General features: G+C 40.7%; 10 protein-coding genes and 1 long non-coding RNA gene across 22 annotated transcripts; 7 read left to right on the forward strand and 4 right to left on the reverse strand.

Moving 5' to 3' along the window:
• Positions 1-40521: 40521 nt before the first annotated feature.
• LOC101488058 (SLIT and NTRK-like protein 3) lies at positions 40522-59945 on the reverse strand. Of its 3 annotated transcripts, none has more exons than XM_076877234.1 (7): positions 59800-59945; positions 51709-51989; positions 51268-51519; positions 50915-51030; positions 49731-50654; positions 48321-48540; positions 40522-42894 (listed from the first exon to the last, which is right to left on the reverse strand). In XM_076877234.1, exons 2-7 carry the CDS (start codon positions 51922-51924, stop codon positions 41770-41772), a joined length of 2853 nt encoding a protein of 950 aa, XP_076733349.1. In that variant the 5' UTR covers positions 51925-51989; positions 59800-59945; the 3' UTR covers positions 40522-41769. The 3 variants fall into 3 exon arrangements, with proteins under 3 accessions (XP_076733349.1, XP_004540345.2, XP_004540344.2); XM_004540288.5 differs by lacking the exon at positions 59800-59945 and adding an exon at positions 54787-54927; XM_004540287.5 differs by lacking the exon at positions 59800-59945 and adding an exon at positions 54657-54927.
• Positions 59946-60010: 65 nt separating this feature from the next.
• LOC101463970 (nardilysin) lies at positions 60011-91942 on the forward strand. 3 transcript variants are annotated; one of them, XM_004540289.4, is made up of 32 exons: positions 60011-60104; positions 60589-60935; positions 61479-61707; positions 63830-63911; positions 65063-65216; positions 66224-66297; positions 66435-66530; positions 66723-66845; positions 68661-68718; positions 69398-69471; positions 70506-70575; positions 70813-70890; positions 71695-71815; positions 79942-80000; positions 80442-80496; positions 80621-80725; positions 81207-81330; positions 81616-81702; positions 84086-84205; positions 84333-84384; positions 84698-84848; positions 86255-86382; positions 86531-86693; positions 86907-86938; positions 87141-87279; positions 87399-87446; positions 87546-87598; positions 88232-88315; positions 88546-88636; positions 88868-88984; positions 90897-90986; positions 91094-91942. In XM_004540289.4, exons 2-32 carry the CDS (start codon positions 60733-60735, stop codon positions 91313-91315), a joined length of 3282 nt encoding a protein of 1093 aa, XP_004540346.1. In that variant the 5' UTR covers positions 60011-60104; positions 60589-60732; the 3' UTR covers positions 91316-91942. The 3 variants fall into 3 exon arrangements, with proteins under 3 accessions (XP_004540346.1, XP_012778572.1, XP_012778569.1); XM_012923118.3 differs by having other exon boundaries at positions 60018-60104; positions 60612-60935; XM_012923115.4 differs by lacking the exon at positions 60011-60104 and adding an exon at positions 60138-60471.
• An 8009-nt stretch (positions 91943-99951) lies between these two features.
• Positions 99952-117422, forward strand: LOC101464263 (protein FAM163A). 2 transcript variants are annotated; one of them, XM_076877643.1, is made up of 5 exons: positions 99952-100360; positions 101062-101115; positions 111123-111144; positions 111253-111367; positions 112878-117422. In XM_076877643.1, the coding sequence occupies exons 4-5, from the start codon at positions 111275-111277 to the stop codon at positions 113247-113249; spliced, it is 465 nt and encodes a 154-aa protein (XP_076733758.1). In that variant the 5' UTR covers positions 99952-100360; positions 101062-101115; positions 111123-111144; positions 111253-111274; the 3' UTR covers positions 113250-117422. The 2 variants fall into 2 exon arrangements, with proteins under 2 accessions (XP_076733758.1, XP_012778575.1); XM_012923121.4 differs by lacking the exon at positions 101062-101115.
• A 2365-nt stretch (positions 117423-119787) lies between these two features.
• Positions 119788-124963, forward strand: LOC101464544 (rab GTPase-activating protein 1-like). Its single transcript, XM_004540291.3, has 8 exons — positions 119788-120390; positions 121230-121310; positions 121465-121575; positions 121834-121938; positions 122037-122120; positions 122202-122273; positions 122502-122768; positions 124371-124963. The coding sequence occupies exons 1-8, from the start codon at positions 120280-120282 to the stop codon at positions 124599-124601; spliced, it is 1062 nt and encodes a 353-aa protein (XP_004540348.1). The 5' UTR covers positions 119788-120279; the 3' UTR covers positions 124602-124963.
• A 97-nt stretch (positions 124964-125060) lies between these two features.
• ebi3 (Epstein-Barr virus induced 3) lies at positions 125061-127950 on the forward strand. Its single transcript, XM_004540293.3, has 6 exons — positions 125061-125430; positions 125623-125737; positions 125880-125949; positions 126513-126630; positions 126753-126916; positions 127531-127950. The coding sequence occupies exons 1-6, from the start codon at positions 125325-125327 to the stop codon at positions 127684-127686; spliced, it is 729 nt and encodes a 242-aa protein (XP_004540350.1). The 5' UTR covers positions 125061-125324; the 3' UTR covers positions 127687-127950.
• A 16-nt stretch (positions 127951-127966) lies between these two features.
• On the reverse strand, positions 127967-130039 carry odf3l2a (outer dense fiber of sperm tails 3-like 2a). The gene is made up of 5 exons (XM_014414301.2): positions 129991-130039; positions 129515-129625; positions 129246-129362; positions 128943-129084; positions 127967-128312 (listed from the first exon to the last, which is right to left on the reverse strand). Exons 1-5 carry the CDS (start codon positions 130037-130039, stop codon positions 127967-127969), a joined length of 765 nt encoding a protein of 254 aa, XP_014269787.1.
• Positions 130040-133679: 3640 nt separating this feature from the next.
• crlf1a (cytokine receptor-like factor 1a) lies at positions 133680-153573 on the reverse strand. Of its 2 annotated transcripts, none has more exons than XM_004540294.5 (9): positions 153163-153573; positions 147345-147623; positions 144970-145099; positions 143074-143243; positions 138287-138444; positions 137093-137167; positions 136918-137011; positions 134601-134785; positions 133680-134487 (listed from the first exon to the last, which is right to left on the reverse strand). In XM_004540294.5, exons 1-9 carry the CDS (start codon positions 153233-153235, stop codon positions 134464-134466), a joined length of 1188 nt encoding a protein of 395 aa, XP_004540351.1. In that variant the 5' UTR covers positions 153236-153573; the 3' UTR covers positions 133680-134463. The 2 variants fall into 2 exon arrangements, with proteins under 2 accessions (XP_004540351.1, XP_004540352.1); XM_004540295.5 differs by having other exon boundaries at positions 134597-134785.
• Positions 153574-167815: 14242 nt separating this feature from the next.
• Positions 167816-184715, forward strand: keap1a (kelch-like ECH-associated protein 1a). 2 transcript variants are annotated; one of them, XM_004540296.6, is made up of 12 exons: positions 167816-168309; positions 173196-174054; positions 176231-176430; positions 176521-176677; positions 177551-177643; positions 177816-177962; positions 178100-178206; positions 178923-179052; positions 179389-179585; positions 181201-181406; positions 183263-183439; positions 184046-184715. In XM_004540296.6, the coding sequence occupies exons 2-12, from the start codon at positions 173842-173844 to the stop codon at positions 184225-184227; spliced, it is 1809 nt and encodes a 602-aa protein (XP_004540353.2). In that variant the 5' UTR covers positions 167816-168309; positions 173196-173841; the 3' UTR covers positions 184228-184715. The 2 variants fall into 2 exon arrangements, with proteins under 2 accessions (XP_004540353.2, XP_004540354.2); XM_004540297.6 differs by lacking the exon at positions 167816-168309 and adding an exon at positions 168316-168416.
• An 8812-nt stretch (positions 184716-193527) lies between these two features.
• On the forward strand, positions 193528-200136 carry LOC143414032 (uncharacterized). Its single transcript, XR_013094597.1, has 2 exons — positions 193528-193705; positions 198799-200136. It is a non-coding gene; the product is annotated as an uncharacterized LOC143414032 (long non-coding RNA).
• A 10552-nt stretch (positions 200137-210688) lies between these two features.
• Positions 210689-250473, forward strand: zgc:110158 (single-stranded DNA-binding protein 3). Of its 5 annotated transcripts, none has more exons than XM_076877365.1 (18): positions 210689-210942; positions 218228-218300; positions 219053-219114; positions 224405-224489; positions 235753-235842; positions 240206-240289; positions 241427-241486; positions 241607-241673; positions 242089-242153; positions 242542-242603; positions 242851-242896; positions 243467-243502; positions 243636-243687; positions 243933-244003; positions 244410-244488; positions 244579-244607; positions 244769-244870; positions 247644-250473. In XM_076877365.1, exons 1-18 carry the CDS (start codon positions 210887-210889, stop codon positions 247812-247814), a joined length of 1290 nt encoding a protein of 429 aa, XP_076733480.1. In that variant the 5' UTR covers positions 210689-210886; the 3' UTR covers positions 247815-250473. The 5 variants fall into 5 exon arrangements, with proteins under 5 accessions (XP_076733480.1, XP_076733481.1, XP_076733479.1 ...); XM_076877364.1 differs by having other exon boundaries at positions 210691-210942; positions 243636-243690; XM_024806280.2 differs by having other exon boundaries at positions 210692-210942; positions 243636-243690; positions 247360-247786.
• A 5803-nt stretch (positions 250474-256276) lies between these two features.
• Positions 256277-257474, reverse strand: LOC106676857 (ankyrin repeat domain-containing protein 34B; the record flags this gene model as incomplete). The annotated part of the gene is made up of 3 exons (XM_014414302.3): positions 257262-257474; positions 256611-256793; positions 256277-256336 (listed from the first exon to the last, which is right to left on the reverse strand). Coding segments are annotated over exons 1-3 (456 nt in total), but the record flags the coding sequence as incomplete, so codon positions are not given.
• Positions 257475-262045: the final 4571 nt, after the last annotated feature.

A 262045-nucleotide genomic window follows, 5' to 3' on the forward strand; every position in this document is an offset into this window, starting at 1 on the left:
AATGCCCGCTCCACTGTTGGTTGACATTCATCTGATGGCACTGAGCCCGGCATTTCAGTGGCTAGCCTGTGGAGTGGACATCATCGGCCTGACCTGCGGCGACACTTCCGTAATACTATTCTGACTTGAAAAAACACAAGGTGGGTGGAAGTCCTTGTCCAGCTAAACACCACCTTGCAGTCCATTTGACACGCTGGCCGTTTCCAGTGTTTTATTTAGATGCAGCACTTTGTACAGCACAGCTAAAAAAGACGAGGCATCACATAGTAGGGGATACGCTAAAATTAGACAGAAATGAAAAGCATAAAAAAGACAAAGTACTTAAGATCACATCTCATAATAGCAAGTGACATGAGGAAATTAACAAAAAGAGGAATTTTCAGATGTTCAGTGTCTTCATATGCATAATTGAATACTACCGACAGTGCTGCTATTGTCAATTTAGTTCTTGTAACAATGAAGCTAAATGTGCTTTTACATACTGTATTTATCTCTTTTTAAAGCAGCAATATATTATACAGGCAATAACAAACTCAAATGACAACGTGTAAAAACCGAACAGGAGACAGGTATAGTCTGCTATTTGGAGCATTTAGCAGCTTGAGAGCCAAATATTTCCCAGAGGACTTGGAGAGAGTGAAAACAGAGCATAATGAGAGTCATACAGTGTAACAACTTAAAAGGTGATGATAGGCCACAACTTTTTTTCCCCCACTTATCCCTAATTGGGGGAAAAAATCAGTGACTGTAGTTTTAAAGTTGAGAAAAAATGTATAGTTCTCCATTAAGAGTTTGCACCATAGCTGGCACGCTTCCTCAGAAATATGTATTCCCTAGGACTATAAAATATATTGTTGACAGTGATCAGGCAAGCAGAAAAAAGACTCATCATTCCTTTACAGTAACACAAATGTAGCGAAGCCTTCATCGCAGGAAACCTTTACCCATTGTGACCGCTGTTCTGTATGACAGGCTGCATGGCAATGCAGTAGTCTCCAGTAGTGAGACAAGTAGAAGCTACCTGGATGTAATTCTAGTGCTGTTAGTGTCACTCTCATTATCTCTTCACAGGGCAAAGCTAACAAGACACTGCAAACACCGTTTCAGTGGGTAATTGAATGAAGATGGCCATGGCCTCTACGAAATTATGAATCAGTTTGTCTTTGCTGTGTGGCTGCGATCAGTGGCTGAAATCTGCTATTGGACTATGGCTGAGAGGGAAAAATCTCTTTTGCTTGGAAAGGTTCTTAACTAATGAGTGTCTAAGCAGAAGATATGATTAGAGTTGCTTGATTTCTCAAAAATGCAAAAGAAAAGTGCTTTAGTTCATCTTTAGCATCAGATACAATGTACTGTCTTTACAAAAGGAAAGCAGATAATGCTGACACACCTTTCCACCATTCAGAAGAAAAAAAATAACCCTTTCAACATGATTTTATCTTATTCTGAAGCTTTCCAATATGCTGATGTGTTACGAAGTTTGAGACAATGTTAAACACCAGGACAAATTCTTAACCTTACGCTGAGGTGGCAAAATCTGCTTGTTTGGACGCACTGTGTAACAGAAAAATTCAGAAAAACACTTCTTCATTAAATATTTGCGTTACTTAAATGATCAAAGTAAGAGTTCACATTGTAGCCTAACTCAGTTTGCATAAATTATGCCCTAACTTTAAGCTTTGCTGCATTGCCAGTCTTTAGGATTATCATTAATTAATTTACTTAAGGCACAGATGCTTAAAGTCTTAATAAAGACAAAGGTTAAACTGAATCGTCTCTTTAGCAAGAGAGAATATGAGTGGATAGGAGGGCAAGCAACCAGTGTGCTAAGCATTTAGTTTCACTTGTGTGACCAGCAGCCTGTGGTCATTAAAAAAAGAACAAAAAAAGGGAAAAAGACCAACCGAGCCTTGTTAATTAAGTGAGATTTTTCACAGGGATAACCACATTTATATTGCCTGTGTGAAAAAACAACATCTTAAGAACACAGATCCAATAATATCGATTTCTGTATATTTAAGGAGACTCGTATATAAATGCAGCGTGATTCTCTCAAAGTCCTTATATTTTCTACCCTACATCTTTTCTTGACCTTACAGGATCCATAGGACATCTTTTAACTGATGACTGAAGCTCATAAATCAAAACCTGCTGCTGAGAAAAACTTGCTCTCCATCCATCCCAAGCTGTGTTTGGTCACGGTGCCAGCAGGCTCAGCCAAGTCTTTAGACCTCTCTCTCCAGTTTTTCAGTCCCTCTAAGATGTTTCTAGACTGGATTAAATTTGTAATCCCACCAGCAAATTCTGGTGGTGCCCCTGCGTCTCCTCACAGGTGGAGGGAAGAACCTCTAAGGTTCTAAGGTACGGTAATGCCCATGAAGCATCTTAATTAGACTCCTGAACCACCTAAGCTAAACATTTCTTTAGAAGCAAAGGACCAGCAGCTCTAGATATCAAGCATCTGATCCTGCCTCCAAGAGTTAAACTCAGCCACAGCACAGAGCAAACTCATTTTGAAACTCTTGTAACAGTCACCGTTTCATTCACTACTCAGAGCTCATGACCACTGGCCAGACCTGGAACACAGATAAACTGGTAAATTGTAAGATCTGCCATCCAGCTCTTCACCAGAACTGTCAGGCACAGCGGCTCCAATAATGCACCCCTCCATCTCACACGGCTCACACTAGCTCCTTTGCTTGAGGCTGCTCCTAACCCCTTAACCAGAGGGAGCATTTCCACTATTTTCCAGAACTATACTCTCAGACTGAAGTGCTGACCCCATCCTGACTGCTTCACACTTGGCTGAAAAGTGCCACAGTGCATATTAAAGGTCACGTTCTGATGAAGCCAGCAGAACCATGTCATCTGTGAGAGGCGAGAGGGGATTCTGAGGTTCCCAAAACAGGTCAGCCTTCCCCCGGCTGAACCTCCAGAACCGATTGGTGACAAGGACTACCGCTGGTAATGTTCTTGACTTTGTGCCAAGAAACGCACTGATCTCACTTTGATCATAAAAGGACCAGATGGCTAGCAGTCTACACCAAAGCACCTCATACTTTTGGAAGACTCCCATAAGGTTGCACAAGTTTAGTCTTCTTCAAATCCATAAAATCACACATACATAGTCAAACTCCTGTGACCACCTTAGAAACTCTACAAAGGTAAAAAAAAGCTTATTTCATGGGTAGGGTGGAATCCACACTGGGGCTCCTGAATTTGAGGTTTGACAATTAGCCAGAGACAAACAACCTCTAATTCTCTGACTCTGTCATCTTGAAAAGGCGCTTTAGAAAACTGCCACAGATCTACACGCACAGTTTTGTCTCCAAAAGGGCAGGTTTATTCGCCAGTCAATTTAACTCGAATCACTGGTGGCTATAATAGAATGTGAATATAATACCCAAGATTTGAGCTAAACAGTCACACATACATAAACACAAACATCAGTATAAAATCACACTTGATATCTTGTCTCAGACTCTTTTCCCGCTATAATACTCAGATAGCATATCTCCCAGCTCTCATATGAAGCAGTGAAGCAGAAGTAAAAGAAGAATTACAAACTGTGCAGCTGAGATAAAAATGGGACTTCTAAAAACATTTCACCCTCTGTTAGTTTTGACTTCTGGCTTCCTGCTTCCTACGCTCTCCAAAATACACCTTCCTTGCAATCACAACTCTTAAAATTGACGAGTGGACAAAAGCAGATTTTTGGAACGGCAAACATTGGAAAAAAACCCTAATAGCAAAAATCAAACTGAAGACGACAGGTTTTGACAAACTGTACTTCAGGTGAATTAACTCTCATGATATATACTTTAAATGTAGACTTGGACGAGTAAAGGGAAAAAATATGAAAATTATCTTTAATTTTCATGCTATAATTTTCTTTCTTTGTAGGTCAATAGATAGAGTATAGAGTGTGAGGTGGTGAGGGTAGACACAGGATAACATCCTGAAATGATTGGTGAAGAGATTCTACCCTACAAAATCATAAAGGGACAAGGCCTGCTCCTTGTGAGCCCTTTAGATCCACTAAATTGACCTTGCATCAGTTTTAGACTGCAGGGAGCTGTTTCGAAGTTGGCAGCCATCGAGGCTGAAAAATGTCTTGCAGTTCCCCAACAATCAGCTCTGCAGAGCTCTGACCAGAAGCAGAGCGGGAAGATGGGCTCGTTTGGCTGTGCTGCCGCCACCGGGCTGTGCTGCCGCCACCGGGCTGTCAGGCTGTTTGGTAATCACTGAACTGTTTCAAACATTAGGATGCTTTGTCAAGCGGCCTCCGAACATGGGAGAGTAACTCCGGAAATGAAGATGATTTATAATACATGAGAAGAGACATAGCACTAATCCCACCAGGGCAGGAAACATAATGATGACTGTCAGCAAAAATGTACAGAATGAGATAATATTGTTACCAGAAAGACAAAGAAAATCCGATGAACATTTTCCTGGAACTCTGCTCACTAACTATCTGCCTTTATCTGAGTGATTGTGGTTCAGGTGGTAGAAAAGGATCCCTACTAATTGCAGAGTCGGCAATTTGATTCCCTGCCCTTTCCATGCTGAAGTGTCCTTGAGCAAGACACTGGCGGGCGAGCAGCTTGCACAGAAGCGGAATGAGTGCAGGATCATTTAAGCTATTATTCAATATGAAAGAAAATAACCATTTAGTTACAATGAACATGTCTCAAATCTAAGTACCTGCACCTAATATTCCTGAACTGTAGTGCATGAACGTTCCAGAGCACCCTGAAATGAATTTGTTTATGCAAGAGTGAAGAAAACAATTAATCACCCACAAATCAGGAAGGTAATAGAAAACAAAATTTAAACTAAATGCAAATCTTACCGAGCAGTCTGATTCTTCAACCCTATTCCTATTGTGCGTTGACAAAACTGTAATTACATTTTTATTGTAAACCTGACAGCGCATTAAAATGTGTTATTCTCAAGCTGACAAAATGCTTCATTATGCTGTCTTTATATTGGCAAATCTGCTTGATGAGTGAGTGTTTAAAATAAAGAAAAGACTATTTCACGACGCAACAAAAACAATTGATTGATTGATTGATTGGTAATTTATTTCAACATGTGAACAATATACAAGTACATTTAGAAAAGAAATGAGAGAAAAAAAAATATACTATACAAATTACATACAAAAAAACATTCTGATTAATTTACATGTTGAAAGGGAGTGGGAAGAAGTATACACTTATTTAATCCCACCCCTGTCCCATAAATTATCAGTGAATATTTAGTCAGCTTCCTTACTGATATAATTTGTAATAAAAATAGTGAACAGATTTCTGATATACTATATACTATAATATCACATCATGAATTTTTTGTTTGTTTGTTTTTAAATAGAGACATTCACTTAATTTAAATATTTTCCTTTTCTTTATAGATCGAGAAGATCATATTTTTATAACTCTTTTTGAACAGTTTTATGTTTGGACATTGCTTTAATTCCATATTCAGTTTGTTCCATAGTTTCACTCCTTGAACAGAAACACAAAAGCCTTTTCTTGTAGTACGTACCTTCATTGTTTTGAAGTTACAAAAACCCCTTAAATTATAACTTCCTTCTTTCAAAAAAAACATACTCTGAATATTACCTGGCAGTTCTTTATTTTTTGCTTTGAATAGAATTTGTGCTGTTTGGAATTTCACTATATCGTCAATTTTCAATATTTCAGACTGCAAAAATAGTGAGTTTGTATGTTCCCTATAACCTGCATTGTGGATGATTCGAATTGCTTTCTTTTGAAGAGTAAAAAGTGAATGTAATGTGGTTTTATAGTTATTGCCCCAGACCTCTGCACAATAGCTTAAGTACTGTGAAACCAGTGAACAGTAGAGAATATGAAGTGATGTTCTGTCGAATACCTGTTTTGCCTTGTTTAGTACTGCAATGCTTCGTGATACTTTGGAATGAATATATCTTACGTGAGCTCTCCAGTTAAGTTTTTCATCTATTATTACCCCCAGAAATTTATTTTCACTGACTCTTTCAATATCAACACCATTTATTTGAATCTTTGCATTTGTATTTAAACTACTATTTCCAAATAACATAAGTTTAGATTTATTCAAATTTAATGATAATTTGTTTTTATCAAGCCAGAACTTCACTTTACTTATTTCATTAGTCATATCCTCCAATAAATTCTGCAGATCATCACCAGAGCAAAAAATGTTTGTATCGTCAGCAAAGAGAACCACTTTTAATACTTTGGACACTTTACAGATGTCGTTAATGTACAAGTTGAAGAATTTTGGACCCAAAACTGACCCTTGGGGTACACCACAAGCAATGTCCATACATAAGGAGCAACCACCATTTATTTTCACAAACTGCTTTCTGTCACTTAAATAACTCCGGACCCAATCTAAAACTACCCCTCTGACACCATAACGTTCCAGTTTTCTTATTAATATATCATGATCTATAGTGTCAAATGCCTTTGTCAAGTCTATGAATAACCCAGCCACATATTGCTTTTTGTCTATGGAATTTGTGATGTATTCTATTGAATCTAATAGTGCCGATGATGTTGATCTGCTTGATCTGAATCCGTACTGACTCTCAGTGAGTAGTTTATGTTTATCTATAAATTTTTCCAGTCTGTTTTTAAACAGTTTTTCAAGAACTTTTGAGAATTGAGGTAGTAAAGAGACAGGCCTGTAGTTTGTGAAATGGTGTTTGTTTCCAGATTTGTATAGAGGTATAACTTTTGCTATTTTCATTCTGTCTGGAAATCGACCAGTTTGAAATGATAAATTACAGATGTATGTAAATGGTTTTATAATAGCCTCAATGACTCTTTTAACCACTATCATATCAATATCATTACAATCCAAAGATTTGTGATTTTTACATTTTTTGACAATTTCAAGAACTTCATTTTCATCAACGGCTGTGAGAAACATAGAATATGGATTTCTGTCAATCAGTGTATCGGGTTTTTCCTGTGCTTTCCCAGGATGAGTGATTGTTCTTGCTAAATTTGGTCCAGCAGTTACAAAGAATTCATTGAGACTATTTGCCACAACATCCATATTGTATTCTTCATGGTCATTACAAATGAAATACTTGGGATAGTGCTTTTGTCCAGTCCCACATTTTATAACACTGTTCAGGATTTCCCATAATCTTTTATTATTATTTCTATTTATATCTAATTGCTTCTTATAGTATTCCTTTTTACTAAATCTAAGTATATTAGTTAACCTATTTTTATATCTTTTGTATCTGATTTCAGCATCTTTAGTTCTCGTTCTTAAGAACTCTCTGTATAGAGCATTTTTCTTTATACATGCATTTTGCAGACCTTTTGTTATCCATGGACAGTCCATATATTTCTGTTTCCTACTATATTGCTTTATTGGACAGTTGGTATTGTACAGTAATGTAAATAATGTAACAATAACTTCTGTGGCGCGGAAGCTGAAGTGCGAATGACACATGCTTCATCAACATTTATCTTCTATTTAAAATATTACTCACAGATGGCGTTCCTAGGTAGCTCTGACAACATCGAGCTTGATCTGAATTTGTCATCTTTAAAGTGCAGCACTTTGCTTTTTAGCATCGCCCCTGGAAGAGAGGATTTAAATACAGATAATAATACAAAGAATATGTCAGGCAAGGGAAGATGAACCCTAATCTGTAGCTGTGACACACGTTTTCTTTCTGCAGTATATGTAATTCAAAATGATCCTTATCATTAGTTTCACTGGCTGCATTCTCTTCTGTTAACTGTTTTGTTTTCATTTCCAACTTTGTCTGTCTTTACTCTTTCCGACTGAGAGAAAAACCACGGATCCTAAAAAGGAGAGGCAGGAGACATGTTTAGCTATGTATCCAGTGACACGACATGTATGTCTTATATTGAAAAGATACACACAGGCAGCAAGACTGGGGGGCACATATGTTTTGCTGCAGAGCAGACATAAACTGATTTATTCTGAAGGCTGACCACAGACATACTCTGTGGCAAACTCCCCCAATGATAGTGTCCTATAAAGTGCTGTTCTCAAAACTACTATGAATAGCCAGGTTGCAACTCAAATCATTGACTCCTACAAAATGTGACATGATAAAAACAAGAATATAGCCTCAGCATTGTATTGTATTGTTTTTTTTCCTGGTGCTACACAGAGCTTTGCAGATGCATGTGGGCAGCATCCAAAACATGTGAAACCAACTGTGTATGCTGGCAGTTCTTGCTCCAATTCGTGCTGTTACTGGTCCTTAGCTTTGCCCCAGCCATGAAGAAAACAAAAGTGAAACTAGTTAGACTGGACTGAATCCGAGTGCTTCTAGTGCACACATAGCGTACAATGCGCTGTTTGCTTGTTGGAGGACTGCGCTCAAGTCCGTCTGGCTGCCCTTTGTCTTGGGTAATCCTTTGTATGTTAGTGGAGAGCTATGCAAACTCACGTTCTCTGTGCAGCTACTTGCTAAATGATAAGCAAACTAACATGTAGAAGATTCTCCATGTTCACCTTCTTAGTTTGGTACTGTGTTAGCAGGTTAACATTGGCTAGTTAATACCAAACACAAATACTACTGAGACTAACTGAACTTAAAATTAATCTTTGGTCTAAGGTGCAACCATGTGGCACGAGAGTAAAAGCTGTGCCATTAAGACTCATTCTCAGGATTTTCCAAACTATCAAATTTCATGGCAATCCATCAAGTAGCTTTCATTGACTACTTTTGATGAAAAGAAATAAAGAGGTAGAGGGGAAACTGACATCTCCAGTGAAATTTCATGGCAAGCCATTTATTGATGTTTCAGCCAGTGGCTAAAAGTTTACTCTGTAGGTTGCTATTATAGAAAGTGTTTCTGTTACTTGTAACAATGAATCCAGCAACCACAGTTAATCAATAGGTCGCCTAAATGAAGAGAATCAATGCTACAAGTTGATTCAGTACACCCAGAATTAACTGACAGTTTCACCGTTGTATTTCTGCGCTCAGCAGAGGAAACTCGCTGCTGATACTGTGAAGGTTTTTGCAACATTCATTGTGGTGGTCTCCCCATGAAATGTCACTGTTTATCAACCAGTCTGCTGTGATCTAAATCAGCTATATATGTCTAGTGGGTGAATCTCCTTAGAAATATGTTTGCTAGAAGGATACTGTAGTTTGAAGCCATATATGAACACCTTAATTAGGATATTTTTTTATATCCAATATCACTTTAGCCATTTTCACACATTCACTGCAATCCTGATTTTATCTAGGCATTACTGACTGGATATCGGGGGATCAAACAGTCTTTAACCTTCAAGCTTCCACCCGTGTGAGAATACTGCAGAGCATACATATAGTGAGTCAGTTTCATGTGCATTGCCCTCTGCACACGCTTCCCAGGCAGCTCCATGAGAAGTGTTTTCAGGAGTCTGGACATGGTTGAAGCGACGTATCTCCTCTTGTGTCCTATCTGTGAGAAACAGCAACTTCAGACAATGTGAGAAAAAAGCTTATAAAATGAATAAACTGTGCTCTTCAAAGCTATGGCCTTGCCTTATTTTAAATGACAACTGTTTTGTGAGTTGGTTACGTATGTTGGTACACAGTGACACTCACGTCCTATGTTTGTGTATCCTTCATTCTCAGTGGCAGTCCCTTCAAACACTAGTCACTGACTTGCTATTGTCTACCACACAGGTTGTCTACCACACACTGCTCCTAACTGCTTCCAGTGCCATGTGATAGTAGCCAGTGTTGGGTGTAACGTGTTCCAAAGTAATACAGTAATGTAACGTGTTGCTGTACTACAGCAAAAAGAAGAAAAACATGTCGTTTTCATTCTGCAGTTTCCTACAATCAGCTGGTATCAGTTTATGAGTAGGAAAGAGGAAAATGGTGGTGCGATCCACAGCTGTTGAGAAGTGGATCTATATAAACATTACATTTGTTTTTATTATACGAAAGGACAAGATGATAAAGGCCCCACGCTGAAGTGGAAATTCCACCCAGGCAAGAAACAACTGCATTATGCTTTCTGCAAATATCTGCACAGGCAGCAGCTGAAACAAAGGTAGTGAAGAACCCAGAATGATGTTAAAGCTGCATGTCTGCCAACACCAGCCCAGGAGCCAGACCAAGAACTTGAACAGGTAACAAAAGCAGTGTTGAATAGTCAGACTTGTAGCACCTCTTCATGTAACTTCAGTAAAATCACCTTGAAGTCTCTTTCCTGTGGATCTCTGCTTTGCATTTTTAGCTTTATGTTCAAAATTAAACACTAAAAAAATTGTGTGTCTTGATTGTGATTGTGTTAGCATATGGGACTATAATCTCGGGGGTTAGCTGGTAATTATGCGATTATGCATTTTAGGCCTTGTTACAGAGCAACACACATGCTGAGCAGTGGAACAAATTATTTTCTTCAGTGACTGATTAAGTAACGTAATGCATCACTTTTGAGGAATAGCAACGAGTAATGTGCAATAGTTTTTTTTTTTTAGCAACAACACATTGGTGATGGTAAATTTTAGCATCAATAACCACCTGTGCTATTCTCATTTACTTCAGCGTTGCTGATTTTCAATGCTAATAAGCAAACAATAGCATGTTGCTTTGTCAAATTATTTCTAATGATATGTAAATCGGCAGGTTAACATTCTACTGTGTAGCTAGCAGGATGGCAATACAGTAATTTTTTTATGTGGCAGTGTTGCCGCTCTGTCTTCAAAAAGCCATTGTAGATTCTGAGAGTTTGTGCACAAGGTTAAATAAAAAAAAATCAAAGGACTGAAAGAGGAAATGAGTGTCAAGCATTCATCCTTGACATTGCTTTAGTTGTGTGTAATTTAATGTCCTCCACTTCTCCAAAAGAATCCTTCACTGTTAGGCATTTCATTGGATCTGTAATTATTAAAACATCAGTTAGAAATCAACATACAAGGCACACCACAAATTGTGAAGCAGAGAACAACTGTCAGCTTACTGTTAATATTTATTGCTATTAATATTTGTGAATTAAAAAATTGCAAGCGGAATCAAATTTGCCCCCAGGCTCAGGGCAGAAAAATGATTGTAATGAGCACCTCTGACAACTGGATGTTTTTCTTTAATGATGCCATTTGCACTTTTTTCATTAGCCTCGAGTTATCAGACCCGTTGGACGCGCAAAAGAGAACTTTAGTTTCTTTACATATATAGATTTAAAGATCAAAAACATGGTGACATGTTTCCACATGGGGTTATCTTCAAGCTGCTGAAATCGCAGCACAGTTTTGAGCCCCATTTTCAGTTGCCTTGAGCGAGCAGTAAAGTCACTTCAGACTTCTCTTTTCTGTTTTGGTCCAGTGACAGCCCACCAAGACGCATCCTGGCACTCCAGCTGGCTGTTCAGTTATTGTGCACTAGTAATGGCCACGAGGCTCCTGTTAGATGTGTGCTACACTCTGAGTTTCTTCCCCGATCTGTGGGCTCCCCACGCGGCCACTGAGCCGTTTTAAATCGTGGCCTCTGATACTGGAGAGGTATCAAGGAATATAGAAACAGACTGACGCTGAGGCAGGCGGAGAGCAACAGGGAAAGGCAGATGGACACACACACTGAAAAATACATGCAGACACACACACACACACACAGACTGCACCCACACTGTGAGTGAAAGCGTGACTGTGACAGTTGTACTGTGGGGTTATCAGTGGCCAACAGAGCAAGCACAGCAAACACACACACACACACACACACACACACACACACAATCCTGAGGGCTCTCCAGTCACTGTTATGTACAGTCAGAGTCTGATGGGAGCAGACTTTGCCTTTTCCTTGCCTGCCATCATCCCTCCTTAGCCTCTTGATTCACCGTGTTGTACCTCTTCGCCTCCCTCATCCACACCTCTTATCTCTCACCTCCTCCAACTCTCCCCCCCCCCCCCCCCCCCCCCCCCCCCGCCCTATATTATCCTCTTAAGTAAATCACCCCAATCACTCTTTCCTCGTCATCTGCAACTATATTGCTGAGGTCACATAGAGACACAGCGTAGGTGCCTGCACAGATGCCAGTGAGGCAAATATGGGTGTCATCAACTCAGAGATCATACCGCATGAGCAGGAGTGCCTGTCTGGCTCCCTCCCTTAGATTTTTCTCTCACTCTCTGCAATAACAGTTTCACACTCCCTTCCCCTCTCTACTGGGAGACAAACATTAAAGAGCTTTCTCATAATGAGGGAAACTACAGAGAAAAGACTTAAACTACACACATACACACACACACAAACACTCCTGCGTGCACAAACACGTGCACAGATCATGCACACACACGTAGAAATGTGTACACATGTCCCACAGTTACGTAAAGGTTGCGTAAAAGATATGAATATTAAAAGGAATGCTGGTGCTTGGCTGTCATTAAAAGTGTACACACACTTTTGCGTGTGTTTGTGTTTGCATACATTTATGCATATGACCATCATTAAAATACCTAATATTTTATGAAGGAGCCGGATGAAGGATTTCCTCATGCTGCTAAAATAGAGCCAGTAGTGCAGGAATGGGAACTCCAGTCAAGTTTATCTTGGCTGTCCAACAGTCAACGTTTAAACTGTGGGATGTGTGGATGTACTGTAAGGTTCAACTTGCACCTTCTCTATATTTTTCTGGGAAAATGGAAAATAAGTGCAGCGAGTTACTGAAACGTCCAAACATAAATGGAAACATGGTATATAGAATAAAGGAAGTCAATACAGTGGAACCCTGACTTATGAAATTAATTCGTTCCCGAGGGTCTTTCGTAAGTCGAAGCACCCATCGCGCCTTTTGAGTGAACGATAGGCTATAGGCTAATTACTAACTGCAACAACAATACGTTGTTCAAGTGAAACAGTGAAGCACAAGTACGAAAGCCAAGGGGGTTGTCACATGATTCGGAAGGCATTGTAGGCATTTTGGGCTCAGCCAATCAGAGCCAGCGGATTTCGTTACGTGGGCATTTTGCCGTAACACGGCCAGAAATATTGCCGTTAACTGTCTTCGTAACTGGATTTTTCGTTAAATGGGGTATTCGTAAGTCAGGGTTCCACTGTATTTGGTATGACTACCTTTGTTCTTCAACACAGCCTGAGCTCTGTTAGGTAAGCTTTATAGTAAATCTTCCAAATAATTTTCAAGACCAGTTCTCCAGACTTCTTGATAGACTTTCCGAAGCTTTTCGTTGGATATTCCTTGCCTTTTATTCCATTCTCTTTCAAGATATTCCCACTCTCCTTCAATAATGTTGAAGTCCATGTTCTTCAGATAGCTAATCCATATGGAATTGTATGGTGGATCAAAATCTGATGGTACTTATCTGCATTCAGAATTCCATCAATTTTTTTTAACAAGATCACAAACTGACTGAAGTGCAGCCCCAAACCACAACAGAATCTCCGCTGTGTTTTACAGATGGCAGTAGAGAGGTACATGTTGTTGTACCTCTCTACTGTTCTCCACTTTATCTATTGAGGATAATTGTGTACTAGAAAATTCTAAATAGGATAAATAGGACTCCTTAAGACATGTTGCCACTGATTCCCAGACAAATTCGTGTGTGATTTGGCACACCTAAGCCTTTACACCCTGTCTTCCTTCCTAAAGATTAGCTTCTTGATAGCCACCCTTACACTGAAGCTATTTCTGATGAGGTTTTTGTGAACAGTCAGATCAGCTGAAGGGTCAGATGGATCTCTCAGTTCCTCTGTTGTGTCTTTGCCGGATTTCCTCTATATCTTTCTCTGACTTTTAGATACTGGTCATCTGCTGGAGATAATCTTTCAGCTTGCTACTTCTTGTTTTCCTCCACTTATCCAGTTTCCTTAGATTTGCACACCGTGGCAAGATTTGGTAAATGGACTGGTACTCATATAGTGCCTTTATACTCATTTTGAGCACTCAAAGCACTTTCTAATGCAAGTTTCATTCACTCACTCACACACGCACAGTCATAAAGCACTGTTATCTATGCCTAAGTGCTATATCTAACATCCACAAACACACTCCAATGAGTGCATCTGGGGCAACTCAGGGTTCAGTAAATTGCCCAGTGATACTTTGACATATGGACCGGAGAAATCAGGGATCAATCCACAGACCTTCTGATTGGTCGACTTGAGTCACACCCGCCCTGTCAAGCACAATTTTCAGCTAACCCTGTTGGTGCAAAATGACTAGTGCAATTTTATGTCTCTCAAACTGTGTTATGTTTGGCATTTTTTTTAATCAAATACAAAAAAGGAATTAAATGATGTGTTGTTATGACAGGCTGCTAATAATAAAATGCCTAAAGTTGCAGTCTAAAACCAATTCTTGCAGTAAAAGAAAAACTTCCAGAAAGCTTTGATAGTTAGTGCTCAAGAGCACCCCAAAAAACCCATGTCTGGTCCACTGAAGGTAATGTCAACATCTGCAAAGTCACTCATGTTGACTCGGCTGATATATCCTGTGTTACCAGCCTTGCTAAATTGCCATTTAAATAAAACGAAACATCCCTTATTTGGCTTCTTAAAAGTGTGACTCCTGCTAAGTGCTTCTGCAGGGCACTTGTGCAAACATTGCAGAATCTGTCAAACTAGACAAGAGAAGGCAAGATGTTTTTTTTTTCCATTCAGCATGATGTGAGGTGTTTCAGCTGCCGTGTTGGTTGTCTTTCATGGCCACATGACACACTGCTGGGATATCACAAGCAGATGTCATGCTTGATGCTTGTTTCTGTACCTAATGCCTCTCTCAGTCCACATGCGGTTACTGCAGTTATAACAATTTGCTGTACCTTCACACATCTCTGAATATCCCCAGTATGCTCTTATAAAATCTGAAGAAGTCTCAAGGTTTCGAAAAGTAGCAGCTATTTCAGACTGCATTTTCGGGTATAAAAGGGTGTAAAAATTCTGGAAAATATTTCCACTTAAGCGACTGGTGAACAACAAAACAAAAGAACAAAACACTTTTGGAATGACCTCATAGGCAATTGAAGGATATGATTAATAATTCTGAAGCCACATATGTATGGGAACAAAAAGAGAAAAACTCAATGTCAAGAGGATAAAAATATCTTCTTAATAGGAAGGAACCAACCCCGTTCTTGGTATGAATTAATGAGGTAAGTTACATAAAAATAAGGCTGCTGTATACTCTGTGCATTTTGTTTATTCCGTTCCAAATGTTTATGATATTTACGAATTTTTTGCTATAATGAGGATCAAGTGTAAGCAACTTCTCCATTAAATAAAACATGAACCCACAGTATGCCAAAAAGCATGATAATGCATTTACAGTTACAACAGTAGTGCTTGTTCTTTTTAGCAATGCAGAGTGCAGTCGAGGGACAGAGTTGTGTTTGCCTTTTGGGAGCTACGCCGACTTGTAAGACATAATACAAACAGACACTTTGGCTCTAATATAAACAGAAGGTTTTTTTTCGCTAGGTGCTGTTCCCGCAGCTCATAGTGTTTGCCCGCACCAGACTCCCCTAACTGCTGACACTGACCAAGGGGCTATAAAAAAACAGAGGGTTAATGAGGTTCAGGTGCCGCTCCTCGTCTATTTCCACCTCTCCTCCTCAGCTCCAGACTGCCCTCGCCTGCTGCTGCTGCCACCTCGGTGCCAGCTATAGTTCAAACTGCACTGCAACAGCAGAGAAAGCGCGCGCGAGAGAGAGAGCAGTGTGTGCTTGCACGAAAATGGAAAAAGAAACAAAAATGAGGAAGAAATAGCAGCATTTCAGTGCTCGAGTTACTCCCCCAGAAGTCCCCCAGAAGTTAGTGAAGCAAACTTCAGATGTGGCCTTTAAGGCTTTTTTTGTTGCTGCTTTTAGCCTTTGTCCTTTTGCCATGTTTTTATTGACCATACCACTCCTCGCAGTCAGGTTTAGTAGAGTGCAGTCTCGCTTAAGATTTACCAGTTTACTAGATGTGTTTCTAAATCCATTCCAGGATATCATCTAGGTTACAAACCATCCAATAGTTGTGGAGATGAGTTGAGGTGGGTCAACGTTTTGGGTTCACACTTAAAGGAATTTATGGATACAATCTCCCATCAGCAAGAACCAGTTCAAAAGGTCAGGAGATTTAAGAACATGAGACATCAGAGTCTGTAAGGTGAAGAAATACCTTAGTTTCTGCACTATTTGGGGGTCAGCCACATGACTAAAGCAACTTTGTGGCACTGAGATTTCCGTAAGTTCCATCCTTCTGTTGAAGCAGTATGCAAGTAACACTCACTCATCCAAAACGCTGAATTCAGGTGTTGGAATCACTTCCTTGACCACAGGTGTATAAAATCAAGCCCCTAGGCATGCAGAGTGCTTCTACAAACATTTGTGAAAGAATGGGTCGCTCTCAGGAACTCAGTAAAATCCAGCGTGGTACCATGATAGGATGCCACCCGTGGAACAAATCTAATCGTGAAATTTCCTTGCTACTAAATATTCCACAGTGAACTGTTGGTATTATAACAAACTGGAAACGACTGGCAATGATAACAACTCAGTGCCGGGAGGCACCATCGGGCCTCCAAATTTCATGTGATCTTCAGCTGAACCGTGTGCAGAGAGCTTCATAGAATGGGTTTCCATGGCTAAGCAGCTGCATCCAAGGCATCAAGGCTTGTACAAAACACCATATGCAGTGGTGTAAAGCAGCGGTCCCCGACCTTTTATGCACCATGGACCGGTTTATGTCCGACAATATTTTCACGGACCAGCCTTTAAGGTGTCGCGGATAAATACAGCAAAATAAAACCAGTACTGGTACAAAAAAAGAAGAAGATTTATTCATAACACATGGAAAAAGACCCAAGGAAACCGAGTTAACTATAAAAAGGTTTAAAAAATATAACGCTAAAAACTGATAAAAGCCCTGGAAACCATGAATTTCACACCCGAGCCTCAGCTCTCGCGGCCCAGTACCAAACGACTCACGGACCGGTACCGGTTGGTGGCCCGGGGGTTGGGGACCGCTGGTGTAAAGCACACCACACGGGACTCTAAAGCAGCGGTGACGTGTTCTCTGGAGTGACAAATCATGCTTATCCATTTGGTAATCCAATGGATGAATCTGGGTTTGGCAGTTGTCAGGAGAATGATACTTGTCTACTACTTGACTGCTTAGTATAAAGTTTGGTGGAGGTGGGATTATGGTGTGGAGCTGTTAATTCTGTTAAACAGGACATTCATGCTCCCAAATTTATGGGAACAATTTGGGGATGACCCCTTCCTGTTCCAACCTGACTGTGAAACAGTGTGCAAAGCAAGGTCCATAAAGACCTTTCACATCCAACATCAGTGTCTGACCTCACAAATGTGTCTGGAAGAATGACCGAAAATTCTTAACTATTAGGCTAACAACATGACAGTCAAGTCTCTTTGTAATAGGGAAGTACTATATCATTTTGCATTTGTGGGGAAAACATTAGAGTAAAATACAAATTGTGTGTGTGTTAGTTGTAAAGGGCTCTAATTCACATTTAAGGAAGACCCTGGAGGCAAGGAAGCCTCCATAGCACGGTGGCAGGGAAGGTATGCTGAAACAGCAACAGCCTCCAGTTTAGTTAAAGCTGTCACTCTAAGGGATACTAATGAGCTTGTTGCTTGCTACATGGCGGCAGTAGGGTGACCAGATGTCCCTATTTATGTGGGACTGCATTGCATTTTTATTCCTCATCCCCACCTCCCACATCTTGAGATAATGTCCCACATTTTGACTATTTCTGCAGAACATGCACTTTCCTAAAGTCTGGCTTTTACCCAATGTATATGAAAGGCAAGGCTTTTTATTACAGTCAGAAGAAGGTTTGCCCGTCTAATGCCCTACTCATCAGGGAAGGTTGTAAGTCACCAAAAAGTCACAAGCTTTGCAGATTTTGGTGAATATGATGGAAACTGTGACAAATAAAATGAAGCGGCAGTCTATTCTGTGAAATTGTTATTTTTCAATTTCACACGGAGGAGAATATGATGTAAAGCGACACAGCATATGTATCATGATTGGATAAAAATTGCTAAAATTGTCAGCTATAGCTCAGAAAGGATATAACAATTTGTGGATCCATCCAAGCTGAAACCAAAAAACTGTTACAAGACAGAAAAGCAGCTGAAATAGCAGTGAAATAAAAGAGAATATGACTATTGCATGGAACCAACTTAAGATTTCTTTTCTCCCTGTTGTATTTACTTAGGAACAGAGTTGGAAATATATTTGGCCTCTACGTGACAAAAATGCACAATTTATTGTATTTGTATTTTCAGTTAGATATTAATATTTCATAGTACCTTCCAGCATTGTTGAGATACAAACAGTGTTTGCCCCACATTTGTTTTATTAGGATCCGGTCACCCAAGGTGGAACAGAGATCTTTTGCCTATCAACTCACTATGCACTGAGCTGAAACACTAGTAGTTTTACAAAAGGCTAAAAACATCGTAAATAATATAACAAACGTGGGCAAGATGTTGCAAAGGGGTGTTCGTTTTTTGCAAAGCAAACATTTTTTGATAAATTACCTTTCTAAAGAAGCAATAGTGTAACACAACAAGCTACTTTTAACAGTAACTCTACCCAACACTGCTCATGCGAGGCTTGCTCAAATAAATCAACCTGCAGCCACTGTTCACTTTTTAAATACGGCTGTGCTCCTTGTTGCCAGCAGAACGTTGTTTATCAAGTAGCATTTTAATAGTGAGTGAGAAAGTATCTAAAGCCAGATTGTTAAAGCACTGGAGAGTGTTTTTTCTCGGGGTCAAAACACGGCGAGATTGAAGGTTTCTAAGAAGGCAGTGCATGCTTTGTAGAAACTCAGTTTTATCTGAAAAACGATCAGACAGACTAGAAGTGACCACACCATCAAAAGATCAATACATCAAAGTTTGTTTACTTCATTGCAGTAAAAAAAAGGATTTGCTAAGTAAAGGACACACAATTCCAATAAGAAAAAGTCCTGTCAAAAGAAGGCTGTCTGATAGTGGTCTCACGGGATAAGTAGTGGTCTGTAAACCACTTCACTGGAGTGGGACTTGCTGAGACATATTCCGCAGTGGATTACAGAAAAAAATCTATTGATAAGTTCAAGTTTGAGACCTGTGGCAGTAAAAGAAGGATGGGTGTAAAGAGATGAACAGAAAACAGTGGAATAAGATATAGGTGGGGGTGGAGGTGTTTTGCTTACATTGGAATAGGAGAAGTAACACTTTTAGTTTTGCGTTTTTGCAGGGAACCTGATGAACAAAAAAGATAAAGGAGCTCTTCTATTACCTAACCTCTGCCCCATAAAACATTTATGGAGGCGCTTGAAGGCTGAGAAAGCCAAACATTCCCGACTTTACACAAAGCTCTTTGTAACACTGTCGGATCATGCAAAAATGACTGTAGCCACTATGGCTTAAAGTTAGAGTGTGTAAAATATCACTATGCTCTGTCAGGAGATTGCAGATTGCGGTAAAACTGCGATCTCCCCTCAAAATTCAAGTGCATAACCCTACCTACATTGGCCTCTTGGGACAAACAATTCTGCCTGTCATTTATCTGTAATGAGTGTAGGGTCTGACTTCAGCCGTCAATATGCCAGTTGTTCACACCTGTTTACTCTGGAGGAGGCTGTATAACTTTTTGAAAAGGGTTAGATACAAATCGATGAGTCAGTGAAGCTCACTTTTGACCGATGACAGCGATACTCGGGTCAGTTCTTGCAGATATCCTGAACTTTTCTACCGGTAAGCTGTTTTTGCTACTCTTAGCTGCTGTTAGCCAGCACTGCTGATATTTTCTTTGAAGAGGATCTAAGATTACTGAATTTGCACACTTAGTGAATAAACTCTCATATGACGTGAGAATGTGAACAAACTGTTCGGTCTTGAGATGCAGACAGGGATGAAAATCGAGAACCAGTTCTTAGTAGTCGAATTGTTAGCCTGCTTGACTAACCATCCTTTTAACGATTCTTGCACTTGTGCTACAATCAGCTGATTTCAATTATCAGAGGAGAAGAAGAAAATAATAGGACAGTTTACAGCGTGGGTATGGACATAACTTTTATTTTTATTGCACAAGGATAGGAGCGCGATGGTAAAGTGCAAACCGCATCCAGGACAGAAGCGGCTGCATTGTGACGCTAACACAACTTCCGCTCTTTACAAGCACCTGTACAGATAGCATGCTAATGCTAAGTTAGCCAGGAACCTGCAGCGACGCTAAAGCTGAGTGAATGCTGATCCGGTCAAGTGAGCTGTCATTTGTGAACTGCGATTAAGCCAGCTGCCGCTAAACTTCATCAGGTGACAGGCTGTTTCTACCTGTTTTTTATTTATTTATATAGCACCAAATCACAACAACAGTTGCCTCAAGGTGCTTTATATTGTAAGGCCCTACAATAATAGAAAATATGAAAGTAATACCTTTTCATGTTTCTAAAGCAGAATCCCCCGTGGAGAGACGTGGTTAGCAAGGTGCATGCGTAGACTGCAGTGCACTGAGAAAGTACCTAATCCTTGCTAAGTAACATATAAATAAAATATTAGAATTTTACTCACCATAACTGAAGAACTGACTTCTTGGACAGTCTGTACCACACAACAGGAAATAATATTTGTCAGATAATTACATTAAAAATCCTCCAAAAAAGCAACAGTACCACACACACAGTTGAAAGGTCTAGTTCAGTGACTCCAATTAGCAGCGGTGAAGGCTAGCAGACAGCCGCCGGCAACAAACTAAGTGGAAAGAGAGGCTGATGAACGAACTAATGGAGTCCATGCCAGCTCCAGTGCATGCTGTCATTAAAGCAAAAGATTGCAAATGCTAAAATTACAATATTTGTTAGGCTGATATTTTTTTAATGCACCATGTTGTATGGCAGTCTAACAAACAAAATACAAATATTCCCAGTCATCACCAGACTTAGGGACCCCACTTTATGTGCAACTCAAACAGATTGGTACACTTAATAAATCACTTAAGGAACCATAGACAAAATCTTTGTATTAACTGACCGTTTTAAATAAATGATGGTTTTAGACTATGGCTACTCTAGATGTGCTTAAATCAGTCTCAAACCTTCACTGTGCAATTCTGTCTGCCGTCAGGAAAAGGACAGCAGTTTTGTTTTCCCTAGGAGCAATTGGTTGTGTTGTCCAGTAGTTAAAATGGTCAAGAGTGAAGCAAGAATGAATCATGAGTCATGCAGAGAGTTCAAAAGTGACATTAAGTTAGACCTTTTAAATATCTGGAAAGTACCAAAGCCTGCCTGCTTGTTAACCTAATGCAATCAACACTTACATATATACTGTAAAAGACGCGCAGGGAAGTTATTTATATCTGCTTTAGGTTTTTCACTTAATTGCCTCCTTATACTTTAGTATTGGCCTTAGTATTTGGATTCAAGTCTCATCTTTGGTCATAAAATCCATCCATGCATCCATTTTCTTCCACTTATCCAATTCAGGGTTGCGATGAAAAACCTCTTCTTAAAATGGTTTATTAAAAATATCTATTTTTAAATTTTATTATCGACATAATAGATTTGAATTACCATCACCAGTTTGCTTAAGCGAGGCCTGTCTGTCCTTCAAATTTAATGAAAATCCTTTCATGTCTTTTTGAAGACATTCATCCTGGCTGAAAGCATAAAAAATGATTGCATGAGATAGTGAAGTACTTCATGTAATAATTACATTATGTGCTAACAAACCACATTACAATGATAACACATGGGCAGTACGGTGGTGGGGTGGTTAGCTCTGTCACCTCACAGTAAGAAGGTAGCGTGTGTGGGGTTTGCATGTTCTCCCCGTGTCATCGTGCATTCTCTCTGGTTACTCGAAATTCCTCTCCCAATCCGAAGACGTGCATGGGGATTTTAAATGGCCCGTGTCTGTGATAGCCTGAGTTAGAGGGTGCGTCCTGCCTCTCACCTTGGATAGGCTCCAGCACCTCGAGCCCGGAAGTGAGTAGAAGACAGTGGATGGCTGGACAATAATAACACACCTGTATTCTTTAGGGAGCACTCAAGTTATGTTCAAGTAGTAAATACATCAGCTTTACACCTGGATCTAGTCTATTGCTTTCTTCAAATTTAAACCCAAATATGAATAAGAATTTTCCAGTCTTTCAGAAACTGGTTAGGCTTCCAGCAAAAGAGAGTTTATTTATTCCAAATCTTTCGCCACCCTGTCACAGATCAAGTTGTGAGCCTTTGAGCCACATGTGTCTGGCACTGAATCACAATCTAAAGCGGTGTCTGTTTTTTTTAGAGTAGCTTCTGCTGGATTTGTCTAAGTCATAACCTTTGCATTCAGTGACTCAAAAAAAGATCTTAGACTGCACAGAAAAATGTGTTATATACATGCCATGTGGGGTGGAAAGAAAAAGACCAAAACGACATTCAACTTAAAAGACTTGTAGAGAAAAACACATTCAGACAGGTTGGTGCTTTCAGCTCTTACTTAGCCTTGAGCTAACGTCGTTGTGGTTCTTTCTGTTGTGTCAGACATGTTTGCTGCTTGTTAACACGCTGCATCTTTGACAGGCAACGATTTGTTTAGTTGGCTGCCATTTTCTATAAAATGTTAGCTTGCACTATCACTGATAAGAAGCAGTGTTGCTGCGATTTCTTCGCCAAGTTTGTGCTACTTTAGTCTCCTAAAATGTACTGAAGATACAGCCCTGTGCAAATGTTTTAGGAAAGAAAAGTTAACTTTATTGTCCCTGAAGGGAAATTTGTCGAAGGAAAATGCTTTTAAAATGAACACATTCAATAATTTTAATTTGTCACTTGAATTAACTCCATGCAAAGTGCAGTAAACCAGAATAACTGGTGCCTTTCTTTTTGCATCTTCCGGAGCTTTCTGCAGCTCTTCTGTGGATTTAGAGTTTCTCGGTTACTTCTGTCTCTTCAGATAAACCCCAGACTGACTTCATCATGTTGTGTGGGACTCTTTGCCCATCTTCTTTCTGCACACAGTTCTTACTGATGCATGTTTGGATTTGTTGTCCTGCTGAAAAATGAATTGGGATCAAGCAGATTTCCTTCCTAATGTTGGCATGCAATGGAAACAAATCCAAACATCAAGATACCCAGATCTTCAGCACTTCTGCTGAAGGTTGCAATTTAATCGTTTAAGCTGGCCAAGACGTGAGAAGCTAAGAAACAATGCACACTAGAGCTCCGTCTGAAGTATTAGAATAATTTACAGTAGAATAATAATCACATTACATTATAACAGAAATCTAATAGAAATATAATAGCTCATATAATAGCTCCTGTAATAGCTTCATATTTATAATGCAAATAAAGAACTTTTTACAGAAAACCTACAGTACTCTGCAAAATCTTCAAGCCACCCATCATTTCTTTATGCTTTGCTTCCCAGGAGCAAGACTTTCTTGTATTTTTAAACTGCTTATGAGCAATAGTTCTCCGGGCTTTCTGACATTCTTTCATAAAAGAAGCAGATGAACAGTATCTGAAAGCCATGTAATAAAAAAGTATCAAAACAGCAAAGACCTTGCACAGGACCTTAGATGTACATTTGTGCCTTCAGCTGATCCGTCTACTGAAGCCTCACCAGAAATTATAAATGCAAGTGTGGCTGTCAAAAAGAAGCCATTCTTAAGCAAGGGAAACAGAAAGACAAGACTGAGGTATGCCAAATTAAACAAGATTTGGACTGAAGATCAGTGGCAACAGTGTGCATCATCAGTATGCATGAGTGGGGTCAGGAGAGAGGTACAACAATGAGTATCTACAACCATCTGTAAAAAAAGGGGGGCGGCTCTGTAATTGTTTGGTCATGCACTTCAGTCAGTGGTGTTGTCAAAGATCTTGTCAAAATTGATGAAATTATGAATGCACAAAAAGTCCTGTCAGATTTTGATCAGCAACAGAATACCATCTGGAAAGCGTCTGATAGACAAAAGCTTCATTTTTCAGCATGATAATGATTCCAGACCCACTGCCAGTGCAGTAAAAGCATACACAGAAAACAGTCAGTGGAGCCATACCAGTTGTGCACTGGCCTCCACAGAGCTTGGACCCCAACATTACCGAAGCAGTGTGTGATCACATTGACAGAGAATGGACTAAAAGGAAGCCAACATCCAAAGCAGAGCCTTGAATGTCCTTCAAGAAGCCTGAAGAACTGTTCCTGAAGACTACTTAAAGTAACTATAGCTTGACTAAGAAAGTTCAGGCTGTGTCAAAGAATAAAAGTGGTCAAACCAAATATTGATTTTCTATCTTGTATACTGCACTTATTTCCCGTCTCCTAGCAAAATATAAAGGAATAAGGAGCATCTCAAGACTTTTGCACATACTGTATAATCTCCAGCAAACAAAACTCAGAAGTGATGAATACAAGCAGTGAAAAGAGTATCAGCCTCTCTTGTCAGTTACTTTTAAATTCTCTATACTGTCTTCGCTGCTCCAACACTCGGGTCCAGAGGTCTTCTCATTTGCCTTCAGTTTTGCAATGAAAAGCCTTTTTAATTTTTTCTATTTCATTTTCAAGTTGTTACAACTGAATTTTCTTTATACTCTTCTTGATTGCATAAATTAAGATAAACCATTATAAAAACTTGACCTGGACCATCTACAGCAAAAAACTGCCTCATTTAGCCTTGTGCACAGTGAAAATGACCTGAGCACCTGTTTGAGCAATAGAAAAAAACTTTTGTGTGCCTCATTTCGTATTTACACAAAAACCATCATTTCTGTGGAGTAGAGTGAGAGCTGTTTTAAGGAGTCAAGGACGTCGAGGAGAGGAAAAGTTGTGCTGCTAAGTGGATTACAAGCGTCAGTTAAAGAAAATAAGCCAGTCCAATCTGGAGTGTGAGGATCCTCTCACCTTCAAGATCAATTTTAAACAGGTGCTCAGCAGTGATGTAAATACAGCGAGGCAGATGGAAGGAGGGAGGCGAAGAGCGGGTACCGTTCTGTGTTCCCATGAGGCTGTCAGGTGTAACAAGGTAATAATCAGCTAATGGTTGGATGGGTACAACTGGAACACACAAAAAAAGCCTCTGAAATAAGTGATTTTCTTGCAACAACTGGTAAAACTGATGCTATGCGTATGTATTTGTTGTTTTATACCCAGCCCATTATTTGTATAACAGGCAGGCCCACAGCTGTAGACGTGCTAATGCTGCATTTACATTGCAATATTTAAAAACCCCTTCTGGCCTCGAATAAGTTGAACAGAGCAGCACATTCTGCTCTGCTGAGTCTGCTCAGCTGTGCACTTTTTGGGGGTAGTTTGCTGGGTATTTATTCATTTCAACAATTGGGTATCTGCAGTAGCTTTCCAACGTTTTGCAAACTCGCAGGGTAATCTTACTTACAATTGCAAATTCACAGTCATAAGAAGTTTTGTTGGGGTTGTAAAATGCAGAATAGAGACCGGTGCAGCATTTGGTCGGGATCTGGGCGGCTTAATACATTTTGAAATGATTTACCGCAGCATCTTCAACTGCTGCAGTCGACATCAGCGGCGCCCCAGTCTCCTATCGACTCTCATCATTGTGGGAATGAGTGAAATTCATTTTGCCATCAACTGTCCACATGTGGTTGAAGTTTACAAGAGCTGTTTCCATAAAGGCAGAAACAGTGGGGGAGAGGCAGAAGAAGAATGTCCCGTGGAGTGACAGAATGAAAGAGGAAAATAAAAATGAGGCCAAACACAGCACACTCCACAAAGCTTTTTTTCAAACAGAGGTTTTTGCACCTTACAACAGCACCTTCACTCTAATTGCTCTTTTCTCTTCATAGCGGTGTAATCAAGATGCATGCAATTCATCAAATTCCTAAGTGCCTCAAAGTGCCGAAACAAGAAGTTGATTAAATTATTAGGTATAAGCGTTTTGATAGCTAGTTAATCATTTAATGTAATAATGATGCAAAAATTGCAAGAATTTGTTTCAGTTTCTCAAATGTGACAATTTGAATGAACAGAGTTTGATGTAAAAAGTAGTTTTTAAAAGTTTGCTGGATGAACCAAGAAGAATATTATTGCTATATTATTATTATTTTTTGACATTTCAAAGACTGAACTTTTGAAAAGATCACAGCCGTGCTTCCACATGAAAAAGAAGAAACCGATATTTAGGATACCGAATGTCATTTTGGTTCACAAAATTACATAAAATGTGTAGGAAATGTGTAAGAGAAAATAATATATTAGCAACACGGAATCATATGCTGTTGCATTACTGTTTCTACACTGAGTAGTTAGTTGTAGCTTCCAATCAAGCATTTATGTCCTCAATTTGTGCCAAGGACTGAAAAATAATGGAGTACTGTCTAAAACTTTGAATTACGTTGAATTTATTGTGCAAAACGGCAAACACGTGATGGGGAAGTGCACACTGCACCCTGGGAAGATGGTAAGTCATAGCTAGTAGGAAAATACCCCCGGGCCCAGAGTGATGGTCAAGCAGAGTGTATGCTGACTTCAGAGAGTCAGTTTCCTGCTGATTAACGGATATGATTTTTACTCTTTTTAACTGATCTACACTTCAGCATTACTCTTGAATTTTGATTAGCCTTGCATGAATTCACAGAGTACAATCAGTGAATGAATAACTGAACATGGAGTTCTCCCTTGCACTGAATTGAAGCTGCAGTAGCACTGGTGAGTCTTCGCACTCTCTTTTATACTCGCCAGCATAATATTTTGTGTACATGTTTATCCGGGAAGTTTGCTGAAATTACAGAAAACTTAAAGATGCGCTTTGTGTTCTTGTGGCTTTGTATGTGCAGCCACGTGAGAAAATAGGCCATTGATCATCTTGCACCATTGATTATGTTGCACTAGCTCCCAGCAACACTAGTCACACACTCAAAGAAAAGAATGGCTTCCATGCAAGTGGATCCCCGCAGAAGGATGACTTGAATCACTCACTCAGTGTGCATCCATGCACGTTTGCTTCCAACTGAGTGAGAACTAAAAGGACCTGAGAACTGAATGGATTCTTTCTAGAAGCAACTGTGTTCAGCTTATTCATCCAAAAGATTAGTTCACCTGTGACACAAACACTAATGTGCACAAATTCAGTGCACTGTTAGGATCACAGAGAAGGTCAACTATGTCTAGAAAAAAAATAAAATAAGAGAGTGTTTCTGTTTTTAAGAAAAAAGAATAATAAATGCTGCAAGAGGGAGAGCAATTTTGAAAAAGGTGGGTTTAAACAGTCTTTACTAACCTCATGCAAACCAAAAGGAAACAGTTGTTATCAGGTTATTGATATGTCACTACAAGATTGTTGACGTTCAAGTTGTCATCCTTACATTTTCCCGTGTATTAGCACGTCAGAGTACTTTGTCAGAAACTGAAGAGGAACCTTAACCCTTTGTTACCAGAGCAGCCAAGTGCAGTCACACTGATTTAAAAAGGAAGTCACTCAATAATTTTACAACATTCTGATGCTGCACGCAGCACATATCAGCAGGACCCAGAAAATACGGGTACCTCAGTGAGTAAGTGGATGCTTGCAGCATTTCACCTGCAGGTTTTAATCTGATTGATCCAGCAGTGACCGATAGCAGGATAACGTAAGAAATATATATCATACTTTATATGTGGAGAAGGTTTAGGCTAAGTGCACAATCTGCTTTCCTGCTAGGCTGTATCTTGCAGTTGAAGGCTTTCAATGTTGGAATTAGACGTTTTATTAGTATTAGCAGTAACTTACAAAGAGCAAACAGACAGTAGTGTAGCTGTTAATTGTAAAAATCTGTGCAGGATTTTATCGCTGTATCACCATCCTGGGATCCCCCTGTGCTTAGATACACAACCTGAGAGAGACTGAAATAATTACTAAATGTAAATGTATTAAAATGACTATAAACACATTTAGGTTAATTGATTAATCCAAATTGTCACTAGGTGTGAATGTGCGAATGAATGTGAGTGCGAATGGTTGTCTGTCCCTGTGTGTTGGCCCTGCGACGGACTGGCGACCTGTCCAGGGTGTACCCTGCCTCTCGCCCTATGACAGCTGGGATAGGCTCCAGCGCCCCCCGCGACCCTGAAAAGGATAAGCGGAAGCGAATGGATGGATAAACACATTTATTACTTAAAATGAGGCTTGAGTTAAAGCCAAACTGCAGCCAAACTATTATGCTTTGTCCTTATTTTCTGTGCAAACAGTGTATGTGGTATCCCCACGGCGCTGTTCTTGCATCGTCATAATTATCAGTGGCGGTCCTAGCCTGTTTGGCGGCCCGGGCGAACACTCCCTCTGCCCCCCCCACACACACACACACATAAAACATATTAAGGATTATACATTAACATAAAACTGTTGTTGGAACCATACTGAATTTCGCCAGAGAAACACACACACACACACATATGAAGAGAGAGAGAGTATGCATTGTATGCAAACGACTACCAAACAGCCATCATAATACGTCATACAATGAGAACAGGACAAATCAACAATTGACACTGACTAATTAATATTAAAATCTGTAACATAATGTTTGGAGTTTAGTCTGTTACTGTTACTATTTTTACCATTTCTTTTTGGAGCAACTGTAATCCACATTATTTCCTTGGGGATTAATAAAGTATCCTGATTCTGATTGTTTCAGGGTGTCCTGCCATTATCCAATGACACATCTGCTTACCTGCATCTTTTGCTCGTTTCTCCTCCTCTTCTTTTCTAGTTATGGCCCATTATGGGCTTTGAACTTTTCTTGTCCATCTTACATTGGTTTTAATTTTGCACTCCAGTATGAACACAAATCCCCCAACTCGAGGATCGCCACAACATAACCTAATAGACCTACACCTTAGTTCACAGATTCACTTTGTCTAAGGTTTATTTCTGGGATTTCACACAACCCAAGGTTCAAATCATGAATACATAATGGGCTTGGATTTACATCATTATGAATGAAATGTGCTCTATCTGGAAGCAGCAGGTCTCCCTCCCCTTTCGACAGCTTGTGTGTGAGACTTTAAATCATCAAACTGTAAATTATAAATTTTCAATTGTTATTGATCCCTTTACCCCGAGTCCTAAAGTGTATATTTACTTTCTTACTCTTCTTATATATAAATTGTTTGTTTACTGCTGTAACTGGAGCCTCGTCGTCTCGTCTCTCTATATACTGGACTGTATGTAGCGGAGATGACAATAAAGTTTACTTTGACTTCAGCACCGAGCAGGCACACCGAGGGCTCTCGCGCTCACTTTTCGAGTATAGAATTTCGAGAAAAAAAAAACATCGGTGCAAATTATAAGTCTGTATCATAATGTCTGGTGTTTTTGTGTTTGTTGGTCTTTTGGATTAAATAGCAAGTATTTTCTTTATTAGATTATTCAATATAACAAATATATTGTCAAGTTAGCTTTGCTGTTAGCCAAATTTGGGTTACTTGTGTTGGTTTACTTGCTAACTTCTTGGCTAATGCTAACTGAATACCCAGACAATATTATGATGTTGAAATAACAGCAAAACAGGGATATCAGATCGTGGATGTGCAACTAATCCCTGTGATCTAAATGCTCAGGCGTCATACTGCTGCACACGCTAGGTTTTAAACAGTTTTTCTTCTCTTGGCTCTTTATAATGTCAGTGAGGGCAGTTATTCCTAATATTGGGTTCTGTTTATCATAGGCAGCTGATAAGGAGAAAGTTGGGGTTGGAAAGAAACATATAAAAAGAAAAGAAAAAAGGCTAAAAACCTGGGGTCTGTGCCAAGGCTGGGTGTAGGATAAATAATGATTGTTTTGAATTCTGAATCACGCAAACCTACTTCAGTGAAATCCAAGAATAAAAACATGTAGTTATAGATGAGTATAGGTCCCTTTAGGGATTATAAGGAGCTCTTTTAGATAATAAACTTTTGCATTAATACGTAATGTGATGTGTAATGATTCACATTAATTAGTACAGTGTGTGGCGAGCAGTGTTGGTCAAGTTACTTGAAAAAAGTAATCAGTAACTAATTACTGATTACTTCCCCCAAAAAGTAATCCCATTACTTTACTGATTACTTATTTTCAAAAGTAATTAATTACTTAGTTACTTAGTTACTTTTTAAAAACACGATTTACAACCTGAAGAGGTGATAAAGCGATAGATCTTTCAGCCCAATTCTACTTTTTCTACATAATCCATCATACAAAATGTAATCAAATGGAAAAGTCTCTTTTTAAAACTTGTTTTATCAGTTTTAATCTTTTAACTTTATGCATCAAGCAAAAATTTAATTATATGCAACATTCTCTGACTTGAATAAATTAGTTTAACATTTAAACCTGTTTTCTGCACATTCCAGCACATAAAATAAAATATTGTGTTTACACTCACTCTTTCAAATAGATGCAAGTAAAACACAGCAGAACATAAATAAAGTCAAAGACTCAGCGGTCCTGTTGCTCTATTTTCACCTGTAAAGCAGGAGTGGGGTAGGCGGAGGTTTACCCTGGTGCAGGTGTGCCGCAGCGGTCAGTTGAAGAATCCGCGAGTTTCTCTGAGAGTTTCCCATTATGTTGCGCACTCGGTGCTTGCTCGGAAGTTTAGGGTTTTTTTCGCTGTAAAAAGAAGTTTTCTTCCCACGCACAACGGACGCTAATGTTTTTGTCACTTTTTATGGAATCAAACTCAAACTAAGGTCAGTACTTCTGCGCTTTAAACGCTGCACGCTCATACTCTCTCCCACAATCGATATGTGATCCATTGTTGATCTGCACACAGCCGTTGTCACTAACGGCGCACTCGCTTACGTCACTGTCATGAGACATTCTCGCAAAAAATCACGGTTTTAGTAACGCAGTAACGCAGCGTTCCTACGGGAAAGTAACGGTAATCTAATTACCGTTTTTGCAATAGTAATCCCTTACTTTACTCGTTACTTGAAAAAAGTAATCAGATTACAGTAACGCGTTGCAAGTAACGCGTTACTGCCCATCTCTGGTGGCGAGGAATGACTTTTTCACCCTTCAAAGAAAGACATAGCAGTAAAAAGACCCTCACAACAGCAGCGGTAATATGGGATATTAATGAAAAATAATTACCAGGAACATCAATACTAAAAATAGCCATTCGTTCTTAATCATTAGGAGACGACAAACTGAACATTCAACATCACGACTTCAATATTTAGATTCAGCGTGTACTCAATTCATCATGTTAAATCGATCCCATGTTGCAAGTGAATCGACAGCAAAGAGTTAGCAACCTGAGAAGAAAATCTGTCTCAGCAGCAGCAGCAGCACTGGAGCTGCGAAACAACTCGTTCATGAACTATGAACACTCTCAGGCTCTGGGTTGTGTTTGCTATTGTGGCCCCCGATCCCATTGTCCCACCATTGTTAATGATAATGTCAGCGGTGATGGGTTTGCGAGGTGTGTGTGTGCGCGTCTGTTTGCACAGCGTTCCAGCCTCTGTGTGCGCCGTGTGTGTATCACAGCCGCGTGCCTGAGACCAGAGGTGACCCATTGGTGTCCCTGGGATAACACCCTCTGGAGGCGATGCTCATTAATCATTCCATTCAAACGCACAGAACGCAATCCATCCTCCCATCCACTCCTCCTCCTGCTCCTCCTTCCCTCGCCTCCTCTTCCTCCGCCGCTCTGCAGCACCGACGCTCCGTAATGGGGTCACTGCTCCCATTTAACAGAGACAGACAGAGGAGAGAGAAAAGGAAAAGGGGAAGGGATAGAGTTGGGGGGGGGGGGAGCAAAAATGAACTGAGATTAAATAAGAAGTAAGGAAGGGGGGAGGCAGAAATAATAAAAAGAGGGGGAGGGCAATGAGGGGAGACAAGAAAGAAATAATTACGGAGGGAGGTGTTTGAAAGTAGGGGTGATTAGGAGGAGAGGGAGGGGTAATAGAGTTAGGGAGAATATGTAAAGATGCAAGAAAAGAGGGGTAAAAAAAATGGTCTGAAAAACAGTAAAAGTCTTTCCCTCTGATTGATGTTGTGCAAAAAAGAAGCAAAAACATTGTGTTCTTTGGAAATGTGGAGAAGAATCTTTGGAATTTCTCACTGTGGGGACCCAGCACTAATTATGTGACTCCGTGTGTGTGTGATTCATTCCAGTGCTGGAGGACAAGCATGTGTACATAACCAGCACACGGAGAAGCACAAAAGCTGGCAGAGGCACATAGGCAGACACACACAAACACACGTGCGCAGACAAACACGCTAGCTAGCGAGCGATGCCAGGGGACCTCGGTAGAACTAGGTTCCTCCTCCTGCTGCATTATTCTCTTTGGAATGTTGTTTTTATTTCCTGGTTCCACACTGCGGTGCATCGCCCCCGGTTATCCAGCATCACACACGCGCGCGCGCGAGTCAGAACGCTTCACTCATCCTCATCGCACCACCACTTTTGAGAAAACAGTCTGACAGATGCCCTAAACAAAAAGAGAATCTGAAGGCCGCAAAAAAAAAAAAATAGATCTGAGCCTGACAAAGTGTCGCTTTCTCTCCCTTGTGCATGGCCTGAAAATAGCAAGTTCATTCTGTTTCCTGGTGGATGGCGGCCTCCTTGACAATTTGGGAAATTATTCCGTTTATTCCCTTTCTGGCAGAGAGCGTGAGTTGGAAAGATCAATAGCACTCCTCCCTCAGTGCAGAAAATATGGAGCCACAAGTTGGCTTAGACTGGCACCGAGACTGGGAAACAGCAGGAAATAGCTAGCCCCGCTCTGCCCACCAAAATCTGCCTAGCAGCAACTCTAAAGCTCTGTAATTAACTGGTAATATTTCCTTTGTTTAATCATTTGTCTAATCCAGAGGCGGTGGGGTGATTGGAGTGGGGAGAGATGTGAAGCAGAGATACCACATGAGCTGAAAGGGACAGGTGTGTACATGCCGATGTTCCATTAATAACTGGATGTTATTGTGGTTCGGCCTGCTGATTCGGCCTGCTTATCAACACTGTGAGCAGTTGGAGCGGCTGTGACACACAGCTCATGGAGGCAATTAAGGTACTTTGAGAGCTTAGCGTAGGGCTCAGTTGCCGCAGTTTGCATCAGAAACAGCACTACTCTTCACAGAGGTGCAGCTCAAATCTGAAACAGTATTTAGCTTCATTAAGGCTTACACTTGTTATCTCTGATGTGAAATGAACTAAACATAAGGTTAACAAAATGCTCACAGTGTAACTCGTGCAATCCTGTTTACATCCCCGTGGGCCAGGCTAGCGGTTTCCCTCTGCTTCCTGCCTCTGTGCTAGGCAAAGCTAACATAATATGCAATGAGAGTGGTATCCATCTTCTCATCGAACTCTGTGCCAGAAAGTGAATAAGCATATTTCCCAAAAGGTTTATTCTTTTGCAGAAAAGATCATGGCTGTCTCTTGTAGTCGCAGTGATTTCTCCCAACTGAGTGCAGAGCGGTCTGGGCATTTGGTGTCGACAGAGAGAGCTCTGTCTGCCAGAGACGAAGAAGCTAATTTATATAAGAATGGGATGGAGATTAAGACCTCTGAGAGTATTATGGATTTGGGGAATTAAGCATAATGGATTTCATGTAGGGCTTTCTTTTACGAGTCCGCTGTTGGAGAGAGGTACGCAGTCTTGAGAGCAGATCTGATTCATTCCACGGCTGAAGAACTGGCACATGCACGTACCAGAGGGCTCTCACTCAGCAAAACACATGCACACAACACACGCACACATTTGTTATGCTTGTATTTATTTAAACAGCAGCTCCCCGGGATGAGCTATGGTTCCAAAACTGTCTGAACTAAAATGCCTTTTGTCATCCCCAAGTGTATATTTATGAAGATTTTACACTTCTATTTCACACTGCTCTGGTTTTTGAAACATGGAACCCAGAAAATCATCAAAACCGCAAACAAATACAATGCACGACACAGCAAGTGTTGTGTGAGACAAAGTGGAACCGTCAGAAATAAAATCAGGGGGCTTTTTTTTGTAAAGAGCCTTAAAAATTGTCTGCCTCGGTTACATTTTGAAGACTAACTGTTCAAAGTATGAAGGATGTGCGCATGCTGTAATGCTATCCAGCACAAGAGCAACACCAACACTTGAATTGCAAAAGGAATTAACTGCAAGTTTGAGTTATGCACAGGTTTAACATTTAAGCGTAACTCTTAAACATTAAATGCTTGCATTAATTATTAAAGTGTTAAAATTTCAATGACAGCATATATAATGCATAAGAATGACCGTGTTCATCTCACACACATACGCATACAAATAAAAGAGAAAATTTGTTATGAATATTTTCTTTTTTTTCCTCGTCTTTTTTCCCGACAATCTTTTTAACCTTGCATTTTTTAGTCAAATTCTGTTTACTACATCAAATCAAGGCTAACTCATGAGTTTTTAATGATCTATTAAAATTCTCTATCACTTTCTTGCTTTGATCATTTCATAGTGAGTTTAATCAACAAGGTATTATCACCTGCAGAGCCGGGTGATAATTCTGTAAGTTCTTCACAACTACCAGCTCCTTTCACATTACTCGGGAGTCATTTGATCCATTGTTAATATAAAAATATTGACTTGCGTGGCTTCAAAGATTTGTTTTTCTCCGTGATGGTTTGCTAACTAATGCTTGGTGAGAGCGTCATAACTCTCACAGATGTCAATATTGGCCACTGATTCACTTGTTACTACATTATGATGGATAGGTGGATGAAACAGCAGCAGTCTAAACAATGTCCTTATTGCATCATCAGTCTACCTGGTGTGTGTGTGTCTGTCTGTGTTTGCATATCAAAGATTGAGACAAAAGCAGTGTTTGATATTAAAGTATTGCATTTGGGACTTCACAACATCCCTCTCTAACTGTATTTCCTGTCAGTCTCTCTGTTGTAATCCCATTTTAAAAAAAACTGGACTTGAGCTTAAATGAATTAAGGTAAGTTTGGTTTCCAGTGAAATTTAAGGCACCAAAAATGTTATAACCTTTACTAAAAGTAATATTATGGCATTTTCCACCATTCATCGGCATAAATTGCAACACTATTGATTTCTTTATGCATTTATGTGCACAGTAATAGTAATTGTTTATTCTCAAGTTTATTCTCGAGAGCTTAAGTTGTTTTCTCACCCACACTGCAGTCCTGAACTTTTGCAGACATGTACTGGCAGAGCTGAACGTAAGAACTAAATGTCCAAACCGAGTGTCATAATGGTGAAGAAAGGTGATTTATGTGACTTTGAATGCGGCATGGTTCTTAGTACCAGATGAGATGGTCTGAATATTTCAAAAGCCGTTAATCTACTGGGATTTTCCCACACGGCCATCTCTAGGGTTTACACAGAATGGTCCAAAAAAGAGAAAATATCCAGGGGAGCGGCAGTTCTCTTGGTAAAAATACAGTGCTGATGCCAGAGGTCAGAAGAGAATTGCCATAGAGCTTCAAGCTGATAGGAAAGCAACAGTGACTCAAATAACCCACTCCTTACAACAAAGTATACAGAAGATCAGGAAACTAAAGCTACAATTCGCAGCAACACTTGAGAATAGAAGATTAGAAAAATATCGCACGCCTGGTCTGTTGAGTCTTGATTTCTTGCAACATTTAGTAGGGTCAGAATGTGCCATAAAAACATGAAAGCTTGGATCCATCCAGCCTGATAGAAACCATTTAGGATGGTTGTAATGGCGTAATATGGTTCTTAGCACCAGAGTGACTTAGTATCAACTGAACATCATTTACTTTTTTAGTATATTGTGGCATGTCACGAATGCAGATCAAACTGGTTTCTTGAACATGACAAGTACCCAAATAGTCCTCAGATCTCAATGCAGGAACACATCTGAAAAGGGAGATTTGTATCATGGATGTGCAGCCAACAAATCCACAGCAACTACATGATGCTGACATGTGAAAATAGACCAAAATCTCTGAGGAATGATTCCAGCAAGCTGTTAAATCTATGTAAGAAGAGGGTGTGCCCCAATACTAGCAAGATGCACCTAATGAATTGGTCAGTGAGCGCAGCATGTGACCATGGAAGCCACACCTACATGCTGTTCAAAACTTCTGTTTGCGAAGGGCAGCCAGTGAGAGAAAACCAAACTGAAATTAAAGGTGGCCTTAAAAGGAGTAGAGCTAAACCAGCTTGTTTCAAACAGAGGATGAACCGATGTGCACCAACAGCTCAGTATAAGATAAATAAGGATTATTCTGAACAGCGAATCAAACAAATCTATTTTAGTAGAGTCCAGTATTGAAATTATAGAGGTACAATTAAAGGGTAGATCCCCTTTAACAGTCTATAACTTCATTTTCTAGAATGAAGTTGGATAATGTCCAATTAAGCCCATGTGGGAATAGCACAGCTAACTATCTTGAGAGCAGGCAGGTGAGTGGGTATCATGTGTCCTGCCTGCTAAAAGCTCTGCCCAAGTAAAGTCATTGTTGAAACCATCAGAGAGTGCAGGCTTGACTCAAAAATCTTCGGTGTGCTACATGTGATAAACGGCGACTCCGGACAATATCCCCAGTCTGATTCTCCCAACACTGTTGGGGGTTCATGTGTGAAAACAGCTTTGAAGGCATCATTCCCCGAGGATTTTTCTGTAACCGATCGGGAGATCAAAGTGTGCGAACTTTATGTTGTGGCTGGTTGGATTTAGTTGTTTGATGCCATAACTGCAGTGATGAAAAAGTAAAGCCACGGTCCAGAACTCCCCTCTGTGCACAGGACCCATAAATCACTGTTACGGCCCTGCACACAGACACATAAACACAATCGCACTCCCAGTTTCAGAGCCTCACTTGGAGGGAGAGAAGACATTCTGGGTTATCTCTATGAACGGGTGCCTTCCCCTGGCTCCCACTCCACTCGCCTTCCCCGCCAGATAAACATGTTGTTCCAAACACTGGTTCAACACACGGCGACGAGCAGAGATTAAGACCGACTTAAGTTTATCATAAATGAAGTGCAAAGTCGACAGTTGTGTGGCCCACTGCCTCTCAAAACTAAAAACCACCAGCTGGGGTATTTAGGAAGCGTTGGGAGCTGTGCAGTAGCAGCCACCAGGCATTCCAGTGTTGAGGTAGGCTCTAATCCTCTGCTCCTGGCTCGCTTCTGACTACGAAGGAAACAGCAGGGAGACACGTTCACAAATCAGAATTTATGGTGGCGTCAACACTGTTTCAGAGAGAGACAGTGATCCTCAGGCTTTGTAGTTTTTCTCCAAGTCTCAATCCAGCGAATAATTGGTATGTAGTCAATTTTTAAAAATGGAAAATTGGATTTAAAAAATCAATAATGCCAATCTCCAAGTGAAAATCAGACTTCAAAAATGCCATTTCGAGCATAATTACGTTTCTGTTCGCTTTCTATTAGTGGCAGCGTTCTCAGGGAGTTGCTAGGAACCCGAGGCAAGCGGTGTCTTCTTCCAGCAGGAAACTCAAAACCTTGTGGTTGCATGGGGACTTAAAATCCGGGTGCAAATCTGTTCAATGATACCAACTTCCCTTAAAATAGCTTTTCTGTGAAGATCACCCATATTCTCCTTCTTCTGTCTGTTCTTCAGCTCTCGCACACAAAAACCTTAAAACTGACAAGACGCAGACCCTGCACGCACACACAAACTCTTCAAGACAAGGCCCTGTAAAGCCTGCGTGATGTTTTCAACGTCAACCGGGCCGGTCCCTGCCATCTTAGTGTCTCCATACCAGCTTAGCGCAACAGCAGAATGACACAGTAACAGACACATATCAGCTTACTATAATAACACCTAGCCACCACGCCGAGTAATCCGCCATTTTCCTTCACAGGCCTGTAAATAAGTATTGTCATTTTACACTAGAAGACTCAAAAATCTTCATCTTTTAACTGTTTGGCAGACTTGTAATTGAGCTCCAGGTCTTTGCAGAGATCACGTGGGTGGCGTCGCGTGCCAAGGAGCAGACACAAAGCAGAGGCAGCCAGAAATGTGTGCCCCCGTAATGGACAGATACATTATCTGAGTCTGTTTCGCACATCTACTCTAAGTTCCTCTTTCTTCTCACTGCCCTGCTGCCTACAGTAACTCTCCTCTTGCAAGCAAATGACAAGTCCTCCAGCAGCCTTAAGCCTGGAAACACCCGCTTGCTGATCTTTCTCGCCTTCTTTTCATCTTCCCCCATCTGCCCTTAAATCTCTCTGTCTTCTTTAGTCCATCTTTCCCTCCCTACCTTCTCATCATCCCCTTTCTTCCAGCATCCTCCTTACTCTCCCTTCACTGTCCCCCCCTTCTCTCTCTCTCTCTCCCCCTTGCACCCTCTCTCTATGTCTCTCGCACTCTTTGTAGGTATTTCCCTTGCTGATGTTGTCCATTGAGAGCCGGTGATTGTCTGTGGGTGAGAGCAGAGGAGAAGAGCGGAGCTGATTACTGCAATGCAGAGCAACCAAACAACATCACAGCGCTGCAGCAGACGCTGTGTTTGTATATGTGCTTGTATGTACAGTTTATGTGCATATATAAATGGACTTTGTTTACTCGTGCTTACTTGTATTTGTATGTAGAAAGTGTGCACACATTTGCAGCGCTGATATATTGATGTAAATGTTTATGAGTGTGTGTGTGGCGCGCGTGTGTTTGCGAGCGATGACCAGCTCAACCACAACTATTTGTCATGGCCAAACACCAAAGCTTGTGCAGCTATGCACCATGACTTTTAAATAGATCTCTTTTCAAACCATGCCTAACTGTGCATTTTTAATACTCCGCATGTTTATGCAGAGAAGAATATGTTTTCATGCTTTCGCACATACACACACTCTCACTCAGAAGGATCCGCCTATCGCAGCTCAGGCTAAATCTATTATGCAAAATGACAGTGTTTTAATCAGGCTAATTGTCCAGCTCCGCGCCACGTCTCTGCCATCTCTACTTAACCGATGCCACAGCCGCACTGGTTTTTTTTGTGTATTTTTTTAAGGAATAAATGACACGGTGGTGGTGGAAGAGCGAGAGGCAATCTAAGCCACAGAGGCCCACAGGCGTTTGAAGTCTAAAGACTCTTTCATCCTCGACTCTGGGAAATGAATGATTTTTTTCACACAGTGACAGGACAGCTCTGACAGGACCCAAACACATGAACCATGGCAAAGCTGTCAGATAGTCAAACACACATACACAGACACATACACATACACGAGCATACAGGGAAACGCAAGAGCCAAACACACACACGTCGACACGCTCACACCCACACAAACACACACTCTCTGAAACGGGTCCAGAGCAGAGAGGGCTGCAAAAATTAGACATGCTCATGGTCGGGGAAGTGAGAAGGAAGCATTAAAAGTGAGGGAAAGCGAGCGAACAGGACGGAGAGAATGATGCTATAATTAGTCGTTTGTTGCTCTAACTGGCATTTAGTTTTAACTGGGCTTCTTTGTCTGTAGACACAATGGGGCTGATGTGGCATGAGTGAACTACACAGCTTAGAGGATTAAGGCTGGACTGAGGCTGTGCCGCTGCACTCACCCTCCCCGTCATGCACATGCCAACAGACGAGCCGCACAAACGCCCGGCTTCACACACTTTCTTAAACACACACACACCTACAAACAAAGGCACACCCCTCTGAATGCACAAAGTCGCGACTGTGCGCACACGCACACACAAACGCACCCACAGGGGGATTATCTGTGCAACAGAGTTCTGAACACTGAGAGTGAGGAGGCGTCTGAAGAACTGCACTCATCACCGAAGGATGGAAAGAGCACAGCAGAAAGAAACAAAACACACACACACACACACACACACACTTGAATGTGAGCTACCTGTGTGTTGAGCAGCATATTGAACAGCACCTCTCCGTGTCCGTCCTGCGAGGCTGAGCTGACAGCCAGAGCAATGAGAAGGAAGGGGAAATAGAGGAGAGAAGAAAGAACAAAAGGAAAAGGTGAGGAGGAGAGCAGAGGAATAAAGAGCAGAGGAAAAGGGGAGAAAGGAGCAAATCAGATGGAAAGATGAAAGCAGAAGAGAGAGGGAAGATCATTATGAAAGAAACACTAGCAATTCACGACCTTGGCCACAGGGCCCCCAGTTATGTCCTTATTTCACCCAATGGACTTGTATTTATTTTATACCGTTAATGTGGTAGATTTCACACTATTAGCTTCTATCTCCACCCTTTAGTGTGTGAGGAACCCTGGAGGCAGCCAGCTTTGCTCAACTCTCATCTGATCTCCGCAACACGCTGCATGGACAAGCTTAGAGGCTTAGCATACCTCAAGCCGTCTCTTTCATACACTATTAAAGCAACAGGGAGAGTGAGTGTGCATTTATGGGGGTCAGGGCAAGTGTATGTATGTGTGAAGCGGTTACACAGTAGTTTTTTTTATGTAGCACCCTTTATTGTATTTCGTGGGTCGGCGGTAAGAAGGCTGAACCAGATGCAGAACCATCCTATACATTAATATAACATGATCCCTTACAGGAGAGCTTCAACACGCGAAAACTAAGAATAAATATATTCACAACTGCCTCTACTATTGGTAAGAGATGAAAGCATAAAAAGGTACCTCTGTAAAAGATAATAATCGATAGTTGATAGAAGTGTCTGTCTCTTTTGTTTTTTTTAGACAAAAAATGCCTTTTTTACATCCTGTTTTTTTTTTTTTTTTTGTCCATTGATCTTTTTTTGCCATTCAATTTTCCTCTGAGAAATACTTAAAAATGAATACAATAACCTCTGTGCCTGTGTCCGATGAAAATGAAAATGTGCAGCAGAGGTCCTCCTGGCCCCATTAAGTCTGGCTGATTAAGAAATCCAAGATGCATCCATTGCCTTAATGTCCTTCTGTAATTTCCTTTGTTTTTGTCTTTCAGTCAAACAAACCAAAGAAAAAAAAAATCTGTATCTTTTTTTTTTTTTCTCCATAAAACCAGAACCTTTTTATAATTTCACACAGCAAACGACTATTCCTGGATATGTCCATCATCGTAGCCCTGTAAAAAAAATTCAACCGGTTAAGCAAATTAAGTTAACTGGATGAGATGATGAAAATGAACAGAACTGCATACAAACAACTCCAATATTGACTGGGTATATTATTATTTTTGGCTCATCCAGGGGAATGCAATTACTCGGCGGGTTTTTGATTAGTCTCAGTCGTCCATCAGCGTCCCATCCATTGGTAGTCAAACCTCTTTGTTTAGATAAATAGATCTGTATTCATAGAAAAATAAGCATTGACCACACTGCTGGCTGTTCATTGCTAAGGCACTTGGCTGTTTTCAGTTACTTCTCTTCTTCTTGCTTTTCTCTGTCTGGTCTCCATCCTAACGTGTCCACCCAGCTCGCTCTAAACTTCGAGGCTGTCACAGTTCACGACTCTGTGTTTGATGATGCTTTGAAGAGCTGGTGTGTTTCACCTCCACGCAGGTCTTTTGAGAGCAATATTATGAGCATCAACGCCCACTACCACCACCACCATGCCGTCTCCCGCTAATTGTGGCGCCGAGTAGAAAAGCCGAGCCTCAATACTTTAAAAAGAAAAAGAAAAGGATACTGTAGTAGCTGCAGCTGAAGTTTTGCCTCCAGGCAGAGATCTGTGATCAGCTACTCCTTGCCAAAAAACCAACCTATATGCCAGTAGTGGGGAAAATACAAAAAGTGACCTCAGCTCGTTATCCAGGAATAAACATAGCGTGTAGTGTAGTCCCGCTCCCCCACAGGCTCCTCTCAAAGCCAACCTCTGTACAGAAGTCATTGTTACTGAATGATTCACCACCAGAGAGAGAGATGATGAAGAGACAAGAGAAGATGGGTAGCAGGAAGAGGAGGATGAGGAGGGGGAGAAAGAGGAGGCCCGTTAAAACTGGTAAGAGCGGTCTAACACCTCCATGTAGTCTGGTGTGGTCCTCAGTCTGGCTCTCTGCTCTCCAGCTCCCTGTTCGCTCTGACTGCTACCACCTGGAGTGGAGCTCGTGGTGGTGGTGACCACGAGCGTTTGGTCGGGTCTCGTGTCCTGTTTGGAGTCTTGGGGGTGAGGGTAGCGGGGCGGGGGCCTCACATACCTATCTGGCAAATCTCTGAACTCAGGAGTTGGGAGTCTGAAGAGACAGTCCACCAGCTCCACTTTAGGAGTGGGGCCCTGGCTGTCGATTACTGTGGGGCACAGGATGCCGTTCCCGTGGAGGCCAGCGAGTGGTCCCATGGCTCCTGTAACAGTGTTGATGGGTGACGAGGACACCTCCAGAGCCCACTCCCTCTCCTTCTCTGCTGCAGAGCAGTAACCCTCCTCGCACTCTTTCGAAGCTGCAAACGTCTGTTGCTGCTGCGGCCGCTGTTTCACCGCTGCGTCCTGCTCATCTTTGTAGATGGGGTTGCTACACATGTGCGATGCCGCCGCAGGGTTAGGGCCTTTGGCGGCGGCCTCTGGGGGCAGAATGGTGTCGTAGACGTGGTTGTGCTCAGGCGGAGGTAGAGGCGGCGTCTCCGGGAGGCCGTGGTGATGATGATGGTGGTGCGTCTGCTCGGTGAAGATCCCGCACTCCATCTGGATGCCGGCCAAATCCACCTCTCCCTGGCGGCGGAACGGCAGCTTGTCTCTCCTCCTCAGGGCGTAGGCGATTAGTGCTGCAGCCGCAAAGAAAGCAGAGACAAACAACACAAGCAGGCTGAGCACTAAGACCGACAGAGGGATTGAATTCTTCTCCGGAAGGGGACCGACGCCTGAGCCGGGGTAGTCAACCGACACGCCTCTGTCTGCAGCCGTGGAGGTGGCCGTCTGCTCCTCCTGGTCCTGGTCCTCTTGAGGCTCCAGCTCAGGGCATAGCAGCTCCATGGAGAGGGATCGCAGGTCTACACCTTTGGTCTTATCCGGGGAATGGCACACTACCTCTCCCATCACAACCACAGCGCTGAGCCCCTCCAGCCAACGCTTCAGTGGAGCAGCTTCACAGTTGCACTCCCATGGGTTCTGCTGCAGGTCCACCTGGAGAAATACATTAAAAATACAGTGTGTTGTCATTGTGTAGTTATAGTGTAATTACTGGTCTGCCGTGCAGTAGATAATTTCCCTGACTTTGTGCTGAAGAATGGGCCGATGGCTCCGACTCCTATTTAGATGACAACCAGAAAAATGATATCTCTAACCCTTTCCAAGTAATAAGGTTTGGAAAATGAGTTTTTCAGAATTGATATAATGGCTCTCCACACTGACCAGTAGCTCCAAATTATTTTTAAAATATGCATGTGATGAATGCACAGATTATGTAAATACTCTCATTATAGGGTCATCAAAACACTAAAGTGCTTGCATTTACCAGATGATGGTGCCCAGGCTGGATATATCCTCAATATTCAACTCTTCCCAGCAGCGAGGGCTCTCATAGAAAAAAGTTTTGAATAGACACCGCTCAGAGTTTCTATATTAGTGCTTGTTCATAAAACTCACCGGCAGCTTTTCTGTGACGAGCATGCAAGAGTATCACAGCACTTTGTTTTTAACGGGATGTGATGCAACTCTCCCCTGTGCTATAATCCAATAGGTATGCGTGCAAATCCATTTTCTCATTGCCAGCTATTGATTGTGCGCCTTAAAACAAACTCAAATATTCACTTTGCCGCGCTCTGAAAAGCTTAAAGCAGATTATGCACGAAGGGAATCACTTACATCACGTTGTATTGTCTACAGAACTCATCTGTTCCATATCTTTAGCAATGACATTGGCAATGAAAGCTGATATTCTCTCTGTCACACTTCCAAGCAGCTCGCACAAATGTTGTCATGCTAATTCGGTTAGGCTATCTCCCTGGCTTGCAGGAATAGATGGATGCGTTCCGAGATGATTCAGCATTGCTGTTGTGGGAGCCATGATACAGCTACCTCCTCATGCCTCACACTGAACAACCGGATGCTCCTTCACTTTATTGAAGTTAGCCCACTGTGGGCTTTTTGTGTGGCTTTCATAATAGCGTAATTGCAACTGGAAGGTGAAGAGAAACTATGCTGCAGTTTTCACTCACTCATATTAAAAGTCCACTGAAAAGCATCCACCGCATTACTGTGACGCATCTAGCCTCTAACGCAGCGCGAATGAGCAAAGTGACATTTTAAAGAAACACTGCATGACCAAAGTGTCAGTTTGTTTTTGCTGTTTCATAACTTTCATAATGACAGTCTTACATCTGGTGGAAATTCTTGAAGCATTTTATTGTTTTCTTTCACGCAAATCCCAAAGGCTTTATCCCCTTCTCTTTTCAAAGCATCTGTCCAACACATCCAACACTGTTTACAATTTATACGCCTGGTCACCTAGTGTGCGATTTGCTGTCAACTTGTCAATCACAGCTTGTGTTGTGACAGGAAATTATAGACCCTCAGTTAGCCCGGCAGGTGCGGGGAAAATATGAGCGCATGATACCATTATGCACGTTCTGTGAACACAAAGGCTTGGAGTAAGTCACGTACACTAAATTGACAATAAAAAGTGGCACACTAACCAAACCAGCATTCATTGCTTTAATCCAGCCTGCGATGATATATTGGAAACCCTCTTTTGTCAGAAAATATATTCAGCCTGACTTAAATAAAAGACTGAAATGGCCCTGCTTTAACCGCAGAAGAGCATATTTGCTCTTGTGGGTTTTTATCATTATGACAGAGAGCAAAGATCAGGCAATAATCATCCAAACTTTATTTGAGAGCTACAAAAGAATTCACATCAGGGGAGAAATTCAGAACGTTCTTAGTGAGCTGTGTGCCTTCTAATTGATCACTTTGCCCAAACATCCTGTCAGTCATTAGAATTGCTCCAGTTAGTTCACAGAAATAGAGTCAATACAAGCAGGTTTTGGAAGTTCTGGCGCAGGGATTCTGCTGTAGTCTCTGGTGACGAGACGCCCCTGAGCTTCAGCTTGCCAAGCCTTCTCCATACTGATGAATGGGTTTCATTGTCTTTTGAATAACACACACACAGAGCGGACACGAAAAGACTGAAGAAGAACCTGCAGCATATGCAAAATTGTGTTTATTTTGAAAAACGTGTACATTTAAAATCTGTCTTTACGGCTACAGTGGTAGAGTGTGAGATGCTATGCACAGAAAGCCAAAGAATTATGTCAAAGCACTAACGTATCGATGCTCTCCACTTACACTTCTATATTTCATCAGATTGTGGTATTGAGTGCACTCACACAGATTTTGATTTTATTCTATTTTTTGAAGTGTTGTAATTTATTTTTCAAGGTGTGCTCGTGCTCCCTTCATAGACTTCTACCTCAGATAGCGATTTCCTATATTTTCCCGAGCGACTTCAACAACCCCTCGAGAAGGGGCATGAACTTTCTCTATCCAGCTGTTTGTGTTTCATGTAGCTGGAGAGAGAGCGGTAGTAATAGCACAGAGCAAAGAGCAAGAGTTTCTGGTCCACTGAGGCTGGTGTCGGTGAAGAAATTGGCATCTCTGCCTCCGTGTGATTGCTGAACATCAGCGCAACATGGCGAGCCTGGAAAGAAGCCCTTGATCTTTTATTCGGAGGGAAAATAAACACTGTCTTTTAATGCAGCTGTATGAGATATCTTGATTTTGAAATGTGCCGCAAACTGTTATTATGGGGACATGAGGGTCTGAGGAAAAAATAAAATAAAATGAGAAAGAGCACCCAGCGATGGAAGCGGTTCTATCAGCTCTTCCAAACAGACTGTAGACCCTAGAAGAAGAATTTGCTTGTCACAGCTGCTAAAGATAGTTATGGCCATTTATTATATCTCCATATGTGAACACATTATGGACAAAAATCCCAGTTTCAAGTGCACAGTCACAGCTTCTGTGTTTAAAAAGAATTATAATGGAATTCAGTTTGTTTCTTTTGAAAACTCTTTGACAAAGAACTTAACTTTTTACTACATTAAGTCATTTTAATAGCTCTTTGGTAACACTGCCTATGTGTTTAGCTACCTACACATAATTTAATTTGAGTGGCTATTAACACGACATTACTCTTATCAATCCCACCTTTGTTCTATAAGAAATTTCACCTCACAGCGCACCTGCATGAGTTGGCATTTAATGCTAAATCAGAGTACTTAGCCAGTCAATGAGACCAAAGACGTCTTTTGTGCTGAAACAGAAAACACATCTTTTCAGAGCACCGTTTAAAATGATTACAGATGCTTTCACTTTTATTTAAAAAAAGAAAAAAAAATGCCTTTCATGTGCAATTTCAGTTGAAATGCTGGCTTGTATTGCAAGAAAATATAACTTGTTTTCACCTTCATAAACATTCTGACTGCTTGTTATTGTGTTGAGAAGATTCCATATTTACATCTACAGAAGAAAAAACCCTCTAAATATGAAGCTACAGCTAGAAGAGGCCTGGAAGCAGCTAGCATAGCTCTGTCCAGATAAGCAAATCCACCTACCACCACCTCTAAATCTCTCTAACACTTCACATCTTGTTTCTGTAATCCACACAGAACCAAAGTGTAAAAGCAACAAATGGCCATTTTACAGCTGTTATCGCCGGACAGAGACAGACTTGCTGTTTGTGTTTATATAAGTGAAACATGGCCATGGGCAAGTTTCTTCATTACGGCTGGCAATGACAGGGAAGCGCTGCTCTGCTGCACAATACGTCCTTTGCATCTACTGAGAAAGACATATGTGTTTCTGAACTGTACATATATTATTTCTGGCATCCTCTCAGATACTGAGTCACCTAACTCGAGTTTCTTTTAAGGTTCATCTGCTGTTGAGCTGCTATTCGTTTTCTAGTTAAGAAATCATAAACACCAGAGTGATTTGAATTTTTCTCCCTGGTGTCACGCTAATATTGTTTTTTTGTTTTTTTTAATTACACTGACATCAGCAGGGTATTTTCATATCAGTGTATATAAGTGGGTGTAACTGTATAATCCTGCTCTTGATGGTGACAATGACTCTAAGCTATACATGCTGCTGTTTTATGATTAACAAAATGGACTGCTTTTTACTGCAGCTGCGAGCTAAACCCCGTTTCCATCTGCGTTACCCTTTGATTTTTTTTTTTTCTGTGCAAACTCTGGCTCCAAAAGCACACGCCAGCGCCCAGAAATCCCTCATCCCGAGCTTCAAACAGGCCAGCAGTAAGTCAACAGGTGATATCATTGTCACATTATTTTACGTGGTCTATGGGCAGCCTTAATGTGGCTTTGTCAGAGTAATAACAACCCTGGTAAATGAATGGATTCAATTACTGTGGCACAGATTTGAGGGACTACAATGGTCGTACCACTGAGCTTTATGAATACAGCCCACTGTGTGCTTCCATTTGGTCAATGCTTTAATGCTCTTGGACATCAGAGGTGTATAACAGTGCAAAAGAAAAACCCATAATACACTTTTACATGGCTCCTCCAGCTCTGTGAACTACTGTCGTCCCTTCCTCGAGCAAAGATTTAGAAACAGCCTCTGAACTGCCAGTCTCACCCACACTACCTAGGATCAGGAATTTTGCATGGAGCAAAGAAAAATGGAAATTCACAATGACATTCGGGCTAATCTACACCCACCTTACCTCATTCTACTCGGGCTGTCTAAGAAAAGCCTGGTACACTAAATTTGCTGAAGTGAGAGGAAGCAGGATAATTTAAAAAAAAATGTAACACCTCGCTTTCTGTCCTTATTGGTGCGCTGTGTATAGCAACCAGTCACATAAAGCTGCAGTCAAATGTGCGAGGTAAGCTCTCACAAAAAGCTGGATTTACCACATAACAGCAGTTTATACAGTCTATTTACTGAAAGGTATTTTAATTACAAGCATTCACAAAAACTTGAGAGGTTCAGCTTTCTCCAGTTTAGCTCCTGATTTATTAAGACCACTTATGCAAATCAAGTCAATTGCAATTTTCCAATTAGAATACCTGAGGCGCAACCATAGTCCCACAAGCCACAGCAGAGCCTGCAAAACAACAGACGCTACAGATGACAGAGAAAACTGCAGCTGTGCCAGAGGCCAGGAGACCAGGGGCTGCCAGAAGTTTTTAAACGTGGCCATGGCTTGATCCAAGATTTCAGGTTGTTTTGTTTATTTCATCAAGCTGTGATAATATAATGTGTCTTGGCAATCTATTAGTTCTTTTAATCTCATCGGCTGACATTTGAAATAAATACGCTCTGTATAATTATGCACATTTTTGTGTAGCAAATCAACAGGGGTGATCCAATTCAATAATCTCTATTTTTCCACCCGGCAACTGTCAGTCAGCAAAATACATGTTATTTGGCCTAAATTAGCTGAAAGCCTCATGCCAGGTATCTGACTCATTTGCATACACAGAGGTTAGCAGACCAGAATTGTGTTCTCAAGCATCCACCTGCATCCACACCGCCACAGCCATTCAGTAAATACAGTTAGTAATGTAGTAATTTACACTAACCTGTACCAGTCCGGTGAGGTGTTCAAGCACGCCCTCCATCGGAAGCTGTAGCAGGTGATTGTTTCGAAGGTTTAGGCGGGCTAGATTGACTCTGGAGAATACACCAAGAGGGAGACTCCGCAGCAGGTTGGCATTAAGGAACAATAACTGGAGGGATGGCATGGAGTCGAAAGTGCCGGGATCGACTTCACGGATCTCATTGTACTCAAAATAAAGGTACCTATAGACAGGAGAGAAGATGGCAGTGTCACAGACTTTACAAGCAAAGAGACTATCGGTATGTTGTATCTAAGCTGTATCTCGTCATTTCGTGATGCACTAAGGTCATTTTCCTTTCTGCATAAATTAGTCATTCCTTTTGATGCCTTTTCATACATTTAACTTCCAAGTATGTCCCGCTTCCGTGCATGGCAAACACATCAATGAATATTCATGTCACAAAGTCACACCAGAAATTGGATTTCATCTTCTCATCCCCTGTTCGCAGCCATAAACTGATCACTATCAAATAAAATTGTGTAATTTTGCACTGATGACTACTAACACTGGCCTTTGCGTATCAGATTATCTTGTTAGATCAAATTAAAAGGACTCTTTTTTTTTTAAATAACAGAAATATGTGCAGAGTACAGCTGGAGAATTCTCTGTGCATGCTAGTCATCCAGTAGTGCAATTGCTAGAATAAGTGATGGATCTGGTTTAAATGACTTGTACAGCTCCCTCACCATTAAGTCACTAACAAAGGCTAACAAGAGGTTAAGAGGTAGACATTTTGAAAAGTCCAGAGAGGATTTTTATTATTGATTAATAGTCAAATAAATGGCTATGGAGATTTTTTTTCCTGAACCCTGTCTTTAAATATAAAATAGTGGAGCTGAAAGCCAAAAGGCTAAAAGAGGTCTTTGCAGTCTGCTCTGCTGTCTTCCTCACTGTTTAATGACTGACTTTGGATATAGGTTATTAACCAAGGAACTGTCTTATTCTGATGATGACATAAATATGCATCACTCTGACAGTGTGCTTTTATTTTAAGCTTTTCTTATTCTTCAAAAAAGAATCCTGGCAAAAAATCCAAATGTCTCACCGCCTTATCGACACCTGTGTATGCAAATACAACAAAAACCCATTAATTTTCACGTTGTCACTCACACCCAAACTGAAGCATGGCATCAGGCAGCGCCACTAACAAATGACACTTCTGGAAGAGACTGGGCACCTTCCATTTCAATCAAACTCCGGCATAATGGTAATCAAAATGTTCTGCTCTGTGCCGTTCCAGTATTACAGTGAAATTAATTTCCACATACTTATAAACAAATCTCTAAATACCTAAGCTGATGAGGTTTTAATTAATATGTATGTCTGAAGTGAATAGAAGTAAATGGTGTGACTGATCCAAAAGGTTTTTACCTTAGATTCTGCAATCCTAGAAACATGTGGGGGCTCAGCCTCTCCAGATTGTTTCCGTTCAGGTAGAGGCTCCTCAGGCTCGTCAGGCTGGAAAAAGCACCCTCCTGAAGGTACGAGATGCGGTTGTTCCCCAGGTGAAGCATGTCGAGGCTGGAGAAGTTCCAGAAGTCTGTGCGGTAGATCCTCTGTATTAAATTTCCACTCAGGTAGAGCTTGCGGCCGTTGAGAGGCCGAGGTGTGAGCTGGGACACATTGAGGAAGCCATTCTCTTTGCAGTTGACGGTGAGACCCAGGTCAGTTATGTGCAGGTTGCAAGTGCAGCCCAGGGGACAGATGATGGGAATAGGGGGCCGTGTTTGGTAACCAGCCACCGGGGGATTCTGGTTGGGCATCAGACTGCGTGGCGTGGGGGATGTTCTGGAGGGTCGAGGCCTTTTAGTCGGCCTTGGGTGCCTCTCCCTGTCTTTACGCTCTGCAGAGGAAGAGGATGACGAAGTGGAGGAAGTATGTGTGTTCTGGCGGGAGCCGTGCACCATAGAGGAGGGCTTAGTTGGTCTGACTCGCCCAGGTTGGTGTTTAGAGTTAGGGGGCAAATGCTGGGGTTGTGATCCTGCTGATGGACCACTCCCCACTGCTTGCAGCTCTTTATCTGGCAGGTCGGCACACAGTTCTTTGCGGGGGATTTCCCTCAGGTCTTTACCGTGAAGGTGGAAGGGATACTCGCATGTAACATCCCCAACTACCGCCGTGTAGGGAATCTGACCCAGCCACTGCTGTAACTGCACTGCCTCGCAGCCGCAGTTCCAGGGATTCTCCTCCAGCTGTATCTCCATCAGGGAGCGGCCAACGTACTCCAGGGTCCCAGCATATGCCAGGCTCTTCAGACGGTTTCCCCGCAGGTCCAGATGAGTCAGAGACACGGATCTGGTACAGGAGGAGGAGGGATATAGTTTGCTAGTTCACATGAAAGGACACTGTTATAGTAAAATAAAATTCACACATTCCATCACAGAGGAGCCAGCATTTTATCTGATGATTAATCCATCTCTGATGATATGAAATAGTATGCCACAGGAACATTAATTCAGCAGTACAGCGTGACTAATTGTGTCAGACACTGATATTTCTACAGATCAGTCCTGGCATAATTTAAAAGCTCTGCAGTAAAATAATCAGAATCCAACCTGAACAGATGAGGAGGCAAGTTAGGGATGAGGTTGTCATTCAGGATGAGAACACGAAGCTTGTAGAGGAACCTCAGAGCACCGCTATCAATTCGTTTGATCACGTTGTAGTCGGCCTGCAGGTAAGAAAGAAAAGATGTGACGAATGAGTAATTGCTCGAATTGGAAAGTAAACTCAACTGAGAGCTCTCCGTTTGCAAAAATGCACAGAGATTTTGAGGAGATCCTTTCACACAGGCCACCTGCTAGCCATTGATTATTTCTGTCACAGCTATCTATAGTAATCCTGGACAAATTTGTCAATAATTAAGTCAATCGTGGATAATCAACACGGATTAACTCTTCGGGACTACCTGGAGGTATTCCAGAGCCTCTAAGCCGGCGAAGGTGTCATTTCTGAAAACCTCCAGCTTGTTCTCGTGGAGGTACAGACGTCTCAGTTTGGCGAGCCCGTGGAAGGCTCCCACTCGGATGTCCTGGAGAGCATTGTTGCCAAGGTTTATCGACACTGCGTTGCCAAGGTGCTGAAACCCGTTGCTATAGAGACGCCTTAGAGAGTTCCTCTGGAGGTTGAGTTTGAAAGGGCGGACCCATGACTGTGACACCTGAATGATTAATTAGAGGTCTGATTAGTTATCTTATTAATTACATAAATTTAGCAGTTAGAAACAGCCCTAAGCCACATTAGAGGCAGGATATTAGACTGGGAGATATATTAGATAATAAGATAAGTGACAGCGCAGTAAAGTGCAGCTCCACATGCGTGGCCAGACAAATGATGAAGAAAGCCATACCTGGCTGGCATTTGTGAAGCCCCGCCCATCGCAGTGCACGTGTAGCACACCTTCTTTGACCTCGCACGTGCACGGCTCGAAGCACGGCTCGTCCACTTCTTCCTCGGAGTTGTCCACGAGAGGGGTGTGTGTGGAGGTGGGGGTAGGGGTGGGGGTGTGCGACGCCTGGGAGAGACGCGCACACCCCAGGGCCACCGCCAGAGTGACCCACTGCATCCTCCTGCTTCTCCCTCTCAGCTCAACAGCCTGCGGCTACAGCCCGGCATCAGGCCTTCACCGCACTGCACGGTGAGGCAAACGCACACACAATCGCACAAACGCATTGTTAACAGAGGGCAAACAGCCAGGGAGGCAGCAGCAAAAGTCAGTTCAGGATGAATCAGATGGATGATACATCAGAGGCATACTAAAGCAGTCAGAAAATAAATGTTAAATCACACAGAGTGTAGTGTCATGGGGACGGAACAGCATTATAGTGGAATGAAGCTGTACAGGAAGGCCACAGTATGATATGATAGCCGTCAACCATGTATGCATGTGCTTGTATTCATAACAGGAAAACAAGGCTTAGAGGGTTTACAAAACCAGGACAAACTGATTTCAACACAAAACAACAGGCTGAAGAATCTCTCAGCTGCTACAATGTCTCTTTTGAATTAAAAATTCAAATGTTGACATTGAAAATGCAAAACAAAGGCACGCACGTGGGCTAGTTCACCTGTGAATCACGTTTTATCCTTTTTCCGAGTGGCTTTCTGAGTGCTGGGGTAGGGGGTGGGCAAAGCTTGTGATGAATGTATTCATCTGTGTTTTCAAATGCCGGGTGAAGCCGAAATGTCACGCATGTGTTATTTTAATGTATGCAATATGAATATGGGTGAATGCAAATCAGACTCATAACGCTTCTGTCTAATGAACTGCTCCATTTAATAAGATGAATGGCAATCAAGAGAACAGAAGGATGAGGCACAAAATACCCCATATTATCAATCAGAAAAATACGTTGGGTTATCAACAGCCATCGAGTCCTGTCATAATCATTATTGTGATAATGACAGTGGAGTGAAAAGCTTTGCTGCAAAATCAAAACTCTTCAAAAAAAATTTCAAAAGGTGGGGGTGGTGTGAATCAGTGCGACGACAGGCAGGGACGTGAACTGACGGCGATAGCGATGATGGTCGTGACGATGATGAGAGCGGCGCGGTAATAACAAGAGAATGAGTTGCAGAACTCCTGGCACAACAACAAAGACAAGAAAAGCGAAAAACAGCTGAGATTGTGAGTGCTGCACGGGGATATTTCCTCTCGAGTCTTAATGAGATCTAAATTGGATAAAGCATCTCGATCTGCTCATACAGTGTTGAACACTGCCATGCGAAATGCAATAATGATCATGATGGTATGGTAGCTGTAATCATACAGCAATAATCTAGCATCAGCGAGTTAGACAAGGAGGCAGGAGTGAAAACATCACCGCCCGGGAGAGGAAGAGCAATCACGGAGATGATTATGACGGGGAAAAGATGAAGGGAGAGGTAGAAATGAGAAGAGGAGGAGGAGGAGGAGGAGGAAAAATGGGAACAAGGGGAAGGGAAGGAGTAAAGGAGAGGCAGACATATAAAGGAGGGGTAATGTGCAGAGAGTAGGTACAAAAGAAGAGGAAATGGGTGAGGTGGGAGAGAAGAGTGGGATTGCATAAGCAGCAAGAAGTCAGTCAAGGCTGCCACTCAGGATGAGAGCTCACAGTGAAACAGCTGAAATCTGATATTGATTACATCAAAGCCCTCCTCTTGCCCTGTACACAATGTACGCCCGCCTCACAGAGAAACTGTGCTGGAGCCAAGTTTCATGCGTGTGTGTTGCACACAATGTGAGAAAGGTCAAACCATATCCAAAAAGTAGGCTTTTATAGCCTGCCAAGTACAGAAACAGGTAGCTAGACACGTGTAGATGAGTGTGAGCTTTCATAACAAACCAGTGTAATGCTGCAATACTTGTTGGAAAACCTCACGATTTTAAAGGAAGAAAGCATAAGGAGAAGTGAAAAACAGTCATCAGTGTATGAAAGTGTTCAGAGCATCTGTGCTTCACAGGAGAAAACAGGCTTACATGCTCAACAGTTTTGGACAAATTGGAAAACAATACAAAATACTGCCCATTCAGAGTCCCACTGGGTCTTCAGTCTAGATATGTATTGTTTATTATTGGACCGTGGCCCCCCTGTATAGAGGAGATCAATACAGAGTCCAGATAGACCACTGGGATCCATCCTGTTAAGAGTCTGCTTTAGTGGATGGGCATCTCTACCTAATGAGAAGAAACACAGTCAAGCCTCTTTCTCCAATCAGCCGAGTGGACTAGTCAGCAGTCGGCATAGCTCTGCATCATTATGGTAACAAGAAACGAAAGGACTTAAGCACTGACTGGTGGCAGCCCAGAACTCTGCCTGTGCTTCTGCATGCGTCTGTCTCTGTCCTTCTGTCTTCATGTCCATCTGAAAACCGTTCTGACACAGGTGTGGCTTCCCTCCCTGTCTTTCTTTAGTCTCTCTGAGTTTTTTTTTTCTTCTCACTCTCCCCTCTCCTCCAGACCTGCACACTGACGCAAGCGAACCAGAGATGACAGTCACTGCTTATTCTTCACTATATTATTCATGTCACATAATTCCAGTCTCTATCTCTCTGTCCTCTCTGTCCGTCAGAATACACACTCACCAAGCTTCACACCGGCTTTTACATGGGCCCCTGCTCTCAGCACAGATCTGCACTATCAGGCAAGCAGCAGCATCACTGATCAAATGTATGGGGATATGAGCCTGGATAGCTCACAGCCTTTCAAGAAAATCAATTAGCCCCTAACATTACGCACACAAATTGTAATAGTTAGAATAATTAAGGCATGACCAATTAAACAGCCTAGTCATTAACAGAACCTATTAAGACATTTACCAGGCTATGTATGAAAATCCTTGGCAGAGCAACGCAATCCAATTGCATTCCTCATTGTCTGTCTCTCCTCACCAGCCTCTCTGATCCACACAGCGACGCTTAGCAGAGCAGGGATGCGGGTAATACTCACTCAGTCCGCCGCCAAAGAATTAGAGAACGACCGAGAAAACACTTTAGAGGCTGACTGTCGACATGTCGTTCACATTCAGCCGCACTCTTCTCCCTCTCTCTCTCGCTCCCTCTCTCCTCTCCTGTAGCGGCTGAGGCGGATGGGGAGGGAGGGGGGACCAGAGCGGGTGGGGGGGGGAGAGACGTGATAAGACTGCAATGAGGTGGAGGATAAAAACCGGGAGAGAGAGAGAGCTAGAGAGAGAGAGGAAAAGAGGGAAAAAAACGATTGGCTTTAGGATGCAGGTCCGCTTCTCCACAGTGCAGCCCGTGGGAGCTGCGGCACTGGTCTGCTGAACAGACGTGCAATGCGCGGAGTTGTAACCTGGGCGTAATAATGGAGAATCCTCTCCTCATCTCAAAGACAACTAGGTAATTCATAGAAGGGAGGGGAAAAGAGGGGGGCAGGCGCCGGAATTAATCATGCAATAAGGCGGCTGCCCTGCTAGTTTTTATATGAGGCACAAAGCGCGCAGGGTGGGTTCCTCCTCACCAGAGGAGCCAGTTCAGTTCCTCATCATAAACAGATTACAGGAGACACAACAGAGTCACAGACAATGGGCCCCATAAACTTTCTCCTCACGTTGCCCGGTTACGCATCCCGGTAAAAAAAAAATATATATATATATATATATACCCCGACTGTTCAGCTATACCGACAATAATTTATAATCTCATTAGTTTATTCATCTCTCCTCTCTTGCCCTTAAGCACCGACGGATTTCGTGAAACCGGTGTGTGTTACCATGGCGACTCGTGCCAGCTGGCTTTCGTCGTGCGCGCGCGCGCGCTCGAGGACGCACACACGCGCACACAAACACGGTACCGGTCGGGAAAACTGTGGTGACTTCTATGAGGGGGGCCGCAGCGGAGATTACAGCGAGACCCAGAAGTTTGTGCGCGGCCTACATCAAAACACCTGTCCTGCCAAACGGGGGTGGTGGGCGCAACAGATGCCGCCCAGATCGAGAGCAATGAAGCCCCCCTACCAACGCTGAATTGAGCTCCCCACATCAGCTAATCACAGCCTGCTAGGTGGCTGATGCTCCATCGATACTTTCTCTAAGTGGCGGCTATGGAGCCCCCGTGAAGCCCGGCGTCTCCAGCGGACCAAGGGGAGGGTCTCAATAAAACACCCCATGGTGCCATGGTTTTGAAAACACGCATTCAAAAGCGTTCAACTATCAGTCAGCCGGTTTCATGGCTATAGGAAAAGATTTAATAACAACATGTCTTCCACATTACTGAGCTGAAAGTTCAATTTTCAGTTCAATTTCACATTGATTTCAGCGTGCATTAAGGTGAATAACCTTGAGGAAATGGAGAGGTGCATTTCTCCCTTAGTGCTCTCTTTCCTCTCTCTCTCTCTTTCTCTCTCTCCTTACAGGAGTAAAGATTGGGGGGGGGGGGGGGGGGGGGGGGTCTCTGGAGATTCCTATCAGAAACAGTAAGACGGTTCCAGTAATATCAGGGAGATGTAGATGATGGTTATAGATTTCAGGGCTCTCAGGTGCATTAGTCTGTATTACAGCTTCCCCACAAGGCTACTTAACGCTCACTCGCAATGGAAACAGGCTGGCTGATGCGGGGCATGTATGCACAGCCACATGAACACATGCATTCGTGGGGATTGCTTACTGAGGCATGCACACATTTAATTCGCCTACACCATGCAGGGATGCTTGTGTTTATAAATAAGCTTCAATCACGCATGGGGTTTTTGTCCTGAGATATTACTGTAATCTCTGTGACAGGGGTAATGTGATGCCAGACCTGGGGTTATTACTGTCCACCTCAGGGCAGAATGCTGCCCGTGATGGAGAATTTGGGAGAAAAACACTCTTTTCTCACAGAGGTGTTGTTGTTGAACCGTGGAGGCTCCCTAAATTAAGAAAACAAACGGAGAGGAACTGAGTGAAGATGGTTATCAGGCACCATCAGATACCTGTGTGTCTGTTCTCTGGGGGCAGGAGCCGCTCTGAGCACATAAAGTACTTTTTTAGAGTGTTGACGGGGCCTCTAAAGTAGGGGATCTATTTATACTGGCCTAGTGCTGTCTATGGAGCTGTCCAGTGTTGAAATGGATGGGGAGTCATGCTGTTTCATTTGAGCCACTTCTCCTTTCTTCCTCCTCCGCTTGCTCCTTCTCCAAAGGCTTTCCCTTCCTCTCATGTGAATTATTTTCTGTCAGAGCATACTTTTCCTTATTCCTTATTTAATACACATCTTTTCTTCCTTCCTTTCCTTCTCTCTCCCCTTCTTTCCTCGTTACTCTCTTACTTTGATTCTCCTGTGGGCTCTTGTCAATTCAGTCTGGTTTACTTGCTTTGATTTCTTCCTCCTTTGTTTTCCTCTCCCTGCTCACTCCATCTTTCTTTCCACCGAGGACACATCACACAAAGTGGTCATCCCAGTTTTTGCAGCTCTTTCCAATTATGCCTTTGCTCATGCGATCTCCGGCGGGACTGGCTTCCGTGCGTGAGGGCACACAAACTCAAGACTTAAGAACGAGCACCAACAAGAATAAGGGCGCAGATTATTCCTTGGTCGAAAGAGCTCCTTAAAGCTACATCTTGCTCACATAGCGTTGAGTCGTCCCCAAACACGTGTTTGAGTTTCACTGGGGCCTGCACTGCCCCCTAGTCTCTGCTTACTCAATGCGATGAGGCAATCAGAGATGCAGGCAGAAGTATCATGCACTCTGTGGCAGGATGTGGAAAGCAAGTGAAAGAGAAGAGGGACAGAAGGAGCGAAAAAGGGAATAAAACAAGCTGAGTGTGGGAGGGAGACAGTGAGCATTTTGGGTAAGGTTGTGAGGGTTGGCTGAACATGTAAAGGGGGGAGTGCAAGAGGGAGCCAACAGATAGACGGAATAGGTATTTGGAAGGAGGGGGAGGATGGCCAGGAGGGCAGGTGGTTCTGTCATTAGCTCCAGATTAAAGCAGAGGGCAACTCCAAAGGCCTCACCTCTGATTCACACAGTAGTACTGCAGGCAAGGACAAGCCTCCCGGGAGACATAGCACACACACACACACACACACACACACACACACGCATGCTGGAGACACGGCAGTGATTCAAAGGATTACTCACAGGCTCACGAACACACACATAAACACACACATAAACACACACGTATAGGCATATATAAAACCACCACCCCTCCCCATCCTCATTTACACACGAGATACACCGTGACTCACGAGAACATGCAGACTCCCACACACATGCAAACAGTCATGCCACACACACATTCTCACACACACATTCTCACACACACACACACACACACATCATTGAACTAATTAATCAAATCTCCTGTTTTAATTAGGATTCAAATCAGTTGCTATGGGAACCTTGCCCTCTCAGAGTCTTAAGGTAAAGGCTGCTGCTGCTGCTTCCCGTGACTCAAGGAAGGTGTCCGAGGGGGACACATTCATATTACCTATGTTGATTCAGCTGGCTGCATTCTACATTCCATTTTCACGCAGACACATTTTGCGGGGGAGGCCTGAGGTGCCCGATGTGAACTTCAATTTGGGCTCAGTCATACAGAGGGACCAAAAAAAGGCGGAAAATTATGATGGCTCACGTTGCAGCCAAACGAATACAATATATTTTACCAGGAAAAGGCCATGTGTGTTAGCGTTAAAGGTGAGGTTCACAGTCTGTGGACGCCCGTCCAATCGATCACCAGCTCAAGCCTGCCATTTTTGCTCTGAAAGTTTTCGCATGGAGACACACATAAAGGCACTTTCACAGAGTTTCTAATACGGTGCTTATCCTTGCTATTACCACGGCCTTGCAATTTTGGGTGAGCAATCGCTTTGTGCTCACATGCCTTGTCCCAGTGACAGTGTTTTCACAGAGGCTCCATTAGTGATCAGTAGGATTTGTTTGTGAAAATCGCTGTCAGAAGAATCAATATTCCTGCATTTGCGTTAATACTATCCAGACAGAGGAAATATTTATTCAGTGACTAATTCCTGAGGTCTAATTAAAGCAGTGTGCATGCTTTAGTGTTAACACTGTTTCATCTCACAAGCTGATAGACTCTTATCTTAAAAGACTGGATGAGAGAGCTCAAAGTGTAGCGGAATCACGGCGCCTTCATCTGTCCAGAGAGCCTTAATATCAACTCAGGTGAAGGCCGGACCTGATGAATTAAAAGAGGAGAGGATGCCAAGTGAAGCCATTAGGATCCAGGAACTCAGGCGTGTGTCTGGCTCGCCGGTTGTCATGGTTGCGGTGTTTATCACCTCTTTCTGCCGACAGAAGCCCAGGGGCAAATCAGATTGGCTTCAGACAGGGAGGAAAAGAGAGAGTTGGTGAGTGAGGGGGAGGACATATTGGCACAGCGGAGGGGGGGAAATGCCAACACGCTGCTGAGTGAAGGCCGAGGAGGAGCGCTGGACAAATGTCAACGTGGCTTATTCATAGGATGATGCTTTTAACTCTTTGACTGTGACATAACGTTTGAAGTAAAGGTATATTAGACCAATTCAGTAAACCCTCGCTTTAGGTCTTTTTGTTAACATACCCAAATGCTGTAATGTGGGGAAATAAAACTTTCTTTTTTTCCCCTCTTGTTATCTTCTCATCTGTTGTGGTAAGTATCTCCCTGCAAATGTGCTGAATGCATTAATGCACATCTTAAAAGCTCTTGGCATTTGATGAAAACAACACTAAAGGATAGTCCTCTAATGGAAGTCTTAAAGCTAGATAAACCTCAAGGATCTGGAGTAAATCCCCCCCCCTGCCCCCCTATCCCCCGTGGCCTGTGCCTGCCACCTAGTGGTCCCTAACCCAATGATCCATATGTGAAGACTTCACAAGTGCAACCTGTGTGGTGAGGCAGTTTTTCTGAAGTACAGATACTATTATTATTATGTCACTAGCTGACAAGACAGCATTCACTTCAAAGAGCTCTGAGAGTTCATGTTGCATGAGGAGATGAGAAACTAAGACATTTACCTGTTATGACAAGCGGCCGGTAAGATATATTATCAATCTATTGGTCATAATCATAAACAGATGTCTGTTTGCATCCAGGTGGCTGCCTGTCGTTGCCCGTCCAGGGCCTGAAGCTTGTTACAACGTAACCGCTCCTGACTGCTCAGCGCACACGTGTTGACACCCAAACCACGCCTCCTTGTCTCTAGAGCCAATCATCGGCCGTCATAGTTCAGCGCGTCTTCCTCTCAACAAATCACAGCACTCGTTGTTGCTGTGGGGGACATTCGCAGGCACCGAGGCCCTTCTGCTGTCGGCAGAGAGAGGTATGGCTTCATTGTTTTTGACCGGCTTCGTGAAGTATTTCTAAAAAGGAAAAAAAAGAAGTAGAAGTAGATTAAAAAATAAACACTCCGGCTCTATTTCGTTTGTGTCAAATACCATCTAACAGAACCAGACACGGCTTGTTAACATTAAATCCTTCCTCTCTCACTCGTGTTTCCTCTCAAATGTCCACTTGCTCTTGGTGGTCTGTGAGATGATAGGTTCAGGTTTCGCTGCGGGCTGGTGAGACAGGGTCGGATTTTAGCTGACATCCAGCTGAATAGAGCGAAACCACCAGACAGTTGTATGAATAGCTGTATTGTGGGCGCTGGCTAGCCGGTGTTGTGTGTGTCCATATGTGTGTGACAGGTCAGTTTCACATCTATAGGCCCACGCCACAGCGAGAGTCTTGGTTAATCTGTGTTGTTTTAGACGCAGAGCGCTGAACTTTAGCTTTGTTTTTTCTCCCCCACACTCGTATGTCAGGTCTTCATCATTGCTCTGTCCAGGCTTACACGGTGTGCTGCCGCGCTAAGGAGTAAATTGCCGTTGACAGCGACTTGTCCTGTTGTTTGTGGTCGCCCCTGGCTGTCAGCCTGCAGTGCCAGAGTCTCGTCATCTCTGTCGAGGATGCCGCAAACAAACAAGTCAAGAAACGCCCCGGCGGTTGACTCTCCGGGCTCGGTCCAAGTGGGAGCTTCAGCAGAAGCTACAGAGCCGGCGTCCCGGGAGGAAATTCAGGCTGCCGGGGACTCGGGAAGAGGGGGGGAAGCTGAGGATAATGTCGGTGACAGAGAGATCATCAAATCACCCAGTGATCCCAAACAGTACAGGTAAAAAAAAAAAAAAAAAACTCTTCTACCGCACAGTCAAGCATTCCTACCAGATTCCCATGAGGATTTAAATAATTCATTATGCTGTTTAAAGAAAGGAAAAGTTGCACGATTTATCTGTTCTATTATGTATGTTATTCTCACTCGAAGGTATTAATAGGATTTCATGTGTAATGAAATACATCTTGCTAAAGTTCTGCATTCATGACTGTGAAAGTGCTGACAAAACGACCCAGATCCACTAACCCAGATCCAAAAATGATATTGAGCCTCCCATCCAGCTGGATCAGTGCAATATTATTGTAGTCTGATGGGATGATTTCATGCTTTAAGCACAGACCAGTGCCTCAGGCCTCTGTGGGGCATGGATGGAATATTTGCTGTGAAAAAGCACAGCACACGATGGGCTGAAAGGGTATAAGATACAATCTGCAAAGGGATAACTGTTAAGCTGTTAAGAAAAAGCAGTGAAGGCTCTAAAACTCAATTGATACCACAGTGCTTCTCCTTGTGTTATCTCACCTTTGACTTTACTCTCCTCAGGTACATTGTGTTAGAAAACGGGCTGCGAGCTCTGCTCATCTCAGATTACAGTGGACCGACAGAAGATGGAGAGTCAGATGAAGGTGAAGAAGAAGAGGAGGAGGAGGACGATGATGAATCTGAAGATGGATCAGAGGATGGGTCTGAGGAAGATGACGAAGATGAGGGCATCGATGATGAAGATGATTACAATGAGGGGAAAAAGAAGAAAGGAAATGCAGAGAAACAGGTACAGGAAACAAGAGAGCATTTCATATAGACTTTATTTATGTTTTGCAAAACTACACTGTTTGAAATAATGTAAAAAACAAATTGACACCATTACTCCACACACTATTTAAGGTGCATCTTTTATACTCTTCTATAATTTCTGCAACATGTACAGTGGCTAATACTCTGATGAAATACAGCCAGAGTTTCAAACATTTAGAGTTCAGGGTATGTGCTCAGGCTTGAGACTGCACTAAATGCTTTGTTTCAGACAGCTGTTTTTATATATGATCAGTGGCAGATCTAGAAAATGTTCCATGGTGGGGTAACGCAAAAGAGGTGCAAGAGATCTAGCAGTGTGGCACATACCTCTTCAGTGAAGCTTGTGAAAATCCCCTATAGGTAAATAGAGTCAACAAAATACTTTAAAAAACACACTTTAGTTCTATCATTATCTCTTCTAAGAAAATAAAGACAAGTTTGATTTTTTACAAGCTTTAAAGTAGAAAGACTTTGCTCACGCCCTGCAGTACTCACTGTCAAAACAATGGCAATATTGCACATTTAAAAAGTATTTTAATAACATAAAAGTTGGAGTGGATATCTCAACGCTCAGAAGCTCCACCCACCTTTCCTCAAACCTCCTTTTGCAGATACGAACCAATGACGAGAAAGTTGGCTTAAAGCTACAATGTTTAAAATCTCACCACTAGATGTCAGTAGATTGCAATCTACAGAATTTTGTTTTCTTTCCACTCCCGATTCAAGTGTATACTCTTAGCTACAGTGGCCGCTGTAAGACAGACAACCCTTGCTGGGGTTCATCTGCAGTGAGTATAGGGTGTCGGTCCTCTGTTTACCTCAGCTGTCAATATGCCAGGTGTCTACATCTATTTACTCTGGAGGAGGCTGTAAAACTTCGTGAAAGGAATCCGATACAAATCGATGAGTCAGTGAAGCTCCTGTTGGTCTCTGTTAGCTGCTATTAGCTGCTGTTAACTTTCTTTGAAGTGGCTCTAACTTTGTTGGATTGGGGCAGTTGACAAATAAACTGAGAATGTAATCAAAGTCTTTATCAAAGTGTGAGCTTTAGAAAACAAGACTAACGCTAGCTGGATGTTGTTGTTGACAGCATCTCTGTAGATGTGAGGTTCGCATGTCTAATCTGCTGATAATAAGTAATTGCGACAATATCGGAATGAATAAGCATGTTAATGCACTGTGTTAGGTTGGGTGTGTTAAATCCTTGACTTAATTTCAGGAGATGATCGAGGTGTTTCTTTGCTTTGTATTTTCACTTCTTGGTGAAGGCACGCCTTCTCAAATGATAAAAAATAGTTGTGATAGTTTAAATTTTGAGTCTGTAGGTGGAGAGATGAATGAATATTTGCCTTTATGACATGCAAATCCCTATGATTTCTCAATTCCTCTGCCTTTAGTAAACTACGTATGTGGCTGGTCTCTGAGCCATATACATATATGCGCTTATGCACCTCTATGCATTTAATCATTAGTTATTATTATTATTATTAATCTCTGGCTCTCGTCTACAGCTTGTCGTTGTCTTGTCTTCCTCCCCTCATGCCAACCAGTCATGGCAGATGGCTGCTCTACCCTGAGCATGATTATGCTGGATGTTTCTTCCTGTTAAAATTGAGTTTTTCCTTCCCACTGTCGCTAAAGCGCTTGCTCATAGGGGGTCATGTGATTGTTGGGGTTTTCTGTTTTCTCTGCATTGTTGTTGCGTCTTTACCTTACCTTATGCATCAGAGGTGTTATATGGGCTTGTTTCAGATGGTGGATGATTGGAGGGTCTCCACTAATGCCTAGTATTAGATCAATCAGAACTACACCAGTGCAGTAAGCATCAGGAGCTAACACTACTTTAAACATGTCTGTACCTGAAAGTTCTTTTCATATATTGCTTTTGGCATTTAAAAGATAAGATTAGTTTTTGATATTGTCAGCTAAGGCCATAAAACTATCAAACTCAACAATTTTGTTGCCTGCGTCTCAATACTTTATTACATTGGTTTCTGTCTTTATGGCCTTTTTTGGCAGCAAGATAAACAGAGTATCATTCAAGTTTTCCCTGAAGTGCAATGCCAGACTCAGATATGCCTCGATATCCTGTGTTTCAGTCTGCGGCAGCGTTGTGTGTTGGTGTGGGCAGCTTCAGTGACCCCAGCGATCTCCCCGGCCTAGCTCACTTTCTGGAACACAGTGAGTAATTAATCCAGTAGACAAGTATTGTCATCTTTTTTTTAAAAAAGTTTTCATTGTTCTTTAATTCAGTGGTTTCTCCGTCCCCAGATACATCCTCAGATATGTTTTCAATGTTTCCTATCACACATCCTAATTTTAAATGCATCCTTGTGTAGTTTGTTTTAATTATTTAGTGTGCCTCTTAGCCTTTTTTGTCTCGTTCAGTATCAGTTAACAATATGTGACATTTCCCAGAATATCCATCTCCAGAGGGACCAGATCTACCCACTGTGGGGCCACAGGGCAAAAAATTAGTTTTCAGGCTCTATTTGACCCACTTTTCTGCCTGCTCTCTGTGCATTATGCATCTAACTCATCACTTACAAATGCCCATTTACTACATAGAATGCATAATAATGTATCCCAAGATACAGTAAACAGCAAACAATCCAGCAAAGATTGTTGTATACCAGTTGCTTTTGAACATTTGCAGCTTTCTCCTACTGAATGTCCCTTTTTTTTAACTCCTATACATAATATAAGCAAAAATTAATGTATTCCTGCATAAGGAAAGTCTTAGAATGTGAGGTGCAAATAATTAATTTACTACCAACCAAGTGACGCTACACTGTTCGTGGGGTTTTGGGGCTCCTGGAAATCTGGGGCCTGTGGGTTAATGTCTGCCTTGCCTTGCTGGCAGATTAACTATGAGGAAGCAAGCAAGATATTTTTCAGTTGGGGGAAAAAAAAAAAGCTAGGCTTGCACAAAATGCCACATAACTTCAGAATTGCAATCCAATCTATTGATGCTACTGTCAGCAGAGAAATTGCTATCTGTCTCCTCTACCAATTGTGATTGTTGAACATTGTTTCCAAATGATCAAAGGAAACCTTTTCTCATGCTGTCACCAAATATTCCCGGCACTATTTAGAGTTATGTACGCGGCTTCATCTGAGACAGAGTTATCAAAATTCTATTAAAGCTGAGCCAGAAATGTGATGTGTTATTGTCTGCATTTGTCTCATTGTCCACATAAATAAGAAAACGACAAAAGACACATCGTGCAAGTAGCTTTAATAGATTATTTTCTTTGGATTCCTTTTTTTTTTTTGATGATTTGTAATCCCTTCTCTCTTTTCACCCTTACTGTGATTTCGTTGTCGCCTAGTGGTGTTCATGGGCAGTGAGAAGTATCCATCAGAAAACGGCTTTGATGCTTTCCTCAAGAAGCACGGTGGGAGCGACAATGCCTCCACGGACTGTGAGAGGACCATCTTCCAGTTTGACATTCAGAGGAAAAACTTCAAAGAGGCTCTTGACAGGTTAGGAGTCAGTTGGGCTTTTTCGTTTTTGGTTGTTATCTTATTTTTCGAGCAGTCATCCTTACGAGGTGGTGAGGATTTACAGGTAAACACAAGACAGAAACAAGAAAAAGGAGAATATAAACTCATATGAAGCAACGGAGACAAGTTAGAACAATTAACAATTAGTAACTAGACTGAAACCAAAGACTCATAGAGGCTATAAGGGAAAATCTATGGTCTAATCCAAACAGTAAGGCACTTAACATGCTAGAGCATAATTTACCAAAGGAAAGTTCTAGCAGACCTGATGATTATATTGTGAAAATGTGTGGCACGTTACAGGCATATTCCTTGTTAGCGCTCGCTTTTACTCTTCAGTCCTAATATTTTTGCTTTGTGGAAATAGCCACCGAGACATCATCCATGGGTTTGTGGACTCTACATTTTGAAACCTCACTATTGCAGTTTTGACTGCCGTTAAACCATTGTGTCCAAATATTGCCAGAAATGACCTTATTTTGATCAGAGGGTGGTTTGGCAAGTTATCAGCTAACCATATCAAATTTAGTTAGCAAGCTGAATTCATAAACTGAACGGGTGAATCAAAGAGACGCATTTACCTGGTAATTATAGTGGGAAGTAGGAGACGAAGGAAATGCTTTTGGACACTGCCAGTTTGAATTTAAATTATGTCTAAATCCTCTTTTAGTAATAACTTCAAACTTTAAAGTTACATTTAAACCACTGGTATGTCTGATGTCGCTCCATGTTTTAGTTAAATTATGGGTTTAGTTCAATCTAAACAGTGTGGATGTATAAAGTAAGTGATATGAAGTAAGAATAGTGAAACTTGGATGTCATATATTCAGATCTCAGAGGCCGATAGATGTAGTGTGGATCATGGTGTGCACTTGGATATATATTGGATGTTGTTTGTCATGTGCGTCCATCTACATCTAAATGTTTATGTCTGATCTGTGCTCTGTCTGCTTCTGAACATTACCACTTTGTCCTGTTGTTCTCAGGTGGGCACAGTTCTTCATCTGCCCCCTAATGATTCGGGATGCCATTGACAGGGAAGTGGAGGCTGTTGACAGTGGTGGGTCTTGGTGCCTATGTGCATCACTCCTGCATTCTGAGAAATTAATCCTGGTTCATATAAAGTGTTTTAGTGCATTTTCTGCATTTTTTTTGTCCCATCTTACCTTTTCCTGTGTCCCTCCGTCTGTCTATCAGAGTACCAGCTGGCTAAGCCATCTGACTCCCACAGGAAGGAGATGCTATTTGGCAGTCTGGCCAAACCTGGACACCCTATGGGCAAGTTCTGCTGGGGTGAGTTAGTAAAAACAACTGCTGGGACAAATAATACACGCAGGGCCTCCTTGGGGTATGTTCAGCAATAACAAACAGGAGAGCTGAAACCTGCACCAGTTTACCTGCCTTCTCATATCCCTGCATGTGTTAGGGCTCCTCTCTGTCATGTATTATGTTTGTCACTTGATTGTTAACTTGTCACAATACCAGGGAATGCGGAGACACTGAAGCAGGAGCCCAAAAGAATGAAGATCAATGTGTATAAGCGGCTGCGTGCCTTCTGGAAGAAATACTACTCTGCCCACTACATGACTCTGGCTGTGCAGTCAAAAGGTCAGGAAAAGCATTCCCATTTATTATGCATCAAGAACTAGCCGATTAGTAGATTGACAGAAATGTAATTTGTTTCAATAATTTCATACACCAAATGAACAGATTCATTGAAAAAGCAATCTGTGGATTAATCAAAAATTCAGACGATCATTATCTCAAATGAGGATCCACTTCATCCATATTCAGCCAACTGTAGATAATCATTCCCGAATCAGCTCGAATTGCTGTATTACTCAAAACAAAGTCACATGCAAAGTATCTAATGTATTTTCTTGGTTTCACAGAAAATATCACTCAGCTAATTAACTACAGCATACAAGTAAAATGATGAAGTGTTGACATTTGGTGCTGAGAAATGCCATCCTCATGAAACACTTACTCGCCCTCAGTAAAATTCACTCTTGTTGCACCTCTTTTGTTGTCTAAGATTCTGCCAGTGTAGAGGGATGCAAAGGTGTTATAGTAGATCGCTAATTGGAGTAAAACAACCGGAAATATTTATAACCATCATTTCTGTTGGAAAATGATGAAGCATCAAACTGCTGATGATTGCAAACACCTTTCCTTGCAAGGTTTTATAATATAGGTTTTATAATATTCATAAAATTGCACCTTTTTTTCTCTTTGCTCGCTTCAATTTTTTGTTCACCTCTAGCGCTTTGACTTGCTTGGTGCAGTAATATATGTCTGCACCTGTGTGCATTAGGTCATTATGATGTCACTACATTGCACTAATCATTCTGGTTGTGTTCAGAGGTGAAATTAACCTCAGGCATCTGACCGGAGAGTGCGGTTAAACTTTTTCAACCTATAGGCCAAAGGATTTTTGCTTATAATATCGATCAGTGTTGCCTGAAAAAGCTGTTTTTAGGAGCTTCCATATCAGCAAGGGGAAACATCTGTTTTGAAGCCCAGCTGAACAATCCTACCTGGTTTTTACATCATGTTTCATTAAAGAGTCCATCCATGCATCTATTTTCTCGACTGCTTGTCTGGTTCAGAGTCACGGGGGAGTTGGTGCTCATCCTAGCTGTCATAGGGCGAGGTTGTCAGCCTGTTGCAGGGCCAACACAGAGAAACAGACGACCATCCATGCTCAAATTCAAACCTACAACCAATTTAGAATCACCAGTTAACAAGCATGTCTTTGGACTGTGTGAGGAAGCCAGAGTACCCGGAGAGAACTCATAGAAGCGTAGAGAGCACAGAAAGGCCCCAGCTGGCTGGCAAATTCGAACCAGTAACCATATTGCTGTGAGGCAACAGTGTGGACTGACTGTTGACTTGGCACAAAAGAAGGGATAAAGAATAAAGAAGAACATTGTAAACAATTGCTCCTTTGTTATTGAATTAAAATTATGTACTCTAGTCTTGAAAAACAACTTTGACTTCCATTTAGTAATTTGAAACATGCATAGGAAAAAGCTGTCACAATTAAATTAACCATGCTATACATTAAAATGTTTGTAAAAAAAGGCTGCAATGCAAAATACAAAAGCTGCATCTCATTATACAATAATGTAAAAGCTCTAAATGTAGGCTTTTAGTTTGTTTGCATTAGCAATAATTAAAAAGGAAGAAGGCTCTACCTTATTTAGTTGGAAACACAGAAATTCGTGAATTTTCATTTACATTTTAGCATTAAATTAAAGCATGTAAAGCCACACTGTAACATAGTTTCTTTTAAAGCAAGCATTTTAGTATGTATCGTTACTGCACTGACTTCTCCCCAAATCTAAGTGGTTGTTTTCAGCCAGAATAATTGAAACGCACTCAAACTCTAATTTATCCTCCTTCACTCACTGCGTCCTTTAGAGAAGCTGGACACTCTGGAGGAGTGGGTCAGAGAGATCTTCAGCAAGGTGCCTAACAAGTGAGTATTCAAGAAGAGGCTCTCAGTTGCTGTGTTGAGAAGCTGGCGCTATATAGATTGAGTCTCAATATCCTTTGCTCAAATGTAAATGTCAAGCCTTTTTACCATCTCTTTCTCCGCTTTCTTCATCTCAGATGCTTTTTTTCTTCTTCAAAATGATGCACCTGGAAGGGATCTCTTCTCCCTAAAGCAGAGCTGAGCTGAATTAGTGTTTTTTTTTATTTTATGTTTGTGTTTTTTTGCTGCACCGCTTCCGTATGCTTTATGAGTCATTGCAGAACCTTTTTTTAGTGAATCAGAGTCACTGTTACACACATAAAAAGCACATAACCTCCAGTTTTTAAGGCTTTCATTTCAATTAAAGGATTACATTTCCACATACTCACATCTATCCTTGTAAAATTGCCTGAAGTGACTTTAACTTCTTTAGATGAACTAAATTAATTTTCATCAAGCTTTAAATGAATGAAAGGATTTTATAGCTCTGCCTGACAGAAATAATGTGCTATTACTTCCCCGATTGTGTAAACAGTAATTGGAGACATCCATCCTCAATCTTATACTTGAAACCTTTTCCAGTAACTGTTTTCTATGTTACTTAAAACATAAGGGTGGGTTGAAGTCGCTTTAATTACGTCTTGGAACTGTTTAAGTGATGGTATTGTTTTTGTGTTTGTAGTGGTTTGCCCAAGCCAGATTTCTCTGATATGGTGGATCCTTTTGACACAACGGCTTTCAGCAAGCTCTACAGAGGTACTGATACACCTTACCGGATATCTCTAAGCACATCTGGTGTACTGCAGGTTCCCACATATAAATAAGCCCTAACAGGTTATGTAAGTAGTGGTTCTCAAAGTTGGACCTTTGGGTCCTCCATAGATCAATGACTTGTAGCCCGGGGTCTCCAGAGTAGTTTGTCATCATTAATAAAAACATACTGTCTCATTTAAAATCTCATATCCAGTTTCAGACCATTTATTTAGAACAAGCACATTGGATCCATTACTGCCTTCTACATTTGGGCCAGTAGAAGCCCTGACATGATCGGGACACATCCTGTGAAATCCTTTGCTTCTCTGCTTATTAGCCAACTGGCTAGTTATTGAGCACAAAGAAATAATTCACTTCACATCTTGAAGTGACACTAATCCCAAAACAGCTTTCACTCAGTCCCTGTGATGATGCATTTATAATGAGTCCGGATGTATTCAAAAGAGCCACTGAGGACCAGAATGTGTAATATGTCAGCTGAGACGAGTTACTCGAGGCTGTCAAGCTGATTCAAATTGCAGTTTTAAAGGGGACTTGTTGTTCTCATTTCCAGCTCCATATTTTTATTCATGGACTCTGCTAAAGTAGTTTTTCACATAGTTAAAACTGAAAAAGAGTAGAATGTACAAATATTTTTTATTGTGTACAGGGACTTGTTGCTGATGCTCAGTTTATCCACTTTCTTAGACAAGCAATTTTGATGACATTAATGGGGTTATCATTTATCACTGACATACAGACCCAAGAATAGTGGAAACGGAGTGTTCTAGATGGCTGAACAGTTGGGAGTAATTGGCAGAGTTTAATGTTAGCATACGAAAATAAGAGCATGCAAAATAGGCTGCCTTTATGCAGTTTTATTTAAAATATATGTAACAGAAAGAGGAAAGAGCTCTGAATCAAAAAATCAGTGGTTCCATTTGCTTTTTCTGTTGATGTCAGGTTTACTTCTCCAGGCCAAGTGTCCGTTTGATTCAGGTGCTTGATGGTGTTTCTCCACCTGTTTGCATTCACAGTTGTCCCCGTCGGGAAAGTTCATGCACTGAATATCACCTGGGCTCTTCCTCCTCAGGAGAAATACTACAGGTGAGCGCCATGCAGAACATATACAACAAATATAGAGTCACACAATGCTCTCCATCTCTTGAGAGAAATTTCATCAAATTCTTTTGTTTTGTTTTTTCCCCACGCATGCATTTGATTTGCATTGATGTCTCTTTATATAAATATAGAATTGGGTCAGTCAAAAGATACCATGCTTTTCCCCTGATTGTAGATGGATTGCATCAATGTTTTTTTGTTTCTACTTTTCATTTTCGTCAGAGTGAAGCCTCTCCACTACATCTCTTGGCTGATTGGCCATGAAGGCACAGGAAGCATCCTCTCAGTGCTTAGGAAGAAGTGAGTGTTATTGCTTCTGTCTGTTTGTTTTTCTGATTTGAGGGCACTCCAAAACCCAATTAAAAGCTCTTCAATTTGCTGGGTATACATGAGCTTTTTTCCCCGCTCTGCGCCAGCCCTGTGTGTTTGAGCCCAATCTTCATACTATACACTTTGCCATCCCACTTGACAATGTGATTCATACGTTCTCATCTCTGGATATGGCTGTACAAGTGCATTTCAGCCTCTTGTTGCTAAGTGGTGAAGTGATTTACCAAACCTTGTGTCATCCCACGTTACCAAGAGCCCATCCAATGCTCCCTTTACCATCAGCACCACTTGGATAGTGTAAAAGAATGCTCCTATTTAGTGTTTATAATCCTTTCAATTGTTGATAAATGACAACAGTGAAATTTGAGTGTACTTTGACTTAATTCCCAAACTGCAAAGGCAGTGGAGTGGTTGTTTTTATTGAATTCAGACAATCCTAGCAAAAAGGGCCAAGAGACGGGTTTGAAAATGGGAACATGTTGTCCTGCTCTGTCAGATTTGGAAATGATCTCTATGTCCGTCTGTAGAACATTACTGATCAGAGGCCTCAAATTATCATACCATGTTCTTGCTGATTATTTACCGTTGATAAATCCATTAGAAATACGCCAGTAGAAAGTGAAGTGTTTGCAGCCAGGAGTCATCAAGTGACATGTCTTGAATGCCCTCTATTTATTGTTCATTCATTTTACCGCATACAACAGTGAGTAATTCTTTAGTCGAAGGCCTATTTGTGGTCATTTATTGTTATGTTTCTATGTTGCATTTTCAAAGGTGCTGGGCTGTGGCTTTGTTTGGAGGAAACAGTGAAACTGGCTTTGACCAAAACACCACCTACTCCATCTTTTCAATCTCCATCACCCTAACTGATGAGGGTTTCCAAAACTTCTACAAGGTAAAGAAAACTCTTAACATTTGTTATTTCCTCTGCATTTCTTTCAAAATAAAAAGGAAAAAAACCTTGGAACTGGGCAAATTAAATTAATCAGCGGTTTAAGCATCAATCTCCCACGCAAGGTTTATTATTAATTGTCATATCATAAAGAGTCAGGTTTTCTTCATTATTAAGATACTGGAAGTAGCTGGCATACAACAGTTAAGGTCAAGGAAGCACTGTGCGTCAGTTGCTATGGCAACTCTTGTATTTAACACAAAGGCAGTGCCTGATAATTTGACAAGAGGACCATTTCGTACTCTTAAGTATGCAATGGAAAAATATCCTGTTCACTGTTACTGAGGTAATTTCCGTATAAATACTTAAACAACCTCAAGAATATTGTTTATTTGGATCAATAGCAGAATAACCTCTCAATTCACTGACAAACTCACAAGAGTTTTATGGATAATAATATGAAATGAAGTGAAGTGTAAGAGTTAGTGATATATTTCTGGTGGTACACCTGAACAAGTCGATCAACTACACAATCCAGTCAGTTACTGAGGTTCAACAGAAGGTAGTAATGGAAGTACTACACACGACTTTTGTTTTTCCTTGCTGTCAGATTAGGTTTAGACATTTTTCAGTCTTCTGTTTTTTTTGTGGGAAGACTAACAATGGAATTAGGAATATGTAATACCAGTGTACTAAAGTATGTATATCGTTTTGTTAAGGGCCAGTAACTAAGTGCATAATCATGATGATCTGGATCTGGGAACACCTTCAGTTAGTTTGCCCTATGGCGACAAAAGCTTACTTTTGAGGGATATCCAGACAAGACTTTCCTGTTGACTTGTTGCTTATTATAAATGGTGAAAAGGCCAATATAAAGCTTTTGTGAAACAATAGTTAATGGTTTCAAGATTTCCTTTTCAGCAGATAAAGTCCTTTTGAACTTCATATGAACTGCTTATCTACAAAGGCTGCTTAAACATTGTTGGTCAATGGAATTTTAACTACAAAGGGAAACCTTACAACCTTCAAAAGTCTTATCACTCACTTGGTTATATACCTATGCGGACTTTGGCTTATATAGATTAGCTTTTTTTTCTCGTCTTTAAAAAATTGTTCTTTAAATAAAATGACTTGATTAGAGGGATCAGCAGACTCGAGGTGGATGACACTAAAGTGTGTCAAGCTTGACATCAAAATTACAGTGTGCCATTGGATTACCAGTGACATGTCTCCCACTTCTGAGTGTGGACGCTTCATCTCTTTGCTCTCTAAATGCTTTGCTTCTTTTATTGATTTTTACCGATTTTTATGCTGATTTTTTCCCTTTTTCCATATGAGCTTACCTGCGATAGCTTCTGGACACTTATAGATCATTAGGACTAAAGTGTTCTTAACAGAAACAGCAACATTTTTATAGTTACCTTATCCTCAGCGCTCCGTGTGTCTGTGGCCTAGACACAGCTGAAGCCTGATTACAGCGTCTGGGCACCGAGCAGCCTCGATAGCCTAGAAAGGTGCTAACCGCTAGGCTAACTAGCAACAAGATGCCTTCCCTCTCCACAGATGACTACCACAGCCTCCTGCAGAAGATTGCAGCACTGGAGACAAAAATTCATCGCTTAGAAGTAAACGTGGAGGTAAATGGACTGTGTGGAAATGAAACAACCTTGCCTTTGACTCAAAACAATAGCGATGAGCAAGCTAGCACACAGCTAAGGAGCACAGATAACATGACCAAGAAAGTAGACTTTGTGCACTATTATAAATCCTCAAGCGATAATCCCCCCTTGGACTGTCTTGGTGCAAAACCAAGACATAAATCATGTCTCCTGGAAGGGGGAGGACGTACCACAGGCAGGGCACAGTGAGCTGAAATCTCTGAAACCGACTGGCCTTCACTTCCTACGAGACAGAGAAGCTCTTCTACCCCTGTATACGAGAGGAAACAGGACTGGACAACCGTGAATAGGAAGGTTAACAACAAACCCAACTGAATGTGAAACTGCAGAACAGATTTGCTCCACTATCAAAGGACCCTGGATCTATATCGGACAACCATCCATCTAAAAGTAGCGAAGTAAGGCCTGAAAATCCACGGGGAAAGCTAAAGGCTAGGCCTGAAACGCTGATTGTGGGTGACTCTGCTGTAAAGGATGTACAAAGCATGTGCGGTAAGAACACTAAAGTCCTCTGCTTTCCTAACGATATGGTCAACATCCTGAAGGAGAGAATTCTTCAAATTGCAGATGAATATCCAACTGTGACAAACATTGTCCTGCATACAGGGTCAAACGATGTGTCCAAACAACAATCGGAGGTTCTGAAACTGGACTTTATTGGATTATTAAACACTGTAAACTCTCTGAATGCAGCTGTATTCATCAGTGGACCTGTACCGCCGGTCAGAGGAGGAGACGAGAGATTCAGCAGGCTGTTTACACTGAATAAATGGCTTATATCAGCATGTGCTGACCACTCAGTGCATTTTATCAACAACTTTAATATTTTTTGGGAACGCAGGCATCTGTTTAAAGCAAATGGATTTAATTTTAACAAGTCAGGGGTGAAACTGTTCACCTTCAACTTGTTTTATTCCATACGTCATCCATCTGTGCTTGGAGCCAAGGCTGAGATAAACGAGGAGTTATCTCATAAAGAAGAACAAACAGTACTCCAAGAACAGACAAAGCCCAGCAGAAACCTTGAGGAGGAGCTCCATCTGCCCCCACCCGGGAAGAGCCTCAGAAAGGAGAGACATCTGAGGCAAGAAGAGGCAAGAAGAGGGGTCCCTATTTGCCTCCAACTCTCTCAACAACACCAACGACCAGGACCAGGATCTTCCCCAGTCCCCCAAACCCCTGACAGGCCATCACCCCCATCACCCTCCTCCCCCTCCCTTTCTCCCTCCTCCCCACACCTGAAATTCACTGAAGAGATGATGGAGCGGGTCAATGCTGGGCTCAGATCTACCCCCCGGCCCAATCCCTCTTTGTCCCCCATAAACCCCCCACCAAAGCAGCCAAAGGTTCGCCACCGAGCCCCACCCTCAACAGAGCAATCGAAGTCACATTGCCCAGCCTCGCCCCCCTTAGTTCCTCCTTACCACCTTCATGCTTTGTCTCCGCAGTCTGATGTGTGATGTGTGGAGGGTCCGGGCTGCGAGGATTATGGCAGTGGTGACTTTTCCCAGGAGAAGCTGGGACCCTGTTTACTAGAAGGTTTTAAAATTTCTGTACTTTTAGGTGACAGAAGGAGACATGTGGCCTGGTCAAAACACAGAGAGCTGCACTCTAAAAGATCTTTAAACATAGTAAACATACCTTGTGTGCCACAGACTGCTCCCAAACACGAGGGGACAAGTAATGCCTCTAAAACACTTAAGTTGGCTTTATTAAACGTTAGATCTCTAGCTGGGAAAACATTTTTAATTAATGATTTAATCACTGAGCACAGCCTTGATTTTATGTTTTTAACTGAAACTTGGTTGGACCAAAGTAACAGTGGAGCTGTTCTCATCGAGACGACCCCTCCTAACTACAGTTTTATCAGTGAGGCCAGGGTGAGCAGGAGAGGAGGAGGGGTTGCTGTCTTATTTAATGAATCATTTCAATGTAAGCAGCTATCTCCTGGAAGTTTTCAGTCTTTTGAATATGTGGCTTTACAGCTGAAGGCCCCATCCAAAGTTGTGTTTCTTAATGTTTACAGGCCTCCCAAATACTGCACAGACTTAATGACCTCAGTGAACTGCTGTCTGTGATCTGTGTTGATTTCGACTGTGTAATTATTGTTGGGGATTTTAACATCCATGTGGACAACCCTCAGGACAAAGGGACTAAAGACCTGAGTAACACTCTGGGCAACTTTGGGCTGACTCAGCATGTAACAGAGGCCACACATAATAGAGGACACACTCTCGACCTACTGATCTCCAAGAGCCTGAGCATTTCAAACATTACTGTGTCTGATGTGGGCTTATCTGATCATTACTGTGTTTTCTTTGAAAGTAAAATCTCAGCCCACACAAATATATCAACAGCAGTGATCACAAAACGGTGTATAACTGAAGACAGTAGTGAGATCTTTAACCAGGTCTTCCCATTAACACCTGACCTGTCCAAAGGTTCAGTCAATGAGCTCGTCAATAGCTTTAATGCAAAAATGTTAAATGTAATGGACACTATTGCCCCCATTAAGGTGAAGGTTATCTCTGGAAGGAAAAAGTCTCCATGGAGAAACTCCACACTAGTGAAAAATGAAAAAAGAGAGTGTAGGAAAGCTGAGCGCAGATGGAGAAAAACAAACCTCCAGGTTCATTATGACATCTATAAAGAGAAACTTCACAATTATAATTTACAACTGAGGAGTGCAAGAAGGTCCTACTTCTCTGACATCATCACTAAAAACAGCCATAATGCTCGGGTCTTATTTTCTACAGTTGACAGGCTAACAAACCCTCCTGTGCCAGTGGCAGCTGAACTTCATTCAACCATGGCCTGCAATGACTTTGCCAAATTCTTCACAGACAAAATCCAAAAGATTAGACAAGCAGTTGGAACATCAACAGCAGATCCAGGATATGTACTGTGTCCACCGAAAAGCTGTTTAAACACCATCAAACAGTTTCACCCTATTAACAGCAAAGACCTGGAGGACATCTTAGGTCAACTGAACTCCTCCTCCTGCTGTTTAGATGTCCTGCCAACAAGTTTTTTCAAAAAGGTCTCAAAGACTTTAGAGTCGGACCTGTTACAGATCGTCAACTTTTCCTTAATGTCAGGTGTGTTTCCAGAACCACTAAAAACTGCTGTAATCAAACCTATACTGAAAAAGGACAATCTTGACAAGACACAAATGAACAACTACAGGCCGATCTCAAATCTCCCATTTTTAAGTAAGATCATTGAAAAAGCAGTTTCTCAACAGCTCAATTACTTCTTAACACAGAATAACTGCTACGATGCCTTCCAGTCAGGTTTTAGACAGAACCACAGCACTGAAACCGCTCTGACAAAAGTGTTTAATGACATATGTCTGAATACAGACAGTGGAAAAATGTCAGTCCTAGTTTTACTGGATCTCAGTGCAGCATTTGATACAGTTGACCACAACATATTACTCAAACGACTGGAGAACTGGGCAGGTCTTTCAGGAACTGTACTAAACTGGTTCAAAACATACTTAGAAAACAGGAAATACTTTGTATCAATAGGTAACTTCACATCTGAGCAGACAAGTATCACATGTGGAGTTCCCCAAGGTTCCATCTTGGGACCCCCTCTGTTTAACATTTACATGCTCCCACTGGCACAGATTATAAAGAACAACAAAATAAACTACCACAGCTATGCAGATGACACACAAATATATATCACAATGTCACCAGGAGACCGAGGCCCTGTACAGGCTCTTGGTAAATGCATTGAGGAAATCAATGACTGGTTGTGCCACAATTTTCTCCAACTAAACAAAAACAAAACTGAAGTAATAGTCTTTGGCGCCAAAGAAAAACGATTACAGGTCACCAGAGAACTTCAATCTATACATCTAAAAACCACAAACCAGGCGAGAAATCTGGGTGTAGTGATGGATGCAGACCTAAACTTAGAAAAACACATTAAGACAATAACAAAGTCAGCTTACTATCACCTCAAGAATATTTCAAGGATAAAAGATCTGATGTCTCAACAGGACCTGGAAAAACTAGTCCATGCATTCATTTTTAGTAGGCTTGATTACTGTAACAGCATCTTTACAGGTCTACCTAAAAAATCAGTCAGACAACTACAGCTCATTCAGAACTCTGCTGCTCGAGTCCTCACTAAGACCAAAAAAGTGGACCACATCAGTCCAGCTCTGAGGTCTTTACACTGGCTACCTGTCCGTCAGAGGATAGACTTTAAAGTTCTGATGCTGGCCTATAAAGCTCTGAATGGTTTAGGACCAAAATACATCAGTGACCTGCTGACCCAGTATGAACCTTCCAGATCCCTCAGGTCATCTGGATCCGGTCTTTTATCAGTTCCCAGAGTCAGAACCAGACACGGAGAAGCTGCATTCAGCTTTTATGCTCCTTATATCTGGAACAAACTCCCAGAAAGCCTCAGATCAGCTGAAACACTCAGTTTATTTAAATCCAGGTTGAAGACTCACCTGTTCTCAGCTGCATTTGAATAAAGCACCAAATCCACACTTTTAAGCTTAAATTTCAAAACTTACACTAACTACTGATCTTATCTATTTCTAATTTTATCTGTTTTGGTTTTATATACTGTTTTGTTTGTTTGTTAAGCTTAAATTTCAAAACTTACATTAACTACTGATTTTATCTACTGTTCTGATTTTATCTGTTTTGATTTTATATACTGTTTTGTTTGTTTGTTTGTTTGTTAAGTGGGTTTAGAGCTCTGGGTAGCTCCCCAGTTGGGTCTAGACTGGGTCTAGAGAGTATTTTAAATTCAGGGAATTTAAAATAGAAAGTAGCTCGTCCACAGAAGGACTGGTAGCTCCCCTTACGATAAGGGTTCAGATCGCGCGAACAGGTGTGGGATTAGAGCTCTGGGTAGCTCCCCAACTGGGTCTAGACTGGGTCTAGAGAGTATTTTAAATTCAGGGAATTTAAAATAGAAAGTAGCTCGTCCACAGAAGGACTGGTAGCTCCCCTTCCGATAAGGGTTCAGATCGCGCGAACAGGTGTGAAATGTGTGTGTTTAGTTAGTTAGTTTGTTTGCTTGTTTTAATTAATTTTAAATCATGCTTTTTATTTGTTTTTGTTTCTAATGTCTCTGTAAAGCACTTTGAATCACCTTGTTGTTGAATTGTGCTATACAAATAAATTTGCCTTGCCTTGCCTTGCCTTGCCTTGCCCTGCCTTCTCCTCCTGTTAGACACACAGCAAGCCAACTTAATATGAAACTGGTGCCGGCAATAAAAACCTCCTGCAGTTCAGAAAAGTGTTCCCTCACAGGTTTAAGGCTGTATTTGTATAAGGGGTTAACTTTGCTTGGAGCTTGCCTTAGGTAGCCCATAGAGTATTACAGAAAGCATACAGCTCTCATTTAAGTAAGTACAATTTATTTATATAGCACTTTTCACATATAAAAATCAAAAAGTAAAACATAATAGCAGGCAAAGAGCACCATAAATACAAAAAGGACAATTTCTTTTTGTATTTATTATGAGGCTACTGCTGGCTAACTTGACTAGCATAAAAATGGACACTGACAAACAGCTATTCTAGTGCTATTCAAAGATAACAGAATGCACCCCACCTGCATCTCATATGCTCATGAATAAGCATGCTGCTTCTTACTTGTACAGTCTTCACAAGGATTGGGGATTGTGCCACAAACTGTGTACAGACACTAGTGGAAAAAAGATCAGATTTTGCAACAAGACTGAGACCATAAAAATCTGCCTGCATTTTTAAAGTGTCTGCTTCGTAGCTGGTCTTGGCAAGAAACAGTCTGGTGCATAATTCCACTGTAATGAAGATATTATGTATTAATTAGCGAGACTATGAAACCAGTGGACTTTCCAGTCTTTGTGCTAGCTAAGCAAATCAGTTACTGGCAGTAGCTTCATACCTGGTGTACTGCTATGAGAGAGGCATCAATCTTTTTTATAACTCTGGGCAAGGAAGCAAATGCATATTTCAAAATATCAAAAGGCCCCTTTAAAATTGATGTCTGGAGTTAGAAAATACTAATTTTAAGTTATTGTAAGTGATTTTTTACTTTGTCACAACTGATGAACAATGGTTTTGTTCAATGGTAATAATTATTTTTTTACTCTTACTATTACTTTAACAGAGATTTGATATTTTCATTTACATGTCTGATTCTCTAAAAGTGGGATCAAGACATGTATTACTGAGCTGTTTAGTATTCTGAATGAAACCACTTTTTCCAACTCAGTTTTCAGAGCTGTTCTAATGACTATAATCAGGTAACCATAGTTAACATGATTGGCAACTTCTTTTTGGCATCACTGTAATTGTTATGGATCATAAAACTTAACAATACCTCCATATCGATTGATTGCAGAAAGGAAGGAATCATTTTTTGCTGGAATTCTACTAACAATAAATGTGGTTATACACTAATAATTTGCTTGTCTGTGGCTTTTAACAGGTGACTCGCCTCGTGTTCCAGTACCTGAAGATGTTGCAGACACTTGGACCACTGCAAAGGCACTTTCTTTCACTCACTTTCTCTCTCACTCACACACACACACCTTCAAATCAATCTTAACTCTTAAACAGTGCTTTAAATGGGGTCTATAAAAGTGAACACAGGTCCACCGGTCCTCATTTTTCCAAAAATATCCTCACTAAGATAGGTAGATATAAGATAGGTATATTTCTCAGTTTGAAATCAAATATACAACATGGATTTTCTGTCTGTTTGATTGTCTGACTCATTGTGTAGTTGTAGTAAATGCTGCTTTATTTGAGATAGTGACAACATAATATGTGTGGTTGGCTGTTATTTGTATATTTATGGTCTTATTATTTTTGTTATTATTATGTTCCTTATTCTGTCTTAGAGAGTGCTGGTGTTGTGGCGTCTAAGCAATTTTATGAGGTGAATAAAAGTTGTAATTCTTTGTTTCTGTCTGTCTGTGCACTCAGGATATATGAAGAGATTCAGAGGATTGAAGCAAATGAGTTTCACTATCAGGAGCAAGTAAGGCTAACAGCCTTCATTAGTCGCTGAGTTGCCGTGTTTTGGACATGTAGCAATGTATCATTGTTATTATCAATGAGATTGTGTGAGTAAAGCCTCTCGATTTTGATTTTCTCTTTGCCAGATTGATCCTATAGAGTACGTGGAGGACATTTGTGAAAACATGCAACTGTTCCCTAAAGAAGACTTCCTGACAGGAGATCAGTTGATGTTTGAGTTCAATCCAGAAGTAAGTAGTTCAGTAGTTCTGGGAGTGAACCACTTTCAGGGCTTTTATTCTAAAATGCAAAATGTCCTTTTTTTAGATAAAGATGTTAATGAAACAGGTCACTCAAAGGTAGAAAAATATAGATGTGTTTCTCATCGCTCCTTTAATGATTTTGTTTCTAATATGTTTCTTAGAGCTGAGATCCTCTTTTCTGCTGGTGGATGTTATTTTGCATCAAAAGTTACAGTCTAATTGTGGCTTTGCATATTTTTTGTGTTAACGCCTGTTCTCTTTTTTTGTCTCATTGTTTTTGGCTGCTAAAACTGTCTCCCATTAATGTTGATGTTCTTTAGAAAGGGAGGAAATATGATCTCTCTCTGTGCTGCAAACATCTTTTGATTTGATTTTGTGTGTGTGTGTGTGTGTGTGTGTGTGTGTGTGTGTGTGTGTGTGTGTGTGTGTGTGTGTGTGTGTGTGTGTGTGTGTGTGTGTGTGTGTGTAGGTGATCAGTGCAGCTCTGTCTCTCCTCACCCCTGAGAAAGCCAACCTGATGCTGTTGTCACCAGAACATGAGGGCCAGTGTCCCCTCAGGGAGAAGTGGTTTGGCACACAATACAACGTGGAGGGTGTGTGTGTGTGTGTTTACTGTGACTGTAGCAGTTGCTTCGTACATTGTAAGCGTTCAGTGAATACATTGTCTTTTTTTCCCTTGTGTGGTGGTATTCAGCCACATATAAAGCAGAGCCAGCAGTAGAAATGCCAGCATTTATCTCTGTCTTTTATATGGCAAACAATGGCGTTGGAAAAGCATTTAAATTAAAATATAAAAGTAGAGAGTTCACTTTATTCAGCAGTTGAATCAAATTGGCAAGTATTTCTTATGTGTTAATAGATGTTTAACCTTCATACAGATATCCAGCAAGAGTGGATGGAGCAGTGGACAAGAAACCTGGAGCTTACTGCTGACCTCCACCTTCCTGCAGAGAATAAGTTCATTGGTAGGTGAAGAAACTTCTTTTTTGCATTATGGGCAAAAAAGTAGGTCTTTCTGGCCTAATCTGCTGCATGCTGTATCTGAAAAGTGTCCAATACGATGATCTGGACAAGATGTGCTCCAGCAGTTTGGACTTTAGCTCTCCATTAATCCATCCACGAAATACCGGTAATCAGATATATTGACCAAACCTGGAGGAACTGAGTGTTTTTGTCAGTGTATTTTGTCATTTCTAATGCTCCCTTGTTAGTCACTGATCTAGCTGAGGTGTATTAATTCAAGCTAAAATTTGTGAAGTCAGGATGGTATTTTTCACTCTGGGGGAGGTTGAGTGATTTGAAACCCCATTCGGAGCATTTGCAGTAAGTTTTCTCCCCCTTACCTCGGCAGTTATTAAAGCAGCAGTTAAATGTTGTTGCACAGCATGTTTATCCTCCTCCTATAATTTAAGTCCAGGGGAGAGAAACTTTGCTTTTTAGAAGTGGAGTGTTAAATTAGCTCAACCCATATTTTGACAACAGCGCAAGATGGAGAAAAATGTTTGAGAGATCACAATAGCTGTGTCGGAGGAAAGATGGTCCTGTTTTTGTTGGCTTACCCTTGTATAGCTTAACTGATTTCATGTGTGGTAAATTATGTATTTAATACTATTTTATTCCAGGCTTTTCTTGTTGTAGTCTAGCAGAAATTCTTTGTTTTTCTGTACAAATCAAGCCACAGCTTCTGTTGGAAAATGAAAAACTTAAAGTGCCACAAACTGTAGTTCCTCGAATGGCCACTTGAGGCTGGCTTCAAAAGCAAGTTAGTCCCCATAAACCAGGGTTAGAGAACTCCAGGCCTCGAGAGCCGGTGTCTTGCAGGTTTTAGATCTTACCTTGGGTCAACACACCTGAATCAAATGATTAGCTCATTACTAGGCCTCCGGAGAACTTCAAGACATGTTTAGGAGGTAATTTAGCCATTTAAATCAGCTGTGTTGGACCAAGGACGCATCTAAAACCTGCAGGACATTGGCTCTCGAGGCCTGGAGTTCCATACCCCTGCCATAAACAGTGTTACCAGCTTTAGAGCACAAATACACTTGCTTTCAGCCTGGTACAGAACACCACATTGGTCTTTATCACTAATTTCCCTGTTCATGGCGGGAGTACAGGGAGTACATTTAGTTGAACTTCGATTTTAAGTTGTATTAAGGCTCAAAATATAAGAGGATGCTGTGTCATCCTGTGATTGGTTTTTATTAGAGGACACACTCTGAGAAGTCTCCTGCTTGTTTTGTTTTATAACCTTTTTTTCCCAGACATATTTAAATTCCATTTAATATCACATTGAATTATTGATGCATCTTGATAACCAGACTAGTTAAATATTGCTATCCATATCTGATCAAAAATCAGTCAAATCAGTCTGTAGACGCCTACGTTATCCATGATGCAACTCAACGCCTTGCAGCTTGGTCAGACATGTAAGGCTAATTTGACCATAAGCCTGTGGCTTGTGGTTATGGGGCAAGCATGGGAATTTTTTTTTTCGACCTGCAACAGCAAAATGCCCCCCAAAAAATACAGTTGTGGAAAAAAATAAGTATTCAAGATTGAGATTCAGTTTGGGGGATGTTATTAGTTTTACAAATAATTGAAGTTATTTCATTACAGATTACAAGGTAAACTGTATTTTAGAATCCACTAATAAATAAAGGTTATAATAATACAACACCTAACACCTTAAATATTGTAGCAGAACAAAATTATGGAAAAGTTACAAATCAGTTTTGAACAACTTGTCGTTATAGTTATAAAATTTCACTGTGAAATAGATTAAATCCATCACTGTCTGCATTTTCAAACGTACCACATATTTGGCTACAACAAAATGAACGAATTTTATTAAGTGAATTAATTTAAAAGTAGAACGAAAACACACAGGGCCAGCTCCTGTAATGTACCAATGGATAAAGTTTGGATTGTAAATTCAGACCGATCGGCACAAAAATGGTTACACAGCACCAGTTATATTTGCTGATTGCATGGATTGAACGGTGTATGTTAATTAAAGGTCAATATTTTAATTTAAACACAGAAAAACAAAACACCTCTGGCTCACTTCTGGCCAAATGCAAAGGTTGATTCATTCTGTCGTTGCAGTTTGCTTACAAACTTTGTAAAGTGACAGACCTACGCGGCCAGCTTTACTAAAAGCTGGCAGCTTCACTTTCTGGCCCAAGGGTTTCTGAATCATTTATTGTGGGGGTAACATCTTTCTCTGTGTTGACAAGCGACTACATGTTTATCCCTAAACTGTATATAATGAATTGTCGAAAGTCACGCATTATTTATGAGGCTGCACCGAGTGGAATGGTGATTTATTGTGTGTGTGCACTTGTTCAGCCACTGACTTCACCCTGAAGCCCTCTGACTGCCCAGACACCGAGTTCCCAGTCCGGATAGCCGACAGCGACAGGGGCTGCCTGTGGTACAAGAAAGATAACAAATTCAAAATCCCAAGAGGTAGACTGTGTGTTAGTGTGTGTGTACTTGTACTGTGTGCATCAATTAGCATGCAAGATGTTACTTTAAAGGTATTTAATGTCATTAGGGAATGGTTGACACCTGCTTGCTCTCTCTTCTTCTTTAGCCTACGTCAGATTCCACTTAATCTCTCCAGTAATCCAGCAATCCGCTAAGAAGTGAGTTTAAGCTCAGATAAGAGTTTGTGAAAATAAGTGTTTGTTTTTTGCTATGACCTTTGTTAATGTCTGCTTTTTAATCGTCTCTCTCTCTCCCACTGCCTCCACTTATGTCTTTTTGTCACTTTTACCCTCCCTCCCCCACGTTTCTCCTTCCTCTGTCCTTCCTCCTTCTTTTTCTATTTTGCCTGTTTTTTTTCCCTCTCTATCCTCCATCTCATCCTTCTTACCTCCTTCTGTACTATTCCCTGCCCTCTCTCTATTTCACTTTTCTCTTATTCTCTTTATTTGTCGCCTTCCTCTTGCGCTCCAGTGTGGTCTTGTTTGACCTTCTGGTAAACATTCTGGGCCACAACCTGGCAGAGCCAGCCTATGAGGCTGAAGTGGCCCAGTTGGAGTATAAACTGGTTGCTGGTGAGCACGGACTGGTCATCAAAGTTAAAGGATTTAACCACAAGCTTCCTGTGAGTAAGCATACATACACACATAGATAAACAGTTTGGATAGTGGCAGTTGCATTTTAGGCTCTGTACACCACCACAGGGGATTTTAAATCAAACATTCAATATACAGCTTTAATTCAAGGGGCTTTACAAAAATTTTGCTTAACTGTTTAGGAATTATATCAATTTTTATACATAGTCAACATTTTTAAAGGCTCGAAGTTAATTGGACAAGCCGATATAATTTTAAATTCATGCTTGGATAAAAATCCTTTGCAGTCAGTGAGTGCCTGAAATCTACTTGAGATGGTCTGCCAGGCTTTTACTGTACCCGCCTTTAGTTGGGACTCGCTGCCTTCTGTTTCGTCTTCAGTAACTGAAAACCATGCTGTGTTGGGTTGAGATCAGGTGACTTACTTGGCCATTGAAGTACATGCCTATGTCTTTGTCTTGAGAATCTCTTGGGTTGCTTTTGCAGTATGCTTTGGATCATTTTCCCATTTTAACTGTGAAACAGTATCCAATCACGTTTGAAGCTGTTGGCTAAATGTGAGCAGAGAGCATAGCCCTGTACACTTCAGTATCCTCCCTGCTACTTCTATCAGCAGTCACATCATCACTAAACACTACTGACCCAGTTTTACTGGCAGCCATACACGCCAAAACATTGCCGCCACCATGTTTGACAGATAGCGTGGTATGCTTCAGATTATGAGCCGTTCCTTTCATTCTCCATACTTTTGGCTCCCCACGATTCTGGTACAAGTCAAACTTGGGTTTATATGTCCAAGAAATTTGGCATATTTTCTGGATAAGTCGAATCTGGCTTTCCAGTTCTTATGTCTTTGTCACCTTGTCATAAACCCGCTATAATCACATTCACGAAGGTGTTTCTTGATTGTAGATTTTGTCAATGACATGTCTACATCCTTGTGACTGTGAAAAGGTTTTTCTCAAACAAGGATTGACTTATTCGATGTAGTTGTTCCTGTGGTCTCATCAGTGCATTCCTTTTAAAGAATGTACCAGAGTGTTGATTTGGAAGCTCTGATAGGTTTATTGCAGTTTTTCAGTGTAATTATGGACTCCTTCACTTGAATCATCTCTTTGGAGCTCATGTTGACGATTCCAGAGAAAAGACACCAAATGCAAGTCCAACACTTGGAATAAGCTTCAGCTTTTGATCTGCTTAATTGTTATAAAATAACAGGAAATGGGCCTCAGCTGGCCATAAAAATGTCTGTCTGTGATACGTTTATTTTAAAATCCACTCTGTTGGTGTTTAAAGGCTAAATTTATTTTAATCTCAAAACAGTTACAAACACAACTGTACGTGTAATTGTTTTGCATACATTAAACCACAAACTGAATAAGAAAGAATCTTATGTAATGTATGTGTGACTTGTTGACCATGTTTTTGTCTGTAGTTGCTGTTTCACCTGATCATTGACCACCTGGCAGATTTCTCGGCCTCCTCTGACGTCTTCAGCATGTTCGCAGAGCAGCTGAAAAAAACCTACTTCAACATCCTCATTAAACCTGAGAAACTCAGCAAGTACGTTGCTTCCCCATTGCTATGTGAGATTATCGAGTGTATGTTGCCTTCTAGTGGTGAAATGTGTGACAGCCCTAAATAGAAGAGCCTCCGGTCGTCACCGTCCTCTTTTATCTTCTCGCTCTCATCCTTTTTTTTTCTCCTCCAGGGACGTGCGCTTGTTAATCTTGGAGCACTCTCGCTGGTCCATGGTGGACAAATATCAGGCTCTAACAGCTGGTTTGACCACTGAAGAGCTGACTGAGTTCAGCCGGAGCTTCAGAGCTGAGCTCTTTGCAGAGGGACTGGTGCAAGGGAACTTTAGCAGTGCAGTGAGTGGACAGCAGACAGCACACAGACAAGCATACTGATTGACAATAATATTAGCTGATTAGAGTGAATCAGTCAACGTTCACGTCTACTCTTGCCTCAGTTGCTACTGGGTGTACTTGACATTGCCCTCGTGCTTGGCTGATTGCCTCTCCTCACTCTCTTTCTCTCTTATCTCTCACTATTCATTACTCTTTATTGTATTTCCTCCACAGGAGTCTGTGCAGTTTCTGCAATATGTCACAGAGTAAGTCAGTTATTACACTGAATGCACTCCCTAATGAGAACACCAATACTATACAATCAAATAGATTTGTTTGCTATAATACGCCGTGATTCACATCAGCTTCAGTTGTTTAGTCCATGATTCGCCTTTGCTTTTTTTTTCCTCTCTCCTCTTTACCTTCTCACTTATTTTACTCCCTCTCTCCTCGTGTCTTGCCTGGCAGTAAGTTGCAGTTCTCCAAGCTGACAGCGGAGGTACCGGTGATGTTCAGAGTGGTCGAGCTTCCACAGAAGCACCACATCTGTAAGGTCAAATCACTCAATAAAGGAGACGCCAACTCGGAAGTCACTGTTTACTACCAGGTATACACACACAATGTACATGCACGTCTACAGGTCATCAAGTCGTTTTATCTCTGAAGGTTCATTTTTTTACGCACACAAATTCATTCCCATTTTCTTTCTGTTTGCGTTTTATTCAGTCTGGCCCCAAGGCTTTAAGGGAGCACACGCTGATGGAGCTGTTGGTGGTGAGCATTACAATATGTTGCTTCTCTGTTTCCACACACTCCCTCTTTGATGCCGTCATCCCTCCATTGTTGACTGAGTTGTTTTGGGGGGGGTTTCAGATGCACATGGAGGAGCCCTGCTTTGATTTCCTCAGGACCAAAGAGACTCTGGGGTGAGTTTCTGCTGCGTTCGATAATATTTTTCTGTTCATTTAAAACCAAATTTCTGAAACTAAGCGAAACAGTGAGTTTTTCCATTCAAATTAGCATTACACGCTAATATTTTTCTAAAACTAGAAAGCTGCAGTTAATTTGATTTATTTGCATTTGTCCTAAATGTGCTCCATATGGAAATACACAACTTTTCAAAGTAACTTTCTTAATATATCCAGTTCTCTTCCTCTTTTTTTTTTTTTTTTTTGCCATTTTGAGGGTATTGAAGTTATTTTATGTGAAAATCAAAGGTATGCAGAGAAACTAACCTTCTGTTTCCACCTACACGTCTCTGTCTGTATTGTATTTCATTACTTTGCCTTCTAGAAGGAACAAGTCTGTGCCGACCTTGTTAAGAGACTGTCGGGTTTCTGTTTGGTGTGTCTGAAATGTGGGAGATAGTAATATTTAAACCTTTGCCAAGCTGCTCTACTTCTACTGGGACAAATGCTTTTCACATTGAAATTCAGTTTTCATACTTGCCAGACTGGTTTTATTACAGAGTGCAAATCAGATGTAATGCAGTTTTTCATCAGCTTATTTCACCCGTATTTTCTCTAATCCTAAAGCGTTCTTTTTGTCTCCGTCTGCAGATACCATGTCTACCCCACCTGCAGAAACACCTCAGGCGTTCTAGGTTTCTCTGTCACAGTGGAGACACAGGCCACGAAGTTCAAGTGAGTCTGCAACACACAATGGAAACCTTTAATTTGCCCAAAGCAAGATACGATTTATCTTAACACTTTTCCCAAAACCAAGGTAAATCTATCTTGCTATTCATCCAAACCCAAGCTGCAATTTATCCATGTGGCCATGGAAAGTGAAGCAAGTGGAAGTGATAAATGACTAAAGGAATCCAATGCGTTCTATACCCTACAATATATCTCTTACCTCTCATCTCTCTCAGCACCGAGCTGGTGGAGTTAAAGATTGAAGAGTTCTTGACTTCATTCGGAGAGAAGCTCAATGCACTGACTGAGGAGGCCTTTAATACTCAGGTCTGCGTAAATGTGTTTTGTTTTTTCTTATTGTATTCATGAGTTTCCCATTCTTATGGAAAAAGATACAGAAAATGCTGCCTATCCAGAAATTTTCTAAATGTCAAAAGTTGTATCTCATTCCATTAATAACACATTTCTGAGTCATGTAAAACCCGGCTGAATGCCTAAATGTGAAGCTGCACTGTGGAAGAAGTGACTAGAAAGCCTGTGTGCTCGTGTTTTCTGCAGGTGACTGCTTTAGTGAAGCTCAAAGAGTGCGAGGACACACATCTTGGTGAGGAGGTGGACAGGAACTGGGCAGAGGTGGTTACGCAGCAGTATGTGTTCGATAGGCTCAATAGAGAGGTGAGGACAACACGGTGTTTAAAATAACGGCTCTGATGTTGTTTAAGACGTGCTCGTGCTGCTAAAGTAGTTCTGAACCGTGACCTTGATGACCGTGGGACAAATCCTTTGGTTTTGAGGGTTGTGGGTTAGTGCCTTTTTGTTCTGGTGCATTACAGGGTTGCAAAACATTGTTAATATAATTAACAGAATGACGAATGCTATTCACTTCCTCTATGAATGTATTGCTGCTGAATGGGAGTATATTCTCACATAATTGCAGTTGCCTTACTCTTAACAGTTTGCCCCAACTTTGTCATCTAGACTCCACTATGGGCACATGTATGGTCCTACCACGGGTCCTCCAATTTAGTGGAAGTCTGGACTTTGTTTGGGACATTGCAACAGCGCATTCTTTTCTTTTTCAGCCATTCTGTTGAAGATTTGCTGCTGTTCTTGGGATCATTGTCCTGTGGCGTGAGCCCAGCTTTTGCTGTTAGCTGACAGATGGGCTCACGTTCGACTGTAGAATATTTTGGTATACAGTGGAGTTCATGGTTGACTCATTGCGGTCCTGTGGCTGCAAAACAATCCCAAATCATCACCTCACCACCAACGTACTTGACAGTTGCTACGAAGTGTTTGTGCTGATGTGCTGATTGGTTTTCACCGAGTGTGGTGCTGTGGATTATGACCAGATATCTCCACTTGGGCCGTGTCTGGACATTGTTCCAGAAGTTTTGTGGTTTGTTAAGATGCCGTTTTGCAAAGCTAAGGCTTGCAGCCATGTTTTTATTATTATCATTATTATTATTATTATTATATACAGAAAAGGCTTTCTCCTGGCAATCCTTCTAAACAATCCACACCTTTTCAGTCATTTTTAAATGGGACAGTCATACGTGTTAACATTTAATATTATAGCTGAGGCCAGTAGAGTCTGAGATGTAGCTCTTGGGGTTTTTTGCTGCTTTTTTTTTTCTCTGAGCATTGTGGGATCCACTCTGGGGAAGATTGGCAGCTGTCTTGAGTCCACTGAATAATCTTTCTCACTGTAGAATTAATGGACTGCAAATTGTTTAGAAGTTGTTTTCTTAACATCATTGTCAATGTCTTCTTTCTTGGCACTCTGTTGCACACACCTGAATGCACCAGACCTACAACCTGCCAAAACATCTGCTTTTATAGAGGCGGTCACTCTTTCTGATGATCAGTTTTATCAAGTGCATTTTATCAACAGCACCTGGCTGCTACTTACACTCTTAGTTCCTCTGGAAACATTAAGGATATTTTTAGTTTTTAACACGCTGATTTTACATTTATGCTTTTTTTGTTTTTGATAAGAAAATGACGGTGAAATGTTTGGGTTTTTTTCTATCCCAGGTTATTTGAATCCACTTTTAAGATCTGCTAAAGACCATCTTTAATTATGGCCTCATACATAAAACCTTAAGTATAAATAGAGGGTGCGCTTCCTTTCTATGATGGCTATATATGTCTATATGTATATATTCTCAGCGCTCTACAAAATATGAACATAGTTAATGCAAAGTATACAGCAAGCAAGAGAGAAATAACAAGTATTAATGAGAATGTTCACACCACTTGCATTTTCAAAGTTCAGTAGCTGAAGTTTGTGTTTTTAGGTCCTCAGATAGACGTTGCCAAAGGAACAGATCACAGAAAACGTATTACAGAACCTGTTTTATTTGTGCTCTATGAAAGCACAACACTATCTCAAAACTAATTGACCCACTGGGGACAGATAAACTGGCTGTTTGGTACTGTCAACATTGTTACCTCTCTAATTCATAGGAAAAAAAATGTGGTTTATCCTTTTAAAACATGCTTGGTTCTGACACTGAGAATTAAGCTGTTACATTTCCAGTGAATGGTTCTGTCTTACCATTGGTCTGTGCCACTGTGTGTTCAGATCGAGGCTCTGAAACAGATGACGAGAGATGAACTCGTCTCTTGGTTCAAAGAACATCGTGGACAGAGCAGCAGGAAGCTCAGTGTGCATGTAAGCAATGCCTTTGTGTTTATGTTACACAGTTCTTCACTTTTCTTTGTGTTTTGGACATGATATACTTTATATCTGTAATAATTTCGTCTCTCTGTGTCCTTAAGGTGGTGGGATTTGGTGCTGAAGAGAATGATGAGGAGGGCAGTGGTGAAAAGCAGGAAGAAAAAGGCAAAGATGAGGATTTAAGGAGCTCAGCCTACGGTGAAGTGTCTAAGCTTAGTTTCCTTCCCGCCTCTCCCAAAGTGGAAGGTGCCATAGCCATCGTGGACATTCCTGCTTTCACTGAAGGCCTGCCCCTCTTTCCCTACCACAAGATACTTAAATAAACTTGTGCTCAGACTGTGAGACGGACTTACTCAGCCACATTCAGGGACTCTGCCTCATTAGAGATGCAGGCACTTAATATGAGGTGAAGGAAGGTTGAAGCAGCTTTGGCTCCTTTCTGGACCTGGATTTCGACTCTGGAGCCCAGCTGTAGGTTTTCCCCACGCTCTGCGCATAAGCAAAAAGACTGAGAGTGATGATAGAGTTTTCTTTTAGCTAACTGATAGTCTGTTCTGCTTTCTCACATTCAATTATTTTATATCCTCAGCAGCTGCGAGAAACTGAAATTCTTTGAATCAGATTCTCATTTATTTGGTTCTCCGAGCTGTAGTGCTGCTACAGAAGTTAAAATCTGTATTTTCCGCTGTCTGCGTCGCAGTCCAGACTGAGTATAATTCAATTTAAAAACACAAATCGACTGTGAAAACAGCAGAAATGCTTTGAACTCCATGCGTGTGAATTTGTGTGCTGGATTTCAGGCTCTGGTGTGTGCTGCGGTTATTGGGTGACCTGGATCGTGCTGTGCTGTGAAACTGCAAAGAAATAAATCATCATCAGTCGATGTTGAGTGAATGAATGAAGCCGTTTAAGCTGTCTTCACAGCAAAAATACACTGAAACTTCAAATCATTGTGACTCTTATGTGACTCATGTTAAATTTGAAAGGAGTTTTGATGTTCTGGGTGCAGTTTTCTTGGCATGCAGTCACATTAAATAACACAGATGGCACAGAGAGACGAGTAGTTGCTAGAATCAACTGCGTCACACACTCAGGTTATTTTAAAGTCAGAAATGTTTGCATGCCGGTGACTCAACGTGATGTCATTTCTACAACTTTAAATTATGTGAAAATTATACATTACTCACAGACGCTCTGCCCGAACCATGAAGAAGAGGCTGCCGCAGGTGATTTTGTCTTGGTCTTGTGCTTGGAGATACTTTGCATTATTGAATGTATTTAAAAAAAAAAAAAAATTAAGCCCAGCTCAGTAGAGCATGTTAACAGAATTGACTAATATGCCTCATACTGTAGAAAAGCCTTCACCTGCTGCAGCTCCACACGTGATGATAATTGTTACAGCTTTGTGATGGAAGGCAAAACAGCTTGTTGGCATAAGATTCACATGGTTCCTGTACCACACCACACATGGCTCTTCTTCAGGCTATGCAGAGGCAAATCCACGGCTCATACTCTTACTGCATTGGGAGTGTGTTTGACAATGTAGCTTTGCTAATCAGATGCTTTCCAGATGGTATTACATGATGGATCAAATTTTGATGGTACTTCTCTGTGTTCATAATTGCATACATTTTGACAAAATCCCCAACACTACTGGCTGAAATATAGCCCCAAACCATGACACCAAACACTGTTGTACCTCTCCCCTGACCACCTCCTCACGTGTTGACAATAAACCTCAAATTTGGATTAGTCGTTCTAGAAGACCTGTTGACCTTTTTCATACCTCAGCCTTTTCTCTGAATTTCCCCTTGTAAAGATTTTCTCCTGGGCAGCCACACTTCCACTGAGACCATTTCTGATTAGTGAACAGTAGACGCATCAACTTAAAGGATCAGGATGCATCTCTTGGGTCCTGTTTCAGGTCTTTGCTGGATATCTTAAGGATATGACTATTAGATACTGTTCCTCTGCTCCACTTCTGTCCTCTACTTGTCCAATTTCCTAAGAATTTTTAAGAACACACTGCACTGCTGAGATATGCCAAGTTCACCTTGCTGGTACAAAAATACTCTTTTATTCCTGTCAAACTATGTTATCTTTGGCATTTTTCATAAAGTTAGATAAAAAGGCTAATTATGAAATAACTGATGTGTTTTTACAAGAGGTTGCTAGTAAAGTGCTTAAAGATAGTTTATAACTAGTTCTGTGCTAAGTTGTCTGTTATGTTTCGTCACGACACTGCTTCATCCATGAGTTAGGTGCCGTTATAAGTTTGATTGATTCGTAGGGCAAACAAAAGAAAAAGTTTTTATTTTAATAATGATGGAAGTACAGTCCCGATCAAAAGTTTAAGACCACTTGAAAAATGGCAAAAAAAAATTTTTTGAATGGTTAGATCTTAACAAGGTTCCAAGTAGAGCTTCAATGTGCAACAAGAAGAAATGGCAGAGCGACAAAACATTCTTTTGAGCATACAATTTATTGAAAACAACACTTAAACTGAAACATGCTGTTTTAGAGCTGATCAAAAGTTTGAGACCACATGCCTTTAAAAGGCCAAATCTGCAAAAATGTGGATTCGTTGTCATTTTCTGTCAGGTAGTCACACTGTCACAACGTTCTAATGAAAAAGGCAAAAAACTTTCCCTTTTTGAACGTGGTCGGGTTGTTGAACTGCATAAACCGGGGCTCTCGCAGCGCGCCATCGCAGCTGAGGTGGGATGCACTAAGACAGTCATTTGGAATTTCTTAAATGATCCTGAGAGTCATGGAACGAAAAAGTCAAGTGGAAGACCCAAAAAAATTTCACCAGCACTGAGCTGGAGGATCCAATTGGTTGTCCGTCAAGACACTGGACGATCCTCGACCCAAATCAAGGCTGTTACTGGTGCCGACTGCAGCCCCGTAACCATCAGACAGCAACTGAGACTGAAGTTGGGCATCAAAAACCAAAAATGTCTTCAAAGGCCTCGTCCCCTTGAACGCCACAGAACTGACCATTTGGACTTTGCAAGAGAGCACCAAACATGGGACATTGAAGGGTGGAAGAAAGTTTTATTCTCTGATAAGAACAATTTAACCTTGATGGTCCTGATGGTTTCCAAGGTTACTGGCATGACAAGCCACCTGAGATGTTTTCTACGTGCCACAGTGGTCTGGGGTGCTTTTTTCCTTCAGTTGAACAATGGAGCTTCAGGAGGTGCAGGGGTGTCAAACAGCCACTGGCTATGTCCAGAGTCAGCGGCCAGAAGTTGCAACCCAGAAGTTGCAGAGAGCATCCCTCATGGCCCCCAGATTTGACCCATTTAGTCAATTTTTTACAGATTTGGATTATAATGCATATTGATACAAAATATAATCAACAAATCATAGATTATAATAGGGTGAGATAATAAAAACAACTGCTTCTTGGTAATACCACAAAATAAGGGGGGGGGGGGATGAAGCCTGGTTAAAATTTAATCAATGCTACCTGTGGGAAGGATCATGTTTCTACACTCCTTTTAATGGTACAATGTGGAATTAATTTGATCGTTCTGGATGTATGGCAGCAAATATGTTCTACTCTACAGCACCGCAGAGCATTGCTGGTGGTGACAAACAGATCTAATTAGCTTTGACTATATTGGTCTAAGCATTGCCTCAGTGGTAGATCAGCTGCATAAATCTCCTCTGTGGAGAATACAGGATATTAAGAACTGGCTACTTGTCCTACATAACACTAAATTCAAGATACTGCAGCTTTGAAGAGGAAAGGGAGGGCATTTTGAATTTGAACTAATAAGAACAACCGCTAGCTTCAGGAAAGCTTCAGTCCTCTCTGTACTGCTGCTACAGGCCTGCCTCTCCCAAACTGTGTGTACTACACCCAAAAACATCTTTAAGGTTGAAGGAGTTGAAAATCTAGTTTCACACTCTACTTACTCACCCTCCAGGATTTCACATAAAGGTTTATTGATGCCTCAATCTGGTGAGCTCAGAGGCCACTGAAGGCACTTGAGTTTATTTAGGTGTTAAAAAAAAACCCCACTTGTGAAGGCTATTTGGCCTTTGGAAGAGTGGTGCATGTAAGCACTCATTTAAAGTGGGTGCAAGGGAACCAGACTTTCAGCTTAACGTATTCACTGAGGTTCTCTCAGAGTCTGGTCCCTTTCATGCAATGTTCCTGTTTTGTTATCCTGCTAGTAATGTACTGTATATAAGAGCAGGTCTATTAAAGGTTAATCAGCTTGTGCTTTTACTCGGATAATTTAAACTGTAGCTATATTCTCCTCTTTGACATAAATGGGTTGTGGGACATCAGGTTTTTTTTTTTCTTTACTTGGCAAGTTTTCAGGCTTTGTCTGAAGTTTGAAGTGGTGTGTTTTTGATATGTTTTTATTTTAGACAAGGTTCATTGCAATTTCTTGGTTATATATTGTGTTTTCTGTGTCTACAGATATGTTAGTGACTCTGGTTTGGATAGAGAGCACACTCCGGTTAGACAAATGACATTAAAGTCTCATGATTTCTTATTTGACTGTTCAGACTGAGGAGAGGAAAGAAAGTATCTCTTTTGGGACCACATATAGAAGTGGCCCACTTCAGGACTAAGAAAAGACCAGATTCCATGTGATGTGTTTTGTTCACAGTTGTCATGAAAAACAACTACAACAACAAAAAAACACATCTTACCCTGCAGTGTAGCCTCTGAGACAAACAGCGCTTTGACTTAATATAGACGCTACAAAGCCAGTCTGCTCACAGGAGCAGTGCTAACGTTCTGAGGATAATTTTTACCATGTGCACAGCTTAATTTGCTCTACCAGCATGCAAAAATGACCTAATTAGAAATCAAATCAAAATTCAATTGAGGCTTACAGGAAAGTGTTTTTGGGGGTCTGGAGAAGTTTCTCGGATGAGAGGTGAAACGTCTTCAAGCAACTTAAAGAAGGCCAGACACTTAAAGTGGGGTTTTTTTGGGTTTTTTTGTAAATATTAAACGGATTAGCCAAAATAATCTCATTTTGAACATTCTGTACTTTATAACAAACTAATAGTTCAATCAAATCAATCAATCAAACCTTTATTTGTCACATGCAAGTTTGCACCTGCAGTGAAACACATACATATGGTTGCTGTCATATAATCACTGGGCACTTCATTGAGTACACCTTGCTAGTACTGGGTTGGTCCCTCTTTTGCCTTTAGAGCTTTCTTAATTCTTTTATGGTGCTGGAAACATTCCTCACAGCTTTTGGTCCATATTGACATGGCAGCATCACATAGTCGCTGCAGATTTGTTAGCTGCACATCCAGCATGCGAATCTCCCGTTCCACTACTTCCCAAATGTGCTCTATTGTATTTTGTTGAGATCTGGTGACTCTGGAGGCTATTTGGTTACACGGTTTCATGTGTAGGAAATCAGATTTGAGCTCTGTGACATGGTGTGTTAAAGAGCTGGGAGCAGCCAACAGGAGATGGGTGTACTGCGGTCAGCCGCAATACTCAGGTACGCTGTGGGACTTAAACGATGTTCAGCTGGTACTAAGGGACCCAAAATATGCCAAAGAAATATCTCACACACCATTACACCACCGCTAGCATTGTTTACACCACCAGTGTTTACACACCTGCCATCTAAATGTGTCACAATGACGCAACCTTCAGACAGATCAGACAAGCCAATGTTTTCCAGGCTTCTAGAGTTCAGTTTTGTTAAAGCCATTGAAACTGTAGCCTCAGTTTCCTGTAGCAGCACCCAGAGTTGTCCTCCATTGCTATAGCTCATCTGCTCTAAGATTAGACTTGTTGTGCATTCATAGACACTCTTCTGCATACCTTGGTTGTTATAAATGATTATTTAAGCTACTGTTGCCTCCATTTCGGCTCAAAGCAGGCTGGCCATTCCTCTCTGACCCCTGACATAAACTGTTTTTTGTTTTTTTGTTTAAACCCTAGACAGGGTTGTTTGGAATTTTTCCAAACAACCATGACAGTTTCTGAAATATTCCGACCAGCCTGTCTTACACTAACAACCAAGTCCCTTAAATCCCCTTTCTTCCCCATTCTGGTGTCTTAATTTTACACTCAAAGGAGTCACCCTATGCTTCTGCACCGGCTTCACTTTTCAGGCCAGGAAAATGTATAAAGTACTGCAAATTTAGACCAAAGTCTAGAGTCTCAGTGATACAAAGTAGGCAAACAAATGACAGCCATTCAATACTGCTCGCCTGGGTAAAAATGTATTTGTCTTTATCTTTAAATGCTACACAAATAAAGGATGACATTTCTAACAACTTGTTTCTAGACCAACCATGAAGCTGGGGTAAAATTTGCAGCGGAAACAAGGCATATATGCAGCATCCAATCTGCTCATTCACTGCTAGTGTCTTTTGCTTTTGAGGAACTGGATAAGTAGCCTTTCCTTGGTGTCTAACCATGGAGACCAGCAGCTTCCCAGTGCTTCTTTGGTTAAGAAAGTTCTAAATCAGCCTTTGGGCTATGTAACTGTGTCACAAGTTGTACTACCAGCAAATAAACTCAGCCGGCACTGTCAACAGTAGCTGGTGGTCCTGCTGAGAAAGGCTTTGCGACTTTGTCCCAGAGAGTTGTGCTCATGCTGTGCTCTCCTGTCAGAAGCCATTCTGTCTCATCTGCTCTCTGTCTCCATCTCCTAGCCTGGGTACATACGCAAAGAGGAAGTGTATCACAAATGCATGCAGACAAGCTTGCCCATGAATCGGAGACGATTAGATTAGATTTGTTTAACGTGCGCACACGCACACACTCTCTTTCGATTTCACCCTGTGTAAACTTTCCACTGCTACACTCTGTGTCATTCCTGTTGTCATTCTAATTTCATAGGAGGACTCCTGCCAAGGCAGTAATGAACTCAAGTCATGAGGCAGAGGCCACGGCGAGCGGTTGTGAGCCGTGTGTGTGTAGCAGAGAGAAAATGAGAGAAGGTAAATGCAGGAAAAAATGGTGTTAAAGAGGGGGGCTGGCCAGGTTTATGCGCATGGCTTGTGGGCTTTGTGTTTATGTGTGTTTCTGTTTCCCGTGTATAACACTGGGCTTGTTTTGAGTTAATCAGTGCAGTGGGGTGTATCATCTAAGCTGCTGTAATGTGTCGACTCCTTTATTCAATTTGAGCAGTAATCTCAGCGCTCCCCACTGGCCTGCCTTCATCAGCCGCGTGCTACAAAGCTAGCTTAACTTAGCCAGGGAGACACAGAGAAGCAGAGAAATGCTGAAGAGCCATTTTCTGGATCAAGATTATACTTAGAAGAGTTTAGCCAGACTAAATCTCCTCATTATACTGCACACACAATTATTAGGCAAATTGTACTCCTCGGGATTAAATGTATTGTTGAATAAATGCAATGAGCTCGCTGTATCCAAAACTGAATATACACATGCGTAAGTATTAGGTGTTCAGTTATCAATATTAAAGCATCTGTGGAGTCGCTTTTTTCTCTCCATCTGTTTGTGATCAGATTTCACTGAAGCAGCAACCACAACCTTCCAAAGGCTGTTTATAAAACCTTTGACCAAAAATCTATCGTGAGGTATTCCTTGGTCAATAATGATGCCTCAACTTGTAAACATTCTCTCTCTTTTATGTACAATCCTGTTGAATATTTGCAGCGAGCATGCCTAAATAATTCAGCTATTTCAAGGGCATTGCATCTATATGAAAGACTTATTTTTATTTATTTATTTATTTTTTTTACATTTTCTGACTTTTCAGTGTGAATTAAATCTATTTTTCATATGGAAACATGCCAAAGCTATACAAACCTTAATAGGATTTCAAAAATAACATAAAGAAAATACAGATTTTAATAAAATTAGATTAGGGGCGACAAATTATGCAGTGCTGGTGGAACAAGGCTAACATCATGGTTGTAAAAAGGTCACTCAGAGAGCTTGACTCTCTATGAAACACTGATGAGAAGAGTGTTCACTGCTTTGTTAAACACCGTGTGAGCCAATAGTTTAGAATAACATATTTGTGGATCTAACCTCCTATCGTACGTCTTTTAAAAGATTTTTTAAATCTCTCTGCGCAGGTGGTAAGACTAGAATACTCAATGCAGAACACTTTCCAAATATTTATGCACACAGTGTATGCTATGTGGATATTACTGTCAAGATGGACCTTGTTTGCTCAAGTCATTTGAGAGAGTTGTCTGCAGCTGCTTGAGGGACTTAAAAGGATGACGATGAGATTTATGGAACAGTCCTTTAGCTGCGTATCACCCTGCCCTCTGTTTTGCTTATAGTCGACTTCAGCACCAAGGACAGCACAAATAGTGGCTCGAGTTTTTTTTAGTAGCTGTTTTGTGTAGCCTGTAACCTACTTGTTGCATTTTGTAGTCCTTAACCAGAGAGGAAAGTAAAAGTGGAGCACTGAAGCAAGGTCACCGCTCACCCTTGAGTATGACCTCTATATTTGCTATATAGTTGCTGCACATTAATCAGATCCAGGGGCAGCTTCAATTCAGAAGAGATTTTTTTACAGTCTTAATGTGTGTGTGTGTGTGTGTGTGTGTGTGTGTGTGTGTGTGTGTGTGTGTGTGTGTCACTCAGCCTTTTAACCTCTTCTTTCCCCACAACTTTTCTTTTTTTACTGGGGAGATTTTCCTGTCAAAATATCTCCAATCCTGTGTAGACATGATATGGCGGGTTGGTTTTCTGGATTCTTTCAAGCTTATGACTTACTGAGACAAGTGGCATGACATGTTTTGGATGTCCTTTGGATTCCGCAGAGTCCGTGTGTACCTCTCCCACTGCAGCCGAGTATATCATACACCCGTTTTACGCTTTCATGTCATACTGGTGACGACCCTCTGCCCCCCACCACTACCATCACCACCCCTTCCACCGTCCTGTAAAATGATATCACACGGTACAGCTGACACAGTCTCACTCTTCCCACTGTTCTTTCTACCCCGCCCCACCGGGCACGGCGGTAGCAGGTGCCGAAACGCCCCCAGAGAACCTCGCTGAAAACGCGGCCATGCCGAGCGGTGACACTCTGCAGCCGGACTGCCGCCTGGTCTCATCCGTCTTTAGCGCTTCACAGAGCGGTCGGATGCCATGAGATTTCCCACAGGCCCTCACTGGCTCCATGCTGTGAGTAAAACCGTGGTCAAGAGGGGATAACCAACGGCGGATAATGACGTGATGATTCCGGTTGTAGAGCCAGCACAGGGGGGCTCCGGGCACCTTTAATGACCGGTGCTGGAGAGGAAATCACTGGACTTTATTGTCTGTGGAGCCGCGTAACACCGGACCGACAGCGGTGCAAATAAGAAGAAGGGAAGAAAAGAAAAGAAACGTCTCTCTAACAGGTTGCTGAGACATTCAGTCCGAAAAGGTAGGGCATGATTGGATTTACAGTCATCCGCGCGCCACTTAACAGCTGTGCGCATTAAATTATCTGCTTAATTGAGTAAAATGAGGCTAATCAGTGATGTAACAGCTGTTAAATTGACCTCCAGCCGCCAATTCGGTTAAAGCATTAGATGTGTTTATATCGTAAAAGTAAGGATTTTCAATTTTATTTCGCCCCCCAAAAAAGAAAAAGAAAAATCGCCTCTACTGTAGTAGACGTAGTAGTAAACGTTACTTGAAATGATGTGGACAGTAAGGTGAGTAAAATCGATTTTTATTTTTAGAGGGTTTAACATCTATCTCACAGCTCTTTCTAGTAATTTTGCGCACAGTTGTCTGATTGCATTGGACTAGGATGAAAAAGATGTCAGAGGTTATTGTGGCGTGAATGACCAGAAAATGTGCTTTAATTTGCACGATTATGACAACTTCCATATGTCTTATGAGGTAATATGAGCACTGACAGGGGGCAAAATGTGTCAGTGATTGTGTGAGCGATTAATGATGTGAAAATTGATGGATGAGTGGATTTTTGATGGGAATGCAGACAGATCCATCCCCACTTTGAGACAAACTCGTTCATTTACTGTAGCCGCAGTGCTGACCACATCACTGCTGGGGCCCTGAGGCATCTCTTGAAATCATTGTTATAACTGATGTCAGGTCTTTTTTGGGGTTTTCCAGGGGGGATTTGCAGCACAGCAGAGAATGCTCTCCCCCAGATGCTGACTTCTAAAGGTAAGGGTGCTTTTGGTACAGCTATGTCTCTGGCACTGTTTGTTACAGGAAGCCAGCACTGTAAACCTTTGGCCACAAGTTCGTGCAGTGCCTCTGATCTCTATTCTGAACCTCTGGGCAAACTGTGCAAAGGAAAGTTGTGTTTCTGCTCTTGCTGTGGATCTTCAATTCTGATCTCAAGAGTGTACTTGGATTTCTGTATAACCCCCCTCCCTCCTTTTTTTGGCATACTCTGAAAGAAATTCATCCCCAGAACCCCTGAGATGCATTCAGTCATAAGTAATGCAAAAAATAATTGACAATGAGGTAATTAGGACATGCGGTAACCGCATCAAACGCAACAGGAGACCTGATTAAGTTCATGTGCCGTCAGTCATAAGGAAAAAAGTGTATTTCTGAGACTCATTTTCTGAGTATTTCATAATGAAATCTAGCACACACACACACACAGACACACACACCACCTTCCTCCCTCTGGCTGCCTTTGTTCCCTTCTGCACCCTTCTGATAGTGGGTGTTTCTGTCTTAGATGTGGATGTGTTCCTCTCCTCACACGCTGAGATGAGTGCTTTCAGAGGCAGACAAGGCAGAAAAGTCCCCGATTTTACTACCTGGCTAAATTGTCCTGTGATGGAAAAATATTGTTAAAGGAATGATACCTGAATAATTGAAGCCCCGGGGCTTTAAAATTGCAAGGACCTGCTGTGATTTGCGGCGCAAAGTTGAAGGCCACCTCAACGAAATATTCATATCATTATTTAAGAGTGGGTATATCATTCAGCCACTCAGGCACTGCCACCTTCTCCTGCTTCCCTACTCTCCCGTTTGATCCCTCCCTTTCCTTCTCTCTTTCTTCCTTTCTCCATTTGTAAACTCATCTCTTTATTTATAAAAAATTAACCACATGCTAACCCTTATCCATATCTTCTAGCTCTTATTAAATAAGAACTTAAAAGGCATATATTGAAAATCTTGCATACCGCCTTTCTGACATAGTAGTAGTAGTAGCTTTAGTAGTTTTTCAATGATATGTATATAAGTTTTGAGCAGTTAGACATCCATTCATCCATCTTCTGATGCTGGATGCATCTCTGGCTCATCTGGAAGGACATCAGGGCGTTCCCAATCCAGTCGAGAGATATAATCTCTACATCATGTCCTGGGTTTGCCCCTGGGCTTCTTTCCAGTAAGACATGCCCGAAGCACCTCACTTGGGAGGGACCAAAGAAATGTCCTGGACAGATGCCCAAACCACCACATCTGGCTCCTTTTGATATTGAATAGTTGCAGCTCTTTGCTTTCAGGCTCAGGTCTTTGTTCACCACAAGAGAGTGACATAGTATTCATTCTTTCATGAAAAAGACCCCCTGATACTTAAACTCATCTAATTTGGGCAGTGCTACCCATGAACTAGCCTAACATTCAAGTCTGTCCTTTCAATGATACATAATTTATATTAATCTTTCACTAATCCACTCAAACAAGCAACCATAAATGGATAGGAGAAATCGACAGAAGTGGACAGATCACGACAGTTGTGTAGTAACATTTCTAGGGAAGTGCACTTCAAGTTTTAGCATACGTTTTCAGAGGTGTGGTTATGACACTTATACAGTATAGATTTAACACAAAGTCCCTGTTAAGCAGTCCTGGTAATACTGGTATGCAGGTTTTGTTATCTTCAAAATAACTAAGCCACATGCTTTACTCTCTCTCCTGTAGGTTGCCTTTTGTGCTCACGCCCACTCTGCCCCTCCCTGCACCTCGTTCTTCCTCTTAAAAGGGAGTTTTTCCTTCCCACTGTGGCCTACTGCTTGGCTACAGGGGGTTGTGTGATTGTTGGGCTTTCTATCTAATATTGCAGGGTCTTTACCTTACCACATAAAGCAATTGAAATAATGTATACAGTAAGGTGCTGTTGTGATTTGGAACTATATAAATAGACTGAATTGAACTGAACGAATTAAATTTCCTCCCCATTTCCAGCCTTTGCTGCAAACCTAAGCTAATTTTCCTTTTAGCTTCAGATTGACTGAACAGATACGGGATCACTTTTCATCTAATGATCTGCCGTCATCCACTGCTTTACTGTATAGCAGAGAGTTTTCTAATTAAAGTTTCCTGTCATAGCTTCTCTAATTTCCACAGTTCACTCAGGCATCACATGGGAGAAGAACCTCCCAGCTTCACAACACTAATCATCACCACATCGTCCCACATGAAAGTTCTGAGGGAAGCGGTGTTTTTTACCTCTTCAGCATTCGATCAGGGGTGTTTTTGGTTGTGGGTGCGTGCGTGTTCATTTGCATGCAGCTGTATGCGAGGATCGTTTCATTTCCCGCAGAGAAAACGAATTAAAATATGACACCTCTCTCTTCTGCCTCTCATCTCGTGCTTTTCACTGTGTTAAGAGATGGCAAAACTGCTAAATATAGTTCTGCAAGTGGAGTGTGAAACCTCTTCACCTCTCTCAGCGTTTCTAACATTGCGGAGGTCGAAATGAGAGGATTTTGTGGTAGCTTGAACAAAGGTTTAATCATCTTTCTAATGAACTCTTCATGTGCATGTTGTATGTGAACGAAAAAGGGAGGGAGAGGAGAAAAAAGCAGAACAAGAAGAAGAAGAGTCACTTTTCTTATCTGTGATACAGCAAGGCTAATGTGATTTTTATGTAATACTAATTATAAAGTATATCCTAGAGACGAATATAACATCAGGGTAAATATGGTGTAATGCAGTATAACAGATTTAGTTTTTCTTAGCATGTGTATTTGTGTTAAAGTTGATGATTTATTGTCTTTGCATGCAAGAATTCCCGTTTTCTTGGTCTTTAATGGCTTTTCACAAGTAGAGAAGAAGAGGAGGCCAGTCAGAGACTATAGCAACTCAATGCCTTGTATTTTCTATGAGGAAGGTTCCCAACCTGCGATTGTTGACTTTATCTGCTGTATCATTAACCCAGACTCCAAAATTCAGACAGTTGAGTCAACTTGCTGGCTGTTTCCATACAGATGCGTTCGCTCGAAATATAAGAATAACTTCCCAAAGGATCAATAAAGTTGTGGTATTGTGGTTGAATTTTTCTTTCTGAGTCTTTTTCTTTCAAAGTCAACTATCTGGTAAAGATTTTTTTTTTTTTTATGCTCACAGATTTTGAGACTCGGATGTTCAATAAAGTCATCTCTCTATGTTCTTTCTGATTAATCAATTAATCAAATCGTCTACAAAAATGTCAGAGAATTCCCAGAAGATGGCAGAAATTTTAGAAAACCACCAAGGACAAATTCTTGATGCCTAAGATCATTCATAATAAATGAAATCTAACAGTGTGTCCAATATAAAGCAAAAAGCATGACCTGATTTAAATTTTGTCCCATCGAGGTTTCTCCTTGTGCACCTCTGAACCCTTCCAGCACTGCTGCTATGTTTAGATCATTAATTGGAAGTCCTGTTTTTACCTGTTGTATGTGCCTATTTGCGGCAGCACTATGAACCTCAAATCAAGCACAAACTTCTCTTTAAAACTCAGCCAACCTGTGAGCCAAGAATCATCACTGCTGATGAGAAGCAGGTGGTCGCCACAGTGAATTCTCTGCCTGTCCCTAGCATCCCCCACTGTCACACCAACCTACTCCGTGTCCTCCTTCACTTCTACACTTTGTGTCAGTCCCACCATCTCCAAACCATACCTCATAGCATGTCTCCGTACTGTTTTGTAAACCTTCCCTTTCACTCTTGCTGCTATCCCTCTGTCACAAATCATCCCTGACACTCATCTCCACACACTCCACCGTGCTTGCACTCTTTTCCCCTCTCCGTTACACTTTTCGCTGGATGGCGGACCCCCAGATATTTAAGCTCATCAACCTTCTCTACATCTACTGCTTGAAGATTCAGTCTTACACCTGTCTCCCTCTCAATCAGACATAATCTTTCATGCTTCTTCCGACTTTCAGTCCTCTTCTCTCCAGTGCATATCGTCACCTCCCCAGGTTTTCCTCCACCTGCTCTCTTCTCTCGGTACAAATTAATTGACAGTGAAAATAATAATGAGCTGAAGCCAAAATTGAATTTTTGCCCAACCCTGCTAGATGCTCAGTGTTTTGAGTCAAGAGTGACAATGTTGCTGACTGCTTAAGAGCCTCCCTGTCTCTCATTTGCACATATACTTTACATCATTTCTTGGCAACTCTCAAAATCCCTGCAAATCTCAGGGATTTACATTTCCTTCAGCGCTGCTTTTTGTACAGTAAGGAAGTGGATCCTTTCTTTCTGTGATTGAAGCTGACTTGACAGATACACTTTGTATAACTAGAGTGTGCAGGTCACCTGGGACTGGTACACATAATGACTTTATGTAGCTTCTGTGTTGTGGAAATCAGATGCCTGTTGGCTCCTCTGAGACAGCTTCATCCCCCTTCTTCAGTGTCACTTGTCCAAGTCAGCCACTGACAGGATTGTGGCAGATCCTTCTTTCAGACCACAGTTAAATCTAAGGGTTTTATGTGGTATTATGAGTGTGTGTGTGTGTGTGTGTGCTTCCCAGCTAAATCAGACAGCTCTGAACCCACTGGGAGTCGTACATGAATTGTGTTGGATAAGATGACAGCATTAAAGTTGAGTCTTCCAACCTCTGTCACTTGGCATGTTTGTCTCTCCAGTCTACTGGAAACTCTCTAATCTGAGGCTTTACCTTAGCGCTCCCTCTCTAGCATAATTTGGTCGCGTGTTAGTCAAAGTGACTTATTTTTCTTTCTAGAAAGATTCCATTGCTGCGCCTTTGTTGATATATTTCAGAGAAGGTTATAAATTTTGCATGCATGTGCCACAGTAGTTGCACACAGGTCTTAAATTTAAGTCGATAGCCTGAGCCCGGAATGATGTATGGCATGTTGGAAAAAGTAGGATATTCTTCAAAGAGTAAATGAGAGACAAAGAGAATGAAGAAAAGATAAGATGCACAAAGAGGAGTAAGGAGACATGAGATTGTGAGCTAGACGGGGAGGGGATGGAGAAATGGGGAGCAAAAGAGACTTCACATCGCTTTTAACGACATTATCGCGGTCCATGGTGTATATAATTTAGTACGATGACGCAATGGAAGATACTGCAGAAGGGCGCTCTCTGAGAGGGAGGCTCACATACTCATTTCAGGCCGCACATATAATGAAAGAGATCTAGTGCTTTATGTGATTGTACCATCTATTTAAAATAGAGATTCAAGTTTATTCATTGTTCAGGGTCATTAACCTCATTAATGATACATCGGACAAACAAAGGGACAGAGCAGCAAAACCGCTCGCTGGCAGCTGACCAAGCCACCCAATTATGAACTATTCTTTTTATTTAACCTTCCTGCTGAGATTTACCAGATGTCAAAATATCAAATCCCAGAACAGTTAAATCTATTAATTAGTCAATGAAATGTAAATTAACTGCAAATTACTGCTTTAGAAAGCTCACAGCTTTCACAAACGTGCATTAATATAAAGGGAAGTTGGGTTTTTTTGTTTGTTTGAATCCATTTAATTGGCATAATTAAATGCTGTTACTCCAGTGAGAAATATCTGGATGTTTTAGTTAATCAAGTTGAACGGTAGATAAATAGAGTCTTCTGGTGTTGTAATTACTATAATGGCAGTGCCTAAAATGAATATTTCTGCCCGAACGCAGCCATGCAAATTTGTCTAAATTAATGTCGAAATCATGAAATTTAAAAGCTGATATAAGAGGTCACTCTCTGAGCGGATTAATTTGGGTATTCTGCGCCGTGGTTGTTTGTTTATTTAGTATTTTGATGTCACTGCCAGTAAAATGAAATTAAGACATCAACACACACACACACACACACACACACACACACACACACGGGGTTCTTTATCGCTCGCACGCAGCTAATTTAGTGCTTTCTCTAGACAGGCTTGTTTAGAAGCAGATCTTTTTGAGGCGAGACAGTAAATTTGCTGTGCGCTTTGGAGATAAATATACGTGCATCTGCATTGATTTATTTCTTTTCTTTTATTTCTTTACACTGCTTTGGTTCTTTTGTGTCTCAGTGTCAATCAGATCGGTTTGCTTAAGGTTATTTACCTGCAAAGCAAAGAAAAGGGGAGAGGAATTGGGTTCATGTGACAGTATGCCCTGATAATATCCAGGAGATTTCATGGTGGCAGCTATCAGCGCAGCAGTGAGAGGTGATTTTGAAGCTGTCACAGTAAAAAAAGGACAAGCGACATATCGCTTGAATGTATTATTATTATTATTATCCTGAAACTGTGCTGCACATACTTGTATGAAATGCCACACATATTATTAGCATGCAGAGAATGTGCTGCTGCATTCAGCAGATTAATTCAACCACACGTTGAGTGTTATTTTTCAATTCAAAACAGCTCCCAGTTGTTTTAAGTATTCTGGAGTGAGCGTGATTCATTCCTTTGTATGCCTATTTATGGGTTATATAGAAAGAACAGATTCTTTGTCATGAAATAGCGGCTGTAATACAAACCCACCAGCCACTTCATTAGGTACATGTGGCTTTACTCCTTTTTGCATTCAGAGCTGACTTAATTCTTCATGGCATAGATTCAACTGGATGCTGGAAACATTCTTCAGAGGCTTTGGTTTGACGTGATAGCATTATGCATTTGCTGCAGAAATATTGCTTGCACATTCGTGATATCAATCTTCCATTCCACTCCATCCCAAAGTTGCTTTATTGAACTGAAATCAGGTGACTGTGGAGGCCATTTGAGAGCAGTGAACTTACTGTCATTTTCAAGAAAGTAGTTTGAGATGATTTGAGCTTTGTGACATGGCGTGCTATCCTGCTGGAAGCAACCATCAGAGGATGGGTACACTGTGGTCATACTAGGATGGACATAGTCAGGGACAACACTTGTGTATGGAGTGGTGTTTAAACAATGCTTGACTGGCACTAAGGGCCCCAAAGACTTCCAACCTTTTACATCACCAGCAGCAGCTGGAACTGTTGTGCTTTCATGTTGTTTATACCAAGTTCTCAACCTATTATTCTAATTACTTACAGAAATCAGCAGAGCAGGTAACATTTTCCAGTGTTTTATTGGCTAATTTTGGTGAATTGTAGCCTTAGTTTCCTGTTCTTTAGATGGCAGGAGTGGCAGTGGGTGTGGTCTACTGCTGCTACAACAGAAGACCACACACTCTGCTTCAAGGATTTGATGTATTATCCCTTCACAGATACTCATTTGCATACCTTTGTCGTTATAAATGTACTTTTCTAAGTTGCCTTCCTATCAATATGAAGCAGTCTGGCCATTCTCCTCTGAGCTCTGAAATCAACTAAGCACTTCTTCAGACTGCAATGCATTGGGCTGCTCCCACCTGAGTGGCTGATTTGTATTAACAAGCAGCTTAAAATGTGGCCTGGGGGTGTATTTTATAAACTACTTTTAGACATTTTAGGCAACCACGTGTGTTATTTAATTTTTAAAAGCCACACATTATATAACTACACTGTATTTATGGGCTAAACAGTTGCTTGGTTGAATATAAATTACATAATTACAGAATCATAGAAATTATCAGCGGCATAGCACAACAGCTGCTATGTAGCGTTTCTCATGCCAAACATTTCCTCCTGACAGAAGCCTCTTTTTCTACCTGCAGGAGTTCCAAAGAGAGGTGATTTTGAGAGTAACAGTCCTCAGGCCTGGTTTGGTTTCCTACCTCCTTACATTCTCCCGCTGTCTTCTTATGTGTGTGTTCGGTTGGTTTGTTGGAATTCAGACCTGACGGCGCCTTGAAAAGATTATTTTTGCTCTGAGCACTTAACCTCTGAAAATTAAAAAAACAAAAAAACATTAGCCTGGAGGCTATAGCCTGCAGATGGGTTACAAATGAAAGAAATAGTTCAGTATTGCAGCTCAGCATTCCTCTCATGTTAGTTCACTGAGTGTTGAGCAGAAGCTGGGAGGGGATGAGCTCAGCATTAAGACAGCATGCAGTGCTAAACAGCTACCCTTCATGTGCCAATGTTTAAAAATACAACTACTCTCTTGTTTTATCCCTAAAAAGCAAATGTCAAAATTAGAATTTGTGATATCCTATTTATGCACAGTACCCTGCAAAAATACAGGGAGTGCAGAATTATTAGGCAAATGAGTATTTTGTCCACATCATCCTCTTCATGCATGTTGTCTTACTCCAAGCTGTATAGGCTCGAAAGCCTACTACCAATTAAGCATATTAGGTGCTGTGCATCTCTGTAATGAGAAGGGGTGTGGTCTAATGACATCAACACCCTATATCAGGTGTGCATAATTATTAGGCAACGTCCTTTCCTTTGGCAAAATGGGTCAAAAGAAGGACTTGACAGGCTCAGAAAAGTCAAAAATAGTGAGATATCTTGCAGAGGGATGCAGCAGTCTCAAAATTGCAAAGCTTCTGAAGCGTGATCATCAAACAATCAAGCGTTTCATTCAAAATAGTCAACAGGGTCGCAAGAAGCGTGTGGAAAAACCAAGGTGCAAAATAACTGCCCATGAACTGAGAAAAGTCAAGCGTGCAGCTGCCAAGATGCCACTTGCCACCAGTTTGGCCATATTTCAGAGCTGCAACATCACTGGAGTGCCCAAAAGCACAAGGTGTGCAATACTCAGAGACATGGCCAAGGTAAGAAAGGCTGAAAGACGACCACCACTGAACAAGACACACAAGCTGAAACGTCAAGACTGGGCCAAGAAATATCTCAAGACTGGTTTTTCTAAGGTTTTATGGACTGATGAAATGAGAGTGAGTCTTGATGGGCCAGATGGATGGGCCCGTGGCTGGATTGGTAAAGGGCAGAGAGCTCCAGTCCGACTCAGACGCCAGCAAGATGGAGGTGGAGTACTGGTTTGGGCTGGTATCATCAAAGATGAGCTTGTGGGGCCTTTTCGGGTTGAGGATGGAGTCAAGCTCAACTCCCAGTCCTACTGCCAGTTTCTGGAAGACACCTTCTTCAAGCAGTGGTACAGGAAGAAGTCTGCATCCTTCAAGAAAAACATGATTTTCATGCAGGACAATGCTCCATCACACGCGTCCAAGTACTCCACAGCGTGGCTGGCAAGAAAGGGTATAAAAGAAGAAAAACTAATGACATGGCCACCTTGTTCACCTGATCTGAACCCCATTGAGAACCTGTGGTCCATCATCAAATGTGAGATTTACAAGGAGGGAAAACAGTACACCTCTCTGAACAGTGTCTGGGAGGCTGTGGTTGCTGCTGCACGCAATGTTGATGGTGAACAGATCAAAACACTGACAGAATCCATGGATGGCAGGCTTTTGAGTGTCCTTGCAAAGAAAGGTGGCTATATTGGTCACTGATTTGTTTTTGTTTTGTTTTTGAATGTGGAGATGTTATATTGGTTTCACTGGTAAAAATAAATAATTGAAATGGGTATATATTTGTTTTTTGTTAAGTTGCCTAATAATTATGCACAGTAATAGTCACCTGCACACACAGATATCCCCCTAAAATAGCTAAAACTAAAAACTACTTCCAAAAACATTCAGCTTTGATATTAATGAGTTTTTTGGGTTCATTGAGAACATGGTTGTTGTTCAATAATAAAATTATTCCTCAAAAATACAACTTGCCTAATAATTCTGCACTCCCTGTATGGTGATAATCAACTGCAGCTCAGCGAAAATATGACAAAAAAAATCTCACTATTTGAACCCAATAACGATGTAAGTAGACCTAGTTTGGGGTATGGACAGACTTCTGGCAAATACAGTTTGTAAAGAGTAAATAGTCTTATAAATGTTTCCTGTTCCAGAGTTTGTCATTTGATTCAATCAGAAACAGAATCGTTTGAATCATATTTGCTCGAAGCAAAGCAGCTTTGCTTTTTTACATCATGAAACCCCAGAAGGACTTTTATTTTGGAAGAATGGCATTTGTGCATTTTTATCAGTTGCAATTGTATAATAATGGCATATAAATACACTAATCCAGCCTATTTTGGTTATTTTTTCAGGCATTAGAAACCTTTGCTGGACGTAAGTATGCTAAATATTCTGCGGAAGTTATTCTAACATTACTGAAATCCAAATGTAATTCTTGACTCATTTTCGCCTCTTTTCTGTCTTTGTTGATTTTGTGTGAAGGGTTTGATGGAGAGCTGGTCGGATGTCAGCGGGAACTATTGTCATAACCGGAGGAATACTTGCCGGAGTGATACTGCTGTGCATTGTAGCAGTTCTCTGTTACTGTAGACTCCAGGTATTACTGTGCACGTTCATGTTTCTTGGTCTTTTAGGCAGTTTGCTCTTCACCCAAAAGCTCTTTTTACATTACTGATGTTTACTGGCTTAACAAACTCAACTAACTAATCTAGTTTGTGACCGTGTGCAATGAACTTGCAGTCTTATTGTCTTTGAAATACTTGCTTCAAAGATGGGCACCACTCGCACTCAGCTGGCATCTTAAAAGCCAGTGAAAAAATGGCAAATTGACACAGTCTGCTATTAGTCTGCAATTAAGTAGGGTCAAGTTGGCAGTTACTTGCTATCTGTTTGATATAATACTGTGATAAATTACTGCAAATCTGTTGCCATCTACATGCACAGTAATTCACACTAATTGGAAATTCGCATTAAATTGCAATCAGAGTCCAGACTGAACTTCTCAGGCTTGAAACAGAAAGGTTTCCACACATAGTGTTGTGTCCAGGATTTTAATTTACTAGCAAAATATCATAGACGCTAGCCACTTGCTTTTATTAATAAATATAACCACAAGGCAGAGCTGGTTGCCAAACAAACAAGTTGGTAACCAGCTGGATGAAGTCACCTTATCCAAAGAGACCCATTGCAGACTAGTTGCACTTGTTGCCACATATTGATTTAGCTGATTGCAATCTGTGTGCGTTTAAAAATTAAGATATAAAATTCATTTCAATGCAATTTTATTTACATAGTGCCAATTTAAAGCAACAGTCAGCCAGTAAGGTAAAGACAGACAATTATAGAGTAAAAAAACAAGAAATTTAAATCACCAGACCACCAACCAAGTTGGCAGACTTCAAAAAGTAGTAACAGGGATGAGTACTCAGCTGTCTGACCGTCCAGCTGTCATTGTCCATGTCCACAACAGAGTAAATTCTAGGCTTCAGTCATATTGCAATAGTTAAAATAGAAACAATCAAACAAACAAGCAAAAGTGGTTGCTGTGAGATTGAGGTTGTCGAGCGCTCAACCTGGAGGCGACCTACTTCCAATCGTTCCCTAAATTTGCCAAAAATTCACTTCAGTCACCGGGCAACTCGAGGATGTTGCAGTCCTATTTTTAATCTAGTGAGACTGAGCCATAACCCAGTCTAATTGTCTGCCACCTTAACATGGTTTTCCACATTCTGTCTCATTTATGTAACATAGCACTCTAGTACCAAGTCACAGCTGGATCTGGTTACAATAAAAGCAGATGTGGTGGCCAGAGCAGTCAGTGGTTCAACATTTGCACAAAGCACAGTGCAGACTGCCCTTCCAAAGCCTAGTGACAGCTGTCTGAGTATACTGTCAGTCTTTTCACCTGCCTCTGAAAAAAAACTACTTCTAAGTATTCCCACCATGTTAAACTGAATTTTGTTTGTCACTGTTCATATTTTGATTTTGATATCACAACTTTATTTTGCTGTGATAAAGCAATCAGAATCACAGAATGTTTAAGAAGACATCCAAACCCTTGTTCTTCTTGCTCACACCCTGGTGCCTTCTTTGTCATCCTCCTGCAGTATTACTGCTGTAAGAAAAATGATTCTGAGGTGGACGTGGCCTCCATGGCAGGACCGGATCCTCTCGCTCACTTTCCATGCAACGCCTGCAACGCCCTCGCCATGGACGGCACTGCCATCACCCCCGTCTCTCTGGATCAGCTGGATTCGGGTTCTCACCACTGCCCCAGCTGTTCACCGTACACCCTGCGCTCGGGACTCACAGACGACATGCGTAACGGAGGGGAGCGTCTCGGCTTCCATACTTACTACGAGAACCCGTCTGTATCTCTTCCCCTGTCGGTTCACCCTCAGAGCTCCTCCCCTCTGAGCTACTGCAGTCCCTCGGACACGTTTCCTCCCCCGCCGCGCTCCTACAGCACTGACGTCTGACCTTTGCTTCACTGTACAGGCACACACACACACACACACACCTACAGCGTCTAGCACATGCCCATATTACTGTACATGCCCACATAATTTGAAGGGAAGTGACCCATAAACTAAGCCTACTGATAGAGCCCCATGGTGGGTGACAAATCTGGGCATGATCTGCAGCAGGGAAATATTACATAAAATTGGCCACATTACTCTTTAAAAAAACTCATATTTTAATCTTAGTACGACTTTTACTTAAACAAAAGCTATAAAATGTATAAGTACCATTACAGTTAGCATCTCATTGAGCCCGGTCACACATGATAGTGTTTTTAGTAAATGGCTCAAAGGTTGGAGCTAGTCTACACACTCTATAAATGCATCTGGGGCAATGAAGTCATTCAGGTTACATATGATCAGGGACACATAACAAAGCTTTTAGTACAGAGTAAGCTCAGACAGTCCCCAGGTAGAAAAACAGGCGAGGTTTTGGGGCGTTAAAGTCATTTAGGCTACGTTCACACTGCAGGTCTTAATGCTCAATTCCGATTTTTTGATCAAATCCGATTTTTTTTGTCTGCTCGTTCACACTACAAATAAAATGCGACAGCAAACGCGCTCTAGTGTGAACGCTCAAAGCGGCCCGCATGCGCAAAAGAAGATGTCACACACAACGCGCTCTGTTTAGACCCAGAGCAACAGTATTGTTTGACTGATGGCCCTTAATATAAAGACTTCGGACTTCACGTTTCCCAATTTTTGCTTTAAGTTATTTTGTTATTTACATAATAATGTAAATAACCTAATAATGATCCTTATTGCTGTTTAAGAGAGGAGCGGTGCTTCAAAGATAGCTGCAGATTTCTGTCAGAATCTGCAGATTATACAGTACAAATAAAATGTTTACGTTGTCTTCCCAACAGTTTCACTGACATCTACACTGGATGGCCAGGAAGCGTTCGCAATGTCTTCTCGGGCGCTTCTCTGGCGCTGATAATTGGCTTCAGTCTTGTGTCGGTGACGTAAAAGGCGGATTTAATGCGACTTGACCGTTCAAACAGCAGTCGCTTTCTAAAACATCGGATATGTATCGGATTCGGTACCACATACGAAAGTGACCCAGATCGGATTTGAAAATATCGGATTTGCGCCGTTCACACTGTCATAGCATGATCGGATATGGGTCGCATAGGGTCAAAAAAATCAGATTTGATGCGCTTTCGCCTGCAGTGTGAACGTAGCCTAAGTCATTAAAAAATTGTGACATATAGAATTTGTTTTTTAATTTCTGTGAAGTTTTGTGAATGTAATTATGTAATTTATAGAGAAAAAATGCATTCAGTTAGACAAGAAAAGGCTTAGTACTAAATTACAAACATGTTTTATTAAACTCAGTGGAAAAGCAGGACATTATTTGCAAATTCTGCAACTATAAGTCATTCGGCAGTTATTTATGGCTCAGGACCTCAGTTGCATTAGATTAGATGAACACAGAGTTTATGATCTCATGTTCAGCTCATTCTCTGGCAAATGCATCCTGGATGCAGGGATCTAGTAAAAACCACCATTTTTCCGGCAGCAGACAAATGTCAGCCTAATCTGAAGAATGACAAAGTTACATAAACACACATAGATATAGTGCTGCATCTATCATTCACCCTCAATGTGATTAAGATTAACCACATAAATACCTTTCTGTTAGGTGTGAGCACTTTGAATATATTTTTAGCAGCATTTTCCACTCAATAAATCAAAAGTGACTGCTGATGACGAGGAGACAGAGCTGAGACACACGAAGAAGGCATGCGCAACCCCATATTTGAGCATCACTTCAGTTATTCTTATTCTTTTCTCCAGTTTCTCCCTTTTTCCCTGTGTCACAAAGGATTAATGGTAGTGTGAACCTCTTACCACTGCAGCTTACACTACATGAGGGCTAACAGCTATATAACTAATGGAGCTTAACTGTTTTTATCCAGAAGAAAGACCTGACGAGCGAAGAAGGAACTACAACTTTTTAAGCCTTTTTTTGTTCTTCTTGCAGATTACCAGAAAGTCTGTGAGAAAAGTGTCAGTTTTGTCTGTTTCTGTTTTCACTTCTGACATGAAATTTCCATGAAACTGAAGAGAGTTTGTTCCGCAGTGTCTTCCATAGAAGCTGATGTATTTACCTTTTCTGTGCTTACAGATTGTGACGTGTGAAAGCAGATTTTTAGACGTGCGATAAGCAGAAAAGAGAGATGCTGTACCATATTTAATGATCTTAAAGCTTAGGTTTTATATCTATATATGAGCCATCATATCTGCTACAGTACAGTAATAAGATGCAGTGTTATTGCAGTATATGCCTGAATCTATATATTTTTTAAGGAGTATTGTCATTTTTTTGTGAGGGATGTTCGGGTTTAGATGTATTTCAGTACTTTTCTCTTCAGTTTTGGCTTCTTTCTGTGTTCCTGTGCACTCCTGACAGCTGCACAGGAACACAACTGTGGAAATGGCAACTCAGTTTAAACATAAATTGTGCTAGAGGTGTGAAAAACACAGGAAAATGTGTGAAACAGTGATGTTGAGTATTATTGAACATAGGCTATTATTTAAGATCTAAACTATATTTATTCACTCTAATGTCACATTGTTTTCACTGAGCTCTAAGCTTCATTATATTTCCTTATTTTCTTGATCTTACAGACTCGTTCAGACGTACGTCCTAAATTTTATGCAGTACTGTGGAAAAGTCTTGAGCCACATGTCATTTCTTTATAGGAAAATGGGAAATGGGTGCAGGGATGTCATGAAACATACACCGACATACACAGAAATATAGTTTATAAGGCAAAGAAAAAAGTTTGTAAAATTCTAGCAAGCCCAAAAGTGAATTTTTGGGTATGACCATTTTTACTCTTCAACACAGCCTGAATGCTCTTAGTCAGCTTTCTTGTAATTTCTTTGAGAAGTCTTCAGGAATAGTTCTCCAGGCTTCTTGAAGAACATTCAAAGCTCTTCTTTGGATGTTGGCTGTTTTTTATTTCATTCTCTGTAGGTATGATCCGTTATAGTAATAGCAGTAAGTCCAGGCTCTCGGTAGTCCAACCCATGACTGATGACCATAGGGTACTTTTCAGCGTTCATAATTCCATCAACTTTAACAAAATCCCCAACACCGTTCACTGAAATACAGCCCGAAACCATGACAGAGCCTTGCTGTGTTTTACAGATCGCTGTAGAAACTCCTGATGACCTGTTTCTGCTGATTTTCAGTCCAGTTCTTGTGTAATTTAGCATATCTCACCCTTTTCTGCCTGTTTGCCTTCCTTTAAAATGACTGTTCATCTGCTATTGAACTGCTACTTCTTCTTTTTGTCCTCTGCTTGTCCTCTTTCCTCTCATTTCTCAAAGACACACTGCACATCATGCTGAGGTATGTAGTTTTCAGGAAGTCGCCCTTTGGTAATCACCTTGTTTGTGCACAAATAGTATTTTAAGCCAGTCAAACTACCTTTGGCATTTTTTGTAGTTTCAATAAAATACATGAGAAAATAATTTTTTATGTTTTTGCAGCAGACTTCTAATAACAAAGTGCCTAAAGATACAATTTAATAATTGGTTCTTTGCTAATTTGTCTGGTGCGTATAGACATGACACTGGTTCATTGCTTGGGTTAGGTGCCTTTTTTATGCTTGTTTAATTTATAGGTCAGTGTTAAAAAACATTCCTCTGAATTTCTCATGATCCGGCGCAGGGAGTGGACTATTGCTCAAAACTGGTTTAAAAATACCAACAAGTCTGCCTCCTTAGAAGCTAAATCCAGATAATGGAGTGCTGACTTAAGACTTTTGCACAGTATTGTATGTAAACTGCTTTATTTTTATTTTTAAATGTCTTTGTCAGTTTAGATGTTCACTGAACACTGGCGTTCACTGCCACCTACCCAACAAATATCCCCTTAGTCTGATGACAGTGGCTCAGTGTTTGTGCTCACAGGTTTGTTGCACCATAATGAACACAACTGTTGTGTCAGAACTTAACTTTTATTTTCAGGTTACTGTTTCTGTATTAAAAAAAAATCACATTCTGCTATGACCTGAGGAAAATCCACAATGTTTCACATAATGTTCCTTTTTTTCAGGAGGAATAAATATGTAGATATCTGCATATTCTTATGGTCTGTCTTTTTCACACAGTGACTCAGACAGTAGATACACAGGATTATGAAATCGGTTTCTGTTCATAGAAGAAGAAAAAAACAGAAAAGAAAAGAAAACCACAGACGTACACATCAAGAGTCTGGACACAGCTTCTCATTTTTAGGTTTTTCTTTATTTTCATGACTATTTATATTGTAGATTCTGACTGAAGGCATCAAAACTATGAATGAACACATATGAAATTATGTAGTAAACAAAAAAAAGTGAAATAACTCAAAATATGTTTTACATTTTAGATTCTTCAAAGTAGCCACCCTTTGCCTTGATTACTGCTTTGCACACTCTTGGCCTTCTCTCGATGAGCTTCATGATGTAGTCAGCTGCAATGGTTTTCACTTCACAGGTGTGCCTTTTCAGGGTTTGTTTGTGGCATTTCTTGCCTTTAAATGGGGTTGGGACCATGTTGTGCAGGAATCAGGTTGGTACACAGCTGACAGGCTTATTTGACAACTGTTAGAATTCATATTAAGGCAAGAACCAATCAGCTACGTAAAGAGAAACGATAATCCACCATTACTTTAAGAACTGAAGGTCAGTCTGGAAACTTTGAAAGTCGCAAAATCCATTAAGCACTACGATGAAACTGGCTCTGACTGTGCAAATCAGGCCTTTATGGTCAAATAGCTGCTAAGAAAACATGACTAAGGAAAAGCAACAAGCAGAAGAAATTTGTTTGGGCCAAGAAACATAAGGAATGGACATTACACCAGCGGAAATCCAAGCTTTGTTCTGATGAGTCCAAATTTGAGCTCTTTGGTTCCACCTGCTGTGTCTTTTTGCGACGCAGAAAAGGTGAACGAATGGTCTCTACATGCATGGTTCCCACCGTGAGGAGGTGTGATGGTGTGGAGGAGCTTTGCTGGTGACACTGTTGGGCATTTATTCAAAACTGATGGCACACTGAACCAGCATGACTACCGCAAAATCCTGCCATCCCATCCGGTTTGTTTAGTTGGACCATCTTTTATTTTTCAACAGGACAGTGACCCCTACGGGCTGTGTAAGGGCTATTTGACCAAGAAGGAGAGTGATGGAGTGCTGCGCCAGATTGCCTGGCCTCCACAGTCACCTGACCTAAACCCAATCAAGGTGGTTTGAGATGAGACGGCAAAAGGGCCAACAAGTGCTCAGCATCTCTGGGAACTCTTCAACACTGTTGGAAAACCATTTCAGGTGACTACCCGATGAAGCTCATCGAGAGAATGCCAAGAGTGTGCAAAGCAGTAATCAAAGCAAAGGGTGGCTACTTTGAAGAATCTAAAATATACAAAATGTTTTGAGTTATTTCACACTGTTTTGTGTACTGCATAATTCCATATGTGTTCATTCATAGTTTTGATGTCTTCAGTGAGAATCTACAAGGTAAATAGTCATGAAAATGAAGAAAAAACAGAAAGTCCAAGCTTACTGGTAGTGTAGAGCAGGAAATGCTGATTGAAAAAAAGCCACAGAGGGGGAAACAAAAAAACGTAACTAAACATATGCAGTAGATATTGGCGTATATTTACATGGTTTGTTGGTCTGTCTTTTCCACATGGTGACTCAGACAGTAGATACAAGATGTTGAAATCAGTTTCTGGTCACAGAAGAGAAAAAAACAGAAAACCACAGACGTACATTAGAGCGGGAATTGTTTTTGTTTTTTTTCTTTAAAGCCACAAAGGGGAAACAAATAAAAATTACAAAATTCAGATAAAGAAAGGTAGTGAAACACTGAAGTTTAAAGAAAGGGAAGTGAAACTTTAAAAAAGAAACCGGTCTGTCATCAAGAAAGAGAAGATAAAAACTGAGAGGTTTATAATGCAAGTTAGGAATTAAGAGAAACCATGCATCATTACATGAAAGTGACACCGAGACCGTGGGGAAAAAGAGGGCGTTGAACGCAGAATCATCTTTGTTATTCTTTGGTATTTGAGTGCTTTACCTGCTTGACCCGTTTCATACCCTGTCAGGCTGCTTCGCCCATGACAATAATAGAGCGACAGGTCTCTGTCACGCCAACACCTGCGGATGACAGATCGCAAATACGACATCATTTACTCTTTAAATACATAAGCAGGGTCTGGCAGCTTCACACAGCACCTCTACCTGGCAAAGAAAAGTGTAAAGGGGGAGAAAAAAGTAGAAGAAAAGATGACTGGAGTGAATTTTTAAAGAGGTTTGAAAGCCTAAAGTGTGAGAGAGAAAAAATTTATAGCGTGAGCTTATTTTCACCAGATAAATTAGAGTGAACTAGTTTGAAAAGTTCGGCTCCAAAAACACGTTTCTTTTTTTGTTCTTCTGTATATGTATACGTGTGTGTGAGAGAGAGCATGGACACGTGAGTTGCTAAGAAAGCAGAGCTCTGCTGTGGGTGTGTGTAAGATTGTCTTGTTGTCACACTCCCTCTCAGGTTGGTTGTAAACCCTGTTGAACCTGTTACCGCCCGAATACCTGTAACACTGTTTTTCCTGAAACAGTAGGCAGTTCTGACTGACTTCTAACAAGGATTTAAGCAGAGCTACATTTTACCTTTGGCGTATTATTCTGTTGCTCACCTTTGGACTATAAACAGACTTTCCTTATCCTCGAATGACTTGGACTTTAACCTGATATTTCCTGTTTATGCTCAAATACTGGACTTGCAACCATCATCACTGCAAGGAAAAAGAAGGTGACTGCATCGCTATGAACCCGCTTCTTTAATTCACTTAAGAGACAGATTGTCCTTCAGGCCTGACGGGATCCGCATTACTTCTCGTGGGTCTGTTTAAAATTGGAACCTCGACGTGCAAAAGCTCTGACTGTTTACATCTGATTGAGCGGAGGCAGCTCTCGTAGCTGCATATTTGGACAAGATGATGGAAGAGGTGTCCATGGTCAATGCTTACGATGCCCATGCAATCGAGCAGATGAGCGAGGAGGAGATTTTTGCCTGTCTAGAGTCTGAAACGGGACCTAAATTCACAGTAAGTTTCTTTTTCTTTCAGTTTGTGCACTTAGTGACAACAGCTGAGCTATTTTTCTTCATAATTCAGCAGTGAAGTAGTAGAACATGAGTCTACATTTACTCAAGTACTGTCCTTAAGCAGATTTGTACTGCCTGTGTGTATTTCAATTTTTAGATGTCTACATTTTAGAAGAAATATTACACATTTGGCTGATCTATCCAACAAGGCACTACTTTTATCCTCTACAGCAACAAAATTCTTCTTACTCGCATATTAACAACCTATTAATATAAATGATTATGTTAGTAGATTGTAACACTCACACACTCATTTCAAGTTGCAGATTATCCTTATTCGAATGTTGATTAGGAGCAAAGCATTAAATGGGTGTAGTGCTGCTCTTAGCTTGCCTCTACGGGCCTGTTTGGATTTGATCTTTACAATATTTCTACATCTATTACACGAGCAACTGGCTAAACGGTAGCTGCAAGTACAATCACAACACATAAAACATTCCTTTGGATGTTTTATGGATGGATTTTAATTTCAGAAAAAAAAGGGAATGATTTCTGGTTGTTCATTTTAGATATCTGAGATATGGAAATTGCCATTTCAGACTTCCCTCTACTATTATTCCCTCAGGCATTCTAATTTGATCATTTCCCCATGTGCTTATTTTATCTTATCTTGGTGCTATCTCCTTCTGGATCTCTTTCTTGGGATCGTTCTTGATTTGTCATGCTCATCCCTCATCCGGCACAATATCTGTGTGGAGGAGATAGCTTTCTTCAGCTCACTCAAATATGACAGTTTTTCTGCGTTGTTATATTTAGTGCATTTTGACTCTCTGCCATTAGGTACCAACAAAGAAAGCTAAACTGAAGGAGTGCCGGCTTCAAATAATGGATGACGAGGAAGACACTTTGGACAAATATGTGGTGGGGGATCTTTGTCTCTAAAGTCAGTCCTAACATTCTTCTTTTGCTGTGATAAGTGCTCGGATCAGGTTCAAGTTATTTTCTTATTCTTTATCTAAAATGTCTTTTTTTTTTAAATGCTGAGACTTTGATAGATTGTTTCTGTGGTTTGCAGAAGGAAAACCGTCAGCTTCAGCAGGCCAGCCTTCGTCTGGAGCAGGAAAATGACAATCTGGCCCACAAATTGATCACCAGCAAGGTGGCCCTGAGGAACACTCTAGACAAGGTACAATTAATTACTGCCCTTTTCAAAAGGGTAGCGAAACCCCACAGGAAATGAATAAAGTGTAACCGTAATAGAATAATATATTTGGCGTTCATTTTACATTTCATTAGAATAGCACAGTGATTTTTTCTTATTGTATTATTATTAACTTCTGGTATTGTGCATGGCCCTGCAGTTATATGCTACATCGATATAAAAGTTTCATTCACAATGAAAGCATAATATCCTGAGCTGACTGCTGCGATTGTCTCTTTGCAGGTGGAGGACAGAGTGGACGAACTAACCAAAGACCTTATGGAAACTAGACAGCAACTGCAGATCACAGAAGAGGAGAAAAGAGGGAAAGAGGAGGAAGCTGCCATGGTGAGATTTAAGTTATTCATGCTTCCTCATAATCATTAGAGATTTTGGTATTTAACTGCAGGCATAACTGAGCGAAGGAATGTTATCTTTCATTATAGCTGAAGGAAGTGTTTCGGAGAGAAATAGAAAAGGCCGAGCAGAAACTCAAAAGGTCGTCTGGTATCATTGCAGACTACAAACAGGTACAGAGAGTTTCTAAAATCGCTACATTTCTTCTGCTGATGTTTTGCTTAATTATGTTAAAGTCGTGATCTTTGGCTCAGATCTGTTCTCAGCTGACAAACCGCCTTGAAAGCCAGCAAGCCGCCCACAGAGAGGAGATGGATTCACTTAAGGTGAGGGTAGCACTCTTCCTTTGGAGCTTTGCTGTCATCTCTTCTTCTTTTATCTCACCTCTTGCCTCCGCCATGCTTCATCTCAAATCCTGTTGTTGTATAAAATGCTTTCAACCTTTCTATTAACTCATCAGTTACTCAGATTATCTATTACATATGTCACGTTTGAGAGAAAAAAAAAATCTGTATCATTTAATTTTTGCTACACTTTTTTTTTTCACATCACAGAGTGCAATAAAAGCTTGCTCCCACTGTCAACACATCATGAATTCAGATGAAACGTCCGATATAGGTCGGGACTCAGAAACGGCTGCGCAGACGGAAGATCAGAAAGTGACTGAACAGGGCGTGGAGGAGAAGGATGAAGATCCCACGCTGGAGGAGCAGAGGAGGAGGGAGCAGGAAAAGGAGCTCCTCAGGGCTCAGATTGGGGAATTGGAAAAGGAGCTGGTCCAGACCAAACTCCAGATGGTGGAGGCCACGTGCAAAATCCAGGTAAGACCAGTGAATCAGACCGGACTGGACCATTCATAGATACATATCTTGATTAAATCTCTGACCTTCACAAATATCTACAAGCATGTAACCAAAACATGCACAAATTGTCAGTGTTTTGCAGATAAGAGGATATCTGGATATATGTCAGCCAATAAATGGCAACAAAATGCAGCAAAGAAATGTTTTTGTCATAACATGGGTTAGTAGTAGTTTTACACTATAAAATATCTCTCTCAGTTTGCTTCTTGGTCACAGTTAAGAAAAATCAAGGAAGATCTGGATAAATATTGGTTGCCACCCATCCAGCTGTCCATCCATTTATTTTCTTCCGCTTATCCAGAATTGGGGTGAAGTGCTAGCAGGCTAAATAGGGTTTTTCTTTTTTCCCATTTCCTGCTTGGGGATACTGAGCCAGTTACAAATATGATGAGATTCATAATCCTTCCACCATGTTCTGGGGTGTCTCCCTGGATAGATGGATAGACGTGGCCGGAAAACCTGATGGGAAAGTGCCCAGAAGGCATCCTGATTAGCTGCTCAAACGACCTCAACTGGTTTTTTGAGCATAGGGTGGAGAGAGATCAGTGGCATTCAATAAAAAAAAAAAAAGACTATTTTATTTTAAAGTGGTCATTAGCATGACTGTGAGCTCTGCTACTCTAGTGCTGCATTAAATCTGGCTTTTTATAGGGAATATGTTGACACCTGACCTCTAATAAAGCTGATATGATATTTTTACTAAGCATAAGCCCCTGAAGACAGACAACAGGACCAGGTTCTGAGATATTGTCGCTGTTCCAGTAAAACAGGTTTGACAACACTGGAAACTGAAAGTTACAAAGGAACATTTTCAGGAAGAAGTAACAGAAAACAGAGACTTCAAAAGCTGACGGGAATTACCCCGGATCATTTTTGAAGTCATTTGCTTCATAAATAACACAGAAATAACATAATGGGATAATCCTGACGAATGCTTCAAGATTCATTACTTATTACTTTATTACTTTTAAGTATTAAAGTACTCTAATTACATATCTGGCATGCTTAAAATAGGCATATAAATAAATTGCATTACTTCCACAATACATTATCATAATTCTACCATATTTAATACGTGTGTTTTTGTGAGCTTTTGAGATTTCTAAATCATCTGTGCAACTTTTTTTCCTGAAAAATGTAACTAAATTGTGCAAAAAAATGCTTAATGTAGCAAATATGATGCAAATTCAAACTCGCATGTACAAACTTTGGTCAGAAGGTTCGGTAAACACTGCAGTTCCAAAAAAATTAAATTTTCTGACAATTGTTTCATGGTTCAGGATTTACAGGGTTGAAGTAATTCATAATGGTGTCCAGTTAGTGAATTATTTAAAACTAATCATTACAGTTAAATTCAGGTATAACTCTGACCCATAATAGATTAAAAACTTGAGTGTTAATTTGCCAATAATCATATGAATTGGCATTGTTATTTAAAACTATTAAAAGTATTTTGATAATGTAAATAAAAAAAACATAAGTGCATATTTAGTAAAAACATAGTAAAATTAATTGCACAATGCAGTATTTGCAGTCATACATCTGTGTATCCTCATGCAGGAGCTGGAGCACCAGAAGGGAATCCTGACCAGTGATCTGCAGGAAGCAAAGAACAGCTGGATCAGCAAGGCCTTCACCTCGCTGCGGACCTCCAGCGAGGGGCTTCACAGTCTTAACATACACAAAGCCGGGACTCACACAATGGGTTGGAACGTCCACAGTGCCTCCCTCTCTGGATGGAGCCCCAAGAAGCTATCGTGGCCTCACAGAGTCAATCGAGAAAATGTCTGAGAGCTTGGACTGTGAATGCGCAGTTGACATAAAACTGGACACTAGAGGGGGGTTATACCTCTGCTGAAGTATGACTTTATTGCCTGAGTGATAACCAAAGACTGTATATACAGAATGATTTAAACCTGTACCTGCTGATTCCTAATTTGTGCACTAGATGGCAGTCAAGACACCATGAGCTGAGGAGAGTACCAGAGAGCACTGACGGTTGATATGAAGTAGGGACTTTCTTGGCTTTGCTGATTTTGTCTTTACTGATAAGTTTCTTTGCATATTTGTAAATCTGTGTGAGTCTCCTGGAGACCAGTATATTCGTTTGTGCCATAAATGCACCATTAAAGAAGTAACCACTTCAAAAAAAATTCTCTTTCATGACGTAAGGAAACCTTAATCAGCATGCAGTAATTCATAACTGTTCAGTTCTTATAAGGAATTTCCTGTGCTGTGACTTCTCTTCCTCTTTCGCAATGACCTCTTTGGCTTTTATACCGCGATCAGCTGCGAGGCGCTCAAATACACAGGGGAGGCGAGACTGTGAAGCAACTTGTTATTGCTGTACTTTGACACAAAGACAGGTGTAGATCTGCAAGGAAAAGGGCAAAGGACAAGGGAATAACAGAAGAGAGTAGTATTTAACTTGGGCCCGGGGTTGGGAGTTGACTGTAACATTTCTAAAACTACTTTGAAAAACTGCTCTTGGCGAATAATCCCTCCTTTGAAGCAATGAGGGCTGCAGTGTTTGGTGGTGGCTATGTCACTGTGATTCTACTAATTAGCATTGTTGAAAGTCAAGCACTGGACCTGCTGAGAGGAGCTGGAACATCACAGAGTGAGTGCTAGTCTGTGCTTGACTACATGTTTCCCACTTCCACTTATTCTTTCTTTCTTTCATGTTATGTTATAATATTATTCTCAAAGTGATACCGATACAGATATTAAATTTTGTATTTTTCTTTATTCTGTATTTCTGTCAGTGTTTATGTTTTGCACTCAGTGACTAAATCCAGTTTTTCCCTGCCAGATCCCCTCTCCGCTCCCAAGGTGCACTGCTGGTGTTCGAGCTATCCGAATGCGACGCTGTGCACCTGGCCTAAACCACCCCACTTCCCTACCACGCATTACATTGCTACATACAGGTAAGTCTGTGAATAGTTTTAGTGGGTGCTGACCCAAACCACTGACCCCTTTTTAGTAGAAGACACTCTACTTAACAAGTGTCATTAAATAGCCTTTTTTTTTTCTTAAATGTGTTTATGTGTAAATGTTTGTGTTTACCAGTGAGAGACATAATCAGGCAAGCACCAAGGAATGCCATCTCCTTCCACCCGGCTCTTCATCCTCTGAAAAGGTACCAGTTTATAACCTTAAGAGATCATCTGATATTGGCTGTGCATCTAGGAATTTTTGGATATATTCTTGTCTGTTATGAGCAAAAATCCCTGGATCCTGAGACTGAAATCATGCATCATGCATAGTGTGGAGGGAATTTTCAGTCATGGGGTGACGTTAACCCTTAGGTTTGCGAACAGCCAAGAGAAAGGAGAAGAGGTGGTTTCCAGAATTCATGCAACAAAATTTAACTTATTTAGATAAGTTGTACTATATATATATATATATATATATATGTGTGTGTGTACACACACACACACACACATACTGTACTGGAATGATCCACAAACCTGACGGGACAGGCTGAGTTTTGGAAAATCCCATTTCTTTTCTTTTCTTTTCTTTTTTGGAATCATTTCAAGTTTATCTTGTGAGTCTGAGGAAACCAGGGTCTCAGTAATTTGTGATCTGTGGTTGATTACTAATTCTGATCATCTCGAGTGCTCGTCATTTTGTGAATTCCCCAAAGTTTTCTTTCATCGTCTCTCTCTTTTTCTGTTTTCTTTTTTCTTTTTTTTTCAGTTCTGGATCTGCCAGCTGCCCAACCTGAAGCTTCTTACTGACTACATCATCAACATCACAGCAGTTCATTCTGGGAGAAGCAGCTCCCATCTAACAAGCTTCATGCTGGAGGATATAGGTGAGAAATGAAATTACACAGAATGTGGTCAAACTTCACTTAGCTTCATAACCCAATTCCCGTTTTTATCTAAACAAACAAACAAAAAAACAATTAAAAAAAAATCTGTTCTATGTGTTCAGTAAAACCAGATCCTCCCGTTGATGTCCGGGTTTCCCCTACTAACAACAGAAAGTTGTTGGTTGAGTGGTCTCCTCCACCTACTTGGACCAACTTGGCAATATTCCCCCTAAAATACCAGATTATCTACCAGTGGGAAAACAAGGGGATCCGAAGGTCTGTTAATGTAAGTATGATTTTCATCACACCATATTTGCATAAAAGTGTTGCAACCACAAGTTTTGTAAGCAGCACATCACACTTAACGCTTACACGGATATCACATGTGCAAGTTCAAAATTACCCAAGCTTTTTTGAAGCAACCTCGAATTGCTTTTTTTTGTACTTGTTGTTTTCCTAAAAAAAGTTCCCATCGTCTACAGGATCCAGTTTTTCATTTAATCATTTAATCATCAGTAGCTTTTCTGTTTCCTTTTAAATATTACAACACTCATTAACTTGACTTCAAGTGTTCAAAATTGTGTGAAAATATTTTCTCATAAACTGTTTTTAAGATGTTGGTCATGATTTACTAAAATTTAAAAAAAATGTGCATCAGCACATGCTGTAACTGATTTGAAAGTATGACTAATGATGGCAAACACATTTGCATTATTACTAAACTCTTCCATCCACTTTCATGAAACGGTTTATGATTCATCAACTATTTATAAGTCCTTTACTTCTATTTTAATATGTGACTTAAAGTAACCAGTATCTTTTCCCACTGGGCTGACTTGTAGCCTCCTGATGTTAACTATGTGTTTTTTTTACACATGTATCCTATATTTTCTCCTCCAGCTGGGTCCTTATGAGAACACCACAGTTGAACTGAAGGCCCTGACCCCAGGGAGGCCATACCTGTTCCAAGTGTGTGCTAGGGAGCTGCTTGGTCTGGGCAAATGCAGTGACTGGAGTATGCCCGTGAAGATCACAATACCAAGAAAAAGACTGTAGGAAGTTCCACTGACTTCCTTTTTTTGTTTACCCATTTCCTGTTAAGCTTGCACTGAAGTAAACAATTTCATTTTCTGGTATTTTAACTGCACGAAAAATGCAAACACAAACTATTTATATTTTGTTTTATTTATTAAAGAGTATTGTAAATGGATATCATGCACACAGTTTACATTTCCAGTTTAAGTCAGTATTTTTTTTATTATTGTTATTTTGTAACAGTGTTGGTTTTTCAAGTCAAAAAGAATAAAAATAAGGTGTCTGAAGCAAATTCTCATTGTCAGTCAGTCACATTTACCACAAGTGGGGTGACAAACTCAGAGTGTCTGATGCCCAGAGTGAAGGATGGTGGTCTTGGAAGGTGCAAATGAAATCTCTCTGGGCTGTAGGCGCCAGGGCCAGGAATAGCAGAGGAATAATTGGGCCTTTTAGTCCTCCCCTGCATGGTGAAGGACGGATGGCGATGACGGTAAATGTCCGGGTTGGTGCTGTTGTATTTTCCTGGTCCGGGAGTTGTGGCGAGATCTTCAGAGGGAGCGCCGACCTTCCTCCGGGCTGAGAAACTGTAGCTGGCACTGGAGGGTTTGTGAGGAATATGATGTCCCAGAAGATTAGGAAGACTGTAACTGGAAGATTGACGAAAACAATATAAAGGTTAACAGGAGCACTGAGTGTGATGTAAGATGGTAAATCTGGTGTTATTCTCTGTTTGATTTCTAAATTCCTCATGCTGTCTTGGGCACCTACTCCCAAGCCCATTCTTCTTTCCTAAAAAACAAAGGAAACCATATTTATCAAAGACTGTGGACTTAGTAGGAAATGGCTGAGGTGGATATAGCAGGCTACCCCCTCTAAATTTAGGAGACAAAGGAGCTCAATCAGACGCTATTAAGCAACAACCTCTGAGGCTGGGAATGATATTCAAAGCAGAAGTGCTTAAAAAGTTGAGGTTCCTCAAATAGCCACTTAACCCTTACTCCGTATTAGAGGCAATCTTCCGTCTTGTACTGTCGAACTTTAGAGCAGAAATAAATATATTTAGAGCCTAGTAACAGTGGCTGCAGGTTTTAATACTCAAGAATGCTCAAGAAATCTGGGCACAATTTTAGATGAATTAAAGCCTAGATTAACACTAAACGCTAACTTGAACAGCGTTTATGGATACTAGAAGGCTTAAGCAAAGGGATCCACAAGCCAAAGGGTGATGTCACAGCACTTTCATTGACCTCTAATCTACCTCTCCTCCTCGCCTTTACCTGTTAGGTGAGGGTACAGCATCCACAGAGCGGTATCTGGTTCGAGCTCCAATGATGTGTGATGGAGGTCTGCGGTGGCCATTGAGGGGCGGAGCCTTCTCTGGACTGTAGGCTCCGGGCCCCGGAGTCTGGAATAGGTCACCTAACATAAAAGGAAACTAGTTTGAAATTATTCCTTTATTTTAGGGGGAAGATGGATGAATGTGTGGATGGACTGATAAATGGATGGATGACTAATGCTTGTCCAAATATCTGACATCAATCACACAGGTTGAATGGTTTTTCCTTCTTTTTTACCTTTACTTCCTGTGCGCCCTCCTCTGCCCAAAATAGAGTAAGATGGCGTTTCCATGCTGCCAAACCGCGTGACCTTTGATCCAACATGGTACCTTGGTCCTGGGCTGGAATCCACAGAGACCACTGCAAACAAGGCCAAAAACCATCAAAGTGCTATTCCTTTACTTTAACTGCTCCAGCTTAGCATTAAGTACTTCTTTGTAGCACTCCTTAGTCAACGATTGGTCCACTGAGGGCAAGTTTACCAGAACATACATAAATAATTGACAACTTACTGGCACTGCTCATACGACTGTGGAAGGTATATGCTGCACTTCTGGGCTTAGTGAAATCATGGTTGATGTATCCAACTGTAGGGGGCAGGCTGTAGCGTCCAGGGCCTGGGCCTGACAATGAGTAGGTGGAGGAGGAGGAGGATGGTGGTGAAAATGATGCAACAGATTGCACTCCAAGCAGCAGTATAGCACACCCACCGCTCTTTGGCTCCGGCTGCATCGTCTCTGATGATTTCCATATGGAGCTCTTTGACTTATTTTCTATGGTTATGCATTTTAACCTACTTCCTCTGCTTTTTGGGGAATGGATTCTAAACAAAGTAGAAATCTCAAACAAGTGTGGAGCAACGACTGTATAATGCTGTGCAAGATTTCATAGCAAAAACAGTTCAGCTATAATACAGTCCATGTGGATGCAAACACACACACACACATACATAACCACACATGCAGGCATACACATTTCTCAAACTGACCTCTTTCTCGAGCAGAGATAATCGGCCGTTTCTTCTCCGCCTCCTCCATAGTCTACCGACCACTTTCTTCCCTCTCCTCGGCTTTTCTTTTTTGAGTCCACTGTTACTTCAGACACATCCTTTTCTTACTCCTTTTCTTGTGTGGCTCTGTCCAGGTAAGTCTCGCAGGCTGAATTATTCATTATCATGAGGTAAAGAAATCCTATCTTGACTGAGGCCCTGATCTGCACAAACTTGTTGTCAACCTTTTTTTCTCCAAGGTTCCTCAGGACAAATAGTTTCTACCAAATAGACACTTAAAGAGCTCAAATAATTGTTTAGCATGTAAATCTAAATGTGAAGTGCTCTGCTGAAACACGATCTTGAAGTGATGTATAATGATCATGTTGGTAACGTGTAATGTAGTTAATTTGTAACACTATTCCAAAGTATTTGGTTACTGTACTGCAGTATTTGTCTTCACTCATGTATGTATGCTCAAGTGACAGCGTCTCAGTGGACATGCTATTAAAGCGAAGGACCTTGAACATTCCTCTGCAGCATATTGATATCTGAACATTAAACACTAAGTTCTTTATTGAACTTGTAAGGATATTCATGTGAGTACAAATGCTTGCAAATTTTATGTCTGCACTTTTAAACAGGGGGTTCTTCTTATTGACGGGTGGACACAATTTTATTTGAAAAGCCTTACAGGCCCTCTGCAGTATTTACGTATATATTTAACAGCAAAAAAATGTGGGACTGACCAAAAACATTGTTCAGATTCAGATCATTCAGATTTCTTGATGTAATTTTTATTAGTACAATAAATTTCACAACGAATTAGGAATTTTTATCAGCAAAAGGTTAGAGGACCTTTTCTGATTCCCGTTTTCTGCTGCTGTTTTTGTCCTTAAAGTCCATTTTCCCCGATTATTTATGCACTTTAAACTAAGAGTTTTAGTTTTTCTGTCATCGTCCCAGGTTCTAGTGTTGCATTTGTTGAGTTTTCGGTTCCTGTTTTGATTTTGTGATTAATTCGGGTGTTTCTAATATTCTTTTTTTCTGATTTCCCTAAAGTTTCCCTGGCTTGTGTCCATATGTCTTGTACATTAGTGCCATTGTCCTTCTGTGTTTACCTGTCTTTTTGTTATTTCATCTATTCATCCATGAATAATGGAGCCCATCCCAGCTGTTACAGTGCCCTGAACAGGCTGTCAGTCGATCACAGGATTTTTTGCCCAAAAAGCACAAACAAAAACAATGGCATTAAGACTTAAAGTGTCACTGCATGAGTGGCTTCTTGTTTCAGCTTATCTCTTAATCTGGTTCCTGTCTTACTTTGATAAATCACATTCTCATGCGTCCTGATTTTATTTTCTTGCTTTTGTTCCCTTCCTTGGTGTTTGTCAGCCCCTCCATCATGGCAGATTGTGCCTACATGTGTCCTGTCTGTTGTGCTCGCTTGCTCATGCCCTTTGAATTTGCCTGATGATTTGGATCCCAAAAAGTCTTGCCTTGTGTCCAGTATTTGGTCCTCAGTACTGTGCAAGGAGAACCACAGCACATCAGTATATTAATATTTATATTGAACTTATAAAAGGTTGTGTCAGTGCACATGAGAACAATGGATTTACAGCCACAATTCCCATATCACTGCGGGCCACTGTGGCTACTGAATTAGCACCTAGACACCATCTGAAAAGAGTCAGCTGCGGCAGAAGTTCGGAGTAGGATTTAGCATCTGGCATACACATATAGAGCTCCCCATTGCTGACATTCAGGACCCTGGACACTGGATGCAGAGGTAACTAAAGGCTTGAGAGCAGAGCCATGACCAAGAAGAACTCCATAGTTAAATATTAAGCACTGCTGACTGACTGCTCACAGGCACAGTAACAAGATACTGCTTGTCAGACGAAGATGAATTCACAGCATGACAGAAAACACAACCAGCGTCTCAAGTTTCCCAGATAAACACTGACACCATGTAACAAGCAGGGATCAAAGATGTTACTCGCTGTCGAGCTCTAACATGGATTCATTGATTCGATGGAGACATAAGCTTGTTATTGCTTGCTCTGCACTCTTTCACATGTGCTATTTGTAGATTATACAGCCAAGAATCAAAGGAAAAACAATAAGATGTAGTAAGAGACAGGTCCACTACATGCGTAGCACTTTTTGTTTTTACTCTCAATCATTGACTGCCATGCTCCATGTACGCCACACCTGTTTCTGCTTGTGAACATTTTTATTTTGTACACCTAGTCATTCTGACTCATTTAAGGTGTCTTTCTTTTGTGCTGCTCGACATACTTCATCATCATTCTTGAACACTTGGCGTTTACAGCCCAGCGTGGTTGATGCACATGTTTAATATGTGAAAAACCTTTATTTGTAATCTTTTTATACATGTACAGTGGTCCCTCGCTATAACGCGGTTTACCTTTCGCGGATTTTTTTGGTGCGATTTTGCGTGCTATTTTTTTTTTTTTCTTACAGCGCATTGAGTTCTGCGTCCTGATTGGCTGTAGATCATTGTCAGTCAGTCTCGTGCTGTGTCTCCTGTACAGTACAGAATGCGTTCAGCTTGTCAAGTTAAGATAAATCTTCTATGCTAGCTGTGTGACTCTGAAGTGCTGTACTGTATGTTTGCAAGTTTTCTCCCCAACAAACACAACAATTTTGACGAAACGTTTTGCACCGTCAAAGGCAACCGCGGGCGCTTTTGGTTTCATTCTATAATACTGGACTTATTTTTCTACGAATGTTTTATCATTGAGAGTTTAAATAAGAGAGAAAAGTGTAAAAATGTTCGTGCCTGTCTGACAAAAGTGTATAAAGTGTGTAGTGAGGGGTTTTACAGCCTTAAAACATCTATAATAATTGTAAAAAAAAAAAAATAATAATAATAAAGTTGGCTACTTCGCGGATTTCACCTATCGCGGGTTATTTTTGGAACGTATAATTCCCGCGATAAACAAGGGACCAGTATGCCCACTTTTAATTTATTTTTAATTAATTAAACACCTTTAATGGTTTTTTTCAGTCTGGTTTTGTTCTTACTTGCACCAGATTATATATTTTTTATATATTTTTTTTAATTGTGATTTTCTTTGTATAACTTTCCTAATACAATCCACCCATCCATTTTCTATCTAGGCCTGTGGGGGCTGGAGCCTATACCAGCAGGGCAGGAGGCAGGGTACACTCTGAATAGGTTGCAGGTTTGTAAAAGAGCACATAGAGAAAGTCCCACATTTATGCACTGCAGTGCATAAATTTAGACTCACCACTTCTAAAATGTATGTCTTTTGGACTCTGGGAGAAAGCTGAGACTAAACTGGAGAGCAGCCATACAGGCACTAGGAGAGCATGCAAAAACAGACAAGGGCCCGAGCTAGCTAGTGGATTAGAAACTAGGACCTTCGCACAAGGCAAAGATGACACTGAGCCGCTCTTGGCTAATATTCTGTATTCTCGTCAGTCCATCTGCCTCCGCTTTAAAGTACTTTGGGTCAGCTCCATTTTCACCTCTTATGCACTGTGGAGTCAACATGATATGTTATTAAGAATCCATATGATGTCTATTGCTTTGTTTTGTTTTTTATCCACTTAAATTTCCATTTGCATTTTGGTCATCTGATAAGGTGCAGAGTTGTGTTTTTCAGTGCTTGGCGACTCAGACAACTATTTTCCAAACCCTGGGTTTCTGACATCATTTTATAGAACAGCATCAGAGTGATAACAACTTCAGTCATTGTACAGTCTTTACTAACTAAACATAATTTAAGAATTAAAACATAGCTTTATACTTTAAATATGCTGGTACAATTTAGTACAAAAATAAAAGGCAGAGAAATGCTTCCGTACACAAACACCATCACGTCATCAGTCACTTACTGACACTCAGAAACAGAAGAATCCTGAGTGAACCAGTTTGGTATAGTATCCAGCTATATAACAAAGAAGAAATTAGAAATACTGTATGATAATTTACTTTTGCCTTTTACATGGGGGCCACGGTGAAGGCTGAGGTGGGAGTATCCATTGAAGCTGAACCGCCACTAGATGGTGCTTTGGATCCACAGGGGGAAAAAAGAAGTCCAAAATGTAACTGATCTGTTTGCCTTTTTGCACACAAATACAAAAGTCTTTACTATAATCCAGGTTATTCATGCAAATGTGTCATTTTTGAAAGAAGAAGGTAGTCCAAATGGTGCCTCTTGTGATACCAGCATGTCTGTGATGAGTTCACCTTCCTTGCGTTGACTCAAAAAGTTACATAAAGGAAGAATATCCCACTTTTTCTTCGGATGTCCTCTTGTGGCCACAGCTGGTAGCCGTACAAAAAATGTCCGGAGCAAACTGTCTTTATAATTCTGATATATGAATACACTCTCTTTATCTCATATACACACATAATAACGAATCACATTCACTCAGTTCTTTTCTTGATTTGTTTTCTGCTCGTAAAGACAGCGTGTGCTATGATTTATCCCCTTGGAGAACCTGCAAAAAAAATCAGCGTTTATAAAACAGTTTTAGATTTCCATGTATTTGTGTTAGCAGCATGTGTACGCGTGCATGTTTGTGATTTGATTGGAATGATGATGCTTACCTACCTGGTTGCGAACTTTGTGGGATTTCTGCATCAGCACTCTCCATTGATCATACAACTTCATGGACATGCTGCTACAACCGTAGGCGTGTTTCCGCACCCAGCCGAAGAACTGCTTCAGCTCCCTGCGCAAGGTGGAGTTGGAGTCTCCGCTGGATTTTGAGTCGCAGGAGCCTGACATCATTCTCTCTGCAGGGAGGAGAAACCAGTAAAAAGGTATTAGGCATAGAAAAGGAGTGTGTGTGTGAATGAAGCTTGTAATAAGAAAGTGCTTTGAGTATTCAAATTGAGTCGAAAAGCCCTATATTAAGTACCAGTCCATTTACCATCTGACAAAACTTTAGTATAGAGTCTATACTATAAACTCTTATCAGGACATTGCACATTGGATAAAAACCCCTTGGATGTCAAGAGACACTTTACACTCATTGGATAGCAGTTCCTCAGTCACAGGGTTGGCTTGCCCTAAAGTAAGGGATTAAAGTGGGTGGGATTGATCTGGAACAGCATTCTGGCACTTTTAATAAATGAGTAATCAAATCTGAAGATTAGGCTGATACATAATGCCGAGGGAGTTAAATGTCTGTGTTGCAGTCTGGCATTGCTTTCAGCTGCCAGCGTGGACACGAGATCCCACACCCCACTTCACCCTCAAATCAGTTTTTAATTCCTGTGTTATGTTCACCTGAGGTGTCAATGTTGCGTCTGCGGTACTTTAGCATCTAGCTAGCACTGCAGAAGGGGAGCTAGCATAAAGATGTAACTTTTCAGTCAGCGCAGGTGTTTCTGTGCAGCATCTCATGCATGGTGTCTTGGACGCTTAATGTATTTCCCAAGGAGAGGAAGATAAGGACTTTTCAGCAAGTATTATACTTTTAATGTCCTAATTCATTCTTTTTTCATGATGTGAAATCTATTTCTAAACAAAATGAAGCAGGATTTTGTGTTATTCAACATTTGCATTAAAAATATTACGTTAAGAAATTCAGTACAGTTTAATAGAGGCTAAACTGGTTAGTTTTCATGCTATGAAGTTACAGTAACGCAGGGTCAGTGTTAAGTTACATGAAGGGCAGCAGATAACAATTTGAATTCAAGCCGATGATGCTGATGAGACTCATTCACCTAATTTTTACTTTTATACTGGCTTTATCCCGTCTAGACGTCAGAAATCAGCCATACAGTTTATTTAACATCTCCTTATATCAATTTGAATTCAACTGGATGCACCTGGATAAATCAAAAAAGCAGCAGTGATTCAACTTCTCAAGAAGATGACTTATTTAAAAGGGCTTAACTGAACCTCAAATGATCAAAACACATGCAGAAAACATCAAACATGGAAAGGTCATACTGTGCGTGCAGCAAAGTAAGGAGCTGCTGCTGATTCTGTTATTGTAGCTGTGGTGCTGGTATGGTAAATGGTAAATGGTTTGCACAGTTTGAATTTTGAGGTTATACACTAACAGTTAGTGACTAACTGTATATTCTGGGCTTATGCCATGCAAAACACCAAGGCAGAATTTTCACCTGGCTCAAATTTGGGGCTGAAAGTTTAAAGTAGTTATAATGGCAAAGGGAAATAAGCAAGTAATGCTCCAGTATGTTAAGAATCTGCAGAGCAGTACTCAAGCAAATGCAATTTTTCACTGTCAAAGACTTTTAAAAAAAGACAGATGAGTGACTGAAAAGACTTTGAGGAGAGAAGGGGAGACAGGATTAAACCCCCCTCCCTGATTTGTGCTTTTTCAGCTTGCCCTTGCAGAAACCCTTCCAGAAAATGGAAAAAAAAAATCAAGGTTTTATGAACTGGGTTTTGTTTTCATAGTTGTGGTCTTTATTCCGATCAGTTATGATAACATTTTGCACAGCAGTTATGTCTGGGGAAGAAACAACCACAAGTGCTCACTACTTTGTGAACATGAGTAATGTTTTTTGAATTTTTTGTTGGTTCTGAAATTGTTTATTTTACAACCTATTGCAAGTAAAACATTATCAAAGTCTGGTTTGATTTTGTAATGTCAGGTTGGGCAAAGATTGCATTATGTTACATTGATGGTTAGGTTATTATTTTTTATTGTCTTTGACTGGATTTGTCTAACATAAGTAAAACTGCCAGTGCTATAAAAAACAACCTGGAAGACTGACCAAGAAGTGTATAAAACAGTACCACTGAGACATTGAGGCTGCCAGTTTTCAACAGCAGGAGCGATCTGTGGGATATGCACCCTATGATGCCTTAAAATGCTCTTAAAAACCTCAATAATGGACAAAAAATGACTTCTGAGTGCCCTTCTGACTGTGTACGAGTGTGTGCTCACCACTGTGGGGTGTGGAAGCAGCAGTCGGGTGGCTCCACTCACTCCAGATGCCAGCCTTGCGAGAACCGTAAATGCCCACGGGATTACATCGAACCTGGAGAAAATACATCATTAGAAAGGCTGAAAGCTACTCTGAAGTACTTAATCATTACACATCGAGACATATCCAACGTACCTGGACGAAATATACCGTTCCAGGTCTCAGTCCAGCCAGTCTACAAGAGGTCTGATTCCCAACATCCTCCATCACCTACATGACAAATCAAAGACACAAACACAAAAGCGCTGAGCGCTGGAGGTCTGACCACAGTATTAAATACCAATGGGCAAAAACTAAAACACAGGACCAAATCAAGATGCAGAAAACACAACCGCAAACCATGTACAGACCCAAACATGCATGAACCTCACATTGTTTGGTGGCTGCTGATCAGCATGTTTATGAAACTATTTTAATGTAACCGTGCCTGCTGGGTAAAATCTGTTCTCTATTATTTATTACAGAGCTGGATATGCTGGGACACACACACAGCAGCGCTTACAGGTACTCATGCAAACAGCATAACTGAAGACAGGCAAATAGAGAAGAAGAAAGGCACACATGCTGCAATTAATAATCTTGTCTAATAATCCTCACTTTCTCTCTGGCATCAGTCTATAAACACTTGTTAAAAAGGACTCAAACAAAAAACAGAACATGGAAATTACTGGCATCAAAAGTCTAATGATGTGATGTGGGGGAGCCAAACAGGCAGAAGTTACAGCTGAGCGTCTTACAGACATATTGAAGACATTAACAGCTGAGATGTATCCCTCCATTCCTCAGCATGACCTCATGATTAGGGCTGGTTCAGAGGGAAATGGTGCTTTGTTTTCACCATCGACCCTTTAAAACCACTCTGTGTCGAGTCTCCAGCTCTCCTCCTTCAAAATCATATCATCCCTCCTCCGCCTTGCTCCACTCCCCGCCTTTTCTTTTTCCACTTTGCGAGTCAAGACTTGCTTATATTACATCGGTGTAATTCCCCCTTAATTACAGGAGAATCTTCACTCTTACCCAGAGGAAAATGATTTCTGGGAAGCACCATCTGCGCGTCTTAAGGTTTTACACTGTGTTTTTCATTCATTAAAGGCTCATGCGGAGTTACACATACAGTGGCTTTGGGCTGTAGCTTCTAGATTTATGACTAATGAAAATTTTTGACCAGCCCAACTATTAACTCATCTGGCAGAGGAGGCCTCAATCAGGCTACATCAGAGGTGATTACAGCACAAGGATGAGAAACAGCTGGGACAGTGCTGCTGTTATACAGAAAGAGACAATGAGAACAGATTTGCATCCTTATAGCTATGGATTCTTGTCCTCTACCTTCCAGTCTTGGCTGTCCTCCAGCCTGTAGCGGATTTGGTATTTGGCCTGAAACAGGAAGTCTTTGAGAGCAGGCGGGGCCTCCCAGCGAACGCTCAGCTGGTCCTCCAACTGCCCGACGCGACTGACGGTCACACCCGATGGAGGGTCTGTGGTCACTGGAGAAGGAGGAATGGCATCAGGACATTAAGCATCACATGCAGAACTGATAATGAAAAACATAGTGAATATATTTAGGTCCTGTAGTGCAGGTGGAAACTGCTTCAACATCTGCACACAAAACGTCTGATCAGTGGCATGCCACATGATGTTTATCCGTTACTTTGATAGTGGCAAACATACAGAAAGTGCAGGAAGACAGAAACAGAACGCGTGGATGTAATGGTTCCATCTTTTTATGTCTTAACCAACAGTTAATAGCTGTTCATGAGAGATTACCCGACTCATACATTTGATTCCCTGCTGTAAGCTGTTGCCTGTATTACTAATGTATGTGTTATAAAGAAATCAAGATAGGAAATAGTCTGCTCTGCGAGAGAGGCAAATACTGCCTTGAATTTTATCAAATAGCTCTAACAGCTGCTGTGGCTGACTAGAGGTTGATTTGAACCACTAATCTGAATTAAAACATTAATGTCACAAGCATTTTTTCTAGTAAAACAAAGCGTATTACAACAACAAAACTCTTTGCTTAGGGCCTTTTCTCTACTTCCTTATGTTTACACGACCAAGCAATCCATTCAATTTCAATTTTAAGCAGTAGGAGTGATTTCTTTATGTGTAACAACACATTGAAAGATTGCTCAGTGTTGCCGGAGGTTTGAGGTCTCTAGGCGCCTTTTAGTTTTGCAGAGTTGACTTGTGTGAGCTGGAAGAGGCATGTTCATCTGACAACAATTATCTTTTCAGCAAACAAACATGTGGTGACTGAGCATTATATTAACTTTTCTCGTTTTGGGGCTTTTGAGATCATTTCAGTATCTACTTCAGCTCCTTTTTTTCAGAATGCCATCATTGAATAGCTAGTAAATAAACAAGCTGATCAGAGGGAAGAAGAAGAAGATGGGGAAAGATTCAGTGCAGGAAAAAATGGGAGTTGACACAAGAGGCTTTTTTCTTGAGAGAGATTATACAGTAAACCTAAGAGTAAAATAAGATTACTAATACTTTATTGGACACACATAGGGCTCAATGCAATTATAGCCAATGACATCTGCAGATGGAAACATAGGTTTTGTTAAAGTACACTGTAAAAAATACTTCCTTTTGTACAGGAAACTTTACTGTTAAAGTCTACCTTCTGTACTCTGCAACAACAGTTTCTTACTGTATATAATATTTTTAAACCTGTATTTCATATAAGCTTCACTGCTTTCTGGCTATCATTACACTGTAAATGTAACTGCATGTGCTACGGACACAAGTCCTGGGCACTTGATTTTATCCACCTTTGGCAAAGGGACTGAAAATACCTGCATGCAAAGATGGCCCAGTGCTTTTTTCCATATATCATTTTTCTTCTGGCTCATATGTCCACAACTATAAGAACGGTTTATAGGCGTATTCAAGACACTGAAGATGCACGCAGGCTATATGCAACTATAGGGGTCTTGACCAAACCATGAAACCACACAGAACATCCACAGCAGTCAGACTAATTGCAGCACAACGGAAATAAACACGAGAACATGTGTAAAATAATGATTTGAATGTAAACATTTATATTCCCATAAGTTCTTGCGCTTGCCAAAGAAAAATATTTCATTATGTGCAGTAGCTTGCTCTTAACTTCTTTTCCTCAAAGGCATCAGAAGTTACAGTATTCGTCCGCATTCACCAAAAAACGGTACATTGCTGTAATTTTACACCAATTTGTTGCAGTGTTTTAACTGAAATAATTGATTTTATGCCACGGTTGATAACAAATGTATCTCTTTCACAATGCAAAACCAACATTCGACATGGGTTTTTGTGTCATTTTCTTGAAATGTGAGATTTCTTTTTTCCAGTTACATAATAATAAGGACCAAGGAGATCATTTTCTTTCTTTTGAATCGTGTTCTTCTATCCACTAAGTCATTTCCTTTTGATTTACTCAATAAAGGTAACAACTTAAAAATCAACAGAGACAATTTCTTTGTCCCGTGTTAAACTTCTAGAAAAGAGTGTTCCTGTTTCCTCACACTGTGATTGTTAGGCATGTGGCAAAAAACAGGGCTCGCAGGACTCGAGGCTTTAAAATAACAGAATATATATTGAATATGTGAATATATATAATACAGCATCTTTGTTCAAGATGCTAGAATTGAGCATAATTTAAAGTTATGACAGTAAACTATTGTTAATTGAAAAACTCTTTTTAACATCTATTTAAAAAAGAAAGACAAATGTTCCAGTATTAACAGATAAAACACACTGGGGCAATAACAGAATGATAGAAAAGTGTCAAATTGTTAGAAGAAAATGCTTATATATATATATATATATATATATATATATATATATATATATATACATGGTAATGGTATTGTTCTCAGTCAACAGCAAATGTGTCACCCTGAGCATTATATGCATTTGGCAGTAAAAGTCAATGAGACGTGACAGATTACGGATGAATCATCGTTAACATATGCCTTTCCTCAACACGTCATCATTTCAGAGTCAGCGATGCAAGTTTCCTCTAGCCTCTCTGTTCAGAGGATTCCCTGTGAGTAAGAAATGCAAGGGAAACTGTAGGTGTTTCCGCCTCGCCTTCATAGCTGATCAGACATGACCATATACTCCAGTGAGTCACGGCACCCCGATGCAGGTGTGGTTGGTTGCTGTGTTTCATGACACGCTGCTGCTGTTGTGGTAACTACTTGAATAAAAAAGGGAGGCCAGTGCAGAAACCTCCCACTCTCTCTGCCTCTGTCTCTATACTGTTACCAGGACCTGCCCAGCCCTCAGGGTGTGTAAACAGGTGCGTGCATGCATACATTAGGAAGAAGAAAGGGATTACAACTTGATGGACACTTGTTTCCTTGCCAATGACGTGTTCACCTTCGAAACTCCATATGGGCTTCTTCCAGTATATTGTCAGGAACATGTCAGGAGTAAACCAGGTGAAGAGTTCTTAGCTAATCAGGTTGTATTATTTCCGGCCCATGTCATAAAGCCTCAAAGCCCAAACTTTTCAAGCCTCGGGCGTCTACGGCCGCCTCAGAAACAGGATTAGTCCCAAGGATCAGCCAGGAACATTCCTAGACTAGATAAAAGGGGGTTATAAGGTGGTGTGCATGTGTGTTTTTTCACATTTGTGTATGTGTGTGTGTCCAGTGAGCATGAGTAAAAAGAAAACAAGCTCATCAAAAGGGAGGGCGTTTCCAGTCATCACACAACTTTGCCTATCCAGGTGTCAGCATGCATGTGACTGAATGTGTGCATGTGTGTCTGTATGTGTGAGTGAGTGTTGAGGATAATGATGTATGCTCCGTTGGCTTAAACCGCACTAAGCTAGGCATAACAAAGCTTTAAAAGGAATTGCCTCTCAGTTTCTATCAGCGAGAAGCCGGATCAGTGCTTGTGAACAACTTTCTTTAAAAGGCAGAATTCACAGAAGTCAAGCCAATGACCTGTCGGTGGAAATAAAAGTTGTTTCAATCACAGGTACTGACTTGGGGGCCACAAGATAAATCGAAAAGGAGTCTTGAGATGATGAACCTGGCAAGGAATCAGCGGCTTATTCTCACTGAGGAGCTTTAACGTTATTTAAAAATCCCCCCACCCCTCCAAAACCATCTGATAGTATCTTCTAATCTATACTATGTAGTGTGTATATTGTATAGAGTTGAACCGAGTATAGAATACTGTATATGATATTTACACTTTAAGAAATGCCTTAATAAAATGTGGCAAAGAAATTTGACATAATGGTAACAAATTAGAGTGAAAATCGCTCTTTACGAAAAATACAGCATTTTATTTTTTTACATCTTTTTTACCTTCCTGTTGGATTAGAAAGCACTCTCATATTCCTCAAATCAGTATGAAGCAACTGAGAATTTCAGCTTAGTTTAAGATAAGACTAGAAACAGACAAATTCATTAGGTATCCTGGCTTTGTGCAGACTTGAAGTAACTGCTGCTGGCTAAGAAAAGTTTTGGCAAATAACCTCCTGTAAAACCACAAATTGGTGTCGTTACACTATGTTTTAAACAAATGCGATGCATTTTAGTGGCACTTGAAGGTATGTTTTAGATTTAGCATTCTTAATGACAAGGGAAGCTAGCTGCACAGCAAAGAAGGTGGTCTAGATAGTTTCTTGTCACTCTCAGTAAGAAAGATAAAGGCTGTATTTCCATAACTGTGGGAGTGTGACTTTAAACTAGCCTGGACTGGACAAATTGGCGGTACTAGAATTGGCTAATTTTGTTAGAAAACATCATGGCGTCCTGCGTCAGGTACAGTGTTTTCTCAAAGTTTGCTGTTGGTCTTGTTCTATTTGTAAAAATTACAGTGTTTCATCTTTAATGTTTTGAATCAGTTATTTTCTCATGTTTAATCTTGGTTTTGCTGTGAATGTTCAAATAGTGAATTAGCACAAGGAAATTCACTCAGTGGTTGAACCTCCGGCAGATTGGATGAAAGATCAGGTAGACATTTTTTCCTTCTGAAGGCTAACAAGCCTGAAAGGTTGCTGCAAATCATCCTAGATTACAGCCAGAGGCCTCATCGACACTGAGATCAAGGCTCTCAGAGCAGCAGATGAAGCACAAGGGTCAAAGCGAACTTCTTCTCACACTCACCCACGTCTAGGATGTCAAGGGTGATGACATCAGAGGTAGCCCAGCCTAGCTGGTTTGAGGCCTCCACCCAGATCTCGTAAGGTGTGAAGAGGTGCAGGTCCTGGGTGATGCTGCAGGAGTACGGCTGTGTATGAGTGTAATCTGCACACTCTTTCTCTGTCCCATACCATCTGAAAGAAAAACAAAAAATACTGAACTCCACACAGCATTCAATAATGATCCTTCTAAAACACAATTTATTCCATGACGTGGTACAAGTTGCTAATTTATCCAGCTCTAGCATTTCTCTCAAATCTTTATACCAATTGAAATTGAATACAAACTATCTGTAGGTGCAGCATATAGACTTATTTTCCTTTTGGTGTTTTAAAACGGTTGATTCTTCTTATTATTTTTATTTAAAATCTATATATTTTATAGCGCTTATACCCCATATGAAAATCATTTTTAAATGTTTTGCTTCCACACTGAACCAACGTCTCATGACACTACTATTATTGAACAGCGTTCACTCTGGGTATCATGTGTGTTATTGTTCTTGAAAATAAATCCAGTGGTATTTGGATTTGTTTCCACCTCTACTTAGACTTCTTTCATGGGATTTTCTAAGGAATGTCAGTATTGTAAAAAAAAACCAAAAAAATCTTATGAAATATACTGATTTTAACTGAAAACATTTGCGGTGGGCTTACTCGTTTAAAACCTTGGCTGCATTTTCATGTTTTATTTTGTTTTTCACTTCATCCATTAAGTTAGGCTACTGAGAAATGTTACTAACTGGCCAAAAGCCCTCTGTGCCAACTGGACAGTCATAGCACAATAGTAGTAAGTAAGCATGAAAGGTCTCGATGCTTGCTTAACAATCCAGTTAAGGAAATCCCAGAGAGTTGATTGTGTTCATCTGGATGCAATGTTTTTAGTGGGATAAAGCTTTCATCACTCATCCAAGTGAATTCTTCAGTCTCTAAGACTAAAGAAATCACTTGGATGAGTGAAAATGCTGCATCCAGATGAAAAGAATCAACTTTCTGGGTGAAAGGCTTTCTTTTTTTCCCAGCATGGCGTTGATAGATCCACTATAAGACCAACTGTACAACTACTGAAAGACTTTTTTTAAAAATGGTTTAGGTTTCTCGGACAATGTTGGAAGAATCTATTGCTGTGAAAGTTATTCCTTTTCTGCTTTTGCTTTGTGTGAAAAGTGAAGCTTTGGCTGTCTTGTTCAGGTTGTCTCATTCACACTCTGTGAGCATAACTCTGGTTTGGGGTGTTGCTGTTGTTGCTCTGAGGCTTAGAGGTTTGATGGTGGGTTTGCAGTGGTGGATTCCTGTTTTTCCATGAACTAGTTTTGCTCTTTCTTGTCCCTTAGTTGATCATTGCCCCTTAGATCATTGATTTTTTCTATCCACGAATCGTGCAAACCAAAGTAACTATGTTGGTCAAGTCAAGACAAAACTGTCTGATTAGTAACTGCAATCTGATTACAACGTTTAGAACAGTGATGTAATGAACAGTAACTATCTGCTTGTCCAAAGCTGAACATTCTCACATATAGCACACAAGCAGAGATTATCTGTCACAGATGTGTTCTTACTAATGGAACTACTCCCTTTGGTTTAGGAAAATGGGTGTCGGCTTTCTAGAGTGACACATGATAGCCACCAGCTAACTGTTCTCACATGGGTTCATTTGGATACTACACAAACTGTGTATTAGGGAGCTGGCAGGATAAAGTGTGCTTAATTTGCAGTCCGAATGATTCAGATGTTTGCATTCTCGTGCAAAGCTGTGTGTGTGTAGGTAATGTGTAGATAGTAGTGTAATTGATTTAGATCATTTAAAAAACAGTGAATTGAGTCACTTGTAAAAGTTAAGCTGCAGTGCGTGTGTGCATACCTGAGTTTATACTTGAGCTTGTACTGCGTGCTGATATTAGTCTCTCCTTTTCCCCCCGGGGCCCAGCTACAAGTCAGGTCTTTGGTGTTCCTGGACCAACAGGTCAGATTGATTGGCTTCACTGGAGGCACTGGGAGACAATGGGGTGAAGATGGACAGAGAGTAGGACGAAGACAGAGGGTGGGGGAAATTTGTGAAGAGAAAAGAGAGGAGAAAAAACATGGCAAAGGAGAAATGATGAGTGAGGGTACAAAGTGATATTCCTCTGAAATAGCTGTTGTTTGGGGGTTTTTGTAACTGGTGTGTGTATGTGCATGTTCATCTCTCAGAACACAAGGTGCTCAGGTCTAGTGTCACACAGAGATGAAGATCTTGTTGATTGCATCTTTCTGTGTGTGTGTGTTAGAGAGAGCGTGTTTATGGTTTTGTGTTCTTGCAGTTCTAGTAAGCATTCTCATCACGGTTAATAATAGTAGTAAAAGCTCTTTAAACTTACTGTAATGAAAAAAGACCAAACAATACAAAAGGTAATGAACACAGATCGCATTTTAAAGACTTAAATGATGTAGAACATTATTATCAACACCAAGTTAAGTGATTTATATAATTTGGTTTCTTCACTTATCTCTCACTATGTTTCTAAATCCAAACATAAAGTACACAGGCTATACTCACTGGACACTTTATTAGGTACACTTTGCTAGTACTGGCTAGGCCCCCTTTTACCTTCAGAACTGTCGTAATGCTTCATGGCACAGATTCAACAAAGTGCTGGAAACATTCCCCAGTTTTAGCCCCTGTGGACACGAGAGCTTCACCCAGTTGCTGCACATCCCCGATGTGAATCTCCTGTTTCTTTACATCCCAGAAGTGATCTATTGGGTTTAGATTTAGTGACTGTGGAGGTCATTGAAGTACATTATTTAGAGAGATTATTTGAGCTTTGTGACATGGTATGTTATCCTGCTGAGAACATCCATCATCAGAGGACGGTGGTCAGCAACTACACTCGGCGGGGGCTGTGATGTTTAAACGATCCTCGTTTGGTGCTTTGGGATCCGGAGTATTCTAAGAAAATATCCCCCACACAATTACACCACCACTGCCAGCAGACTGAACCACTGATACAAAGCAGGACGGATCCATGCTTTGATGTTCTGAACCTACCATGTGAATCTTGCAGCAGAAACTCATCAGACCAGACAACATTTTTCCAGTTGTTTATGTCCAATTTTAGTGAGCCGTGTGAATTGTTGGTTCAGTTTTCTGTTCTTAGCTGACAAAAGTGGCGCCTGGTGCGGTCTTTTGCCGCTGTAGCCCATCTGCTTTAATGTTGAACATGCTGTGCGATCCAAGATGCTCTTTTTCATACCTCGCTGCAATAAGTTGTTATTTGAGTTACATTGTTACAGTCTGGCCATTCTCCTCTGACATTTGACATCAACAAGGCTTTTTCACCCAGAGAAATGCCATTCATTTCTCTTTTTCAGACCATTCTCTGTAAACCTAGAGAAGCTTGTGTCCCAGTAGATTAGTAATTTTAAAATGCTCTGCAACCAACAGCCACGTCACATTTAAAATCACCTTCTTCTCAGCAAGTTGTGCTGACCATGTCTGCATGCCTAATGAGTTGCTGCCATATGATTGGCTGATTAGATAAATGGGTATACCTAGCAAAGTGGCCAATGAGCGTATGTTTTTTTCCAGGACCCACACCTGCCAGTTCCCTGCCATAATAACATGGATGGCATTACTAAGTCTTGCCACCCTGTTAGTGAGATTATTGCTATTTAACTGTCACTATTCAAGTCCTTATATGTCTACTTGTATTCTGGCTACAAAAATAAGCACATTTTTCATAGTCTCATACTGTTTCAGAGCAAACAGGAATACGCCATATTAGAGTTGTCATAAGCCCCAAATCAGTAAGTTCTATGAAGTTTACTGTACCAATAAAAAAAAGAAAAACAGTACGTCTCAAAACTGTAGAAGTACAGACATGTGTGTTTGTGCGTGTGTAAAATGTCAGGCCCATACTTTATGAGTGATAGTGCGAGTAATGGACCACACAGGTGGTTAAAGCGTCGGGCAATAGAGGCCTCTCGCTGGGCCTGAAGGCAGGAACACTAAACATAAAATACAGCTACAAATGTGCAGGGACACTTAAAAATCTGCCCACTACCTGGTTGCTGTTTCCTTTTACTCCCATTTCCTTTTCATTCCATTCATCTCTTTGGTGTATTGCTCCTCTAAGTCCTCGCCTGCACTTATACATTTATGTAACATTTCCTCGTAGCGAAGCAGAGAAGCAGATGCAGAGAATCGTCAGAGGAATAAGATTATTTTAAAGTTATACATTTTATACTTCAACTTACTGCCAACATAGAGACAGGAGCCAGCCAGTATGTGTCCCTTGTGATTGTGACAGACAAGGTTGTCACCAGATGTTTGCTTGGAGGCATTGAGTCCTGCCAGCGTCACACTGAGGTTAGTCGCGCTAAGCACTCTGTAGAAGGAGCTGGGCAGCTGTTGACCATTCAGTGTCCAGAAAAGCGAGCTGGCGTGGACGCCAAGTTCGGGGTGGACCCAGCAGCTGGCTGTCAGGTTAGACCCAATGCGAAGTACAGGGTCCTGAGGGTAGATGATTGCTACATCTGGAGGAGGGTGGGAGGACATGGATATTAGAGGGAGTATGTCTTTCGAATGGTTTTAAAGTTTAGGCTAATATTTGAAAAAGTTACTGCCTGTGTTCAAGGGGCACTTCAGATGTACTAAAGTGTAGCTGAAGACAAAATATCCAATTATCTGCTGGAACCTTTATTAACAGTTTCAGAATTGTGCCCTACTTCCCTTTCATTTTTGGAGCCTAGTGACTTCGCTCTCGGCCCCTCAACTTTCTGATAATGCTCTGGTGCTTTTCACCACCTCCAGCTGGATAATGTTGCTCTATTTCAAATTCCTGTTCCCTGCTTTCCAGAACCACTCAGTCCTGCACCGTGCTCTCAGGTTTAGTGTTTCTTGGCTCTAGTGGAGCTTTGTTAGCAGGGCAGTGCTTATCTTGTAAGCTGAAGGCATGCTGTTTCTGGTCATAACATGGACATGTCCTAACATATTAGTCAACGTGTTTTTATCATCTTGAGACACTGCTCTGGTTCTTTTACTCGGAATCTGTTTCCAGCATAAAGTCCCTCACCCACAGATGGGTTCTGACTCGTCAGACTCCATCGACAGCTAAACTGGTCCTGCTGCAATGTGGATATGAGGGGCTGCCAGGCATGTTAGCAGAATCCCTGGCAATTTTATTTCACAGCTCCACTCCAACAGCTTCCTGAGCCTCTTACTACAAAGCCACACTGTACACCCTACAAGCCTTTTCCCCCCTCACTGAAACCCCTAACAGAATGCTACACAGTGCCACCATCAATATATGCTTGATGCCATGCCTGTGCAGGGTTTTACACTCTGTGCTCCCTGAGCTCATGAGCACAGGAGTTCAAGAGTAGCAAAGATAAGTTTCAGTATTTATGGAATGCAATGGCTGAGCGTGAATCAACTTATTGTGAACAGTGAGACCACTGAGGCACACACAAATCCATATGGAATCTCATCAATGGTGGAGTTAGACACTCCCATGGTTGTAGCTTGGTTGATTTTGCATGCCTGTCTCAGCATATGCATTCATGTTTGGCCACCACATGTAGCTGCGGGCCAATGTCTTCATTCTTGAAACCCCTGAAATGGCCTCATGAAGTTGTACTTGTGCTGGAATTATCAAAAGGCTTTCCCACAGTATGAAGCCCTCATCCACACATCTTCTACCTCCAACTCACGTTGTCGCCTTACGTAGCACTGCATGTAAACTCTACAGGGCACCACATCACAGTCAGCCCAGTCCTATGTCTGATTCACCTGTAAAGGTTTGCTGTGCCTGGTTTGCAGTGGAAATCTACTGAGTTGTCAAATTTAAGCCTTCCTTATATTCCATGACGTAAACACAGGCTGCCCAGCATTTTAGCTGCTGTAAGTTGTGTGATGCCCTATTTTCCTCTAAAAGTCAGATCAGCTCTTTTTGGTATGTCACTATCACCCTGTGTTTTGGCAATTAGGTATTAATTCTTTTGTTCTTATTTTACGTGTAAGCGGAAAACGATGGGCAAAGCCTCATTCCACAGCCTCATTCCTTAGTTTGTGTTCCAACAGTGCTGCCCTGCCCAGCGCATCACATTTGAAACATCACTGTCATGAAGGTGGTTTGCTGCCCCCTTGCTGTACCGCGACAGTGGGTTTGCTCACTGTCTGCTGCATGGTTGGCTAGCTCAACTCCTTGCTCCAATCTGATTTTGTCCTCTGCTTGTGGTGGCTGATTTCTGCACACCATCCTCAGTGAAGCCACATTTCAAATTCCCGCACTGAGAAGAAATGGCTTTTTTTGTACATTACTTGAAATTTGTTGAAGAAAATTCAGAAGAAAATGAACTCTGAGTCAGTTTTTCTTGTTTTTCTGTAAATCCACCAAATGAAAATAATCCAAATGTTAAAGCATTAATGGGACAACTGGCATTGCACTGATTAGTTCGTGCTATTTGTGAAGAAATGTAGTTAATGTTTGGGATTCACAGGTTTGCCAGCCTGTTATGTAACAATTTACCAGTGAGCAAAAGATAACTGCTTATTTGTGCCATATTTGTTGCCCGTTAAGGAACCTCGTCCTGTTGTAGATTATAGCTTTGGTACCTGTTTAGGACTGTTTGTTTTATATAATAGCCTCGCCTCTGTCAGTGCACCCCAGGGCAGCTGTGGCTACAATGTAGCTTGCCATCACCAGTGTGTGAATGTGTGTGCGAATGGGTGAATGACTGAATGTAGTGTGAAGCGCTTTGGGGTCCTTAGGGACTAGAAAAGCGCTATACAAATGCAGGACATTTACCATTTACCATAATTGTTGAAGGTTGCGAGACCCACTTCTGCTGAAATATAAGTTTTAATATAGAAAAAGCACAGCCAACATAGCATGACACTGATTACTTTTGTTTTGCCCTCATTTAGACCCCTAACAGAACGTTAGAGTAGCAATAATTAAAATCTTACTGAGAAAAAACCCTCCAAAGTTTTTCTTTTTTCCAGTGTCCTGTCTAAACCATCTGCTTCATGATTCTGTGACAAAAATCTGCAACTAATAAGGGATGAAATGTCTGAATTGGATTATCTCTCACAATCAAGCAAATGTGCATGCTTGTGCATGCTGAGCTTCATGCTGTAGTATGTAGTGCAAATGCTTCTATGTAAAATTATTTGGGCAATGCAGAGTTTGCGCTATTTTGCGATAAAACATCTGACAGAAAGAGCACAGACATGCGCTAATGCAGTTTCGTTAGATCTCTTAACCCTCCCTCTCTCACTTGCATTAGCTAACACTGACGCAGTTCAGTTTCGTTGCGTTTTTGTATTTTTAGTTGTTTTAGCAAAGAAGCTGCTAAATGGTCAGAGAAAGAGTTTAGCTGTTTATCTCTTTATCTTATCTGACAACTGAAAGTCAAACAGTGGAGCTTTGATCTCACTACACGTGAACAAAATGATAAAGGAACAAAAAAAGATGGGGATATGGAAGAGAAGAGAGGAGACAAGAGGAGACGAGAGTTGAAAAAAATGACGCTAAGTCCAACGTATTGAAAAGCGCGGAACTGTGGAAAACCTTTTATGAAGGAATGAGCGAGGAACACTGACTGAGAGCATCAATACTTTGTTAGACCTCTGTAAATCTGTGCCCGGGGCCACATCTATTCAGCTGCCAGCCACCTTGCGCTTACAGACAATGTTGTGGGTCTTTTATGGAGGAGTCGCCTTTGAACAAGCGAAATCAACTGTAACTCCGCTCCAATATTAATATGGTAACCCCATCTTGAGCTCTGACACAACACTTGCACACATTTATGCACACACAAATGAACACAAACAAACACTTGCACAGAGGCTGGGTTGTCTTTGTCACCGGATACAGTGAACTGCGATCCATCTGAATAACAATCAGTGTTTATGTATTCCAGGCACTGAGGACATTGCCCCTGAGCAGGGTGCAAAGCCCCTTTAACACTCCTTCAAACACGGCGGTTCTAGACGAAATTACTGCTGTTTATTGCCTCTTGGACACACTCACTGGAGGAAATGGTTTGTAAAATATTATTTGTTTGGAGAGGTTGAGGCAACTCGAAACACAGCTCTCATTGGGGCAGGAGACGAGCTTAAGCCTGCGATGGAGATGGATGAAGTTACGGGGCGAGTTCAGCCGAGGAAAAGTTTTGAACTTTTGTTTGAGAGTGAAAGGTCTCCAGTGGACTTAAGCGGTATTGAGGCTGTCAGTCTTCAAAGGTACATGCCACCTCCTCTTTGTATTAAAAAGCTCCTCTCACTCATTCATGCAACGCTTGAAAGGCAGCCAATACTTTTCTCTGTCTGCTTAATAGAAGTACATGTGGAACTTTTTGAGGGGCCGCTTGGACAAGCCAAGTGAAAGAAGTCACGCAACATTTAGTGACAATGAGCCATGCAACGTCGTTGGTAAAGAGACCGAGGAAACAGCAACGGATGTTATTTGTTTCTCTTGAGTTTTTTGTTTTTTTACAGGTTTACATTTGAGTTATTTAACTGATGGTCTTATCGAGAGAGATTAAATTAGCTTATCTTAGTTTAAATAGGGCGCACAAAAGGAAAATATAGGATAGAATAAGTTTGTTTCTGATTAAAAGTCTGTTTTGTTTTTAAAAAAAAGTTTTAAAAAAATATGATAATATCCTACATAAACGTCTCATTGTTTGTTCACAGAAAACTAAAAATGTAAAAGTTTATGAGCTGCAATGAAAACTAATTATATGTTAGTGCAAAAAAAATCCACATTTAAACTGTTTTACTATGGTGGCATTCGTAAACCGCAGCATAGTCAGTGAAAGGGAAGCAAAGTCCATTATTACAATGAATAACATGGTAATGACCGATTATGTCGTATAATAAACAGCAGGGTGGCTTATGATCAGGGCCCATTGTCTCCTTTAAGCCCTTAAAACTGTAGTTTCTTTTATTAGTGCCTTTGAAACAGGATGAATAGCAGGAGATCCTCACAGTGGAGCTGCTGTTTGCCAGCAAGCTCGCCATAAAAACTAATCCAACCACTTAAAGAGTGAAATGGACATAACTTTGATTTATTTAGATTATTGTGCATTAAGCTGGTGGTTAACATTCTCCACAACCCCAGCAGATGATGTCATTGTGTTGATGCGGTTCGTAAAGCCCCCATGCTCTCCATGTGTTTAACGAGTTATGGCCTGACTTGTTGAAAATCAGCCTCATGGGAGATGAGTTCTCTCTGCAGGGAAACGACCAGTTTACTACAGCAGGAGCCCATCTATAACATGAGCTGTCAAGTGGACAAAGTGGCCGTTTTCTTTTTTCGTTTTTTTAAATGTATCCAGAAAGCCAGCAAAGTGGATCCAGTATGTGTCCCAAGGAAGTGACCTGCTGTTATGTAAGGCAACTTAGGAAAGAATCCGTGGAATTGGTGTTATTTTAGATTGGAAACACATTGTAAAACAGTATTATTAAAAAAAAAAAAAAAAGACCCCTGCAATTCCTGCATGTTCTTATATGGGGTTCATACAATATTTCTTGTATGGAAACTATTTGTGGTCAACTATTTTTACTCTACTTGATATGAGCATAATATTTATTAGATTTATCCTTCTGTGTGTTTTTTCCAATGACTAATATTTCTTCTTAAGTAATTGTGTCCCACGTGGTATCACTAAAACACTGTTGTGCAAAAAAACAACTGCATTTCCCCCTTCAAAATCGTATTACTACAGCGTAATAATCCAATATTAACTTGCCTAATACATTTCTAAAACGTTTTACTGTAGTAGCAGCAAAAGTCTATTTTTACAACATATTTATCGCCAGAATCAAACATACCGGAGCAGGACTTACACTGTCACATGGTGCTGGTGTTTACATTGGGATATTAGGGTGACACTTGGTTTGCATTGATTTCTTCCGAAAACTACATGAATATTAAATTAAAAAATAAAATTAAAAATTAGAATAAAATAAAATAAAACATAACAAACATATATAGCCAAACCCCCCAAAGCCTTCCCCAGCACTATCGTAACTTTGCGCATCGATGGACATCTGTGTGCAACTTACGTGTGGACAAGGACACCACGCCGGGAATGTGCAGCGTGAGGAAAATCAAGCAGAAATCCAAGACGCCTTTCATTTTCCACCAATTACTTTTCTTTATGTCTTGACTTCTCGTCCTCGTGTTGTTGCTCTGTCGCCTTTTTTTTCCCGATCGATCCTGGATACAAATTACGCACAGCAGAAAGAGGAAAAACACCACGGGTTCCAGGACCGGATTTTATTAACTCTCGGGACTGAAGAAGCGCACTAGAAAAAGTGTGACCAAGTGTGGAGGCAAAAAAAACACCCTCTGATAAGTCTTGGAGTAACTTGTCCTCATTAAAGCCAAAAAAAAAAGCGTGGGCATTACCACGTCCTGTTTGCAGTCTTCTCCCTTCTTAATGCTTCCTGCAGCTAAATCATACACAAGTTCATACTTTTTAAGCCCCTCCCCTCTCTCTCGCTCTCTCTTGCTCTCTGTCTCTCTTCCCACACAGTCGCCAGTCATTTCCCCCTCTTTCCGTCCTTTCCCTGCTTTTTTTCTTTCTCTCTCTCTAAGGCTCTCCCCCTTGAGTGATGGTTAGAGCCATTCACTTTCACTGAATCACTCTGTCTCTGTTACTTTCCATGCCTCGGGTCTGTGCTTTACAATTTTTCACCATATGAGGCTATTGAGTTAGTGAGTGCTACAGGAAAGGTTGCCAAAGCTAAATCTTGTCTCTCCATTTTAATCCTTGTGTCAATGAGGAGATTCTTTTTCTTCCTAACAGACTCCCAAGTGAATTATGACATTTCCTCATTAATTCTTGCCGAGTTCTGCTCAGATATTTAACAGTGTTATATTATGACGTAATGATAACTGTATCCCTTAATCCTTTTAAATAAATTCCTAAGATCTTTTAATGTGCAATTTTTGTTTTCTTTTGTTTGGTTTGTTGCAGGGATGTTACCATTGAAACGTGTATCTTTGTTCAGCCTGTGGATAGGGAATATTTTCATTTTATTGTTATTTTTTAATCTGCATTGATCGGTCTTGGAGCAAACATCTAGCCTACAGCTGTTCCACTTTTTGGGCACACTGGCATCAAAAATTAAATTGTTTAGCATTAGAGACTCTTTTATGTTGGCCACCAGGGTTTATTCAACGGGAATGCACGTGACGGAAATATGAAAAACTCGTTCCTTAACATTAACAGTTCCAGCTCTATTGTAGTGAAACTGCCAGCCACTATGGCTAGACACTGAATAAGCAATAGTCAAAACACAGAGCTGCCAAACACCCACAGACTGCTTCACTCACTGCTGATTTATTTCATCTTTATTCAGTGTGACCTTTCAGTCTAGATTATCATCATCAAATATGTAAACACAAGAGCCAACAGACTCATAGATGCTGGGAAGATTAACCAGTCTCCTGACCACAAAAATAACAGGCCTTTTTCTCGGCAGTCATTTCGTCTTGTCATAGTCTGGGTCGTTAACGTTAACAGTCTCGCCGTTCCCCCTAAACGTCCCACCGAATCAGTGGCTCCCTAAAATACATTTGCACCTGTGCTTTTACTTTAACAAGTTGAAATTTCACACACAACGTTTCTGAAAATGAAGCAGCTAAATGGAATTGGACCATTATTCATTTGAAGTTGTTCTTTGACAAGTCCAAATATCTCCAGTATAAAGGTCAGCTAGGCAAGGAAACGCCTCAAGGAAACTCATGAGTGATTCAGGGAAAAGGCAGTGGTCATAAACATCATGTTGTCATACATCACCGTTCATGTAACTTCAGCTTTCAGAAGACATGCAAGCAATGTAAAATATATGAATATATATAACTGAATATACCAGCAAAAAGCTGCAGACTAATCCAAACAATAGAAATTCTACTTTTTGTCTTTATGGAAGAATGGATAAAATAAACAAAGTGCAGTCCTGTGGATGCCAGTAACATAATGTGCATAATTTTGAAAATAGGAGCAGACAATGAAGATCTCAAGGCTGATATTAACTGGAAACGTTTCAGAAATATGTTCATGCACGGCTGTGCACACATGAAAAACCAGTGCCTGCTTATTTTGGCCAATCAGCATCTAATTTATACTGAAGATAAAATTCCTCAGAAGAAGAAGACAAGGGTGACTTTTGTTTCCAGAGAAGAAACTCCAATTCCACAGAGGAAAAGTTGCCCTCCAGCGGAGGTGTGGTATCAGCTCAGTTTAAATTCATCAGGATCTGAGTGGGAGTCCTCTGACACAGGAATCCGGCAACTCGTTGGCTGCTTCAACAGACGCTAGAGGAAATGCAGTGACATGGGGTCACACTGCGATTGAGAACAGTGAGACATGTGGGGCCCAGAGTTTGTCTGGAGAACAGGAACATTTTCATGTTCATGGTTTAAATGGGCGCTGTGACTAATATTTGACTAACATGAGTTAGTCTTGCTTGTCCTTTCCTGGTTGAGTCAGCAGGAGTGCGCCCACAGTGCCAGCCTAACAGCCACGATGACCTTTAGGTCCTGGCCTACAGGGTCCGCCATTATCCTCCCTCAGAGAGGGCTCTTGTTTGTGGGACAGTTCCCGCTCGTGCTCTATAGTTATTTTCCAGGAAGCGTGAAAAGAACTGTGACACTGACGTGACTGTTTGTGTCACTTTTCCGAACATTTCGCTCATTCGCCTATTCGCAGTGTTAGAACAGTTAATTCATGGCAGACCTTTGTCACCATCTTGGCCCTGTGAGTGAAATTGATGTGTCAGTGTCTTGGCTTGTGGGTTTTATGCTGCTATTGTCTCCCATTTTTATTGGCACGCACACATGCACGCCTCTCTCACACTCAACATCCACGAGCTCCCTCTTCCTTCTCTGTTACATGTCGGAAAACACATGCATACAAAGGCAAACACTGCCATCGCAGTGTGGCATAAACAGTCACAGTGCCATGCAAATAAAACCTCTTACAGCCCAGCTGTCCTTAATCCAAAACCCCACGGGCACAGAACGGAAGTGTTGAGAAAGTCAGCGCTGATAGTTACGTGAAGTAAGACACGGAGAATCGGAAAGATCGCGAAAGCAGCAAAGACAATGGTGAACATGACGGGGAAGCCTCCTCTGTAGTAACACCAGTCATATAAGGACCACAAGATGAGAGTGCAGGCTCGGTGTAAACAAATGGCAAATGTCTGTCAGTGTCGTGGCATTTCTTATTGTCCTGCCCTGTACAAGAAGACTGGTTTCACATTTATCTGCAAAGTGCTTACCTTAATTCTGAGTACATTGAAGCTTTTGTAACATCACTAGGTTGAAAATCATTCCGCCTTAATTAGAGTTACAAGTGAGACATGGAAGCATTTTAAATGGGCTTTCAAGCAGATCAAGATATGCATGTTGTGCAAAGTCATCTAATTAGTTCAGTGAAACATTTCTAAAAAGAAAACATACAATTGTAACTCAGCTTTATCTTTTTATAAAGACAGTCAAACTGATTGTCAAGGGGGCAAAGACACACAGACAAACAGACACACAGACGGAGTGGGAGTAATCAAGGAGAATCAGGACATTTCCCCAATCAGGACTGTTGGAATACCAAATTCTTCAAAAAAAAAAAAGTAAGCAAAACGTCTAAAATGATTTATTCCAGCCCTCTTTAACCTCTCTGAGACATCTTTCATCAGAGAGATGAGAAATGAAAGATAAATAAAGAAGGATATAAGCAGATATCATCGTCATTTGACAAAATACGGAGCAACAATGTTTACGCAGAGCAGCAGAGGAAAGCAGTAGCTCTGCAGAGCTGAATACACACGCGCCGTTTGTTGCCTTTTCTTTCCTACGCTGAGTGAAAAAATGATTAAGAAAAAAATGATGGGATTATCCATCATATCAAATTTATAAAAAAACTTGCCAACTAAAGCCGCTGTTATTTCCACAGCTCAGGAGTGCCATTGCAATCAATGGCACTCCAAATCCACCAAAAGCTGCTAAGCTCCAAGAAGTTAAAGAAAAAAAACTACTTAAGTCACTAGATAGCATGCATTGCACTGCTTGGATTAATTAGGAACTGGAATTACAAGTAATATTTTCTTCTTTTCATAGTTTAATGTGGATAAAAGAGGGTGGGGACATTTAAACATGTATATACATGTATTTATGTAAATATGTAGCACATGAGTCGATAGAAATAGTGGTGTAAAAATATTTAAAACATTAGATTACATAATTGTGATTGAACTTTTTAACTTGAGCTAATAGATGCAATCCTTTATCTGTGTAAACTAAAAACAGAACCAAAAGAAAAAAACTTTACACTTTGCAGCCTCTTTTTTTTTTTTTTTTTTTTAACAATGCTGCCAGACTTTTTTTTTCCCAGCTTTTGAAGCCAGGATGGAACAAAGTGTCTTAGGTTCCTGGAACAAGTGTTAAAACTATACCAAAAGGCTTTTCCTTCATTTAAGCATTTTAAATTAAAAATAAAAGGGAAAAAAATATTTAATGTAACAATCATGACAAAAACATGAAGTAGTAAATAAAAACAGATATACATTATTAAAACTGAAAAATACATTACATAAATACAACATTAATTGGTTTTTTTTTTTTTAAGTGGAAATAGAATAAAAGTTAAAGATTTTAGGATATAAACAAAATCCTGTGGAAATTGACAGATTTACATCTTGCTTGGCAGTCATTAACAGTCAAATACTGTAAGAAGTTCAAAACAATAGTCAGTGGCTCCAGATAATTACATCCTTCAATGAGCGTTAAGTTGCCTTTAGAAAGCTTACAAGTCATGCACTAATCTAAACAGACCCATTAAAGTCTTAACTAAAGGATTTGTTGACTTTGTTGTACTCTGCTGAAAAAAAAAAAAACGAAAGAAAAGAAAACACAGAGTAAACAATTCATTACCAGGAAACTGGAAAGGCTCTGAAAAGCAAACCAGGGACTAATCAAAGGAATAGAAGCAGAAGAGAAGAGAAGGAAAACACAGTGAGCAGACGGAGACAGCAAAGAAAAGTTCGAGATTGGGTTAAAGACAACAGAAAAAAGAGCAGCCACTGAGACAGACATATTTGAAGAGAGAGCAGGGGCAGGAGTGTGTGTGTGTGTGTGTGTGTGTGTGTGTGTGTGTGTGTGTGTGTGTGTGTGTGTGTGTGTGTGTGTGTGTGTGTGTGTCAAGGGGGCAAAGACAGACAGACAGACACACAGACAGACAGACGGAGTGGGAGTAATCAAGGAGAATCAGGACGTTTCCTCTGTAATACCCACAGGCCCCGGCTGAGCCCCAGCGCCGCAATCCTCGCTGATTGGAGGGAAGGGTTTGTTTGAAGAGGAGGTCAAGACCATCAGTACCTTGTTAAGGAAAAGTTTGTGTCCAGAGGAATGAAGAAGGCTGACTCCTTCCTGAGGAATTCATAGGGGGATAGTGAGCGGTATGTGTATGTGCGTTTGTGTGCGCATGTCAGAGGAAGGCAAAAAGAAAGCACTGATTTTTGAGACTGCGCGTATGTAAGTATTTGTGTGTGTGTTTGTGCATGTATGTGTGGATGCAGTCACTTAAAAGGAGCGACGCAGAGGAGGAGGAATCAGATTGTGATTTAAGGAGGACCCATCAGCCCCCCCCACACACACACACACACACGCCCCACATAGTTTCTAAAGCCAGGATAGCAGCACTGGCATTTGCGGCAATAATGCATGACAGATGTACATCAACTCTCTCTCTGTCTTTCTGTCTCTGTGTCTCCCTCTTTGTCCTTCTTCTTCTGCCTCCTCTCATCTGGGGCCAATGTGTTGTTGATGGTGGGCATCGTGCATCAAAGCATAAGCGGCTTTTAAATTGAAAAAGGAGGATTACAATCTCGCCTGAGTACTCCTCCGCGTCAGATGGCTAATTACCGACTTGATAATGAACCGAAGGCGAGACTTTTGGCTCCAATATGTCTTTTTGCTTTCATTTTTTTTAACCTCGAGTTTTATCATTTACATCATTACCTTTGAGGTCTTCGTTGAAAATGAAATCACCCGTAGTTTGTTACTTTGTAGTTAGTAAAAATGTCAGTTTGGTCTCAAATAATCACAGAGGTCACAAGAGTTTAAACTCTACTTAAATTCAAATTAGAGTGTAGTATTTTCTTTCTTCAGTTTGACGGCTGGATTCAGAATGCATTTCAGGTACATAAAATATATTTATTTCCTCATCCAAGCATTTGGATGCATACGATTGCAGAAAAACCTTTGTGTTTTCTGTATTCCTGTCTAAATAAAACTTTATCCAAGTCCTAAAAGTGGATCCAGATAACACAATTAAACAAATGAAATGAAGATTTGATAGTTGTTTATTTAATTATTGAAAAATATGCTCTGTTAATAAGCTACATTTCTCTGAGGGGCAAAAGTATGTTAACTTTAGGGATAAGTGGTTAATTTGAAGGTGTAATCAGTATCAGGAGTTTTATGACAATTAGTCGTGAGTGGATCTTTTTTTACAGTCAAGGAAGAGCGATCTATTAAAGCTTCACAACATATGTTCGAGGAAGTTAACTGAGGCGCAAACAAAGGAGATTTATGGCGTCTTTAGAAAAAGTTGTTGATGCTCATCAGGGCTGGAAAAAATTACAAAACTATCTCTGAAGAGGTTGGACTTCAGACTGTGTACAAATGAAAGGAGTTCAAAAGAGCTGTTACCCTCGAAAGTAGAATTGCAGGTAGAATTGCAGGTTTCTCCAAAACTGGCTATTTTTCATGAGTCCATCAAGAGATCACTGAACAACACTGATGTTCCTGGCATGGCTGCAAGAAGAAAGCACAGCTCTCCAAGAAGTACACTTTTGCCCGTCTGCACTTTGCTAAAAATCACACGAAGACGAAGACAATGATAGAAAATATCAGAATTCCTGTCCCATAAAACAGTGCTGCATTAAATGTTACACTGTACAGATGAGGACTATTTACTGTACACCAGCAAAAACAAGCACAGTCCTCCTGTGATATCTTTGAGCCAATAGAAACTCTGATATAGATGGTTACCCATCATATCAGTCTGTCTTTGATCATGCGTCCTTTCTCTCAACGTTAAATAAACCTGCATAACATGGATTATTATCCAGCTAGCCAGCTGGCAAGCTTAGAGAGAAATATTTGAGTTAGACTGCATCATTAGGTGATGCTGAGGCCAGAACAGCTAAATTGGTGTTTTGGTAGATTATGAGGGAGTCCTTGGGAAATTCTTTATTCTTTCATTTTATTGTTTTTTGAAAATAAATGTTTAGAAAAATGAGGAAATGTGAATTACTACAACCCAGGATTGCAATAAAGCAGAACTGATTTTTAAAAATACTTTAAAGTGCATTTTTATAAGAGAGTATTAAACAACTGGGTTGGTTAGTTTTATAATATTCAAAGCAGAATGTTAATGTTTCAGTGTAGCCACAGTAGAACAAGAAACCTTCAACCTTTAAACCATCATAAGTTATTTGTTTACTCACTTTCCCTGTAATATATATAAAGACTTCTGTAAGTATGCAGGCTTTCTAATCATTCTTTTTTACTTCATGTTTTTACGTAAAGAACTGCAATAATGTAAAATACTTTCATGCAAAAACAACAATGATTGTAACTAGGCCTTAATTTATCTTCTATAATTTCTATTTATTTTCATATATCTGTCTTCTTGTGCTTCAAGTTGCTCACCATGAGTCAGGGGGAAATGACATTTCCACCCTGTTTGTCCTGCACATATTGCAGAACTGAAAATAAAGATGACTTTGAAAATAATCAAGCCCTCAGAACTGTTCTGATGTGTAATGCACATATAAGCATATATAGCAGCACTACACCATGTGTTATATTGCATTGGAAAATGTTAACATGACGTAAAGTAAGAAGAGGAAGATCAAAGAGAAGCTTGTGAGAGAAGAAGATGTTTAGGATACGGTGAGATGAAGGCAGATGATCTGCTGGGGCGACCCCTAAAGGCAGCAGCCAGAAGAAGAAGAAGAAGAAAGTACTGCAAAACTAAACTTGACTAGAGTGTTTGAGAAAATGTCATGCTGCTTTTTATCATCACAGTGTGGTTTTGTGCTTCTGTGTTCAAGCAGAAGAGGGCAGCACTTTCCCAGTGCATGAAGTCAAGCTCAAACCATCCCCTGTCACAGTAACACTAATGAACAATATCACAGAGGTTCTCCTACCAGACACAACAACAACAACAACCTAGCAGCATGGCGTGTGTTTGATATCCAAGAGTTATTTAATGTAAACTGCACACTGCTGGTGCCAAAAATGCTATAAATTATGGATCTGTTACTGAGGAGAGGCGAGGAAGAAAATGTGAAAATGTGAGAAAGATAAAAATTAAAAGAATGCTGAGAAGATGGAGCTAAATTCCAATATGACGTGAAGGTGGAAAGACAAGAAGTGTATCTTTGCAGAAGTGTTACAGTATGTGGTCAGTGTTGTGCTGTGTCATGATGCTGTTGTACTTTTTACTTCCTTGTAGCAGTAAATAGGACTTGAGTGTGATCCCATGGCAACAGGTCCAAATATCAACAGGTGTTAATAAAGCAAATACTATCTTTTATTGGTACTTTAATATCGCATGGTGTATATCTATTAAAGTACCAATGTAAATATCAAGGGGAAACCCTCGGTGTTTATCAAAACATCAGTGGGTGACTCACCCCAAAAAACAACAAAAAAATTCAAAAGGTTGTGCAAGGGACATGTTGTGACTCATCATTTTTAAGAAACATCTCGAAGCAATGGAAATGTAGCAGTCTCTTTGACAAATGCGCAAATTATATAATGTATGTTTACATTTAAGTGACAACTAGTGCTTCAAGTGCTTCGTTTCTTATTTCCTTTAGCACTGAAGGCACCGGGCGAGCCTTAGCGATTGGATCAGTGTGGGGGAAGCAGCAGGAGGTTTATGGATAGCTGAAGAAGAGCTGATTCAGTCTAGCACCAACTGTCAACAACATCTGTCTTCACCTAATAAGCCTACAGTCAGTACAGTTAAATTCCCTGAACACTGGAGTTGTCTTTTCCTCATTGTTTTTTCCTTAACATGTTCCAAAAAGTGTGGCAGTATGTAATGTATTGACTTCATCTACATCAATTAACCAGATAAATCATATCAGAGCACTTAAAGTCTTATCCTCCATCGTTATTTGCTTTTGTTGGTTTGTATTTTTTAATTTTATTTATTATTGCTGCATGTATCCAATCAGGAGTCTGTAAAAAAGTGCTTAGTCACTGTGGCTGTGATTTAAAAAATAATAAAAGTTGTACATGTAAATGTTTGGGTTACTGATGTACTGTTAACTTACAGTAAAACTTATTGTTCAGGCGTTACCGTTGCTTCGCCTCGCTGCTTTGGTTCACACTCATTGCTCTTACGTTATTTGCGTGTGCGTGTATGTGTGCGTGGGTGTGTGTGCAGTAGCAGGGTAAAATAAAAGACAAGAAAAAAAAAATGAGAAAAGCAAACAAATGCACGTGCTAGTAGCAACCAGGCAAAAAAAAGATCCAAGTAGATTTTGAACATAGTGGAAAATCTTCCATGTTAACAGTCTAATATTTGACATAGGAAATGGCTGGACCTAAAGCAAACTGACTAAGAACCATATCTTCAGATGGATGAATGTTTTGTTGGGCGTGCCTTTTTCGTATTGGAAACTTTTGTTTTTTTGGTACTTGTGCAAAATGTTCACCTACAGTTGGGTATTCATTCTTGTGTTGATCATTTTACTTCTATAAAGGATCTCAATACAAAAGCAACTCTGGATTTATCTGTATGCTGCTGTGAGAAGACGTGACTTATGGTATTCTTTGTTCTTATAACTGAGGCTCATAGAGCAGGGAGAAAAATGTCAAATATTTGTACATGCCCATGCAGACATTCCTGCCCAAGCTCTTACCCCAACTTTAATTGCATATTATGTGTCACAAAATGAGTCAACAGAGGTGAATCACCCACTATCATGTATTTATAGGCATCTTACTGCGAAAGAGAGTGGTGTGGTGTTCGCTTGAATTAAGATAAGACCTTTATAATTTTACTGCATTGTGAATGGACTAAGCCTAGGCTTAGTTACCCAACCTAGCAGGTCAAACAACATACTGAAACTAAGATGACGATACAGAAATTCTAGTCAAAACCAGTTTCTTTGCAACACAAATCAGCATGGCTCAGAAAAATAAACTAGGAAATAGTCAACTGAGCTAGACAGAATTTAAAAATCTGCATTGCTCATCAATTACTGGCAAATTCTTTCACAGCATTGTGAATCATTTGTTGTGTCTTTAACTAGAAGCCGAACCTTCAAGTGAACCAGCTGACATCGTTTGTCACGATATGATGCAACATTTCCAATAGTGGCAATATTTGCAGGTAGATTTTGGATTTGAGCTCTTGGTGTTGTTGGGTGTGGTGTGCCGTGCAAAGATAGTATTGTTACCAAAAGTTACGAGGAGACTTCCTGAATGTCACCTTAGCTGACTCCATAGGCAATATAAAGCTGAGCGATATTATGTCAAAATGCTAGTGGGCTGAGAATTATTGTATAAAGTTTCAAAGCAACAGGGTGCCGGTTTAGCTCGCCGTGATGAGTTGGCGGCCAACTGGCCTGGGTTCGAATGTGACCCACGGCCCTTTGCTGCATGTCTTTTCATTTCTATCATCATGCAAAATTTTCCCTAAACTCTATACTCATCTTTAGTTAAACATAAACAAAAACAACAAAACACAAGAAGTTGCTGAACAAGTCTGCTCAAGAGACGCTAGTACCTCATTAATTATTTTGCAGGAGTTCCCGTTTGGTTGTTTGCAAGTCATTCACTTTGCGTGTGTTGAGCTCTGTGTTTATGTTCTTGGAATTAAGTCAAGCACCGAAAGTGTGGCCATTTGCCAAGGGTGTGGCATGTCACCTCTGATGCAGCATTAGATATTCACTGACAGGATATCAATGTATATTATATTAAAATTTTGTATTTTTCAAGACACTTTTATACATACATTAACTGTGAGATAGTCAAGGAAACAAAGTCACTTAATCTGGCTGAACCAAAGTTAATGGATCACCTGGGACTATTGAGACTTAGAAATGTGAACCCTGACATTATCCTTTAAATCCTGTTAAGTCCGTGTACCAATGTATCTCCAAAACACCAACTATTCTTTAAATGACAGTAACCAAGTGATTATACGGAGGTTATTAAGAACCTTTTCTGCACAATGCTGTATTGACAAATTGTGCAGATCACCCACGCAATACAAGCTGGAGGATATTGCTAAGTGTCAGTATTATGCCATCACCAAAGAGGCTTTAACAAATCATCAGACTGATTTTTGAATAAAAGTAGTAACTCAGATCAACTGTTAAACAAGTCAAACATGGCTCTTTTACTTCTAGCTTTAAACTTGCCCATTAGCTGACTCACACCTCACATGCTCACTACATTCACCCCCAAATATTAAAAGGAAAATTCTTTGAGATGGGATAAAACAGACTCATTCCATTTGATGTATGTGCACCGATGATCAGTGTTTCTACACTGAACAACAGTGTGCTGTCACATCTACACTACTGTACAAGATTTTTGAGACATCCTCCATTTCTTCATAATTTGTTTCTAAGGTGCTAGACTTTTGTTTTTTAAGTGTTGTTGAGCACTAGTTTTCTGAAAGTCTTTCACAGTTTTGGGGGTTTTTTGGACCTTGACTGTCTTTTCACTCATTTTCAGTCTAGTCCTTGTCCCTGAGCATTTTCAGAAGATTAAAGAAGATTTTGCTTGTTGTTGTAGTTTGTTAAAGTTGCTTAACATTGACCTATGAATCATTTAAGCATAAAAAACAAGGGATGTTGTGCCTACACATAACAAACAACTTAACAAAGAATCCACGTTAAAGTGTGTCTTTAGGTCCTTTGTTACTAGCAGCCTGTAACAACAAAGCCCAATTTGTTCCTGTTTCTTTAGCTGAATCTATAAAAAATGCCAAAGTGATATGATAGTATGCTATTTCATGATAGTGTTTTTCCATCAATAAGGTGATTGCCAAAGAGCTATTAGCCAATAACTTGGCATATCTCAGCATGGTGTACAGTGTTCTTCATTCATTTGAGGAAATGGAGGACAAAATACATGACAGGCCTAAAACAGATGAAAGACATTTCTTAACAAATAGGGGGAAATAACACCAAAGGCCTCAGATATTCAAATTTTTGTACTTGTCACATACACAGTTCAACATGCAGTGAAATGCTTGTGTACGAGCTGTAGATAAGCTGCAGACATAGCCGCGCCATTCCAGGGCTTGGTTTTAGCATTGGGGGTCTAGCCAGGACCCTTACAGGATACCAGGTAGGAATCAAACTTGCAACTCCCACGCCGAAGTTGTGTAGCCTTACCACTACACTATTCAGCTGCACATAGGACATGAAAGATCCATTTGGCCCATTAGTTGATCCATGAACTATTCACCAAAGCCTAATCAGAAATGGTGTCAGGGGATGGATGGCTGTCAAGAAGCCATTCTTAATGAGCTATGCCGAATTACACAAGAACTGGACTGAAAATCATTTGCAACAGGTCTTAAGGAGTGATGAGTCCAAATTTGAAGTATTTGGTTAGTATTGCTGTCAATATCTGGGGAGAGGTTCAGGAGAGAGGTACAACAGTTAGTGGCTGCAGCCATCTGTAAAAATAGTGGGGCTGTATTTCTTGGAGATCTTGTCAAAACTGATGAAATTATGAATCCAGAAAAATAACATCAGCATTTGATCCACCATGCAAAACCATCTGAAAAGCATTTGATTGGTAATTGCTTCATTTTTCAGCATGACAGTGATCCCAAATATGCTAATGCAGTAACAGTATACCCAGATAGAAGAAAACACAATGAAAGTCACGGATTGGCCTTCCCTGAGTCCAGACGACAACATTATTGAAGCAGTGTGAGATCATCTTGATACTGAATAGAACAAAAGGCAGCCAACACCCAAAGAGCTTTGAATGTTCTCGAAGAAGCCTGGAGAACTGAAGACTATAAAGAAGTTACAGCAAAGCTGGAAGTGTGCCTAAGAGTTCAGGCTGAATAAATGTACTGAGAATTGTACAAACTCTTGTTTTTGCCTCATGTCCTGCACTTTCATTTGCATTTCCATGTTTCAATGACCTGTTTCTCAATTTCCTAGAAAATATAATGACATGAGGGATAGTCCAATGACCTGAAAAACCCTGATAAGCCACTTCCAGAATCTCCCCTGTTGTTTTTTTCTCCTATGATACCATACAAGATACCCAAACAATTTATCATTTTAATGCCTTGTTAGGACTCCAGAGATTGTTTTGTGCTATTTAGAAGAGTCCGATCATGGACTTGCTAAGGGTAAGCCTAATTGTTTGAAGCACATTAAAATATCAATTATCTATTTCTCTATGCAGACTGGTTCTTTTTATCATGGCACACATTCTTTTTCTTGAACTAGGCTGAGGTACATTGACCTCTTTCTGTGTTCAAAAGACTCAGAAAACAAAGGAGAGCATTATAAAAACTGGAAAGTCATTTAACAGGCGTCATCACACTTGCTAGAGAATTCTTTTCTTTCTTACTTGTGTCCAAACATATTGTTGTCCTTACACTTCTGTGAAACAATGGTCCTTTCTTCTTGGGACAGCTCTGTCGTCACACATACAGTTGTGGACAGCGGTTTACACACTCATCATGGGCATGAAGGTCAGCTTTGGGCTTTGAATGATTTCTTTGAACTGTTCTTTTTCCAGGGTGGACTGAGTGCATACCACAACAAGTTGCACCTCAACCAAAAACATTTGGGAACTATCAACAAGTTTCTGGTACTTCTGGCTGGATATTTAATCACTCTTCTTGATTCTGAATAGGAATGAGGCTGGGGCTTTGGGAAGGCCATTCAATAACCTTAATATTATCCTTCTGTATCCTTTCCAAAATCAGTTTTGATGTATATTTGGGATCATAGTCCTGCTAGAACACATAATCAAGTATCTCCTTTTCCACAAAGATCGTCTAAAACAGCCCAGACAAAATTATTGTCAACCCTTACATGGGGTGACATGTGGACATTTCATTTCAATCAGACAAGCATGAAAAAGACAAAAGAAATAACCCCAAGCATGGTTAAAGTAAAGGCTTAAATAACCTCTGTCTCTGTGCTGACAGTTAAATTATCAGGAAGTATAAAGTCAACGAGTCCACAACCACCTCAGCTAGACGGGGAAAATAGAAACAAAAAACTGTCCACAGGCTGAACAGAGGGAAACCTTCAAAACAAGTTTCTAAGATTAAAGTAATCCTGAGGAATTATAGAGAATGGACACATAAAGGAGCTCGATAGCTCAAAAAGCATGCAGGTTTTTTTCTGTTTTTTGTATAGATGTAACAAATGACATCCTTTTTTGATATGACATATCTTAGCATAACATAACGACGCAGGGATTTATTGAAACTCAAAGCCTGCATCTAATAGCGCCAAAGAATAAAGAAAACAGCTGACCATTCTACCATGGGCCCTGATTTTAATCCATCTGAACGAACTGCAGGAAATGTTGTGGATTTCCTCTGCAGCTCACTCTCCTGAGAGAGAGAGAGTGAGTGTGTGTGTGTGTGTGTGTGAGTTTCGGGTTGTTGGATAAAAGATATGCTGTTGTTATTCTCGCTGAAGCGTGTTTCATCTGCGTAACTATTATCTAATTCCTGAAGCCGCTGTCCTGCCCCAGTCAAAGTTCAGTTTCACTTTGAGGAATGCGGCGTCCGACTAGTTGCCGTGTAGGTCTGAACATGCGTAGTTATTGCCCCGCACAATGTTTGCGGAGTGAAAAGTTGCAGTGTCATGTTGGTGTATATTCCTCCTCCCCCAACACCAGCACCACCAACAGCACTACAGCCTTTGGACGTCGGCCCTCAGCGACTCAGAGCATCGACGAAGTTCACAAGTGCACATTTGTCCCTTTGACGTGGAGGACGAGATATCAGCGGGTTTCCTGGTAGGACGGAGAGATCTGTGCAGAGAAACACCGGCGAACACTTATCGTACTGATTGGGCAAGTCTTGCGTAACTTGTTTGAGTTGGCTTCTGTGTGAATGCGCCCCGTTCTCTTGCGACGGAGGAGTTTTAGCGGCTGCCGACCAGGTGTTTTTGTAGGTAAGTGAATCTGCAGCTGTTGGAGAATAAAACCAGCGCGGACGCGCCCTTCGGTTGGGGGGAGAGAGGAAAGGGGGATCGCTGTGATGTGTTTAAAGACGGTTCTCGTGAGTTTGTGATCCTCCAGCAGCACTCCTGACATCACTATTCCGACATTAGCAACGTTCACGGACAGGCTGATCCCTCGGCTGGGGTAGTTTGTACGGTTCTTGTTGAGCAGTGGAGTTTATTTCCTCTCCTGGTGCGCAGACTCTTAAAGGGGAATTGAAACGTTTGCTTTGTCGCCTTTGCATGCGGAGCGCTGAATGCTGCTGCTGTTGTGCCTTTTATTTGTTTTTGGTTTTGCAGATAAAATCAAATATATTTTGACTAAATTGCAAAATTCAAATAGAATCCGGTGGAATTTTGTTTAGGCGGTTTGATTTTAAAAAGTTGTTTATTGTTCAGGACCAGTCAAACGTAGGGATATTTACTTGATATTAGTTCTCTAAATCATTCTTTTGACGCAAGAAAATGTTAGAGGTCTCTATTGCTGTGCTTCTGCATTTTAAACGCAGATCCGGTGGCCATAGTTCGTTTTCTTGATTCGTTTATTCAGAAAAAGCTAACAGTCCCCAGACCAGTTTTAAATCATATAAAAAATAAAAATGTTGTCGACCTTTTAAAAAGGAAATTCCATAAAATGAATAAAAGTAGATACAATTTTTAAAGAAATAACTGTAGTTCAATTTCCCGTTGAGTAATTAATTGAATAAGGGAATGATAAATGCAAGTTTGTTGATTAATTTGCGAATCCGCGTAATTTTATAATAAGAAGAAGATGAAAGGGGGGAAAGGCTACACAAGTCCCAAAAGAGCATGCTTTTTAGGATAACAAGCTATTTTCCTACACGTTCCACAACAGGCTTGATGTGTATTTATTGTTTCTGTCTCTGGTTGAATGGCACACACAAATAAATTGTAGCTCTTTTTCAAATATTTTAGGCTGTGTAGCACTTGGCCAGGGTTTCTGTTTATTGAAATTCCTTACAAGAAGCTTGGGAACTACTTATTTCCTAAATTTCACCACCTCCAGTGTGTCAACTGTTTTTCCTCTAAAGGGGGGGAATGTGATCAGTGCTCTCTGTTCACCAGCAAGATTACACAAAATATCTTAGGCTGAATGTCATGACACTCGCTAAAGCGTGGGAATGCAAGCAAAGGGAGAACCTGTTCAGTTTAGCTGGAGATCTGCATCCCTCTCAAATGTGAGAAATGAGGCACTGGTGTTGTCTGATTTTCTAAATGATGTCCATTAGACTCTTTAATAGGTCAAATACACATTAACGCAGATATCTAATCCACCAATCAAATGGCAGAAGCTTGGTGCGTTCGGGCATCTAGACATGGTCAAACTGAAGTTCAAAGCGAGCATCAGATTGGGGGGGGAAAGGTGATTTAAGTGACTTTGAACGTGGTGTGGTTATTGGTGGAGATAGGTTGGTCTGAGTATTTCAAAAACTGCTGATCTGCTGAGATTTTCCACTCAACCATCTTTAGGTTTTTCACAGAATGGTCAGGAAAAAGGATGATGTCCAGTGAGCGTGAGTCTTCTCTGCCTTGTTGATTCAAGAGGAGAATGGCCAGACTACTTCGAACTGATAGGAAAGCAACAGTAACTCAAATAAAAATAACATAGCAACTGTGTAGAGGTGCTATCTTATCCAGAGAGAGAGAGAGAGTACACATTAAATGAATGATCACATCTGGAAATAGGCCTACTTCCTTTGGTTTAGGTGAGGGTGCTCTGTGCAGAAAGCAGGATACATGGCATTCACTTCCTTGGACAGTTACCTGCACTGTTCACACATAGGTGCAATCGAACATCGCACGGACATTGGTTAGACTTTGTGTTATCACATGCACTGGTCTACAAAATTCAAGCTTGCACAGCGGAACTTGCTTACGAGTGGGTTTTTTTTTTTTTTCTTCCTTGTTGGGCTGTTATGGCTGAGTTAACAGATGTTTCAATTTTTTAAAACACTACAATCATCCCGTGGCATTCAACTCCAGTCTTCCTCTTTTTTTCCTTTTCTTTTTTTTCAGAAAATGTGCTTTTGTCATCATCAACATTTGTCTCGAGAAAAGTCAATGGTGACACGAAAGATGACACAGCAGAGGCGCTTTTGTCACTACTGTTACAAAACATTTCGAAGGATGTGCACTCATTACAGCTCAGCAGTTTAGGACGATATTTATTTCAGTTTTAATCTGTTTAAAAAGGTCGTTTTGAAATAAGTAATTCAATAACATTTCTAAACAGGAAATTTGCCATAAGTGCTGACTGCACCAGTTACTCTACTGTTCGGGATGTACGGAAGCAATCTGTAAATGGTTAACTGTCTGCCCCATTTGTTTCTTCTCAGAAATTCTGCACTAAGAATGGCGTGTGATTTATGAAAAGCAAACTCATCTGCAGCCGGAATCAGTGGCTTCAATGCTTCTCTTTGTTTTTAGTGTCAAAAGTATGATATCATCTGACAAAAAACTGCTTTTAAAGAAAAAGGAAGAAAGAAACTCCTTAAATCAAATTGAGATATTTGATTTAAGGAGTTTCTAAATGCAACTAAACTAAACTGCACTCCCACTGCGGTGCTACCGGTGAGGACCTCGGTCAAACAGAACCTTCATATCTAGCTAGAATCAATAAACTGGTCAGACCAAGTGTCATATCAGCGTTACTGTTTTACTCCCTCCTCGAGTGGACTTCCCCCTCTTATCTTTTTTTTTTTCTCCATCATTTTACTGTCATCAGTGTGTGCTTCCCTGAAAATCTCATTTTTTCTGCCCTACCCCCCCTTTGTCTGACACATTGGGTCATATGACCAGCAAGCAGGCTGACTAACTGTAGGCTGAGATGTGAGGTAGCTGGTGGCTGAGTAGATTTAATTGTGCAGCTCTGCAAATCCCCTTATCTCTAAACCACCTTTTGCTTTGACTTAAAAAAAAAAATCTTCCAAAATGTGTGTGGCAATAGTATTTTAATTATGCACGCGTGTTGCCAAAAAGCTGCAAATGATGACATTTTGCATATAATAGTCAAAAGGATCTTGCATGGTTTAGCCTTCAGCGGGGCCTTGATTTGTCCGCCTTAATGCTTACATGTTTAATGATTCCAAGGGTTCTCACACAGACAAATGCACTATATCTACCAGGCAAGATAACAAAAGTCATGAGCTGATTTGTTTTGCTTCAAGCTGGAGCAGCAGCAACTGACGCTGGCATGCAGGAGATTTTACTGTTTGCTTGACAAGTAGCTGATCAAGGTGTGCTGTTCTGCATAAAGACGTGTGCTACAAAATAATTGTTTTTGTCTTTTATTTACTTGCATTTTTTCATAATTTGACAGCTTAATGCATTAATTCTTCTAATTATCTTTAAACCTGTTACACAAAACCTTTTGCATATCTCTTACATAAGACGTAAATAAGTTTGTAAGTTGAGAGGACACCCTGTAGCAAAAACAAAACTTTGGGCAAACAAATTGGCCTCCAGACGAATGGCAGTCACTCACGCTTCCACCATTGCTTGGTCTTTAGTGTCAGTGATTTCAGTGAGGCAAATGCCTGATGTTGGAGCTTACTGACCAGACCTCGTCCAAGTTTCTGATTTTAGATTAATTCTGATAGGGTATGGCCACACCTAAGGCTTTTTCGCTATCTGTTTGATAGGTTTATTTTGGGCTGCTGCCCCCGCGACCCGGCCCCGGATAAAGCGGATGAAGATGGATGGATGTTTATTTTGGTTTATCAGGCTAATCAAAAATATAGCGAACTTAAACATTACAACTTAAACATTTAAATCGCATATTGAGAGTTTCAGTGAAAGATGCGAAATGCAAGTTCGATTTTTTGAGCCTCTCAAACAGGGAGCTATGTATAAAAATGAACAATTCCTGAATAGTTAATGCAAAATCTTTGGTGAACATCTTGAATTAAAGTCATAAATATGCACTTCAATCGAAGCTTAATGGTTTGATTTTAAATTTACTTAAATAGTGGATTAAAAAATACAAAACAAAATAAAATAAGCGTCATTCTCTGAACATGTATAGACCAATCTGGCAGGTCAGTATTACGTTAAAATAGCAAGATATACCACATACATCAAAATATGCAAGTTAAAAATTAGCATGTGCCTGATGACTCATTTGGATAGATCAAAGTTGCTTTTTTTTTTTTTCTTTTAATAACTATATTTAATTATTATCCTCAGGTAGCATGATAAAAATCTATATATACTATAGGGGAAGCTGAAGGACTCTCACTCAGGCTTACTGGTGGTTCTAAACTGGTCATGGGTGTACCCCACCTCCTGCCCTGTGACAACAGTTTAAAAAAAGTTTAAGGACAATGATCACAATAGCTTGAAAGTCATTATCTGGTTGTGTAATTTCACTTCTCTTAAATATCAGTCCTAACAAATCTGTATTTAGCCAGATGTCACTCTATGAGGATAAAATATCACATTTAGTCATATGGAAGTCAAAAATGAAATCAAGCAATAGAAATTAAATAACACAAAAACAAAAAAGTACAAGGATAACTGGTTTATATGCAGACTGTTAACCTGCAGTTATGAAAATCTTAGAAGAAATCACAAACACAGTGATTATTTCCTCGGCTGAAAGCTGTGTCATAAAGCAGTTCGTCACAACACGTTTTTTTCGGATTCATTTGTAAGGAAGTGAAACCCACAGTGTGTCACAGTAACACACCCACATACGCATAAGAAAAAAATGCCATATCCGGAGATCTTGATTATATTTGCTTCTTTTTAAATCACTGAAAAACTCTCAGCTTTCCTAACACCCCCCCTCTCTCTCTGTTTTACCCTCTTCTCTCCAGGATAAGCATCACATGAGTTGAAGAAGAATCCCTGCTATGATACAACTGATTGCAGTTGCACACATGTGCCAACCGCTTCCTTTTTTCATGTAAAAACGCTAAATGGCAGAAGACGTTGGAAAACGTCAGAATGGACTACTTTGAAAAGCCTGAATTCTTTCAAATCCGGACCAAAAGTAATTTCATGATCGTTGCTTTTGCTTTGGGAACTGTGTGACACAAATATTGTCAGTCATGTCAGATGGGGCAGGATACGTGGCTGAGCGAGCCTTATGTGGTTCACCGTCAGTTTACAAATACGGTTCCTTGCTGTATTTCTGCAGAGAAACGCATGACTTGAGCTTAATTTTTGCAGCATCTGGACATCTTACTTCGCCTGCTGGCTGTAGCAGTGATCACCGATGGAATGTACTATTACACAGGGGGTTGTCGACATGCTAAAAGACTATTTTTGTGTTGAATGTTTTTTGGCAAAATGGAGGAACTGAGGATACTTGCACACTGTAGCCTTTACCTACTGAGGAGTTGAAGACCAAAGGAACTTTCTCTGTTGAAAGTTTGAATCCAATGGGATAAGAACTAAAAACGTTTGACTGTAAAAGACTGTATCACTGAAAAACTAGATCTAAAGTGCTTTCTCCCCATAATGCACTGCCCTAAAAAGAAGAAACGTCCAACATGCGACTCAGATTTCTCAGCTATTGTGGTTCCCTCTATGCGTGGGTCTGGATATCTTGACTACACCGTCGAGAACCATGCTTCAAGGGCCCTGAAGGCCATGGATGAGTTCCGGCAGAACGAACTGCTGTGTGATCTGGTGCTGCATGTCACATACAAGGAGAGGACAGTCGACTTCAAGGTAATGGGTCGTGTTTGAAGTTTTAGAATCATAGTGTAGTTTGTGTTGTTGGGTTATTTTTTTTTTTTATGACAATTTAAATTTAATACAAAGGTCAGCATTTAAAAAGTGCTGCTGAAAAACAACACGCAGTGACAGCAAGTTTTTCCATTTACATTTTAGAAACTTGCAAAGTGCACGCCAAATATAATAAAAGGCTCTCGGACAAGTTAAATATATAAGAGAATAATTATTCAAAATGATTCATATTAATGTGAACCCATTTTTTTTAAAAGCGTAAATAAATTAAAAAAACAATTTGCAAATCTTATAAACCGCATTTTACTCACAATAGAACGCAGAAAACATCAAATGCTCAAACTGAGTAATTGGACCATTTGTAAGACGGTATTTTGAATTCGATGGCAGCAACATGTCTCTAAAAAAGGACAGGGCCATGTTTACCACAGTGTAGCATCACCTCTTCTTTTAACAACACTCATTAAGCCTCTGTGAGCTGAGGAGATCAGCTGCTGAACCTTTGGGAGATACCTTGTTCCATTCTTGTCTGATATAGATTCCACCTGCTCGTCAGTCTTGGGTCGTCTTTGTCATATTATCTCATTTCATGTTTTCAGTGCAGGCAGACCAGTGTAGCACCCAGACTCTTCTACTATGAAGCCGTGCAGTTGGAATAGATTCCATATGCAGTTTCGCGTTGTCTCGCTGAAATATGCAAGCCCTTCCTAAAAAAGACGTCATCAGAATGGGAGCATATGTAACCTCTATACATCTTCCAGCATTGATGGTGCCTTGCCAGATGTTTGATCTGGCTATTTCACAGGCACTAATGCACCCTGATATCATCAGAGATCCATTAAAATGAGCTTTGGTCAAACGGGATGTGTGTGGATCATGTTCACATATGGTGCCTTTGCACTATCCAACCCCCCACCCCCAATACAAGAAGGTGTGGTACCAGTAGTATTACCCAGTAGGCAGGGGACGAGACATGCCCAGCTCTACCTGCTTCTCTGTCCTCCAAATGTCGTTCTTGCTTCCTTTGAAAGCATCCTTGCCAGGGTGGCCCTCTGGTCAAGCCCTCTACCTTCAGCCATACCTGTTATCAGCAGCTCTCCTCTAAATCCCTGCACTTCTTAGCCCAGTTAGTTAACATTTAGTGGTCTGGAAAAGTAGGCCCAGAGGATCTGTTAATTTTTAAGGCTAGAGTAACTTGTAAGAACCCCTTGAGCGATCTTATAATAATACACAGGTTTTAACCTTTACTTTTTCACAAGGGATTAAAAAGGAAATGTCCACAATTTAGACTTTTTGAATGCAGGATATTTAATTTACGCAATTTAGCAGTAGCAAAGCAAAAGCCAAATTAAATAAATTATACTTAATAATAATTACTTAAGTGATTTAATTAACAACTTTAATTAATTGCATGTTTGACTTTATAATATAACACGGAAAAAATGAGAAGAGGAAAAGCCAAGAAATATAAAAACCTATTCATGAGTCCAGAGTGTTCGGGCAGTGGTTGCTCCTCTGGCATTTCTTGCTGTAATTTCTAATTGTGGACTCCCAGGGCCAGATGTTTACTGCCTATCACAAAGAAACTAGAGCAAGAACAGCTTTGACTGTTCCTAGGAGCCCTCTTTTATCCTCTTTTGCTCTTTTTGGTGTCTACAATCTCCTTATTTTAAGTCACACCCTATTGCTTCTCACTCTCTCTGGGACATTTCACATACAAGATTTAAAGCCAAATTCAAACATCAAAACCACTCCATCACAACGGTTTCTTCTTTTCTATGTTGTACTTCAACGTGACCTATCATTAGCTCCATCACGAATGACTATTCAGTCACGTATGAATATACTTCCCTTCATGTCTCATGCAGTTTATGCTATTTTACTTCAGTGGGATTTATCATTAGCTCAGTCACTGGAGACACTAATCTGCCAAGGTCGAAGCTGAATCGCACTCACACACACAAAATCCACACATTAGAACAATTGTCATTACTCTAACTACGTTTCATTTTCAGCCTTTTGTTCTCCCAGTTCCAACTTCCTTTTTGTTGCTGCCGTCTAATTCAAAATGAGCTCATAATTTTTCTTGGATCGCTTGTCATTCAGTTGTTGAGCACATTTCCAGTGTTTCATTATCATCACAACCTTTTTCTTTCAGGTTCACAAAGTTGTGCTGGCCTCCTGTAGCTCCTACTTCAGAGCCATGTTTACCAGCAGCTTCAAGGAGTGTCACGCTTCGGAGGTCACCCTGCGTGATGTCTGCCCTGAGGTGGTCGGGAGACTTATTGACTTTGCCTACACCTCTCACATAACAGTGGGAGAAAAGTGTGTATTGCATGTGCTTTTGGCTGCTATGAGGTAAACATATTTTAGATCCAGACCACTGTGTTAAGTCATATTTTGAGGTGAAGACTATAATGCTCCTCTGCTTCTTTTACATCCTGCAAGGTATCAGATTGAGGATGTGGCAAAGGCATGCTGCGATTATCTGATTAAACACCTAGAGCCAGCTAACGTCATTGGTATCTCCCGCTTCGCTGAGGAGATCGGTTGCACAGAACTGCATCAACAGAGTCGGGAGTACATCAATACACACTTCAGTGAGGTAACAGCACATGCAACAGCTTTACGTGCAGTTATTATTATGAGAAACTGTCTTTTATCTCAAATTATTCTCGCGTAGCTAAAAAGAAGTTGAGCAGAGGGCCTATTTGCACCTAGGCAAATAGATCCACTTCTGTACTTATCAGCTGAGCCTATATCTGAGCCGGGTGCAACAGCCATACTTGGGTGCATTAAAATGCCTCTCTTAACATCTATTTTCTCTCAGAGACATCTGAACAAAACCTTGTGAAACAGCACCTTTCCTATCTGTGAGCACTGGCATAGCAGGCCAAACTCCACCCAAGGGTGGAGAGCATGCGAACAAGTCCAATCTGGCAGTAACCTGTTCTGAAGACTAACTAGCTGTAGGTAGTTCAGCCAACTCAGTGGGGATGATTTTGTTAAGGCAAAGCACAAGAACTGAGAGATAACTATGGTGATAGGTGAATATATGTGGACAGGCAGACATGGGGCAGTCTTATCCCACAGAATCATCACTGTGTTTTACTTGTCCCCACATAATTATGCACAGTTTAGAGACCCACCTCACTGGCTCGTGTTCTGTTTTGTTTCTGAGCGCTTTACATAACCGAAGAACTTTGACTCAGTGTCAGTTTAATGCTTACCCAAAACCGAGCTCCACATATCTGTCTGAGTCGAGAACAAATCGAGCCCCCCTGTCACTGCCAAGCCTTTTATGTTCTTTTTGCCAATACTTATTCTGACTTCTCCTGTTGCCTTTTTCATGAAATGATGGAATCTAGCTTTTTAGTTTCTCCCGCTGCCTCATACCTGTCGACTCACATCAATAGAAGTAATACTTAAAGTTGAAAAGTAAACTGAATAAAATCCAAATGCTGCATCTGTCTTGAAGGTGACCAAAGAAGAGGAATTCTTCAGTCTTACTCACTGCCAGCTGCTGGAGCTCATCAGTCAGGACAGTCTCAAGGTGCTCTGTGAGTCTGAGGTGTGTGACCCTAAAATAAAAATCTGAAATCTGATTGAGAGCCATACAACAGGCATTTCATTCACAAATGGTATTCATTCAAAAATATACTTAAATGAATCTCCTGTTAGATTCTCTATTAGACATAAATAACAAATTGTGCATTAATATATTTGAATAAAATCCACATCAGGTGTATAAAGCCTGCACAGACTGGGTACGCTGGGATATGGAGAGCAGAGCCCCCTATTTGCATGCCCTCTTGAATGCAGTTCACATCTATGCGTTGCCGCCTAAGTTCCTGAAGAACCAGCTGCTGTCCTGTCCCATCCTCAGCAAGGTAAACCACAGCTGCACTTATAAAAACTAGTATGCTATTTTGGTATCAAAGTGTAAAAGAAAAAAAAAAAAAGCCATATGACCCATTTTTTTTCCCATATATTTTTTATTTTATTTTGTGTCCTATCTTAATTTTAGGCTAATTCCTGTAAGGACTTCCTGTCCAAAATCTTCCAGGATATGACCCTGAGGAAGCTTCCTCCTGCTCCTAATCAGGGAACTCAGTTTATCTACGTGGCCGGCGGGTAGTTATCAAACACTGTGTATGCTCAGCAAACATGTGTGACTGGCTGCAGCAAATATTTTGAGGTTCTGATTGTCATATATTAATCATTATTATCAGACAATACACTATCGTGGTAATGAGCTCAGACTGTGTTTTATCAAGAATTCAGAAAGTTGCTCAGTCTGCCATCTGGTGACTGTTGAGCAGGTTACACAGTCTGTCTTCCTTGCAGAGTAGCCCTGCTTTTTGGGCTCCTATCCATCATAGAAAAATCTGTTTTTCGACTTGGTGTTATCATAAGAGAAATCATCCTGTCTGCGTAAACTTCTAACTGATGATTGAGCTGTATTGACTTTTTTTTAATGATCATGTTGTTCTGTTTTCATAGACCTGTTTTATGGGATGATGCTGTTGTGGAAACACAGACACAATCATAGCAATCAGTGCGTATTGACATAAGGAAGAGCAGATAATGACTGGAGTATTATTTTCACATTTCCTACTGATTAAGACTAAATTTTGAGACCAGCTTTGCATGCATACATGAATCACCATATTATATCTTTGGCATTTGTGCCTCTATATGACAAGATCCTTTATATCCTTTTTAACCTTTATACAAATAACAAACAAAGGATTCAAAGTTATGTCACAAGCTCTCATGAAAAGCTGTTTATTTACTCTGGACATTCATCTTAGTAACTAGCCAGTCACTACTTTCTTTTGTCTGTTCAGATACCGGCAGCATTCTCTGGCATCCATGGAGGCCTACGATCCAAGGAGGAATATTTGGATAAAACTGGCTGACATGGGGATGCCATGCAGTGGTCTGGGAGCCTGCACACTGTTTGGACTGCTCTACACTGTATGTTGCATCAGTTATCATACGGTCAATGAAATGAGCTTTAATTTGTGAACAACACGCAGAGATCAGATACAATGCAGTAAACTCAGTTACTCTTGCTGGACTCTTTATTCAGTACACCTGCTCAAGTCCACGTAAATTAAAATATGTAATGAGCCAATCACATGTCAGCAGCTCAATGCAGTTATGGAGATAAACATGGTCAAAACCACCTAATGAAATTCATATCAAGCATCAAAAAAGTGTTCTTAATGAAGTGGCCAGTGAGTGCGATTTCTGGGTTGTTTTTCTTTTCACTTTTCTCAACATAAACTTTTAAAGTGTTCTTAAACGCAGGTTGGAGGCAGAAACCTGTCGCTTCAAACCAACACAGAGTCCAACGCCCTGAGCTGCTACAACCCCATGACCAACCAGTGGAGCCAGCGAGCCTCCCTCAACATCCCCAGGAACCGGGTCGGGGTGGGCGTGGTGGATGGCTGCGTCTATGCTGTCGGAGGCTCCCAGGGCTCGATACACCACAACACGGTGGAAAAGTGAGACATCTCTGTGCTGTTATTTGACGATTTATGTCTTTAACTCGACACTCGAGAAGTAATTTGACTTCATTAAAGTTGTGTTTAATAAGCTGAATGTGGAAGCACAGATTTTCTTTTTAAGATGCAGATTTTTAGAAGCGCAGTTACCTCGGCGCACGTATGGGGACTGCCACCAGAGAGATTAAATGAATGGCTGCTATTCAAGCTAAAGAGCAGTCAAGAATTTGCTGGTATTCCTCTTAGCCTAATTAGACATCATAACATCAAAAACATGAGGTCGTTCAAAACATGTACAGACAAACTTCTTAGGAATGTAGATCTGGTTGCGTATACTTTACCTCTCGTTGCCGCGAGAAGGAGATATAATGCTTTCATGTAGGTTAGATTACTAACAGAAAGTCTCAAGAATGGCACTTTCTATTGATATTATTAGCTTTCTACTTCAAGTGTGACCTTAAACACTTTTTTAATAGATTGAAATGTAAAACTGTCTTAAAGATGCTAGTCAGCAGAGAATTATTAGAGCTCATCAGAAACCAGTTGGAAATCTTCTTCTGAGAAGCTGCTAAATATAATGAAAGCTGATAAAAGTATTGAGATGAAAACTGAAAGTGTAACACATCAAAGGAGACGAGAGCATTTATAGTAATCGGTGTTGGCAGCAACGGCTCTTCTCCCGAGGATGCTTCCCAAACGAATGCAAGCAACATGCCGGAGACTCGGCGGGGAGTCGTACCTCCTTGCTCCTAATTTGCCGCTGTTGCGCACCTCGCTGTAGATGCAGAAATTTTAGTGATCATAGTGCAGGGCCAATGTCACAATGTCAGAGGGAAGAGCGACTTGAATTTAGTGCTGCTTTTTTCTAAGGCGCGTTCCGAACATTAAAGGACAGGTGATGCAATATAAGCCACACTCCTATCAGCAGTTTTCAGCTGGAATACGACCAGTGCCAGCAACTGTGCCAACACGCTTTTAATCATTAGCCAGTCAGAGTACAAGAAGTCCCGTCTGCTCATGTTGATTGTTTCTTGTTGTCATGCCTTCCATTATTTGCCTATGCAAAGAGTCCTGTGGGTTGTTATGCAAGAAATATATAGATCTAAATAAATATATTATTTCTGCTGAGAGCTAGACATGAAGATTGATATAGCTCTTGCATCTTGTTGGTAAATTACTTTAGAGGTGCTGGTAGGCAGGGTTTTTGCTTTCTTTTTTTCCCCCCATCCTTGGATTGAGCAGCTGTTTCCTCCTGCTGCCACTCTTTATCCCAAGCTGTCTTTATATTAATTCAGCCGGTTTTCTCCAAGGACACGACTGGACTTTCTTGTCTCTCTGTACGCTCACTGGTGTTGCGATAGCTTTGGCTTCAAGTACAGCTTCTTCATAGTTGCCAAACATGGTTGCCAGCTTAACCTAATCCACTTAAAGTTGACTGCTCGTGTAGACCGAGAGAGTTGCCGCGCGCAGCTGCTTCGCACCGAATCGGTTTAAAGTTTGCGGCGCTGATACATTAATTTAATTATGTCAATTGACTAATATGTAATATCATTAGGAGTTGTCAACAGATTATCATTGCACTAAGTGCTCTGCACAAATGCTGTTTGGTTTGCAGGTGGGATCCCGAGTCTAATCGCTGGACCTTTGTTTGTCCAATGTCGGTTGCTCGCCTGGGAGCCGGCGTGGCGGTGTGCGGGGGGGCCCTGTATGTAGTGGGGGGCTATGATGGACAGAACCGCTGGAACACAGCTGAGAAATATCAGCCTGACACTAACACCTGGCAACAGCTGGCTCCCATGAATACTATACGCAGCGGACTAGGTGAGTTTGTGGGCATTTCTGGCTCTTATGAGAAGCAGGTTTAGACACATTTAGTGTTTACCATTTTCACGCTTATCTTTAGTACTCTCACATAGTCTTTACTTTTTCTGACCTTTGCCCAAAATAAGGTTTCAGGCAGCTTAGTATAAAACAGGAAACAGAGGGACAGCACTAACTTTGTGCTCTCCCAAGATAATAAAATCTGACCTATCAGCACCTCAAAAAGTCACTAAGTAACATGTTATTTTTCCACTGCTCTTGCCGAACAAACAGCCCAATGTAAAACTGCAACCTGCTCTTTCTTTCTTTTTTTTTTTTTTACACGTCTGCCTTTGTACTAGAGATGGCACGATACCACTTTTTTATGTCCGATACCGATACCGATATCATAAATTTGGATATCTGCCGATACCGATATGAATCCGATATAGTGTTTTTTAATCAACAAAACTGTTTTTTAAAATATCTTGCTGCATTTTGCAAGTCTGCAAGTTCATACTCAAGTTTAAAACAACAACTACACTAAAGCTATTCTGTTATACCTGTATACAAAAAAAATATTTCATAGTTCAGCAAAACTGATCAATCTAATAAACTTAGACCTACACCATCCTCCCTATTCTGGTATTTTAAAGAGTACTTAGCGTAAATATTAAGCAACCTAACTAATAGGGTTCCAACTCCCAGCAACAACAAAAATAAATAAATAAAAAATAGGGAACCACCCCTCACGCTCCACCTCATGATGCTTAATCGACGTAATCAACCTTAATTTGATGCAGTGTGAAAAAAAATGCACAGAAATCAATTATTTTTCAAGAAATATTAAATAGATTCAACATCTTTCTTCAGCAAAATTGCAGACTGCACAGATGGTACCTTCCCAAAGGAAAATGTACTATAGCTTACTAGGGTATATATATTAGACTTAATAGTCACTATATACAGTAATTGACTTCTATTCATTTTACATCAAATTAAAACTTTGGGTGTCAGATAATTATTTATTAAAAGCTAGACATTTTAAATGAGAATAAGAAAGAAAAGTATGTCTTTGTGCCCCCTTTTCCCTGTTAATGCCCTATCGACCCCCCTGGCTAAACTTTGCTAGATCCGCCCCTGCACAGTTACCAGCGTCAGCTACGTAGAAAAAGATCCTGGTGTAGAAAGTAATATTAAATAAATTGTAACAACAGCTTATCAAGCTTAAACGTTCTGCTGTTGTTCAGCCGCTGGTTTCCTCTTTCTGGCGCAAAGTGGACCAAAAACAAACAAGAGAGACTCACGACAGAAAAGCCGATCAGCTGATCATTAGCAGTTTCACGATTGAAGTAGCAGCCGGAGAGCGAGAGGCAGTCGCTCGTTAAGCTTAACGTGGGAATGCTTTACAAACATTCAGAGATGGACTTACACACTTGCTTTACTTCTCTCGGGGATAACTTTGTCGGAGATGAAATGCCAGGTTGCTAGCGAAGCTCCAAATGCTATCCAGACCACCGACAGGTCCCGCATGCCACAGCTGCTCTATCACGTGATGCATACTGCTCCGACGTTCTGAGGCGAGTTACGGCGTGTTGCAAGTTTTGTGAGGTGCTTTCGTGATATTTAATGGATCGGATTACATTTTTTATTTTTCTCCGATATCCGATCCAGTAATTTAGGTCAGTATCGGACCGATACCGATACGTAATATCGGATCGGTCCATCTCTACTTTGTACAGATTAAAATAATTCAGATTTCTGTTAAGATGACTGTAATCATGAGAGTTGTTTCAGTCTTCTCGTCTGATGTTCTCCAAGAAACTCTGGCATGTTTATGTTGCAAATTTCATTTTTTGTGTTGTTTGTGCTTGCAGGTTTGGTGTGTGTGAACTCTTACCTGTATGCTATAGGAGGCTATGATGGGCAGAGCCAGCTGGCCACTATGGAACGCTACAACATAGCCAGGAATACGTGGGAGCAGAGGGCCTCGATGCAGTACTCTCGCAGCGCACATGGAGTCACTGTCCACCAGGGACGCATCTTCGTCTTCGGTCAGTCGGGTTTCTAATGCTTGGTATTAAGCACATTATACAACTTCATGAATCTGAAGCGATGAGTGAAAAATGTTGCTCTTATCAGTGTCATTAATGTTTACAGGATAATATATCTGTAATAAACGCTTCCACGATTTCTACTGAGTGTTGCAACACACACTTCTAAATACTGACTACTTAAGTAATTAAATCCCTCTCATTGACCGGTAGGCAGATCAGTAGGTGCTGCTCTGTTACCCTAGAGTGAGCTGCACTCTGTTTTCTTCCCAATCTGGCTCATTGACTCAGTGTTATTTAATAAAATGAAGTTAAGCGTGGTTCCGATGCTTATAGTAAACTGATATGCAGCTGGCGAATTAAATATCACATTGGGAGGAACTCATAACTGCAATCTTTTTTCTTTTTTTTTTCTTTTTTTTTTAAAAGGAAAAGTTTTCTTTAAAATCTGTTTTGTAAATTAGTTCTGAAATCGCAAATAAACCCCCTAAAGACAGAATAATTAATAATTATTTATTGATGCAAATGTTTGCTAATCATTGTGTGTGTGTGTGTGTGTGTGTGTGTGTGTGTGTGTGTGTGTGTGTGTGTGTGTGTCCCACTTAGGAGGTTTTAACCAACACGGCTTTCTGTCCAGCGTTGAATGCTACTGTCCCGATAGAAATGAATGGACATGTGTCACAGACATGCCCGTTGGACGCAGCGGCATGGGCGTCGCTGTTACCATGGAGCCCTGTCCCGGGAGCCTGCCTGAGGAAGATGAAGAAGAGGGAGACGCCATGGGATGAGGATGGAATCTGTTGAAGTCTCAAGTGCTGAATACACTTCCAAGTGGTGCTGCTTTTCAACAGGGGGCTGTGCATTAAATGACGATATTTCCAAATAAAAACAGCTATCCCCCCACCCGAACTGATCTCGGTTACACTGTGGAACACTGCAGATATTGACTATATGGGGACTTTGAAGAGGAAGGAATATATTTCTACATCTGCTGGGGATCAAGTGATGCAGTCAGTATATGATCGCGGCCTTGCAATCAACAAGGTGCTACTGAATTAATTACTATTTAATTAAATATTGTTCTTAACTTCTTTTTAACTCCTCAGTGTTATGTAGAAGGCGAACTTATTTCTAGTTCCTCTCTACATTTGACTTCTTCATTTTGTTTCACCCAAAGCTGCCTTTTTGTTTTTAAAAAAAAAAATTTTTTGCAATTAGTACACTCTGTTTCTGAAAATAAATAAATCAAATGTGTAAATGACAAAAATATTAATCATTTGCATTTCCTCATTTGCCAATTTGTTTCACTTCTTGTGTCCTCATCGGGGACTCGTGCAGCTGCGGTAGGTAACAGCAGATGCACCACCACTAGATGGTGGAATAGGTCCAATAAAAACTCTGCACCGCAACAAAAATGTCTTCTCTGGATGGATGTGCAAACGAACTCCTGTGACACTGACAGTTTAGATATGACAAAGGCTTTTTGGCTCTAAATCGACATACAGCCACCCGCCCAGGACTAAGGTATGCGAGCACTACGAGGAGTAATATCCCACTTTGATAAAGAGTATGTGTCCATGTTTTATGGCTCACAATAGTTAGAGCTAACCTGCAGAACCCTCACAAAGCCTTTATCCCAGCATTTCACAAGACAAGGCGCTGGAGTCTATACAGCATTAGTCATCGACCACAGACGTCACTTGCGTGTTTACCTATCTCTGCACTACTGTGCTCTATCTCCTCCATGGCTCACCTGCAATTATCCCAGCAGGTTACCAAAAAAAAAAAAGACTATCCCAGACAGAGCTGTTATTCAAAAACAATAATCATGTTTTCTCATGAGATTTATGAAAAACCAACAAAGGGAAGAAATAAAATGTTCACATGTGTATTCTGTTGATTTCCTGAAATAACAAATGGACAGGTGATTATTGTTCTCATGTTTGTCTCCCTTTGAATGGACCTCAGATGTCAAACTCGCACGCGTTCATTATTGACAGAGCAACCTGTTGGGTAATGAACAGAGATGGAGTAGGGGTGGAGGGAAAGTGTTGCGCGTCCGGGCCTCAGTGCGAGCGGAGACATATGAGGGAGAAGAATGGCTCTTACTCACTACTTAAACCCCTGCGCCACACCAAGTGAGTCACATGGCGAACGCATGACGTAGGAGCCTCATACACATTGGATACACCCGTGTGTGTCCACACCACAAGCGCAATTCTTTTGCTTTATCTGTCACACACTCACATATGCGTGTGTGTGTGTGGACACTCATGCAAAACAAAGCTGGCTGTCTCTCATTCACAGGCTGTGGAAACAGATTTGCCTCAATGTGTTCATTGTCTCATGAGGGGAGGGGGAATAAAGAAAGAGATGTAGCACTGTACAGCAGGGAGATTTGTCTCCCATAGAGAGTTAGTGGAGGAAAATTAGTACGCACACAGATACAAGTCCGTCTTTTGCGCGCTCGCTGCACTAACGCCAAACAGTTGCACAACCCCAAGAGGAACTGCTAGGGGAGGGAATCTCAGTCTGATAAAACATGGGTGATGTGCTCACTGAAAAAGGCAGCAGCAAAGTGATAAGAACTGTAAAAACGGTTTTGCTCAATTATTATTTTGTCCTTCCCCACCACTAGCACCCATACCCAGAAAGAGCTGGTGAGGGGTGTCTTTATTATGCCAACAAAATCTACTTTGGCCATAAAAACATAGGTCCCAAGCCCTTTAAAATAAAGGTCCAGAGTTAAGGAATTTAGTGTTGTGTTGAGAATGCAGATTCATTGTGAAGAACACCTGAACTGATCATCAGTCACTGCATAACATAGCTGGCAACTGCGCAGCATGCTGAAGGTCCGTGTTAGATTAAAGAGTCTACAGGAGCTTAGAAATGCTTCAAGTAATGTAACACAGAGCTGGGTTTTTTTTTAAGTCTGTTCAGGGTGAAGGAAGCCTGAAGGGGCCGAAGCAGCCTGTTCCATCACTGAGTATTACAATAAGGCTTATCCTGTTGGATATGGCTTATTCGGCCTTATTCAGATCCGCACGCAGGCAGGAGGCAGAATCAAGGCTCTATAGGATCTGAAGAGGTGGGGGGCTTTAACGGCAGCGGGCCTGCTGCTAGATGTGTGTAGGTGTGACCTTGGGAAGTGATGACCTAATCAACATCCCTGCCTGCAAAGCTAATCTGTTACATTCTGAAGGATGCTCCTACGATGGAGCCATCCATGAAGGTGACATTGGTGAGCGGGCTGGTTGCGTGGAAGCGCACCTCTTAATGAGGCACGCGCAAACACATTCAAATGAGGACTACAAGTGCATGTGAGTGCTGTCCTCGTGCATGCAAACACTGCACGCATATTAGTCGTGCGAGAAAGATTCACGTTGAAACACTCATAATGAAAGTTGTGATGTTAAAAACCATTCGGTTTACATCAGCTGATGGCCCAGATGCGTGCAGCAGGTGTTTTCAGCATGGTGGTGGTTAAAAGGTCACGCTGCTTTCTCTAATCTGACCCCAAATGCTGCAGATTTTCAGCTCTGAAACATGAAATCATCTAGTTCACTACATTTTTTTTTACCTTTTCTGTCTTCATGAGAGGACTTTTTTATGGATGTGTTGTAGTTTTCCTTATTTTTTTGGGGGGGGGGGGCACCGCACCCAACCCCACCTCCAGGAGGTGTTCTGTTGTTGTTGCTGTTGGGCTTTTTCCCCCCAACCTGAGCTGCTGCAGACCTGGATTAAGTGTAAATTTAACAATGAGACCACCAGACATCCTCTGCATTGTCTGCATGAACAGCCTTGCCTTCTTCTCCGCGAAGCAGATGCCCTTAAGCAAGGCACGTCCTGCTGATGCAGTGGGGCTGATCAGTGAAGAACAACAACAGACTGACTGGCAAAGATGTTCGGACCGCTTGTGAACAAAATGAGTGGGAAGCTGAGCATATATACATATGTGCTGAGCCAATAACACACTGCTTTTTGAGCAGTTGCACACTCTTGTTTTAAGACCACAAAGCAAACAGGTCTTTGAGTAGCACCAGCTGAGATTATTCTTCCACATTTACCACGCTGTGTGTTATTTTGCGCTGGCTTGATATGGGTGCACATGACCCCACAGCTACTATAGCTTCACCACCTGGATATTGAGTATCACCTGATGAAGATGAAAGAATCCACTGCATTCGTGACATCTGCTGGTAAAATACCTCATGATCAAACCATCAAAAGTGGGGAAACACCATTGTGTATGAGTATTTTCTGATAATCACATGAATTTATTTTAAGAGTTATTTTAACAGGATGAATTAGGTGGTTTCCAAACCAAAGTTGAGCCCATATGCTTTTCAAAAGACATCTAGAATAACTTAAAAAAATCTCATCAACGGGTGGTATATAGTTTCTCTGGATATATATGCATAGTGTTCAGTAAAGTGTTATAATAATTATATGCAGGGGGACTGCTGCTGTTGTTTTTCGTTAGTGATGGGAGCCTGCCTGTTGTGAGCATGTAGTGCGGCCGACTGGTCTGTGTGTTCCCTTCAACTATGTTTCTCTCAGACTCGGAGGAAAGCATGAGTGGACGGTTTCAAGCTCCCCTCTCGCTGAATTGATTCTACTATGGGTCCTCTAGAAACTCAGCGCCGAAACACAGGGGAGCTTGGCTCCGAGCAAGTCTTTGCGTTTACCTTTTATGACACTTTAAACAGTTCAGTTTGAAAGATTTAGACTTTATAATGTAGAGGTAGTCATTTTTACCCAGGTCAAAACGTACGAACGTGCTCGCGACATCTGCTATCCTGAAAACGGACCTTTCCAGTTCCCCCCTGTACCCAAAGATGGTATATTCCACAATTTATTCCAGGGAAAGACTGACAGTTTTTTGGGTCATGAAGCAGCTGTTCAAGTCAGTGGCTCAGCCTCCCTCCGCAAGAATAAGGAATTAGTACATTTCAAATTAGATAACGACAAACGTTGGTGCAAGAAGAGAAAAAAGTATGACAATGTGTCGGCTGCACAGAAGAAACCATTTAAACCCGAGCAAAAACACGAATATTTTTTATTTCTAAAGAAATTATTGCTATTATTATTATTATTTTAAAAACAGTTGGTTTTCACCACATTAATATGAACAGTGTTGTATGTATGTGTGTGCATGTGTACATATTGTTTATTTTACATTTGTGTTAGTGTAGAAGAACAAAAGAAAGCAAATTCCATTAAAAATTCTTGTAATATTAAAGGTTGAGAAGTCTCTAACAAAGTGGAGTTGAACGGTGCTGGAATGACTGTTGACCCCTCTTCAATAAATCCACTCAAGTTGAGCCTTCTATATAGACTGTAGGTTTAAATTAGAGTTTTCCTTCTGGCCCCTCTTATAGAGGCAGAGTATTCAGAGATTTGACCCAACTTGGCTGTAGTTTTTGTGAATTTCTTGATTAAAACATCTCAGCAGGACCCTTGAATCTGAGTATAGGTTAACGTGTAGACTGCGTGTTTCCATTTGTGAAATCACCTCAGTGCCTAACACTATACATGCATGCGTGTGTTTATGAGGAGTGGCTGCATTCTTGTGCTGCTGATTGTTTTTGTGCATGTGTGCGTGCGTATTCATCATGGGTCAAGCCCCTTGGAAACAGCAGCAGAGGTCCTCTGCTTTTAAGTGGATTAAAAGTCCAGCACAATCCCCAGGGCCAGCAGGCATTGGACAGAACGGGTGTAGTTTAGATGAGGACTTAAGACTGATTATCTATGGTGCAGCTTTTGTTTTTGCTGCTACTATTGCGTATATGGGCAACACTGTACAGTACATGAGAATCTGTGTGCTCGTACATACTAGTGGTGAAACAGGTATTAGCTATAGCAGTGTGCACATCGTTGTGGTTGTATTCTCTCCATCTGTGTTGAATCTTTTGCTGAAAATCAGTCCAGCTGAACATGAGCTGTTACCAAGTTTGCTGTGCTGCCGCAGTGGAAAGATTCCTCAGTTCTGAAAGTATACCTGCAGATTGTTTATGTTTAGTCTGCTGCCATGCAGCCTGTCTTATCTACGCTTTAATATGAGAGCTGCTGTTATGGTTTCCTCTGGATCCAGTGTGTCAGTCCCATGCTTCTTGCAGTGTGTCAGCACCAATTAACCAGGTCAATATTTCTGTGCTCCAGTTGTTGCAACACTGATTCCGATCCTGAGTCCAGTTAAGAGTGAAATGTTTGTGAACCAGCATGTTTCTCTGGAGCTGAGTGCATTCTATAAATAAGAAGTTTTATGGACTCCCTTTCTCATTTAAAAAGGGAAATAATAAGGTTGAAATATGTTTGTGAGCCTACATACTGCAGTAGTACCATCCCTACACACTGCTCCCCGGGCGCCTGCTTAGTGGGCTGCCCACTGCTTCACTGAGTGAATGGGTCAAATGCAGAGAAAAACAAGTAATTTCCCCATGGGGATCAATAAAGTATCCATTATTATTATTATTAGTAACCCTATGTTATTTAATTTTGATTGTTAGAGGTCCCTTTTTCTAAATGTTTTGTACAACATAAAGAACACTTAGGCATTCTTAAGAATTCACTGGCTGCTTTCCTTATAATGACCTAACATGAGCTTCATAACCTTTATAATCCTCTTAGATTGTATTAGTGCTTGAAACTATTGAAAAATACAAAATCATCCAGGTTTTATTTTATTAAGTGGGCGAAAATTAATGACACCGAAAGTGTAAAAAGGAAGTTAGTAGGAATCTGGTTTGTGGATCGGGCTTGTAAAATCACAAATGTCCCCCCTCCTCCCCTTTTGATGTCCACATATATGCAGTCAAGCAGAGATGGTATAAAACTAATGTTTATGAAGTAATGACACAGTAATGACTCTTAAACAGTGGTTCTCGCAGCCAAAAAGATAACACGCAGTAGGTGTTGTGCTACAGTTACCTGCCAACTCTGTGAACTTTATTCTCCCTTTGTAGCAGCCTAAATAGCCCTGAAGCTGCACCCATTGTCTGTACCGTGTAGGATAAAGTTTAAGCCGTGTACTTTTATGAGAGTGTTACAACTGAGTTCAAGGTTTTTTTTCTCACAATAAAATTACAAAATATACACTCACCGAACACTTTGTTGGGTACACCCGTTCATCTGCTCTTATTTACAGTTTACAGAGAATGGTCTGATCAAGATGAAATACCCAGAGCAGCAGTTCTCTGGGAGGAAATGTCTTGTTTATGACGTAGGGCAGTGGAGAACAGCCTCAAACTGATAGGTAGACAACAGTAACTCAAATAACTTGCTATAACCGAGGTATGCAGAAGAGAATCCTCAAACATACAACATCGCAATCCCCAAAGCAGCAGAAGACCACGCCAAATGCCACGTATGAACAGGAAATTCAGGCTAGTTTGCAGTTTGCGCAGGGTCAACAAAATTGGAAACACATTTCCTGGTCTGAAGAGTCGATTTCTGCTTTATCATAAAGAACATGCAAGCATGGATCCATCTTGTTTTCTATCGATGGTTCGGGCTGCTGCTGGTGGGGTAATGGTGTGAGTTTCATCATCCTGGCACACTTAGTACCAACTAAACATTGCTTTAATGCCACACCCTACCTAAGTATTGTTACTGACCCTTTATAACCGCGGTGCACCCATCTTCTGATGGCTGTTTCCAGGATAATGCACCATGCCACAAAGCTCAAATAATGTCCAACTGGTTTCTTGAACATGACAGTGGGATCATTATACTCAAATGGCCTCCACAGTCACCAGATATCAATCTAGTAGAGTACATTTGGGATGTGGTAGAACGGGAGATTTGCAGCTAGATGTGCAGTTGACAAATCCATGGACCAAAACCTCTGAGGAATGTTTCCAACACCTTGTCCTTGCTGAATCACTGCCACAGAGTTCCAACAGTACCAGGATATACTAGCAAGGTATATCCAATAAAGTCTCCAGCGAGTGTATAATACTGTATAGTACTGACAGCTGTAAGTCTGGATAGTTTTGTGTTTGATTTAAGCTTTTATTTATCCGCCTAGTTACACACAGACCAGAAAAGTAAAAAATGGATGGATGAATGGATTTGTAGTTGTCTGATACCAGTGTGTACTGGCAGCACAAAGTTCAGTATCCTATAGCAAACAGAATTACAACATAAGCTGTAAAGAATGAAAAGATGGTGTTTACAATCACTGTAGAAGTACATTGGATTTCCTGTTTCTATATTTCACTAAATGAATGTTTTTAATGCAAAGCAGTAGCAGTACGAAATGTCAAGTGCTCACTATCTTATTGCAGCACTGATAAGGTATTACAAGAAAGAGTAAATAATGAGGCTGATATCAAAGCAATAAAATTGGAAACAGTAAGTGTGTAGCATGCTGTATCAGCTGCTGTAAATGCGGTATATGTGTGGAGAAGAATTTCAGTCCTGAGCAGGAGTTTTAAACTGCGCCACCAATGGTCGCAGTTACTGTGATACCAAAGCCAACATCTAAATCTCTTCTTTGGATCGTGGCTTCCTCTTATTAAGCTTCAGTAATGTTACCGAAGGTGTCTAGGGAGGCCAATCCATGACTGATGGTGTTCCATTGTGTGTATTTCTATCCAGGTGTGTTTTCACGGCATGGGCAGTGTGTTTTGGAATCACCGTTGTCCTGAAAAATAAAGCCATTGCCAATCAGATGCTTTCCAGATGGTATTGCAGAGTCAAAATATACTTTTCAGCATTCGTAATTCTATCAGTTACGAATTCCAACACCACTGGCTGAAATGCAGCATCAAACATGACAGAGCCTCCACTGTATTTTTGCAGAGGGCTGTAGACACTCACTGTTGTACCTCTATCCTGACCTTCTTGGTATGTATTGACAATCATTTGAACCAGAAATTTCACATTTTGATTCCTCACTAAGACCTGTTGCCACTGATTTTCGGTCCACTTCTTGTGTAATTTGGCATACCTCAGCCTTTTCTTCCTGTTTCCTTTCTGTAAGAATGACTTTTTGACGACCACATGAGAATACCACAGCTGGATATTTTGTCCAAAAGATTTCTGAGTCCAAACAGAAAGGTCTACAGTGCATTGTGGTGCAGTGTATGGTAATTTGACACGAAGTCAAGAAATAAAAAAATGTAAAAAACGATCTTACTTAGATTCAAGCAGAAATAAAACTTGTAACACTCATGTAAGGATATGATACAGCATGGCACAAATGTGAAATACCAAAATCTAGACCTGTATTCCTAACAAAGGGTAGATCTGCTTGTATTTCCTGATGACTGCTAAGTCATTCAGAGGAATTTTGGATGCAAACTTGAATAAATATAAAATATATACAACTTCCCCTGCTAAAATATTATGGAGCATATGCAAAATGTAATGAAGTAATAAAATATTAGCAGCATTCTGCTGAAACATGGTGCAAACTTTCACCATACCTGTGATATCACATTATTGACACATCCTATATACTTTGGAGTCACCTTTTTTTTTTAAAAAAATCTACAGTATTAATATAGATTTATAATATAATATAATAATATAAACTGTAAGATTTCCTTAAATAATTCCATATATCCTAGAAAACAAACCCAATATTGAATAGTTCAACAGTGGATACATAATTACAGATTTTAAGTACATTCAGAGGCAACTGCTATTGCCTATAGGGGGTTTAAGGGGGGTTAAAGCCGACACAAGTGCATGCTGTTATTAAGACAGTGATTCTTCTGGCACCGGTAGCACTTCTCAGTTATGAAAACTTAAACCAGTCTCTTACAGTTAGTTCCGTAATTTATTGGACAAAGACTCAGTTTTTTAGTTTTGCCTCTGTATACCCTAACAGTGGATTTTATATCAAATATTCAAGATGTGACTGAAGTGCAAAATTCCTGCTTTAATTCAAGGGGTTTAAGAAAAGTAGTAGAAGTGATGGACATCACCAAACGCTGTGTTTCCTCCCTTGATGTGCTCATGTCAAATGGTGGAAGTAATTTTAGCTTGTTGTAAGTGATACTTCCTACTCACAATTCCAATTAAGGCAATGAGGCAACACTGCCCTGAAACTACTTTAAAAAATAGAGACAAGAGGCCAGCACGAGGGTTCAGCATAGCAGGATAGGCATAGAAAAGCAAGGGGAAAGCAACAAAATGGAGTTCACAAACAGACATTAAGGAAACCTGGGAGGGCATGGAGGGCAGATCATGGAGTTGTTTCTTGGAACCAACATCAGACATGAAGGAGAAACCACATCCAGCAACAGGAGACTTACAGTGAGTTACAGCTGACAAAAGATACACGAAAGAGTCTACACCTACAATATGGCTGCAATAATTTTTTAAAGCATTTGTTTTAAAACTCTTGTAGCCATGGATGCCATGTACTGTTGGACTGCTAGTTTGACTTCTGCAGATTTTACTGTTAATGCCCTGGTTTGTTTTCATAGTCTTTTATTGTTGGTTTTAGAGTACAGGAATTTTAGAGATTGGAAAGAAATTAAATTTTCTTAACCACTACCCTGATCCTGTTTACTCCTAGGTTACCATCCCCCTTTTTCAGCTGCTCTCCAGTTCACCTTCAGGTGCATGTTTGTAGGTGTCTTTGCATTTAGTTTTGTATTTTCATTCATGAAGGCGTCTCCTGATTGTTGACTTTGACAAGATACGCCTATCTCGTCAAGAGTATTCTTGACTTGGCTTGATGTTATGAAGTTGTTTTTCCCATAGACATAATTCTGTCATTACACACTTCAGTCACCTTATGTGGTCTTTCAAGCCTTGTGTCTTTCATTTTAAGAATGTCCAACATTGTTGATTTGGCCTTTTAAGTTTTTTCTCTCTCCGAGAGGTTTATTTACTCTTTTTCTTTTTCAGCCCAATGATGGCCTTTCCTCACTTGCTCTGACATCTGTTTGGGCTTCATATTTAAAACTACAGAAAAAAACTCTAAAATACAAATGCAACACTTTAAATCAACTTCAGGTATTGTCTACTTTTTTTGTCATGAAGCAACAAGAGAGCAGGCCTCACTTAGCCATTAAATTGCTTGCCAGTCAATTGTCCAATAAATTTTCAGCCTCTGAAAAAGGGAGCTGTGTATAAAAATTGCTGCAATTCCTAAACAGCTAATAAAAATGTTTTGTAAATCCTTTTGATTTAAAGCTAAAATCATCACTGTGTTGGTGTAGAGAGGGAAATCTACAAAAACTGTCTTTATCCAACAAATGTCTGAAGCTCTGAATTTGTCTTTCGGGCATTTCTCAGAGACCCATGTAAGAATGCAAATGTCCAGTGCAGTTAGATTGGACATTAGGTAGTCTTTAGTCCATGTGATATTGCATTGCAGCCCATGTGCAAATAGCACATGGAATAAATACCTTGCTGCATTCAAAAGTAGTGAGTGGGCATCATGTGGACTGCCTCCTTCAGCTCTCTTTAAACCACCCGTAATACATTTCCTGTTGTGAGTACAAGTCTGAACCTGATTATCTCCTGTTGCGAGATACATGTGAAAAAGAGTGACTTTGGACATTTCCTAGACCTGATTTTACAAATAACCAAAGTTTGTCTGTGTCAACTGCTGCACATTCAGTCACCAGTCACTGACATAATATCACCATTATTAATTATCATTTGCCACGTTTTCTGATAATAATTAGATTAGAAGGTTTTCTTATCTTTTAACAACAAGATGAAGACAGCGTAGTGGCAGTAAAAGGTGGCGTGGAGTCAAATCAGAATACTTTCTTTGATATATAAAGACAGGATTTATTCCAGTTCATGGTGGGATTCTTGTTGAAGCAATTTCATTTGTAAGTAGAACCATATTGTGTTCACATAAATACCAATGCCTAGTGTGTCAACTTGTGTGTGTTTTATTATATGTGAGTAATAAATCTTGTAGAGCCAACTTGTACCAGAGGAAAATGCTTTCAATATCAATTATGTCAAGTTGAACATGTTATGTAGCATACGTGTTCTCTTCGGGATGCAACGTTAGTTTCATCTGTTGACTCTTGGTGGGTCTCCAATCATTGTTGTTATTTGAGATAGATAAATCTCCCAGGAGCAAGCTTAGTGTTGCAATCGTTTTAAAACACAGGCTAATCTAATCATAACTGCAGCAGCAAAAGGAATTTTCCCACTCTGAACTTGATAAAGTGCAAATAACCTGACCCTAACCCGACTCCAAATTTCTTTAGGAGCTATTGTAACACATCAACCAAGAAAACACAGTGCACAGTTGTGTTGAAATTTTTGGCAACAGTACGTAAGAATGAGCTCAGGTAGTCAATAGAAAGATTGTTTCAAATGCAGTGGTTCAGTTCCACTGTCATTTTATCTGCTTGTCTGTCTCACCACAGAAACTAGTGAATAAATACTCACTCCACTGTTATATCTGCGGTCACCTGTTGATTTCTATGTGGCCCCTTGTGATGTATTCTATTGTATTTCTATTGTTCTGGAGAGTCTGGGTTTGTTCTTCGTCATTTTGTGGCTTTTTTGTAAACTTTGTTATGTTGCCACTGAAGCATCAGCCTCGTTAGCAAGCTGGTGAATGGCACTTTTACTATTCATTCTATCATATTTACTAAACCCAAGCCTCAAAACTCTCCTTTATGCGCACAACACATCTGGTTTCCTAGGACACTTGTGGTTGCCTAGGAATGATGTTAGGTTTTACATAGTGATGACATCACCCCCGGAACAAGGACAGTTTTCATGTTTGAGAACCTGCTTTTATTGCAATGAAAATGCTCACAAAAAATTCAGGAACCGATTCCAACATTGGCCCCTTGTTGGTGGAAAAGCCTCAGGGGTGAAATGGGATCGGGCCCCATAGAACCCCACAGTGCGTGTGTGCGTTCGGATGCACATGTACCTGTATGTGCACGCGAGCATGTGTGTATGTGTGTTTGAATGGAATTGTGTGTGCAGTGCAGATGAAAGTGCGTGTGTGGAGTGTATATGTGTGTATTTGTGTCTATTCCCGCCAGCCTTTAATGGGGATCATGTGTGGAGTCAGCAGCACAGACGTACAAAAACATGCTAACCCCCACCCCCCATGCACGGTCCGCATTAACACCCGTGCACACACGCAGACACACAAAAATGCACACAGAGCGTGCCTCAGTCAGCGAGTTAAGAACAACTCCTAGGGGAGGTAAAGCACCAGTTTTTGTGTGTGTGCGTCTGTGGGTGTGTGTGAGAGTGGCAGAACACACACTCTGTTTCAGAAGGATGGGGGATGGTGGGGGGGTGGAAGGCTAAGGGGGAGGGGAGAGAATGGGGGGGGGGGGGGCGAGTCGTGCAGAGAGAAAGGAGAAAGATATGGGCAGCGAGCAAAGGCAAAAGGATGGAATGGGTGTGTGTTTATGTGTGTGCGTGTGTGTCTGCGCGCATGTGTGTGTGTGTCTGTGTGAGCAAGCAGCAAAAAAGAAGGAAAGGGTGTAGAGAGGGAAAGAAAGCTGAAGATGGACAGGGAGGATAGAGCGAATGGCTGAGAATATTTGAAAAAGAGAAAAGGCGAGAGGTTGAGGGGCCCGTTGCAGGGGGGAGAGGAGGGCCTGTAGTTTTGGCCAAGGGGCAAGACAGTCAACAACATATGCATCCAAACCTCCAGACAAACCTCTTCATCGAGGACAATAGCACAGAACAAGAGCTATGAATCTCATAAACCCGCTCTGCATGTGTGGAACAACTACAGCTTCCCCCAATGCTTATTTGTGTTCATTTGTGAGAGCGCTAATGCTGACTGTTGACCCTTAGCAGCTTTGGTGCTGTAGATGCAACCAATGGGAACATGAATACACCTTGAATGACAAGATTTATTTTTTAATGTATTGCACGCCTCTTGGAGTAAGAATGTCGATCCCCCCAAAAATGTAAGAAAAATTATTTTTTAAAGTCATGATCAAGCTTACTTCGATTTTGACTGCAAGCACAGGTTTGGGCAATAAAAAGAAAAAACACCCTTTCACTTGTTTGCTTTTAATATTTTTACACCTTTTTCTGAGTATTATTGTATATATTTTAGTATTGATTTTTTAAAGATCTCTTATTCAAAAAAGCTCAAAATGCACAATTAAGAACCCACCCATACATTCATCCACCCTCACGGTTTGTGGTGTTTTCTTTTTTGTTTGTTTGTTTAAAGCCCCAAAACAGTCAGATGAAGTTTCAGACACACTACTTTATAACTGCTGTTGTAGTGTTCAGGACTTCAGTAGACATAAAGATTGGGCAACACATATTTCTTGTAGTCGCTATCCTATTTACTGACACTGAGTTCTGAGTTAAAGGTGAGCACATCAGACATATGATGAGAGAATATTCTTTGTTGTGATGCAACTAATGTTCATTGTTCAGTGCTAACTCATTTTATGGCAGTGTAGTCCAATTCAGGAATAAAACGTACTCTAGCTGGTAAATGCTCAACTGTGTTCACAAGGTAATTGCTCTCATTTTGTCTCCAGTGCTGAACACAAAGTGTATATTTTGCTTATTAGAGCTCTTTTGCCGAAAACCTCAATCTTCCACCACTAAGATGTGAACCACACCCATACAACCCCCCCCCCCCCCCAAAAAAAAATCATAAATGTAAATGTAACTGCAAACACTGACTATATATTAAACACATAATAGCTGTGATTAGACATTTCCCTTAAATCTTTTAATATGTGCTGCTGAAGGTTCTACGATGTCTTTTAGCAAGATCAAGACCTGTTAACTTCTCGTTAGTGATCACCATTAACTACAACTGATAGTTTCTGTTTTCATAAAAACAATCAGTTTGACAGCACTCATTGGATAGAATAATATGCATAACAATAGGAAAGCCCAAGTAACTGAAGGTCTAAGCAGGAGAATTGTAGATTTACACGTTCTAAAATACAGTAGATTCCAGTATCATCAGTTCAAACAACTGTACATAAGTACAAGTTATTCAAATGTATCATCACTTTGCCAGGGTCTGAAAGAAGACCCAAACTGTCACCGTCCGAGGAGAGAAAATTGGTTAGGATGTGCAGGAACCACCCAGAAACCATCACTGCTCAAGCCTAGCGGTAATATATCTGTGTTCACCACTTAGAACAAATAGAGTGAAAGAATGTTGTTGGTGGAAAGCTGGTAAAATATTTAGATGTTCAGATTTGTTCATGTTTTAACTCTGTGTCCACTTTAAATAAATTCTGCAAATATGTCCTGTGTCAGTCAACAAAAATCTATACGTAATTTTATGACTTGGCTTTGCTTCATCTCTAGTGTAACAGCAGCTGTGGTTCATGGTCATCAGTCTTTAGAGCACCAATCCGGTGGAATAAACATGACTTTTAATTTAAAATTCTCCTCTGTTTGTATTGCAGAAAGAAGATGAAAGAAGACAAAATAGCAGCAGTAGACCCGCCTAGCTTATGACTCAATTTGTTTATAAAATGAACAAATATTTGTAGTCATTGACCATAGACTGTATACACAAGATACAACAATGACAGCACCTATTGACTTGTGGGATAGCATTTTTTTAAAAAAGGCCTGAATCAGAGAGCATCTCAGGATCAATGGATACTCTGACTGTAAGCCAGCAGATGAGGACACTGTACTGTACTTGAAGTGTCACAAGGATGCTTAATAAAGTTAGTAAACGGGATATCCTATCTTATGGCAAAAAAAGAAAAGCTGGACATCAATGAAACAACAAATTGTAAAGACAGTCGATTGATCCAGAGACCTGTTGTGATCCAGGGCCTTCTGCGTGGTCAAACTGCAAGGACTACAGCACCGACAGGTTGTTCAGTCAGTGAGAGATGTCCAAACTGTTACAGTATAAAACATGTGAACACCAATCTTACTACATTCAAAAGTGTTAAAAAACGACTATATCAGAAAATCGAGACCGTTCATATGCCATAACTTGTTTTGATCAGCCATTTATCCGACACAATTTTCTCCTGTGAATTATAATGAACTATTCACTGTATCAGTGTTTATCTTACTCTAAATTATCAGTATCTATATCCGTATTTTGATTTGGGGTCATTGTTCATAAAAGTAATGCATTATATATTACTTGTTGTTGTTCCTACAAGTAATGTAGTATGTTAATTTCTCGCTGGAGAAAGTAATTTGTTATACTACTTGCTGAGTTACAGTTGTGTTACTTCACAAAATGAACTGAATTGCACTGTCACATAATTACAAGTTAACGCCATAAAAACTGGGCTACAGTTCCACATGCAAGCAGAAATCCACAAATCACAAAATTATTTTAGTGTTTACACAAATACAACGACACAAACCAAAGTTGAAAACCAGCTCAGAGAGACATCAAAGCGATTGTCACAGTGATTCTACTAAAAACAAGGTAAAGGTATAAATCGAGAGTACAATGAGGCTTACCACTGACTTTGTTACTGCTGATGTTGTGTGGGTTGGGATCGGCATACACTCAGCTTCAACAACACTCTGGGTTTTTCGCTATATTTTGCTATAGTTTTGTCTAATCTAATCTACTCTAATATTTGTGTTAGCATGCTAACACTAAGCTAACGCAAAGCTAGCCAAAGTATTGTTAACACATAGCTGGTCAAAAGCTAGTAATGCAAACGTAACTCAGCAAGTAGTATAACATTGTTATGTAGCTGTTTCTGTCCTGAATGCAGTTTGCACTTCACTTCACTTCAAAAATAAAAGTCATGTCCATATTCCCATTCCTCAAATGCATTTACTTCCTCAAGCAAACTAGCATGAGTGCGCAAAAAGAAAAGGGTATGTTTGTTTGATTTTTAGCAATCTGCCCAGAATGCAGGTAACACGAGTTGTGAATGTAAAGTTTTAACATCGGGATCTGTGGAGTTCTTTTAGTGTCGATTTGATGACCTGCTTTTGACTTTTCGTCTTTGTCTTCATTTTTAGCTGTGGAGGTTCCAGCTTGGCTGTGAAAACACAAGCAATTCATAAAAAGTGCTGAGCATCATCATCGTCATCATGAAAACAACATCATACTTTTACAGTTACAGTTGTTAATATGTTAACAGCTTTTAAAGTCTAGCGACATCACAATGGTCAATTTTGAAATGAATGGAGAACACCCATCCTCAATCTTAGAAGGTGACAGAGAAACAGTCTTTAGTTACTCTACTAGCTGAAGGAAAATAACATCTGTAGACTGTCTGTGCAGCCAATTATACCACCGCACACTCATGTTTGTCTCTGATAAAAAAAAAAGAAGAAGAAAAAAGGTCTTGTAACTGTTCAAACGTTTTTGAGAGGACACACAATCTGGATCCAATTTGACATCGAGGGCAACATATGTTTCTGTCGCAAGCTTTCAGGTCAAATGTAAATAGAAGACTGTGAGCACTTCATGTTGTGAATTCTTCACACAACGGCAAAAGCAAAACGAAAATAGCCAAATCCATACCAAATGCATGACTTATGCTTTTGTGGAATACGGAATGAAGCGATGTCCTCAACCGTAGGTGAAAAAGTTAAATGTTCTATGTTAAGGGAACTTAACATATAGCTCCAAGTGCTTTACCAAATTTACAATATGCTCATGTACTATCAGAGAAAAGATACATTTACAGCTGAAATCTTCACAAGTTATGTAAAGGTAATTAAAATGTTCCGCTGACATCATCCACAATACCAGCTGGTTCGTCACCACAATATCTGATTATCAGAAAAAACACACCAAACTCTCTGAGGACAATAGGCGCTGTATTTTTGGAACATTTGACTCTAGAATAACTGCTGACAGCACAGGAAGGAACAGTTTTTCACACCACTTAAAATAAATCGGGAAAGAAACATACAAAACAATATGCATTTGACATATGTAAATATTTGTTGTTGTTTAAACTGCTCTGATCTTCCTGTTACGTGGTGGCTTTCCTTCAATCAGTGTTGGGGGATTTCTGTGCTTAAGTACAGAGCAGATGGATAAAACCTAGACGGTTTTTTTTTTCTTTTTAGGTCCCCTGACCTTTTGGGCCGCTGTGTCAGTTTAGTAAGCCAGCTTTGACTATCCGCTGTCAACAAATAGGTTCGACGTATCTTTGAATTTCTTTATAGATACCACAGAATCTTTAACCAGCTCTATCCTTTCAGTTTTACTACACTGGATATTATGAAACACTCAAAAATGACCAAATACTTTCCTTTCCAAAAGGTTATAAGAACTGATTTTAATAGCTGTAAGCATAACTGAACCTAGCATTTTTTTTCTTTTAGAGGAGCAGTAACAGTGGACTCCATTGTGGTAATTACAAAACACTGATCATGCTGCAAGCTGTGCTTGAACTTCAGAAAATGGTTTTATTGTTGGACCAAAGGTTGTGCTGGCATTTGTGATACTTGTCGTACTTGACCAGTTATAGAAATCTGTAAACCCACTCAAAACTGTTTTGAGTGGATTTGCTTATTTCAATGTAGTTTTAATTGTTTGTCAAGCCAAGCATCAGAATGGGGAAGAAAGGTGATTTAAGTGACTTTGAATGTGGTATGGTTATTGGTGCCAGATGGGCTGGTCTGAGGATTTCAGAAACTGCTGATCTGCTGAATTTTTTCCCACACAGCCATCTCAATGGTTTACAGACCCCCCCCCCCAAAAAAAAAAAAAATCCAGTGAGCGTCAGTTCTCCAGTTGAAAATATCTTTTTGATGCCATAAGTATGAAGCAAGTGGCCAAAGTGCTTTGAGCTGATAGGAAGGCGAAAGTTACTTGGAAACCCACTTATTATGGCCAAATATTCAAAAGAGAATCTCTGAATGCCCATCAAACCCTGAAGCAGATGGGCTACACCAGCGGACGACTACACTCGGTACTACTACTGTAAGCTAAGAACTGAAAACAGGGTGGCGTTTGCACAGACTCACCAACATTGGAAGCTAAATGGAAAAATGTTGCCTGTTGTGATTCAACGTGCTGATGGCAGGGTCAAAATTTAGCATACACAACATGAAATCATGGATCCAACCTGCCTTCTGTTGAAGGTTCAGGCTACCAGTGGTGGTGTACTGGTGTGGGGGATATTTTCTTGGCACACTTAGCCCCTTATTACAAAGGAATATTATTTAAACACTGCACCCTACTCTACCATGTCCATCTCTTTATGACCACATTGTGCCCGTCTTCTGATGATTCCTTACAGCAGAAAAATGCACAAAACTCAAAATCGCCTCAAACTGGTTTCTTGAACATGACAATGAGTTCACTGTACTTACAATCACCAGATCTCAACCCAAAAGAGCACCTTTGGGATGTGTGATGCCATCATGTCAATATGGATCAAAATCTGAGATGAAAGTTACCTTTTTGAATATATACCAAGAAAAATTAAATCGGTTTTTAAGGACAAAGGGGCTCCAACCAGTGCTTGCAACATGTACATAATAATGTGGTAAAAGTAAATGTTTACAGGCACGTTGACCTAACTTTTGCTGCTTATCTGAGTCTTGTGTAGTTTAAGGTGCATTCAGTGAAAAAAAACTCAAATTCTCACATTCAAGCCTGGTTGCATAAATGATTCACAAACAGTGCAAAATAATTTGAGGGTAATGGGTCGATTGTTGAACTTTGGGCAGAGCCTAGACTTGGTATTTCCTTCTGCTTTCCCATACTAAGCTAAGCTAAATACTTCCAGACATTAGCTCTACCTCTAGACCAAAGAAATAAGGGACTATAAAATGGCACTGGTCTTCTAGTGCAACATACTTCCCAAAATGTTGCCCTTAAACCTTTGCTGTTGCATAGCAGGCGTTGTGCAGTCTCAGAGATAAAAGCTAACACCGTTTTTCTGAGAACGCTGAGAACAGTTTGACAAAAGCCCCCTGCATCTGAATAAAGTGTAAGGTTATCAGCTTGCATGTTACCGGTTCCAGTGTGACTTTTTCTCTGTGTGCATATTTTCACATGTCACTCCCTGAAGGCATGTTGCTGTCAACCATGGGAACTTGTGTATCTAACTGTAAGTCCACAGTCCTGCTCTGTCAGAAATAGGCCGGGTTGGGTTAGAAAATGTTTCATAAGCTTAGACTGACCTCCTTCTTCTCTGTTTCTCCCTCTCTGCCACTCCTCACAGCCCTCCCAGTTTCTCTATCTTCTTCTCACCTAAACATTAAAACAGTCAATGCAAAAATAGTATCGTATACTTTCACCATATGCACCCCAACATCTAAAAAAACCTACTTTTCATAGCGATTTCATTTCACTGCTGCATATTCAAAGTTCTTCCTCTCTTTCTTCATTTTTAATCTCTCACAAAAGTCTCCATTCTCATTAATATTTCCTGCATTCTGTTTTCTGATAGCTTTGTACTCCACGAATAATAGTCTTCCTACTAAACTGACTGAGGGAGGTGACTGAAATACTTGAATTTATATGACACTACAGTATGTTCTTGTAAAAGTCTGCACGTTGGTGTGCGAAGGTGCGTGTGCGTCTGTGTGTCTTTACACAGATGTCTGCGAGAGTCTCTATCCATGCGTGCAGTTGCCAGTCTGGATATCCATTTGCATGTGTGTGTGTGTGTGTATGACTGTGTGAGCATGTAATTGCATGCATGTGTCTCCGTGTTTGTCTCCATCTACCATTTGACTGCCATCTGAATCTGTGGCACGTATAGCAGGAGAGCTACGAAACAGCAGAGAGACAGACAGGCGGAAAAGAGAAAGGGAAAAGTGTATGTGTGTGTGTGTTTCTTTTTTTCGGGGGGGGGGGGGGGGGGGGGGGGGTGAAGGAGACAAGAAGTAGGGAACAAGTGAGGAGGAGAAGGATGAGAGATGAGGACAAGGAGCAGAGGAGAAAGAGAGACAGGGGAAAGATGTGAGCATGAGAGAGTAAGACAAATAGAGATACAGAGAGAGAGAGAGAGAGAGAGAGAGAGAGAGAGAGAGAGAGAGAGAGAGAGAGAGAGAGAGAGACAGGCTCGGAGCAGGACGGGTGGGGGTGGGGAGTGGGGGGGCATCAGCATACAGAGGCAGTCTGTGGTCTTCCAAGCAGCAGCAGCAGCAGTAAAAATAGGGGAGAGGAAAAACAACGATGGTTTGAAAGATTAAATTCCTGTTGGAATAGGAAGTGCAGAGAGAGGGAAGGGCAGATACTGAGGCAGGCAGTGGGGCTGCTGGGTAAAGGTACTGGTTTTGGCTTTAGTGCAGATATTTTTAAAGGAAAATTCCACTATAAAATACTCGCACAGCCCCATCGAGCATGCTGGATGCATGTTACAAAATGTAATTGCACTTAGTCCTTTGCGAGCACGGCTTAGAAACCCTTATTCGGACTGAAATTCCAGTGATTTTTTTTTCCATGCAATTTTTACACAATTTAAAGTCTTTTAGTGTTTACTTTCCCCAAACAGCTAATGAACAGAGCTTATATATGTCTACCCTGAGCGTATAGAGGAGAGGCCTTTCAGCCTCAGCTTGAACTCTTTTATTTATTGTGAAGTGATACGACTCTGGGTGGGGTAAAACATTATTACGCAACTTAAAACGCTCAAATTTCACAGTGAATGAATTTGCATTTATTCATGCCCGCTCATGTTGCGGCAGTGGCAGTTAATTTTGGAGCTTGTCACATAAAAATTCAATTCATACGTCACCGAAGAAAACAAGACCACAAACTTTACCATTTTTTTGTTAACTAAGCATACCACATTTAAACCTGTGTCATGTTTATTTGTTTATCTGTATATTCTAATTCAATAATTCAAGTGGTCTAAGAAGCAACTAGCCTTGCCTGTCTCCTCTGGGATTTCAAGTTCTCTTTCTTTCTTTGTTTTCAAACCTGCAGCAGGTGAGCAGTACAAAAAATTACCGTATTAAAAGCAAAACCTCAGCAGTGACTTGTTTTTAGCGCAGAGGAAGCATGTGCATGTTTGTCTGTGAAGGGTCTCCGAGAGGAGAGGGGGGAGCTGCAGGAGGAGGGCTGTCTGTCACGTTCTCCATTATTTATTCATTCATTTATTTACTGCCTTTTCCTATATTTATGTGACAGTATCTAAATGAGAGACACATTTTAAAAAAGGACAACATCTTTGTATGTCTGTGAAGGGAGAAGTCAATTGTAGATGAAAAGCTGCGATAGCATAATTCAATAACACAACTTTCTCTCTCTTTTTTGGTCTTATTTGATTACTGGCGCTCTTTTTTAGCTTGTCACGGGTCATTTATGTCGACATGTTGCGGAAATCGAGTAGAAAGTGGGTTTTTTTTTTGGAATCCTTTGACCAATTTCAGAGGCCTGCAAGTCTTATCTAGTTATTTACTAAAGTAAAAAAAAAAGGAGATAAAAACACACTTTCTGTTCTGTAAATCATCTGAAACCTCAGTCTTGTGCTACGTACATCTATTTCATTCATAAATAACACACTGATGACAGAAATCTGTTGAAAGGTTCAACAAACTGCTTAAATAAGCACCACTACATGGGTAACATAGGGTTTAACTTACCTTCATCTAGTTTAATAGTTAATAGAGTCCCTGAAATGTCGACGGTGTTCTTACGTCTTCTCGTTATTTGCAACAATGGGTTGGATTCGTGACTTAAATTGATATCGCACAAGAAAATCTTTTTTTTTTCCTGCATTAACTCACAAAGAAAAAGCCTGTTCTGACAAAAGAAAACGGTGGGGAGGGGGGAGGAAGGAAGTGATTGCTAAGTGTTGGAAGGAGTCCCATATCTCTCTTAGAAGCCAATGAGCTCTGATAGAGAAATTCCAACAAACCGACTGATTGGCACCGCAAAGGATGCCATTCAATTAGAAATGAACATGTGAATGGAATGCTTCTGAGAGGGATCTGGAGTGATGAAAAATACAGGTTTGGCATGATTGAGCTCAAACCTGTTTGGGGCTTGCACGTGTGTGTATGTGTGTGTGTGCAATCTCCCTGATAGGATAGGGGCTTCGTTAGGGTAATTACAGCTTTGCTATGTAAATAAGCCTGTCATAGAGGAGAAAGACACACCCACCTCTTTTTCAGACCCAATTAACCTAACTCCCCTGGAGTTTACATACCTAGCGCTCTCCAGAACACACACACGTATACACACAGATAAAATCCATTCCAACACTACTGCGTGCACACTTGTCTACACTTATGTTAAGGGCGAATATAGTTATCGGCGAAGTCTTCCGTGCTCCAAACTTTTCCATTTCACACAGAGCCAGTCCTAGACACCAGGCAACGCAGTATGTGCGTGCGTAAACTTGAGAGCATTTGTGTGTATTCGATCCTGGGCGAAGCAGTAGACTACAGCTAGCCAGGTGATATCTGTATGCATAAGGCATCACCCCAGGCTAACTGGCTGCTGGAGCTGTGGTGAGCAGCATCTATCATCTCAGGCCGCTGATGAATGTCTGTCCTGAATGGCTCTGTGGCGTAGTGAGGGGAGCAGAAAGAGAGAGCACAACATGACTCATGGTGGAAGGAGAAAGGAGGGAGGTGAGGGCTGGTGGTGGTGGGGAAGGGGGGGGGGGGACAAGGTGGAAAGATGAGGGAGAAGGGCAGAGGGGGAGGAAAAAGGGGAGGAAGACAAAGACGAGGAAAGAGTGGGAGCGATGAAGAACAAAAAGGCAAAAAACACAAAGACAGAGAGGGAAAAGAAAGTGAAAATGCTCAGTGAGACTGCACAAGAATGTAGAGATGCAGATGCATCGGAAGGGGGGGAGTAGAGGAAGTGGCAGAAGAAGGTGAGGGGCGAGGAAGACGCGGAAGGAAGAAGAAGAAGCAGAAGAAGGAACAGAAATAGGAGATGGAATGGAAGGAGGGTGGAGAAGCATGAACAGGAAGAAGTGAAATGGAGGAAGAACAGGAAGGGGGGAGGAGAATGCGAGAGAGACAGAGATAGAGATGAAGGATGTGGGTGCATGGGGAAGAACAGAGGGAGATAGTGGCAAGAAGGCATTAAAGTGGGTCAGAGGAGAGCAGGATGATGTGGAAGAGAAGGAAAGACAGAGAGGAAGATAAAGAGAGAAAGAGAGCATGTTGGGAGAAGCAAGAAAGTGATGGAGAAAGGATGGAGTGGAAAGAAAGGGAGGATAATGGTAGTTCAGATGACAGCAAACCCAATAATGCACCAAATAAAGATTGACATATGTTGTATGGTGCGTGGACTAAATGCAAAAAACACATAAATGAACCCATAATCTCTGCCAAACAGAAGAAAACTTGTCAAACCAGAAAAAAAGTTGTTAAATACAGCTGATCCGTAACAGTAACTGTTTTTATGACATTTCAGCTGCGATGTGATCGGACAATTTATATTTACCATTTTCTGTAAAACATTGCACACCATTGTTGATGCAAGATGTAACATCAGCTTGGTTCCAAATCACCCTGATTTCATTTCATCCAATATTGAATAAAATTATCATATATAGAGGGAAAGCACGACGACAAAAGCCCAACAGCCTTATCTGCATTTGAAACGGAGAGACAGACACACAATACGCAGTGACGCTGCTTGTGTTTATTCTCTGCAAAAGAGGAAGAGCCAGTGTTCCCGGGGATCATTGGGTTCTTGGATCAATATTGGTGCTATGATGAGACAGTGATAGAGTTTGTGGTCTAGAGCTTAAAAGATACCTACACCATCACTTTCTCACTTTCCCCTTCTCTCTCAGAGTTCAGCTGGCTAAATTTGAAAATGCATATTCTTCTTCCTCTTTCGGCTCTCTGTCCACACTTTGACACCCTTCTTTTATAAAGTCATTACCAGAGTAGAAGAATCTGAAAACAACATCTCATTTCAAAGTAGTAGTGCTGAGCAGTACAAACTTCGGTATTGATCCGAGTACTGCCAATACCAATACTGATACCGGTACCGATATTTTTAACCTGTTAAGGTAGCTTATGTAGGGGAAAGCAATGTGCTGCGATTCACGAAATGAATCGTCATCAATTTACTTAATTCGGGACACATTTTAATGACCACCGTGATTTACATGTTCTACAATAATTAGTTAAAACAACAAAAAACACCTTTTAGTTTTTCTTGTATTTTGAAACTGTTTCTTTTTTGGAGACCTGGAATGTAAATGTTGTTCTGTTGTTTAACGGTGCAATAGGTCATAAATCATATTTGGATGCGACAATTATTTAACACAATTCAGTGGGCTACACGCTGAACGTAGTATCGATGCTATCATACTAGTATCTGATACCAATACCAGCGTTGGTATCAGTAGTGTCGATATTTGGAATGATCTGCCCAACTCTAGGAGAAGGAAACTTTTTGAAGACCTTCCCGTGTTTGCACATGAAAGCAGTCTTTAGCTGCTTTATTGCAAACATTACACTGCATGCAAATATGAAACCATTAAGCTTAAGACAAATAGCAGTCCACAGCTTAAGTGCCCAGTCATATTTGAGTGAGTTTAAATAGGCTGCAAATAAATGTATTCTTATTGTCAGGGTATACTGTATGTCCCTTGGAAAAATCCCAACACTCTTATGTCTGTTGCATCACTCAGTGTTTCTTTGTTGCTATGTTACATTCACTAGTTCACCGAGGAAAAATGTTTTGGTCATCCATAAAAATGATGCTCCTCGCTAGTGTTTTTTATCTGTTGTTCCTCTGTTCTTTCATATAATGTCTGCTCATCATGAGGTACATGCTCATGTAGAAAAAAAAGGCTTACCACACATACAGAAATATTTCTCTCTCTCTCCCACCCTTCTCTCTCTCTCTCTCTCTCTCTAACTCTCACGCACACAGAAATTCGTGCGCCTGCCTCCGCGCATACACACTGCGCCGTGCGCGCAGGCGTGCACGCCCGCAGACAGTCAGCTGTGTCCTTCCCACAGCTAGTAGCACGAAAACAGAACACACTGCCTGTCCCTGCCTTACACACATATACACACACAGACCCATGTGCACACACAAACTCTGAAACAGCCCTCTACACACTCTTAAAGGGACATGACACAAACTAACGCATTATATATCAAGCGCCAGCCCCATACCTGGATAATCAATTATTTTTTATTAGTATTAATATTATATTAAATTGAAACGAAGCTTGTGTGTCTACAAGCATAAAACAAATATAACTCGGAGCTAGTGAACAGTGATAATTCCTTAATGCTCTCATCCCTGTGTCTTCATAAGATGGTCACTTTTTAATTATTTTATTTTTACTGTATAAACTATAAGCATGTTGATACAAGATCACAGAGATGATCACATTTTACAGTGTGTAAAAAATGTTGCATTAGTGAAATAGTAAGAGTCCTTTGAAATTGAGACAACACGTGTTGCCCCAAATATTCTTTGAATATATAAGAAACTTTTTTTGGCCTTATGATAAGGTTTGTGAATAAAGAGAGATAAAACTGGAAAAAGACTAAACAGATTAGGATAATTTTATCATCTGTATATACAGTGGGTGTATTTGTCTGCTAGTGACGCTAAAACGACTTCTTTATCTTCCAGAACGCATAAAATTGATAATATTTTATACCTCGGGACACTTTAGACACACAATGAGTGAATTATGTGCTTTAAGCAGCTGACCGTACTGATTGCACAACAAAACAAAATTAAAAAGATTAAATTATAGCAGAATAAGAGTTTTCTTCAATTACTTGTGTTCCTACTCCTCCTCCTTTAAGGGCCGTTGAGGTCAGAGAACACTAGTTTGGGAGGCAATAGAGAAGTATTGCATGGAAAATAAAATACAATAAAATAAAAACACTAAAGGCTTCTGATTTGCACTTATATGTCAGCATGATAGCATCTATGAGTGGTGTACGCCGACTGTCCGAAGGCTCAGCAGTCAAAGGTAATAACAGACATCTTTTTCTGTGCGCACAGGACTGGGGTGTCTGGTTGCCCTATACGGTGTCACTGCATGACTGGTGCTATGACTGGCCACAGGGGTAATTTAGAGGTACACAGGTCAACAAGGGTGGGTATTTGGGACTATCAAGCCCCCATCTGCTGTGGCAAAATGAAGCCCTGAATCTTTAGCAGGATACATATTGACATATAATTGCTTAGAAAATGTTTCAAAACACCAAAAGCATTCAATCTGAATAATCTTGTGCTGTATATGAACTCACATGTAATGTAAGGCCTGAATTTGAAGGCCATCAAAAAGAACTTGAACTTCAGCGAAGTCGACAAAAACTGAGTCACTGTGCCTTTAAGAAGCCCCCACCGTCTCGCAACAGGGGGGGCGTGAGCTGAATCCAGGAACAGCGATTGAAAAAAAAAAAAAAACGCTCCACCAGCGGACTGTTTCAAGTTCCCCCCGGCTGAAACCCTGCCTGATTTGTGGGCAATGTTGGGGATGTAGAAAAAAAGGAAACCGGAGCAAAGAGAGCGCAAGGGAGAGATAGGGAGACAACACTAACTAGGTAGCTATGGAGATAGTAGGTTTTCCTGGTAGCTTTCTTTGACAGGTGTCGAGTGGGATAAAATAAAGTATCAGAACAGCCTCCAAGATGTACGGCAAAGGAAAAGGAGCTGTTGTCCCCTCCGATAGCCAAGCAAGAGAAAAGTAAGTACAATATTGCACTGTCACAACTGAAATCCAGCAAAGAAGTGTGCTAAGGTGGCTCAACTTGCTAACTGATGTGGAGCAGTTCAGTCACTCCAGCGGAGTCACGCATGTTACTGGAGCTCTTTTCTAAAATTTACCGGCTACTTCAAGTGAAAGCTGTGCTACTTTATTCTTCGTGTTTGCCACTTTGTTTGTACTCGTGCCTCTACCTTTCTTCTTATGCATCCTCCCAACTACAGGCATGGCTGCTAAGTTAGCCCAAGTGGCTAGCTGCACTGCCAATTTCACTCTTGTCTTTCTTGTTTTCTCTCAAGTACAAAAAAAGGAAAAAGAGAGAGAAGCGGCAGTTTGAGCAACTAAAGTTGCTCCACTTTTACCTGCAGGGAGTGTTTTCTGCGCGTGCTTCCAGCGATAATGTCTGAACGTGCACTCGGGAGCATTGATGGGGATCCCACGTCCATCTCTTTGCCCCTCGCCCCACAGTGTGAGGAACAATGCATTTGGAGCGACGCCGTGCATTGTAGCTAGCATGCTTTGTGTCGCCTCGCTGAAGCAGCAGGTATAAATAGAATACAGCTGTTTGGGGCTTTGTTAAAAACTAGCAGCGGAACGTGCTCGAGAATTGTTCCAGAAACCCAGACTGGTTACATTGTAGCGATGCCCGTGTTCGGCCAGCGAACAGCCGCTTGCGGTCTCCGCGTAAAGGGGAGCTGCGCCTCCTCTTTAACTTTTGTGGCCCGTGGAGATTTTCTGCAGTCATCCCGAGTTGTGCGAAGCGCCGGCGGGGACAAAGTGCTCACAAAAATGCCGCCGCTTTTTTTTTTTTAAACCGTAGGAGTTCCACATGGGCCTTTTATAGTGGTTGGTTTTTGTTTTGTTGGGAAACTTAGATGGCGTTAGCTGTAGCCCTCCAATCCCTTTGTCTGTGTGCCTCTGTCTCGGTGCCTTGTTGTTCGCTCTGAAGATACGTGCCGCACGTTTAGCAACACTCCTGTGAGTTTCGGAGCTTTCACGTTAGTCTCAAAAAGATTTGTAAAAACCCCATGTGCACTGGTTCCGAAATAGAAGACACGCTTCTCTGCAGTGTACTTCCTTTCCTAAAAGTCACAGCTAGCAAAGCGCATTGGGACATTTATTAAGATTCGTTAAACTTTGGTTAGATTTAACAGTTTGGGAGTGTTGTGCTTTGCAAATGGTCCACAGTGGGGTCGGATTCTCTACGGTTAAATATCCTGCTGAAGAAAAAGGAAGAGGGAAGAGCTTTCACACAGGTCAATGCTTATCGATTCGTCCTCAGAGCGGATGAGTTGGACACATCAGCTCTGACTTGCCGGACCGGTCTGAGCTGAAGTGGGACCAAATTGTGAGACTCGTGTGCATGTTTGCATGAAGATCAGCAGGCGCCACGTTACCCCACACCTTCTATTCTGTCATTTGTGAAGCCATCTGCTTTATTCTTTTCCTCTGTGCGTGGCTTTTACACCTCTTTTCTCCATCTGCCTCCCAACTCTCACTTCCCCATCCACTGCTGCTCCTCAGTCTCTTCATCCCTCACTTCAGTGTTGAATTATTGAGACAGACTGAAGCAGCTGCTCTCAGCTTTGCGTCAGAGTTGAGAGAGACAGAAGAGAAAGAAGGAGACAGAAGAGAGGGAGATATGGTGGGCAGGCTCATCCATGTTTAAAGAGGGGGTTTTGTCGGGAGCCTCAGGCAGGATGTCAGGTGTGCCGACCGTGTACATCAGGGAGATTTCTCTCTCTGTGGAAGTGAGTTTATGCACGCGCAGATGTCCCATCTTTAAATGTATAAGAGCGTAGTGGGCAGGGAGGTCAAAGGGCACCTCACATGAAGTGGAAGAAGGAAGAAAAATTTTCTTAAAGCAGGAGAGAGAATACCAACCAAGTAGCGTACGAGTCAAGCTATGTGGAGGCCACACAACCTTAACAATTGGCAGAAAAAGGGTTGCTTCAGTTTTTTAACCTCCCCTGATGAATATAATATCACACACTGCTACTTGACTGCTTCTCTAATCTCCTGTACCACCTGCTGTTCCCTCCACTGTAATACTGGGCATGTTCCCGTTTTTGTTCCAGTCAAAGCCATTTTTTCGTCTCTCCCTTCACTCCACCAACCGCTAGTGGCTCCTCACCTTAAACTTCTCTTTCTTTTTCTATGTCCAAGCTTCTGAGCTTTAATAATGCAGTAGGCCAGGTGCACACACAAGCTGCCCCTTCTTGCAGCCCACATACAAAAAACCCCACACACATACACACCACACATAAAAAATTCATTGAAGGCCTCTTGGGGGGCATCTGCATCGTGAACCTCCCATCCCCAGATGTAACACCAAGTCCTTACCCGTTTCCTTCCAGTCAAAACTCCTGTGTAAGGATGCACATGTATTGAGGAAGCCTGTAAGCCTGCAGTGTGCAGGGACATGCAGACAGTATCAATATTTGAAGCACTTGCTGTATCCTAAAGCTTCCTGTGAGCTTTTGCCAGGCATTTCAAAAATATTTAAAACTGGTTTTAAATCCAAGGAATCTGCGGGTGTTGAGGTGCAGAGGTAGAAAGCTCTATGATGCATAGCATGTGTGTGTGCGTTGTAGGTGCTTGTGTGTGGCTCAATGCTAGACTGACCTGCAAGTGGCAGTGACTTACACTCTACACCAGCGGTCACAGAGAGCTCTGTGACCTACAAATTGCTAGGAGCCTCAGAAAGTGGTCAGATTCCCCTGGCTAAAGTGGTCAAGTGTTCGCGTGTGTTTGTTTCAGCAGAAGTGCAGCCTTTAGCCTCATAAGAGCATTGGTTATTTGTACAACAACTAATCTGCCACGCTGTCTGTTTTGAATTAAGTGGTTGCACTCGGGATGGTTTCTTCCTTTTGAAATATCAGTGCACTATGAGAGATTTATTTATCATGGAATATAATAAAAAATATGAATTCTTCTGCGAAGAAGTCAAGGCCAGTTGTGCTTTGTTTGTTTGTTCATCGATATGTCTGCCTGTTCATTTATGTGCTCTTATCTCTGTGACTATCTGCAACAGGGAAACACCCTCGGTTATTTATTACCTTCCAAGCAGGTCAGCCCACTGTACATACGCAGAGAAAGCAGCACTTTGAAACTGTTATCTCTTTCCGCATGAAGTGCAGGACTACTAATGATACATGTTCAACCTGGACTGACCCATTGATAGTTTAGCCTTATGTAACACATGTGTCATTATTGTTGACTGAAAACCGTGTCTGCAGCTGGGATGTGTGTTTACAAAGAAACTTTCAGTTTCTGTTCTCTCTTGGTCTCGCACTCTTAACTTTTAAGACAAGTTGGGTAGTTGCAAAATGTTTCTTTTATTGAAATTCCCGCCTAGACAGATCACTTAAATCTATTCAAAGTAGCAACCAATAGGAATGTACCAGTTTATTGTCGGCTAATGTTACTGCCATTGGTTAGACTCCATTTATAGTTTTCTGTATCTGGGATCCAGGTTTATTAGTTACAAACACAATTTGAGCTCATTCAAAATCGGTTGACAACTTTATGATTAATACGCAGATCTTTGCTTACCTGACACAAAGGGTACAGTGGAAAATTACAAAAACAAATCGGTTTCCACTACTGTCTAAATTATTTCAATCATTAGTTCTGGCCCAGAATTTCCAACTTGTTGCAGCGCTAGTATACAGTGCATATTATATTATTAAGCTCAGGTCAAGAGGACAGAAGGTTGTGCACCTCATGTCGACCCACTTGAATGCCAACGACGCATAGCGGCATGCAGGACTCTAAGGTGGCTTACAGTCTCTATAGGCTTATACATACATTGTGTGAGCAGTCTTGGAAGTTTGCAGGTTTTGAGTCCAACAATGTTGGTGAACGGGTGTATTGATGGTTATATACATGTGTATATATGTATGAAATATATGAATGACACTCAGAGCTGGTCATGGATGATGATGAATTTGCCACCTTCAGTTTGATATCTTGTGTTAAATCATACACATAATGTGTTCTGCTTAACTTTTAAGAAACATGCATTAAAATCCGCTCACTAGCCCCGTAAATGTCTTCTGCCTGTTTTCTCTCGTGAAGGACAAGGTTTGAACATGTAGGGACTAACATCACTGCTGTTACTGTCTATTTGCCTATTCATATCTTTCACAGACTACATTTGCATACTAACAATGCATATTTTAAACATTTGCATACCATTTGTAGTAAGTACAGGTCAGTCACAGATCATATCTCTTAACGTAACCCATGGCAGTTTTTTTTTCCATTTCTGTTATTAAGCCTTGAACCTCACAGAGAATTTGTTCATTGCTTTACTATCTGGATGTTTATTTTAAGCGCATTTATTTAATTTTTTTTCCTTCAGTACAGGTTATTAGTTTAAAGAACAATGCTCTACATGATTGTGTTTATAGCCTGGGATGATTTGCAAAACATACTCCTAAAAGAGACAAGAATAAGGAAACAAGTGCAGTTTAACATCCCCATAGCTAACACTGGATAATTCTGAATACTAGCACAATGGCAGTTGAACCAACTTCATACTTTTATTGAGCTTCTAAACATTTTTTTGAAATCAAGTTGGATGATTTTGATATTTAGAATGGAAAAACTAAATGTAAACAGGGTTGTAAAAACCTACAGTTTTCCGAGGGATGTCCACGAGGGCAGTCGCATGCCCTGGAACGGGACTGGGGTGAGGCCCTCTGTCATCTCCAGACACAAGCAGCTGGAGGCAACTGCTAGTGATCCTTCCACAGGTTCACCTAAGGAAGTCTTGTTACAGCAAGTAATTCTTTTACTTTTAAGTAAGAACAGTAATCTGGGGGTTTGACAAAACATGTACTGGAGCTCAAGCTAGTTGCTTCAAGCTATTTCTAGAAGTCCTTGCTTAAACCTTTTTTGCATGTCTGTCTGCAGCGTCAGAAAGCAGGTGAGACACTTGCACACATTTAGACATGAAGTACAGGCAGCTGTGCTACATGTAAATGTATAGTAAATAGTTGGACAGGATCAGTTAGCAAATATTTGTTACTTCACTTAAAACAGGTGAGCTGTCACATAAAATTGACCTTTATCCCAATGACAGAAATTTGGAGTTAATTGTTATACTTGTTTTGACTGTTAATCTAAAGATTTCAGATTGACTTCAATTAAAAAAACAAACAAATTTCATAAAAATAATATTATGTTGATGGAGTGAAGTTTAAAACAAGCCAGCACTTGACTAATGTACAGCATGCACTCATCAGCTTTATTGATTGGTTAATAGAAAATCAGAAAACTGTGATATAAACCCACCATAACTATCCCCAAATCACAGGGTCGCGCCATCAGGCGTCCTGATTAGTCAGAATAAATTTTACATTTACCAGATTGTGACCAAGAGGTGACGCGTCAAGCCTAAACATTTGAGAACATTTGACAAATGATTTCTGAGCCTCCAGTCGATGGTCCTAATAATAGTGGTGGATTAATTTTCTTTTTATAGACACACCCCAAGGTTTAATCTTAGTCCATATGCACTTCAGGACCACAGCTATGCACAAACCTAAGGGTAATTTGAGTATTTGCAACCTCGGCGGTTATTAAACTGTCTTTATCCATTTTATTTTCATTGAATGCTGATAGAACTTCCTCTTTAGCATCTTCTTAAGAGACTTAAATGCATTAAATATGTTTTAATAGATATTTCATCTTATGAAGAAGTAACTTTGGAAACGAAGACAGAATTGGGGGAAAAAAAAGCTGTCAGTGGTTGAAAACAAACTGAACAACATCCTAATTATCTCAAAATCATGTGTCATTGATCAGTTCATCGACTAATGATAGGGACTATGACACTAAGCTACTGTCCTTCTCATTAGGACCTTATTGGGCTGTCAGAGGACTGTCTGCTCTGGGCATACGGGGCACTGTCATATCCACACTGCTGGTCGATTGATGGTCCATTAACAGCCTATTAAACATGACTAAGTGAAGGAGTTAGGAGTACAATGTTGGGCCAATGGGGGTTTCCCACTCCACAGCATGGATGTCTGTCTGTTAATAGACCCTGGTGGATTGCCATTTTCAAGTGTTGCTGGCCTGTTATAATAGCAGCGATTTTGAAAAGTTTGACAAGAGCTTTTAAAATATGGTTGGAACGATTGGGAATGCCTGTCATGTGCAGCTATTTCTGCTGGTATGTGGTGCTTTGAATAGAAGCGTATTCTTCAAAGAGTCTGACTGTCTTTAGGTTTTGTTGTGATTAAAGGAGTTTGGATAATTAGGCTTAATAAAATGCACAGAAGCAGTAAAGTATAGCAAACTATACAGACCACCTGGAGTCCCAGAATGTTTAAGTGAGATTTATGGTCTAGGAGAACAGAGGCGCTGTAGAGCTTCAGTCACAGGAGCTTTTGTTTTTCTTCAGTGACTTTACAGCCATCCCGAAATAAAGTGAAGATAACAATACGGAGGAGCTCCAAGTCTCCGGAACTTTGAGCTCAAGGAACTAATGTCCAGGAAGTGTTTAAGGAACTGAAGGTTCATTTTGCCCCTTTTGTTTTTACTGTAGTGTAAAGACCCATAAAGACGAATCAAATTAATCACCAAGTGAGGAGGTGATGAGGTTATGACAAAATGTCCAGATGCTTTAGCAAGGCCATATGCATTACTTTAAAAAAATCACTACTATAAGTTTTTATTATTTATTTAATAATTAAAAAAAATCCAAATAGAAGAGTCAAATCCACCTAAGTTAAATTGTAAATGTACAGCAGTGTTATGAGTATGCATGTATGCATAGTATGGAGTGTAATACTGGGATATTTACTTGTATTAATAGAACTATTCACTGTAATGAAAAGAACTATAATAACACAAGCAAAATCTTAGGTTGGTCATTGTAAGTCCAGTCTTCTGTTGCTGCATGATGTTATAGGTTAGCCTGATGGCTGAACGTTTGAACCTTTGTCTGAACTTTCAGAAAGTACTTCCTGTTTAACCCTAACAATATCTGACTGACATTTAGTTAACCCAACTTCTCTGTTGATTGAGGAAAGTTCTAAATGACTTCACCCTCCCTGACTTTTTTTATTTTTCCCACTCTTGCCACTTCCTGATAATAGTTTGTTCCTTCTTCACAGTTGAACAGTCGTTGATCTGTTGATACATAATCTTCATTCTTTTTGTCTAATTTGTTAAAAATGCAAGACAAAGACAGAGGAGTTTGACATTAATGTTGAAAAATATCACTAATTTTTCTTTTTCTTTTACATTTCAGGTTGGCGTTATATGTGTACGAATACCTGCTACATGTGGGAGCACAGAAATCAGCACAGACCTTCCTGTCTGAGGTAAGACGGCAGCCATGACATCGACTTTTTTATGCTGTACCGAGCCCGGTCGGTTTAGAAATGCCTTCGTTCTTTGCATCTTTCCTGAAAATCACCCTTATAGTTTAACCTTACCAACTCCTGTTCAAGTACATGTTACCAGAAACATTGGCCTTGGTTACTAATGAATGGAAAACGGCTTCCTGCATTACCAAGCTTTACACGATAGATCCCTCCTGTAGCTCGTGTTATAGCAGCTTGTACCCTCTCAGGCATACATCGTCAGTGCAAACATGCTAAACATGATTACAGGGTGCAAGGTGTTGCATAAATTTTTCATAAGGAAATCCTATAACGTTACACCGGATCATGCTCACTGTCCAACCAGGGGATCTTAGTGAACCGGTGAAGTAATGTTATTTCTAGCCGTTTATAGGCAGTGTATTGTAAACTGCATTGTCTCAAGTCTGCTGACAGCCCATTTGGGTGTAAGGAAGTAAATTAATAAGCTATACTCTAGATGATGATTGTACTTTACATTAAAAAGAGGAACAGTAGAGGGCTAATAGAAGAAAGATAGTCGGGAAGAGGGTGATGCACAGAGCCAGAAGGATGCCGATCTTCACATTCGATACCAGTGACAGTTTGAGACTAACTGATTATGTGTTCTTAACCTCGGACCTGCAGACATAATCCTCCCTCTCTAGTGGCCATAAGTGACCTCTTTTCTTCTGGCTTCCTTTTCCTTTCCCTTTTTCTTTTCCTTCTCTCAGATTCGATGGGAGAAGAATATTACATTAGGCGAGCCCCCCGGATTCCTCCATTCATGGTGGTGGTAAGCGATCTATTCAGTTGTTCTATTATTAGCAGAGCCTTTTTGCTTTTTATTCTTGTTTATTTCGAGTGAGTATGTGGATTTTTACTTGCGTAAACACATTTTACAGTGTGCATCTTAAACTGTGTATCCCCCCTCCAATAAATCACTACTGTTATGTGAACAAACAGCTGTAATCCAGGTTTGAGAATAATAAACTCAACACATAAATCAGTACATGCAACCATTCAAAAGTTAAGGTGCTTGGGAAATGCCACTTTTTAATTTAATTAAGGGTACTTGCCCATATTCATGATTTAAAGTGACTCTCAGAGGTGGGAGGTCTGACAGAGTCTCACCCTTGGGGTTGACCAGACTCACCGAGGGCGTGACCCCCTCCCTTCCTGTCTTCTCGCCTCTCCCCTCCTCCAGCTCTCCAACCTTCACCCCCGATTCTGAAACAATAGATCCAGATGGTTAGGGAATGGACCCCCCCTCCCCCCCCTCCCTTCCCCCTCCTCACCCTCTCGTCAACCTTTGTAGCCCCCCCACCTCCCACTTTTTTCCCCTTTGTTCACATGGGAGAGGGATTCTTGGTAGATTAACCCTTTGCATTCCAGCTTCCTTTGTGTACAGCCTCCCCCAACCCCTACCTCCACCCCCCAATCATTTCTCCCCAGGGCTAAGATTTAACCTTTAGGGTCAATACCTTACGAACTGATCAGCAGTTTCACTTGTTTTGAGGGATTGCCCTCATCCTGTGGTTCACATTTACGGGTAGAACCATGTTTGTTTTACTGTAAAACCCACATTTAACAGCATTTTTTTTTCTTTCTTTCTACCACATATTTAAACTTGGATGGAAATATTTAAGCCTGTTATTGGTATGTGGGTTTCCTGTGGATGCAGAGTCCCCTCCATTGTGTCCGTTTGTAGTTAAGACTACTGAGAATTGAGGCTACACTTAAACAGATCTTAAGCTTATGTAGCTAAAAAGAAACTGAGCAAAAGCTAAATCGTTGAAAATCTAAACTAAAAATTAAGCTGCTGAATTGTCTTAATACACTGAAACAGTAGCAGACAAGGAGTATTTTATTTTTCTAAAAGTCAGCACACCTAATGACCAAAACCACAGAAGAATACAATTTATTTTCATTTTTTTCATACTTCTTCACATTCTTGGCATATGAAACCATTTAGCTTTCACTTAAGACTTTGAAATCTGTTCAGTATAAGCTTTTAAATGATTCCTGGAAATGACTGGAGAATAGTTAAAATCATGCGTTTTAATGGGGATTTAAAATATGAGAGGAGTTGGCAGGTGTTTGGAGGAGTACTGACTAGTACCTGAATCACGTCTTTTAACGGGAAGATGTTATTTTCTTACCTCCTCTTAATAAAAGTTTAACATAGAGAGTGAACAACAGTGTTATAAGAGTGAGTTATTGAGCTCTGATGCTATTGAACCAGCTGTAAAAACAGCACACACACAGCTGAGTAGCTGATGCTTGGTTTGGACAGAACCACACCAAGAAGTTGATAAAAATGATGAGCAGTACCTGGTGATGTCACCACTGAGGAAGCTCTTGTATTGAGTTCACAGGTGGCCAAAAGTTTATTTGGATGAATGGGAAGTTTTATTGTCTCCTTGTGTTTAACAAGGAGAATTCATAGTAGAGATGGACCGATCCGATATTACGTATCGGTATCGGTCCGATACTGACCTAAATTACTGGATCGGATATCGGAGAAAAATAAAAAATGTAATCCGATCCATTAAATATCACGAAAGCACCTCACAAAACTTGCAACACGCCGTAACTCACCTCAGAACGTTAGCACGTCTGAGCAGTATGCATCACGTGATAGAGCGGCTGTGGCATGCGGGACCTGTCGGTGGTCTGGATAGCATTTGGAGCTTCGCTAGCAACCCGGCATTTCATCTCCGACAAAGTTATCCCCGAGAGAAGTAAAGCAAGTGTGTAAGTCCATCTCTGAATGTTTGTAAAGCATTCCTGCGTTAAGCTTAACAAACGATATATGGAGCGACTGCCTCTTCTTGCTGCTACTTCAATCATGAAACTGCTTAATGATCAGCTGATCGGCTTTTCTGTCGCGACTCCGTCTCTCTTGTTTGCTTTTGGCCCACTTTGCACCAGAAAGAGGAAACCAGCGGCTGAACAACAGCAGCACGTTTAAGCTTGATCAGCTGTTGTTCGAATGTATTTAATATTACTTTCTACTCGAGGATCTTTTTCTACGTAGCTGACGCTGGTAACTGTGCAGGGGCGGATCTAGCAAAGTTTAGCCAGGGGGGCCGATAGGGCATTAACAGGGAAAAGGGGGCACAAAGACATACTTTTCTTTCTTATTCTCATTTAAAATGTCTAGCTTTTAATAAATAATTATCTGACACCCAAAGTTTTAATTTGATGTAAAATGAATAGAAGTCAATTACTGTATATAGTGACTATTAAGTCTAATATACCCTAGTAAGCTATAGTACCTTTTCCTTTGGGAAGGTACCATCTGTGCAGTCTGCAATTTTGTTGAAGAAAGATGTTGAATCTATTTAATATTTCTTGAAAAATAATTGATTTCTGTGCATTTCTTTTCACACTGCATCAAATTAAGGTTGATTACGTCGATTAAGCATCATGAGGTGGAGCGTGAGGGGTGGTTCCCTATTTTTTATTTATTTATTTTTGTTGTTGCTGGGAGTTGGAACCCTATTAGTTAGGTTGCTTAATATATACGCTAAGTACTCTTTAAAATACCAGAATAGGGAGGATGGTGTAGGTTTAAGTCTATTAGATTGATCAGTATTGCTGAACTATGAAATATTTTTTTTTTGCATACAGGTATAACAGAATAGCTTTAGTGTAGTTGTTGTTTTAAACTTGAGTATGAACTTATACAAAATGCAGCAAGATATTTAAAAAAACAGTTTTGTTGATTAAAAAACACTATATCGGATTCATATCGGTATCGGCAGATATCCAAATTTATGATATCGGTATCGGTATCGGACATAAAAAAGTGGTATCGTGCCATCTCTAATTCATAGCTGTGGACAGTTCATCCTCATCAAAGGAGGAATTTCAACAATTGATCACGGTCACCAGAACAGCTAGCAGTGTCATCCGACATCATGACGACTGTTTACACTCAGTGGTTGTTGTGAGATACAACAAAAATAAATCAGAATATGTGTTCAAAGTGACAAACCCCCTATACCCCCCAGGGTGTAGTTTACATATGAAAATGTTGACAATTGTGAACATCCCGAACATTTAAAAAGAAAAACAATATTCAGTGCAGGGCCACACAAAGAACAAAGCAACATATTAAAAAAATTCTGAAAATGTCAAAGTACAGCATTTGCCAACCTTTCATACAAAGGCGACTCTGCTCCGTGAATCTTTGTAGAGCCTATGATGTAACCTACGTGGCCAACGCCATTGCCAGCATTCATGCTTTTGCGCAGTGTTAATTGTGTTGTGTCCCAGCATTTTATGCGGTGCCAGCCACGATACAAACAAATAAAATCCTGAGGCTTTTCCCCTCCTGCCTACCCGGGCTTTGGTGTGGTCAGTTTTTGTTGTCGTTGGTTTTGTTTGGGTTTTTTCGGAAGCAAACATATTTGCCCCTCAGATTTTTCCACTTCTTTGTACATTCCCTCATGTTCGTTCCGATAGATTCAGCAAGCTCCCTGCCGCAATTTGCTGACTTCTGTGAGTCCTCAAATTGAGGCTATGGTTATGATTCCCCATATTTAGGTGATAATTGTTATTCTCTCACTGATGCATTCAAAAACTGGTACTGATCAGGCCAATCACAATAGCTGCAGACTGCATTTATGTGCCATGTAGTTACATTTCCAGGTGCACATCAGGTTACAGGAGACGTTTGTGGCGCCGTCAACAATAAGAGTCCAAGGACGTGTTGTAATAAAAAGCAAATGAAAGTAGAGAATAATAATTTGAAAGCATGCAAGGCAGTATGAATCTAAAAAAAAGTTAGATTTGTTATTTAGTTAAAAACTTTGTTTCAGAAGGTTCTGAAAGGTGTAATAAAATAAGCATGATGCTGTGTTATGTAAACATTCAAGAAGTGCATCTTCTTGAGATCAATTTTTTTTTTTTTTTAAGTTTTATTGCACACTTGAGCTTTCAACTTTGGTCATTAGTGCTGTTAGGTGCATTTTTTCCCCAACTTTTACCGGCACTTGCTTCTTCCAGAGTTTGCTGATACAGGTATCGCAATGCCCACAAAAACCCGCCTCCTCTCAGTCAGACTCATGCACTGCAGCTGAATAATACAGGCTTATTTTTATTTTTTAATACAAATCAGACATCTTATGCCCTCAGTGTTGCGGCGACTTGTCCGCCCCTGGTATTGAAAATAATGTGGAATTATATTTTCTAAGGCATTCAAAGTTATGAATTCCAGTGTAATGGAAGGAATTTCCCCACTTTTGGGATTATTAGAGTATATCTTAAACAAATCAGGGGTTGTTTTTATATATATATATATATATATATATATATATATATATATATATATATATATATATATATATATATATATATAAGAAGAATGTCTCTCTCCTCTGAGTTCATCTTGTCATTGTTTAAGCTGTTAGTAAAATAATCAGAGCAAATGAAAAAACATATGTGCTGCTTTGTAGCTTATGTGATCATTCTGACCTTCTAAAGATAGGCCACTAAGTTAGGATAAGCCAGCTTTTGGGATCAACATAATCTACTCCATTCTACTCATTTTGCTCAAATACAGGAGCTCATTATTGAACTATCCGAAACCTTCATAAATGTCTCATATGAAGGCAAGACTGTATGAAACGCACAAAAAAAATCCGCTTGGAAGTCTTAGTTTAGTCTTAGATGGGTAGCACACAGGCTGTTTGCATTCCCTGTTCTACTTATCATGCCCAAACACACTGACAAAGAAACTTTATGAATAGTTGGGTCCACTCTTGGTACGAGTCAGTGGAACAGTTACAGTGTAGGGACAGGAAATGGATGGAGGTAAAGAGGTCTGCACAAGTATGGTAATGCAAGTGTGTGCGTATGTGTGTATTCTGAGTGAGTGAGAGGTTGATTGAGGAGGCGACACTGGCATTGTGTCCCTCTTCCAATGATGCTCAAGTGTGTAAGAGGTGGTTTAAGAGCGCCAGGGAGATAGTGAGAGTGTGTGAATGGGTTATGAATAGCTGTTACACATTGGCTTGTATTGCTGTGTTTGCTAACCTTTGAACTGCACCCCCCCCCCCCTCCCTCTTTCATTTCAGCGTATTCTGGGATTTGTATTGTGCAGCTCCAGACCGAAGAGAGACGTGTGAACACTCCAGTGAGGCAAAGGCCTTCCACGACTATGTAAGTGACAGACTGGCTTTTCTAACACTTAAAAGGAAACAATTAACAATTACTGTTAATCCTTTTTTTTTTTTTTTTTTTTTTTTTGCCTGTTCTTTTATGTATGTCTGCCAAGACAAACACTATATTTCAGTCACAAGTTCAAGTGTGTGTGTGTGTGTGTATATATATGTATGTATATATATATATATATATATATATATATATATATATATCCTAACCAGAAGTAAAGTTCTAACTAACGGTCGTTTAACAATTCATTGATACATTCTTTTCTTGATTAGTTGATGTTTGGCCTATAAAGTACAAGGACATGGGGAATGTCTGTCCTTATGTTTAAGGTGGAAATCCTCAAATTCCTTTTGTCTGATCTAACACACAAACATTCTGATCATTTCAAAGGCTGAAACTTTTCGATATTTGTCCTTTGGCTTCAAGAACAACTTAAAGATCCACTCACACAAATTGTAAAAAAGTTTAATTGAAAATGCTTTCCCCCCCTATGTTCTGTCTTGTGTCTGTGTATGTATACCGTTACAGTGCTAGATACTCATTTAAAGTATTTCAGAGACTTCTTCAAACTTCAAAATTGTTCTTGACTAGTTTCATATGTCGGTTACAGTTGATGTTCTTAAAATGGTCATGTCAACAACCCCAACCATGTGCTGTGTAGACCTGTTTACAAGAGGCAGGCATTTTAGACTAAAGTTAGCTGAAAGCAAGAAGGAAAGGTAGCTGCAAAAAGGCACCAGTGTAAGACAAAGGTTATTTTAAACTGAATCATATAAACCAATTTCAGTAGAGCTCAAGAATAAAACCGTGGAGCCAGAAATAAGTTTATAGGTCTCCTTTTAACTGCTTAAAGCCATGTAATTAAAATAAAACGAATAAAAAAAATGCAGTGTTCAACTCAGAAGTCGTCAAGAAGATCAATTTATGTGCACCAGGCTTCTTGAGTTTTGCTGTCACACATGCTGAATGGCATGCATGGACATGTGTTAGACCCAAGTATGATTGAGCAGGGAACATTTCCATACCAAACCTATGGTTCCTCATTTCTTAAGGTGCATCAATAATTGACAGAAAAGGAAGAAACTTCAGAGGAGCAGAAAAATAAAAACAATTTGAGAAACAGCAAGAGGAAAAAACTGAGGGAATATTATGGAAATCCAAAGGGTCTCATTCTGTGGTGTTGCTGATTGAACGATGAAACTGAAAATGACATTATGTAGGTAGATTGCAAGTCGGTGTTTCTCTTTGTTACAATGTATAATGTTGTTACAATGCACCACTTGAAACGACACCACACAGTGTAATATCCTTGCAGTGCCATGAAAACCCTGCTTCTAAAAGTGTGTTCTTGTTACCAACTTATATTAATCATGTCTTTAGCTTTACTTAACATAGAATCGCAATTCAGCAACACACTTTTTTTTTAAAATTGTTTTTCTGAACTTCATAGGTGAGAATGTCTTAAATTCTTTTCAAAGGTCGGGGTCAGCTGTGGTTTCCATAGTTTGTAAGGATTCAGTGTCTCATTTGAAATCAGTTCATTTGGATGGCCTCCTAATTGTTATTCCTGATTTTCCATCTTGCTGAGGAATTCCTCAAACAACAACTCCAGATTTCTGCAGCAATAATGCAAAGTGTTGTTTTTATTCCAGCATGAGGAGAAACTGTAACTCTGTTGTCATGTCTGTAAAAGTCATCTGCTCTGATTGACACTGTGTCTGTCTTCGGCGTGTCCGCTTTGGCCAAGACAGTGTGGCATTGTGTGTGCGTGTTTTTGTGTGTGTGTGTGTGTGTGTGTGTGTGTGTGTGCATGCGCTGTATAGTGTGAGGAGATAATGGAATAGAGTTCTAATCCGGTAATCCCAGCACTGGGCCGAGGCTAAGCCAGGGATTTGTGTGTGTGTATATGTGTGAGTGTGTATGTGTGTGTTTGGATGGGTGGGGGGCATCTTTGGCAGCCAGCCCATAATAGGAGGGTGGATGGGCTCATACCCTCCTTCCAGTTAACCCTGTGTATAAATGTAGATGGGTGAACTGCATGTCTGCTCCTAGCAGCGATAAAGCAAAGGAGATGGGACTGGTTTAATTTTGGCTCTTGTCCCCCGAGGCTGGTCTCTGAGCACAGGTCCTTTTCTACTAGTTTCAAAAGAACGAGCCAGTTAGAGGCACTGAAGAAAAAGGCATTTCACCTTACGTTAAAACAGTTTCTTACTCTTTTGAGGATTGCAGGAGTGCACGCCAGCGTTTAAGGAACATTATTACAGTTCTGTCCGCTGGGTGCAGAGACACAAATGAGGTCTGGCTAGTTTTTGGATGCGGGTTATAAAAGTACTACAGGGGTTATAATATAGTTGATTTGTTTGTGTATTTTTTTTTTCAATAGAAAATTACCTGTAATATTCATAGATCTCTTTGTATAGGTTTTTAATTCATGCTTAAATAGCTTTATAAATTTCAAACACATCTTTAAAGTGATGTGTTTAATGTGGCAATATTTAGCTGAAGTGCAGTAAACATGAGAAAAACAGAAGCCAAGGCAAACACCATGTATATGTATGTATAATTTAATCAGGGCTTGTCAATAAGACCAAGACCAGGGATTGTTGTCATGGGCTGTGTTGTATTACTTGGTAATCTTCTATTAAGTGAATTTTTGTCATTCAGCTTTCAGCAACATCTTTTTGCAAGTATTTGCTTACTGGGTAATTTAGCACTGCTAGCTTGATCACTTATGTTAATGAGTGATAGTATAAAGTGTTTCATAAATGAGTATTTCTGCTAAATTATTGTGTTGTTTTTTATTTTTTAATTTTTATTTTTTAATGGATTTATTTGAATTTATGTTTTGAATGAGCTTGGGGATGTATTCATCTGGGACGAGGGGTCACGAGTGCTCATTGCTCGGCTATAGAGGCCCTTGAGTTTTATTTATTTAATTTTTCTGCTTTTAAAGCTTCTTCAGGAAGCTCTTCTGCCATTTTCTGTTACCTTCTCAAACTCCTTCCCCGTCTTCTTCTCATACACTCTGCAGCTCTGTCCTATTCACGTCATATTTTTGCAGCGTTGAGTACCTCTGTAACACCCCCACATCCGCATCTGTCTTCTGTCCCCATTCATTCCAAAAACTTTTTTTAACCTCTCTTCCTTGTTAACTCTACCTCTTACTCTTTCTTAGATCTAACAAACCAGCCCACCCCCTCTCCTCTCACTTCGCTTATCACTCGCTCTGTCTGAGTCTCCTTCTCTTGTTGCACCCACCACCCCCACCCCTACAACCCCTTTTCTCAAGACAAGATTGATTGGCTAATCTAGCTGTTTACCCACAATGCCTACTAGCACTGAAGAGAAGAGGGCAGTGTTGATAGTATAAAGACACAACCAAGAGACAATTGAGGTATTTGAAAATGGAGTTCAGTGAACATACCAAATGGATAGAGAAGGAAATTAAAGATAGCTGCTTTTGTTATTATTTTAAATAGAGCAACTGTAATTTCCAACTATGTGTAAATCAATAACACTATAAAAAAAAAAAACTACAGGAAATTTGAAAACAGCATGTATTTAAAGTTATAGTATATCTGTACTGGTGTGTGTTTTGGTGCTTTTCAGCACTTTCTGATGCCTTGGAGGACAGTAGCAGCGTAATAATATTTGTACCATTTCCTTTAATGCCATAAAGTGTTTAAACCTAATGAAGCATTAGTGACAGAAAGCAGCTCTTTGTTATACAGCAATTTCTCCTGAAAAAAATCCATTAAAACCAGCTGACATTATGCAGCATATTAAACAACCTGCAATATGTTTTCACTGTGAATAGTTTAAGGAGAAAGCCTCTTAGATGCAATTGAATAAAAAAACCCAAACTATTCTGCCAAATTGCTGCCTGCTGTGTAACTGCTGCTTTCTTCCTCTTTTGACCACATTAAACAGAAATCTCTCTAAATTCCTGAAATTTCATATAAGTCGCATTACCACAGTGATTTTTAAAAAAATGTCTATAATCCTGTTAAAACAGTATTTGTATGTATGTACAAATTCCTCTATTAAAAGCAAAGAGACATAAAACACAAGCATGTTTTATTTCAATCTATATTTTTGTCACTGGCTGACTCCAGATCAGCTAAATGGAGAACTTTATGCTTTTTGCATTGCAGAATAAAGTATGTAAGAGAGAAAGAAGTGTGTTTTTATATATATATATATATTAGTTATTTATTACTGTATTACTTAGAATACTAGTAATAATACTAAAACATCCATAATAATTTCAGTTCTTCCTTCTCCTTGATTTGAATCTATACTGTTATTCACTGCTGTTCTCATTCCACCCATAGTCTTGTCTTTTGGACGCTCTGCCATCTCTCTGGAGCGTTGGCTAAGTGGATGTTGTGTCTGCAGCATGTATTAGTGCTGTCATCCGGTGTGTGCGCACAAGTCCGCCTGTCTGGTTCAGTACTGCTACCTTGGCAGCAGCGTTTGGGGAAGTGCGTGTGTGTTTAGCGTGCACGTTGTGCCAGTTTTGAGGACCAGCTGGGTTTTCAGAGACTGTGTGTGTGCACGCGTGTTTGTCAGACGTGACGGTGAGAGGAGCAGCCATATCCTGTTGCTCCAGAGTGAAACATACTGTTTGGTCTGGGCAAATTAGCCAGATCACCACAGTCAGCTATTTTTTTTTTCCCCCCTCCCATCTCCATATACTAATAATAATAATAATGGATTGGATTTATATAGCGCTTTTCAAGGCACCCAAAGCGCTTTACAATGCCACTATTCATTCACTCTCGCATTCATACACTGGTGGAGGCAGCTACGGTTGTAGCCACAGCTGCCCTGGGGCAGACTGACAGACTGACTGTCTCGCATCCTCACTCCTTTGCCTTTCTACCCCCCCCCCCCCCCCCCCCCCCTTTCTCTCCCTTACTCTGTTCGCTAAGGACAGCAGGTCAAGGAGACAGTGATGAGGTACATATCAGTGTGAACCAGAATGTAGATTAGTACCTCTCCAGGCAGGGACACACATAAATACAGACACAAGCACACACATACAGGTGCATCTCATCTGCTGTCTCTTCCTACCTCACGCCCTTCTTTCCATCCAGTGTTTATATCTCTGTCTTTATCCCTGTGAAAGGTATCAGGCGGAGGTCAATAATGTGTTGAGCACTATTGATCTGTCCGGTAGGTCCTATGGGTGAGAGTGGGGAGAGGGAAATGGAGAGGGAAGGATCAATGCTATTTTGTATAGGCTATCTACATACTGTACTATACGAGCCAATCAGAATCATTAGTGTCTTGTTCTTTGATAGATTATTCATCAACACGATGAGTTTGTGCTGAAAAGGAAAAGCAGTCTCAACTCTGGATTAAGGTGTCAGAACTTGAAATATTTTGCCACCCTGGTAGCGAGGCAGAGGGTGGAATACGTCTGAGTTCATCCTGATTTCCACAGGCTAAACTACTTAAACTCATCTCACTCCAACCAGGAGGAAACTGCTTCAATAAAGTGAGGTCATTGAAGAGTTTGGTACAGTCAGCTTACTGAAAGCTGCCTCAAGTGTAAAATTATTTTCATGGAACGAACAAATGCACGTCAAAGGTTTTACAGAGCCCAAGAGACCGTCTTCACTCTTTGCTTGGTAACTAATGACTTCATATGTTAGAAAATTGAATCAATAGGATTGAATGAATATTATTATTGTTGCTGGTATGTGAGTGGGAGGTATTTTTGCCTCACTGGATAGTGTATAATCCAGAAATAACAGGAAAAGATGAAGGGTGACTTGTCACAGAAATCATCATCCAGGCTCAAATCAGAAAAGGTGTGATAAGAGTACAAACATCAGTCTATTAAGAAGACTTTTTTTGGCCTTTTGTCCAAGTGTGCAATAGAGAGAAACAGGAAGCATGGGAAGACAGTCGGATGATATGAACCAAGGCTCTCTGACTGTCAGTGTACCCAATTAATGCTTCGTTTGAGGTGTCTGTCAGAGTCTTAATAAACTGTGGATGTACTCATCAGAGAGTGGGCTACAGGCGGGCCCACTCTCTGAATGATTCAAATTTATCTTCAGTATATTTTGCTAGCTGTAAATATATTTAGTGCGAATAATGGAGATTTGAATTTCTGAGTAGAATATCATGAATAGAATGGAAACACCTGTGTGGCAATCATAGCCTGTACAGGTTAGGGTGATAAATGTTACTGAAGCCTTTCTTGTTTAATAGTTAAAGAAAGATCAACACTATGTGACTATGTAAGTCCAGAGGTCGCTACGCTCTCCTGCCAAGTTGTGAACGAGTATGGAGTGGCTGAGAAATGAAAACCCTAAAAAGGTAAAGATGTTGGTGGAAGGAAAGAATACATAATGTAAGTTTAACGCTAATAATTGAATACTTTTCATTAGGAAAGTGTAAATCCATTATTTTTCAATGTTGATACTTGTGCTGTTGTTTCAGCTGCGACCCTTTGTCAGCTCAGTATGTTGTAAACATAAAACCCAATTGAATTGAATGGATGAGCTCCATAAGCCATAGTCCACCTGTTGTCACCAAAATCGTACACACAAAATCATAATTCATGAAGGTGCACCCAGTTGAATTTGAGTTTTTAAAAGATAATGTTGTGTTTTTTTTTTTTCTTTATATAGCTCAGGTACAGATCAGGTCTCTGGCCCAGATTCCGTGTTGTTGATAGCCAGGTAACATAAAAAAACTCACCTGATATTGTTTTTGAGCAGATGCTGCACCAGGATGCTTTGACACAGTGTTTGTGCAGCGCTCCGCGGAAGGCCATTAAAATATAGTTTACAGTTTAAACAGTGTAAATATTCCCAGGCATTTGAAAATGCGTCCCGTGGGTTTTGTTGAACTTTTCTGCCGGCTTCTATAAAAGAGACACATTCTTCTTTCTGCTGCATGTCAGACATTAAAGAGTTTGTGTTGCCACCAGGTGCTTCTTTCATGCACTCCTTATTTTGTAGACTTTTCCATGCTTCTGCCTGGAAATGAATAATTCAACTCAACTCCACGTTGCTATTATATCAGCTAATTAGTGCAGTACTAATATCTGCTGTGGATTATTATGTCTTCTTGAACTTGCTTCTTTTCATAAGTTTACACACTTGTCGCCCCTGTACACACATGTTCTTTGTGAATTAGCATTTAACGTTTACCTTCACAAATGTCAACCCATTCCTGGAGATCTGATTTGTTGTAAATCACGTTATTGTGATAAAATGCAATGGGGGCAGGATTTTCTGACTGTCTTCCACTTCAGAGGTAGAAATGGAGAGGTGGATATAAACACTACTGTACGTGCCACTACAAACACACAGGAAAAAAGGCACTGCTGGATTCTTTTGTATTTCCCCAGGCCAGTTGATTTTAATAAAGTCCAACTGCATATTAAATCTACCTTCATTTTTGCTCGTGGCAACCGCGCTCAGTCTACACGCTTTCAGTCTGCATTCATTTTCAATCAGCAAATTAGGGAATGTGTGAGGAGATAACTGGCCATTAATAGTCCATAAAAATAATGTGACTGAGTGATTGATTGTGAGCAGAAACCATTTTTGGTGCATGTTCTTTGTTTTTCTCCCTTCGTGTTTTGTTTTTTTCTTTCTTCTTTTTATCTCCTTCTGTCTCACTCTTGTATCTTCTAACTCACTCTCCAATCTCACTCTCCTGCATCTTCTTATTCTCTCTCTCTCTCTCTCTCTCTGTCTCCGTGCTCCTGGAGCGGGGGATGCCAGGGGGACAGAGTGCAGATAGGACCTGTCTCCATAGCAACAGCTTCTGCAAGCTGCTGACACCCTACTGGGGGGACTGAGGGGAGGAGAGGTTGTGGATGGGGAGGGATAGTACAAGGGTTGGGGCACAGGGATATGTGTGTGCCGTATGTGTGTTTGTGCATGTGTGTGCACCAGTGCCAAGACAAATGAGTGTGGGGGTCACGAATAGGAGGAAAGATGGCGAGAAAAGTGTTCGGAAGAAAAAGAGGAAGGATGGAGAAGGAGAGAAAGAGGCAGCCTACCCTGCTTCTTCCCCAGGGACTCGGTGGCCTGCTCATGTTCACTAGCAGAATTAGCATAAAGATGGGGGGAGGTGTGTGTGCGTGCGTTTGTGATATTTCAGTTTGTGTGCTTTGGTTTCAGATGGGAGAAGGAGGACGGCAAGCGTGTTTGTGTACATCTGTGTAACTGGTGGTATGTGTTGTCCATGCATGCAGCGTGTGTCATATGGATATAGTGTGTTTGTCAGTTGTGCGTGCTGGAGGATCTGTAGATGTGCAAAAGTGTGTGTCTGTGTATTTGTTAGAGCAACTCCCTCCCCTGGGTCTTAAACCCCCTCTCTGTTCTGTCCTGTAGCCTGCGGTTCTCCCCTGTCTGCTTTTCTGTACTGAAGGGCTGCACTTTATGAGGCTGTGATGCAAGCCTTTGTGTGTCTGTGCGATTCCGCGTTCATGTGGTTGCGTGCACATGTGTTTGTTCCGGCTTGCTTATGTAAGCACTCTGAACATGCGTCTCCTTCTATGTGTGTTGACAAGAATACAGTTATATCATATTTAACTCCCGGGCTGAATCATTCTGCCCCCCTTTTCCTATTCTAGATTCTAATTTTATTCTCCCATATTGTTTGACTGACGTAAAGGGGACTGGAGACAGTACTGGTGTTACATCTGATTTGTTTTAGTTGAGTGGTATGCTTTCTGTGTTTGTCCTTAAGATAACAATAACATAATTGCTCACTGATTTTATAAATTTCTATTAAGCGAGAAATGTAGCATTTGTAATTAAACATCCTTAGATTTGTAGAGTAAATGGAGTACTATTAAAGACACTGTGTTTGTCCTATAGGGAATGTTAGCCCAAAAATCTAATGGACAATTGCTTTGGAGTTAAATGTTATTCAGAAAAACTGAAGAAGAGAAAAAAAAAGATTCAGTGGCCTTCTAACAAAACAGTCTTTAAGTGTCTCAAATATCTTGATTGCTTCATTTTCTAAAAATTAGCAAGAACTCTGTAAGATCAACCTATTTGCAGAAGACTTGTTACTATATTTAACCTCTGTCAGTACTCATTAGGTACTTATGAAAGCTTGTAATGAAGATAAGTTTTGAGTAATTTAATTGTTTACAATAAATTAATGTAAGTTGTAGGGCTGCCACGATTTGTCGACTAGTCACGATTACGTCGACTATCAAAATCGTCGACGACTGATTTAATAGTCGACGCGTCGTTTGAAGCTTTGTAAGATCACAAAAGACGCAGGAATAAGTGGCAGGATTTAAGAGTGTAATAACGGACTGAAACAGAAGATGGCAGCATTGCATGTACAAGGATGTCAGCTACCGCTAAACCCCGAAGAAGAAGAAGAAGGAGCAGCTGTGTCCCAGAATTCATAGCGCGGCCCAGCGCAGTTTCCAACAATGGCGGCAGCTAGTTAGTTTTAATGTTACTCTTATTATTCTTTCTGGGTCACAAAATAAACGTTTAACATATTTTCAGGCGAGAATGTAGCTGTGTAAACCTCAAATATCTGCTCAGTTTATCAGGACACCACATATTTTCAAAAGCGCTCCGACGTTTTCGGAGACATCTGTTACCCACTAGCTCGTTAGCGAGCCGGGGGCTAGGCTCACTAGCGCCGTGAGAACACCGGACTCCCCGCAAATCGTTTTCAAACCCACCGCCGTCTTTCGCTACTCAGGTTAAATATATATGAGTCACTTAGATAACTTAAAATGTTATTGTTTGGCTTTTTTTTTTTTGTATTTTATTTGTTCCTGAGTAAATCAGTTTGTCTGAGATTAAAGTTATAGTTTTTACACAGCTGAATAAACGTCAAGCAGACAACTGATTATCAGAAGTGTGAGATGCTCCAGAATATACTCCAGTGTCCTGTTATATTTTAGATAGCAAGGAGTTTATTAAACTTCACCGAAACAATCTGCAAATTTCATTAAAATTTAATAAACTATCATCTTGTCTTTATTTTTAGTTAGCACAGACCTTAAACACTTAAAGCTGTAAGCTAATGATAGTTATATAAGAGCAGATGCTGCTGGTGCAATAAGCTGTAGTTTTACGTCCAATGGATGATGATCTGATTAGTCGACTAATCGCAAAAATAATCGGTGACTAGTCGACTATCAAAATAATCGTTTGTGGCAGCCCTAGTAAGTTGGTTTGGTGCTGAACTGTATTTCATAACCATTTTTTTTTATTTTTATATGTAGCTCATGAAACATGAGATGACACTTGTCTCTGTTGTGATCTGACCAGGAAGTAATCACTATACTTCAAATCGATCAAAATGTTTCTTAAGACATGAAATATGAAGATTTTTCCTGAATTCATTAAAATTAGTTGAATTTTGAAATAAATTAAATGTAACAAATTGTGTAGTTTGTGTCAGATTCTTAAACTGGATCCAAATATGCCATTACTGACACTTGGCTTCTTTGTAATGAGAAAGGACCTGTGGAATAGTCGTTGAGAACTTCAAAAAACAAATTGGCAAAATTTTTCAACTTTACTAGCTGACCTATGGAGCATCTGTTAGGATGTTGAAATGCAGTTTCAGGGTGATTAGTTCCATATGAGTACATTCAAGCTACAAACTCCTACATATGCGGTGTTCCTAGATCGCTTTGCAAATCAGCTGCACGTTATTATAGAGTCAGTGTTGTTTTCATTTATCTCCAAGAAATGAAAAGGAAGGAGTTTGCTAATATTAGCCGTTATATTTCTGTTGTTTGTGACAGAGAAAAGCTTTTTAATGAAAGAAGCATAAAAGTATGTACTCATTATCACCGGTGCAAATAAATAACTGCTGTGTTGGTCAGGATATTATTCCTGGGTGTATGATAGAATAGATCAGAGTACAGGCACAGGTCTCTTTACAGCTTTGTGTCACTGACATTTTATGATTGTTCCTCTTCTGAAGTGTTTGAATATTTTTGCAATGTTTCTCCCTGAAGTCTTTCTTTTCATTGCTGGCCTTGCCTAAAGAAAGAGATGGGGGGGGGGGGGGGGGGTTAATACATCTCTCTTCTATCTAACATTTAAACTTTAAATGGAGTTGTTGTTTTTTTTTGGGGGGGGGGGGGGCAAATGCAGGTGCAGCCACTGCTCCCTGTTGTCGTTTGTTGGCCAATGCGGCATCATGCACATATACATTAGGGTAGAGCAGTGAAGGATGCATGTACACGTTGAACACCATATCGAATTCATCTGTTTGTGTTTTCCAGAGCGCAGCGGCAGCGCCAAGCCCAGTGATGGGCAACATGCCACCCAATGATGCCATGCCAGGTGGTCCCATGCCCCCAGGCTTCTTCCAGGTATGACCCCACTCTTGTGTCATCACCAAACCCACTTCTCATTATACCCCATCTGCCATTCATTCATTTCTGACTTCCCCAAAACAAATAATCTATATTTAGTCTACTCTTTGACTTCCTTGTCCGATGTTCACTTATTTCTGTAGAGCAATAAACTAGCAATTTCTTATTTTATTGTTAGCACATTTTATAGTAGTTGCACTAAACATGGACATTTCCCAGTTGAGAAATTATTCAGGTTTCTTTTTAAATTTTCATTCATGTTATTATTCTGACAGTAATTACAGTCTTCTCTGTACAGAAGCTGACTTTTATTTTATGAAAACTTTTTTTAAGTAGCAAATAAAAGCAGCCTTGTTTGCACCTTAATTACTGAGCAATATTTGATTAGCCCAGTTGGTGGTTTATTTACACAAGAAGACAGGAACATTTTCTTAACCTAAAGTTTATCTAAAGAAAAAGGCATGGCTTTGCTGCTAATTGAAAATATCTGTTATATTTATAGACGGTAAAAGGAGGGTTTTCCTCAGTTATTAGACTTCTTAAGATACTGATCAGATACCCGTTTTTTTGTTTTGTTTTTTAAGCCTTTAATTTGACTTCCGATATCAGTCAGGTTCTACTAATTAAGACTTTCACAGTAAAATCTATATGGAGTTTAATCAGATGACAGCATAGTTGCAGTTTGGGTAGCAGGGTTTTTATTATTTTTTTTTTTTGGTGTTTTTTTTTTTTCCCTCCACATTTTTCCAAATACTGTTTATTCCACTCTAGATATTTACACCCACCAGAGCCTCTGAAGCTCATACTGTTCATTCATCTGTGGCTCTGCGCTCGCTGGGCTGCTGTTCAGCCGATTTGTGATTCAGCCATCCCGTATTCATCCTCTCTCCACTCCTCCATCTCCATCTCGTCTGTCTCTGACCTGTCCCGGGTCTGTGAAGGGAAAGGTTTTAGTGTGGGAGATGGCTGTCTGAAGAGTGACGAGAACGAGACATGCAAACGCGCACACAGTATACAAACACGTGCAAGCATGCGAGCACACATTCACAAACAAAAACACTGTGAGGCAGTGGTGTGATGGACAGCACTGGCATTTGGCAGGAGGCACGATAAGGTGATTGCGAAGAGTAGGAGCGAAAAAGCGAGTGACACATTAAGGGAGAGGGAAGGATGGAGAGGAAGAGGGGTGAGTGGAGGAGTAAGAAGAGAGGGAAATGTGAAAGATCAGTGCCACCAGGATTGTGGCCCACTGTTTGTTTCTGTGGCTACGTCCCACCCTATTGTTTGCTGGCTGAGAGTGAGGGTGGTGGTGCTGATGGTGGTGGGGGGGCTAGTGAGAGTATGACTGTGAATAAGCAAGGGAAAGGGTAGGGGGGAGAGGGGGTGACGAGACATGCATGGAAGTGCTATTTATAACATTGGTGGAGGAGTAAGATTGGACGATGGCTTGTGTGTCTGTGTTTGTGTGCACATTGTGTTCAAGCGACCTTACTGTAACAGAAAGCTTCGGTTGTTCACTGCAAATGTGGCTCACGCAGGCAGAGCGTTGTTTGAAATCCTGTTAAGAACGTCAGGCTCGACACCTAAACAATACCTCCTCTGATATTTGACTTTTAAAAAATGCTAAACTCTTGCTTTCACCATATATTTTTTTTTTTCTTCAGCTAAAGCAGTCACAAATTTAAATGCTCTTAACATACAACACAAGCAGCTATGCAGAAATCTGTCAAGGACATACGAGATCCAAGCAGCGGCTGCTGATGACTTTCATAACCAGTCGATATGTTTTTCTTGTTTTTGAGTTGTTATTTTGTCTACAGTATGTCAGATAAGACATGACAGCTTCAAGATATGACTTAAGTTTACGAGCAAGAGTTCAAAATAAAAACAAACAGTTCAATTTTCCATCATTCTGCAAAAAGACAGCAAATCTTCGCAGCTGAGACGTTTGACATTTTTGTGTTTAAAAATAATTCGCTAATAGATTATAATAGTTGTTGGTTGTTCAAATTTTCTTCTGAGATGCTGACCTCATATTAATTGGGTCAAGTGGTTTCTTTTCTTTTTTTATTACAAAGTTTCAAGGTTTTTTTCTCTCTCCATGAATTGCATTCATTAAGAGCTTTTTATCAAGGCCGCCCTTCTGACAGATCTGCTGCCCCAGACAGATATTGGTCCGTACAATAAAGTAGACCCCATCTAATCTTGTTGTTGTTTGTTGTTAATTAGTACACCTATTTCTTACTCAAGCAAGCAGTTGGTCTGTTGTCTGTCCAGCAAACACAAGCAGTTGTATGGAATTGATGTCTGTCTCTATGCATTTGAAGAAAAAAAGAAGCGACTTTTGGTAGTCAGTTGTACAAAGCGATTGGCTCAGATTCTGTTGGTCAGCTGATTTCTTCATTTCATCTGAAAAATTATAATATTGAACTGACTGTTTAGCACTTATGGACATTTTTTAAATTTAACCGTTACATTTTAAAGCACTAGAAGTAGTTAGGACGCACGCAGGTGCGCCCCCCCCCCCCGCTTGATTAAGTAAGGTCTGGAGTTGAATGTGCATTTGGTAGCTGCTCACTGGGACTTTCAGCATGAGGTCCAAAGAGATTTCGATGCAAAAAAACATAACAAAGATGGTGGAAACTTTAGGAGTGGTCTAATCAACAATATGGTGCATTCTTAAAAAGAAGGAATGCGCTGGAGAGCTTAGCAACATCAAAAGGCCTGTAAGCCCACACCACATCTAACTTCTGCTAAAATGATGGGAAGCATATGGAGAAGAAAAGGAAACTCTTACGATCTTAAGCATGCCACATCATCCGTCAAACATGGTCGAGGCAATGGTATGGACATATATGGCTGCCAGTGGAACGAGGTCACTTGTGTTTATTGCTGATGTGATTGCTGATAGCAGTAGCAGGATGAGTTGTGAAGTGTACATGGCTATAGCCCCTGCACCGAGGCAGCCTGCTGCTAAACTGGCCAGATGGCTCTTCACAGTGGGACTCTAAAATGACCCAAAATGTACAACGGAAGTAACACAAGAGCTTCCTAATCAAAGAAATGTAATGTTGCTAAATGGTTGGGTCAGTCACCGGACATCAACCCAACCCAGCATGTTTCTCATTTAGTGACGACAACTGAAGGCAGACTGACCCACAAACAAGCAGCGACTTAATGAGGCTGCAGTAAAAGGCTGGCAAAGCATTTCATGGGTGGAAACCCAACCTTTGGTCATGTCAATGCATTTGAGACTTTAGGCAGTCATTGACTGCAAGAGTTTTGTGTATCAGGTATTTAAAATCGTGCCGTTTGGTATGATTTTTTTTTTTTTTGAGAGTTTGTGTAGTTACTTTTGAGCCTAACTACAGTTTTTTTTTTTCTTTCTTTTTTTTTTAAACAATTGCAATAATTTATTTCGACCGTGGTATTTTTGCTGAACTCCCTAGGATTATGCCAAAAGTCTACACTGAATTGCTTTGTTTTAGATCTATTATTGGGTGTGTGCAGAGATAAATTCACAAAAAATGTTGTCACTGTCCAAATACTACCAGACTCACTGAGGTAATCGGTGTGCTGTCTTTGTGTGTGTCCGGATGCCTAGGAGGGATACATGGAAAATTCCATTTACCATTAAATCAGCCAGCTTTTGTTTTCTTCGGACAACTGGAAAAGGAAAAAAACCAAAGCACTGAAAGCACTAACAGTGATGGAGCAGAAACAAGACTGTTGCATAATGACTTCTTTATTAGAGGCCGTTAACCGCGTGTCTCTGGGTGAGAAGTGGGCAATAACAATGCAGTGTTTTAGACCAGCAGAGGGGTCCCTCACAGGATCACGCGTTTTACTTTGAAGTAGGCTGACGATAAGCAGGGAAAAACTTCCAACCTGTTCTTGTTTTTGCCAGTATCATCTTTCTGGTTTGAAGTTACCTCTTGTGCCTGTCCTGCTGCTGCCTGTCCTGTTGCAGTGAGCCTTGGGCAATACTGCCCCCATGTGGATTTAGCGAATACATTTAATCCTCCAACAAGAAGGACCAAAGTATCAGAGAGATGGTTATGCTTTAAGATTTCTGTCAGCTTGTTTGAACTCAAACTCACATTGAAACTATTCCTCTATGACTTTTCATTTTATGGGTTTTTAAGGAGTAACTCTTAACTCCACGTTAAGATGCAGCTTTTCCCACTTTTGTGCTTCCTTCTACCTCAAATTAAAGACTCCCCACTGACAACCCCCCCCCCCCCCCCCCTTCCCAACCCTCCCCATCATCTTCCTCTCATAACTTTGATTGGGTAATTCCTCCAGGTGTAAACCCACATTTTGCCCCTCCCCTTTCTGATATCGCTCTTCTTTCTTAAAGGGACCACCCGGCTCTCAGCAGTCCCCCCATGCACAGCCCCCCCCACACAACCCCAGCAACCCCATGATGGGACCCCATGGCCAGGTAAGAAGCAAATGCTTTCTCTCAAGCACCCCTCTTTTTTTCCATTCCCTCTAAATCTCCCCTCTACCCCTCACCCACACACTACCTCTTTCTTCCCATTCACTGCTCACACACCTTCTTCTTCTTCTCCCACCCTTGAGCCCTGTGAGCTCCAGTTTTGTTCAGGGTAACTCCCCGTAGATGTCGGGCCCCCTTTTTATGAAAGCCGAGCTTCCAGAGGCAGCAACGCAAGCTCCTCTTCAAGGCCCAGAATCAGCTGTCCCCGTGTGGGATGAATAATTCACTCCTTGCCCCTCCCCTGGAGCAGCTTGTGGGGGGTTGCACACTTATCTTCTCCGTCACTCTTAGCACACACACATGCTCATACCTCTCCCCTCCCCCCTGCTTACTTGTTTTAACACCTTATAAATAAAACAGGGGACAGGCATTATAAACGTCACATATACGTACAAAACACATGGGTATGCTGATGCACGTAGAACAACCAGAGGCTTGGGTTGCTACAGCCTGCCAGTTGACAAACACATATCCAGTCTTTAAAAACTTCAATCCTCAGTCATTCAGCAGTTATCCAGAACAGTAGCTACAGATGCCACTCTGGAGGTAAAGCTAGCCTTTACCCATTAACTGCGGCAGCTCAGCTCTTCATTCTTGTGGTTTCTGGTTTCCGTCTTATGTGCGAGAGAGTGTGGACACGCTTCCGCTAAGGTTTTGAACGGTGTTGTTGGCCTGAGGTGTCTCTAACTACGCCAGGCAGACCACAGGCCGAATCAGCTTACACCACAGTGAGAGCACGCGGGCTGTGCAGGGAGCTGTGTAAGCGCTGCCGTTAAGCACACACAAATGTGCATGCTGTTAGTATAAGCGGGAGATTTGAAAAATCAGAAAATAGGCTCTTATGCCAGTGTATTTTGTTGGTTTCCAAGTTACTAAGTTGATGAATCTGCACTTTTTTTCACTGCCATCTCTCATTCTCCAACACCACTGCGTTCATCTGTGTCCTCACCATCACCCCTGTTTGAGTGCGTTTGAATCTATCAATAATAGAAACTGTGTTTTCTCTGTGTCCTCCTTTGCCCTATAATTTCCACCCTCCTTTCCCTCTGTTTTTCTTTCTTCCCCTGTTCCTTACTGCAGCCTTTCATGTCACCGCGGTATCCAGGTGGACCGCGCCCCTCACTCCGAATGCCAAATCAGGTACTGAGCAGCATTTTGAATTGTGTTTATCTATTTTTTTATTTTATTTTTTTTAAACACCACTGAGAATCTGTGATGCCAACATATGCCAGTGTGTTGATCAATTTTCTCTTTTCTCAGCCTCCTGGTGGTATCCCAGGATCTCAGCCTCTCCTGCCAAACAGTTTGGACCCAACAAGACCGCAAGGTAAGGCCGGTCGTAGTTACAGGTCAGAGCAGATGATGGGTCTGTAACTGAAGTTTTAGTTTGGATTTTCTTGAATCTACTTTAAAAGTGGTGATATTTTAAAATACCTTAAAAGATTTGGTCGGTAATCAAGAAGTTAAAAAAACAAACAAAACTCTGCATTGTCTTCATACTAGGGCTTTGGGGGATTTTGTATACATTCAGATTGTGTGACTATTTCTTCCTGAATAGATTGAATATGTGGGGGTGTGTCTGGCTCAGGAACGGGTCTGTGCTGATTTTAACTGCAGATTATAGCTTCAGAGGCCTGAGTGTTGCTACCAGAGGGCTTAGAAGGAACCATTCTAAGTGGCTATGGCATTTCTTAATTCCTGTGTTGCTTTCAGTGTGTGACTCTGGGGGTCTTTTCTTGCAGGTCATCCTAACATGGGTGGACCAATGAGAATGAACCCTCCCAGAGGAATGGCCATGGGCCCACAGGTATGACAAATCGGCTGCGCAGAGGGCACGAAACTCTGATGGGAGTTAGTTTCTACATCTAGTAATTGCAATAGTGAATGAGACAGCTGTGCACTTAGGCTTGCTTTTAATGGTTATATAACTGTATGGAAGCGCCTCTTACAGGGTGAAATGTAACTTTTCTTGAATTTGTTGCTATAATTGTCATTACTCACTTATGGTGAAGACTTTTGTCTTTTGTTATCTGCCTTTGACAGTCCAGTCATGTTTTGTGTATGATGTGTGAATATAAAACAAAACACTGAAACCTGTGCACTCAACAAAATCAAATCTTTTTAAAGTTCTTGTAACTTTGCTTCGAAGCTCTAACTGTGTGTTGGATTTTTTTTTTAAACATCTTGTCTCTTAGAATTATGGAGGTATGAGGCCTCCTCCCAACTCAATGGGTGGTCCAATGCCAGGAATGAACATGTAAGTCCCATTTGCTTCATCTTCAACATACTGCTGTTCATTCGCAAGTAGTTTTAGTAGCAAGCAGAATCCAAAAAAAGGACATCAGTTAAATGTTCTTCATTAATTCCGAGGAGCTGTTGGAAAAAGGTGTCCAGAGTTTATCCTTGGATCTAGTAAACTTATATAACTCTCATATTTCCTTTATATTCCCAGTTCCCTTTATTGTTGGTTTGCTTTCTAAACTTTTCTTTTTTTTCCCCCTCAGGGGTCCCGGAGGAAGAGGGCCTTGGCCAGGTCCTAATGCTAACTCTGTGAGTTTGAAGCCCTCTGCACATACACAATAGGTGGCAGGCAGACTTATAGCAACAAGAATAACAATAACTTGGCAATATTGAAACTCAATGCATTGTATAATAACTTGATAATGAACTCGTCTAGTTTTCCTAAACAGATTTTAATTGTTTAACATGTTTAAACAATGTTGGAGATCATTTTGAACACGGCTAATGTGGTGCATCAGTCAGTGCCGGCAAGTTTGTCCCCTAAAACCAGGTTCATCAAGTACATTTGGAGATGACTAAAGTTTAAGCAACACCAATTAAACCTCTGAGAAGAATGTGCTTTCTCATTGTTGTTCTGTGATGCTAAACCAAAGTCATGCATCTCCTTTGTTAAATACCCAAAGATAATAAACGGGTAGCTCTTGCACAAAAATCGAGGAAATTTCTGACAAAGCATTTTCACCAGCTGAAGAAAATCTCCCTGACAGACTTGCCGTTTACTGCAGGATTGTTGTATTAGTTTTAATTTTCTTGTCTAGATGAACATCTCTATCTTTCAACCTTCAGATCTGACTCTTTATTTCTTCCTCCCCCTTGCAGATAGCCTACTCCTCCTCATCTCCAGGAAACTATGTGGTGAGTTCTTATATAAAAGCATGTCTGCTGACTAGGATGCAGTGTAGGCTTTTTTTTTTTTTTTTGTATTAAAGAATGCTTCATTTATGCTCCAATGAGTATAATTTCACAGTTGTCTTTTTTCCTTCCTCAGGGTCCTCCAGGCGGAGGAGGTCCACCTGGAACTCCCATCATGCCAAGCCCAGGTGGTGCGTCACCTAACTATGTCCCCAGCACTAACACTTGTGCATTAGAAATAGAAGTGTCTCCCATTTTCCCCTTCATCTAAAAAAAAAAAAAAAAGCATGAGTGTGTCCACTCACAGAGTGCTGTCAGTCTGAGTGCTCTCATTATTTCATGTCCGCTTTCCTGTTTTCATATTTGATTCAGAGATTTTATATCAACCTCCTGATATCCCAAAACTGAACATTTTGTTCTCTTTTTTTCTTAGATTCAACTAATTCCAGTGAAAACATCTATACGATGATGAATCCCATTGGACCTGGAGGCAACAGACCCAATGTGAGTCTCCTATAACTTTTCTTTTTTAACAGTAATACTATACTGTTCTCTTAGAAGTTTAACTTTGCAGCCTTGCTTAATTTTTCAGATATTGCACATTGATTCTTGGCTAAAATAATGGATGCTATTGTAATGATTAAAATTACAGCCTTAACCTCAAAATATAATCCAGTTCTAATAGGGCTTATAACCACATCACTGGGCACCAGTACAATCCAGCTTTAGAAAAACCAAATGCTGCCACAGTGAGCTCAATAAGAATTGACTGGGAATGAAGTGGGGAGAATAAATTAAACAATCTCAACTTCACCTCGGGCTGAAAACATCACAATTATATCAGAGAGGTCACGGATGGAGAATCGTGTTAGTGGTTACTCATTAGATTTGTTCCACACCTTTTCACCAGTTCCCTATGGGACCTGGGCCTGATGGGCCAATGGGAGCTATGGGAGCCATGGAGCCACACCACATGAATGGATCACTAGGTGGGTTTGAACACTGATGGTTTGGTATGTATACAAACAGAAACTGCTTACAAAAACAATTGACCTGTTTATCTCCTTTTACTTCCTCAGGGTCTGGGGATATGGATGGGTTGCCAAAGGTATGTCGACATGAGATTTTCTATAAACGCTTCTTATTTGGGTATTTTTGTGAACTAAAGCACTTTTTTAGAATCTCTGCCTTCTGCACTTCAACTGTGTTGCCAATAAGAAACAATTTTTCAGTTTAACATTGATTTTTACCCCCCGTTTCTGCCTCTAGAGTTCTCCCAATAACATGGGGGGCATGAACAACCCTCCAGGGACGCCGAGAGATGACGGCGAAATGGGCGGCAACTTTTTGAACCCATTCCAAAGCGAAAGTGTGAGTAGAGCGAATGAATGACATCTCATGACCCCTTAACAGTTCTCCTTGACATCTTGACATGAACCAGTGGAAGAATGCAAGCAGAGGGTGCACCTGGTTTTTTAGAATTAATCTCAGACTGTTGAAAATGTTTTGGTAATATTTATGAAATTTGGTCCCACTTCAGTTTATTAATTCACTTTAGCTGATAGGGGTGCAACGATACACAAAATTCACGGTTCGGTTCGGTTCGATACTTTGGTGTCACGGTTCGATATTTTTTCGATACAAAAAAAATGTTCATGCCTTTTTAATTTGTCATTTATTAAAATTATAAATATATATTTTAACTCAAAAGTACAGTTTTTAAATTTAACCCTAACCCTTGTGCGTGTTTTTTATTTTGACAGCGAATGCTCACCTGCGGACCACTTATGTGCAGCCCTGGTTATTTAGCTCGTCATATTGCAGCCACAGAAATTCTTTTGTCCATGAAACCATAAAGCTGCACTTTCTTTTTGCCTTATAGTCTGATTTGTCATAACTTCTCCGTTTTGTGGTAAGCTTTTCTTTGGCTGTCACTTCTTCACCCTGACCTGTCTTATTTGGCTCAGCAGAACTGAAATATATATCTGTCTGTGAAGGTTCTCAGTCATCCAGGTCATCGTAGTCAAATATAAATCCTGCTGCTTTTACACACGCACTCACATAAGCTCAGCGATTCTCTGCGCGATCAACCTCTCACATGTTTAAGCTGCGGGAGATTTCACTTGTCATGTTTGCATAGTAAGCTAACAATTAATAAGACGATGTCAGAGGAATTGGTGCACAAATTATCATCACTCACAGATCAGTGCTGTCGCTCTCTATACACAGTTCGGGCGATTGCAAAGTGAAAGCAAAGAACAAGCGCAAATTCAAACGCGATTTCAATATGTCACATATTGACAGTGGCTCACCGATGCCAATGACATAATTACCCAGCTACATTTCTGAAAGAATGCAAAAGCATTGACATATATTTTTCCTTCCTACAAAAGCCCGACGGGCAGGGCAGAGATAGATTTTGGTACCCCGACTGAAAAAATCGCTAGCTCCGGGACGTCGGGCTAGCGATATTGCGAGCCCTGTATCTGATTGAGGAATCACTCATCTTTGGAAAAGAGAGTTTATTACAGAGAAATGTCTCTTTCCAAAATAAAAGCTATACTATCCGCTTCTTCTGGGCTATATTCTCAGCAGCATATTAAACAGCTGTCTAAATGACTCGGCTAAAGTTAGTAGCATGCTTGTTGTTTTTGTCTTTGCACTAGGATGATGTCAGCGTAAATGTGCAGTCATATTCGTTGTGTTCCCACTAGTGCTTTCAGGTTAATCTCGTTGAAATGACCTTAACGCCACAACACGGCAAATCTCCGTTAACGAGCTACCGCCGATCGCCCCGTGCATGGGGCTAGACGGCCAACACGTTAACGAGCTAACTGCGCTAACACACTAGTTCCCACCCATGTAATTGAGCATTGCATGGCACATCCAACATACTGTTTTACTTTAGTCCATGACTCGCTTACCTTCAGGGTCATACGTCACATGAAAACCAAAATAATTCCAAACGCCAGATCTGAATGAGGGTGGGGGAGGTGCCCTGCGCTCTTCCTTCTGACGATGCTGTCTGTGTTGAGCGCTCAGTGGATCTGCGCTCGACAGTGCAGCCTAGGCGGAGTAGTCGAACGCAGATTCACTGAGTGCTCAACACAGACAGCATTGTCAGAAGGAAAGTTGATAAAATAAATTACAAATGTTGTATTGTTCGATACATATGCGTACCGAACCGAAAGCACTGTATCGAACGGTTCAATATCGATACGAATATCGTTGCACCCCTAATATATATATATTTTAGTGTATTAATAACTTGTGTTCTGCTTGCATTGTAGCCGCTTACTAATCACATACAGTTCCCTCTGTATCAGTGATGTGATTGCAGTTGATTGACATAAATGTTTGCTGCGCTTGAGTATATGATAAATACCTGCATTTTATTTCATTTTAAAAATGTACTATATGACTAGAAGTGGCAGTATCTGTAAGCCTTGTGTTGCATAAACAACTGTAATGCTCTCTTACCTTTGGCCTGAAGAGCCACCGGGTGCACAGACTAGAACTCGAGCCAAGCCTTAATCACTCGATTCAGCTAATCAGTAGCGGGGCTGGGTATCATCTGAGTTAAACAGCTGCTGGATAAATGATCATTAAAACTCCTAAATATCTGTTTGAAAGCTAGGATTCATTTCAGTCCATACAAATCATATATGTACTATTCCCAGCCCTTATTAGACATACAGCAGAAAGTTCTGATTGCCTGAGTTAAAGCTTGGCTTCAACCATAGTCTGAGCTTCCTCTAGCTTTGCAGGGTGGGGTTTGAGCGCCCTCTGGTGTTTAAATGTTGTCAGTGACATATCCACTCATCTGTGCCCTCCTCCCCCTTCCCTCTCTCTCTTTTCAGTATTCACCCAACATGACGATGAGTGTGTGATTTTATTTTCCTTTTTTTTGTATTTTCATTTATTTCTTTCCCCCTCTTTATTTTTTGTAACCTACACCTGATTTTTTTTTTTTTCTTCTTCAACTGAATCCTTACTTCACCTTGGACTGGATCACTTCCCTTCCTCCGCCCACACACACCCTCTGTCCCCTCCTCAAACGGGGACCCACTACTACCCAACCCACCACCCCGTTTTTGTTTTTTTAATTTTCCCCTCTTCTCACTCGGGAACTCTACGGCCACAGCCTTCTGGGACAGCCCTTGAGCATGCTGGGACTCTAATTAAGACGGGCCCTCCCGGCGCATGTAAGCTGGCTGCGGGCGTGAATAGGAAGCAGTCACAGAGCAACAGGAAGAGCCTCCTCTCTGACTCCGGCCCCAGCCTCCCTGGCTTCCTGTCAGGGTCTAGACAATGAGCGAGGGAAGGAGGACAAATGGAGAGAAAGGGGGAGAAAGGAGACTTGAAACACAGCCCTCCCCCTAATGACACAGTGTCAGGTCTCTCAGCAGCTGCCTGGAAGCGTCTCAACCACGACTTTGGATTTTTTTGTTTTGTTTTTTTAATCATCGTCTTTTGATTTGTTGCTGTTCCTGATGGGGTTATCGGTGGGTCGGGAAGAACCGACCTTCGTGCCCCCCACATTGTTCTCCTTGTGTGTACATTTGTAACAGAGGTGTTGTGATGATCAGTGAACAGGATTTTCCTTTTTTGTGTATGTATTGTATCATTGCTATTTTTATTATTGTTATTAATGATTATTGGTATGATCATTTTAAGATTAGGTTCTAATTTTCTGTTGTTTGTAAGGGCACATTTATTATGATGAAGACAGTATACGTGCACACAAATCGGTAATTATTTGCTGTGTAACATGAGGCTCCGTGTGAGCACACTGCCCCCTGCAGGTAAGATTTTATTCCTCACGGTACTAATTGGTTCTTTGTTTTTGTTTTGTTTTTTGGAAGGTTGGCAACTTCCTTTTATAAGATCTAAAATTTTAACTTGTTGCTCAGTAACTCACACCCGAAGAAGAGTCTCCTAGGTTCCCTGCAGTAAAATGCACAGCTCTATTTATTTATGTACTTTTAATTTGTCTTATGAATCATTGTTCCTTTTTTTTAAGTGTTATCCCTGTTTTTTTTAATTATTATTATTTCTTTCTCAACTGCAGAACTAGTAGCAACTGTGTAAATATGCAGATCCACTCAGCAGCATCTTCTTATCTCCATCATTAGACCCCCCCTCCATCCATCCTGAAAGGTGCTGACGTTATCACGAGTCCAGTTTGACCACACTCACACCGCTCCCACTAATGCTTCCCACTGTTCACTCTGTCATGTACATACGTAACATGTTAGTCTGTCTGCTGACCTGTAGTGAACACTTGGATCGTTTTCATTTGCCGATGAGGTCCCCCACACACTGTGATGTCCGTCTGCACTTTGCGGGCGCTTGCTTTCACACACCGCTCATTTTAGCTTGCAGGTGTTTTCGTTCGAATATGTGCTGTCCTTCCTCTTTTTTTACGGTTGCTTGTGGTGAAATGGCTTCTGGCCATCTGCTGATCGGATCAACGGTGTTTTTTCTTTATTTTGGAGAATGGCAGGTTAGGAAGCAGCAATGGCATTGTTCTGTTGACTGTAGCGAGTGGCCTCCCTTCCATTTGCTTCCCTATTCTCACCTCTCTAATAGGCCAGCATTGACACACAAGACACTCAGTCACACACCACCCCTCTGATATTTTTTTTTTTTTTTTTTTTTTTTTTTTGGTACAACTCCATGTTTTAATTTTAATTTTTTTTGTAAATACTGTAAAATGCATTTTGATATCATTGACATGTTTTGATATTTCAAATCACGACTTTAACAGTTGATCAGAAACGAGCTGATTTGGGCAACTGTGTATTTGTTCAGAGAAGGCCTGTCTTTTACTCAGAAATAATATGAATGACGAGAGAAACGGAAACTGGAGCTGCTAAAGACTATTATGCTATTTCACCTCATCACAGACAAACGTGGGGCTTTTACTGTGCATCGACGCTGTTGTGTCAAGCGGTCCAGCGGGACAAGGGAGGAAAAACCTTTTGTAGTCGAGCTAATTCACTGTCACACACATGTACCTGAAAAACTCAGCTTCAGATGAGATATAAGTCTTCTTCCTCTGCCTCTTTTATTGGAAATTTATTGGGGGCGAACAACCTACCTCTGTTTTTGCAAATTCATGGTCAAAAACAGAGGTAGGTTGTTTCCCCCCCCCCAATAAATTGGGACATTTTTATAATTAAACTTGTGGTCTCTTGACACAACTGAATCGCAAAGGAGGGGTACAAAGGACACTGGCTCTCAATCCAAAGCACCAGGGACCAGAGTTCGTGCTTTACTATGAAGGAATTTTTTTAATCTATTTAAAAATGAGGCAAGAGAAATGTTTGAGAAAAGTAAAAATGGGGAAAAACAATAACACGTGGGACAGATTTGTTGCTAAGAAGCGGTGCAGGAAGAGGCGTTTTCCTCCCCTGTACTTTGAAATGCTGTTGTATAAAATGCAGTCCGACTTCTTTCTGTCCTGTAAGTAAAGCCGTCACAACGTTGATCATTTCTGTATTTCTATTGTGCTGATGTATAATACTGTAACATTCAGGGGTGGGGAGGGTTAAGAGAGGACTTTTGGGGGAGGGGGTGGGGAGTAAAGATTTTTTTGTTTGTTTGTTTGTTTTTTGTTTTTTCCTGTTCAGTTCCTCATTTTTCCTCTTGATGACAAAGCAGTATTGAATATGAGGCAGTCTGTCCTTGGGGAGTTGCTTTGTATCTCATGTTAGGGTAGTTTCAGATCCTAAATGTCTTGTGTAGTAAAATAAGAGGTTCCTTCGTATGTTTCTTTATATTGTAAAGTTTCTTTAGACGAAAAAAAATATTACTTATTGGAAAAAAGGTGGGAATCTGCATTGATAATGTATTTTTTTTTTTTTGTTTGTTTTGTTTAATTTTCATCAAGTTGTCAGTCGTTTTTTGCCTGTGTCCCCCTTGTTGTAGATACATATTAAAAATAAATAAAATGACTTCACTCCTTTTGCCATGAATATAAATTTTTGCCTCCAACATAAATGCAAAAGTTGATTAACAGGAGTCAGTTTTCAAAAGGTTTGTGAGTTTTTTCTTTCTAAATATTTGTTTCATACAATTTATATCTCCATTGTGTTCAATACAGAATCAACAAGAGAGCTGCAGCCAGGGATTAATTTATAATTCATTATTTACAGTTTTGCAGAAATTAAAAGCAGAAACCTTAAGTAACTTAATTCTAAGAATAATCCACTTTCCCATTGTTAGTGTGTTTGAGTTATTTGTTGACTGACTATTCTTATATCTTTTTCATTGCATTTCTTTATGTTCTGCTGGTTCACGTTGTACTTCTCTGACAAAACACTAGTGTTTGAACCCAGATATTTGTGAATGGTTTCCACAGCAAGCTTTGAGTTGATTGCTTGCTCATGTTGAATGAGAATTTAAGCAGGTATCCTCTAAAGTTAAATTAGTTAATAAACCGTACTCCATCTCAGAATCACAAGTCTGAGTATACAGTAAGGGTCTAACAAAAGTGTTTCATTAATTGTTTAGGGATTTTTCAGAGGCTGTGTCTGTATCTAACTGAAAGTTTTGAGGGGAGGTGGAGCCTGTCCCAGCTGTCATACACCCTGGACAGTTTGTTAAAGGCTTAACACAGAGACCAAACCACTATTCATGCTAACATTCACACCTACAACATACATTTAGAGTCACCACTAGACAACATGCATATCTGGATTGTGGGGTGGAAGCTGGAGTATCTGAAGAAAATTAAAGCACTTAAAACATGTCTTATTGGGTTACGATCAGGTAACTGAGTTGGCGATTGAAGAATATCCCATTTACTTTCATTATCCAAGTGTTGTAGCCCTGCACACTTCAGAATTTATCCTGTGACTTCTATCAAAAGTCACACCATCAATAAAAACTCCTTGTTCCACTGGCAGACATATGTGTCTATACCATTGCCTTGACCATGTTTGATGGATGATGTGCGGTGCTTAAGATAGATCGTAAGTATTTCCTTTTCTTATCATCATGCAGTATGCTTCAAATCCTCTGTTCTGTTTATTTATTTATTTATTTATTTAGGACAGTGCATGTTAATGAACATAAATGTAAAAAAAAAAATTACATGAATGTAAACATACCAGATTATAGCCAAGGGCTAATTTCCATCTGTTGTCCTTAAGCATAAAAATAGACATAATAATTCATAAAAATTCATCATTCATTCATAATAAAAACTCCATCACCACACTTACACATACACACCATTCTGTTCCCAAATAAAACATTAAAACTATACAACTTATACATGATCACACACTTGATTTGTCCATAACCAGTTTTTAACCTTTGCCTTAAACAAATTGAATGTCGAGCATTCTCTAATGGGTTGAGGAAGACTGTTCCACAGATGGCCACCCTGGACAGAAAGGACGTTCTGCCCAAATGCTGTCCGTCTGTGGGGTATAAACAAGTCTCCTCGGATTGTAGCTCAAGTGGTCCTGTCTGAGCTTTCTTTATGCCTAATGAACTGCTTTAGTGGTGGTGGAGCAAGGGAGTGTAAGACTTTATATATTAAACTCACTCTTTTAAGTTTCACTAAGTTATTGAAGTTCAGTAATTTATGTTTTTTTAACACATGACAGTGGTGGTGGGAAGTCGGTTTTTTGTCAAGTAGTTTTAAACTTCTTTTATAAATGTTTTCAATAGTTTTAAGTGTTGTTGGACAAGCAAGTGACCAGGACGTCAAACAATAGTCCATATGAGAGATGATCATTGAGTAAAAATAAGTTTTTGCAACATTCATATTTAAATTATTACGTATATGATTAAAATTTCGATTATTAAATTTAAGTACCTGGGACACTTTATTTATGTGACTCTTGAAGGATAATGTTGGGTCTAGAATGACCCCAAGATATTTAAATTCTGGAGCTAATTCAAGCTCTACTCCATCCAGGAATATGTTTGACTGCTTCAAGTTTAAGGGGCGTTTTGAAAAATACATACCGACAGTTTTTGAGGTGTTCAACATTAGGCATGAGTCCTCCAGCCAGCTATGTATTAATGCTAAAGCAGCTGTAAGATCTTTTTCCACCTGCTGGACACTATTTGCTTGCGTATATATAACTGCATCATCTGCATACATTTGAGTAAATATATTTGGACAGACTTCAGGTAAGTTATTGATAAAAAGAGAGAACAATAAGGGCCCAAGAACAGATCCTTGAGGAACCCCTGTATCACAGTCTAAATATGGAGATTTAACCCCATCCAACACCACACACTGTTTCCTGTGTGAGAGATATGAGGCAAACCACTGAAGAGCCTGACTGGAGATATTAAACCGAGTCAATCTGGATAACAATATCTGATGGTTTACAGAGTCGAAAGCCTTCCTCAGATCTAAAAATACAGCTCCAACACAGGGACTCTTGTCCAGCAAGCTCTTCAAGTTCTCCACTAACATACACAGGGCAGTATCTGTGGAGTGGTGTGCCCGAAAGCCAAACTGCAATGGATGTAATGAGGGTTGGGTGTTTTCTAGGTGAGCAGTGAGGAGTTTAACCACCCACTTCTCAGCTATTTTAGATACGACCGGGAGTATGCTTATGGGGCGATAATTAGCCATGTCAGTCTTCACACCTGCTTTGAAAATTGGTGTAACTGCAGCAATTTTCCAATCTGTTGGGACAATGGAGTGTTTGAAAGACATATTCAAAACATGAGTTGTTGGACGTACAAGAAAATCCATATGTTCCTTTAGGAAGTTTGTGTTAATACCATATACATCAAGTGCTTTTGATTGTTTTAAACCTGTAATTAGTTTAGCAACTTCAGTGTCTGAAATATGAGTGATGGTGAACAAATTTTGACCAACATCATTCACATTATCAGAGCATATGACTGAGTCAAAGCTCTGACTGATCTCCTTAACAGATGAAATAAAGAAAGTGTTTAAGTTACTGGCAATAGATAGAGGCTCTCTAACAATAGAATTATTTACATAAAGTTCAATTGTGTTTTTACTTTTGTTTGAATGACGGCCAAGTAATTTATTTAAGTGTTGCCAGATAATTTTACCATTACCTTTGGCTCTTTCAATTATATTTATAGCATTTTTTGCTTTGGCCTGTCTCAAACTTCTTGTTTGAGACAGTTCCTTCTCCAAACTTTTCTCTTCCCATGATTATACAGTAGAGGCTAAAACTAGTCCAAGTACTGGTGAACCTAACTTGTAAAAATGACGCTGGGACCATTATCCTTCAAATATAATATGGTCTCACATGTCTAAATAGTTCATCCGTGTTCCTCCTTTTAGCTGTTCAAGCTGCACCGAGTGACGACGCAGTGACCTCCTGTTTCTCTCGTTGTAGCAGGAGGCAGAAGGAGGAACCAGTGAGGTGACGGAGGAAGCTGAGGGCAGTGGAGGGAGTAGAGCTGGCCTCACTGATGCTCTAGAGGGAGGAGAGGAGCTGGGTGGGTGAGGCAGAAACACCATGGTTCTGCTTTTGGCTGGTGAAACCTGGGTTGGAACCTGGAGGTGAGATGTGGATTGGCTTCCCAAAGGAGGGAGGTCAAGTAGAGGAGGGTCGACTGTGACAGAGGGGAGGGTATTCCTGCGGAGCTGGGAGTGAGGGGGCAGGCCGGTGGGGAGCTTTTTGTCTGAGAGTGACCCTGCAGGAGTGACACATCGTTTGAGGACCACGCTGCCGGGCGTTGCATGAGTCGAGCTCATCTCAGTGAGCGGGACGACAAAATGAGAAGTCTTCAAAGAGAAATCCTCATGGCTGCGGCTGTAATCCTCTCCTCCATATCCGTTATCTCTCCTTTGAACCTTGCCTCTTCTCCTCTCTTCCACTCTGGACTGATCAAAATGGGACTCCTTTTCTTCTTCCTCCTTTTCCTCACCCTTACTCCTTCCTCTCTCCCCTCTCAAATCCTCTCTGTCTCTCTCCTCCTGTGGGCTCCTCTCCCTCCTGCCCTCCTCATAAGCTCTGTTCAGACAGGCCAGGTTGTGAATCGCTAGCCAGGGTTCAGATGATATTCTCTGTCTGAGAGGGGGAGAGCTGCACCGGCTCAGTGGTTCACAGGAGGGACGTCTGCTGCTAATGCTGCTGCTACTTCCTCGTTGGCCTGGAGGAAGAAAAGAAGTCAGTTTTAGGGGTTAAAATCATAGATGTAGAAGCTGTTGAGAAGAGGCATCCTTTCTCTGTTGCTGTAATGTTTCTTCATATTTGTCATAAAGCTGGCTCCCTGTTGGATACATACAAGGCTTTTAATCTACCAATATAGTGTCTTAAAAAAGGTGAACATCTATGATAAAAGTCACTGATAATGTCTTGTTTAGAAGATATAAGCTGCAGCAGTCGTCACATTGTGATATCTCTGTCCCTGTGATTTACATCTGCCCACTTTGAACACCTCTCACAGTGCCACGCAGGAAGCCATGGCAATCCATCCTATTTCAGTCCAGAATAAAGCGAGGCAAAGCTACACATTCATATAAATATGTTGTGCATAGCGTGTGCTATAAATTCTAAAAATATTCAGCCAGGTTTTCCCCAGTTCATCACTTACCCTCACATGACACATCTTTCCCATAACAACCATCTGTCTTTATTCACTCTGCTTCTATGGTACAAATCGAGTTCATAGACGGGACCTGTAGCTTCCTTCATTACAAGCTTCACTCACCCTGGCAACACATGTTCATTTTCTCTCCTCGGGAATGAGCGTGCAGCTAATGATTTCAACCACAAGGCATTTATTCTCATCTGTCTAGACTTGTTTTTGTTCAGTGCTGATCTGCTATTATCCAGGAGAGGCAAGTGTCTGCATATAGAGATTGCAGTATTGATCTGTTTTAAGGCGGTATAGCCAGACAACTCTGATAATATTATTCAGAGCCGGTTAGGGAATCCGTTATGCTGTGGGGGGAGTGTTTTGTTGACATGGATCGGGTCCGCTAATCCTTTAAAGAGAAGCGTCTCTGAAAATCAGAACTCGTCCTGTGATGAAATGTTTCTGTTCAGATGGAAAATGCCGTGAGGGCTGCAGTAGCAGTTCTGACTGGTTTGGTGTGGTCAGAAGTGCAGCTTTGTTGGAACTTTAACTAAAACCAACAGTCGTGTCAGTGTCTTTAAATACAGTTGTGGTCAGAAGTTTACATGGAGTCATCACGGGCATGGCTGTCAAGATCATTTTCGGCTTTTAATGATTTCCTTTGAATTCTGCTTTTTCCAGGGTGGAATGATTATACAGCAGACATCTTTATTGACTTTAAAAAACAAGAATTGGATGCACAAGTTTTTTTCAAGTATACAAGGAACTCACTGAAGATCTAAGAAATAGAACTGAAGATTCAAACAAACTGGTAATGTCTCTCTGAGCCATTTCTAAACAACTGCATATTCCAATATCATCAGTTCAAACGGTTGTATGTAAGTACAAGTTATTCAGATATGTCTTAATAACTTGGGGATTAGAGAAATTCCAAAATAAATTCAAATGTATGCACCCAGTTCTTTTTATTTAAGACATTGAAGGTGTACAGCCATTTCAGTGTACAGCCTGCTGGTGTGGGATACACCATAATTCAATTAAACCAAGGCATTTTCCTGTAAACAAAGCTCATTACTCACTTGTTGCTCTGAAGTTGAAGATGTTTTCGCCCTCGGGTGAGTTTGGCGAGCCTGTCTTCAGGACTATGTCAGATGGGGACATGCAGGACACTGGTGAGGTGTTTGGGGATGGGAGAACATTCAGATAGCGTCTGGTCACAGGGCCTCCATGCACACCCACCTCCGTGGCAATGATGATGATGTCACGACCTCTGACCTGACATGCATCCATCAATACCTGAAGTACAAGAATGCTGGTAAAGTAACTTTACAGGTCTTGTGGAGGTGTTGAAATCTCCTTCTTTTGGAGTTCTATTACATCCTGGTAGTTTTAATGATAATCATTTAAAATGAACTAAATTATATCAATTAATTGAAATGAACTCCATCTTAGGATGGTATAGGGTTAAAACCCTAACTTATAAACAATGCAAAACCTCATAATATCCTCTTCCATCCTTTAAATGTATTGATTCACACTTCATTTCATTTTTTCTTTGCTCCTTACTAACCTTCAGAGTAGGCTGATGCTGCGCGTTGATGGCGTAGACCAAAGCTGAGGCTCCAGAGTAATCCTCCATGCTTGGGTCGGCTCCTGCAGCAAGGAGTGTGGCTGCGACCTGAGCTCCCGCACGCTCCATACAGGCGTACATCAGCGCAGTACGCCCCGCCCGGTCTTGTGCATTAGGATCTGCCTGATCAGTGCAAAAGATCCAATTGAGTGATTAATTCAGTGATAAATGGTTATCCCAGAAGGGACATGGTCCGGTGTTAGGAGTCACTCGGAAAGCTCAAGTGTATATTTTATAGAAACCAAATTTAGCAGAACTCTGTGCAATTTGGCTAATGCTCTCTTAATTAGAACTGATCTGGCACTGTTGCTTTTGTGTTGTGGCTCTCAACTGTGACTCACAGTGTGTTATATTCTGTTCTCCGGTGCCAGCATGTTCAGGAACACCCTTTTAGTTGGATGGGGTACACAAGCAGAGCTGGATAGATCACAAGCCTGTTTACTATGCATTAAAAGTTCTCCTCTCTTAGAGCAAGTACAGTTTTTTATGCATTAAAAATACACCTAAGTCAATAAACTGCTGAACTTGTATGCACATGTTTACATTCAAGTGTCTGTATTTAATGGTGACTATTTGTCACTGAGGACTGACCTTGTTCTGGAGGAGGTATGTGAGGAGCTTAATTGTCTCAGACCCAGCAGGCTCCCCTCTCAGGGCCTTGCAGGCAGCCAGCAGAGCTGTCTCTCCTTTAGGGTTGCGCCCATTTACCTCTGCTCCACCGTCTACCAGCAGACGGACCAGACGGAGCTTCCCAGAGGATGCTGCACTGATGAGCGGGCTACAGTCTGACAGAGGGTCCAACATCGCCGCTGTAGGGCATTCAGTCATTTATCATTCTGATACTAATAATATCATATCATATATATAGATGCAGAAATGCCTCAATCCTGTAATCAGAGCACTAATTGGATTACTATGACATGCACATGCACTATATTGCCAAAAGTATTCACTCATACATCCAAATAATTGAATTCAGGTGTTCCAATAACTTCCATGGCCACAGGTGTTTAAAATTAAGTCCTCAACTTTCTGCAGAGTCAATCTCTACAGACCTGCAAACTTCATATGTTCACCTGATTAGTTCAAGAAGCATGCATAGAGAATGTTTTTCTAGTGATGACCCCTTCCTGTTCCCACATGTCTGTGCACCAGTGCACTAACCAGGTAACATAAAGACACGGATGAGCGAGTTTGGTGTGGAAGAACTAGACTGGCCTGCACAGAGTCCTGACTTCAACCAGACAGAACACATTTGAGATAAATTAGAGCAGAGACTGCGAGCCAGGCCTTCTCATCCAACATCAGTGTCTGACCTCACAAATATGCTTCTGCAAGAATTATCACAAATTCCCATAAACACTCCTAAACCTTGTGGAAAGCCTACCCAGAAGAGTTGAAGCTACTTTAGCTACAAAGTGGGCCGACATCATATTAAATCCTTGGATAAGGATGGGCTGTCATATGTGCATGAAGGCAGATGAGTGAATGCTTTTGGCTATTTAGTGTCTGTGTCAGCAGTCGTCCTCTCATGCACCTGTCGCTCATTCAGATGTGCAGAAATTCTACATCAGAGGTGTGCAAGCAACAGAGATACTTATAAAAAGTAAATTTAAAGAAGACTGGGGAAAGATTTTCGATTTTCTTCCTTATGTCATTTTAAAATTTTCTTCTAATATCAGTGAAATTTTTAATGGATGAGCAGAGTATCTACAAAGTACCTACATTCAACATCATTCTTACCTTAATTTTTCTGTTCAGTCTGTCTTCTTCAACAAAACACAAAGACAGCAGTCATCTTCAAGTTATCTAGATACGATGCAAAAAAAAAACCCTACTACCCTGCTCCGAATTTTATCCTGATTCTTTACTAGCTTGGTTTTCTGCATGAAGCGTCCTCGTGTCGCTGGCCTGCAGCAATCAGCCGAACATGAAGTGATAGGATACTAACTTTCATGTACTCCCTCGGTCTCTGTCTCCCTCCGTCCTGATCTGTCCTCTCCTTACCTTCTGGGTCAAAGGGAGGTTCAGCCCACGGCTACTGTTCAAAGTCATAAATGGTTTTAAGCCCAAAATGTCACCTGTTGCAAACACTACACTTCAAAAGAGCCAGAGGGCCTTTGATATGAGTCAGCTTTGAACAGTTCTCATCTGCTTTGAGACCATCTGTGTTCAAACACTGGCAGGGAGACATAGATGAGAAACCGAACTAAGGCTAAGCAGGCTCACACATTAAACTCATGGCAGCTCATTTGTATCTGAACATTTTTGACGCACTTCTGTTGTTTGTATTTTAATCTTTTGTTCTTTCAGAGCACTAAGCGGCTGTTAATATACAGTTATGGTAAAAAGAAGTACACCTATACAGTTCTTATCAGGATAAATTGGGTAAATATGACCTCAAAAGAACAACACATTAGAATATAATGTGACATTATTCAGACCTACTACAATGACCATTAAGTAGGTCATTGACCTACTTGAACAATTAAGTGAATCATCCTGGTGGAGGACCGTTTTTCAAACCTAAGCCGTGCTGCCATGTTCTTTTTTACAGAAAAGAGGCTTTCGCTTCTTCTAAACAAATCATACCTTTTCAGTCTTTTTTCTAACTGTGCTGTCGTGAACTTCAATATTTAAGATGCTAACTGAGGCCTGTAGAGTCTGAGATGTAGTTCTTTGTATTTTTGCAGTTTCTTTGAGTATTACACAATCTGTCCTCAAGGTCAATTCGGTCAGGTCGGGACATTCCCTCTCAGGGTGATACAGTTATCTTGAATATTTTGTGAATAATCTTTCAAATTGAAAACTTTGTAACCTTTCCCAGACTGACAGGCAGCAACAACTGCTTCTTCAAAGCAATGACTTCTGCTTTTTTTTATAGAGACGCTCACAACCTACCCTCTTAATTCCTGTAGAAGCAGTAAAGTTGTACTATATTTTTATATTTTACATGTAAAATAAAATGTAATTTGTTGTTCATACGAGATTGTATTTAGCTAATTTTAAGATATGTTGATATATAAAACCTCAAATATGAAGGAGAGTGTATGAAAATGCAGATGAGTGTAGTACTGCTTCCAATACTGAACTTTTGATTGAAATACAAATGAATTCAGTTAATCAAACTGTGTCAAATAAAACTGGTGAGAGCTAAGACTATAAATCAGAAAGAATCTGGATATAATAGAGGTGCTCACACTTACTGATGATTGGATAATCGAGTGCATTTGATTAGCAGCACCTGGCTGGTGTTTACATTTAGTTTTTGTATACTGCTCCTGCAAAGTGGCTGAATTTTTGTTAAATATATAATTACTTGTTGTGTTATGTAGTTGATCCGACCTGCCGAAGGTAAAATTGTATTTTTATGTCCCGACACATAAAATGTTATGAATGAAAGTGTGTGTACTTTCATTTTTGTGTACATACTTTTGATTTGAATGAGAGAAAGAAGGAGGAAGAGACAGTAGATAAACATTTCAGAAAATTGCACACCGGTTGTGTACTTGGGCCAAACCACAATTAGGTCAAGCAAACAGATTTAGCCCGGAGCAAAAGCAGCATGTATAACATGTTTATAAGGCAGTGTGAAACAAGCAGCACTGTGTCTTATGGTATTTACATTATTTTTAGTATTGAGGGCTAAAAGCTTTACTACACAGTAGAGCCTCAAAAAGCAGCAATCATCTCCCTTTTTGAAAAGGTTATCTCAGCATGCAAAATCCTTAAAGATCTTGTCTTCTATCTACAGAGATGTAATAGAGCAACAGGCTGGTTTTGAACTGTATGCAAACGTATTATCTGTCAAAGTTTTTTGGGGTGCTATCTATAGTAAATGTCAGCTGGCTCACTTTCCCAAAGGTGCATATGTTAAATGAAAACTTCATCTGTGTGTGTGACAAGCTGTGTGCAAAACAATGTGAAATATCAGCTTGAGCATTTAATATCCATTTAGATACATATATATGGATTGCAGTCCAAAATGCAGTGTTATTGAGTCATTGCATCGCCTGACACACCCCATTCCTCCTGCTGGGAATGACTTCAACACTCACTCATGCTGCAGCATTCTGAAGAGGCACATTTTGAATGAGTACCTAGTAACATCATTTTGTCATGGTTACACCAATGTGAAATGACAACCACCTCCTAAATAAGCCCTTCAAGGGAAATTCCAGTGATACATGTCCACCACATCTAACTAAAATAGGCAAAATTAAATCATTAAGATTGTAATTATTAACACCTAAAAATACAACATTATCTTGTTAAAATTTGCTGGGAAGCATTTGGTTTCTGGAATTGTTTCACTGGGTCTCTCACAGCTGGAAAAAGACAAACACAGAAGACTAAATTATCTCTATATGTGTGACTCAGCAGCGACAAAATCCACCAAGAAAAGCTGAGAATGTAGATTCCCTCAGAGCCACTCTGCATTATATTTCAGCACGTGTTGAACTGTCACATGGTGCCACATTTATATCTTGATGTTACTAGTCAAAAAATTTAAATGCATCACTTAGAGTTGTAATTGTGAGCATTGTAGCGGTGATTCAGCCCAAAAAAATTGCACAAATTCTGTTTTGCAACAGGCGGCTAGAGACAAGTGTCTAAAGATATAATGTAAAATTGGTTCTTTGCTAAGATGTCTGTTACGTGTCGTCACAACAGCAGTCCGTCCCTTGAGTTAGGTGCCTTTTTTTATACTTGAATGATTCGAAGGTCAGTGTTAAGCAGCTTAACAAACAAGAACAAACATAAACATTCATCAGAAAATGATCAGGTGCAAGGAATGGACTGAAAATCAGTGAAAAAGCAGCCAATGTCTGATGAAAACATTTAAAAGACCTACAGAGAGCCTGATGAAATATTGCTCAAGCCAATTTTTTTTTTTAAATTACAAGAAAGTCTGGCTCCTTGGACGCAGACTATTAAGAAATGAGAGATGTCTCAACACTTGTACTGCTGTCGCCACTAACCTGAGTATACATCACAGATCTCTTAGTCTGTCTGATTCCACAGGTGGATGTAGATTTAAGATTAACTTTTACATGCACAACACAGGCAAAGCACACGTTTTGTTAATGGTCGCCATAAACACATGATATTTTTAATGTTGTCATATATTAGGAATATCATGTAATGGCTTGTGACCATTTTGCATCCCATTTTTGTTTAATCTAAGCTGAGAGTTGTGGTTAGATTTGTTTTAATATACTGGAACTTTAATGTGTAGTCCGCTTTTACAACAGAGTAGTTGTCAGTTAGTCAAATTGTACTCAAATTGTAATGTAGTTTAAAAGAAAAGGTGGTTAGAGAAAACCTACTTCCTCTCTATAGCTGTGCACAAACGTGCTAACCAGACATCCTAA

This window comes from Maylandia zebra, linkage group LG19 (genome assembly GCF_041146795.1).
Source record: "Maylandia zebra isolate NMK-2024a linkage group LG19, Mzebra_GT3a, whole genome shotgun sequence".
NCBI lineage: Eukaryota > Metazoa > Chordata > Actinopteri > Cichliformes > Cichlidae > Maylandia > Maylandia zebra.

What these genes read in the sequence shown, in the direction of transcription:
- ebi3 (XM_004540293.3), top strand. Translation starts at nt 125,325, where the DNA reads ATGAGGGCTGCAGTGTTTGGTGGTGGCTATGTCACTGTGATTCTACTA. An exon ending in CTTCATGCTGGAGGATATAG is followed by an intron (nt 126,631 to 126,752) that starts GTGAGAAATGAA and finishes CTATGTGTTCAG; the next exon opens with TAAAACCAGATCCTCCCGTT. An exon ending in GGATCCGAAGGTCTGTTAAT is followed by an intron (nt 126,917 to 127,530) that starts GTAAGTATGATT and finishes TTTCTCCTCCAG; the next exon opens with CTGGGTCCTTATGAGAACAC.
- LOC101464544 (XM_004540291.3), top strand. Translation starts at nt 120,280, where the DNA reads ATGATGGAAGAGGTGTCCATGGTCAATGCTTACGATGCCCATGCAATC. An exon ending in AAGAGGAGGAAGCTGCCATG is followed by an intron (nt 121,939 to 122,036) that starts GTGAGATTTAAG and finishes CTTTCATTATAG; the next exon opens with CTGAAGGAAGTGTTTCGGAG. An exon ending in TCATTGCAGACTACAAACAG is followed by an intron (nt 122,121 to 122,201) that starts GTACAGAGAGTT and finishes TCTTTGGCTCAG; the next exon opens with ATCTGTTCTCAGCTGACAAA.
- keap1a (XM_004540296.6), top strand. Translation starts at nt 173,842, where the DNA reads ATGCACTGCCCTAAAAAGAAGAAACGTCCAACATGCGACTCAGATTTC. An exon ending in CCTGTCCCATCCTCAGCAAG is followed by an intron (nt 177,963 to 178,099) that starts GTAAACCACAGC and finishes TCTTAATTTTAG; the next exon opens with GCTAATTCCTGTAAGGACTT. An exon ending in TGTTTGGACTGCTCTACACT is followed by an intron (nt 179,053 to 179,388) that starts GTATGTTGCATC and finishes TCTTAAACGCAG; the next exon opens with GTTGGAGGCAGAAACCTGTC.
- LOC101464263 (XM_076877643.1), top strand. Translation starts at nt 111,275, where the DNA reads ATGTCAGCGGGAACTATTGTCATAACCGGAGGAATACTTGCCGGAGTG. An exon ending in TCTGTTACTGTAGACTCCAG is followed by an intron (nt 111,368 to 112,877) that starts GTATTACTGTGC and finishes ATCCTCCTGCAG; the next exon opens with TATTACTGCTGTAAGAAAAA.
- zgc:110158 (XM_076877364.1), top strand. Translation starts at nt 210,887, where the DNA reads ATGTACGGCAAAGGAAAAGGAGCTGTTGTCCCCTCCGATAGCCAAGCA. An exon ending in GATAGCCAAGCAAGAGAAAA is followed by an intron (nt 210,943 to 218,227) that starts GTAAGTACAATA and finishes TTTACATTTCAG; the next exon opens with GTTGGCGTTATATGTGTACG. An exon ending in CCACATGAATGGATCACTAG is followed by an intron (nt 244,489 to 244,578) that starts GTGGGTTTGAAC and finishes TTACTTCCTCAG; the next exon opens with GGTCTGGGGATATGGATGGG.
- odf3l2a (XM_014414301.2), bottom strand. Translation starts at nt 130,039, where the DNA reads ATGGAGGAGGCGGAGAAGAAACGGCCGATTATCTCTGCTCGAGAAAGA. An exon ending in TATCTCTGCTCGAGAAAGAG is followed by an intron (nt 129,626 to 129,990) that starts GTCAGTTTGAGA and finishes ACTCATTGTCAG; the next exon opens with GCCCAGGCCCTGGACGCTAC. An exon ending in CAGTCGTATGAGCAGTGCCA is followed by an intron (nt 129,363 to 129,514) that starts GTAAGTTGTCAA and finishes CCTTGTTTGCAG; the next exon opens with TGGTCTCTGTGGATTCCAGC.
- LOC101463970 (XM_004540289.4), top strand. Translation starts at nt 60,733, where the DNA reads ATGCCGCAAACAAACAAGTCAAGAAACGCCCCGGCGGTTGACTCTCCG. An exon ending in AGTGATCCCAAACAGTACAG is followed by an intron (nt 60,936 to 61,478) that starts GTAAAAAAAAAA and finishes TACTCTCCTCAG; the next exon opens with GTACATTGTGTTAGAAAACG. An exon ending in AAACCTGAGAAACTCAGCAA is followed by an intron (nt 86,383 to 86,530) that starts GTACGTTGCTTC and finishes TTTCTCCTCCAG; the next exon opens with GGACGTGCGCTTGTTAATCT.
- LOC101488058 (XM_076877234.1), bottom strand. Translation starts at nt 51,924, where the DNA reads ATGCAGTGGGTCACTCTGGCGGTGGCCCTGGGGTGTGCGCGTCTCTCC. An exon ending in GCTTCACAAATGCCAGCCAG is followed by an intron (nt 51,520 to 51,708) that starts GTATGGCTTTCT and finishes TTAATCATTCAG; the next exon opens with GTGTCACAGTCATGGGTCCG. An exon ending in CTAGGATTGCAGAATCTAAG is followed by an intron (nt 48,541 to 49,730) that starts GTAAAAACCTTT and finishes TCCTGTCTATAG; the next exon opens with GTACCTTTATTTTGAGTACA.
- crlf1a (XM_004540294.5), bottom strand. Translation starts at nt 153,235, where the DNA reads ATGAAAGGCGTCTTGGATTTCTGCTTGATTTTCCTCACGCTGCACATT. An exon ending in CTCCTGTCTCTATGTTGGCA is followed by an intron (nt 145,100 to 147,344) that starts GTAAGTTGAAGT and finishes ATTGTCTCCCAG; the next exon opens with TGCCTCCAGTGAAGCCAATC. An exon ending in CCTTGACATCCTAGACGTGG is followed by an intron (nt 138,445 to 143,073) that starts GTGAGTGTGAGA and finishes CTCCTTCTCCAG; the next exon opens with TGACCACAGACCCTCCATCG.